Source organism: Leptosomus discolor, chromosome 3 (assembly GCF_034619465.1).
Source record: "Leptosomus discolor isolate bLepDis1 chromosome 3, bLepDis1.hap2, whole genome shotgun sequence".
NCBI lineage: Eukaryota > Metazoa > Chordata > Aves > Leptosomiformes > Leptosomidae > Leptosomus > Leptosomus discolor.
In genome coordinates, this window is record NC_141393.1 from 42,874,056 (window position 1) to 43,111,721 (window position 237,666).

General features: G+C 41.9%; 3 protein-coding genes across 4 annotated transcripts; 1 reads left to right on the forward strand and 2 right to left on the reverse strand.

Annotated features, from left to right (window-relative positions):
• The first annotated feature begins 16,110 nt into the window (after positions 1-16,110).
• LTK (leukocyte receptor tyrosine kinase) lies at positions 16,111-116,981 on the forward strand. The gene is given in 30 exon segments (XM_086462890.1): positions 16,111-16,330; positions 16,333-16,422; positions 58,761-58,874; positions 63,620-63,775; positions 64,419-64,641; positions 72,329-72,468; positions 73,884-74,018; positions 74,927-75,079; positions 76,163-76,263; positions 78,127-78,293; positions 85,496-85,590; positions 90,512-90,613; positions 93,240-93,417; positions 93,960-94,110; positions 96,158-96,289; positions 96,824-96,980; positions 97,837-98,019; positions 98,554-98,652; positions 99,149-99,301; positions 100,051-100,161; positions 100,808-100,994; positions 102,241-102,331; positions 104,714-104,778; positions 107,331-107,460; positions 109,908-110,005; positions 112,645-112,737; positions 113,350-113,451; positions 114,913-115,047; positions 115,384-115,474; positions 116,208-116,981. Coding segments are annotated over 30 exon segments (4,626 nt in total).
• Positions 116,982-122,118: 5,137 nt separating this feature from the next.
• Positions 122,119-162,745, reverse strand: ITPKA (inositol-trisphosphate 3-kinase A). 2 transcript variants are annotated; one of them, XM_086462084.1, is made up of 8 exons: positions 162,251-162,745; positions 161,860-161,910; positions 137,898-137,994; positions 135,545-135,758; positions 132,951-133,155; positions 128,151-128,252; positions 127,032-127,103; positions 122,119-126,170 (listed from the first exon to the last, which is right to left on the reverse strand). In XM_086462084.1, exons 1-8 carry the CDS (start codon positions 162,743-162,745, stop codon positions 125,967-125,969), a joined length of 1,440 nt encoding a protein of 479 aa, XP_086318210.1. In that variant the 3' UTR covers positions 122,119-125,966. The 2 variants fall into 2 exon arrangements, with proteins under 2 accessions (XP_086318210.1, XP_086318211.1); XM_086462085.1 differs by lacking the exon at positions 161,860-161,910.
• Positions 162,746-182,344: 19,599 nt separating this feature from the next.
• On the reverse strand, positions 182,345-183,746 carry LOC104342216 (carbohydrate sulfotransferase 9). The gene is made up of 2 exons (XM_009960383.2): positions 183,653-183,746; positions 182,345-183,195 (listed from the first exon to the last, which is right to left on the reverse strand). The coding sequence occupies exons 1-2, from the start codon at positions 183,744-183,746 to the stop codon at positions 182,345-182,347; spliced, it is 945 nt and encodes a 314-aa protein (XP_009958685.1).
• Between the last annotated feature and the right edge of the window lie 53,920 nt (positions 183,747-237,666).

A 237,666-nucleotide genomic window follows, 5' to 3' on the forward strand; every position in this document is an offset into this window, starting at 1 on the left:
TTATAGAAAAATCTGGAATTTATTTAATGAGCTTCAGCATCTCAATTTTGTAAAATAAGCATGTAAAATATAAACATATGTCATTATATTCACTAAGCATTTGACATATAAGAGTAATTACTGGCGTCTCTTGTAATTCAGGAGAGACGCCAGGTTGTTGTAATGACTTGCCATAAGAATATGTTACAATAACCTATGCTAATAGCCAATTTTCTATGCATATTCAGATTTCTCCGCTGGTTTAGGAGGGCTATACAGCCAATGTCATTATCTCTGAAAACCGGGAGCCTACAATGGAGGACAACAATGGTCAGTGTTTGCAGCTCACTGGAAGAATGCTGGCAATTACCTTTTGACAAAATGGAAAGTTGCTGCACTACAAAATTATTGTGGAGAAGAAGGTGGGTCCCTGAAAGTTTCCACTGAATGAATTGTGTGTGTAAACAAAGACAGATGCATCAGCTGTCAGTCATTTATATTGCATTCCAATTATTGTTTTTATATTTATTTCCAAGAAAGCCTATCTTGTGTTATGCACACTTGAACTCAGGATTCAGGATGCACAGGGAATGTGTGCTCACACAGGGTGATTTCTCCAAACCAGTGTAACAGGGCCGTGAGGCGCTCTCTAACACAGCATAAAGCTTTGGGAGACCTTTGGCAACACCAAAGTAAGGATCAGCTGAGAAAAGGTTTAAGATTTCAGTCTTGAAACTGAGTACCTTGCTCTTTCTTGACAGTATATTTAGTATAGAATCATGTAATATAGCCTGTAGTTTACCAGGGATTCTGCCTGTAGTTTACTAGCTACATATATAGACACTGTCTGCTGCTATAATGTTGTTCCTCATTAAGAGGTAAAATGAGCGGCCTCAGTAGCCATTAAAACAGCTGTTGTACATCAGATGAAGTTCTGTGTTGGTCAGTGTAATGTCAATGAAACACTGATAGCTCTATAACAACAACCACCAGCAATCTGGTGCAATTCAGTGTAGTGGAGGCACACATGACAAGCAGCACCACATTTGTGGTGGATGCTCCTGGCCTTCATTTACGTAGCCTTGATTTTCCTCCCCCCTGATTTAACACAGCATTGCTTGGTGGCTGCTTTGCCACTTTCACTTCTATAAACCAAACTGTTTCAGCCTACCTGTGTACTGTACAGAACATGGACAGGTGGAATGGCAGCAGCTGTTACTGCTTTTGGCTGCCTGCTTTAGCTTGAATTTATCATGTTGTCCTGCATCGTTTTATTTTGTAGAACGTTTCTTTAACCTCTTTCGCTGTACGCGCTTTTATGCTGATATAGCACAGTGTTCAACAGAGGGACTTGTCTCTGTGTCATGGTTTTTTTTTTAATATAGTTCTTAAAAGTCTTCACACTTTCAACCCAAAATATTTTGTATGGGTTTTTTGAAGCCTAGTCGAGGTTGCAGGTGCCACTCTATTGGGATAGGATCAGCAAAGGCTGGGTGTAAATCATTACAACGTTTGTTGGTGCAGCAATGTCAGTTAATACCAACTGAAGACATTAGACTGTGTTCTCTGAAATGCTTATTCGAAAGTGGGCTTTACTTTGTGAAAAATAATGATTAGCCACCTGTGAAAAAGGACTGATTACATGATGAAAATGCAGAACTGGCTCCCAAGCTGCCTCTAGTTAGAAATTAGGTGTCCTGCTCCAAAGAAAGACCAGTAGAAATCTTTTAGTGCCTAAATCCATTTAGGCTAGTATGAAAACAGCACGGGTTTTGCTTAAATTTCCTCCTATGGCAGGGGAGACTTGAGAAGATAAATGGACTCAAGCTTGCCTAGTGTTTTGGGCTCCCTCAGGGGAAAGCACCAAAACCAAGATAGATGATAGAAGGTTACTTTGTTTGTAATAATGTAGAATTTGTTTAAAATATTTCAGAAGAAAAAGGAAGGAATGTGGAAGAGGTTAGGAAATATGTATCAGAGACAACCAGTGATAAAAGCTTAGGAAGAACAAGGAGATACAAAGCTATACAAAAAATGCCAAAAGGAAAGAGCTAGGAAAAAGCTTGCTATACAGCAGGTAACACAGCAGAAGCCTAGGGCTCCTCAACACTGTGGTAAAAAAACAAGAGGAGGAAAGATACATGGGAGAGAAATTGCAAGTTAGAAAAGGCAAGGGAAGGGAACAGTAGACAAAAAATATGTAGGGAAGTGAACTGAGCACGTTATCTATTGTTTGCAGTGCAAGCCAGCTTAGCTTTTTTTTTTTTTTTTTTTTTAATTAAGATGTTAAGAGGAATTCTGAGTGCAGAAAACTTAGTGGTTGTGCAGGTAGCCTGAAAGAAGGCCTTTGATTCAGTCTCAAACTCAAGGAGATGGAAATCACTGAAAATATATTTCATTGCAAATTGAATCACTGTTTTCACAACTTCCAACAATGGTCATGGGAAAGACACATCTCATCATTCATTATCGGCCTAGTCACCTTTATATCCAGCTGGGATACAAGCTTATACATAGATAGATTACTGTAGCACAACTTTTTTGTTGTTTGAGTCCTGCCATTGTGCACTCTCTTGAAAAGAAGTCAGTTTGTGTAAAACATTATCAGCCACTTCTTCTAAAGTTACATGTTTTTTTGGGATTTCCTTTGACCTGTCTAGTCGTGAGGAGAAGTGTCCTGGGTTACAGTGTAAAATGTGCCAAAAGGAAAAAAAAGTATTCTATTACCATCTTCAGGAGCTGTTGAGACCAGGTGAGGCGGTGCTCCCTGCCTCCCCCCCTCTGGACTATCTTCTGTTAACGGGCACAACAATGCCTTATCGCCTGACCCATCGATAACTCGCTCCTGGACTATCTCCTGTTAATGGCCCATCAAGGAACTGCCTCACGACTCCCCATCCCATTGTGAGATGCTCCGCCCGGGGGGGGGGGAAGGAGCCAAGCAGTACATGCCAAATAAAAACTGAGATTTTGAACACCCTAGCAGCCTTCTTCTACTGGATTCCCAGAGGAGCTTTTTCCCCCCACTGGAGTTCCAGAGGACAAGAGCTACCTACCTACCACTGGACCTTCGGAGGAAGACCAGACTCTTTTACCTGATCGCTGCTTCAAAAGAACTACACCCATCGCTTCAGGAGGACTGCAGCCATCATCTTATCGGACTGCTACTGCCACCCTAACAGGGTGTCAGGTTGTATTTCTGACTCTGTCAGTGTAAACCAGTGGGTTGTTTGTTTTTTCCCTGCCTTGTGTTTTATATATATATATATATATATATATATATATATATATATATAAGTAAAGAACTGTTATTCCTGTTCCCCATATCTTTGCCTGAAGGTCTGTTAATTTCAAAATTATAATAATTTGGAGGGAAGGGGGTTGCACTTTCCATTTCAAGGGAGGCTCCTGCCTTCCTCCCCAGACACCTGTCTTTCAAACCAAGACAAGAAGCTAAGTAGACATCCTTTTAATTTTAAAACTTCAACAAGAAAGTCATCAGACATTGCTCTGTCTGGGCTATGAACCTCTACCTGAAATAGAAGAACAAAATTACTCCAAGCATCAGTTTGTGGAATTAGAAAGAATGTGGAACATGGTTTTGGTTATCAAAGTGTCTTGGGACTTGCCCAAGACTATGAGAAGTTGAATTAGTTCTGCAATCATCAAGACTCTTGTTACTCTGAAGATACTTAGTGTGGCAACATTTTCAATGCTAAAGACTGGGAAATTCCAAAGTCAAGGGCAAAGACTGCCAACCTATACTCAAGGACACCAGGTCATAAGTTTGAGATAAGATTTAAATAATAAAGTACAGGAATGAAGGGTAAAACAATCAGGAGAGGCACTGTGAATAGAAATAAACAAGACATAGTAAAAGTTGCAGCAGCTATGTTCTGTGGGATTCCCTTTATTGTGGTGTAGACCATTTCCAACTCATTTCATACTGACTGGTTTGATAATTTCCGTTAGGTCACTCAACTTTCTGAGCTAATTAACTAAAAGCATGTTAAATGAAATAGGAAAGATTAGATCACATAAATCCTCAGCAGATGTCTCCCTGTCAGGACTGCATTATTTTTTTTTTTCAAAGAGAATATCAGGATTGCCTCTTTCTTCTGCCCTCTATAAAATAAAGTACTTTACATGTCAGTGGGGTAAGATCAGTTTTGCTTGTATTCATGGTATTTAGATTAATCTTGCCCAGTGATATTTTGACATTTAGTGTTTCTATCAGTTGGAATTGGAGAATAACCTTCTAATACTGCAAATGCATTTTATTCATTGTTGCTTACCTGCTCACATAGCCTAGATACTTGGCTGAGGTCTCATGAAGCCAAGACCACAGACAGCAAGATCCAAGACCAACTCTGCAAGGGATTAATTCTCAGTGTAGATGACAGCCTTTTCATGACCATACCAAGCTGTGAAGTTCACCAGAAACCTCTACAGCCCTTCTAATGCCCCATGTGATTGTTGTAGTTAAAGCAGACAGTTTAGGAACCAAAAAGCAACTCAGTGCTACAAGAGGCATGCGAGAGAGTACACTGATAAAAATCAGTCATTTTAAAGGTGACACTGTGCCAGAATCAAGTGTAAAGCAGTACTCATAAACTGCAAAAATTAACCCTATGTCCAGTCTTATTTTACGGAAATTCTGTAAGAGATAAGGTTTATTCTCTGTACTTGTGTGTGTCTGTCTATACGTCTATACGTATATAATTTTTCCCTCAGAGGGAATGCAAACAGCTTAAAGGATTAGTATAGGACATAGCTTTGAACTTACTTGAAGAGTGACTGAAATCTGTTGACATTTGATGACTGCTCAGTGCAGACAGATGCACATTTTTTCATCTGTTATCCTGTCCCAGGAGATGAATGGGACACATCATGTAATGGCATGGCTGGATAGGAGTTTATTCTCCACCCTTAAATGTGTGTATTTCACAGAATCACTGATTGTTAGGGGTTGGAAGGGACCTCAAAAGACCATCTAGTCTGACACCCCTGCCAGAGCTGGACCACCTAGAGTAGGTCACACAGGAACGCGTCCAGGTGGGTTTTGAATGTCTCCAGGGAAGGAGACTCCACAACCTCTCTGGGCAGCCTGTTCCAGTGCTCTGTCACCCGCATAGTGAAATGTTAATGTGGAACCTCCTGTGCTCCAGCTTGCACCCGTTGCCCCTTGTCCTGTCATTGGCCATCACCGAGAAGAGCCTGGCTCCATCCTCCTGACACTCGTCCTTTACGTATTTATAAACGTCGATGAGGTCACCCCTCAATCCCCTCTTCTCCAGGGTCAGGAGACCCAGCTCCCTCAGCCTTTCATCAGAAGGGAGGTGTTCCACCCCCTTAATCATCGTTTGTGGCTCTGTGCTGGACTCTTTCAAGCAGTTCCCTGTCCTTCTTGAACTGAGGGGCCCAGAACGGGACACACTATTCCATATGCAGTCCCACCAGGGCAGAGTAGAGGGGGAGGAGAACCTCTCTCGACTTACTGACCACAGCCCTTCTAATACACCCCAGGATGCCATTGGCCTATCTTGGCCATGAAGGCCCATTGCTGGCTCATGGTCATCCTGCTGCCCACCAGGACCCCCAGGTCCCTTTCCCCTACGCTACTCTCCAACAGCTCAGTCCCCAACCTACACTGGTACATGGGGTTGTTCTTTCCCAGGTGCAAGACTCTACACTTGCCCTTGTTGTATGTCATTCAATTTCTCTCCGTCCAGCTCTCCAGCCTGGCTCGGGTCCCACTGAATAGCAGCATGGCCTTCTGGTGTGTCAGCCACTCCTCCCAGTTTTGCATCATCAGCAAACCTCCTGACAGTGCACTCTGTTCCCTCATCCAGGTCATTGATGAATATATTGAATAGCACTGGTCCCAGTACCAACCCCTGAGGGACTTCACTAGATACAGGGCCCCAACTAGACTCTGTCCCATTGACCACAACTCTCTGACTTCTTTCCTTCAACCAGTTCACAATCCACCTCACTACCCAATCATCCAGACCACTCTTCCTCAGTTTAGCTGCGAGGATGCTGTGGGAGACAGTGTCAAATGCTTTACTGAAATCAAGATAAACCACATCCACTGCACTACCATCATCTATCCACCTGGTTATGTCTTCATAAAAGGCTATCAGGTTGGTCAAACATGACTTGCCCTTGGTGAAGCCATGTTGACTGCTCCTAATGACCCTGTTATCCTTGATATGCCTAGAGGCAATGCTGAGGATAAGTTGTTCCATCATTATCTACCTGGATTTCTCCAAGGCTTTCAATATGTTTTCCCACAGCCTACTCCTAGAGAAACTGGTGCGTTGTGGTCTAGAGAAGTGGTCTGTGTGGTGGGTGGGGAACTGGCTGACAGGCTGCACCCAGGGGGTGGTGGTAAATAGCTGCTTTTCAAACTGGCAACTTATCACAAGTGGAGTCCTCCAGGGATCAATATTGGGCCCAACACTGTTTAATATCTTAATAAGTGATCCGGATGATGGGATCAAGTGTATCCTGATGAAGTTTGCTGGTGATACCAAACTGAGTGGGGATGTAGACACTTCAGAAGGGAGAGCCAACCTGCAGGAAGACCTGAATAGGCTGGAAGAGTGGGCTAACAAGAACCTTACAAAGTTCAACCAAGACAAATGTAAGGCCGTGCACCTGGAAAAACATAATCCAGGAGTACAGCACAGGCTGGAATCTACCTGGCTGAGAAGCAGCTCTGTGGAAAGAGACCTGGGGGTCCTGGTGGACAACAAGCTCCATATGAGTGAACAGCATGCTGCAGCGGCAAAGAAAGCCAACAGATTGCTGGGTTGCATCAACAAGGCCATCACCAGCAAAGGTAAAGAAGCCATTATCTCACTCTACTCAGCACTTGTCCGGCCACACCTGGAACACTGTGCTCAGTTTTGGTCCCTGCTATACAAAAAAGATGGGAACAGGTTGGACAGGGTCCAGAGAAGGGCCACGAAGATGATCAAAGGACTGGGATGCCTGCCATACAAGGAAAGGCCGAGAGAACTGGGTTTGTTCAGCCTTGAGAAAAGAAGGCTCAGGGGAGACCTTATCACCATGTTCCAGTTATTTAAAGGGTAGCTACAAAGAAGATGGAGACTCCTTTTTTTACAAAGATTCACATGAAAATGATGAGGGGTAATGGGTACAAGTTACTCCTCAGGAGATTCTGACTGAACTCAAGAAGGAAATTTTTCACAATGAGAACAATAACCATTGGAATCATCTTCCCAGGGAAGTGGTGGATTCACTGACATCTTTTAAGATTTGGCTGGACAGGGTGTCTAGACCGTGCTTTTGCCAAGAAAGCTTGGACAAGATGATCCTTGAGGTCTCTTCCAAGCTGATATTCTATGATTCCCTTACCTGCTTAAGTAGTAACATAGGGAATCAATTCAAGAATACTTAAAGCTGGAACAATAGATAAGATAAGCATGCTGGAGTGTTGGAAATATGCATAATACCCCAATAAATTATTAACATAGGGTGGTGGCACCACATCATCTGAAACTGTCAAAGATATATGTGAAATATTTGAACAGTAGTATGACTGATTATAGAAATGACTGACTCTGAATATGAATGAAATTTTGTGACTGTATCATAGAGAAAAAAGAAGTAATACGAGTTCTATTTGAACTCGTTTAACTCACCTAATCCACAGTGTCAGTCAACAAGACCCTTTGGCTGATGTTGCTAATAAAATGCCAGTTTTTATAGTCACTGCATAGTCACTATCTTATTTTAAATGTTTTACAGCAGGTCTTGACAGTTTCTTTAAAAAAAAGAGTAAGCACTAGCAGTTAGCATTCATCAGTCGAAAAGTGTCTCCATTCTTACTCATCTTCGTTGTTCTTAAACAATTTAAGGGTTGTAACTAAGCTATGTTCACACAACATGAAGAAAATACATCTTAATTGCTGAGAAGTGTTCAGTATCTTTTAAACTGCAGGGTATAAAGATTACCATCTTCAGGAACATGCCTCAGCTTCTTCATGTATGTAAGGCTGACAAATTGAAGTCTTCTCTAACTCTGACACTCTTTTGGTAAATAAGGAAATAATATCTTGCTGCACAACCTTCAAGAAAAAATGATGGCTTAAGTACATGTTGCTTGGTTTGCATACGTCTTAGGCAGTAAGCTGAAAGTAATTATTCATTCTAATTTTCCGTTGGTTCGTAGATGGTGTTGGATCTTCCACAGATAGAAGGAACATTTATCAGCAAAAGCACTAATTAGTAGACAACATTAATACCATTTATTTTAGCATATTCTTTACATTTTCATATGTTCTTAATGCAGTTCTATTACTGCCTTGGGAACACTCAAGGAGATAATGGATTATTCTATTTCAGCTGTGTGCTGACAAAACAATCAGCACAAATACTGTGATACTCTGTCCCTTGAGAGATCAGAAGCTAAAGAGAAAAATACTTCTTTTATGCAAATTCTTTAACTGTTTAGTTAACAACAGAAAAAGGAGTCAGTCTACTGTCTCTAATACTGGAAGGTTTTGATATATCAGGTATATAATTTTTGTAATTGATGAATCTCAGGGGAAAACACATATAATTTCTTGCTACCATAATCTATATGAATAATTATAGATTATTTTATGGTAAACTTCCTTTCCTTTGAAGTGGCTACCAAAAAAACCTTTAGGAAATCTTTGCTTTGCAGCTGTGCATGAGTTACTGTCGTGACCCACTTTATATCCTGTCTTACATCTGACAGCCCACAAGGAGCAACTAAAAAGTTGTTTTCCTGTGGACTATAGTAGGAGTTATGGTATTTGTTGCTATCTTAACCACTCCTTGAAAAATCATTTCATCACTCCTGCCAGAAAATATCAAATCTTATCCTCTTTTTTGCTCAGTATAACTGAATGGTGAACAGAGACACTGTCACGGTAAGCATAAATCAGCTAAGATTGTAAATATAATACTTAGGCTCAACCTAAAGTCACAATTATTCTGTCTTACCTGTACTTCATATGTGTTGGGCCCAGAGATCTCAAAGCTGTGTTGCTCACAGCTGGTGATCACGTCATAGTGGATATGTATTTAAAAGGTGGGGTGTGTAAGGTACTTTCAGTAATCTATAGGTATTCTAGAACTGTGACTGATACATCGCACTGATGACTGACATCATCGGTATGTAAAGTTTCTAGAGAAAGTTAGGGTCCTTTGGTTTTAAAGACATAGCTTAAATATATAATATTTTTGTTTGGGAGGTGTCACATGAGGTGGTTTAGAGAAATTAAATTGTAGATACTTGAAATCCAGTTATTCAGAATCCTACTAAGGAAGTCCATACTCGCAGGCCATGCCAAAAATAATGTTTGAACAGGCAGAGTCTCAAGGATAAAGATCACAATCCTGCCTTGTACTTGGGTGTGCAATTCAGCCTCAGAGCATCAGAAAGGAAACACTTTTTGGGTTTTGTGCTTCATCTTTCTTAGCTGGTTAGAGTTCCTCAGACTGAGTCCTATTGTAAAAATACTGAATCAGCACTTTACCACTGCCTAGTCTTGTTCCACAAATGTTTGTTTACTTGTTTCTCTTATTTATGATACAATTCTTAAAATAAAGGATGAATGAACAATCAGCATAGAATTCTGCTTCCTCGTTTATCCTGCTTGTAACACAGTGATGGAGATACTTGCAATGAAATTGCAGACTTGTTTTTTTTAATTACATAATAAATACGTGCCTCTGTAGCAGGACTTTGAGGTGGAAATTTTTTTGAGATGGATCCTCCTGTCTTTTTTCATTACCACATGGTAAACAAGAGAAGGACTTTCACACTATAAGGTTGTATTAGAATATGAACTAGAAAAAGATGGTTCTGAGAGAAAACTCAGATGTATTTGAGCAGATGAAAATTAAAAGACTTCTAAACAAATTTCTCCTCATCCCCACACAGCGTTCTGGTGCCTTTCCTTCAGGCTTTCTCTTAGTCTGGCCTTTTTTAGTAACTTTATGAGTTACATCAAAGTCCTCAGAGTTTCCCTGGCTTCTTGGTACCTACCTTTTTGCAGCCATCACTTCTGAGGCTTGCATAGTTTTTTCAAACTGAGCTTCTTGGGGATCATCCAGCCTCTCCCTGTATCAGAGTCTCCCAGTTTGGAGGTCCATTTCTTTCTGCCTGGCCTGGAATCTGGCAGGTTACCTAACTCCTCTGCATGCTCATTTTGAATTTATTTCTCCCTTAAGATAGGACACTAGCAGATGGGGTTTGGTCCTGCAAGCTTGTCTAGGTGGCATAAATAGCAATCAAAGTCTGCTAAATTACAATGGGAGTTACCTCATAGACTGGATGTCATCATATGCCAGCTGGTAGCCATATCAGAGAGTATCCTGTGGAAAGCAATGTAAATTTGAAAGAAAGAAGTGAGACTTCCGGACACTGGATGAGAATTCTGCTGCCCTGTGCAGGGAAGGAGAAGAATGTTCAGGAACCAGAATGCAGTTTATGCTGCTTCATGGCCACAGATGAAGTTTGTATGGGTATAAGGACCTTAAACTATTTTGTTTAACTCCATCTTGTTTGAAAGAGATTGTTGTATAAACATCAGATGATCATATAACTCCTAAAAGATTGAAGCCTCTAGGAGAAATTCAAGATTTTAGACTTTGTTTTTTTAAAAGTCACACTGAGAAATGAAGCTATTTAAAGAATCTGTTTCAGAGTGGTGGAGCTACAGTTTCCTGTTGTGTTTAAGGAGAGCGGACATCTAAGCACTAAAAGGTAGAAAGCTCTACACAGACATGACAGGAGAATTTCCCATCTTCTAAAGCAATGCTTCCAAAAAGTCTGGTAAAAATAAGCAAAGTGAAAGGTAGTAATCAGAGGAACACAGAAACGTTTTCTTAAGTGGTATTATAGAAAGGATGAATAAGGAATAGGGCATAAATCAGGCCTGATTGTGGCTCTTGGATCGTCAAAAGGATTCAGTTTCTCAGCGTTAACCTGGAGGGTCAGAAACAGCATCTGGAAGCAAAGACTTAATAGGATGGAAGCAGAAATGGAGCACCTGCAATAGATCACAGAGGAGGGGAAAAGAGGCAGATAGTGAAACACCAGGTGAAGCAGTGTCCTGGTTTAAGGGAAAGGTAAATACTGATTCCCATGCCACTCTTTCAACCCCTACAGCTCAATGAAAAGTTGTGCTGTGGCCAGGCTGTGGTACCTCACTGAACTTTGGCTGTCCCTTGTAGCCAGTTCCTGTACTAGGTGACATCGGGCCCCTATAGGAAGCACCAAGCACCTTCTCATGATGTTGCTGCAAGAGCAGATGGCCCAGCTGCTGCTATGGGAGACAACTAGCAATTTAAACTCAGGATCTCACAAAGAAGTTGTGAGTCATTCAGGTAGTCTGTGAGCTTAAGGTGCTATTGAAAGAAGAGTGCTTTTGTGTCCACAGACTCTTACTAAGTTGTGGTCATATATGTTCTCAGATGGCCTCATTAATTCTAATTGTACACAGCAAGCACTTCAGAAAACACAATTTCCTGTGATTGTTACACAGCAACTGACTCACAGGGTGGCCTTTTTCTTCATTGGTTTTGTTGTATGACACACTCCTGTGACTTTTGAACTGTCTTGGCTGCCATCCTGATGGTTTGCCTTCACAGTTAAGAGCTTTCTGTCTTGGGCAAATGGCAGGAGCTCCAGGTACTGAAAGGAATTTTTGGATTGCTGTTTTTCCACGTTTGTCTCCTTAGATATCTACAAGTCCCCCTGGGCTCTTGATATCCATTTCTAGTAGCACAGACACTCTCATTTTCAGTTTTCCATTGAATGAAATCTCAGCACACGACAAGCCATGCTTTGCTGTTGTCATGCTCTGATTTAACAGTGCTGAATACGGCCTCTGTCATTTTTCATTAGTAGGTGCTTTATTATTTTGACATTACTTTCTGCTAACCTGTTGTACTGGAAATAATGGGGACTTGCAGTGACATGTCTTGTACATACTTCACTGCAAACTGCTAAAACTCATGTTCATTAAAGGTGTCCTGTTGTCAGACATTGCTAACATGGGTATTCTAAAATGCAGCAAGGATTGTACTGACAGGCACAAATGGTTCCTTACACATATTTTCTTCTACATGGGAATGAATTTGATAGTCTAGGACACAAATAAGTTGATTTTCTCCCAGCCAGCAGTGACAAATCTATGCCTACTTTTTTATTTCCCCCCTTACACGACCTACATCTTTACCTCTCCTCCGGCCTATGCAACAAGCATAACAATTTCATCAAACTTGCTGTTTATCTTAGGCTCATGTAAAATACCATTGGTCCTACTTTTAGATTTTAAATGCCTAAATGATTCTGTCAATGTCCTTTTTAACACACTTTTCTCTGATGTCTGAGATTTCATATGTATTGAAACAGTCACATTTAACAATGAAATTTAACCCTGTATTACCTATCAGAATTTTAAGGAGTAAAGCCACTCTGCTAGCTTTTATGCACCATTTGAGCAAGTAGTGTTATCTGCGGCACTGGCCACAATTACTTTCTGTAGGGGTTTGCCCTCAGTGATGTCTGCAGCAATCAAACTTCACGTTTCATCTGACACCAGATACATACTTCTTTTTAAAGAGATTATGTGTGTAACAGGTATAAAATCTTGTTCTGGATATTTTTGCTTCATAATTCTTTTGTCAAGTACTCCAGTGACCATGTGTCTAACAATCTTGCTTAATTTTTATGCAACACTGGAATCATATATTTGAAACCAAAATACTTCTGTAGCCTTTTGCTTGTGGGAAGGGTTAGGCTGAGAATTGCCAGATCCCTTAGGCCGTAAAGAGTTTTATGATCAGTTTTAGCCCACACAGTTCTTCCATGCATGAAGATGTGAAGCTTTAATGACTATGGAGTAAAGCCAAAGCTTCTTTCTTTATTTATGAACACTAACACTGAATTTCTTTTATGCTTTTCAAGTCTGACCATACAACTTTGAAAAATTGTTAATATTCTCAGTAGAAGAATCTGAAAACAAGTTAATTTTGCACTTAGATACTGTATCTCTGACTAGGCTATCTTTGGTTAATGCCTTTGGATTTCTAGATGTTTTTGTAACAGTTAAATCCTATGACTGTTGGACAATTTTGTAGAGCAGTATTCAGGACGCTGAGGCAGGTTGACTGAGCCCACTTTTCTTTAAATATTTCATGTTTCACACGAGTCTGTAGTCCTTCATCTTAGTGTAGCCATCTGAGTCATCTTGCCACGTTCACCTTGGATGTTATGTCCATCCAGGAATTTACATGGTATTTGTTTAGGTTTTGCCCTACAGCTTGTTTTCCATGCAAGGTTTATAAAGTCTCTGACTGTATTTTTCTCATATTTTTCTTAGATTAAAATGTCATGATACAGACTTTTGTACTATATATGCTATCAGAAGTGTGCTGTATCTTTCTATGCCATGCACAGCTCAAAGGGGAATGATATCTCCCAAAGAAGGTGTTGAAGCTAGGTGAACATTTGATTTACTTTGTGTCCCATCTAGAAATGCATTTGGTATCAGTCACCACTCCAATGTGTTCTTGTATATGGGGAATATTTTCCACTGTTTAAAATTATTGTCTCCTGAGTGTGCATGTAAGTGAAAACTCTACGTTTTTTTTTTCTGGCAGTGACTAGACCCCTGTTGCTGGAGCTCTGCTTGCTTTGCGGGTAAGTGCTTGCATCTCATTTCCCTTCAGTTCTGAGGAATTTTCTTGGTAGCATGGTGGGAACTTGTCTTGCAACCCTGTTCTGAATGTTTTTGAGATGTTAACAGGGTTAGATCAGATTTCTGTGCTGCCCTCTGTGTTGCGTTTGCAACAGTGGATGATAATGGATGCCCTCAGAAGAATATAAGGCCAGGATAACCATATCTGCTTCCCTCTCCCAGGCTCCAGTAGGTTGTTCTTGAATTGCTGAGCCAGAGATGGTATCATTATTTAAGATCAGTGAGTTTTTTCAATTGCTGGTATCCAGATTCTGTCAGTGCTCTTGCTTGTGCATCAGTGCCCAACTTAGAAGCATGTAATGGTCACATTTGCTTCCAAATTGACAGTTCAGTTCTCTGCTGATGCAGCATTGTCCATTGCTCCTAATTAGTTCTACGGAGTAGAATTAATGGTGTTGCTGTCATTCTCATGTTGCTGTTGCATTTTGTCTCTTGTGCATGCTGTTGTACCACTTGCAAACTTTTAGTGAGTGGCATTTGCTTGTATTTCATGCACCTATTTCCAAATGCTGAGCTTTGTTCTGACCTCTATTCTTTTTCTCACTTTGCATATTTTCTTGTGTTTTTCGTTGTGAAACTTTTGTTTTTCCATGTCCTGTCCTTTATCTTTAAAATCTTTGATTCCCTAAAATACCAGTTTTTGTCTGGATTGGATGACTTCCTTTGTTTGCCAGATGTAGATTTCCTCACTGAGGATTAACCTAGGACCTTCCAGTAGACCAAGGTTTACTTTCTGAGCCAGGACTCAAATCCTAAAACTTGGCTAATGAGCCAGCAGGTCAGAGATTAGTCACCTCCTCTGATTTTATTCTCTGCTTAAAAGCATCACATGCATCTATTTCGTTTTAATAGAATACTTCACATTTCTGTAATGAGCCTCAGAATTCATCTGTCTTGGCCAAACTAACTGAAAACCATGGAAAACAGGAACTTCTTTAAAACTGAATATTGTCAGTAACAGTTTATTTTGTTTGTCTCTGCTGATGCTACCAGTTCCTTGCAGATACAGGTATTTTACATTTCTGTTCATAGGAGGGTTTAGGCAAGTATAGAAATTCCTGAGGTGCCTCAATTTTTTACCAATTGGAGTAAAAAAATTACCTGCTTTGCACTCCTAGAGCCTTAGCCGAAAAAGTTATTTATGAAGAGATGGAAAGCTGGCAACCTTTTCTTTTTTTCTTTTTTTTTTGTCTTGTGTAGGAACACACACTACTCTTGGTCTATTACTTTGCTTGGGGGACAGTTAAACTTAGTTAAAAAGCAACAAGTAATGTCTGTCTTTCTTGCTACCATACTTTTGTAATTGATGTGGCCATAGAGGAAAGCCTCAGAATGACATTTTCTTCCAAATCATCCAGTTTGTGTTCAGAAATATGCCTCTTTAAATCTGTTGAAAATAGATGCTGAACATGTTGCTGAACAAAGAGCAAATATGGAGATCCAAATGTATGGTTACAGTGGAAACGCAAATTCTACTCTTGAGCAGTGCATACTTTTCATAGATATCAGTGGAAGATTCACAGAAGGTTAAGTAAATTCACTAAATTTTTAGTCTAGTCTATGAACCGCAATTAAGAATGGAATGCAGACTTCTGCTTTGAAAGCGCCAGATCCACCAGACTTATCAGGGCTTTAATTCACATTGGCTCCAAATTTCTCTGGTGCCTACAGCATGAATGGTATTTTATTCAAGACTTGGGTACTACCTGTTAAATTCACAACAGTTTCTAATCAGAATTATTGTAGCCCACGGCCATAATAAATTATGCTAATTTCGGATAAAGCACTCCTATTCCAGAGTAAGGGTATCCTCATGGAGAATTATTAAGAAAGAATATTCTGATTACAGAAAGAATAGATGTTTTAAAATAAAATCCCTGTGAAGGAAAAACCCACATGCAAACAAACTGAAGACAGAGTGAGCCAATGTAATTGAAATGCTGATGGACCAGAAGAAAAAGGAGTTTAACGAGTAAAGTGATTAAAGAGCAAATGCACAACCTTGCAGGCAGAGTACCTACACCTTGTGTTGCAGGTCCCTGTTGGATGTCTCACCAACTGAGGCTGTCCTGCCCAGGAGTTAAGTCATCGCAAGTGAAGTTAAGGAAAGAAAGGCAGGTATCCAGGCCGTGTGAATAGGTCTGATTTCTCTTTCAGGGCAGTGAGTGAAAGGAATTCCAGGCCAAGGGAATCTTCTCTATCATCTTAAATGCGAGCTGAGTTTGGTCCAGGCAGCGCGCGTGTCTCTCGTGTGTCATTGAGGCAGCTGCAAGGGAAGACTGGGAAGGGGAACAACTCAGTAAGATGCTGAATTCAGCTTTTCCTAGTGAATACTAATGCCTAAAAAATTTATAGATGGATGTGTTCATGTCTGAAGCAACTGCCTTATGGATTTGCTGACCGTGCAGCAGCGGTATGCAAAAAGAGAGGAGGAGGAGGAGGAGGGAAGGAAGGGAGGGTGGCTCTAGGACCCATGCGAGCCTTCCTGAACAGGAGGTGGGAATTTTCGTCCAAGGCAGCAGGAGCCCGAGCCCAGCCTCAGAGCCCCTGCGGAGCCCGCAGGAAGAGCCGGGCACGGCCCTCCGGAGCCGCGCACCGGGCTGGGACCTGCCCGCACCCCGCACAACCATGAGCCGGCTCCCGCAGCTGGTGCTGTGGGTCACCACTGTGGGTAAGGAACTTATTTTTCTTCCCCCCATCTCCTTATGGTGCAAACTCCCTCTTATGCCCAGGGACTCGGACTTATTTCATTGCCCCTTCCCTCTTACCTTTAAAACCAGTAAAGCATTATTTTCAAAACAGTGGGGAAAAAAAGGAGAGAGGGGAGAAAGTATATATAAAGCAGGTGACATGTAGGAAGACAAATCTTGATGGTTATTGATTCTAAGTAAATCTTGTTTGCTGAAATGAATAGGTGATTTGTAGTTTTAGAAAGGCTGCTACTGACGAGGGCTCTTAGGCTGGAAGCAGGCGCTGTCATTATCCAAGGGTTCAGCATGAAATGAACAGCTATACCCCAGGACCATTTTGGTTCTCTGGTTACTGAATTGCTTTCTCTTGGACTACTGTGCAGAGATGGGTGAAAGTAACGCTCCAGGAGTAGTGAAGGTTGCGTATAGAAAAAGGTGTAGTTTGGAGAAGATGCTTTGTCTAAGCAGAGAAATGACAGATAAAGGGAGAAGAAGGTATCGGGACTATGAAAGATGGGCTTGCAAGCTTCTACCTAGAAAGTGATGCTCAGCCTGAGTTTTGAAAGGGATCTTTGTGCTGCTGTTTGTCATTATCAGCTTTGGTTCTGAAATGCAGCAAGAGGAATGAAATAACAGTAGGAGAAAAGGAAGGAGATGTTAGCAGGGAAGCTTCAGTAATAGGAGAGAAGTTGGGAAGCGGCAGCATGCATGCAAGCAACAATGGGAGAAGAAGGTAGGAGTGGGACACATTTACTGTATGTGCACAGTGGCAAGCAAACTCATTATGAAAATTAGCAGAGAAAAACCTGTATTGGGACATGCTGAACTTCTCAGAGAGCTGAAGTTACAATAGTACCCCCAGGCCAGAGACAGGGACACCATCTTGACCCTTAAACAAGGATCAGGAGACGCTTCTGTATTTCTCACTGTAGCAAATCATATTACTACCAAGCAGGGGAGGAGGTAAGGCAAACAGGTTGTTGGCGCTACAGCTTGCTCTTGCTAGCGCAGTGAAATTCTCTGGCTAAATGCTGAACCTCTATGTATTTTCTTTTATATGAAGACTGAGACCTCAGCTTTTAAGCAAGTTTCATCTTTTAGTTCTATTTACAATTTAATGCAAGGCATAGCACAGAGGTTTTGATTTCGGGCTTTTTTGGGCCTGTTATTCCTATTGGGAGGAAGTTGCTTTACTGTCAAAGGGTCCCAGGGCAAGCGTACCCCATGCAGGCAGAGCTGTGTGTCCCCCGCAGCCTCAGTTCTCATGGCATGTGGTCTCATCAAGAGCTGCTAAGTATCATCCCAGTGTTTTTGGTGGAGAGACTTTCAACATGCAAATAAGGTTAGTGTAAGGAATAGTCATTATATTTGCTGTATCTCCATGTCTGTGATTTGAAGCATGACTGTATTAGGACAGAGATTAAAAAAGGTGTGTTTCAGAGAAAGCAAGTAAAGAGCTAAATGAAAACAAATGTACATTTTACAATCTCTGTCCAATCTTCTGCCAAAAATAATCTTAGTCACCCAGGGAGAGACTTGGATGCATGAGCATTTAACTGTATAGCTGCTGTCACAGTCTTCACATGGGGATTGCTTGTCTCAATGTGTTATTATGGTCAGCTCTCAGACTCTGTAGTCAATTATTTTTAAAAACCATTTGTGTTTCCACTGAGGAAGATTTCCTGGAGCATATTCTCAGGGTGGCTTTACATTTCCTTCTTTGTTTTACTGACTGGCATATGCCTTTCTAATGAGCTATATCCTAAAAGGGTAATTTCAGAGTTCCCATCCATTGAAAACTTGGCACACCAAAACACTGGAGGAGGTTGGAACTCCTTTTGGTGCAAAAATTAAGACCCTATGAGAAAAGTCAGACACTTGTAGAGAACAACAGTAGGAAAAAAACCCTCAGAAAAAGAACCCCCAAACCAGTAAAGGACTCGGTGCACAGATGTGCATTGTTCAGTGTCAAAGCAACTTCACAGCCATTCAGAGGCTAGCCTCAGGTCTCAGGATATGGCTAGGAAGAAGGTGAAAAAAGCCACCAGATGAATGTATGGGAGAATTTTCTTTTTATTTTAAGCACCAGCGTTTCTTTGAGTCTTCATATTGGATGATTTTCATTTGATTACTTGAGCTTGGTGGAGGGGGTAGGTCAGTTCATTTCTCCTCTATGAAAAACTGGGTTGTGCTTAGCTGGATGTTGTGCTCTTGCCTTTGGGTGTGGAGGGCAAACTATGTGTAAAATTGCAGCACAACATACGTCCCAGGCAAACCTCAAACACCTTTCCAAAAGTGCAGTCATGTTTATGTCATTGCTCAGAGTTTAGCTATTGAGTATAACCACAGTTCTTGAGATAATAGTACTAGAGGCATTTTGCCAGTCTTTCTTTACAGCCCTTTCCAATACTTGTAGTCGAGTTGTCTCAGAACAGAATATCTTATGTTCAATTTCAGCCTGAGGAATAGTTACAGGTTTGAGTTTTGTTGAATCCTTTCTAAGGGAGAGAGGCATGCGGAGGTTGATGGCAGGTTTAGGAGTAAGACAGCCAACCCTTTGTTTATTTGTTTGTGGAATGGTATATCATCATGGCAATGGTGAATGCCCCATTCCTAGATGCTACTTCCTCCTTGCATTTGTCTAACAAGCTGTTTTCAGAAGCCTCGAAGGTTTTCTTCCTTTCCCTGGGTTTGTCTGCCTCTCAGGATTGAGCTGGTCTGTTTTATAGCACGAGTATAAGCTGGTTTAAGTTTAATCAGCCCACACATGCATGAAGATGCTTGTATAGGAGAACCTTGTTTGGTTGTAAGCCAACTTAAACCAGCGCATCTATCTCACTTAGACAAACCTTTACTGCTTTGTGTATCACTTTGTCTGTCTGGAGGAGAGCATGCCAAGAGAGGATGGGACAGGGCTTTTCATTGAGGAGCTTCTTTCTTATTTTCTTCTTCTTGTGCCTATCTCTGTTCAGTTAGAATAGCACACAGGCATAGTGGTGGTTTCAGTATTTTCACTTAATTAGTTCCAACCAGGACAGCACCAAACGATCCTTTAAATTTGTCTTAAGAGTTAGGTCCACAGTCCTTTGCTGTGCAAATGACAGCATATCTACACATACTGTTCCTAGTCTGCATATGCAGTTCAAGGCACTATGACTGTCACTGAAAGTCAAACGTTGGGTGGATGCCTTGAAATAGAAAAAGACAGTTCTTTTTAAGTCACAGACATTACAAAACTGAGGACTGTTTGAAATACAGTGGGAAAGGATAGGATAGATATATGGGAATCCCGCAGTAAGGGAGCACATGCAGACAAACACTGGGGATTTCTAACTACATCAAGAGGGAAGATTAAGGAGGGGGAAGAAATCAGGTAGTGAGCCTTGTGTATCATTATTTTGGAGCTGAAGACACTGTCTTGTGATCAGCCATAGGAGAAATCCACCTTTCTATCAGCATTGCATAGTTGCGCAGTTTCAGATTAGTCCATAAGATCGAAGTTGGAGAAAAGGATGCTCCGGTCCAGCGATGTTTCAAAAGCATTCCTCTCCCATCCCCCCAAATCCTAAACAGATACACAGGAGGGTCCCTGTCTTCAGCTTGCTTGTATGTGTGGTGGGGTGTGTGCTGGCTGTGCTGGTGTGTAGAAGTGCATCTGTGATGTCTGTGACTTGAGCGGAAAGAAATTTTCACCTTGAATTAATTTTAGTGAAAAATGCTGATGTGATGACACTAAAATGCTTTACGAAGTAGTCTAGGTTTGGAGCTGTTAGGTATGGAGGTTTGTTTTGTGTGTGCACCAGTTAGTTCATATTGAGACATTCAAATGAATCCAGCTGTTTTAATGTTTGAGGTTTTTTTTTATTTAAACTTTTGCTTAGAGAAGTCTTCTATTCAAAAATCTTAAATATTTATTTAAAAATCTTAGAACATGATTTAGTATCAAATGTTTAGTTTTGACATGAAATGTTATAGTTCAACACTTCCTGAAATGTGTTGCCTTTGCAATTTTATAAAACTTCTGAAAAATTTTCAGGTTGACCTGTGACAGTTTTTTTGGGTTTTCTGTTTGTTTTGGTTTGGGTTTTTTTTAAATTTCTTTGGGCTTGCCAGTAACTTGGAAAATCCTGTATTAAAGCTGCTCAGTTATCTTGTAATACCACATACCGATTTGTACCTGGATTTGTGCATGCAGGTGGTGATCATTACTGCATAAATACACAGTGGCTGGTACTGTTTTTTGTAGCTGTATTGGATCGAATTCCTCAGGAATAAAGGAAACAAAGATAACCTGAACTTTCTGCAAACCTTTAGTAAAAGCAGAAGCAAAAGGAGCTGCTGAGAGGCAGGTAGGCTCTTTCCAGAAATAAATGGAGAGGAAGGAATCCATGGGGTTCTTAGTTAACGCAAATTGATGGACCTCTATGGGAGTACAGTTACAGCAGTGCAACATCTTGCCTTCTGTATCTGGAGACTTTTATCTGAGACTCTTACGAGTAAGCGTGATTTCTGTATTGAATGCTTAAATCAGAGGAGGAAAATAATGACATTAATTATGTTAATTAATTGGATCAGGCTTGTAGTCTTTTCCTGTCTCTCAGCATCAGTCCTTCCTCTTACAATTCCTCTTCCTCCCATTCCATTATAATCGCTCTTCTGGTTCTGTCCTGTCCTGGAGTGTAACAAACCCAGTGCTTTGATGTGTCCTGCTCTCAGCAGGACAGGGTGTGCACAAAGATGAAACCCGTGGCAGGTAGGGTAGCAGGCCAGCTTGGAAACGTGGTGAGCTGAGGTGTTTGATAAGAGGTGACTTGCAGCAGGTCTGACAGATGTGCTCTGAGTGAACACGGAGAACCGAGGTCTCTTGTGAGAGTGGTGACAGATCACACTGATGGGTTATGGTGCTCAGGAGGAACATCTAGAGCCTTTGGTTTGGATTGCGACTGGTTCAGCACTATCAGGGGTTGACGGGGCTATGCCTGGTGAATGCCAGGTTTCTGCCTTTTTTTATGCTGGATGTGCAAGAAGGGACCTCAGGGTGTAGGACCCTTACAACTGAGCAAATGCGGTGTCAGGGCCTCACTGAGTCTCTACACTGCCTAAAGGACTATGGCTCCCAAGAAAGTGGCAGGGTGTCACTGAAGCATTTTGCCTCTCTCAGGTGTGCTGTTTCTAAGAGCTTTCCTCAAGGTGATGCACCTCCACACTGCAGCTTCTTCCAGTATGTATGATACCAGCACAACTGGGCCCACAACCCCTTACGAGTAATGAAAATGGAGAGAAATTATGTAAAAGGAAACAGAGATGACCTTCCAGTCTTCCTCACCTAGAAAAAGCAACTCTGCTATATATACTGAGGAATAAAGAACTCAGAATTTCAGTAAGATTACTCATCCACAGGCCAGGTTTTATCTTTTTAGGAGAATTCAGGTTGGTTTTCTGTATGTGTTCCTTAACATAAAGCTGACTGGAAAATGGAGAAACTTTACATGATTCAGTACAACCTTGTCTTCAACTTGGTGGAAAAACTTGTTAAGATTTCTAACTGGCTTTATATTTATTTTAGGCAATTAGACTACACAATCATCGTAGGTCCCTTCCAATTGAACTATTCTATTCTATATGAAGGAAAGAAACTCCCTGACAATGGCACTGGCTGAGTTTAAAAAAAAACAGAAGAGACACCTATTGACACAGCAGGCTCATCAGTTAAAGATAGTTAAGAATGAGGCTGAAGTATACAATTAAAAGCTGAAGTCTCCAAAATACACAGATCTGTCCTTGTAACTCGGCTTAACTTTTGCCCTATCTAACGGGAGAGTCGTGTCTGTTAATAAGACATCACAGATTTTCAGCTAATTGTTATATGAAATCCCATAGGATTTGGCATATCAGCCAAAGAATGCATCAAGAATGATGCATTTATTCATGCATTTCAGTTACTCACTTAGTTGTTTTTTTTTCCCTAGTCTGTAGCACAGCATATGTTTAAGGGCATCAACAGCCAAACTTTCTGGGGTTAAAGCACCCACATCTCTCCCCTGTGTCTATGTTTATGTCAATTCATATTCACATATTAAAAACATAACAGTGATAAAGTAACTGAGTGAGAGCCACGCTAGGAAGTACGCGGAGGGATATGATGGTGTTTTGGTGCACAGAATAAAGCACAGGAGGTGAGAAGTGTGTGTTCCTGCATTGTCATGGTGAAGAGTTTTTGTCCTATCCAGGAGCCAAACAAAACCCAAACTGGAACATTTGTCCCACTTTAAATCAGAACTGACCCAATAACGACAGTCGTATTGGAACCTCAATGAGAACTGAACTTGATGGGTTACTGGTTCAGAATCACAGTTTACTGAAGTCTTGCTTCCCACAGCAGAGATGCTGTTGGCACGGGAACAACCTCAAACCATGGTGGGCTTCTAAGCAGTTTCACTTCCAGCTTCTGCTTCCCCACGGGACCCTCACAAGCGCCTGCTTCCATGTAGCGATGCAGAGTGAGTGGCTCTGCAGCTGTGACCAAGACTTTTTTCTATATGCTGAGGGTGAACTCTGAGTGCTTTTGCAAACTTCCCTTTGTTGCTCTGCCTCACAACTACTGCTCTGCTTTCCTGGCCTTAGGGAGGCAAGAGGAAACTGTGGGGATACACAGAGAGGATGGGAGATGGCCAGGGCTGGGCAGAGGAGCAGGATGGAGGAACTCTTTTCCAGTGGAGACCATGAGCCCAGCCAGTGTGGTTTGGGATTACCAAAAAAAAGGGTTAGCAGCTGTCAGCCTGAACCTGGGCAGCCTCAGACAAAGCTGAATTCAAACTGGAATGGAACTGAAAAACTGCTTTCCTTCACTGGATAGTTAGCTTGTTTGTCAGTTTTGCAGACCCTGGTGTCTTGACTAATATTTTGGACAGTGTAAGGAGCAAGGACAATTATGCTTACACACTTCTGATTCCTTAGATATCTTGATTTTTTTTTTGATTTTCTGTTTGTGTTGTTATATTTAACTGCAGTTTTAATTTTCCAAGTATCTGCTATTTATAATTTTTTTCCTACTGAGCCCTGAGTGATTAATACATATTTGCTACTTTGACTTCAGCAAATAGAGTCGTAGAAAAGCATGACTGCTCGAAATTTCCTTGGTCTTTAACATGTTTTTAGAGTTTGCTCTATGGCATTTTAATGTGTACTGTGCTGGAGTCCAGATCTCTTTACATGAGTAACACTTTTAAAGTATGTAATTTACAACGGGAACGTTTTCTGTGTTTACAGTCACTACAGGAGCCCGAATAGTATTTTAAACTTCTGAAAGTAGCTTTCTTTAACCCCATGCAGTCTAACAGTTCAGCCTAGATTTTAATGAGACACTGGACTTTATGAATCTTATAAGTCCTGATAGCATAATCATCACAGAATACTTGCTATCGCCTTTTTTTTTCCAACTTTCCTGAAGTCCCAGATGCCTCCTGGCCCTTCAAGATCTATCAGGTTCTTAGAAGAATTTAAACTTTCCTAGAGTTTGACAGATTGTGTTTGTCAGTCTGTTGCAATCCTAGAGAAGAGATTTGAAAGTAAGATTTGCAAAAAATAACCTTGTGAATTAATTATAGGGGTGAATAAACCAAGCTGGCTTTTATTTAGTTATTTCAAAAGGGCTTGTATTCTGGATATTCAGGTGGATAGAAAGAAGAAGGACTTACACAGATCTAGCTCATTTCACCTCATCTAGAGCTGTGCTAGATTGATCTGATTAGACAGAAGCATTTAGCTTCCCCTCTAAAAGCTATTTTCATTTTTGATTTCCTGATAAGTTTTGGACAGGGCATAGTTTTTTTTATTTCTTCCATCCTCATTGTAATATCCAAACATATTTTTCCTCTCTTGTGTGCCTTCCTGCATATATATGCATAAAAATTAATGAAAGGAAAAATCTTGGAGTTTTATTCCTGAGGGAGAATAATTGTTCTCACTTGTTTTAGGACCTGAAAAGGTATGTAAAAAAGCTATGCTTTAAACAAGCTGTCTTCCACACTTTCCTTGGTGGACACAGTTATCCAAAACTGTACAATACTTAGGGGTTGCTTGTAATTGTTTGTGATAATACTTTAATTATATATTTAATATAGAGGTTACTATTTTGCAGGGACTTATGTGGTATGTACAAGCTATCAGCTATGGTATATCTAGGTAATAGTTATTTTTCGATTAAGCTTCACCAGAATTTACATTCACTGCAGTACCAGGGTACATGTGGATTAAGCTAGAGAACTTATTTCATTACTGATAGAAACTGCTTTGTGGCTGCAAGAAGGAGGATTGACAGGAAGCAACAGCCCAATTAATAATGTTACTGACATTCTCCCACTGAGAATGGTGCGGGGATGCCCTGTGTCAAGTAAATTTCAAACATGGAAGTGCTGATTCTTCCACTGGATTTCTTAGGGCTCTTGAGGATGAGTGAACATGAAGAAGTTCAACATTCAGGCGTTGTTTAGCTCAGCTCTCCAGCATTCATGCCCACCTCGACCTCTCCTGCCAAGCCCCAAGGCGCAGCATGGTCTCATCTTGACTGTGTCAGTCAGACTGTAGGGATGCTTTGAAGTTATCTGGGTTAAAAGCTAGCTTTCTTTTTTGTAAATAATTTTAATTGCCTCTTCCAGTGTGACCCTATACAGTGTATGTACAATTGAGGAGATGGTGATTGCTGAATAAGGATAAGAAGGGAGTCAGTCTCCCATTGAGGCCAGAGGAAGCGAGGAACAAGCAATTGTTTTGGGAAACAAACTATTGTTTTTTTTCTGAATCTCTCCCCCCAGTCATTGAAAGAAGTGTCTTGTGAAACTAACCTATAGGGCTAAATACCTGAACTTAGACTAGGTGAATACACCCTTATTACATCTAGCTTAGCAATGTCTGCTTTCTGTTCTCTTGCAAGGAAGAAAGTGGTAGAACTCAGCCTTGTCAGCTAGATGTCAGTGAGCTGACAACCTGCATATGAAGAACGTTGTTCTTGGCTATCTAGTTCTGTTTATAACAGGTTTTTAATTTTGGACCTTGTTAGTTTTTGGCATCCAGTTATCAAGACTTTTAATGGTTTTAGGGGACATAAAATTCACACTAGTAGCCTGAATCTTATCATTGGTGCTACAGTACTGAGGAATAAGAGATACACCATGTTGTGTAGCCTTCGAGTCTCCCCTTAGCTCTTCAGGCAAAATAATCTCTTTTCAGCTTCGACCCGTACCCTGTACAGACAGTTGTTACAGGAGGTCCTCTGAAACAATTAGGGATAGGACTGAATCTGTTCTGAAGGTGGAGAGCTGGGGGTTACATTTATCATATAAAAGGGAGACAGTAACATAGCTTGGGGCCCAGGATTAAATTTTATACACAAAATGTTTTATAAGCTCTAGCACGCACAAAAGTGCTCCCGTGAGTTTTCAAAAAAAGTTCAGCTACATTTAGGAATACTCTTAAGCATGTCCTTTTATTCTTGGTGACCTAAACACAAAGGAGAAAGAAACAAAGCTGGTGAGAAGTGACAGCTGAAAGTATTTTTCTTAGTCTTTCTAAGCTTGACAAAGGGTAAATATATAGCAAGCACTGTTCTTCTGATACTTAATTCTCCATTCTTCTGGTACTTAATTCTCCAATGTCAGATTTCACATTACAAGATAGGGTTAAAAATCATCAATTAAAATAAACATATTTATGAGCCATCTGGTTTCTGAGCCTTTCCTGTTCGTATTTGCTATCCTGGGTAACTATTAAGCAATTTTTGTTGCTGTAAATTCTATGTCATTACATGGCTCCAGAAACTACATGTTTAAGAAAAATACTATAGAGCAACTGAATAGGATTATAAGCACTGGCAGCACTGGAGACGTTTGTTGTTCTTTCAGTTGTCCTAATGTACTACTAAAAGTAAATGTACAGAATAAATTAATTTTTCCTTTTAATGTGACTTTAAGTTAGGCAAAGTGAACTGAAAGGTTGTATTATCTAGCTCTGTTACAGTATGGTAAGGGGAGTCAGATTTCCCAGGGCTGGTTTCCAGTTCTGCCACAAGCTTTCCATATGATTTAGGGAAGGCTACTTAGCCGTGGTGCCTTAATCCTTGTCCTGTTTTACGTGTTTTATCTCCCTTGTTCAAATGTGGTGAGACATAAACCAGTATGTTCTAGTTCCTTGAAACAGATCCAATGCACAGAATTATTTTTGGTTTTTTGCCTTTTTTAAATGAAATGTAATTAAGGAGAATCTGTAACTCAATTTCAGTGGAAGTTTAAATGTGTTGCTTTGAAAAAAAAAGTGTATTTATTCTTTTGTATTGGATGTCAGGTTACTGATAAGAGCTTTCTGACAGCATTGGCTTTTCCATGGGTGGAGGAAACAAAAGTGTTCTTAAAGGTGTGCATTTGTATTGCTTTTCCATAGTTTATCTTCATCTGCTCCTGAGAAGGCACAGCATCAATGAACAGATGTAAAATTCCCTCTTGTTTCTCTGGTGATGTGATTGATATTCTTCATTCCAGCTCAGTCATTTGTGACACTGAGTCAATTTTCAGAGTATAGTTTCATCTTAGGAAGAAAGACAGGAGAGGACATAGCTTTAATTGCTGGTGTTGGGTTTCTAGGTGCAACCAAATGCTGGTGCTATTCGAAAGTAACACATTTTGTGAAATCTAACTCAAGTACAGTAATCAGCTTCTCTTTCTCCATCTCCCTCATCGTTTTGACAGAGCTATGTGCTGAACATTATCAGTTTTGCTAAGTCAAATTTGTTTTTATGGGTCTTGCAAACTTTCTGACTATTTTGCCTGCTGCAGAAAGCTGTTCCCGATCATCAGCCCTACTGCCACGTCTTGCTTTTTCTCTGGTGGCTTGGTATCTCTTGCACACAGTGAGTAGGAGCACCTGACAGATTGGGCTCAGTGAAGGATGCACTGGTGTCTTTAGGTCTTGTAAGAAGTACACAGCTTGTTTCTTGCTTCTGTTACTTAAGCCTGGCATAAGCTTTAAAAGAATACAAAGCAATCACTTGATGTCTCTATGCCTTTAGCCCAGATTCTCATATGCATTAAGAGAAAGAGATAAATGTATGCAAAGAATAAAGTACACATCGCTAGGGATGAGTGCGCTTTGGTGGTGAGCATTGCTTACAGCAGCAAAGAACGCTAGCCATGATGCAAGGAAGACATTTGAAATCTTGGCTGCCAAACTGTTAAATACCCTGCCGAAATTTGTGCTCAGTTTCACATTCCACCTTCTTAGCCTCCTCTGAGTGTGTATTTGACTGCTTTCCTCTTCTGGAGTCCAGCTGGCATGGAGAGGCTCAGCTGTTAGGAAGCCCATTTGGGAGTCTCAGCTGGCACTGGCAGACTCCACACACTGCTGGAGCACTTGCTGGAACGTTATGGTCCCTACCTTGGAAGCTGGCAATAATTTCTAGCTGAGGCTGTGAAGATGATGTTTGAAAGGTGTTTGAGTCTTGCTTAGAGCTGACAGGGCTGTGCTGGGGAGATGATATTAGGGGTAGGTGTTTGTCCACCTTCACTGACATGGTAACCGCATCTCTTCTTCAGAGACACAGGCCTGGGCACTTCATTGTGTGCCCTTGGCATGTTGTTGTGGAGGCATTTGACTGCCTTCAAAGCCAAGTGCAAGCCTCCCTGTGCCCAGCATGTCACAGCCTGTTCCCTGTCAATGAAGCCTGCCTTACTAGTCTCCTGAGAACTGAACTGGCTTTCCATTGTGCCTTGTAGTAACTTTCAAACATAGTCTTGCTCTGAGTAGAAGAAAGTAATTCAGTGCTCCAATAGCAACTACTCTTTACCCAGCCCTCCCAAAATACTGTGATACAGAAGGACACAGTAACAGATTCTAGCTTGGATACTTCAAATGTGTTTATGGCACTGTGGCATGTTACATGGCTCTTTTTTTTTCTTACTGCAAGATGAAATGACTTCTTGTTGAAGCTATTCCTAGGTGGCAGGCAATGCAAATAGAATCATAGAATTATGGAATTGTTTAGGTTGGAAAAGACCCTTAAGATCGTCAAGTCCAACCGTTAATAGTACAGCCAAGTCCACCACTAAAGCATGTCCCTAAGTGCCACATCTACACATCTTTTAAATACCTCCAGGGATGGTGACTCCACTGCTTCCCTGGGCAGCCTGTTCCAATACTTGACAACCCTTTCAGTGAAGAAATTTTTCCTAACATCCAATCTAAACCTCCCCTGGCACAACTTGAGGCCATTTCCTCTCATCCTATTGCTTGTTACTTGGGACAAGAGACCAACACCCACCTCACTACAACCTCCTTTCAGGTAGTTGTAGTGAGCAATAAGGTCTCCCCTCAACCTCCTTTTCTCCAGAATTAACAATCCCTGTTCCCTCAGCTGCTCCTAGTAAGACTTGTGCTCTAGACCCTTCACCAACTTCATTGCTCTTCTTTGGACATGCTCCAGCACCTCAATGTCTTTCTCTTCAACATCTTCTTCCAAAAGAATATACTGTCTACTATTAACTGTGCAGTTCCCTCAGAGTGCATGTGTTGTGCGTGCTCTGTCTGTAGATAAAGTGGAGTTCATCCTCTGCTTGCAAACCAGCAGCAGCTTTTATTGACCAGGTAGCTGGCTGTTACGGTGATACGGATTCTTGGAAGTGCGTGGGACATTTCTGGTATTTACAGCATCATTTGCAACTTGCTGATGCAGAGGAGTTAAGGCTTCGTCAAGGGGAGCTGGCACAGAAAGGACATTTTGGGATATGTGATTCTGTGAGAGCTCTGGAAGAAGCTCTGTTGAGCACTGATGGGAGACTGAAATCACATCTCTCTCCTCCACTGGGACTGTATGTAGTGGGGTACCAGGTGAGTATTGGGAACTCTTGACAATCATATATAGAAAAGAACAGTACTACTCAAATATGTATTTGATCTTTTCCTGCTAATTACAGCTACATTTTCAGGCTATTTACAGCTGTAAAGGTAAAATGAGATGATGGATGAGCAGTCCAAGCATTATCTAAATGTACAGAAACTGTGATGGTTGTGCTGCATCTGATGGGCACAATGAGTCAAGGACCCTGTGCTTGGTCTGGTAGCTCATTTCTGCATGTCAGAAGAGTGCGATGAAAGTAGGAATTGTGTGGAACTAAAGAAACTTTCAGGCAGTGTCTGTGTTAACCATTAGAAGCTACGTGCCACTGTGAGGCATTTTGTCACATTGCAAGCTGCCTTATGTAAGGGACTTCACGTTGATATACTGCACTCAGGGCAGAGCCAGGTTTGCTTTAGGACTTGTTGTGATTCAGACATTTACTGGGGGCCAACAGAGAAGAAAACTGCACAAGCTCTTGACCTCATGTTGTTTGTTTTCCTGATTGTGCTGGCTCATGCGTGCTGGCTAGTGTCCTGGGAGCAAAGAACTAAAGCTGTCTGCTGTTTGTCTTAGTTTGCTCATTTGAGGGCTGAGGAATAGAAACCTTGTTTTTCTCCCTTGTTTGGACAGGTCTGGAGTGACCTCTTGCCAGTGAAGAAACTCCAGCTGCAGGCCAACAGTAGTCAGGCACTTTAGGGAGACCCTACTGATATGTAGTCTTTTTCACGATTCTCTGATAAAGGCCTGGCTAAAGCAAGTAATTACTGAAAGGAGCTGATGGTCTCATACCATTTCCCCACCATTTGCTTCCAGTGAATGAGTGCTCCTCTTCAGATGGTAAGTGGTGGTGGAGAGGTATGGACTCCATCAGCTAACGTTTCATGAATTCACTCTAATAGAAGATGATTTTATTTTCTCTTGAACAAATGTAAGAGCTTGAGTTGAGGTATCCAGAGAATTCAACATTCATGTGTTCTGTTTGTTTGCACACAGTGTTTTTTGTGTGCTTGTTTCTTGTGCATATAGACACTTTCCAGATATATCCAGAAATGCATCCAGTTGTGTTTCCTTACTGCTGGCAAATGAAATGGCTCGGGACTGGTGAGAGGTACTGTCCCAAATAATTTTCTTTCAGGCACTGTTTTATTCATTAGTGTTTAATCAATTTATCCATGGTCTGAAAGGAAGTCAGAAATTTTCCCAAGAATATTTGTTTCTTTGCAGAAACTCCTTCTGGTTTCTTCTGCTTTGATGTCCTGGCACTGATTTCATGCTGGGGTGGGAGGTTTTTTTGTGACATTCTTATCTTCAGCATGAAGCTTACGAGAGGCTGAAACATCTTTGAATGGAATGAATGTGAGAGGCCCCTCGTGTTAAAATGGATGAGCTCAGTGCTGGTGTGGTCTAGTTATCAGTCATTTGTGTTTTCTACTACTCATTCCCCTCCATAAAGCTATCTGGATATAAGAGATGGGGGATATTTTCAAGGCACAGTTTGTGGGTGTTAAGAATATGAGAATAGCTACCGTAGTGTTGGCTGTGCCAGTGCTCTATTCATAAAGCTGCCAAACCCTGAAGCTCATCCTTGCAGTAATGAGAGACAGTATGCTGAGGCCTTCTTCCTTTGGAGGAAAGAATTCCTAATTCCATCATCTCTGTTTTGGCACTGATCCTGAAGGGGTCCTTTAAAGGAAAGAAGCGCTCATTATATTTAAGGACTTCCTGTCAGAAGTAAAATAAAAGCCTTCATGTGAACTATCCCTCCTTAGCTGCTTTCCAGTTGGGAAGTGTGGTATAGTAGCCCAAGGATCTCCTCTAAATCATGTTTCACTCTCTAAACCACACCTTACTCTCTTGGAAGCCAAAAGTAAAATAAAATGAAAAGCCAAGATAAGGACGTATCCTTCTAGTCATGGTCATTCTTCACAACATGACTGACTGTCTTTTGGTTTATGTCTTCTGAGAACAGTGGGATCATCTGGCTGTCATCATCACTTTCTTCTACATTTCTTTACTGGAGGGGAAAACAAGTGAAAAAACTGAAATGCAGGTGACGACTCTTCTGTTTGCAAAGTCAGTTTCCTACCAAAAGCGAACTGGTACAATTCATAAATCTTGGTTATGTTGTTTTAGGCCATGAACAAAAACTGTATTGTGTTTTTTCAACCCAAAGGTGATTTTTTTGGATTCAAAAATAAAGTTCAGATCTTGGTACAAATGACAGAAATGTCTTTGAAAATAAAGAAACAATTTGCCAAACAACCATAAGGTAGTCTAAGTCATCCCTGACTTTTAGTCCATTCAGGAAGTCCTGAATACCAGGGCTCTCTCACCCACTGAGAATCTCTTACACAAATTTAATTGCTCACAATAGTAATCCCAATTGCAGCTTGAAAAAAGATTCTGCACCTCTTACATGGTGCTGGCTGCAAGCTAAGGTATTCATACTGGCGAGTCATCTCTCAGGTGGCAAATATTTCAAGCAGTGTGAACTTGCTTAGTCCTAATCCTTTCCATAAGAGAAACGTGCAGATTTTGGGAGACTACCCAAACTCACCTTCCTCCAAAGGGCTGTCTCAGGCTACTCTGAAACAGTGAGCAATGAAAACATCACTCTTTCTAATCTTCAGCGTATCATCAGGCTCTGTACTAATTGTCTTGTTATTAAGAAGACTTTATATTGGTGCTGTGATTTGAGTTAGCATCCTAGCCCTGTCTGCACAGATTGATTTCCTAATGACTACTGCGTCTCCTTTTTTTCCCTCAAGGTCCCTGGAGCACAGGAACTTCTGCTTGAACATGAGGAGGAACTTCTTCACTCTGAGGGTGACAGAGCACTGAAACAGGCTGCCCAGGGAGGTTGTGGAGTCTCCTTCTCTGGAGATATTCAAAACCCCTCGGGATGCATTCCTGTGTGACCTGCTCTGGGTGAACCTGCTTTGGCAGGGGAGTTGGACCAGATGATCTCCAGAGGTCCCTTCCAACTCCTACCATTCTGTGATTCTGTGTTTCTGTGATAGTTCACAGTTTTTCTTTCCAACAGAGCTTTCACCAAACTCTTGCGTATTATAACCTAGAAAGTGCCTTTCTTGCCATGCCACTGTGATCTGTCAGGCCTCATTGACAAAGGACCTCAACTGTGATCTCTAAACCAGTCTCACACCTTCTGTTTGTTCGGTTGCTGTTGAGGAGGGACTTCGTCGTCATTGCTGCTGTCCTTCACTGAGACACTCTTCCCTCTGGCTGAGACCTTTTCTTTGCCTTCCTGATTTTTGACCTCCTCAGTCTGGAAATGGTGCCTGCCTGCCCCAACACTCTCATTGTCTTCAATTTTGTCTGCACTGCTGTTTGGAGTCTGAGAAAACCTTGAACATTGGTGCTCCCATAGTTGCTGCCTCTCGGCACTGCTTTCTGTAACATGTTTTGTAGCTGCCCACAGACCTGCCCACTTGCACGCAGTATACTTGGGTCCACAACAAGGCCATGTAAGTGTGGCTCCAGGCAGCTTGTGTATCCTGGCACTTCCATTTTTTAAACTCTCCTGGGCCCATCTTTTTCCCCTCTGCAGCACACCATTGAGAATGCATGGGGAGCATTCTCAATACTTTGGGCCCACTGATTTCTGCTCTCTGCTTCTGAAAGGGTGTATTGTGATACCACAAAAACACAAACTAGTAGTTCCCCCTCATCCTCATGTCTCTTTTTTGCCTTTTGATCATTGGTGTCTTGTCTTTCTAGTTACCTGTTGCTTTTGGAGTATCTTTCTCTGATTCTCCTCTGCAGTTAAATCTGCAGCATTTAGGACTAATGTGGCATGGTCTGTAATTTTTTTGTCAGTTGTGCTGGACCATGCAAAATATTCCTCCAGTTTCTTAATTATAATTTGTGTAAATATGTCCACTTCTGGAGAGAGGCTGGAATAGCAGCCCATGGTGCTAACATAATTTCTGTCATTAAAAGTAAAAAAAAAATACATTCTGACTTCTCCAAGTGTTGAGTTGGGATTTAAAGAGATTGGGAACTGTCTTCTTGTTTGACAATTATATTATTTGTGTGTCTTAAATTGTTCCATTTGTATCATGTGTGTTTGTATACATACACACAAAATTGGAATAGTAGTCGTTAAACATCAAACATCTCGTCTCTCTCTCCTCTTTCATCCTTTCTTTCCATCCCTCTTCTCAATTCACATATTTTGGTTTAGTCATAGCCTACCTTGCAGGATTCCTTCAGAAATCAACAGATGTCTGATCTAGGGAGTCTGTATTCTAATTTTCAGCTTATGCACATGTTCTTAGCATTTGCTTCTTTATATCTCTTTGTTAATTGTCATGACTGGGTTTCGTGATTCTGGTTTGTCTCTTCCTTGACATAATTTCCATTCCCCTCTCTTCATTCAATAAACAGGAATGTCCTGGGCGTTAGGTGGTTAGGGGTCAGTGCAGATTAACTGGAAACACTTTTCACTACAGTTAACCTAGTGATCTACCTAGTCGTAGTTCAATGGACGTTATGTGAGCTCTTTTTCTTCCAGGTTTGCTAATCCCTTCGCTGGAGGCTGTACCAGTGATGATAAAACTCTGCATTTCTCTGGGCTGCATGCAGAAATTTTTTTTAACTTCAAATTGCTTCCTAGACATCCATTTCCTTGGAAACCAATTTTTTATGCCATGTGACTGCTGGACAGGGTCTGATCCTTCATCTGCATCTTTCATCTTCAGGATTATTCTTCAAAGTTAGTAGTTGATGCCAAAGTTCTCCACAGCATAATATAATCATCCTCTCCCTTTTCCGTGTCCTGATTTTTTTTTGTGGGGGAAGACATGGCATGGAGAAAAAGAATAGGATGTAACTCTGAAGAGACACCAAAGAATGAGTAGGGTAAAACGTTTTTTTGCCCTCTTTTTACAGATATGGCAGCCTGGACACTAACAGAACACACCCCAGGTAACAGAGAGCGTTGGTAATGCACTGGGGAATTTAATCCAGGGTCTTGATCGTGAAGAATGCAACGTATGCTGCCAGAAGATTTGGTTTTTAAACTTGTACTTTTCTTCAGCCTAGTTTAGCCACTGAAGTGCTGATCCAGACAGTAGTCTTTTACTGTCGTATCAGAGGTACAAACTGAACTTGCGGCAAACTAATTCACTGTGTGGCACTTACCATAGGTTTCCTTTTGGCCAACTTGAGCCATTTAATAGGTGAGCAGTTTAAGCTAGTCTTTCAGACTCTTCCTGTAATGCTTTTCTCTCTCTGTTAACTAGCTTAGATTTAACACCTAAGTACTAGGTGGCTGAAGTCATAAATCCCACTCTTATGTATTTACTGGACAATTTATGGTAATAAATAGTTTAATCTCTTAGCAGTACTCCTGTGCATCCCACCTTTTCACAGCTTATGCCTATGAAAACTGAATCTTGGCATGGAGCAAATGGAATCTCTCCTTCTGGAAAGAATTTGGCAGATACTGAGAGGAGACTTGTGGCAGTACTTCCATATTTTCCTGGAGGTATTGAAGAGAAATTGTAGAGAATGGAATCTTCCATGCTGCTCCATATAGCTGCTGCCAAGGTGCTGGTGGTAGGCATACTGCTAGATGAAGTTTAGCAACAAATTCCTGTATTCATAGGCTTGTATGAAAATATAATTTGGGAAATATGGCCCTTTCTGACAAAGGAAAACGATAAGACCACAAGCTCTGATACAGCTGCATAAATTTGATCTGTTAACTGGAAAGCTAAATTAAAATTTGAAATACTTGTGATGTAAGTGAAAAGTAGGATGAAGCAAGTTACTGTGAAAAATAGGCTGGGCGCTAGAAGGAAAGTTAGCTGTTTGTAAGGTTGGTATGAGCTGGATTTCCCTGATATTAGAATCAGTGGCACACCTAATAGTAACCAGTGCCTTTAACACAGACTGTAGAGTACATAAATGTCAGTGATCAGATCAGATTGTTGCAAATATGATGGCAGAGTCCTCTCAGAAAAGAAACAGAAAATGCAAACGTTCTATGTTTCTGAAACGTGCTCTCCATGAACAGACCTAGAAGGTCTCTGTCAAAGTACATCAGGTTATTTTTTGCCTGGAGATGTAGCGTGTTCTTTAATATCCATACCAGACAGTGGATAGTAAAGAATGCAATACCAACAAATAAACTAATGAATGCCATTACAAAGGAAAATTCATGAAGGAAAGGAGTCTGCACTTTCATAAATATTTAGCCAAAAAGATCTCAGAAGTAATTTTCTGCTGTGTTTTGGAAAGCTGATGGAGTATATCCTTATCATTAGAAAATCACCAACTACAGGTGGGTTTGTTGCAGCTTTAGGGTGTTGGAAGACTGAAAAGAGCTCAGGAGCTGTAGCGAATGTTCAGGTGGACAATGCCATTATAGCCTCCAAAGAATAATGTGGGTTTAAGACAACTTTTTGTCCCATGAAACATTCTCTTTTTAACTGTATTCCTATTATTAATTAATCAAACATAATACAATTTTTCCATTATTTTGTTCAAGATTGTAATCAGGATCCTGCATGTTATTTGGTTCCCCTTTTACTCTTTTTAAACATAAAGGAAATGCTCACTTTCTTTTCATACTGAGATGCTTTCAGTGTTCTGAGACTTTCTAAATGAGTGTTACAGCGGAAGTACCACCAGACAGTTTGTTAAGGACTTTTGGGTTCAAGCTGTCTAGAGCTCTTTATTTTTAAATTGTTTATGCCTGAGGAGGTAGTGTTCTTACATTCTTATATGGCATACACGTACTGTGGGGTTTTTTTCCCTTTTAAATACAGAATCTACTGTTAATGGAACAATTTGCCTTTTCAGCATCATTATTGAGAACCTTATGATTTCTATTTAGTAAATGGCCATGTCTTTATTCCCTCTTGTGCTATGTGCTATCTAATATTAAGCCTTGTGCATACAAATTTTGCTGGACTGAGGCAGCAGTGGTGTAATATAGTGTGTCACTGATTCATTTCTTCTTTTCTTTAATGAAGCCTATCCTTCCTATGCAGGTTTATAATCTCATAGCAGCTTCCCTCATATCTCAAGGGTTCTGGAAAGGTGTATACCCAGGAGCTAATTACAGAGACAGATACACCAGTTGCTGGTTCACTGGATATCTGTTAATGATTTGATACTTCTAACCTGGCTGAATGACCTCATATTCTCTTTCTTCTCTGTATTAGAGAACATCCGTTCACTTCTTTTATTTCTGTACTGTGGTTATTTTATTGCTCATCTATACCCTTGTGGTTATCTGATATATATCACTGTCATATGAGAATAAAAGCATCAACCATGACTTCTTAAAATCAGTTGAGAAAGTTTTGTGCATACATCAGCAAAGAAAAGGGTGAGGGGTTAATAAAAAAATGTTGGTAATTTGACAGATAGTGCTTACAGCTGTTACATGTGTGATCGAATAGGTGTTGGGATTGTGTCAGCCATTGAGGTGCACCAAAACACCAGGTGTCTGGTCATTACAAGCTGTGCGACATGGAAATGAATGTTAATTCTTGACTGATGTGAAGAGGATTGATGTTGAATTCTGCTCTGCAGCATGCCACCAAAAAAGCTTTAAAGTGATCAAAAACGGTTAGACAGCACCTGCTATACTTTATGACAGCAATGTTGCAAAACCAGATAGAGTTTCCATGGAAGCAGTTAAATTAGCAGAAAGACCTTAAAAGGAGGAGACAACAACGAAGTGCGTGTTAACATCTAACCATGTTCATTTTAGGTTACCATAATCCAAATTCCGTAAAGGAGTTCAGACTGCACAGGAGGGCTTTGATATGACTGATTAAAGAAAAAATTAGGTGATCTTTTTATTATTTTTTGCAAAACCTGTGGAATGGGGTAATTTTTAAATTAGCAGAACACATTGAATGGATGATAGGGTATTAACTGGTGATAAGGTGTTTACTTGTTCATGAAGATAGATTGTTTAAGCATTGACAATAGCAAAATAGGATTGTGATCAGACTGAGGACAGAAAACTTTAAAGACTAATTGAGAGGAGTTTATTTATGGATAGAAATCACATATTAGTAAACTCTCAAAACCTGTGTTACAGATATTATAGCAGCATCTACACTTCAGAAAATGAACATAATGTTGCAAAAGTACTTGCTAAGAATAGAGATTGTAGGTTTTTAGGGGCATGTTTGTAAACAGATAAGCCCTTAAATAATGAAGGGCTTAACAAAAGTTTGAATTCTGGTGGTTGAAAGAGATTAGGCTGCTGCCTAGCTCCAAAAGCATCATGCAATGAGGAGTGCCCCATCCTCTCCTTCCCCACCCTCAGGCTTGCCTCTCCCTCCCAAAATAAATCTGTGTCAGAATGATGGAAATAAGGAGTTTAAATAGAAGACTTGGAAATAGGGTTATTTCCAGCAGTACCCATTTCTGGAGAAAATGACACCATGAGAAACACAAAATGATCTAATATAGAAGTTTAAGAGAGTATTTTGTGCAACAGACCAAACTGCCAAGCATGAAAATGCAGCACTATTAAGTTGCTGAATATTTTAATGACAATATACATACAATTGTGTGAAAACATAATATAGCGTGCAATCAGAAATCTCATATCTTGGCTTCAGTGCCTAACTTACTACTGAGAAAAAGAAGGAAACTTCTAACTTTTGTCAGTGTAGCTGTTGCTATTATAAGTAAATATCAAGGTTTAGAAATATGTAGCCAATTCAGGAAGCTACATTAAATTCCTAGCAGTGTTAGCCCATAGAGGGTGTTAGTTTAGTTGAAATACAGGAAATATTTGCTTTTATTAGCTGTTATTCCAGTTTATTTGCAACTGAGCTGGCATAACTCCTGTACAAATGCATCTGGGTAAACTTAAATTTTCATAAATTAAATGATACACTGAAAAAGTTGAGGGTAAAATTTATTCTCATGTAATTCAGATGGGTCTTTCTCTACTTTCCTAATTTTCTTGGGTGCATTGATAGGACGGTGGTTAAGAGGTTTGTGAACACGCATATGGGTTTTTTGGGGGGTTGCTTTGTTTATTTTCAGAGCTGCTTGTAAACAGCACACACCTCTGGGTGAGGAATGGAAAGCAGTGGTTCAGCTGCGAGTTATAGCTATGAAGATTCTGGGATCCTTTTAAATGAAGTTGATACTGCCCATACTGTCCAACCATTACCCCAAAGAAAGAAGCAAAGGATTGTCCTTGACACTGTCTCCTGTTCACCCCAGCTGAGTAATGGGTTTGTAACATTCACTGCTGCTGGTTGCACCATGGGCTGTTTTGATGGTGTCATTGTCACTGGGGTTCTCTAAGGTGACACGGGCCAAGTCTTGAAAGGTAAATGCCAAAGTACTGTGGGTTTGTTGTTTTTAAATGCATTTAAACACTCTGGCAAAGGTAGCCAAAAGCATGCGTCTTACGGAGAATTAGACCGCACCAGCAATTTCTAGGATGCAGAAGTCACTTAACTGTCCCTGGATTTCTGATGTAACAGGGTAGCTGTCATCACTGAGTAAATGGAAGTCCATTGCAGTCCTGACATTTTAAATTTATTTTTATTTTTAAAATAAAAAGTATGGTTATTAGGAGGATTCATCCCACCTAGGCTGTCCAGAAAGGATTCGATTCTGTCACTGATCCATGACTGGCATGCATACAGCGAACTGCTGTCTAGAGGTACTTTTCCCTTCCCAGAGTCTATACAGGGACCCCCTAGACAGACCATGTCATTTGGACACCTCTCCATTTAGAGAACAGTAATCTTATTTTACTACTAGTTTTTGTTTTCTTAACAAGCTACTGCATTGTTCAGTGCCAATAGTTGCAGTCATCTGCATCAAAGCTTCCAAGATGGCAAAGCAAGAAAACCCCCAAACCTAAGTCTCATTCTCTCTTCCTTTAAACTTGAAGGAAGGAAACTTCCTTGCTCGTTACCCTACAGAATATGTAGAGTTGAAATGGTGGGAAGTAATGCTGTTAATAGTTCCCTGCATATAAATGAGAGCTGTATAGGACTTTTTGATACTAGTAGGCAGGTAAAGAAGTGTTATTCAGAGCTACTACTGTGAGCTACCGATCTGTTTCAATAATGACTTTTGTTAAACATTGAGGGCTTTGTGTGCAAGATCAAAAATAAGACTAGTGGAATAATAATAGTTTGTGTAGCAACAGTGTGATACAAGAAAGAAGCTTGCTACACTCTCTTAAAACTTGTTTAAGGGTTTGTCATGTCCCACAACAGCTGCACCAAGACCACTGTGCTTGATCAGACCCGAGGTGCAGCTTCAGATCAAAGGAAAACAGCTATCACTTTCAACCTCTCGGTAGAGGATTGATGAAAAGCAATTCTGTCTGTGTTAACCTTGTGATTTGATTTGATTAGCTGATGCATTCATTTGATGATTTCAGAATTTGATTATTTAAGACACCACCATTAACCCATTTGATTTATTGATCCAAATTCTTTGTGACATAGACATGGCTATAGTTAGATTTTAATTTAGAGAATTTAAACCAGTTTTGGCCTAGTGATATCTTGGTTTGCTCTTAATATTCCCTTACTAATTTTTATACAGACAATCTATGCAGAGTACGTAGATCTATGTTTTGTGTATTATTTGTTGTTTTAAACCCAGAAGCCTTGAGGGAAAAAGTGTAATTTAGCTTTGGTGTTTGAAAGATGTTTGGCTCTCTTTAAGTTAAATCCTTTGTTCCCATATATTGCACAATACTTCAAGCATCAGTGAAATAATACCCTGTAAGTTGTAGTTTGGTCGTTATAAGATCCAAAATTAACTAATAACAGATAATTATCTACAAACTGCTTAGTTGCTCATTTCAGCAAATCTCTTCAATGCACCAGTTCACACGCATATAACCAGGTCCTTACTGTACTGTGAACTGAGTTAGCAGAAATGTCCATGTAAACAGCAAAAGAGAAAAAGTCTAAAACCCCAACATTTAACTCACCAAAGTATCATAGTATTGGTTAAAACGACTCAACAAGTTCACATATTTGGAGACCTGGTTGGAGGTCAAAAGCTTTTATATTTACCAGGCTTCTTCAGTGAAAGTCAGTTAATCCTGAAATGGTTGTGGGTGAATACAGTGTGCTAAGGAGCTGGCACAGAGGAAAAGCTACAATAATGTTAAACTGTGTTTGGGGATCAAGACTAGATTTCAGTAGAGAGGTAAAAGGCTCCTACAGATGAAGGTTGGTTCTGCAGGAAGCAGAAACATGTGAAATACCTAAAGACAGCCCAGGAGGAAACCTTGACTCTCTATTGCTTGAGAATGTGCAGAACACTGTTGAAAAACGTTACTGTGTCACATCACTGATGTTAAAGCAGCCTTACAGCCTGATTTCTTCATGGCATTTTGTCCAGTTTGGTCTTCACGCCAGACTACTTGGGACTTATGTAACGGCGGTGTAACCTGCCAAGGCAAGGAGGAGTCAAGTGCGTGACTTACTGACAGAGGATTCACTTGGCAGCCAAGCATGCTGTGAAAAACAGAGGGCTATAGGACCAATTGGATCCCTTGGGTTACCGAGTACAGCCTGCCACAGTCCTAGGCAGCCCTGTCATGGAAATTTAGAAGAGAAAGGACCTCAAAACACTCATCCTGTGCTGGGAGTGCTGAAAATGCAAAAACCTAAGAGCTGACTGTGATGCTAAACTCTCAAATCGGTGCTAATGGAATAGAGCTGTCTTACGTTTTTTCTGACCCAGGCCAAGTGTAGGAGCCAAGGATTAAGTCTGATCTCTTTTCCATGTGCCAATTGCATCATTCCACCTGAAAAAGATAGTTGCCTCATTAAACAAGGGCTTGGTTTGAACTGTATCACAAACCCTTCTGCAATATTGCAGGAGTATCGAACTACAGTGGGTGACTTAACATGTGCTCTGTCTAATCGTTGTGGGAGCAGCAGATAGTAGTAGAATAAGTCCTTTTCACTAGCTTGATTTTTCTAAACATCTGAAATCAATTTTGAACAGCTTAAATAACAGTAACCCACATGCTAAGATTCTTCCTGTTTAATGGAATATGCTGAAAGGAAATTACTCTGCTTGATTTCTAAAATGCTGGTTCTAAATTTTCCAAACAAATTGTCCTATGTAGCAGTCCTACCAGCACGGAAATGAAGTACTAACCGTGCAGCATGCCTGCTGCCCTGATTTTTCAAGGTAATAAAGAATTGGGGTCATCTTTCCTTGTTCCTCTGTAACTCAGTTATTAGATTGATTTCTAAAGAAAGAGTGGAGTTAGGTTCAAACACCAATAACGATATCTCCCATGGATGTGTCCACTAATGACATAACGCAATGAAAAGGTAAGGTGTGTTTTTAGGGTATTTGCTGATCTTCTTCCTATGAGCTGCAAGTTCAATTGGATGTTCATTGATCTGGCTCTTTCCTTCCTAGTTTCAAATAGCCCTGTTACTGGGAATGGCAGAAGATGACACTTTATTCAGTCTAGGCTGAAAAAAACATCAAGGCAGGTCATTGTCCACAAAGTCTTACAAGCACCAGCAGATTGTGACTTTCCCTGTTTTATCTTAAGGCAGGGGCCTCTCTTGGTTCTAGTCCATCTAACACTGGTGTGCAATTCATGAATGAAGCAAATGTGCAGAAAGTCTCTATTATGGGCTCCAGGACGTTCTTCCATGGTCATTCCCTTGTCTTTTCTGCTGATTCACAGTAACAGAGCTCACAAACTAGGTGTGAGGGGACATATTTTTGAGAAGATATAGAGCACAGGATTGACTCTATTTTTCCTTTCTTTCTTTTGTAACACCTGCTACATTTCCCTGTCTTCTGGAAAAAAACCCACACAACTAATTGAGAAATAAAGCTTTTAAGGTTTTGCTAGCTTGCTTGATGTTTTTTGAGCCTAAGACATAAAGCAATGCATTTTCACTCACACGTGTTGGGAAAGGTAACTAAAGTGTTTGTTCAGTGTGTATAGATTGTAGAGTGACTTAAAAAACATGCTTAAGAAAATGAAGCGTATCAAGTATTACAGCTTCAGAGAATGTGCGCAGAACAAGAGCTGCCCTTTTCAGGAGGGGGGAGAGAGCTTCTTGGCCTGTCAGACATATGATGAACATTAGTGGCAGGAATTACAGACAGTGCCCTGAAGAAAGAATCAAATTATCTACTGAAGAAGAGGGTAAAATGTATATACTTTCCTTTAACAAAAATAACAGCACTTTTCCTCTAAGAGATCAAGAAAGTCAAGTGGCTTTATTGTCTTTTTCTATTTATGGCCTAAACTAAACTTTCACAACTGGGTGTAAAATTGGGAGACATTTTCTCACATGGCCTAGGGGAGTTTATGCTATATATTCCTTCTCCCTTTGTGTTCCTGAGGGAGCATTTTCAGTACATAGTATTGAGCAAATTCTGAACAGTCAAGAAGAGAAATGCGATTTGTACCTAGGACTGCTAACTTTGCATGCAGATGTTTTTTCCTGATTCCTGGTAACGATATATCCTTTTTGCAGAAATAGGGTGAAGTATCCCAGGCAAGAGCAATTCTGTGACACTTCAAAAGTTTGTATTGCCATCAAAACTCCTCTGCTCTCTTTCCCCCTGCACGGTTCTTCTGGACTGTGCTATTCGTATTCCTGCTTCATTTCTTACATTTAGCAGTATCTGGGCAAGCCTTTGCCAAAGATGCTTTTTTGGGGGCGCATGCAGTTTCATATAAGGAAGTGTTGCTGTCTCTGGCTGTTTGAGAAGAGCAGTAAGTTCTTTGGAGCAGAAAAGGGCAAGAGGTAAGGCGAATATGCAGTAGAAAGAGAGTTATTCACTCCCCCTTGTGTGCATACAATTTCTAAAATATGATTTTGCAATATAAAAACTTATCTCACCTGTAAGGAAACAAACTTTCTGGAATTCAGTCCTTTGATTACCCCTTGCCATTTCTACTTAGACTTTTGGTCTGCTTTTTTTTCTGCCTTTGCTTATTTCCTTCACAGCAATAAGCTTCATTCTTTGTAGATTCAACAGTGTGGCACATGGCAAGGCTGTGTGGGGATTGTGCTGGGGTGGTATGAAAGTGACTAAGGACATCTGAAGCTACTACCTGAACTCCCACTGAGACTTAAGTTGTAGTGACCCATGTTCAAAGTCTAAACTTCTGGCCATAAAAATGCGTTTTGGAATTTAAAAAAATTATCAGTAAGGCTTTCCTAAGTCCAAAAAAAAAGCATTTCACTGGCACAAGAAAAGTCAGTTTAATCAGTTAGGGAAGGATTGATCACATGACTAAAATTAATCTCTGCACAACTGCACGTTTTCCTGACTTTCTCTTTTGCACAAAGCAAGTGTAATCAAGTCTCAGTCACTAGTATATGCAGGCACACTCATACGCATATTCACTTGGATGCTCAGTGAAACCTCTAGATAAAGGCTGTAGTAATTTGTGAACTGTAAGTATCAGTATATGCTCAGATACTGCCTTCTTATGTGGAAGCCCAGCATAATTATGGTGTGATATACTTTTTCCTTATCAACAGGTCTAATAAAGAGTGGTGAGTGGGGCTTCTGAGCAAAATAATTCTGAGGAAGGCAATATTTTATGGCAAAGCACAAGTGCCACTCTAAATAGGCATAGGTCTTGTACTCCCTGAGGTGGCCTTCAGCTGCTCACAAATGAGAACTTAGAGAAGTAGCTGTGCTACAATGTAGTGGTAAGTTTTGTTAAGTTGTGTGGTGTTCTGTAGTTGCCGGGAGGCACTATATCTATTCTTCTGTTTGGTAAAGCAGGAATCGACAGCACAGCTTGTGACAGCTTGAATACTCACTTTGGAAGCCCAGTGATGTATTCTCAAAACAATGGGCACTACCTAAGGTTCGTAGCTCCAAGTTCTTAAAAAAAAAAAAAAAAGGCATTTTAATATTTGAGTGCAGTTCAGTTGTATCTGTCTCTTCTCTCCTGGCATATGTATTTATTCCTCTTCTCTCCATGCATCTTTATTTGCTGTGACATTTCTTCATTGTCTCTTGTCTGAGAATGTGAAGTTGTCTGGGATTTTGCCTTCCTCTACATTGGATAGCACCTGGTCCTATTTATCTGTGTTATCTATGCGGAATGTATTATTGATCAGAGCTTCTGCCCATACCTAAACTGTTGATAATCAATGGAAGAGCTGAAAATGGGACCCCATTCTTCAGGTCTTGAGGATTTCTCTTCCCCTCTTGAATTTCACAAAAGATATTTCACACAACTTTAAGAAACCACAGCCTCATATAGCTTAAGAAGATGTGACCAGCAGCCAACTTTCAAATAAACACTCTGCTCTTTCATTAAAAGAAAACATTATCATAATATTAAATTACAGTCAAATGGTGAAGGTATCTTTCCTTGTGTACAAGATACTATCCTTTGAAGTCATAGAATCCAGAGTGATTTTCACATGAGGGTGACCAAGTAGGAAAAAGGGAAAAAGTAAATAAAATGGTAACATTGGTTGTTTTTCACATTCCTCTCCTGGTTATAGAAACACATGTGTTTGGATAACAAGTTTCTTGTTACCCACATCTTTTTCTTTCCCTAAACTTTAACAACTCTTATCCTTTATTTGTTGTCTAGGATATGTTACCTCTCCGGTATGCCTCTCCATATAGACAAAAAAGGCTAACATTGCAGCCGTACCTTTGTGAAACATTTTGAAGTCAGATTTTCTATTCAAACTCTTGTTGATGCTGTTGTGAGGAAGAGTAGGAAGCTTGCCAATGAGTCTAGCTGAGATAAAGGAGAAATTTCATGAAAGAGCTGATAAAAGGCCAGGTTTTGTCCTGGTTCTAGATAGGGAGCCTGTTAGATGAAAGAGACTAATAACAACTAATCCTACTGATTACTGCTATTTTTCTTCCTTTTAAAACAATGCAAATAATAACTTCTAACCCGTAGACTAGCACACTAGCACTTTGTAGAATGCAGAACTTGATGGTCAAGATGGGAAGTCAGGAAAGTGATCTGGCAAAGCAGCGTGTGAGTCTGCCTTATTCTGCATTTGCGCAAACAACTATCTTTGGACTCTGTGATCACACAGTTTATTGTGCCCTGACCCCTTCTAGCTCAGCTGGGGCTTTTATCTGCTGCTGACAGGGGTTTTCTTTGGCAGCTGCTGACTGGCTGGCTCTATCACTGTGTATCACAATGTATTTAGCATTCTAGATGCTACAAAGAAACCAAAAAATCTGTTTCATTCTGGAGTTTACTTGAGATTTTTTGGTTTTGAACTCTCTTCTAAGTATTTCAGACACTTGCTCTTCATACAATTTGTACAATTGCTGCCCATTAGAGTTTGCTATTGACTGTCTCTTGGAAATTCTGATGTTGACTTCTGCTAGCTGCGTAACTGGGTGACATTATTGGTAAAGTCTTGCTGTTCTGGTTTCCCAGCCTGTCAGTGTTTTAACTGCTTCCCAGTTCATTTGTCTTTAGATGTAAAGACATCAAGCACAGGCAGTAACAATTGCATTCTCCTCTCTTTTGTGAGTCTGAATTGGTAAGTGATGAATGACATATTGCAATAACTATCAGGCCAAATTACTTGGTATTTGTCCAGCTCACTTACCTTGATACATTTGAACTTCTCTTTCAAATTAATTAACCAGAAAGAGAACTATAGCCATAACTATAGTAATCAAAATGCAGTTTACTGTGTTTTGCTATGTTATTACTGTGAAACTCAACTTCAGAAGAAACATTAATAGTAGTAGCTCAGCAATAATAGGTACCATTTCTGAATGGATCTGTACAAGCATCAGACCAAGGACAACCTGGAATATTGTGGTTCTAGCAAATCTCTCTCATTCTACACTTTATGCTCTGTGCCTGCTGCTGAGTCCTCCTCTGGATGCTTTATTCCAACAGGAATATTCATGCTATGTTAGAATAAGAGATTTGAGCCTCATTCTTACACTTTTGTACCCAGATCGTACTTTGTATCACACACCATGCTTCTGGTACCAGACTGCATTTCAATACTAGGAGGACAATAACCAGGAGCTTTTCCTGCTGCAAGAATTTTTGCCTTCTTTACAGGAGCTCTTCAAGTACCAGCACAACATTAGAAGCAGCTATGTAACTGTAAGTGTCCTTGTATAATTGATTGTTTAACAGCATTTTCCACAGTCAATAGCTGATACCTCTGCATCTTCCCCCCGTTATTAACTGCTCTGATCAAGTTTTATGTGGGTTACTTGTTTGATTGTTTTTTGGTGTTTTTTGTTGTTGTTTTTTAAGTTGTTTTTGGGGCAGGAGTGGTTTCTTTGGTTTTATCTCTTTATTTATTTAATGATGAATTTGCAATACCTATGAGTTTTCTTTTTTGATAGGTTTATTTAGAATTTTCCTAATCCCTTGCTACTCCTTGGGTTCAGATGAACGTCATCTCTGGGCAGTCTCAGAGGTGATGAATAGAGGCGAGTAGAAGCAACTAACTAGCAGGCTCTTTCAGTTGTCGTTCTTTAGGGGTGGTGTACCTCTTCTTCTTCTCTCTTTGTTTTTCATTAAAAGGAAGATGAGAACAGAGCCAGTTTTCAAGAGAATAGATAAAGGGAAGGATAGCCTAATCTGTTTAATAAAGCAGTGAATCATTAGTAAGATTGTTGAAAGAAAAGGAGCTAGAGGAAGTTGACAGTGTTATATGTTTGCTGCTGATTCCACAAGGAGGATTTTGTGATTTAGAAGAGAAAATACAGTATGCCCAATAGCAGGAAACCACAAACAATGTTCTTAAAGATTGGTATGGTCTAATGAAGTGGGTACTTACTCTTTACAATGACATTATGTGTATTAGACTGTCCTTTTTTGATTAAACATGAAATTTTCAGCTTAAAACATGGCATCTGGTGCTTTCCCAAACTGGCAGTTTCATTTTTTCCCACTACATTTGTCACTGCCACATCTTGGAAACAACTGTATATATTGAGCTGGTTTGTTTATATATCTATTATTTAATTTAGTATCTGAGTGTTTCCTCATTGTTAAAAGTAGATGTGGTGAAATATTTTTCTTGTTTCGTTGCTGGGCAGAGTGTCTTTATGCAAATGGCTTTATGTATGTCAGTTTGTGCATGAGGGCACAGTGCACAACTGTGCCTGCTCTCTTCAAGGCAAAACTGCACTGGGAAGCACTTTGCTTGCAGTTTGTTCTTGGGGCTTTAAGTATTAGCATGGAAACCGTCTGGGAGCGTGCAAGATTTTAGGCGTTTCTTTCTGCTACCAGTATCCTCCCAGTGCTGCAGAATTCACTGATAGTCATGTGCCTTTTATCAAAGAGTGGATTTTGATAGGTTCTACTGAAACTAGGAGTTTACATTGTTTCTGATATGAAGTTGCGAACAAATGGAATTATCTGCCATGTACGGATTTGTTTCTAGTCCCTCAATAATCTTCTAACAGGTTCATACAGAAGCTGAATACTGAATATTTGATAAAAGCTTTCAGGGTTAGATGGCTAAGAGTCCTGGAGAAGGAAATTAGTGTTGGCTGTGATAGTTTTTCCTTCTCCTTCAAGTGAACAAGGAGGGCTGACGAGACAAAGTAATCAAGTCTTTGCATCACACTCCCTTCATTTTGGTAGGTGCACCTTCCTCAAGAGGTTGATCCCATCATCTGTGTTGTTATATACAGTGACTGAAAGGGCTAAGAGCAGAGCGAGATAGGAATCCTGCTCCTGAGTAGTGTCTCTGCTAGTAGACACAGTGCTGTGGCGTGACAGCCTCTGTTCCTATCTGGGAAGAGTTACCAGAGAAAGGTATGTATCTAATAAAAGTGCTTTTAATGATGTATGGAACATCCTTACAGCTGACTTATGCTGCTGTGCAAGGGTTAAGTTTTGAAAGGGGAATCCTTAGTTGATGAAGAGCTGTTGGCAGCCATCATTGTGTCAAAAGTAGACCGAAGAAAAAAGAAGTGCAGGAAATATGCCTTTGTGCTTGGATGGCCTCTGTGAGCAGAGCAGCCCCTGAGGGATTCTTGGAGCAGTGCATACCTTTAGAGAATTCCTAAGGCTGTTCCTAGTAAAACAAGGATAGAAAGGAAAGTTAAGTAACCTCGAAGATCAAGGGAGCTCAAAGACAGCTTAAAGTCACTTTTGTCTTCTCCCCTTAAGTTATGTTGTGTGAAATCAAGTAATTGAAAATAATTTTCTTTTTACTAAATTGGATTCTACAGGATCAATTCCACATTCCTTTTAATAATTCAATCAAAACCTGGATCTGAAAATTTTATTTCTTTCACTCTTTCTGGCACTCAATTTCTGTTCTGCTGCAGAATGTTGCACTGCTGTGCCATGGAAGCTGAAGGGCAGGGACACAGGGGTCCTGCCACAGGCCACAAAATGCAGAGGCATCCTGAAGCTGATAGCTGAACATCTCCTAGGGGGCAGCTGTCTAGCAGATATTTCTCCCATTTCTCTTTATATTGATCACTCTGGGCAGTTCACAGAGGGGCTTTTTGGCATCTTAGCATATGAGTTGAAAATGAAATACTCTGTCTCATAGGAAACTGATTTTGGAAATCTTGTTTCATTTCTAATCATGATGAAGACTCAAAATCTAAACATGTTTCACAAACTGAATTGTTCCAAATTTATTGTTTGACTTAATCAAAATGAGTCATTCAGTATGGCAAACCATCCGTTTTGAAAGCATTAAAATGTTTTTCTTCAGCTAGGTGTTACACCATTTTACTGCATTAATGTTACAACTCTGAACTCGGAGCAGATTACAGAGTAAAGAAGACAAGTTTCAACCTTAACAAAATGCTATAATAGTTTCCATGTGAATATTTGCAAGATATTAGTATTTCCCATTAAGTAATGGAACTGGCATTTTCATATAAAAACATGAGAATATAGTCACTGTTCAGCATTTAGTGGTCATTATCAGAGCTTGAGGCTATGCATATCCTTTTGACCGAGCCCTTCCCTTCTGCTTTCTAACTGTCTCTGCATCTACAGGCTTTATATCTTCCTTCACCTTCCCTTGTGTCTAATTATGTCTTTCACATCTACATGTGTGAATTCACACATACATATTTCCTTTTAAGCTGCAATTGAAAAACCCTATAATGAGTGCTGTTCTGAAGGAAGAAAACAATTATATTTCTTCCTCTAAATTTATGCACAAGAGCACAACAGTTTTGAAGTGCTGTTCCCTTGGAAGGCAAAATGTATTTCCATCATCTATTCCTTCTTAATTCTTCTTTGGAGCTGCTTAAAAGCCTCTGTTAAGAATTGGACACATCTGCCTTAACTTTATTCACCTCTGAGTTATACATCCAATGTAAGCTATGCTCCCTCTGTGACGATTGTTCTTTGACAGTTTGTTTTAAAACAGGTATCTTAGGGTACAATTTCCATCCCTTTCCTCTAATGAAAAAGACAGCTTGAAAGGCTTGCATCCTTCCTCTCCCCCCAGCCTGTCATCCTTCTGGTTTTGGCAATGTCACCGTTTGTGTGGCCTAACTGTAAACTAGATTGAATATATGGAAATGTAAATCTAAAAAATATAACCAATGAGAAAAGAAAATTTTCCTTAATAATAGACAGTGTTTCTATTGCAGAAAAAATGAAAACATGTTTTAAGGTTTGAAAAGGGAATAAAAGGTTTCAAAGAATCAAAAAAAATTTTTTTTTTCACTTTTTGTTTCATTAAACACTTCTGATATTTTTTTCTTCTTCTTCTTCTTTTTTCCACCTCTGTTTTGGCCAGTTTCTAGGAACCCAAAAAGGTCCATATTCCCTGTGAGAAAAACATAGTTATGCTTCTATTAATTTATTTTACATTTTTCTTTCCTTTTCAATGTGTATGGAGGAGCAAGGGAAGAAAAGTAACCAGATTAAGAGTTCAGGATTTGGAATTCTGCTGTCTCCAGTACAGATGGGATATAAGCAGCAAATGTGTCAGGAAATCACTCCAGGAATGGCCAGCTTTCAGATGCAAGGCTGTAGCTCAGACCAGTGAAATTCTGCTAAGAAAAAACAGATGTCGATTGCCAGAGAAGCTTTAGGTCATAAGGACAAATCCCTCTCCTTCAGAACCAGCATTGGTACAACCTGTGTTAGCTGTCAGTATCATGTCTGTACACAGCTAGCAGAAATGGAGTAGATGCTCTCTTCTGCTAGCAATCACTCCAGCCTGGACAGAGAAGAGAAAGTAAAAAGTAGGGCGGAATGGATCTCCCCTGAGCAGTGCATCTCAAAGGTCCTTGGAAAGCCTTTGGGCAGTTGGGTAGCATACGATCAATTCCTGGCAGCTTTAATAGAGGTGAATTACAAAATGACAGAATGGTAGGGGTTGGAAGGGACCTCTGGAGATCATCTAGTCCAATCCCCCTGCCAGAGCAGGACCACCTAGAGCAGGTTACACAGGACTGCGTCCGGGCGGGTTTTGAGTATCTCCAGGGAAGGAGACTCCACAACCTCCCTGGGCAGCCTGTTCCAGTACTCTGTCACCTTCAGAGTAAAGAAGTTTTTCCTCATGTTCATGCTCAGGTAAGACCCAATGCAAAACCTAGGCCTTATTATCTGCGAGTGATAAGCAGTTAGTATTATAAAAATAGACATATGATTGATGAGCAGCTGCGCTATAGAAAGAGAAATCTTTCAAAGTTAGTGTAACAATATGTGAACACATGAGTAAGCGCAAGTACATATTACACAATTAGTAGGTTGGGAGATGGCATATTTTTGGATTTCAAGAAGTGTTTTTGGAATCCTCTTTCTCAACTGTAATTAAAATAGTCATTCAGATTTATTTCAGTAGATGTATATGTACACTGGAAACTGAACAAGAAATCATAATTAGCGACTTACTATTCAAAGGCAATATGCCAAGTTAGAGAAGTAGTATCAAGAGGAGCACCCAAGAATTCCATCTTGCTTCTTATCTAATAGCTGAGTTTCATGAGAAAAATGTAGATGGGCATGGGCATGGGCAAAACTTCTTCTGGGTGAGTTCTGTCTGATAGCTTTAGCACAGTGGAGGAAACCTTCAATGTACTGTGTTTTGTGCTAGAGCTTAAAGAGTTTTTGTTTTTTAAGTGCAGCATAGTGTTTTTACTAGAAACAAAGATTTGAGGCATGAAAGGATGAGTACGCCCTCTACAAACCATTGAAGAGGATAAAGAGTGGTTGGACAACATGATCCAGGAAACATAACTGTCCAGGGAAGGAACTGGCCACTGAGTGACCCAATAGAGAAAGCGAGGAAATGAGAGACAAAGCAGCATTTTGTGTAACTAGGGGCAGCCAGGAAGCAGGCATGCTGTGAGCAGCCAGAAAGAGGACTGTAGGAATTTTGTACAACTGTAAATGTCTAGTCATTCTGTATGTCAGGGAAACTGCAGATGATTTTGGCAAGCCAAGTGAATATTACCACAGGGAGTTGCTCAGTGCCTGGTTGTGAAAAGCTCTTCAGACTGATCCACTTACTGCCCTTCAAGGAAGATTCTTGTTGGCAGTCAGCAGGTGGGCAAGGAGGTGGCGTTCTTTCTTTTGTGGATGGGATACCAGCTAGGATCACAACAGCTGAGTAGGTTCTCTGACATAAATAAGCAAAGAGCTACCAAGAATAGTCCACACTAGCATAAATGACTGGTTTTAGTTTCTCCGAATGTAACTACTTTTTAGAAATCTTCTAGCAGTGCTAAAGAAGAAGGATGTACAAGGCATGTTCTTAGATGCCATTAATGTTCTGCACACAAAACAATACAGAAAAAAAAAGTCTGTAAGTACCATAAGACTTGGGTCTATGAAATGAATGTCTATATTCTCTGGGGAAAAGCCACTGTATGTTTTCACTGGCCTCCAGCTCCCTGGAGGGGAAGTAACCTTCTAGACTTGTTAGGCCAGACTTGTTCAAATGGTGTTAACTTAGCAACAAAGGGAAATGATAGAAAAGCGAGGAATAAAAATGACCTGCCTAGCAGAGAGTCAAGGTGTCGAGAATAAAATCAATCAATGCACCAAGGACTGAAAGAGGAGTTCTTTAATTGCCTACTGCCAATGTGATGAGGCTGGCTAATAAACAAGTGGCAATGGAACAAAATTACTGATTTCTAAACCTAAATGCTGATAAGCTGGAATTTCTCAGGCTAGGAGGGAGGATTCCTGCGATTGTAATCAAAGGACAGAAGTAGGTTTGGAACAGCATCACATGGCAAAAATGACATTTCCACTTCCCCAGACATTGAATCAAATGATCTTGAAGGCCAAAAGATCAATTAATACCTAAAATAAATGTTGATGTGCTTGCTGATGACTGCTATAGACTGTCAAATCCAACTAAAGACCTGGATGAAATTGTATGTAAGCCCATTGTGTGTAAGGGGAGAAAAAATGCTTTTTGGGGTGTGTGTGTGTGTGAAGCCTTCAATACAAGTGGCATATTGGAGGTTTCGTTCTGCCAGCATGAGAGCATCTTTTGCAAATCTTTGGGTACATGACAATATCTGAATGCAAATCCTCATATCACGTATTAGGATATTGTCTTAGACTTTCAGCAAATAAAGAATTGAGGTAAGAACTGAGCTCAGAACTAAACCTAGTTGTTATACAAGTGGAAGTGATTGTGGCTTGAATACATACTTTGAAACAGAATAAAATCTGAAGTGGTCTGGTACGTACTACAGCCTAGCTATTAAAATAAATAGGCTTTAGTGCCTAAATAGCATCTGAAGTGCTATATCTTGGTACTTCCAGAAGAGGTAAATGTCCCAAAGTTTAAAACAATGTCACACTAACTCAGTTGAAAGAAAAGCTGTGGACAGAAAAATGCAGATAATAATTGGGTTGTTTGAGTAAACAACTAGAAAGCACAAACCTGTAGCTGAAAGGGGAGGCCACGCTGGTATAAAAAATAAGGGAAAAAAATACCTTTCTTGCAGTAAAAGTAAGTTGAAAAGTAAAAAATTTAGCAATAGATGAAGAAAGCAAAAGAAGTTAAGAAGAAACCAGCAGCAGAGTTAGGAAGTCTAAGGAAGTTTTCCGAGTGCCTTAGTAGCAAAAACATGTTGGCGATGATATGAATCTGTCATAGATGTGTGTGGTAGGTTTGTCAATGATAAAGACAAAAAGGAAAAGTGTTCAATAAATATTTTATTTCTCTTCTAGGCAAAAAACCCTCAACAATTGATGTGTCACTGTCACATAGAAGTAATGCAATAGTTTTTATAACAACACAAAGATATTGTGAAAAAAAAAGTTATTAAAATGCCTAGTTTGTAAAACAACTGGTCAAGACAGCTTGCGTTCAAGAATTTTGAAAGAACTAGCTAAGGAGCTTTAAAAGATATCTGTGTTGAATTTTTCAGTAAGTTTTGGGATACCAAAGAAATTGTGGAGAACTAGAAGAAAGTTAATGTTGCATTAGTATTTGAAAAGGGTAAATGGAGTATGTCGGATGGCTGTATTTAATTACGTGTGTTGATATACTTCCTGCTCATGCGAACAAGACTGCTTGGTAATACAAAGATTGCTGCCTTAACAACCATCTAAGTAAAAATATCAAAATACTTGATACAGGATCAAAGAACTAGAAAAGAGTTTATAATTACATGTCAATCTAAAGGCCCTATTTAAAAAGACTTCTTGTTGCAGTGTCTTTTTTTTTTTTAAATGAGTTTACAAGTTTAACAGAAGTCATAGTGTGGATGTAGGATGTTCCGACTTCAGTCACGTACTTAATTTGGTAACTCTTGATATGTACTTGATATGTACAGTCCATGTCTGGGCCAGTACAAATCACTATGTCAAGGTAGGTTTAAAATAAAAGTAAAAATAGGAATCATCGATTAACTCTGCCTACAAGTTTCCTGTTAAGGGTAAGTTCTGGGCTATGTGCTATTTAACAGTTTTAGCAGTAAGTCAGAAGAAAACATGAAAGCTGTACTGATGATCTGCTGATAACATAAAGATTAAGATAGGTGAAAAAATAAGGCAGATACCAACTCATCAATGCAATAAAACCAGGTATCTCAGAGGGAAATAATATAGACATGGAGGGTGGGAATACCTGTTCTGGAAGGACGTATGCTGGAGAGAGACTTGATGTCGTGGTGGATGATCTAAAAAGAGGATTTATTTTGGCCAAAATGACTGATGGGATTGTTGCATGGATAAACAGGGAGATCTCAGGAGGGAGCAGAATGGCCGTTCTGCATAGCACGGCATTAATGTGTGCTGATATCTGCCTTTCAGCAAGAACCCTGAAATACTGGAGAGGGCTCTAAGAAGATCCTAAAGTATCACCTTATATTTTGTCATGTTGCTCCCCTTTTTGGCCATTATGTGCAATCTATCTGGACAGAGTACAAAAAGAGTGATGAAGTAAGCAAAGGACATGGGGACCAACCAACTAATGAGCAAAGAATAAAAGAGTTTAATAGCAAGCGGCAGGAGATCACAGTGACATTTTCAAGGTGAAAGGTTAATAACTTAAAGCTGTAAGTACTCATGAGGAGAGAGATTATTTATTGAGCTGAAAGTGAAAGGTTTGGGAGTAATTGAAAAGTACTAGGATAGGTAGTAGATAGTCTTCTCTTTTCCTAGTCTGACTTCCTGACAGTCAGATCTATTAGTCTGTGTGTTAGTTTATCTTCTCAGAGAAGCAGGGAGAAATACTGAGTTGCTATTTTGATATTACATGGGGGAAACCACTAGAAAATGCTCTAAAGGAAATCCCTATTTTGGCAGGAAAATGTCTTGGCTGACCTGGAATTGATTTCCCATCATGAGTTCCATAATATTTTCTGTGATTTTCTTCTCTTCTGCAAAGTAACATCAGGATTCAGGAAAAAATTCAGCCTACAGGTGTCTAAATGTTTTTATTTTTCTGTAAGGTAGTGAAAGAAATGGAATTACCTTCCGAGTGCTGGAGCCTTCTGTTTTTACTGTGTTGGATTACAGAAAAAGCAATGGATTTCTGCTGTGCTGTTAAAAGATGTCATATTTTTGCTGTGACAGTTGAATGTTGTTAGATTTACTGTTTCTTCCTGATGATTTTATGTTCCTTAATGGCAGACTTAGATTAAAATCACAGATCTCCTTTCTCTTCATCTTTTCTTTCTTTTCACTTAAATCATTGCCTTTTGCTGATCAAGACAGAGAAACCATGTAGTTGATAAGTGATAGTCTTTATTATTTGTTTAATGCTGAAATTAATGTCATACAAGAATTACGTTCAAACATGTATGAGAGGATACGATGTGGGGTTACTGGAAGCATCTCTGGAGTTTCCAGTTTCAAAAGAGAGTGAAGAAGAGTTTCTTTCGGTGACTGTGTGCATTAGATTTTCAGGTCAATCAGAGAGGTTGAATGAGTGAGAGAGAAAAATAATTGAGATGCAAAGTAAGAGTGTAGGCTGGACCTTAGTGTTACAAAACCACTATCCAGATCTCATGCGTGGATTCATCATACTGTGAGTTCTCTTCTGCTTAGCCATAGCCAGAAATTCTTTGCTATGAGGAAATAAATGAATGGGGGCATATTTCTGTGGGTGCATATGGACAAACTCCTTGCCTATCACTGAGCCTAGGGTCTTCTGCCCAAGTATATTTTGTCTCTCAGTGAACTCAGCTGTAATGACTGCCTTTCCTTCCTCATATGCCTAGTTCAGTAAGTGGCATCTGGTAACAACACTATTCATCTACTCTGGGAAGATGCCATTTAATGAATGCATGAATGATCTTTGTGACAAAGCAGTAGTTAAGTTTTAATATATCATAGCACCAGACCAGCAAAGTTCATAGACGCTTATCTCAACAGCAGAAAAAACCTTTTTTATCTTTTTTGTCTAGGCCATCACCAATGGCAATGGATTTTTTTTCACACTGAAGCAGTAAATTATTGTTTCAAGTAGCTTAGACCTCTGTTCATGGTAGTCTGCCACTGGAACTTGTGTTTGCTAATGAGAAAGAAGAAGAAAATCCCAATAGTGTTTATGTAATCGGGCGTGGGGGGAGTGCAAGTCAAATATTTTGATTAATTTTTAGTTTTATCAGGAGGAATGTCTCTAGCAGAACTTCTGCTGTGACTGTACTATGTTTTGTGAGTCCCGTGATATTCAGGCTATTTCCAAGATACACGAGCAGCTTGGAGCGTGTGAGGAGATGAGTGGGTGGAACAGACTTTACAGAAAGCCCTGAGGGTAGTAAATACTGAAGCTACAGCAGTGCTTAACAAAGACCGGGAGATAAAGAACTGAGCAACATCTCAACAGACACAGAACATAAGTTGGGAGGAGCAGACTCAAGTTGTTAAAAGATCTTGCTCTCTTTCCACAGCAGTTTTTTTTTGTAACATGGTGAAGTAGATCTATTCGCAATATGTGGTTGATTTTTAGCATGGATCTTTCATAAAGCTGGCCAAACTTTGATCAGGTAAGTGTCACATAAGAATTCACATTCTTTTTGAGGATTTCATCCCATTATTGAAGATACCTTACTTAACAGACTAGTGTCAGTGTCTTATATACAGTGCAGAATCAGCTTTTCCAACATTAATGGCCCTACATATTTGAACACAGAAGCAGGAAAAAATGTACTATTCACAGACAACTGGTCTGTGGGGACCACAGATATATCAGTACAGCATATGCCTGCTGCAGCATGGTGCTGTTCCTTCTAAAGTTATCCTTGGAACCCCACGAAGACTGTTGGCTATCTTTAGTACTGTAATAAAAGATGGAAGGATACAGCATTCTCATGCTATGAAACATTTCACAGCATTTTACTCAGTGCAATGCACATTGTCATCTATATTAAAATGAAAATTGTTTTAGCAGTTTAAAATCAGACCAGATATTGATGAAAAATAAAAAGCAGTGGTAAGTTTGAAAAAGTTGTACATATATTCAAGTTTTGGTTTTGTTTTTTTTGTTGTTGTTGCTTTCTTTTTCTAGATCCTTCTGTATGTTTTCATATTAGTGTTCAAATCAGTTCTGCTGAGACTATCTTAGCTGTTATCAATGGCATGTATATACATCTTTGTCTCAACTGCAATTCATGTGAATAGGACTCCTGTCTCCTCTGACATCTCGTCACATTTTTATATTGCTGAATTCATAAACCACATGGCCGAGGTTTGAAAACAATTAATTTTGCATTTCTGTCTTTGCACACAGTTTGAAAAAAAATGTTTGTTTTAGTCAACTTGTTTATGATTGCTAGAAAAGAAAAGAAAATCTTAAATAAAGCTTACTGCATTCTTACTTTGGGACTTCTGTATTTTCACACGTACAGGTTGAATAAATAAAAAAGCCACTGTTGTTGTTCCAAAGAGAAGTCAGGAAGTACTGAATATTTGATTGTCAGAAATACCTCAATGGATAATAATTTTGGTAAATCTGTTTTACTTTGAATAACAGAAATTTGATCCACAAGAACTCCTCCATATAAAACCAGCTAATCTTAGCATGCTGGATTTACTATTCATACTGGTGAAGCAGAAAATGAGTTCTATGGCCTTTTATATCTTCTGAGATTTTTGTCTTTTTTTACAGCACGACCAAACTTTACATCAGGACTCTAAGATTTTATCTGAATAAAAATGCACAAATGTGTATGTATTGGTGCCACAATTACGATCAAATGTCACAGTTATTAATGAAAGTTTTTATAGATATAGGGCAAAGGGATCACTGAGATAGAGCTGTGCAGGGGGATTAACAGGAAAGGTATTGGAGAGAGTACATATTACTAGATATCAGATACAGGAAAGTTACCCAACTCCTTTGCAAATCCCAGCCCTCATGCCTGGCAGTAAGAAGGAAATCTGTTCTCTGGAAGGGTGCGGTGATGCAAAGGTTTCATTAGTGTTAGTTTCAGGTGGGGTGTTCTTGTGTGGAGAAGACGAAAGCTCTTATGCAGGTCCTCCCAAAAGATTGCTGATAAATCCATGCCACGTATTGTACAGCTAGCATATATTTTACAGTTGAAGTCATCTTCTAATCATAGAATTATTTGGGTCAGAAGGGGCCTTTAAAGGTCTTCTAGTCCAACCACCCTGCCATGGGCAAGGACACCATCCACTCGATCAGGCTCAAAGCCCTGTCCAGCCTAAATGCTTTAGAGATGTAGTTGTTGGCAGGCAGCTAGGTGTACTGTTGCTGCAATATGGGCAATACTGGAATATACATCATCTCTTTAGAGGTTATATACTGGTAAAAATGGGAGTGGATAAAGAATAGTAATGAACACGTTATGAAGTAAAATATTTTGTTGTAGTTATGTTTCTGAGAAGTGGTAGAGCTACTGTGAAACATCATCAGGACAGTACTGCACCTGTACACTGTAATGAGGGTGAATGTAATATAGCAGGGCTTTGTTAAATATATATTCATGGTTAACAACATGGGAGTGTAGTTTTGCACAGAAACATCAAACTCCTCCCCTGTTCTTTCTGTTTCGTTATAGTTGTTGTCTCCTGTTCTGGATCACATGAAGAAAACTCTTCTTCACCACATCCACCTCAGAAGCTCTCCCTCATAAAGAATAGGATGGTTTCATTGCATCAGCCTTCTAAACCAGGTATCACAAGTCCTCTTCCTTACATCCTCTTCATTTCTACTTCAGAATCTAGGTGCAATATAGGTACTGGCAGTCACAAGGATCCTCTACCAGAAAGCCATGCCATTGGATTTCTGACTGGAAATGGACCAATGACTCAGGAAGACCAATGTAACCTTAAGGGAAACCGTTACTTCCTTATTTAAAACAAAACAAAACAAAACAAAACCCAACAACAAAACAAAACAACAACAACAACAAAAGCGAACCCCCCCCCCCCCTAAAAAAAACCAACAAAAATTAACACAGCAGGAAAAAAAAGAAGAGATTAAAAAAAAGGAAAGAAAAAGAATAATCTTCTCTATCAGCATAGTGAAATCCACCTGATTTGGGATTGAGAGTTTATAGAGTTATAGAATGGTTTTGAAGTTTCAAACACATTCCACTAGACCAGGTTGCTCCAAGCCTCATCCAGCCTGCCCTTGAACACTGCCAGGGAGGGGGCAGCCACTGCCCTTCTCTGGGCAACCTCTTCCAGTGTCTCACCACCCCCACAGTGAAAAACTTCTTCCTAATATCTAATCTCAATCTCCCCTCTTTCAGTTTGAAACCGATACCCCTTGTCCTATCACTACTTCCCTGATAAAGAGTGCCTCCCCATATTTCCTGGTTTTCCCCTTTAAGTACTGGGAGGCTGCTAGAAGGTCTCCCTGGAGCCTTCTCTTCTCCAGGCTGAACAACCCCAACTCTCTCAGCCTGTCCTCACAGGGGAGGTGCTCCAGCCCTCTGATCATCTTCGTGGCCCTCCTCTGGACCCGCTCAAGCAGGTCCATGTCTTTCTTGTGCTGGGGGCCCCAGAGCTGAATGCAGCAGTTCTTGAAACAAAAGCTAATTAGTGGAACTCCTTTCCAGCAACTATAGGACAAACTACCTTTCTTGATACCGAATGAAGTCTTTTTTCAACTGGAATTTTTTTTTTCTAGGCATTGTAAAAGCCCGGTGAGCTGGACAAAATGCTTGTGAGATAAGTAGGATGAATTTGGTCTTACTGGGGTGTCAGGATAGATGTAGCAAACACTATACTTTACAAATGCCTGAGAGAAATGAGCCAGTTTTTATTGGTGGTGTGGAGACTTGGAAGTTGAAGTGACACCTTTTCATTCAGTGAAATAATCACAGAATGGTTGAGGTTGGAATAGTCCTCTTGAGATCATCTAGTCCACCCCCCCAGCTCAAGTAGATTCAGCTAGAACAGGTTGCCCATAGCCATGTCCAGGTGGCTTTTGAACATCTCCGAAGGTGGAGACTGCACAAGCTGTTCTAGTGTTTGACCACTCTTACAGTAAAAAAGTGTTTTCTTGTGTTCAGATTGAATTTCATGGTTTTTTAATTTGTGCCTGTTGACTCTTGTCCTGTCAGTGGACACTGCTGAGAAGTGTCTGGCTTCCTCTTTATTCCCTCCCATCAGGATTTTGTACACATTGATAAAATCCCCCTGAGCCTTCTCTTCTACAGGATGAACAGTCCCAACTCTGTCAGCCTCTCCTCTTATGAAAGATGTTCCAGTCCCTCAGCCATCTTTGTGGACCTATGATGGACTTGTTCCAGTAAGTTCATATTTTGATTTTATGGAGGAGCCCAGAGCTGGGCACAGTACTCCAGATGTGGTCTTACCAGTGCTGAGTAGAGAGGAAGGATCACCTCTCTCGATCTGCTGGCAATGCTCTTCCTAACACAGCCCAGAAGGCTGTTGGCCTTCTTTGTCACCAGGGTGCATAGGTGGCTCATGGACAGCTGCTGGTCCACCAGGACCCCAAAGTCCTTCTCTTCAGAGCTTCTTTCCAGCCAGTCAGCCCCAGCATGTAATGGTGCCAGGGGTTATTCCTCTCAAGGTACAGGACTTGGCATTTCCTTCTGTTGAACTTCCAGAGGTTACTATAAGCCCAGTCTCCAGCCTGTCCAGGTTGCTCTGACTGGCAGCATAGCCATCTGGTGTGTCAGCTGCTCCTCCCTGTTCTGTAACCTCTGTGAACTTGCTGAGGGTGCACTCTGCCCCCTTTTCCAGGTCATTAATGAAGATACTAAGCAATAAAGAAAGGCCTGTGCATGTTAGGAAAAGTCACGTTCCTCACAGGAGGTGGCAAGGTGACCTAGTCTTGCCAGAGGGGAGTTCCTTACAATAACACCTTGCACATAGTATCTAATTCTTTGAAGTGTGATTCTCCTTTCTGACATGCCCTGGACTGTCCATCAGTTTTCTTCAGAGACCTTCTTCAGACCACTTTTGTGATATCTTAAAATATGTCCTTGGCTGATTGTAGTGACATAGACATATTTATCTCTCTATTTTATTGTTTTCCTTTTCATTTCTGTCACATTTTGCTTTTCTACAGACCTATGCTTGAAGTTGTCCAAGTTCATAGGTGCTAATGAAAGCCAGATATGAAACATCTGTAAGGCGGTACACACTAGTGTCAGAGGTTGCAACTTTCAATGCTCTCTTTCATTGCGACCAAACGAGTGTACTCAGTTCTTTTGCTCTGTGATTTATGCTAACCAACAGCTTCTTAGTGATCGATCTTTCCATCGCAATGCAATGCATGTGATCTGTTGCCAGAAAGCTCAGAGTCCTTGTTTTTACCAGATGTCAACAATTTCACTGATTTATTTCAGACTCTTCTGGGCATTCAGATCCTCTCAGGCCTCAGATTGTGGCAGACAGGCTTTATACGTGTAGAGTATGGGAATTAAGTGCTTTCGAAGGATAACTTTGCGTTCACTTATCTGAGCTGCGAATTGCTTTGTTATGTGAGCCATGTTCAAAGGATAAAGTCTGAGTGGGTACAGTCCTTGCTGCTGCAAGTAGGGGTATTGGTAAGATTTAATTAAATTATTTTGTCATAAATATTAGTTTCAAGTAACCCTCTATTTAAAAAAGAAAAGGATTTTTTTCTTTCCTGGGCTCTCACTTCACTCTCTTGCACTGTCATGCTGTTGTGAGAGAAATTGTTTTCTGGGTTTTATGACCAACTAGATTTTTACCTGATAAAAATACTACTACTGACAATAATTTTGTGGGTACTGAGCTAACCTGTCAGACTTCAATAAATTTGGAACAGCATAGCAGGTCTGGATCAGGACTATTTTGTCTCACACAGCCATGAAGTTTCTGAGCTATTGAGATCCCTAAAGCTGTTTTACTGGATAATCAAACCGTAGCCTGAAGCTGTGCACAGACATCTTTCCTTAAATCCAGCAGAGCCAGGAAAGTGGCTGGTGTCGTCTCTCCTGTGCCCTGCTGGAAGCTGGCATTGCATACACAGACGCACACATGCACATACACAATTTGTCAGTTCATCTACTTGTGGCTTCAGTTTAAAAATGATGGGCTGAGCAGTGGAGTAGAGCTTTGCTAAGCTGTATGGATTTGATGAGGTGGGCTGAGAAGCTATTCAGGTGTTTGGCCCAGGTGGTAGGTTGAGAGAGGCAGTGACCTTCAGTGGCAAGCAGGCCAGAAAGGTCTGCAGAGTATACAGAGAAACTGGAGGAGGGTATGTGTTCGTAGCCTGTCCCAAGCTACAGTGATGTGCAACTCTGTAACATCTGTGCTTCTCTTACCCCTGCATGCTGCATGCATTTTATAAAAATGTAGTTACAATTAACTTAAAAATTAGGAAAACTTGTCTAATGTGGCTGTTGCACTCAAAAGATCCTTCCATTTCTTCTTTTTAGAAGTATAACCAATCTTCTGGAGGCTCTTATGTTGTTATTTCTGCCCCACCTGTGTTGCCTGTGCAACCAACTATCCTTATTATATCCCTGACCTTAATTCTGTTCTTTATACCTGTCTTTTCTCCTCCCCAGGCTACCAAAGGGATAACATTGTGTCATTCCTGTTTGCAGGGTCTGAATACCCTCTGAACATCAGCGTCCCAAATACGAATGTTTAGTCTCTTATTATTTCTCATATGGCCTGGAGGTTCTCCAGTTATTACTGTAATACTATTATTACTACTGAAAATAAATATCATGCAAGTTAGTATCACCTTACCATTTCTATTCAGCCACACTCTGTGTGGGAGAGATTTGTGCAGCTAACATGCCTTCAGGGAGTTTATATTAGATTGATGAGAGAACAGTGAATTACTTCTTGTCTGGTTTATTATATGCTGATTATGAAAAATTCTGGCCAGGATGATCTAGTGTTCTCAGTGCTGTGAATGGACTCTGGAGTTTGTCAAAAGGGTGTTCTTGAAAATCCTGCTGCAGGAAAGCAAAACTGTTATAAAAAACCGTATTAAAACAAACATGTAAACCTTGCATTGCTCAGCTATTGTCAATTTTTTTCTGTTTCTGAGAGAAGGTTGACTTTAGAGTTTCATTTGTTCCTTTCTGCCAAAATGCTAAATTCCTACAGTTTCAATAGCCTTGCTGCATTAGGTATTATTCCCATTCATGATTTTACGTACATGTGGGCTAAACTTTCTACTGAGGTAAATTCACTGCTGATACCAGTGGGAGGATGCTGATTTATACCTGCCAAAAATTTGCAGACTTGTTTTTCATTCTGGCATGTTCTTTCACCCGCCCTTGAAGAGACTCTATTTTTAGTGCACAAGACAAAATTTCTTTTTTTCCTTCAACTCTTCTATTTCTTGGGAGAGATAACCCCCATACACTGTGCCTCTGCTCATTCATGTGCCCACATCACCCCTGTGCCTTGAACTGGGGAAGGTTTCAGTGAAGTCTTTGGTTTCTCATAACAGAAATCTCATGTCTCATCGGCTCAAGCTGTTCATGGGTGACGTCTGCCGACAGTTTTGGAAAACCAGACTGGGTGTTATCTTCAGTTGGTGTCCTGGTGTCTCAGGAGAGGCAGCAGCGGCTTCTGGAAAACAGTTCCTCCCGTGGAGATGTTGAAGGTAGGCACAGTTACAGCTCCTCTTGAATGGACATCTGCTTTCTCCCAAGACTGGTGGCAGCTGGGGGAGGCAGCAACAGGAGCCAGCAGGCTGAGGCCTCAGGCACATGTCACTAAAAATATTGCCGTATGCTGGTTCTGGTACACAACTCATAACTGCGCTGTCAGCGCCCAAGAGTCACTAAAAGCCATATAATGTATATGTACTGCCCGAGTTGTGTATGTATGTACCTTGTGAACAGCCAATCCCTTTATAGACTTGTTTGGTATCTCCCCGTTTTAGGAAAGCTACTTTTGGTTGCAGAGACTGGATTTTTCTTAGGAAACTCAGTCCTTTACAAGCCAGGGCTGGCTCCCCAGGTCTGCTGTCTGACTTGCAAAGTCTTTGGCTTTTGTTTTATTGGATGTGTCTTCACTCTGCTTTGGTTTCTTCTCTTCTCACTCCTTCTATCACTTCTTTATTTATTTCCCTCATTTTCCCTCTTTTCTCTACTCTCTGTTATTTTTTGGGTTTTCTGCATAGTCCTCTCCTTTCTTGTCATCATTCCTTTCTTCAAACTCCTTATCCATTTTCCTCTTATTATCTCTCTTCCATCCACACTGTGTGTCTCTTTTTTTTTTTTTTTTTTTTTTTTTCCTCACAGGGGACATTTTCCTCCTGAACGCCAGTAGGCTCCCAGATAGATGTGAGTTCAGCCTGCATAGCCCCATCCTGCCTGGGAGCTTGGACTCTTGCTTGCTGGAACTGGCCATATGTTCACAGGATGCTATTCCTCTCCTCCAGAGGTTCACAGTTGAAATCAGATACGTGGAGACAAACAGAAATATAGTAATTTCTCTGAGAGTTGGCCATGAGGAGGACACCGGGTAAGACAATCAATTTGCAGCTGTTTAGACTTTGAATTGCAGGGTAGGGTGAAGTCCCTCCAGGCCACTGTTCATCAGTGTCTTCTCCCTGGAGATCACTGCTGCTGTTACAGCAGAAAACAAAGGTAGAATTGTCAGGGCTGAAGCATGCAGCTTCCTGACAACATGTCTGTAACAGACCCAGGGTTTGTGTGCCCCCTTTGCAAAGAACACACTTTGGACTCACTCTTCTTCCCTCACATTTGGAAGGGTCAAGAGTGGTTGATGCTCTCACGGACGCTAGGACTATAGCTGTAAAATGCACTCAGTCCAAAGACTGGCTTGGCAACATGACTGATATCTCTAAAGTATTCAAGGGGTCCTATCATTGTTACAAGGGTCACATTTATCATTTTGAGGTAGGGTTAGCTTTACCTGTTTTGTAATTTCTTCCTTCTGTCTGCTAAGTGCAGGAGCATCGCATCCTCTTTGGCTTCATTTATAGAGTTTACAGAGAGGGAAAAACAGAGGCTAGAGGTGAGAAGAGGTGAAGATGAAAAAAGAAAGTGCATCAACCCTGGATCTTGTCCTGTATTCTTTTCTCTTTGATCTTTCCAGTGTTTTGCTTTTTCATTCCTGTGTGTAGCAGAATGCAGTAAGTAGGAGAAATCAGCAAAAGGAATGAATCACAACAGGAAAAGAAGGAGAAAAGTCGACATGTCATCTGACTTGCCATTTTCCATGTGCTTGTTTTTCCTTTGCTGCAACCTGCCTTGTAAGAACCTGGGTCAGACACACAACAGAGCTTTTTACTTCCATCACCTGACTGACTCCCATGGAGAACTTAAGCAATAGATCCCAGTTCTTGTTTTCTTTGAATTCTTTGGCTCTCCCTAGGCTTCCATGGAGATCTGTAGCCAAGACTCCTGGTCAGCCAAAGATAGCAGAATTTGACTAAAAAAAAGGTACTTATTTTCTTTCAGATCCCTCTCTTTCTCTCCTGCTTTTAGCTGTTGCTCACTTCCTTCCTGGCTACTCCTTCCCCTTCTTCTTGCCAATTTCACAAGGAATCTCTTGCGTTTTCTGGGATCAGTTTCTAATGTCTTTTGTACCTATAACTGCTCTTGCTGCTTTGAGTATTTGACAAGCCTCTGCAACTGCAGCCACAGCTCCATTCCCTTATATAAACTCATAAAATACCCTTTTGATATACTTAGCTGGCTGGTCCAGGCTTTGGTCACTGCAGCATCTCTGAAATAGATCATAGGTGTTGTTTAACAGCTTATTTGAGCACTGCAAAACAATTCTACATGAAATCAAGATTATCATCTCTCTAAGAGTGATGGCATTTAGATTTAGTAGAAAGGAGTTAGCATTACTGAAAGCTGGCATAGACATTGGTATTACTTTTTCTTAGTGAGTGAAATAAAGCACTGTTAAGCTCAGAGGGTTTAGTGTTAAGGTTTTAAAGATGGAACATGACTTAGTCCTGTTTTAAATCAAGATAGAAAGGAGGGATAGAAAAGAAACAAAACAGAGTTAGGAACCATGTTAGGTCAAGTACCCTTCCTATTCCCCCTCATTACAGGGAAAGTCTTTAAAATCTCTGCACAAATCCAGAAAAATCTGAGCCTGCAGGCAGGACAAGATTTATTTCTAACACAGTAATTGAGCTGCTTCTTACTAGGCAGGTAGTCTGAAATGAACATTTTCTCCATGATTAAGATTTTAAAAACATTGTTTGTTAAGAAGAGAGTCCATCCTGAAGCATTCCTGCTTTCCAAGGGTTTTCCATAGGGAGTGGAAGTTCTACAAGCTTTTCTGGGTTAACCAAATACTGCTGCACAATTTAGAGCAGAACAAGGAGGACAATAAGCAAATGACCTTGAGACAGATGCCTATGTGTAGTACATAGTTTAACCATTGACAATTACTATCAAGGGATTGTCTTGAGATCAGAGTAGAATCTTAGACACAGAAAACAGGCTATGTGGCACTTTTTCAGATAATCAGGCACTCCAGGAAATCCTGCTTCAGTCCCTTTTGTCACCCCTCAATTCCAGGACCAAGCTATACTTCATCATAAATTCCAGCTGCACCAGATCCTTTCAGTGAACTGCCTTCTTTTGTAGACCTAGAAATCTTCTCTTGATGGTGTTTTCTCCTTCAGGGTCTATCAGCTACACAGTTCCCAAAAGCTTAGATACATGTCATGCATGAGAGAAATTGTTGTCATGTCCACCTCGCTGTCTACTACGATTTATCATTCAGTTGGTAGTATTGAAGATGCCACTCATTTTTTCACACATATACCTTTCAAGGGTTGAGGCTGGGCTGGCCACTAACAAATGACAGATGCTCTCTATTAACACCTCTCCCCTCCCAAAAGGGAAAAGGAGAGAGAACAAGGGAGAGAGACTTTATGGTTTGGAAAAGAAAACTAAAACAGCTTTAATGAAACAATAACAAGAAAAGAAAGGATAATAATAAGAATAAGGAAAATAATGAAATATATACAATATATATGAATATATAAAAATAGATACAAAACCAACACCAAACCCAACTCCCCCCACCCTGATGACGATACGTCACCACCACGCTGTGGGGCTGGCACTGGGGCAGTCCCAGGCTGGACTTGGCAGCAGACAGGGACGGGACGCAGGAGCTGGACTCAGGCACTGGATTCAGGAATGCACGGATTGGGATCAACGACAGAAGAACAGACAGAGTCAGGTTTGGGTCACCTGTGCGGTTTGCTCCTCCCTGTAGGTGCGACCTTTTTCATGCTTGCGACCCTTTTCACTCCCAGCACCCCAACACGGAGTACAAGGTTTAACAGTGACCTTGGTCGCTATAAGAACAAGTATAAGCAAGGGCCTCTCTGCATCCCATTCCTTGGTACGAACTATAAACATCAGGCCTTATTACTGCTAGGAGCAGTCGCTGTCTGGAAAAACAGGCTGCTGTTTCAGAAAGTACAGTTAGTTAGAGGAGACTTAACTGAAAAGTTAAAGCACTAAAACAGAATTAGTTCTGGTTTAGCCCAAACCAGGATAGTACCTTAGTGAAAGAACAAAGAAGCAGGTGGACCTTCAGATACCATGTCCTCTGAACACGTAGGGCAAAGTCACAGTATTTATTGTTATATACACCTATAGGGTGTGGGTATTCTAAGTTACTACCATTAGAGGGAGAACCACTGAAGGAGTGAGGTGTTTGAAATTCTATAGATTTACAAAAAATATATAAAATCATATTTCTCATTGTCTTAGTAGAGCTCAAACATCAAGAGCCTGTAGCTTTACTTGCAAGTCCAAGCGTTCTTCATCTGGCACTTGGCTTAGAAAACTGTCTTCACTTTCTCAGGGTTACAGTTACAGAGCTTGTTCAGGTCACATCTAATGATTTTTTTTACTATTTTGCTTATCCCACCTTTTCCCTCTTTACCACACAGACCCAGGTACAGTCAGAGCTGAAAATTCTTCCAAGTCCTGTGTGCTTTTGTTTTGAATGGTTTCACATGCTTGTGTTTGTTGTCGACCAAAACTGTTTCAGTAAGGAGCTAGTTTATTTCAACTCTAAGTACTCACACTTCAGTGAAAATAAAAAGTCATCACTCGGGCCAGAGATAATCGTTTTCCTTTCTGTGGTCTATAAGCTGAGTTGATTTTGTTCTGTTTTCTTTCTGAAATATAAGGCACTAGCCATGATAGTTTTGGTAGGTCAAAAATTTCACGGCCATGTGCACACATGGGTCTTCAGTTAGCGAACCTCATGAAACAATTAGGTTGCTTAGGTTTTTGTGTCTTCCCCCTTTTTTGGGGGGGTGGTGTGCTAAAATGCCCTACCAACTTCTGAGATACTTGTAGAAACTTATTTGGCACTTCTGTTCTACTAATGTGGTTGTTTTTATCCACAAAAGTTAACTTCTACTGTTGTACATGGAAACATTGCCTTATAGCTAATCTAAACGTATAGAAACATGTATGGTCATTTGGGTTTCATAAATTAGGTGTCTGTCTACATGAGCCTTTGAAAGGGAGTAGTCTGGTAAGCATCCTCAGAAAATGCCTGACACGTACTGACAACAACGAGCACAATAATTTTGATTAAAAAATGCAGCTAGAAAAGGAGAGACTGTCCAGCTGTTATATAAGACTATGATTTTTAAACACTGATCTGGGAGTATGATTTACTGCCCCTCATGCTTCTGTTGAAATTGCACCCAAAAATACGCTGGGTCAAATATGAACCCTCTAACTGCTTGGTGAAGACAAGAGGGGTGGGTATGTGTTCTGCTCTCTCATCTATTTCCTTTTAAGTCCAATGGCTAGAACTGGATATTTGTGAAGACTTAAAGGCAACAACTTCCTGTGTGTAGAAAAGTAATGTAAAGCTTCTAATTTGTGTGTTCACTGGTTTAGCCTAGAAGCATTTAGCATACAAACCTTTGTGCAATAACCCATGCATTGAGTCCCCCTAATTCAGAAAAGGTTTCAGCTTTCCTCTTCAGCTTTGCTGAATTTTTCACTCTTCATGAGGAAATTGTTGTTCTTAATACTAAAAGCTTTTCTTAAAGTTAACAATCAGTTACCTTTGTTGGATATGGAAAGGCATGGCATAAAAAGGATTGGTAAAGAGGAGGAGAAAAACTTCTGCTCAGCAGAGGAGATCTAGAGGCTAATGAAAATCCAAAATTGAAAATACAAATCAAAAGTTGAAATTGTAGGTTTGCAGGGTGAATTTTGAATTCTCTTGCCTTAAGCATCAGGTTGCTTGCAACTGCAAACTTTCTATCCATGCAAATTTCTCAAAATTATGTCAGACTGATAGCTCTTCCATACATACATATAAATTTTAACATCTCTGTTTAGAAGAAGAGTAATATTACCTCGTCACTTGAGATCTGGTTTGACATAAAATCAATAGTAAAGGTATTGCCAAGCTTTGCTTATCTGGAAGCCTGCTGCAATGATCCATCTTCTGTTAGATCGACAATGGGCTTTGTTCCTGATTCCATTAAGAAAATTAAATTGGCTCTGACTAGCCCCTGTTTGGATAGTGGAACCAAGCAAAGAAAGTGTAATTATTTACAGCATTAGAAATCTTGCTGCTGTTGGGTCTTGGGGGCGAGGCTTTCTCTGAAGGGGAATACCTTGATGATGATGAGACTCCATACACAAATAATGCAAAGCTACTTGTCATTTTTGCGGTCTCTGGATGCTTGCCAGCTTTTGCTGTGGTATTATAAACGGAGTTGAATTTCAGTACTAGAGATACTTCAGTGCAGAACTAGAATGTTTCATAGGACCTTAGGGCACTGACTCAGAAAAGCTTCTAGTTCATACAAGTGATGGTTTAAGATAGTGGCCTTGCTCTTCTACCAGATGCCGCAGTTCTCTCAGCAGAGAAGGCAGAATGGGCAGTGTGTCTTTCTCAGTTTTGACGTTTCAGATGGTTGGTTATTGACTTACATCATCACTGGTTTTCATTGATTTTGATATACCAGGCTATAAGCTGCAAGTTCCAAAGTGTCTGGCTCATAAATCATGTAGGATTAAGGTGCAGCAGCTGAACTAGTCATTGTTTTCAGCTGTGGGGCAGTAATCTCTTCAGTTGCTACTACTAAATGTGATGCTGGTTGTGAATCAGAGGCTGTGTGCTACAGGTTCTGCACTCAGGAGTGTGGTAACACTGACGATACTGGGATCTCAGCTGCGAGGTGGGTTGTAACTTGGTGGAGTTACTAGAACTATGTCTCAGTGCTTGGAAGGTCTAGTATGCTTAATAGGTAAATTCGAAAGATTTAAAGACTGTTCTTACCTTCAGTGGCTCACTGAACAAATTTGATTAAGGCCCATTGATTTTTTTGGCCAACAGGATGCAACGGAGTGATGAACAATGTGTCATGTAGCAGAAGTGATTCAGTTCTGGGTCAGTTCTGAATGGTTGCAGATGTCGTGCCACAGTGTAGCAGTGGGGGATATATTTGTAAGTGTATTTATAAGGTATATTTATAAGTGCTGGACATTCCTGAAGCTGCATGGTAATACAACATGAAAGGATAGCAGTTGTTCTCCTTTGTTGAGTAGTAGAGATGGTGCAGTTGTGGACATTTCTGAAGCTGAATTAAATTATATTGACCTATTGAATATGATATGATGAGACAGAAAGCAGGAGGGTCTTGAGGGTCATCTTGATGAGATGAAAGGAGGCTCATCTTCATAGGAGAAGCTCAACTTCAGGTGAGTTTAGGGTATCTGTGGGTATTTATGTGTGTGTACAATGGTGGAAGTAGAAGGTTGGGTAGATGCCATAGAAAGGATAGTAAGAAACTCTTACCAGAAAAAGGTATATACTTGGTTTGTGGAGGGAAGAATGAGTTAGGTAACTAATCAGTGGCAAGCAAAAGCAGAGAGGGCAATAAATAATTAAAGTTTCTTTGTGTTTTTTTCCAAGTTGCAAATTAGGTGGTCTGTGATTTCTATACTGTGTCTGGTAGAGATGTATTTGTTGTCCGGGTGTTGCCTTCTAATGTGTTTCTGGTGCAGGATGAAGGCTAGATGATCAGTTCGTGGCAGCTGAAGGCATTTCTCAAATGTAACAGTAATAATAGGAGCAAAGCCTGAGCAACATGGCCTCCTGGCCATGTCACTGGTGCTGACTTAGAATCACTCATCCAGGGTGCCCCTGGCAACATCAGCAGCATGTAGGACATGGGTAAATTTATGTCTGTCTGGTACTTTTTTCAGAAAAGAACTTAGAGAGGACTCCTTTGTCACAATCCTTGCTACAACCCCTTTACAAAATAATAACATACGGTTTTGACTGTGTTTTATTATCTTGTTAACATGAGACAGAAGGACAGTTTTTTAAAAATAAAAATAAAATAAAAGTATTTTCAAGAACCCTGCTGGATTTTTGTAATGACGCCTGGATACCCTGACTTCCATCAGACCAATTTGAGTGAGGTACTTTGAAAATTCCCATTTGGTATCTCTCTCTGTCATTTAGTGTCTAACAACCATCTTTAAAATTAGAGTGCATAGGACCAGCTGTCTTCCTCTGAACTGCCACAAATGCTGCACAATTGAGAAACCTTTGCTGTCTAGGGGCTATGGCATTCGTTTTGTGATGAAATGTAAATTGCTGGAGCCATCTGCATTTTCTGGAACACCATTTCTTTTCTTCCCCTTGCTTTGTAGGTGCATGCTAGCTTGTTAAACTGGGAGATTAGATAGAGAACTCACAGAAAAAGTTTCTCAGACTTGACAGCCAAGAAACATTTAGGGCCAAACATTTACTTCCAGAACATACACTGTCAGTGTTAGCTTGAGGAGATCCAGGGACTTGTGCGGCTGCTTGGTTGATCTGTACTTGCAAGAGCAAACAGTACAAAACCTTATATGCGGAAGGCACATATGGGGGTGTGTGTCCAAAATTGGTGGTAATTTAAGCCCCATTTTAATTTAAGAATCACTGGGAATGGTTGGATCTTTTCATCATTAGCAATAAGATCTGCAAAGATAATTGAACATGAGGTTGTTAGGCTGAACATGTGTTTTATATTAACACCTGCTCATTATGTTGGAGTTTACATTCATGATATTACTTCTACTTGGCACAGTGCAGAATCTTTATGCTAGAGACTCCATGGATTCCAGTGTGCTCTGTGTATGTCTGATAGCTCTTTGTTGTCTTCTAGGATGAAATGGAAATACCTGATGGCCCAGATTGGCCGAATAGAAAGACCTTTTAAAATCACCTTGCTCTATACTAACTGTGGAGCACAAGAGGCTGGAGTACTGGCAGTGGGCTCCTTGCAACTCAGGAATTGCTTTCATGGTATGTTGCGAAACAGTCAGGTTTGGAATAGCCAAACGCACTCAGAAAAGAGCAGCACCCTCACCAAAACTGATAAGTGTGATCAGGGAGTCAGTCGGGGTTTAAACAAAAGCCAAGTCTCTTCTGGCATTTCTGGCAGTACTTGCCTGTCAAGAGCACGTTTTCATGTGTTTTATGTGTATGGACATGTGTGTACATGCTCCAAAGGCAGGGCTGAAGCTCAGAATTATACAACTGATTTAAGTGATCCTCTCTACTTTTCAGCTTTGCTTTGCTTGATCTTTGTATGAGAAAACAACAGGGCTTATGCTGCATCCAGCAACAGGGATGTAAAAAAGTCTTTGCTTAGATTATTTTAGCATTGAATATTTTTCTTTCTTAAATAATCAAGAACAAAAGACTACTCTGTGTCACCAAAGCCTTTTCCGTACTGGGGCTCTATTTTCCAAATCTGTAAAGAAAAGAAACACTTATCTGCACTCCATGGGGTCTGTTTGTTACTGCCAGGCTGAGAACTTCTGTCTAAAATGAAACTATTGGAATGTAATTATTTTCTCCAAAGTACTGAGTGCTCATCTCAGAAATCCTCAGTTTTACCTGGCACTTACAGTCCTGTTGTGAATGTCGTGCAAATGATCCTCAGTAGATGTGCAGAACCTTGCTAATGTCATTTAGGCTTCTTGGAAGTATAAGTCTGTCAGCATGGGCAGCCTGCAGGTTGCGGACATGATCATCTTCACTTCCTGCTTTTCGTGCATTAATATAATGCTATTGCTTCCATTTTGCAGACACTGTAGAGATAATGTTAAGTGTAACGTAAAAAACTTCAAATGTAAAAAGAGAATACTAGTTTCACAGAGCTGTTTCATAATATATCATGAGACTGGTTTTGATCATATTAGAGATTTAATTTTATTGCAGTCATTAATCTTTTAGCAAACATCATATTTTTATATAATACACAATGAGCTGACTTGCTGGGGAAGAAGCTGTCTTCACTGGGTGCCACAGAGCTGGCACAGAAATGTGTCAGCAGCACAAGTGTTAGTTAAGCCTGAGGTCTCAATTTGACATACGCACCATGGTAGGAAACCGCAAGGTCCTTTGTCAAAACAGAAAGAAAACACAAAAAAAAACCCCTGCAAAAGCGATTATCTAAAGATAGCACAAGACAGTACATGAGAGAGGAAGGAGCAATAAATTTGGTCTCCATGAAAGCTGAGGTGATCTGCAGAAATCTCATGCTAGGTAGAAACCTACATGGTAAAAAGCAGAGGTGAGTATCACTTATCACCCAAAGGATGCTTTCAGAGGTCCTACACATGGAGGCTGATACACATGAAGGCTGATACACATGAAATGTCCTGCACATTCTGGCAGTTTGTCTCTGGGCTTCTTTCTCGTTTTCCCTTTAGATAAAGAAAACCAAGATCTTTCCATGTACAACAAAGGCTCCACCTTGCCCTGCCTTCATGGAGGCTGTGTCAGCCACCTACAAATCTGTGAATTCGTCAGTGACTGCCCTGCCAAAGAACAAGGAGCGAGGTGTGGTATGTACATGGCACTTCATGGGATCCTTCATCCCATTAGAAGAAATAATTTAGAATTAAAAGTAAGTTAAATTTATTCTATCTCTAGATTAATTCGGTATTTTGCCTCCTAAATTAATTTAGCCCATTTACATTAATCTGATACCAAGATTCTCTTTGAAAATTCACCCTATATAGGATAAAATGGTTTTGGTTTTTTTTGGTTTTGTTCGGTTTTTTAAATATTGCAGTAAGGAGCTCAGTGACTTCCCTTTCAGAGTTGCTGATACTTCAGAGAAAGGCAAAATCTTATTTACATGTCTGCAGCTGGGTGAGAAATTCCTTCTGGACCCAAGGTCTGAACCTCCCTTCAGTGGAAGGTGCTGACCATCTTTCTTGTGCTGGCCACCAACACAGTCATAAATCTGTCCCTCCAAGATCCCAGTTCACAGTAGTTCTTGCACATCATTACAGAGAAATCCCCTGATTTGGTATATGTGGTGCTAAGAAACATCATTTAGCTTTGTAGCAAGTACAACGGCAGAGATCTAAAATAATTAGTTGATTTGCCTTCCCTTAAGTGGACACAGAAATCTTTGTGATGCCTGCAATTTCATATGCAGCATGGCCTTTACAAACATATGGCAGTGATTTACCATTCTTTAGATTGTGGGAGCTGCAGTTCTGTACTCTAGTATCTAAAGCAGGACAGAACTGCAAAGTCTCAAATATCTCCAGAAGCAAAGTGTGGGGTTTCTGATGGTGATTCTGGAAATAAGCATGAGATCTACTAATATTTTGACATTGAAAACTGTGTAGCACAGGTTGGATAGCTCAGCCACAACGAGTTTTGACTTTTGCTGTCGTTTGTGTTCTTCCATAATCAAGTTTCTTCTATTTTCCTGCTTTTTTTTTGTTCTGCATTGTAGACAGTCTTCCAGAGGGCTCACATTGCTCTTTTGAAGAGGGTCCGTGTGGCTGGACACTGAATGAAATTGCAGCATCTCCTTGGTCTATTCGGAGCTTTACTGAAATGATTCAAGATAACTCGTTTGTAGGGTCTGCTTTGCAAGCCACTGGTGGTAGGTTCCTCATAGCTCTCTCTCACTCTCTTTGTGTATGTGTGTGTGTGTCTGTATATATACGATAGCCTTGAACTCAGGTTTTTAAAATTGGTTTAAAAATTTCAGCATCAGTGCCAAATGAACTTTAGCATCAGTATTATCTGTAACAACTTTAAACGTAGCTCAAATTAACTTTTGAATATGATTTGCAACTTTATATGAAACAAGTTCTGCAACAAACTTTAACATGAAACTGCCAGAGTCTAGGATTCTCCTTCACCTTAAAAGATTACATAATGAATTCTTTTTCTCTGTATATGCTTCTTACCCACTTCTTCCTCTGGTGAGCTATGCGATTGCGGAGTACTTCAGCAGCAACATGACAGCTGCTGCATCAGAAGGTAAAAATTGCCCAACAGAGCTAGGCAGCTTGTAGAAACATATCTTTTGGAGACCCTTGCCAGACTGCCAGTGGGTTAGGAAGAGCATCACTTGTAAGCATATCCCAAGACCAAGTGATCATATACATTCTGTGCCATAGAATACCACCGTAAAAAAGGATTCAGGTAATTCCCAGAACGTTCAGCTTGATATATAAGAAGGAGGGTGGCCAGACCCTCACATGTTCAGGTAGAAAGTCAGAAGCCTTAGCATAGATGAGTCTTGCCTCACAGTTTCCTGTGAAAAGGAAGGGTGTCCATATGAGTGTCCTGTTTGTCTGTTGAGAGCTTATATAAACTGTCCCTGTGAACACAGACTACAAATAATGTCTTCCAGGCCAGTGTTTGTCTCAGCAAGAATCATTGATGCTAATGGTGTAAGAAATAGGGCTGATCAGGAGTTCACTGTAGAAGAAGATACTTGAGTGGTGTCTGAGGTTTATGCACTCATGTTCCAGGAAAGGGTTTGGGATGCCAACTTCTGTGCTGCTGAAACCTACCAGCATGCTTATTATATCCACACTAATAGATTTGCTCTCAAGTCATGCTTGTCGTCTTACTCACACTGTGCTTCAGCACAATGATGTTAAATTATCTCAAGAGCCTATAAAATAAAGCAGAACATCATCTTGTCTTTTCTGATTCACTTTTCTGTTCACAGGACACTTCCTCTACCTGCGAGCAGACAGTAATCAGACGAGCGGTATGGCCAAGGCTTACAGTACCATCTTGCCAGCCAGTATTGCCACTGAAAACTACCAGGTATATCACTCTCTCTTAGCACCTTTGTGGAGTCAATCATCAGGCTGTAGGCACTGTTTGCACAGTTAGCCTATTCTCCTCAGCCTCTGCACGCTCCATGGAACGCTGGAAAGCAGAAGAGCTGGTTATGCCGCCTAGCTGGCTGCTTGTTGAAAACTGGAAAGGAGACGTGAGGTGCATCCCCAGTAAGTGAAAGCAGGAGCCTCAAATCAGCTCCTCAGTAGGGAAAACTCCCCAGGCTAACCATATTGATTGTTCCTCTGAAGAGTTCCCGGCACCTGAATTGTGTGGGGTGGTCTTGTTTTGTGGGCAATGGAGCTGGCTGTCCGGGCTGTTGAGCCATTCAGTATACCTGCTGCGGAGACTTCTCTTCACAAATTCTGCAATATTTTTGTAGGAGTTAACAAACTTGACAATTTCACTGGGAACAGGCATGTGAAGTTGGTAGGCATTAGATTGTCTAGGAATAGATGAAGATAAACTTCTGTTCACATTCTTCAGGAATTTCAAAAAGTGAGGGCAACCTGGCATGGATAAAGTCACATAATCTGCCTTCAGCCCAGATGTCTACAAAGAATAAGGGGAGCTTGAGATTCTGGAATTAAAAATATTAAATAATATTTTACTCATAACGCTTAGGAAAATTAAGCTGCAAGCTTGAGCTGGAGTCCAGGCCTGCTAGGGGAAAGCTCTTATGCCTCATAATTAGAGTTGGCAAAAGAAACACAGTGCAGGTGTCAAAAATATAACTTCAGCATTTATTTTCATTTGTAAATCCAGGTCAAGTTTGTTGGGTAGTTCCAACAAAATAAAATGTGCTTGGAGCTAGGTTTACAAAACCAGAAGGAGGAAAAGCAGTAACTGTTGGTTATGGTGTGCAGGTCACAGGAGATCTGGACCGATTCTCTCCTCCACTGGCAAGGATTTGAACCTACACTTCAGGAGCAAGGAACTTCCTGTGGTTGCTCTTTGCAGCGCATACATATGTGCGCTCCCTTTCCTGCTGATGATCTCTGTAAAACTGAGAGCAGCTGGGTGCCTAAAGCAGTGGTGGAAATCGCAGTTCTCTCTTGCTCAGTAGCAAAGTGGTAGTGGTTCCTCCAAAGAAAGAGGAACAAGTCCTGCTTCAAAATATTCTTTGGCCTGGTGGTCAGGTTGCTCACCTGTCATATGGGTGCTATGGTCCAGATGGTGCCTATGACTAGGAGCAAGTATATGGATTGAGGTTTCCTGCCTCTAGGGACAGCCTAATTCCTCATTTCAAGGCATTTGGGGCAGGGCAGCTCTCCCCTTAGAGTGCTTTTGTGACCTGTATGGTGCCTGTGTATAGATTGAGCCGTATCAGTGCAACACATTAACCGTGGTGTTTACAATGGGAATCCTTAAAAGATTTAACCTGTGTTTCAAACCCTTTCACAGGAATCTTTAAGCTGGTGAGAACAGCTGAAGAGGAATGCAGTTAGGAGTGTTTTTCTGCAATAACCTAACTCTAGTGGAAGCATTTAGTGACAAAGCATTTTTAGAGTTTCTTTGCTTTACTACTCTTTGTTCCTGAAGGACATAACAAGGAAAGCAATGTGCTCTCACCCAGATGACATCTGAGGCCATGGATAGTGTCGTCAGTGGCTGGAGAACAGCTGCCCAACAGGAGTGTCAGTCAGGGTCTCCACCGAGAAAATTCTGTTCTAGGAACAGTGATGAGTCACACACAAGTAATGGGGAGGGGGCTTAGTGGTGTGCATGATTAAAGAGTTTGACACAGGAGCAAAGTTTTTGCTGTCTCAAATCTCCAGGGAGGGGAAAAGTGAGTACCTTTCCCTTTTCATCACAGGATACCATTCTTTTTCTCTTCTTCTATTACAGATCCAATTCTCAGTGCGTGTTTTTGGTAGCTACAATGGTACTGTCTCCTTCTCTGTCAGGGAAGAGATAAAAGGAGCTCAAGTCATCTCGCCAATGTGGGAAAGGGCAGGGAGCTGGAGTGACCACTGGTTTCTCATCACCTTACCAATGCCAGTGCTTCAGAACCGGTAAGAGCTCCACCGGCAGCATCCAGGGTCATCCCTACAGATTTGGTGAATTGTTACTGTCTTTGTTGTAAAGCATCACTTTCATTCTTGCCTTCTTCCAGGGCCATTTCTACTGAAAAGATTACAGGAGTTCTGCAATTCTGCTTGCTGAGGAAGTATTCTGTCGTACATGCATATCTTTGTGCACATACACAGTTTAGCTGTGCACAAGCCTGTACTGTGTGTCTGTACTTCCATGTGGCCTCAAACAGTGCTTAGGTATTGGGAACAGGAAGTGTCTGTACTAGAAACATTTTACCAACCTGAGAAAGCCCGTATACACACAGTGGCAAAGTGCTCCCAGTAGGGGAACAGCTATATTAACATAGCTGCACTTTGTACTCACACAGCCATGTGAGTCAAATGAGTGGTAAATCCGCAGTTTAGCCAATACAACTGTCTAGTCTAGGATCTGCGTCGGAGCAGCCTAGGCAACAGGAGATCATTCATGGCCACATCACTGATGCAACAATCTCAGGAAAAGACCATTGCCCAAATCAGCCTTGGACTAAAGTTTTCACTAAAGTTTTAGATGTGAAAATATGGTGTGATACTGCTTTTCAAATGAAGTCAAATATTGAAGATTCAAAGAATTTCAATGCAATATAATTTTAATCAGGTATTTCTCCTCCCTCACCCAGTGTCATTCAATCTCAAGCCATGTAGCTGGTGTTGGCATCTGGTTATTTTAAACAGCACAAATGATTTTTAAATTGCTCCAGTCTGGTTTTTTGCATCTTCCTGAGAACGCCTGTTTCACATGACACTTAAGATAAAAAAATCTCAAAATCTATACAGTGAATATTATAAGTGGAAAAATATCTACCTAATATTGGCAAGAAATAGCATCTCAAAACTTCATGGATTAGAAGATCTGAGGGGATTCCTTTTAACTTCAAATATTCTCTGCATCTTTGTGTAAAAGACTAAGTGTTACGGGTCTGGAAGTGATAGCATTCAGACCCAGACAGCAGTAAAACTTGAAGAGCGAAAATGTTGTTCCACCCTCTTTCTAGTTTAATTTAATGATTACGTTTGGTCTCAGCATTATCATGTGTTCACCATACACACCTTTGCCATGAGTTTTATTCCTTTAAGATAGGATAGGTTAGGTCTGCGTGCTGGCATTATATTTAATATTCTTGTCTGACACATTCTGGAGCCTTGTGGATTAGCATCTCTTTAGTTCTGCGTGTGTAAAGTATGCCAGTGGGTTTGTCCAGAATAACTCTTTTCCCCAGGCACTTTCACGTGGACCTAACCACAGCAGAGTCCTAGGGACTCTTCAGAGGTGTTTAAGACCTTCTGCCTCCTCTGATATAAGGTCTCTTATGCTCATCCCTTGAAGCCTCAGATTTCTTCATCAGCCCTCGGTTCTGAAGCAAAATGGATTTTCTGTGGCAGGAGGGACTGGACAGCAAGGGGCTTTAGTGACCACTAGCCAGCACTGCATGAAAAAACCTGTTATACAAATACCGCAATGCTTGAAAGAGTTGAGCATTTTGACAAAATGAAACAAATAGGTAGGTCATGCATGCATGTATTATGACAGTCTGTTTCAAGTAGTTCTATCTTGTTTCACTTCATGTAAGATTTTTGTTTGCCATTTTCAAACAAATTTAAAACTGATGTGGCACAATCAGTGTGAGTGAGGCTGGAACCGTTCAATCTAGAAAACAGACCTGCGCTACCTGAGGTAGCCAAGTGACTAACAGAAGTAGTAAGTTGTCATTTGCTGTGCTGATCTATAACAGAATCAGAAGCAGCACACACTTTGCTGGAAGCTATTGCAGCTGTTTGCCCCAAGTGAGGAAACCTTGTCTTTGTGCTCCCAAGACATGGGCTCCATCCCAGGCCTCTTGCCTTGTTCTTTCCATGCTCTGCTCCTTCTGTCCCATCTCACCTGCTTCTGTGAGCACTCAGTGCCTTTCTTCCTTGTTTTCATATACTTGGTCTCTCTTCATTCTCCTTCAACCTCTTATTTGTGAACCCATTTTATATGTCTCATACTTCAAGTCATAATTTCCCTCTCAGAACTCTTCCCTGCTTCTTGTCTCCATCTCTCTTCCAGCAGGTGGTATGTCGCTGTGTGTTGGTTTTCTTATTAAGTGTGACACCCTTCCCTGCACTTCCATTCCCTTCTCTTCCTAGTTATCTCTTGTAGACTTTTATTTCAATTATTCCAGACCTACAGTACAGGTTTATTCCCAGTCTTCCTGTTTGATTGGCTATTTGTTTCTCTCCATAGATCACAAGTCCAACCCCCAAACACACCAAGTCCAAGCTCCCCTGCTGTAAAGTTCCCAGGGAGGTCCTCAGATTATTCTCCTTGGATTCAACTTAGGCAGCTTTTTTTTTTTCTCCTGTTTGCCAGGATCAGCAAAAGAAAGAAGGGCTGGGGAAGAAAAAGTGTGGCCATTAATTTGGAAGGGCAGTTCTCACTTCACGTAGCTGAAGCAGAACTTGACACTGTTCTAACAGCACTGCCATTTACCCTAGACTTGAAGAAATTAGGGACCGGCCACTTGGGAGGAATATAGGAAGGTTGTCAGGCTATGCAGGGATGCAATGAGGAAGGCTAAAGCCCGGTTGGAATTAAGTCTGGCTGGGGACGTCAAAGACAATAAGAAGGGATTCTTCAAATATATCAGTAGCAAAAGGAAGACCAGGGAAAATGTGGGCCCCCTGCTGAACGAGGGGGGTACCCTGGTGATGGAGGATATGGAGAAGGCAGAGTTACTGAATGCCTTCTTTGCTTCAGTCTTTACTGCTCAGGCTGGTCCTCAGGAATCCCAGACCTTGAAGGTAGGAGAGGAAGTCTGGAGGAAGGAAGACTACCACTTGGTCAAGGAGAATTGGGTTAGGGATCTCCTAGCCCGACTGGACACTCACAAATCCATGTGCCCCGATGTGAGTGCTGAGGGAGCTGGCAGATGTTACTGCTGAGCCACTCTCCATCCTCTTTGACAGGTCATGGAGGACAGGAGAGGTGCCTGAGGACTGGAGGAAAGCCAATGTCGCTCCAATCTTCAAAAAGGGCAAGAAGGAGGATCCGGGTAACTACAGACCAGTCAGCCTCACCTCCATCCCTGGAAAGGTGATGGAACAGCTCATTCTGGCTGTTTTCTCTAAACAGGTGGAGGAAAAGAAGATTATCAGGAGTAGTCAGCATGGATTCACCAAGGGGAAATCATGCCTGACCAACCTGATAGCCTTCTATGATGGCATGACTGGCTGGGTGGATGAGGGGAAAGCAGTGGATGTGGTCTACCTTGACTTTAGCAAAGTTTTTGATATTGCCTCCCACCACATCCTTATAGGTAAGCTAGGGAACTGTGGGATAGACGAGTGGACAGTGAGATGGATTGAGAACTGGCTGAAGGACAGCGCTCAGAGAATTGTGATCAGTGATGCTGAGTCTAGTTGGAGGCCTGTGGGTAGTGGTGTTCCCCAGGGGTCAGTACGGGATCTTATTCAGTATGTTCATCAGCGACTTGGATGAAGGGACAGAGTGCACCCTCAGCAAGTTTGGTGATGATACTAAACTGGGAGGAGTGGCTGACATGCCAGAAGGCTGTGCTGCCATTCAGCAAGACCTCGACAGGCTGGAGAGCTGGGTGGAGAGGAACCTAATGAGGTTCAATAAGGGCAAGTGTAGGGTCCTGCACTTGGGGAGGAATAACCCCATGCACCAGCACAGGTTGGGGGTTGACCTGCTGGAGAGCAGCTCTGTGGAGAAGGACCAGGGAGTTCTGGTGGGCAGCAGGTTACCCATGAGCCAGCAATGGGCCCTTGTGGCCAAGAAGGCCAATGACAACCTGGGGTGCATTAAGAAGAGTGTGGCCAGCAGGTCGAGGGAGGTTCTCCTCCCCCTCTACTCTGCTCTAATGAGGCCACATCTGGAGTATTATGTTCAGTTCTGGGCCCCCCAGTTCAAGAGGGACAGGGAACTACTGGAGAGAGTCCAGCGGAGGGCTACTAAGATGATGAGGGGACGGGAGCATCTCTCTTTTGAGGAAAGGCTGAGAGACCTGGGGGTCTTTAACCTGGAGAAGAGGAGACTGAGAGGGGACCTTATCAACAGTTATAAATATCTAAAGGGCAGGTGTCAAGAGGATGGGGCCAGGCTCTTCTCAGTGGTGCCCAGAGACAGGACAAGGGGCAACAGGCACAAACTGGAGCACAGGAAGTTCTGCCTCAACATGAGGAAAATCTTCTTTGCTCTGAGGGTGACAGAGCACTGGAACAGGCTGCCCAGGGAGGTTGTGGAATCTCCTTCCTTGGAGATAATCAAAACCCACCTGGATGCAGTCCTGTATGACCTGCTCTAGGTGGTCCTGCTCTGGCAGGGGGGGTTGGACTAGATGATCTTTCAAGGTCCCTTCCAACACCTGCCAGTCTGTGATTCTGTCATTCTGTTGTTCTGTGATATCCAGGGAAGAGGAGACTGAAGGACTAAAAAAATTCTACCAGGCAGCAAAGTGACAGGGATTTTAAATTTTCAACGTCATTTTATTAAAATTTGAATAGATTCTCATTCAAATGGAAAAAACCTCATCCCTGCCATGTGACAGTCTTCCTCGCAAATTTTAGATCCCACTTCCAATACCTGGTAGCACAGAGCACTTAAAAAGTTGTCAGCATTTTCAAACATGGTCAAAATGATGAATCACCGCATTGCCTCACCATCAACGCTGGCAAAACGTTTTGACTGCTAGGCAAGTCATACCAAACCACCCAAAATAGAAAAGTTCAGCCTAAATTGGTTTAAAATCGAAGTTGTAAACAATTGTAAACAGTGGCATATGGTGAACTTAGCTGTACAATCTTAGTACAGTTTGGTGTAAACGTCCCTGAATGACTTTTCTGTGTATTTGCAGGTGCTGGCAGCTTTCCTTGGTAATGCAAACTCCAGCAACACTGTGCTTAAGGAATTTTTTAATACAGCATTTGGGGTGGCATGTTATTTTCCTGTATCTTGAATCTTTGGGAAACTCCTGTCCTTCTCTTGCTGTATGACAGGGCTATATTCTTTCCCCGATTCCTTGAAAGGATGATAGCGAGTAGCAAAGTGGGTGGGAGGGGACAGATCACACAAGGAGAAGGGGTAGACACAAATTGCAACACAAATAGTTGCTGTAGTGGGACATGAATGGTTTGATGGGGCCAGAAGTAGAGAAGCCTTAGTGGATAGAAGGAGGAGGCCATGGAGGGGATACATAAGTAGTTTTTAGTAACAGCTTCCTCCAGTAAATTTATTTCTTAGGTGAGAAGGAAAACAAACTACACAGTTTGCTGATCAGCCTCCCAGCTGGGCATCTAGCTACTTGGAAAACTGCTTCTGGTGATCAGCTGGCAAATTCACTCGCTTGGTTTACACACACAGGGAAAAAGGCTGCTATCAGAAGAAAATCAGGCAGGCAGAAGACCAGACATCAGAGAGCTGGAGAGTGTAACATGCTGGAGTCAGCAAAATGAGCTCAATGAGCAGGAACACTGGAAACCCCTTTGGCTAACAGCACAGAGTTCAAAAGGCAAATTCCTCACCTTTTTCTGAAGTTAGGAGGAAGGGGAGGCATACAGAGCCTGGAGCTTATGAGATGTTTATTCTCATGCACAGGGCTAGGGGGTCATTCCCTAGGCTCCCACTTGTACTCGGCTGGAGCAGAAATGTACCTTGTAGTGCAGTGCCATGGACCCTCTCCTGCTCTGACTCCATGGACCAGGTGGAGCAGATTGACCTGATCAAGGGTATACTGGCACGTGAGGTGCCTTAAGTAAGGGGTAGGCTGTGGTGCTGTATCTATGACTGTGGATCCTAGAAGGGCCCTGGTCCTGGGCTCAGGGTGTTGTGACTTTCTCTTCCATCAAATGGCTGGGAGAATTATTGTCTTGTGTCAGTGGACTTATGTACAAGGACTGAAAACAAAAAAGTATTGCTAAACCTGCTAGTAAAAAGGCAGGTTTCTGTAGGAAGGGGAGCTAATGGCAAATTCCCCTGCTAACCCCGTAACTAAGAGAGTGGTCATTCAAGAGACCCTTGATTTGCATTTGCTACACCAACACTTCCTCCCAGACCGCTCAGATCCTGTAGGTGTGAATGCTTTAATTTAAGCACAAGGGGCCATTCCTGAGCTGTGGTAAAAACATCTTATCCCTAAAGATTTTGATGCAGCTGAGCATCGTTAATTAACTGTGGATATGGACAAACATTTGGCTGGGGGGTGGAATATGCACACATACTTTATTGCCACTAATTTGGGATGTGTTCCTAGGCTGAACGATCAGTGTGTCAGGCAGGTCAGTTACTTGATCTCTCATAAATCATCATTGAAGTTCACCATGACAGCAGTAGAGGTCCTGTCCATATGCTTTTAATAAGCTCTAAATGGACTGGACATGAGACATCTGTTTATTTCTGAAAGTTAATGAAAAACAGTTCAGTCCTATCCATTAGAAGACGATCCTTCAGCCCATTTTCTTTCTTCCTTGTGAATTCAGAACATGGCAGTGCACATGGGACATGACAGACCTCCTAGATAAGTAGCTGTACACCTGGTCATGGTAGAAAAAGATGAGACAGCCCAGAAGGCAAACACTTCAGGGAGTTATGGCTGAAATTTAAAGTGTCCTGAACTTCAGCTAAAATGAACTCAAGTCACCTTGTTGAGTTACACTGGCTGAGGATCAGGCCCAAGATTCCTATCTATTCAGATATTGTTGTTCTGTTTATTTTTCGTTCTGGCTATTTCTTTGGGGATGGAAAGAAGGAGATTCTTTTTTTCCTTCCCATTTGCAGATATCTAATTCTTTGACTGTTTATAGCAATTGAATAAGGATGGTTGTCTGTGTATAATTATTAGTGAGGGACAGTAGCTTGTGTTTCCACATGTGTGTGCAGATAGCAGGGGAAGCAGGGCTCTCATTCTTGTTCCCCATGAAATGTGGCATTATATGAATGTTGGTTGTCCTTATTACCTGTTGATATGTGGTGTATAAGATTTCTAGCAAGGTATTCTGGCTGCTTAGCAAGGCTTGTCTGGAGGAAGCATTCTAAATACTGATGATCATGATTCGATGATAAGGGAACGTTGTATTTTTAGGGGGTTTTCCCCCCCTGCCCCTTTGTCTGTCTTCTCTAAAACTTCTGTCTCATTGCAAAGGTTTCAGCTGCAACTCCTGGCAACCTGGGGCTGGAATTCCCAAGCTGACATTGCTATCGACAATATTACATTTGGACTGGACTGCTTCACTGACGGTGAGCCACAAATGTTGCAGAATCCCTTGAAGAATTTGGATAGTGTAATCAGCATCCCACAGATCCAGGACATGCACCCTCTCTTCTCCCCACAGAATGCACATGAATCATTCGTGTTAGCTTTTACAGCACAATGTCATTTTATCTCAGACCTACTGAAGATTGCAAGTAGAGGCAATTTTACAGTGTGTCAGAGTCTCCTGATGCTATTTTTTCTCTAATCTGGGATATCCTACGTCACATAGTTGAGACCTGTCTGTGTGTCTTGGCAAGAAACACTAGACTTATTCATTAGCCCCTAAGTGGAAGGATTACATCACACTGTTCTTCAGCAGTCCCTGCTGACCTATGCACCATGGCAATTGACAGTTGAAGACAGTTTATTGAAATCAAATGGGGAAGTCGCCGTATTTTAGGGGAGGAAAGGAAGAAAATAAAGTGACTCTTTGGCAGTAAAGTTTAGATTATTGCAACACGTTTGTTTTACTCTGCAAGGAGGTACATCAACTGTTGCTGCCTGATATATAACAGGCATGCTTTACTTTGCTTTGTTACTGCCAATGCTACCCTCTGAAGCATGTTAGCAAGAGTTGTGTTTTCTTATCAGGCAAGTGGAAAGAGGTTGGATACTTGAACCACTTGCAAATATTAGAAACTGACTTCTTTTTTGACCCTGGAGAAAAGACTTACATGCTCTTTTGTGAAGGAACTGGAGAATATGCAGCACTTGAATTGTGACTTCCATTGCAGACAAAATGTGCATCAGTGATACTGTGCCATTCTTCCTGTGTCACCGTGAAGATCACTACTCAGTATGTCAGCATTTAGGGTAATAACATGTCCCTGCAGAAGGCTAGTTCTAGCCTAACATAACATATGGGAAGGCTTATATCAAAGCAGATGTGTTAAAAATTCGTCCACAAAAGCCCCTTTTCCCTCCCACCTTTGTTTGATTCAGTGTCCTGTTCTCTGTCCATTTGTTCTGTGGGCATTGAAACCACCCTTCTATAAAGTGCAATTTTCATTTGAAATTGAGAGGAAGAGATGTTCCTTGATGGTTTTGTCATTTGTTCACTCCAGCTCCTTAACACCCCTTAGGTCCTAAACACTTTGGGACCTCCATGCCAACACTTTGATTTGAAACCTTTTGAGGAAACTGAAGGGAGTAATTCCAGATGCTCTTGTGCCAGCTGATGTGCACACAACTGCTGGAGTTTACTGCCCTCCTGAGAGCAAATGCAGCCTCCATTTTACCTGCAGACATTTTGCTGGCTGTAGTGTAGGGATGTATCCTTTGGCAAATAGGCGGGGCGTAAATGCCACTGCAGCAATATTATCGGAGCTTGTCCATTAGACTGCCCCATTTACTCCTCGTTTTCAATTAGTGTAAATCCCACTGATGTCCAGGAGCAGCTGGCACTTACCCCATCTGAAGGTGTGACCCAGAGATGTGTGACTCATGCAGAAGAAAGGCATGACAAAGGAAACATGTTTCTTGGAAGCCTTGCACTTGCCACTGTTCCTTGAATCCTCTTTGCAAATTGACGTTTTCTCGCCTCTGAAAGCAACCCCCTTGCATTTATCTTCTCATTACTTTAATTCAGTTAGGTTGCAGAGAAGCCCAGCAGCTCTGCTGTGTTTTCAGTAATGAAATTATTTCTCCCTAGCAAGGAGAGGTTTCAGATGTCAGAGATGGAGCCAATTAAGATCTGAGCAGTGAATTCTTTGCATGAGGGCAGCAGGAAGGATGTATGGCAGGAAGGAAGAATTTGATGCTTGATAGGATGTAAATATTATTTTCTCCATCTATTTCAATCCTGTGGTTCAATTGCTCTAGAAAACCCAGTGCAGACTCTGAAAGCACTGCTTGTCTGTATGCAAGCTGGGAAAGAAGGTGAGATTTTCCATATACCTCAAAATTGAGAGGAAAGATTCAGTAAGATTTAGGAGGAAAAAAAGTGGGTAGTGAGGGCAGCTCAAGAAACATCAATAATGACAAAAACCAAACAGACCGTTCTTTGGATGGCAGCTTCTGGGCAGTGACAGATGTTTTCCCTGTGAAAAAGATGAGATGAAGCCACGTTCTGATTCATACCTTGTGTAGGATGGTGTCACAGACCAGATGACAAGGGTCTGGTTTGTTGTGAGAACTTTTAGAGGGCAGGCATAAAGATATTTTATTATCTTATTTAACTAATACTTTCATAGGAAGAGGTCTGAATTTTGAGTGTCTAAATATGAAAACGCGGACTGGCAAGGCAAATAGAGCGCTGGTTGTTGCCCTCCTCGGTGCTTATGTCGTCACTACTTTTACTATCACCTTTTTGCGCTCCAAGCATGGTATTATTCCAGTGGTCTGTCAAAGTGCAGTCTACTGCCCTGGCCTAGGGATTACATTTCGTTCTGTACATCATTCATAATTTCACAGAAGGCTGGTTTATAAATGGCCAGACTGTCCAAAGAGAGCTTTTGTGTTGCATATCTCCAGTTCTTGACTTTGGAGTTCCTGACCCAGCAAGAGTCTGGTTTTGTTGGCCTGTCAGTCTCATTGCTTGAGGTGAATGGTGGGGAGTGGTTCAAGCCTCGTTACTGCCTCATTTTGCTGATTTAAGGTGTTGACCAGATATGCAATAGATCAGCAAAAGGGGTGGGAAAGGGGGAAGATTCCTCATTCTCTGTCCGACTCCAGGACAAGCTGGAGAGGCTTCCAGGAATACTCCAACATGCATCAGTAAGGTGGGATCTCTGCGGAGACCATGAACACTTTGGGGATCCTGTGGGGCACCTTATTCTGATTAATCCCAGCAACAGGACCACTATATCTTTTTTCGTTACAGTCCCAGAGACAGAGAAGTAGGAGTTACTTAAGCTCTTTGCCTGTAGATGCCCTGTATTTCTCCCTTACACTTCCCTCTGCCCCTTTTCAGTGTGGAAATCAATAGCATTAGCTAAATCCTGGAGAAAGGAGTCCTGTGCTCTTCATATTTTTCTGATATAGGTACACCTTAATATGAATTAAGTCTTGTTCCCTTCCATTCACTTACAGTCAACGTGTTGGCTGTCAGAGGAGGCAGTGGAAGGTAAAATAGACTGCAGCACCAGCCCCTGGATCCCAGGGATACACCATGTTTGTAGAAAATACCACCTGACAAATTCACGTCTGACAGTGCACAAAATATCAGCCTTCTAGGAGTTAACGGCTTGTATGGACGCAGTGATGCTCAGCCTGTCTTGCAGCTTGTCTGCTGCTGAGCATGGAGGACATGGAAAGTTTATTCCAGCATGTGAGGGTTTGAGACTGTTTGGAGGAGGAAAGATTGTTTGTTTGGAAATGAGGCATTGCCTAAGGATACTCAGTTGGGATGCTGCAAAAAAATCCATACAGACACACAGACCGACTCTCTGTTTCAGAGAGTGATTTACATTCCTTCACTCTGGCAAACATAACCAGACTTCTTGTATGTCTCTGAGTATCTGAAACTGTTGTGACCTTTGGTATTTGTAATTCAGTGCAGGCCTTGGGAGAGCAAGCATCTTTTCTGGCTATGTGTTGTCTTTTTCACTTGGTTTTCCTTCTTGTCTTTGATCCAGTTCATTTGTTTTGGGTTAATTTCATTTTTCACTGGCTTGACAACTTCATCCATTGAAGTTCTCTATCTCAGTATGAACAGAGTGTGTCAGTACAAAGCTCCCTTTTACTTCCATCCATCAATGTGCTTTCAGTCAGACCTGGAGGGAATATTCTCAGGAGTAAAAGCTCAGCAAGGTCTCCATGCTTCAATTAGTTATTTGGCCTTTCTGACACAGCTAACAAGGGTGTTAATTACCGCTATTTAGAGCAGTGGCTTTGCAGCAGAGATAATTGTCCAGCTGGAACTGAGTGAGTCTCTTTTGAATAGAGCATCAAACAGCTGTTAGATTCTCACAACTGGAACAAATTGAAATATTTGTAATGTTTTTAAACTGATGAAAAATGTTGAGTATTAAATTAACTGAGGGCTCATAAAATGGAAGGAAGTCTCTTCTTTTTCTTATAGAGATTTTCCAATCAAAGATCTGCATAAACATGGGTAATTTAACTATTGAAACAGGATGCTTGCAGAGTATAAGGCAAGGGTTCAGTTATTACTTTTTCCTGTTGTAAGGCAGCTTTTGTTGTGTGGTGTTCTCCATTCATTCAGATGCTTTGGATCGTCAATTGCTTTGAAGTCCCTCCTCTCTGAGAAAGGGCTGAATTTTAAAGGCCTGTTTCACTGGTCAGAAATATGGTGGTTTGCTCTGTGATTTTCAAAAAGATTTGTCCAAAGGTTTATGGCTTGTGTCAAGGGTATGCTGCTGTTTCTCAGCTGTGTGTGTTAGTGAGACATGTAATTTTATGTAGTATTTTATTTTCTAAGCAAGGTCTGAGGTCCTCAAAGTTGGTTGCTGAGAGGGGAGCGATCCGTTAGGCTGGTTTACTTACCATGACACCATTCAGAACAAAAAGAACAATTTTTGCTCCTTTACACCTCCGCTCATTTGCCTGCCCAGAATTGCCACCTGCCCCTTTGACCAGCAGAGCAGTAATACTTGGTGTCTGTTCTCCCTTTTGCTTTTCCAAAAGTCTCTTGTAATCACAGCCAGTGCAATTTGCTGGCCAAGGACCTTATCCTGCAGGTGAGCCTGCATGGGATAACATGGAGAATTTGTGTTCATGGAAGACCCATTGACTTCAGCACAGATACAAGTAGCTAACCCAAGACATGGGCCCCAAAGAATAATAACAAATTATGATTGTTCAAAACACCTTTTCTGCCCAAGGCATTATTTGCTTATTTTAACCCAATGGTTGTACTTTGTTCATTCATGTGATTTTTAAAATTTCCGTGTCTTTTTTCTAACATCCTCCCATCTCTTTCATCCATTCTACAAACTATTACAGGAGGACAACCAAATCATTTTGGTGGAAAGGGTCAGTATCCACGGGAGATTAGGATCCTGGATGAGCATCTTCTGAATCCGCTGGAAGAGCCTTCCCTCCCAGGTATGTGATTCAGTACTTAAAACCTGTCTCTTGGCTATAAAAGGTGGCTCCCATGAGCCAGCAATGGGCCCTCATGGCCAAGAAGGCCAATGGCATCCTGGGGTGTCTTAGAAGGGGTGTGGTCGGTAGGTGGAGAGAGGTTCTCCTCCCCCTCTACTCTGCCCTGGTGAGACGGCATCTGGAACAGTGTGTCCCGTTCTGGGCCCCTCAGTTCAAGAAGGACAGGGAACCGCTTGAAAAAGTCCAGCACAGAGCCACAAATGATGATTAAGGGGGTGGGACATCTCCCTTCTGATGAAAGGCTGAGGGAGCTGGGTCTCTTGAGCTTGGAGAAGAGGAGACTGAGGGGTGACCTCATCAATGTTTATAAATACCTAAAGGGCAAGTGTCAGGAGGATGGAGCCAGGCTCTTCTCGGTGATGGCCAATGACAGGACAAGGGGCAATGGGTGCAAGCTGGAGCGCAGGAGGTTCCACACTAACATAAGGAAAAACTTTTTCACTATGCGGGTGACAGAGCACTGGAACAGGCTGCCCAGAGAAGTTGTGCAGTCTCCTTCTCTGGAGACCTTCAAAACCCACCTGGATGTGTTCCTGTGTGACCTACTCTAGGTGGTCCTACTCTGGCAGGGGTGTTGGACTAGATGATCTTTCGAGGTCCTTTCCAACCCCTAACATTCTGTGATCTCCTGTGTGTGATCTGCCTGTTCTATAGTAAAAGGACAACTAAATATAATCCATCCCAAAAATGTGGAGACCATGTCAGGTAGCCTCTGTTTGGCTGTAGGGCAGCAGTTTGCTGGAGCCCAACTCACCAGTCCTTAAATAGCAGGACTTCTTTAAAGAAAAGCAGAATCTTTAAGTCAAGAAGCCTTAAGCAAAAGCAGAAGCTGCATGACTCAGATTTGGAGTGCACAAAAGCCAGCTCAGGAACCAAAGGTGTAGACCAGTACAGAAAGTTAGGCATAGAAAGAGACTTACTGGGACTTGGTGAGCAGTGAAGCTGATCCTAATGAGTGGAGAATAGGGGTGATGAATGATGAAGATCCAGGGAGAGGAAGTAAGTGAGGATCTGGAAATCCATCGAGGAGAAAAACTGGATGAAAAACTAGCAGAACAGGGGACATTGGGGACCAGTTTACTGGTAGCAGTAGAGACTGCCACTCTGGAGGACAGATAACAAGTGTGTGGGTGAGAAGAGCTGTCTAAAGGAGAGCCTCAGGCGGGGGAGGTTGTGCTTGAGGTTGCTTTGCTGCTAACAAATACCTTTGTGTGACTGCACCAATTCCTAAAGACTGTGTCCACCTGAAATGTTACAATCTGTACAGCTGTCAGTTCCTGTTAGCTCAAGGGGTAGAGATTTCTATAATGCAGCTCACACTCTTACCCCAGTGATCCATCTGCATGTTCGCAGAGTGACATCTGTTGGGGATAGTTTTGCTTGTCTTTTCCTTTAAACAAGATTAGAATTTTTCTTTTAAAGGTTTGTGAATTTTACTATGATTTTAATCATTCAGCTCTGAAACAGTTGGGTTGGACTTCTGACTCTACTGCTTGTGCATGCACTGCATCATACAGGTTTTAGATACATTATTGAACATTTTATTCTTAGGCCCCATCTTATGGATATGTTTGGGTCTTGGACAAGGGTTGTGAAATGGAGGATATGGTTTCTGCTGCATTGTTGTAGACACAAAAGAATAATGTTTAATGAGAGCTAGGAAAAATTTGCTTGGAGGAAAAGGGCCCCTACTGAAAGTAGCAAGAGTTTTTCATCCCGGCGGTTGCTGCTGCCACAGGGTTTCTGTGCAAGTCTGAGATAAGTCACTTAAAATTTTCACCATGTTTCATAGATGGTTCCTAGTTGTAATGGCAGATGTTTTCAACCTTTAGTTCTGTGTGTATGTTTCATTTCTCATTTGGAAAGTTGAATATCTCCTTGCTTCATACTGGCACTGAGAAGAGAAATTTGATAATGTCTGTGAGACAGTTGGATAAACACCTTCTCAGAAGTCCTGCACCTCCCTCCCCCCCCACAATTGGTGGCATTTATCTGCAGTCCATGATTTATTAGATAGTGTGCAGGAAGTAAGGTGAGAGGGAGCAACAGCAAACAGTGACTATACACACAGCAGTAGTTGTGCTATGACTAGAAGAAAGTTGGGATAAGTACTTGTGATCATATAATTAAGGGTGGTATCTTAGTGAATTGTATTATAAGGGAGCTGCGTTAGAGTTGAACAAGTAAATTTAACTTTAGAATGTACTGGTTTTCAAGGCCTCAACATTGTAAATGCAAGTTTAAGCATTTTCTGTATTATTATAATAATAAGCATGTGATCAAATAGACATATTGAGTTTTAAAGCCTTGTAGGTAACGTACACTGCTGCAAGATGGTCTTTCTCTTGATAATCTGTTTTTTATATAAAAATCGTTACTATTCTTTGTGAATAACAATAATGTGAATTTTGGTATCAAAGGATCATTAAGGAAAGATACTGAGAGAAACAATTGTTTGTTTCAATGACACTTGCCCTTTGGTTATGTAGTTCTGTGAGTTACTGCACATGTCTGAGAAATAAAGGGAAGTTCACATCTGCCCCAACTCTTGCTGTTTCAGTTACAGAGGACACATCTGTTGTTCTCTGGTGGTTCACAACATGTGGTGCCAGTGGTCCACATGGGCCAACTCAAGCTCAGTGTGACAGTGCCTACAAGGACAGCAACGTGTCAGTGACTGTGGAGAAAGAGGGCAGGTTCCGGGGAGTGCAAGTCTGGAGAGTGCCAGCCACAAACCGATACAGGTGAGTATCAGCGTGAGCTGATGGAGAGGCAGCCATGTTTAACTACTTTTTGTTTGTGGAGTTTCAGCAAGTGTAAGTGTGGAACCATCTGTACTGAGTGGGTTGAGGGGGCAGTGAAGTAAGAGAGAAATAAGAGTGCTAGCTGTAAGGATCTGTGTCTGAGTACCGCGAAGCATTGAAGGGTGGAGTGGTGACTTAGAAGAGATCAGAACAGGAGTGAGTGTAGTCATGCAGTCTAGTGGAAGTGCTGCCATCATTTCAGTCCCAGAGCCTTGGTCTTCTAGATTTGGCCATATCAGCTCATGCTATTTGCTCCTGAAGTCTCTGTCTCTAATGCTTAGGTGTAGACTTGGTCTATCCTCTTGAGCAGCCTAGCTACATGGGTCTCTGACAAAGAGTAGCCACGAGATGCTGCAGTAGAGGAACCTGCTTTGAAGAAAGGCCTGTTTGGAAGTGCAGGCTGGGGAGAGCTTGCAGATGGAGTTGCTTTAGGGGTAAGAGGTGTGAGATTTCTCTCTTTAACTACTTACTTTTTCTTCCAGGATTTCTGCCTATGGAGCAGCCGGGGGGAAAGGAGCCAAAAACCACAATAAGAGGTCCCATGGGGTCTTCATCTCAGCCACCTTCCAGCTGGAGAAAGATGAGCTGCTCTACATCTTAGTGGGGCAGCAGGGGGAGGATGCCTGCCCTGGGGTGAGGGCTGCATGAGCACATGTGGGCAGAGACTGCCGATACGATTCAGTGAGATTCAGTGGGTGGCTTGGGGTTTGGTGATGAAAGAGAAATCCCAGAATCCAGCAATGAAATCCAGTCAGGAGACTGGGAAGAACCAATAAACCAAGTTAGAAAGAATCTCAAAACAAATATAAAGAACTCTGAAAAGAAAATCCCAATGCACAAACAAATATGAAGCCCACAGAACTTTAAGGTCCTGGTGTTTGAAATAAGTTCTTCATCAGCTTTCTTCTGCTTATTTTAAGCAGGGAGCTAGTAGGCTAGAGTTGTCTGCTCCCTCTCTTTTCTTTCCACAGCCTAGGTTTCTTTATGATTGCCAAGATTTCAGATAATTTACTATTATTTATGGAAGCATCCAGCAGCGTTATGGCTGCACTGTTAGATACTCTTTAAGCTTAGAGACTAAGGTCTGAATCCAAAGCCTATCAAAACCAGTGGGAATCTTCCCACTAACTACAGTGGCCCCTGGATTAGGCATTTGTAATGACAAAAACCCCACTCATGAGAAACAGAAACTGATGATGCAAATGCTCATATATGCATCCTCTAATGCTAAGACCCAATGATTTGAAAGTCCTTTTATCACCTACGCTCAAAAGTTGCCTCTTTTCAGCATGTATTCTTTGGTATTGCCTCTTTCCAGAAGTGTGATCTGTCAGCCCCTGCCCAGGAAGAAAGCTGTTTTCTCTTTTCCCCATAGATAGACTGCTGAGTTTTGGGATGCATACACTGTTCTCGTAGGCATGCAAAGTAACAGTTTACCTTGCCCAGAGTGTGTGATGCCTTACCCAGATACTGCAACAGATTCTAAAATCAGCCTTTCTTCACTTTGGGTAGCACAAGAATTGTATCTGTCTAAGTAAAACATACACTTGTATATCTGCAGTTCCTCTCCAGTGCACTCTCTAGGCTTAGGTCATAATCTGCAAAGTTGTCCATTATTCCCTTGCATTTCATGACTTGTTCACCAAATTCCAAAGTATAACCCAGCACTAACTAGCTCCCTTTGGCAGATGCTATTGGAAAAATTTTCTGTTCATTTTTCACACTTCCAATGCCCAGCTTTCTTTGGCTTTGGGAATCCTGATGAATCTGTATGTTAGGTAACCACTGTTTGTTTTCCTTTCTCTGAAGAAGTTCCACAGCTCCAAACTTTTGTTCTCTCTCCTTAGATTTACCCTAGTTGCTTTTCTCTGGTCCTCATCTACCTTGTCATCTTTTGTCCTCTTCTTTGCACGAGAGGACACAGGCAGTAAAACTGGTGCTATGCTTCTGGCCTGGATGTGTGACATGACCCACACAAGCAGGGATTTCACCTGCACTGAAACAACATAGCAGTTTCTGAAATCAGAGCTCATCATCTGAGTGAAGCTGGGCAGATTTACAAAATTATTGAAACTCGTGGAACTCAGTGTCACCAAAAAAAAAAATAATCTAAGATGGCCAAACAATATTTTTTCAGCCTTTTCAGTGTTCTCTAGGATTTAGCAGGTATAGGAAGCTGGGACTCCAGACTTCTCTTCCAAGATGTGTCAGTAGGTCACTCTTAACTATGTGCAGGTCACCTCTGTCTGCTTTATGCATTTATGACCTTAAGAAATACTTAATAATTAGAGCAGTAAGGAAGTTCTGAGAATTAATCTATAATTCAACACATTTTAATGTTCTTGGGTACAAGAAGTTATAAATATGCAAAATGTGAATTATGTTATAATAATAATAAATAATGAGTTATTGCTGTATTGCTTTGGGTTTTTTCCTGTGAGCATTTGTATTTTCATATGTATGTGTAATGTGAGTTTGCAAGTCAGAGGTAACAAACAGATCTATCCCTCAGCTGTTTGTCCTTGTAGAAGAGCTCACTTTCCACAAAGATAATATATATACTGATTTCTATATGCCTGACATACAACACAAGCTACAATATTATTATACTGAGATATACAGACAACTCTCGAGAGTTGGACTTTGCTGATAGCCGAGTGCATTTCTTGTCTCCTTTCAGGGTAATCCTGAAACCCAGAAGATCTGCTTAGGGGAGTCATCCCATATTGAAGAAGATTACAAAAAAAAAAAGTACCTGAAAGACTGGGCTGGAGGAGGTGGGGGTGGAGGAGGAGCAACATACATCTTTAGAGTAAGTATTTCCTCTGCATCCTGCCTGAGCAGTGTCCAGCAGAGCAACTAGCTTTCACTGTCAATCATGGCATATGATACTTAGTTCTTAAAAAAAGATGATGAAAAAGGAGTCCTCTCTCCTCTCTTTCCCTCCCTTCCTATCCTTCTGTCTCTGTATTTTTAATTTAAATTCTTTATCTCTTTTCATATCCTTGATCATACTTGTTACTGTCACTAAGCTAGCTGAACTAGCTCCTCAGTTCTTGACAGCTCAGGTCTGGGAATCACACCAGGATCCCCCTTTAATACTGGCAGCAGTCCTAAAAAACAAAAAAAAATCCCAAAACCTTGGTGTTCAGTTAAACAGTTAGATTTGTACACAGAAACATGATGTAAAACATTTTTGTAATGAACTTAGGAAACAACCGGTAGCATTGCCATGGCCTTGGGCCACTCTTCTTTAGGACACTTTCATGATTTTTGCTGAGTTTATGTGAGTTCACATATCCAAGGGATGTGAAGTTTTTCTGATGTTTGATGGGGGATTTTCCAGCAGAAGGATGGGATTTTCGAACCTTTGCTCATCGCAGCAGGAGGAGGAGGAAAAGCCTACCTGAAGGCTCAGGACAGCTCCCTGGATGTGGTACCCCTGGAGCAATTCGAGAACAGCACTGCAGTACCTGGAGTCAGTGGGAGGACTGGGGCAGCAGGTGAGACACAAGGCCTGAATCAGATGGCTGAATACACACATTGTCACGAAGTGAGGGGCTTCTTTTTGATCTTCTGGAATTTTTCTGTGGTAGTACTTGTTAGAAATGTGCTGGTAGCCTATAATGGATGTCTTCTTATATGGTGTGTCACCAGATAAAAGAGAATGCATAGGACAGGTGATGAGTGCTTCTTCAGTGTAGAGGCTATTCCATAGGAGGACTCCTCTCTTCTATGAAATGACTCAGTGAAAATGATGTCTGGGGGATGGAGCCCACCCTTCCATGCTGTAACAATAGCCTTTGAAGAGAAGACTTTTTCCCTGTTACTCCCCTGAAACTCTAACAGCAAGAATTATATTATGGGAATTATACCAGAAATGGAAGCTTATTTATAGTCTTGTGACACCTGAGCCTAGAATCCATTCCTAAGAAACAAAAAAACAGTGCTTCTCCATCTTCTGCTGTAATAGCCGTGTAGAGGGGCCACTAGAGGGAGATGAGGAAATTCAGTTTATTTTTATTTCCACAGGGAACTCAGCATCTCATATGGGTGAAAGCGCTAACCAGTTGTCCTGAAGGGGGGTGGTGGGCTCCTTATTTCCCTGATGCCACTAGAAACTGGTGCTAAGGTGCTGGTTATGCAGCACATACCATGGGTTGTGCATTAGCTTTCCGCTTTGTTATTATCCATGGCAACAAGGAGCGTGTCCTAACCTTAAAGAAAGAGTTAACTTGAATGCAGGCACTTAAGAAATCAATAAGGGCCAATCTGTCTCTCTATAGTGTCTCTCCTACTTTCCTCTGCTTGTGCTTCCCTCACCTGTTCTTGTTTTATTTTCTTACTCTCTGACTGAAGGTGGAGGTGGCGGCTGGCAAGATGAGAGTCAGCTTCCTCAGGCCGGGAAATCCCTTCTGGAAGGTGGAGAAGGGGGTCAAGCTTGTCTCCAGGCACTATCCAAGCTCCAGTGGGCCACCTCCGGTGGCTTTGGTGGGGGAGGAGGAGCTTGTACTTCTGGTGGAGGAGGCGGAGGTTACAGAGGTAGGTCGGCTGGAGGAATATGATGTCTAACTTTGAACCCTTCAGAGCACCTGCAGTTAAGGACTAGAGCTCTTAGTGCAGAGGTACACTGCTGTAGAGGGTGATTCACAGATACTTCAAACTGGACAGTATGAAACCTGCCCTCCCCTCGGCCATCTCTCCTTAATTGGGCAAATCAAGGTTATAGGAGCATTCCTATGTGATTTAGTATTTGGAAGGTGTGCTGAATCACCCCTTCATTCATTCCCAAGTTGCCCAGGGAAAATGTTCCATTTATTTTTCTGTTTAAAGCAAATGTATTTTTACCTTGCTGAACTGAGAAACCTACATTGGAATAAGTCACTTCATTAACCTTGGTACTGGTTGGGTCAAGCAAACATTTATCCATCAAGGACATTATACCTGTTAGTATCACTGGAAGGTTACAGAGTGACCCCAGGTGATAAGAGCCAGGAATGAATGCAACCCTTCAGAGGCATCACATTTTTTGCAGCATGCAGCACTGATCAGCTAGCCATACTCTTCTTTCCCCAGGGGGGCATGCCTCTGATAATGATGATATCACAGCTGACGGGCAGGATGGCATCTCTTTTGTGAACCCCATCGGAGAGATCTTCTTGCATCCCCTGGCAGGTACACTGTACTTCTTATTCCTCTTAGTTCTTTTCTTTCTCTTTTGTCCTTCTTCCTCTCTGTTTCCTCTTTCCTGCTCCCTCTCCTTCTGTCTTTGCTTTTTATGCATTTCATTCAGGCATATTTCACTCTGCAGGTCAGATCTTTAGCTGTGGTCATTTTAGATATTTCTGTAGTGGTCTGGGACCTTTTTCCACTCAATCTCTAAGCCAAGAGAGACACCAGTCATCAGGTTCAACTGCATATCCTCAGTCCCAGACGCTTCCAGGTCAATTCACTTCAAGACCTCTCTATTTGCTTGAGGAGCCCCATACCTTCTTCCCTCCTGGCCCCCATCAGGTTTCTGACGCGTCCACACTATGTTGGACTGTCTGCTGTCCTGCAGAGAAAGAGAGAAGTTGTAGGTGCCAGCTGGGTTTTGGGGTTTTTTTCCTTACTGGAACAAGATGGGAAAAACTGAACTAAGCCCACCTGTTGTGTCTGATTCCTTGTTCAGCCATGGAGAGTCATGGTGAGGTGGAGGTTCAGATCTATCTTAACTGCAGCCACTGCCACTCAGACAACTGTAAGCGGGACCCTGACACCAACCTGCCAGTCTGCCAATGTGAGACGGGAGCTGTGCTAGCTGATGACAATGTCACCTGCACTGGTAAGATGTAAAGTTTTATCCTCATTGGACAGTGTCCGTGTTCTTTGTATTATCTCTCCTTCTGGCTTTTTTGATGGTCAGTTCCCCAAGTTACAGCTAGTGGCTCCAGTGAACACAGCGTTATGAGAAATGTCAGTCAAATGTATGACTGAAAATTCCTGATGTCCTTTCCTTACATGCTGAGCTGCATCTCTGTCACCATCTCCAACATTCAGGTTTGGCTTAGGTAGGAGGTCAAATATCTGTAAAGAGACACAGTGTAAATTTCCTGAATGTGCACCGTGTATCAGATATTTACGCGTAAATACCTCTCCAGTATGACATACCACTTACTGCTGAGTTATTTAAGCCACAAATTACTTCCTTCCATAGCAGTTTCCCACTGTGCCTGTTCAGCTGATGCCTGGTATTCACTGTTATTTCCTGACTCAGCCTTTTGGAGCTCCGAAGCGTCGAGGCTTTAGAGAGTTTCAACTTGTGAACAGTGATGTTATCCATTTATAAAAAACTGAAGAATGGATAAGAAATCTGTGTTTTATCAGTTAGGTTTTTATCTTCACAGTGTTTTGAATATTATTTAGGTATTTTTTCAACGTCCAGGGCTGTAGAGGGATTTGCTGTGATTTTTATAAGATGGTCTGGACATGATCTCTGTTTTGTTTTCTGAAATAGGAGCAACTTTCAGAGGGATGCTTTACAGCACCTTTGGTTGCTTTCTGATTAATGCACCTCTATTTTTCTTTTTCCAGTGCCCCAGGGTCCTCTCCCAGAGGGACACCTGCCTCTCCCACTCCTCCTAGCTGTGGTAGCTGTCATTGTGGTACTTGGAATGATCCTTACTTGTGGCAGCCTATCTATCAGTAAGAAACACTTACTCCTTATTACCCTTTGACTTGGCTTTTCCCAGTTAAATTAGGCAAAAGGAGACCATCCAACCACATGCCACTACTTTTAGTACTTGGAGCCAGAGTGTTGTGGTCTCCCAAGTGAATCAGAGGGACGGGGAGAAAGAAGCGATAGAAAACATCACCACCCCACAGTTAGGCACAAACATAGTCCCGAAAGGTAAGGACTGCTCTGTCCTGGTATTTGCTACAGCAACAAGCCCTTGGAAAGCCCTCTTAGCAAGTGTTTCTTTAGCAGCCACTGCTACACAGGCTGAAGTCACAGTCTGCAATTAAACATATAAATCATTCAGGGAGATGGTATCCTTTTGGGATTCGATGCCAGCAAGATGTCTTGTGGAGCACGCTTTCCTCAGCCAATGTACAAAGAAGCAGAGGAAACGTAAGTAGCTCCCAGGTGATTAGGACTCTGCAGGAATACAACTGCTTGCATGTCCAGTATTAAATCACTGCAGAGCATGGAGAAGAGCTTGATACTGGCAAGCTAAAGAGCATTTATAATTATGGAGTTAGTTTCTTTCTGTTCTGTGTGGCCAGCATTATCTTTTCTCTCCAGGTGTTGATCTTGTTTGTGCATTTTTATTTGCCTCCCCACCTGCAGTTTATCACCTTAAGAAGCAGCAGCTGGAAGGAGCCAGAGCACGACTGCAGAGCCCAGAATATAAACTGAGTAAAATACGCACATCAGTCATCATGACAGATTACAACCCCAACTACTGCTTTGCAGGGAAGGCCGCCACTCTGAGCGAGCTAAAGGAGATCCCACGGAAGAACATCTCTCTGCTTCGGTAAGGCTTGCTGCAGGCGCTGCTCTCTGGCACAGGAGAGGAAAGGCAGCCTGGAGCAAAGGCAGAGCTAGGGTTCACGTCCTTGTTTTACTCATCATCAGGTATCTAGGACAAGAAAACAAGGGCCACGTGTCTGACTAACTGGAAAGCACCTTTTCCTGGTTTGGCTGGGATAGAATCATAGGCCAGCCATGCTAGGCAGGCTGTTAGCAGTTTTGGGTCAGCCAGGGCAGCTGACCTGAGTTAGCCATAACATGCCATGATCATTATAAAGGGGGAAGGTTTGCTGAGGAAGGGAAGTTTCTGCTGTGGTTCCTCCTGCTCCTCTTTCCTTCTCCTCCTCCTCCTAAGGACTGTGAGGGCCAGACATTCTAGGCTGACTATAACTTTGTATACTTTATTTGTTCTGTTGTTTCACTAAATCTGTCCTTGTTTCAAACTCCAGATCTCCTCTCCTTCTCCCAATTCACCTTCTCAACTGGGGAGGGGTCATCAGGTGATAGAGTAAGTGCTATAGTTTAGCCCCCGAGAAGGACTAAACATAGATGCACCTAGTCCAAGCCAGCCACAATACAATGGATGTGACAACTACTATGTTCTCTAAGATATTTTGATTCCATAAAGTTCTCAAGCAGAAGTATAAATTCATGAGTCTCCTGTTCCATGTTCCCACACACAGCATAGGGTATTTCACCTCTGTTTTTATGATATTCTGGATTACACTTGCCACCTGGCAGTAACTCCCTTCCAAATCTATAGCAGGATTTCTTTTGCAGCATTTCCTGTCACAGGGAAATTTCCCATCATGAGGAAACACATGCTCTTTGGTTCCATACCTTCCAGATGATATTGATCAAACTTATGTAAACTTTAGAAGGAAAAACTTGATCATTCTTATGTGCTGTCTTACAGCATCTCCTGAAGACATCAGCTTGCAGCTACTTTATTCTGTTGGTCTCTAGTTCTTTCTTGCCTTGCTATTGCTGGCCTTGGCAAGAAGGCCCTAAGATGAGAGCTGGCTGCTTTATTTTTTCAGAACCATTAAGGATCCGACCTCCCTGCTTTAGTGGCAGTGACAGAAAATACTGAGAAGTTATTTTCAGAAGATTTGTGATGAAAACAAAACTCTGTTGTTGAATCCATCTCTTACAGCAGGTTCTATTCCTATTCTTTGACTGGATGAAGAGAAGCTCAGCCAGTGTTGAGGGGCATAGCAACATCTGTTTGCTGTCTTTTTTTCTTCCAGGGCACTAGGACATGGCGCATTTGGTGAGGTTTATGAGGGAACCGTGGTAGGCATTGCAGGGGATCCCAGCCCTCTTCAAGTGGCTATCAAGGTCAGTACCCACAAATTTCTTGTACAACGATAATTACCCATAAGAGCCGAATTATCTTGTTACTATTGCAGTTGGAGATTCACGTTCATCACATGCATAATGACATATGCACGTGTGTGTGGAAGGTTTCCACACATTGTTGCATCTGGGAACTATAAACTGATTTTTAAGCTGTATGGCACTAGCAGCAGGCTGGAAGTAAAGCATCTGTCTTGTTTGTTGCATGCCTAATGTCTTACTAGGAGGAGAATCTAAAATGGGCAATCTCTTTTGTAAGCTCCATTCCCATTGCTCAGGACAGGGAGAATCAGTGCCCTCAAATGGGAAGTTGTGTGAATTAGTCACCTGGAGACTGCATAATATTAGTTAAAATAAAATAACAAATTTTCTATCAACATAAATAAATATAGCTCCCCTGAAATCAACACAGAACCATCAGTTCACCCCAGCAGAAAATCTGCCACAATGGCTTTTCTGCCACAGTGACTTATAGATCTGAGCAGCCAAGAAAAAGAGGGGGAAAATAGCAACAAAAGACGTTTTGGGGACATTGCAGACTAGAAGGGGATTTCTAAACCTTGTATAAAGAAAAGAAAGCCCTGGCAAATATTAGTATGAAGCATTTATGTGACAGCAAACAGTAAACATTTATGGTAATGCTTATTTATTGTTACTTCTGCATTTCAGTGGTTTTGAGTGCTTTCTCATAATCTTTTCACATGACATTACTGTATTTAAAAATGTGTATTGCTTCTCCTTTATATTGAGAGTAGTGTTTGTCTACCATATGTGAAACTTTCAGGTAGTGTCTTTCTGTTGCACAGTGTTAAATATGCTGCTGTGAATATATATTGTGATATCATGCTAATTTCCATGTCATTAACAGCAAGAGATAACAGGCTGGTTTTCTGTGAAATTGCTGCTGCTGCCTCAGGATTTGTCGGTTACTCAGCCTTGAAGTTAAGGATGTTCATAGCCTGCTTTTGCTCTTTTATAAGCTTGTGACTCAGATAACCAAATCATCTTCTATGAGTTCAGCCCAAAATGTAGCCTTCATTAATAAAAAGAAGTTCTATTGTTATTCGTCCTGTCTTTCAAAACCCACTTAAAAAAAAAGAAAAAAAGAAAAAAGTATCGTGCATTATGGCATTTTAAAATAAATTTCCCTGTGCCACTGAACAAAGGTGCATGAAAGCCCAGAATAGACACTAGCAAGCAGTTGTAACTCCCCAACCCAGTTTCACTGTCCAGACTGGAGGAAGCACCACAGCACAGTGGCAAACAGAAGCAGATTAGCATGTTGTTCAGTTGTGATAATCCAGTGAGGATGTCACCAGTTTTGAAAGTCTCAGCAGCTCTAGCAACTTGTTAGCGCCCTGTCTGCCCACCTGCCCACTTGTTCACCACCTTCCCTGTAAAGAGACATCCCGAACATCACCAAAAGGCTGCTCTTCTCCCTGCTGGAACTAGTAATCCATGGGGCCTAAGCTGTGACCGTGCTCACCTTGCTTCATGACGGAGTGTATCGCTCCTGATCTGACTTTGCAGAAGCAGCAGGTGCAGACTGGGAATAAATTAAAAAATACATTTGCAACATACTCCACATATTGTCTGTGGGTATTTCACCAATTTAACAGATCATCTGCGCTGTCCGATGTGAAGCAATCACGTATTTCAGATAGCAGGATGCAACCCTGTCTTCTGTAGCCCACGCTGCTGATGACAAAACTGTTCCCATGCCAGTCTCACCACATGGAGCAATAAACATCCCACCTCTCTGCATGCAGTTTAGCAGCAGGCACTACACACAGCTGTGGCCAAACCACCCCGTAATGTTAACGCAGTGGGCACAGTAGCAGGCGCTGCTTCTCCTGCTGCCTGTGCTCTCAGTCCATGTTTATCAGTGGCAGATGCTGTCCAAATCTGCTGGCAGGAGAGAAAGCTATAAGGCCATGTGACAGCTGTTTAAATCAAGTAGCTGTATGTGTCATATGACACAGAAGCATGTGCTGCAATGTGGCCATATAGAAAAGGGAGAATAAATTAACACCTGTCATTTTAAAGTGCTTGCTAGATCTGTAATTCCCCACCTAATGCCTTTCTTGATATGTACCTGAAGCTATTTTGCTCCAAGCACTGCAATATAGTTAAATGCACACAAAAAATCTCCAAGAAGGTCACCAGTTTCCTGTTCTAACTTAACTACCAAATGGGTCACGTGCAGTCCAATAAACTGGACACTGAAAAGATGAGCCCCTCCTCTAGATTCCTGAAGTCATTCACATACTACATGCTCATTCTTTTAGTTTTGCTTTTTTTTCTTTTTCCCCTGGTGGTCAATTATTTGGTGGGATGGTCCTCACTGTCTTTACCTCTCAATAGACCCTGCCGGAAGTCTGCTCTGAGCAGGATGAGATGGATTTCCTGATGGAAGCATTGATTATCAGGTATAGTTTAAGATTTTTATACTGATGGTGGGCAGGGGGAAAAAGAGTAATGGAGGTAATAAGAATCATTTATCCACTTGCTTGGGCTCCGAAAAACAATCCAGCCTTATTTTATACCAGATGGTGTTTTAGTAGCATGTGAGTTACTGGTTTCAGCTACTTGTTCATCTCAAACAAGGTAACTGAAGTTCTTTCGTTGCATGTCTGTTGTGGTTTAGTGCCAGTAGGCAACTCAGCCCCACACAGCAGTGGGTTGGGGAAGAGAACCAGAAGGGCAAGGGAAGTCATGCATTGAGATAAAACCAGCGTAATAGGTAAAGCAAAAGCTGCATGCACAAGCAAAGCAATGTAAAGAATTCATTGACCGCTTCCCATCGGCAGGCGGGTGTTTAGCCATCTCCAGGAAAGCAGGGATAAATGCCAAACTGAATTACTGTCACTTCCTCCTTCTTCCCACAGTTTTTATTGCTGAGCATGATGTCATATGGTGTGGGATATCCCTTTGGTCAGTCGAGGTCAGCTGTCCCAGCTGTGTCCCCTCCCATCTTCTTGTGCACAGCCAGCCTACTCAGTGGTGGGGTGGGGTGAAAAACCTTAACGGTGCATAAGTGCTGCTCAGCAATAGTTAAAACATCAATGTGCTGTCAACACTGCTTTGATCACAAATCCAACACATATCACTGTATGAGCTACAGTGAAGAAAACTAACTCTATCACACCCAAACCCAGTCAACATCTCAACAAAAATTTCTGCTGATTGGTTCTGCTGGTCATGTTCAGAGGGGTAAAAAGGCACAACCTTTTTGTAGAAACATGTTCTGCAATTTAAATGTTTTCAAAGAATCCCATTGCCCTTTTACTAAGTATAAATCATGTCCCGAAGCCCTTGCTAAAACAAATGTTCAATGATGAAATGGAAAGCAAAAGGAAAGCTAAAGATTAGAGCCACCTGTGCAGTGACTCCGATGTTCAGCCTCTGCAAGACCAGCACGAAGGCTGTGTGCCAGGGAGGTAAGTGTTTGGGCTTAGATCCTAGGGCTAGGGCAAACTAAAGTCTTGCAAATAAAAGTAAAAGGTTTTATAAGAGTGGGTTTAGCTGCTGAAGAAGGAGAAAGTGTGAAAAGCTTTTCCCATTGTGGCTTTCAGTCAGTAGCTCAGCGTACGTGCAGACTTTTTGCTTTTCCTATCTGTAGAACTTTGCCGTAAATGTGTGCTTTTTGCAGTGAAGGTCCTGGGCTTTTACCCTTTCTTTGCACAAAAATAGCTGAGTGAGACTCTCTGAAACCTGTGTAGGCATAAGCTAGTGAATATGTGTATGTGAATTGGCTCTGTGTGTGTGTAGCTTGCACAGATGGAACACAGCCCTTCTCCCAGTGTGGCCACTTCTCTTAGATGTGTTCTGGCTTTTGATGTCTTTGCAAGCGTGACAGAACATTTATAAAGGCTTATCTGCATGACCTTCTGACAGTGGACTATGAGATCTATAAAACCTGCCTGGAAAAGCTAACAGCCAGCCATTCGTATTATTGCCTGCATGTTAAGTATTCCAGTCTTGGGATTTACTTCATTAACCCAAATCCATAACCTTAAAACAATAGTACAGTCAAGGGTGACTTCAAAGTAATAGTGTAGCCAGGGTTGAGTGTAAGTAATCAGAATTTATGCATTTTTAATTTGTGCAACATGAAGTTCTTCTTTGCATTGTCTGGTTCAGCTTATACCTAGATGCTGTTTTTCTGCTGTTAAAGTGTGAATGTCATGATATAGTGCCACTTCCTAAAGTGTGCAAGAATTAGGCAGCTGAACAGGAGGTAACACTGATGTATGTTTGTTTTAAAGAGCAATTTCAATCGATTACAGAGTGCTTTGATTCATTTAGTAGCACATGACTCTCTCTTCCCCAATTTCCTTTCCATTTTTAGTTCCTGTATTATTCAGGTAATCACTGTCCAAGGGAAGATGCTGCTTTCTAACTACTGAATCTTACTGAGCTTCTTGACAATCTCAGCTTTCTTTTGTAAGAGCCAGAAAGCCATCACGTAAGCAGCTGCTGCAGTAGGTATTAGCTGAGCCCCTCTTTGACAGACTAGATACTGAACTGAGTCCTCCAAACTAGACAGTAGTATATTTAAAATAACCAATGATGAATTAAAATCACCACCAGTCAGGATTTTGTTTCACAAATGCCAATAATATTTGCATATTTGAAGCGCTTAGCTTTCTTTTCCCTCTCATGTCACCCCCACCTTTCAGTCAGTGTGTCCATTAAATTCTCTCTTCGCAAATAGAAGGCTCTGCTCTACTTTCAGCTTTTCATACCTTCTGTTGAAAGCTTTTCATGGGCAAAGCCAGGTGTAACCCTGATCTTGGGGCTGGCATAATCAGAGGCATTTTGATATGGCTGAAGTAGGAATTTGCTTGGTAACTTGCACTGCATCAGGATTTGCTTCCATCCAGCTTGTCAAAGCTCAAGGCTCAAGTGAGTGTGATGGATGTTGGCCAGGTACTAATGCTGTCTTTCTCTTCCATGTTGCTGTGATCTTGGTTTTCAGTAAGTTCAATCACCAAAATATCGTGCAGTGCATCGGTGTTAGCCTACAGACTCTGCCTCGCTTCATTCTGCTTGAGCTCATGGCTGGAGGAGATATGAAGAGCTTTCTTCGGCAGAATCGACCCCGGGTGGTGAGATAACTTCCCTGCCAGGCTTGTGGTTGATTTTAGTACGGCTGATTTTATTATTGTTATGAATTGGATAAAGGCACTGAAGCCAAGCAGGGCTGTGTGTGTGTCCAAGCTCCACCAAACTTCTGGGTACTTACGTCTGTTTGCTTGACGTAAGCAGACGTCAGTGAGAGAAAATGAAAGTGGTGCGAGAACTCCAGTCTATTAGTAACTGAGGAGGAAAGAATAAAATCCTGTCCTGCCATTCCAGAGTTCTCTGTCAACTGGACTACAAATTAAGGGGCTTTTTTCCTCAGTGTCTGCCTTGTTTTCTGTGCACTGTGATGGTGTGTGCTGAGCTGGAGTTGTAACACTGATATGCAGTAATGGGAATTTGTAGCACTAGGTCCTCAGCAGGTGTGCATCAGCACCATATGGAGATGCACAAATTTATACTAGTTGAAGAGCTGAGCCTGCATGTAGCACCGTGACAGGGATTTAAATCAATGCAAATTACATTATCAAGTCAAATATTTTTGTTTAAAAAAACCAACCTTTATCAAAAGCTGTCATGACAGTTTTTGCAAATTATTTCTGATTTATAATACTGTATTGACGCCAAGTACAGTGAATATTTGGAATTAATTGGTTTCAATGTTCTTATAATGGATAGTTCATTCCAGATATGTATTCTTGCTTCTTAACAGTGTGATCCTGAGCACCTCTGTTAAATAAGTGTATCTCTCTGCTTGAGTGGAGACTTCAAAACAAAGAAGAGTTAGGCCTGATTCTACGTTATTTCTTGTTGTATTGAGATGCCTATGCTGGCTGCCTACCAGGGCAGGAGGACACTGACTGGTGCCTCATGTACTCTTACACCACATGATGCGGTTGCACAGCTTCTCCACAGACACACCCCCCTCCCCCCCCCGACAAATAGTTATGACTGTAGCTTCATGTATGTATATGCCTATGCTGGTATTAACAGGTTGTTGGAAGATGGAAATTAATCTCTTCCTCTTACAGGGGTAAATACTAATTAAATGCACTTTCAGTGGTATAACAGCACCCAGATGGAGGAGTTTGTATGTTTTTATTTTTGGCATTTATAGTGAAAGCGGTACAATTTCTGTGAGTAGATAAAGTCTGTGGGCAGCAGAGAATAGTAAGTACTCTTATTTGAATATTATGTATAGTTGTAAAGAACACTTATTTTTCAAACATCATGTGAAAACAACCTGCTGCTCTGTTAGCCGGTATGCTAGCAGATAGCAAACACAATAGCTGAAGTCACCTTAGTGCTCAAAAAAATGTACCTGTACACCTTTTCTGAAAACAGAACTAGCCCCATCATTAATGTATTTCACAACAAGTTTCCCTGGCTGCAGAGAAAATGCATGTCCATTAGTCTTCTGACAGAGGGATCCCAGAGTAGAGATAAGGTCTGCAAGTCTGTGGTTCTTTCTCCTTGCTCTTCATTTCCTCTCCAGAAATACCTACTTTGTAACTATAATAATTCTTCCTAGCAGGTGTTCAAGAGCTTTGTACAATAATTTGCCCAGCCAATAAAAACAGTGCTCAATGGCCGTAGTGTATGCTATGTGGGTTGAGCATGAGAAATTACAGCATTAACAGCGTCCAGAAACAAAAGCAGCCTTAAAAAGAACCATTTGCTTGATCTCTCTCGGGCTTTTGATCAGAAGTGTTGTAATTTCTCCTCACCCTTCCTGAGGGCAATACAGATATTCCTGGAGAAACACCAAGGAAATTTCCCTACGGGGAAATAAATGATGGGATGAAAATAAGCAAGGCTCCTAGAGAAAGACTTCTTTGTTGTTCTTAGCCAGGGAAGTGCAGATGTTGAAGGGCTAGTACCAGTCCTGGAGTCCTGTAGTAAAGCATCCCTTTTTTTGCATACTGCTCCTGAGGGTAATCTCTGTCCTTCCACAAGAACAGATAAGCTGATGAATGCTGACTGCTGGTGCAGAGATGTGCACTCATGCATCTTTGCTCTCTCTCTGATTTAATGTGCCAACTTCTGTTGAGAATTTATTAACTCACTCTTTATAAGTGGATGGGGTTTTCCTTCTCCCGTCTCACCTTTTAAACCTGCTTGTCATTTGATTTCACAAAGTCCAACACCAGTAGGGAATAGTTCTCTCCCACTCGCTTTACCAGGCTATTCAGGCCAGGCCATAAATCTCTCACCAGATTGCAGTCCTGTGCTGTGCTCAGAAGTGAAATCTTCTGAAAGTTTTTTTGGCTTAAGTAAGAGTTTACTCATTTTCTAACTCTTTACTTTGATCTGCTTATGTTCCTCTTTGCTCCTGACTCATTTAACCCTGCCCCCACCCTGTATGTATGTCTCTCCCTTCCTCTTCTTCTGCCCCTCTCTGATTATCCCATGCCTGAACTGTTCTTCTACTCCAATATTCTTCCCTTACCATTTTCTGTGTGTCCTTTTTCAGAATCAACCATCCACACTAACAATGCAGGACCTGCTGAACATAGCTAGGGATATTGCCTGCGGCTGTAAATACCTGGAAGAGAATCATTTCATCCACAGGTGAGGAGAAACAGTCCCTTCTGAGGTATCTCGAAGTGCGTGAAGCTCACACAGTTTCTATTTGCAGTGGATTAGACAGAACTAATCTCCTGGGGGGGGAGACAGATTTCCTCTGTAGGCTTGTGCTTAGATGTCCAGGTTGGTCTCACTGGTTTTTGGTAGGAGTTGGGCTCTGCACTGCTCTTTGTACTGCTGTGGAGAAAGGAATCTTCGGTTCGCAGTGACCATTTTCAAGTGTTAATTTTCAGGTGCCTACAGTGTAGACACGTTTGAGATTAGCCCTGTAGTCCACTAGATGGTAGTGTCACTCTGTGTTACCTTGTAGGACAGTAAGGTATCATTTCTCGCCTTCCTGATATCCCTACCTCGACTTAATGTTTTCCCTATCCCATCAGCACAGGACAGCCCATCCTATTTGAGCCATTGACTAAAGAAGGGTAGAACAGGAGTAACAGAAGGTAAAAACATAACTCTAAGGCTTCCTTTCCAGCTCAGCAGCTGACCTGCTGTGTGGTCTTATTTGCCTGTTCACACTTCTTTTTCCTCTTTTGTAGAGCAAAATTATGTTGATATGGCAGGCTTCAAATAAGAACAAAATATTACAGAAGAGGTAAAGGTTACTATAGGTAGCCTTTTAAAATTTCCAGTTGGATATTGAACTCCTTTGCTTCTGATTAAGCGTTGTTTCAGCTCATAATGTTCCCAGGCATAGTGTGCAACGGAATTCCTTCCTGAGCATGAACTCCATGCTGTGTTCAGCCCTTGTGTGTAAAGGAAAGGAGAGGCGTGTCTGCAAGAGGGTCATGCAGGTTCTAACTAAACCGTTATGCAGCCTGGAGTTATGCAAGTAGACAAGTGATTCACCCACACGCACAAGCACATGTACGTACACATGACATTGCACAGAGCAAAAAGGCAGAGCTAGGCAAGACCGGGCAGAGACTGGAGAAACTGAGGGAAACAAGTGGCAAGCAGCAATCGGAGCAAAAAGCCATGAAGTTGAGAAATGGGATATGTTATGGCTTTATGCTTAGAGCATCTGAGACAGTTTTCAGTCTCCTTTATATTGGAACAATAAATAAATTCCTTTGAAAAAAGGATTAGAGTTTTCTGTCATTAAAAAGAGCAGTAGAAGCATGCAACAAGTTTTGGCTCTTGGATCTCTGAATAAGTATATGAGATGATCGGTATTCTAATTGGAAACTTGAGCTTTAATTTCTACAGCATACTTTTTTAAAAATCCTGTAATACTGTAATAGTAATATTTTTCATCAACCTCCACCCACCCCGATCTATTGAATTACGATAGAGGCCATTTTTTGCCTGTGCTGCAAGAAGCCAAATAGAAACTCAACAGAAATTTTTTCCACAAGTGTTTTATAAAACCAATTTTCATTTCTCCTATCAGGTAGATGTTCCCTGTTTTCTTATAATATGCACTGAACCCAGCAGTCATCACATAAAGTTTCTAACAAATTACGTCAACAAGTGGACAGGCCAGCTGTTACTGGTCAAGGCCAATCTCCATTCCAGAAGAGAAATGGAAGAAACTAGTGCTTGACTCTTAATATAACTTTAAAAAAACCTCTCTGGGTCAGTTTTTGCACTGTTAGATTTCTAGTATAAGCAACCTGGGAATGGACTTGGTTTTGGTTTAGCCACAATTCAGGAAATCATTCTAGAAGGAACTTTGTTCAGGTTCTGTATGAGTATTTGTTAGTGATGTCAGTATTACTTAGTGGGTCGGAAAGAGGAGGAGGTTACCATTACAGATAACAGTTGTCCTAGGGGGAAAAGGTAGTGTAGGGGGGTTGTGGAGATGTCACTAAGGGCAGGTCTTGTCATCTAGGAGTCACAGCTGATGATGGAAGAGAAAGCTGAGCTTGATTTCCAAATCCTGAGGGATTTTTCAAGGCTGGCAGTGGGAAGAAACATACGAGTTGTTCAAGGAGCTTATTTTTCTTGGCAGTCAACAGGACCCCACACAGTGCTATGATTTGTAACGAGTTCCTTTTCCAAATATTATTTAAAATGAAGACAAATCCTTCAGTCTTGGCCATGCAGTCACCACTGCCATTTGTCACAAGCAAAACCTGCGCCCAGCAAATGGCTGCTCCCATGTGTACCTTTGCTTGGTTCCATGGGAGATATACAGAAGCAACAAAACAACGGTTTCCCAAATCTGGTCCTACACTGACTTTTCAAGCAATGTAGTAAGACTACCCAATAGCATCACATTTGTAACTGATGGATACACTGCTGAGTGTCATTCTTTGAAAAAAATAGAGCAAGAAAGGAATCTGTCATAATGTGGCTGAAGCACAAGAGGTTGGATCTGTCCCTGGTCTGACACTGACGGTGGTTTCTGCTTTAGTGAAAGGAGATGGGAGTGGGGAATGCTTGGAAAACAGTGGGTAGAAGATGTAATGTAAGTGCAGTTTAAGAATTGTGGTTAATAAAAATGATAATATAGCTGGCATTATTTTCTTATTTTTAATAAGGCTGCTCTTCTCATTTGTGTAAAGATGACTCAACGAAGGCTTGCAGGACTGGGTCTAATATTCTTTCTTTATTCCTTTAGTTACCTTAGAGTTTAGAATTAGAATTTTTTTTATTTTTTATTTTTTTTTTTGTCAAAGAGATATAGCTGCAAGGAACTGCCTTTTGACCTGCACTGGAGCAGGACGAATAGCCAAGATTGGTGACTTTGGGATGGCCAGGGATATTTACAGGTAAGTGAAAGACCATTTCATCCTGTGAATAACTCAGTAATCTGTATCATTTTGACTGATTTGAAGTGTCTCATGGGATCTGAAGGAGTGGAACTATCCATTATGTGATTGAATTTGACTACCAGTTAACTAACTGGAGTTAAGAGACTATAAATTAAAACATCTATGCCTACTAGCCAATCCATTTCAACTGTGTTTGTCCCAGACTGGGCCCCAGGGAACACTGCAAACACATGTGGACACTAAACCAAGCATAGGCAAATTTATTAGCTAGTTGATCACAAATAATCTTAAATTAAAAAAAAAACCCAACTCTAATTCTCAGTTTATGATGTCAAGAAGACTTGCTGCATCAGCACCCTGTGCAAAGCATCAGCAAATTTGATGTCTTCAGCTGTGCACCTATAACATCCTCAGTTTCCATCTCAGTTGCAAAGAGGGTATAAAGTACTGCTCCAATGCACTATTTGTGTTGATGACGCTGCCTTTTTCTTGCTTGGCCCCCGTTGCCACATGCAATCCCCAGCTGCTGTTGCTGTGGTGGTAGGATCTTTTATATATCTGGGCCCTTTCAGACTGTGTGACATCCTCCATGCATTTTATCTTTCCCAGAGCAAGTTACTACCGCAAGGGAGGAAGAGCCATGCTTCCTGTCAAGTGGATGCCACCAGAAGCTTTTCTGGAGGGCATTTTCACCTCCAAGACTGATACCTGGTAACAAATGTCTTTTAATCACTTCTGCTACTCAGTGATAAGGGTCAAGAAATGTACTGCTCAGGAAAAAAATGTCTGCTCAGCAGGAACTTTAAAAAGTGTCAGAATTTCCTGGAATAATATTAGAAGTCTCCCTTCTGCACTTAGTAGAAGCATGGCTAAAGAATTCTGAATAGTAATTATAAAACCTAATGTAAATGGAGGTAATAAAAATTCACTATACATAAATGTAGGGTATCATACAAAGGCAATCAAGAAGCGAAAAGAGAAAGCAGTTTAGATTCCCAAGAAGTCTCAGTTAAAAATCCAGACAAATACTATCAGATGCTTCCCTCAACCCTCAGTGTCTGCCATTCAGTTTCTATCAGTAACAAGGCCTGCTTACATATCTTGTAAATGACTCTCTCTGTTCCACCCAGGATTACTCTTTTGTATATTTTTTTTTCTGTTATATATAAAATGAGAGCAGATTTAATCAGAAGTCTTTGCTGGTTGCTGAGGAAACGATATTTATAATTGATTCCTCATGTCACTCGTTCTTTCTTTAAAATAAGCACTCCCTCAACAGTAGCACTTTCGTGCACAGGTGCTGGGGAATGGAAGCTTTCCCGTTGCTTAAGAATGCCTCTCTCCCTGTACAGTAGATTCTTCAACATACTGTACTGAGACATTCCCTTAGATGCCACACTGACCCAGTTTCCTGAAGTTGTTAGTGATGCCGGAAGACAAGGGATTGCTTATCAGCGCCTAAGTGTGAACAGCCAGTACTACATATTTTGAAGGAAAGTGCTGCAGTTCCTGTAATAGGCTATTATAAGTAACATGCATGTACTGGAAATTTCTTGCACTTTTGCAGCAAATTCTGACGCTGCTGAAGGCCTGACAGAACCTTCTTGACTCCCATGGTCATACATAAGTCATACATTATTTTCAGTGGCACTGCCTAACTGACCCGTGGATGTAAAAAAAAAAAAAAAAGAGAGCAACTGTACTATGACAAAAAATAAATGCTGCTGCCTTTCAGTTTCACTGGATGTCTCTTACTTGATTTTATTCTTGAGCATCCTGTCCCAAACACTGATTCAAACATCTTGAGTCTTCCCAAGTAAGGTAGGAATCTCCATGCCAGATCTAATGGTTCTTTTCAATTAGACCATACATAGCAACGGCTGCACTGGCATTTCCTGCTCTAGAAATAATGAATGCAGCAGAAAGAACAACTTCAGAGTTACTCAAATAGTTTGAAACCTCTGCAAAGCTAGTTTTGGAGCTTGAGCAAAGGTTTTGATTGATTGGTTTTGTTATATCAAAGTTGACTCATAATCACGCTAATTGCACATTACTGCAGTTGGCCTACAGCTTCAAAAGGTTGTTGCTGTGGTGTTACCTACACAGCTTCATGCCAGGTTTGCAGAGCACAAATGAAAACTAATTGGTATTGTTGACTGGTTTCTGACACAGGTCCTTTGGTGTGCTGCTTTGGGAGATTTTCTCTCTAGGCTACATGCCTTACCCTTGCAAAACCAATCAGGAAGTGCTGGAGTTTGTCACCAGTGGAGGAAGAATGGATCCACCAAAAAACTGTCCAGGACCAGTGTAAGTATTTCCTTACTCCCACAAGCCAAGGGGTAGTGGGTATCAAACAGGTTAGACAAAGGCAACTAGACACCTTTAGTCAGGGAATGGTGTTTGCCCCCAGTGTTAGGTGAGTGTTATTGAATATCTCTTGAGCCACTGCCTCTTGTATACAGCTTAGAGTGCTATAGGATTTGCTTTAAGTAGTGGTCCCTAATGGCTCAGGATCCAAGGATGCAGAAATGACACGTCCACTTTTGCTCTCCTCCTCTGGACCCATGATCACTTCACACTGAAACACATTTTACATAATTATCTTTCTTGATCAATACTTAATTTTTTTAAACTTACTTTAAGGTACCGGATCATGACACAGTGCTGGCAGCACAGCCCAGAGTATCGGCCAAACTTTTCCACCATCCTGGAAAGAATCAAGTATTGCACACAGGTACTGGTCTTTGGTATCCAAGTGGATGACGATTATGGAATGCCAGCTATCCAAAGGCACTAGCTTTAGTGCACAAAACAAGTGAAGAGTCCTGACGGACTGATTTAATTACTTTTCCAATTGTGGTGGTGCTGTTGGCTCAACTGCTCTTTTCATCTGGGTTTTCCAGTATCCATCCTCACTCTCCCATCTTCCACCCAACCAAAATGAGATTATACTGTTCCTGTGCAAGTGGATGCTTTCAGCTCTGCTCAGCATCAAAATGTCCTTCATTTTGTGATGGGAAGGTATTTAGAATCTCTTTCAAGGTCCATATTCTGACCTTGCCTAATGTTGCTCGAAAGCCACAGCTGAATTGGTATGGAGTGTGGAGGTGGAGTGGGGAATGAAATGGCACAATGAGTTCATCATCTGGTAGCATTTCACAGCTACAGGCCTGGATCCAACCTCCCAAAGGAGAAATTATATACTGTGACCCCCAGCTTAGCCACTGATTTCAATAAAGCACAGCATCTGCTCAAAGGAAGCACATAAATCAGACAGCATTTTTGCAAGTCCTAACAGCATGCAATATCCAGATGGCACATAGCACCTTGTATGACGTGCAGGAATATTGCCCAAACCTGATGTCAGCCTCTGCCAAAAGGCATAGCTATTTCACTTAAAATGCAGGTGTGACAGTTACCCTGGAAGTAAGTGCTCAGGGTGTAACAGATTCTTGTCTCCTTTTTAGGACCCTGATGTGATCAACACTGAGCTGCCCATGGAGTGTGGCCTCGCACCAGAGGATGAAGGGAGTACGGTCATGCGCCCAAACATTTCCAGTGCGATAGTGCCCCTCTTGGTAAGCCCTTCTCTCACACCTCAGACAACGCCTAAAACACTGGACTCCTACCATGCTGGGCACAAACTTGTACAAAGTCCACAAGAACTACTGGTGGAGAACCTGAGCGACCGGACTGCTCGAGGGCCCAGCCTGTCATGCCTCAGTGATTTCAACAGCGGGTCCTGGTTCCAGCAGACCTCAAACCAGAAGTTGGAGCTCAGCAATCTGCCAACCCACAGACTTAAAAACAAAACGAAAAATCTTTGGAACCCAACCTATGGATCATGGGTGCTAGAGAACATCTGTCACTTCAGCCCCAGCTCCAAGCTCAAAGCAACTCCAGAGTGGGAAGATTCGGGCTTTGATGGGAATTGCAGTTCTCCTAGCTCTCGGGCATCTCCAGCATCTCCAAGTCGAAGCAACTGCCCTCATCTGGATATCAGTGGGATTGAACTGGTGAAACTCCAGACTTTCCCCTGTAGCAACGTAAATTATGCTTATGATGACCTGTGCTATAGCGCTGAGCACCAGCCATCAGCTTTGGCAGAGGTCAGAGCAGCTGTGCTAAGGAGCTCCAGTCTGCATAGAAATGAAAAGCCTTTTTGTAAAACAGAAAAAACATTGAGAGAGAGGGACTCTGGTCTGTCTTTGTCAGATGACCTGAGTGTTACTCCAGTATAACAGAAATGGTTCTTCTAAAGATCAGGGAATGTGTGTGTCTGGAAGGACTGCTTCCTATTCCACTTACTTCCTCCATTTCAGTTTCTTCAGATGGGTGATGTTTCCACATCATCAAGGTTCTGCTTCCTCCTTTTACCCGCCGGATCCCCAGCTTGTTAAAAACAGTTGCATTTCTATCTCTGTCCATCAAATGTGTTCCACTGAACCATCTTAGAGGTGGAGAACAATGGATTGCTGCTCTGATTCAGAATAAAATACTCAATGAAAGGACTCCTTCTCAACCTGCTCAGGTGAAAAGCAACAGGCCTACCATCCAACTGCAGCATTTGGATGAACATAATGACCCACACAGATTGCGCTTCTTTCTGACCGAAGAAACTGACTGCTGTGCATCAGCAACCAACTTGCAAAGGTTGCTCTACTCCCAAGAGCTTTTTTTACAGTCTTGATCTTACTAATGATGCTCATTCATTGTAAGGGAAGTAAATAAATAGCAGCCACATTTGCATGTTTTATTAGCGGACTGTGTTGAAAAACATAAAAATTAAGCTACTGCTCAAATGGGAAGCAGTAGGAAGGATGAAAAAGAAATCCAGGCTCCTCTGAGCATATGCTTTGAAACCAAGCAATGAAGAGGAAAAGAAATTTACTATAAAAAAGAATAGTTGGTGGAGCTGATAGCAGCCCTTTGAAGGAAATGTGCTGCTTGCCTCATGGTGTCGCTCTCTGCACAGCTCCTGGTGTGGAAGGGGCAGGTGTTTTTTTTCAAGAAGGGGTGAGCTGCATGGCGTGATGCAAAATGGACTGTCTTTATCTCTTAATGGACTTTACTTGGGATGAACTTAATTTTTGTAAGTACTTTGATATTCAGCAGTAATTATTTCCTGTGCTACGTTGGTAAGCATTACGCTGAGGTTCTTGGGGGTAACTGTCTAGAATTTGGCACACTGGAGTTCTTGGATTTAATAATTAGTCCTCTGAGGTAGAAACAAAGTAATGCAAGGGAGGGGCAGAGTGAAGGGGACCCTAAGACAACACTACATTACAGTGCCCTTTACACAAGAGGGTAAAATAGCTCAACCATTTGAGAAAGCTAAAATCATTACTTGGCTTCACACACCTGAGCAGGTCATCATTTCTTCTCGCCTTGCAAGCATACAGACTTGCTGGTAAAGGTAGTTGTGGTTTCTTTTGAAGACAGCTCATTTCTAAGGCTTTCTTCTGTTGCTTAGGGCCTAAACTGATGTTTACTGGCTAAAGCCGGCAAAATAAGGAGACTAAAAAGTAAATACTTTGGATTAAACCTGAAGAGTCTCGTGAGCATTTTGTCCTTGTCCCACTCCTGAATGTTTCACTGCTGACCTACAGTGGCAAATTAGATGCTGCCTTCATCAAGTTGTATGGTGAGATGTCAGTTGTAGACTCTGTCTGAGTCCTTTCTGAGGGAAGAGGTGCTCTGACACAAGCTTCACACTTAGAGATCAGCTGCATGTACAGTCTGAAGATGTGGGCTGGCAGGAGAGGGTTCACTTTGACCACAGAGACTTCCCATCCTTTGCATCATTCAGGGACGGACACCACTGAGATGTGGTACGGAAAAGCAGAAAGCAAAGAGTCTGAATCCAGCTGGAGTGAAATTTGTCTTCAGCACAGGTTTATGCTCTGTTGGTCTGACTTTGTATCCGTTCCAAGCTTCCTGTAGTTTTAGGCCTTTGGCTTTAGAATGGTTTTACTCCAGACCTGAGTGGTGATGATGGCCACCTTTCAGCAATGACCTGTATGGTATGGAAATAATTCCAAACCCATGTTGTGAAACGACAGATGGTCAGGACAGAGGGGTCCCTCTGTGTGTGGGCGAACGCCAGGAGTGGTGCGGGGACTGATGGGCTTAGTGATCAAGGGAGATGGATGCTCTTGCCTCATGCCCTTCTTTCCATTTCACCCTTGCTTTAGGTCTCTGGCTTCGCTCATGTTGAGCTCATTGCCTGTCCTACCTCACCTCCAGGAGCTGCTCCAGCCCAGTTAGAGGCACAAAAGCTCAGCTGGCAGGAAAGTTTCTCATTCTTTCCTCTTGCAGCAGCTAACATGTTTGGTCATGTTTCAGCTGGCTACCTCTGGAACATGCTAGTCAAGAATAAATAGATCTGCACTTAGCTAATTGGAGTATCATCAGTTTATCTTCAACATCCTTACCTTTTGGATTATGTTAGTTCTGTAGTTTATGCATTAGTAGTTTTATCCCCAAAGATGAACCAGCAAACCCTGCAACAGTTGTGACTGGGCATCAGCAGCTCAGCCCCTTCCTCCCTGCCTATGTGATAAGGCCACAGCAGAGTGTAGTGAGCCTAGTTCAGCTGCAGTGGACAGGACACCAGAGCACTTTCCAATCCTTGTTTGTAACTGGCTCTATCCCAAGCAGAGCACTGGTGGTCATGGCCATGCTTTTGCAGGCCCGTTACGATGCAGCTTTCAATTTGCTGTAGCCATCAGCACGGGTGGGAAAGCAGTGGCGAGAGAGGAGTGAAAGACTGGCTTGTTCAGAAGCTGTGGGGAGTTACCTATACCACCTTTTCCTGATGCAGACTTTATAAAGTAGCAGGTACAAGACAGTTCATTTTTTTTTTAACATGGAAATGACTATACAATACCCTAAGATTCCAGTGAGAAGCAAGTAGGATCCCTGCTGTCCATATGGTTACCCACCTTGAGCTACCACTGTTTTCCCCCCACACACACAGCACCTGCCTCAATGTAATTCACAAATTTAGAAAGGCCAATAGTGATAAAAGGAGGGAAGTCATTGAAAAGTAAAGACCACAGCGCTATTACCAGTGCCACAGGCAGTCTTGGCTGCAGCTATAAATGAAATACAAGTTCTTCGGTCCAGCACTTTAGACAAATACCTGTTTTCACAGAATAGTTGCATCAAGGTACTTATTTACAGGAAGAGCAGAGACAAAGCTGCACTGAGCCAGAATAAAACTCCATCCTGCACAGTATCTTATCTCTAAGAGTGACCAACAGTGGGGTGTTGAAGGGCAACTGTATAAGTAGCGTGAGCATGTAGTGGTTATTTATTTCCTGGACATACTTTGCTGGTTTACAACAGCATGTAGCTCAGGGATGTACTGAGCCAGACGCAGTGTCTTGTAACAAGAGAGACCGTGGAGCTGCACATACCAAATGGGTGCTAAAAGAGCAAGCTGGTAATTTTAAAAGAATCTGCATTAGCAACCTAAATTTTATAATAAGCTTTTAACACCTTCAAATGGAACTAAAGGTAAATGATCTTGTCAGCACTGTTGCCATGAATCTTTGACTTGTAAGTTTTTCTGTGCATAACTGATTTCTTAGATGCTTTTTAAAATAACCCTCACAGATAATGGATTTTTAATGAATATCCTGGAGGAAATAATGCTAATATTGCTCCTGTTGTGATGCTGAAATGCTACATGCTGTCCAAACCATATTATCTAAAAAGAAAAATAACAATTGCAATGACACATACTACAACCTACAATTCTGAGACAGAAACTTACTGTTCAGGCAATCACAGATTTCATAGTGCTCAGTTGCTACCATTTCAAAATATAACTTGCTTCAAACTGTTTTTTAAGGAGACACTTTTAGTGGATAATCAATGAGTTGAACCTATAGTGTCAAAATTAGATTACTTTACTTTGCCAACTGAAAGCCAAAACCTGATTTTGTTTCCTAGAGGAATAACATGAGCTGGAGATCTGGGTTTAATTCAGTCCTGTAATCCATGTAAAGGGTCTTCCAATACTTCCCCACTGAAGAATCAGCCATTTAGAGGATTATTATAAATTGCTTTTCCTGATGGGTCTGTCTTTCAACATGTTACCAACTTAGTTTTAGATTTGTGTGTATATACTCAGATTTTTCTTCTGGGCTTAGCGTTAGTAGTTTGTATTGCTTTCATACAACTGCAGACCTACATTTTAAAGAGGAGATTGAATAACAAAAGATGAAATAATAATGCAAATTTCAATTTTACTTTCTCTGCTTTCTTTTCAGACTTGTTGATATTCTTGCTTCTGACTTGTTATCTTTTCTCAAGTGTTTTTTTTTAACTGCACAGATTTAAGGTGTCCCCCTTCATATCAACCCTTTTCCTGAGGTAACTTTTCCACTGATTTGCCAATGGGCAGGTGCGCACTAAGAAAGCTTCACAAGTCTAATGAAATAGTTATGGGATTTTGCAAGTGTAATTTATTCCACCTCCAATACCCTCCCCCCTACTTACCTGAAAGAGAAGAAAACGCTACTGCTGGGAGTACGGTTTTCCCCAATGTCTTTGCATCTCCACAGCTGTGTCAGCCAGGGACCACGCTTCCTCAGGCCCTCGAGCAGCAGAGCTCTGTGAAACACTTTCTCCTGTAGACATGGCCATTCTCTCCCTCCTCCTGGCCACCTGCCCTTTTCAGTCTGATGCAGAGACCCTAGGCATGACATCACTGGCACCCTCCTATCTCGTCACATGACTTTTTCATTTAGTTGAATTGGTTGATTTGTCATTGCCTCTGACCATGGCAGCACTTCTTGCCAACTTACCTTTCTGAGTGACTACTGTACATAAGTAGATGACATGCCTGCTTCTATGCAATTTAAAGCTGGAAAAGTGTAGACTTCTATATTTGCAACACAAAATAAAGAGACACTAGCGGTGGCTATTTGTTTCCCTCTCTGCTCAGTACTCTCTGCACACAGGTAAGAGGACACTTAGTCCCGGAGGTCTGACTGCTTCTTCCCTGCTGCCATACAAAACTACCTCATGGAATGGTTAACTGCTCAGAGTCTGCCAAGTGCCTTTTGATGCACAATTTTTTGATACACTGTAGGCTATGAGCTCAGATTTCTGAGACAGAGCTTACCTCGAAGGAAGCTGTCAAGACTTGCGTGGATCAGGTTCTAAAGCAAACGTACCTATGGGTTTTAGAACCAAGCACCAGCATTAGCTTCTAGGTGTCTTAGAACTGGTTTTGTTTTAGGAAATACTAGATGCTAAAGACTAAAAGCACAAGAAACACTGAAATAAAAAGGTTTTGTCCCTTCCCTAAGGAAATTCTTGAAGATATTACTGTCCTCTGACCAAATCACAGTGCACATCTTTTTTTCCTTCAGTCTCATTTATTTAGTAGCATACACACTTCAGAGTAACAAACACTCAAACAATACAGTCAATGTCAAAAGTGACCATGGTCAGCATTGCATTGTAGTGTTCAGAACGGATGCATGTGGATGATACAGGCCATTTGATCTCAGTACCTTAAGAATAACAAATTATAACAACAGCAATTAAAAAAAAAAAATAGCAAGAGCCCTCTGAGATACTGAAGGGTTTCATCCAACTCCCATTGAAATCTTTCTCTATAATAGGAACTGGATCAGATGTTAAGTGAATTCTCCCGCTGCGTAAAATTAAGAGCAATTTCATTTTTACCACTTTGGTTAAATTTCATCCAAATTTATATCCTTGTGGGCCCCAATACCCATCATTTTTAAACTTAGCTGATATATCTCCTTGTGCATTTCTTTCTACATTGCACCTTCCTCCAAAGAATCTCACAGCATCTTGCAAGCAATAACGAAGGACAGCCTCACACAATTCCTGTGAAGTAAGTAGGTACTATTCCCATCTGTAAAATGGGAACAAAACTGAGGCCTGGGATAGTTGTCCAAGGCCAAAAAAACAAGTCACTTACAGAGTTGAAGGACAGAAGTCCTACTGCTAGATTCACGCAGGAATGCTACAGCAGTAAGCACTGCTGCATCTAACTAGTGAGTTAAAGACTTGGTACTTAAGTGAGAGGTTAGCTGTTCAGCACCAAAGCGCTGCTGGGACAGAGTATCTTACCCTGCTGTGGAAACGCATGTGCTCTCGGTGTCTCCAGAGTGAGGCAATGATCTCAGCAGAGGCATTAAAGAACTACATTCTGGACTTGTATGTGAACAAGCACCTTGGTGATCATGCATCAGCTCCTTGATGTTATGTGCCTGTACAAAGGCATCGTGTTGACCCTCTGGTAAATGTAAGCTTATTCAAGGCAACTTACTCCACAGCGAAAGAAGACTATGCTGCTTCCTCACGCTACCAAGTGAGCGCACGCAGACAGGCACTCCGGGCCACCCTCTGTGAATCAAGGTATCTAACTTACCCTGTGGTAGTTTGCTCATGAGCTCACAGCCTCCAGCCCTTTAGAGCTCCAGTGCTCAGTTGCAGTCCTACACCTGTACTTTGCTCGTGAAAAGCTGCCTCCTTTTCTCCGTTCCCATAACAGCAGCAGACAATTGTGGCTTTTCCCTTCTAATCCCTTGGCAAGCCAAAGGGCCATTTCAAAACTAACTTGCTAGAACTATTTATCATCTAGAATGAACTTCCAAGACCAGGGTCTGCTATAGCAGAGGTTTCCTTTTTTTCCCCTGACCTTTTCAACTGCTGCAGAGGAATGGATCACTCTCCATGTTCCCCCCCAAGACCACATACTGCACACCATCCAAGCAGTTGTTTTTTTTTGAGACTGCTGGTACCACATTGCTTCTAGTTCTCCTTTAGAACTAGACAGTCATTCTAAAAGTTTGTCTCAAATTCTCAACTGACATTTGAGCATCAACTTTTACCCTCTAACTCTCCCCTCTAGGTAGTACGTTACACTGGTGCAAAAGATTCACATATGTGGTAACAGAAGAAAGAAATTTAACTCTGAAGACTAATTAGGCAAACGACTAACGAATTCTAGCACCGTAACAGTCTCATTTCTAACTTTTCTAATTTATGCTTTTTATTACGGAAGGACTGCTTGCAGTTGCAGTCTCATAGAAAAGGTATATTAAAGTCCTCCTGTGTAACCTATTTACTTCCTATTCTCCTTAACCGCTGCTAACCAATGGCTTACCTGTTGGCTGCAGGAAAGGAGGAAGACTTTTTTTTTTTAAGTTGTATGAAATTCACCACAAATTAATTCGTCATGTCATAGCAGTTCAAAAGTTAGGAGGCATCTGGAATGAGAATATCTGTGCTCTCTATTAAAGGCTTGCTGTCACTTTAAAGAAGTATAAACCCTCTAAAACATCTAAGTGGAAATTTCATTAACATACTATCATGAAAATAAAACTGAGAGGGACTCCGACAGGCCACAGAAGAAGTGTGAATTTGCAGTGAACTGCAAAAATAATTACCAGTTTCAAACAACTTGGTTTTGGATGAAATATTTCCACGTGTCTTTACTTCCTACAGAATACCTACTCTATGCATCTAACTTTTAGGTCACAACTAATCTGGAATTTTTAATACTGCTATTTTGGTTAGAGGTGATGGAAAAGTCATTAAATCTGACTGATCTCTCAGTATAGTAGTGTGTGATCTAAAGTAACTCCTTTTACAAATTATTTTAGGCTCTTCAATTCTAATTACAAATGTAATAGATAGATTTCATTCCAGATCTGGACTCCACAGCCTCTTTTTGCTCATGATCATAATTATTATTGAAATACCAGTTTCCCAAAGCATGGAGTCACCTTCGTATATCCTAAAGTTCTCAGAATCTCTCCTAAGCACAGGACACCAGCAAAAGGCAGCAATTTCTGCCCAATGTGCATTATTTGGGTTAGATGTTGAAAGGGGATTAACAATCAAATAGTAATGTAAGTCTTGTCCTCATTTTGAAAACTGCAGCATCAGATTATTAACGTTAAAACCTGGAATGTGAGTGAACATGTGAATACTGATAGTATTGTGAAGCACAGGTGGCCCCACGATTCTAGACAGGGACTAGGGGATGTGATATATTGACATTCCTTCTCCCAAACTGCCCTGAGTTAACAGCTGATACCTTGGAGGAAGGATGCCTGGGAATTATCTCATCATTAGTGTAATGCTGTGAATGCAGAAACATCACCTTCCCGATCGCGGCACCAGTCTATACACTGAAGTGGCAGCGCCGTATCTGGGAACAGGAACATCGCCAAGTCATCGCGGGCATTAGGAGACACTCAAACCGTGATCTTGAGAGATCACATTGGTTGCTAGCTACTAGTGCGTGCATGCATATGCATGTGTATAGGGGTTTTATCTTTAAAAATAAACCAGCCTTGGAAAAAACCCTTAGTTCCCTGGTCTGTGTGTGGAAGAGTCATTACTGATTTTCAGAACTCCAGTTCGGCTGCAAAAGGCCAAACTTGCCGAGCTAGGCACTTTTCCAACAGCCCACCCAGTCTGAAAATCAAATGCTTTTGGAGACAATGGGCTGCTATTCTCTCCCTAGAGTATTTGTAATCTCCTGAGCGGCTACATAAAAAGCAAAGGCTGCTCTCGGATAGAAGTGAATTGAGGCTAGGGAAGGGGAGGAATAGTCAATAGCAGTTACCACATCCAGCCACTACAAACTGCTGTCTCCCTTTGCTCACGTTTCTTGTGATTATCACCCATTTCCACCTTGTGCACCCTTTAACACAATGAAGCAGAAGTTCTTCGTCCAACCTACAGTGTACACAAGAGCAAGCAGACTTGGAACTGGGGCGGGGGGAGCGGGGAAACCATTCTTGCTGGTTTCAAAACTAAGTAGTTCCCTGAAAAATTCCTACCCTGAATCCCCAAGCACTTGCTCTGGTTCATTAAGAGGTGATCTGGAGTCCCACTTGTTTGCCAGAAATCAGAACCATTCTGCTTTACCATACAAACCTCTTGACTCACGCTGGTGTGATTCCTGAGTATGGAGATCTTCGTTCTCTGAGGACCAGTCTGAAGTTAGACTGGTGCAATACAGACCAATCTGGAGTTATTTAGGTTCATAGAGGGCCGATGCAAAGTCATTTTGATCACTAACTGCTGGGTTCTGGATGCAGCTCCCTCTGCACAGATGACCTCAGGAGTTTGGAGGGAGTTAAAGGTTTCCTTCTGACCGAGCAATCCCAGTAGAGCAGAAAGTTACAGAGAAGCCCTGCAAGTTTTGTGCCATTCTCAACTCATCTTTCAGTGATGCTTTCCAAGATGCCAATCAAATTGTCCAACCCCAACAAGTACCCATCCTCCCTGTTGCCTTCTTGCCAGGGCATCCTGTGATCCAATGTCTGTCCATCAGGGAGAAGGGTGGTCTTTCCAAAATCAATCAGCCACACATTGGCATTCCCACTGCCATCATGTACAAAAAGTAGTGAACTTCCAACGACCTGGAAGACAGATTGAGACAAGTGGATAAAAACACATCTTTAGCTCTCCCCCATCACTTAACACTTCCCACTAAGAAGATGTCCTCTTCAGATGACCTCACCTGTGACCCAACAGACTTTTGGGCTGCACTTATACATGGACAATTTACGTGCTCCATTTGCATAACATCAGTAATGTACAAAAGGGGATGTAGATGGCAAAAGGGACTCAGTAGACAAAGTTCTCCAGCTCACTTGCAGCAGGTCTCAACTTGAGCAATTCAGCAACAGCCAGTGACTACTTTCAAAGACCCATGATTAACAAAAAGGCCTCCAGTGACAAGAGGTAATTAACAAGGTAAAATAAAATGTCTGATCCCAGAATCTTGAGCTGTAACAAGCAGAACTTAAATGCTAATGATGCCTTCTCCACAGCAAAGCATACAAGTAGAACATAAAGCAGAATTATACAGTGTTTCAATGTAAATCCAGTATAACTAATAAAGCCTTCATTGTCAAACTACAACTGAACACTACTGCACCAAATGCAAGCTTACACATTACTGTTCCCTTATAGAGATCCCCACTGGAACACATCAAGATTAGAGAAACCATGGGCAACTGCTGCTAATAATCCATTCCTTACAGTAGCCCAGAGGTACAAATGCTGAGATGTTATAAAGATGGGAGGATTTATTATTCCTCAATTGTTTTAATCTTCTGTATCGATGTGGCGGAGGCTTTGTGGTATCTGTGTGGTTAGCATATATTAGCTTTCTTCTACTACAAGCTCCTTTCTACTAATACGGCTATTCTGAAGTGCATCTGAATAACCCGAACAAAGCAGCAATGCACCTCCACAGTGTTACACTCACTGCTCACCTCATGTCGCTTGAAGAAGTCTGAGGATTCAAGAATGATATGAATTTCCTGCAGACGCTCGAGGTATTTTTTCTGAAGGAAGAGGAGAAAAAACACAAACCATAACATTTAAGTAAAGAATGAATGAAGATACTCTGTCTACCAGAGCCAATATAATGGAGAGATCGTGTCAACTTTAGGCTAGAGGTCCTTGGGATTGACTTTCAAATGATGAACCTGTTATTTTGAAATATACTTCAACAGTCTTTCACAGTAAATGAACAGACTGGGGTGTTACACCAAGCATACTTAATCTGTCTTGCTTTGGATGCAGTGAGACTTTCTGCATCCTTTTTTTTTTTTTCCCCTCAATAAAGAGAAAAGTTTCAAGCAATTAAAAAATCTTTCAGTTCTCCACAGTGAAAAGAGAATGAAATTGTGTTAGAGAGACAAGGAGCTCCAACCATTGGGGGAGAATAAAAGAAATCAAGGTTAAATACATAAAGCTCTAGTATACATTTTTAATGCTGCCCTGTGTAACCAAGCGTGCTCCTCCTGGAGGGCTAATCTGCCTTCATAATGGCTCCTATGCTGCAGCAGAACACTACAGCATCCTTTGAAGTTCCAAAGACAAGAGACGTGTTATACCATCTACCACATGCCTGCTGTGCTACCCGTGAAGGAGCGCACAGGCGCTGCTCTTTGCGGCGAGTCTCACACATAGGAGTACAGCCAGCCACCAGTCTCACTTCCTGCCCCCGTGCTCCGATTTTATCCTCTCCAGACTGAATTCCCAAATCACAAGTTTTCCTGCCAACACAATCCTTGCTTAGACATTATCATCCCTCTGATACATCCACCACCCATGGTCGAAGCTGATGGCAAGCCACAAGTTAGCTTGACTGACGTTTCGGTAGCCTGAGGAACTCGGGGTGAACTCATGGCAAGAGCTGACAGAACTGGTCTCAGCCAACTACTTCTCACAGCCCACCAAGACCCCATGTCCATTCCATCTGCTGAGAGGGACTGGAAGTTGAAACTATTTTCTTCCTTATTCATTTTTCTTGTACCAGAGGAATCATGGCCCTGAAGCAAGTTCATTGGGTCAAAGATCAGTGAACTTGAAGAGTTGAGACTCACCAGAATAGTTGTGTTGCCCTCAATGAATTCCACAAAAACCTGTAGAACTTGCTCCTGTGTCTTCGTAGTTTTGAAGTTTGTGTTACATGTTCCATCCGCCTTCTGCACAAAAGCGCACAGAGACAATTTACACTACACATGTATCATTCCCCTCATCAGTCAATCCTCTTGAACCATCAACAGCTCAGCTCTTGCTAACCAGATGAAAGTGAGTAGTTGAACAGGAAGAGCTGATAAACCAAGCAAGAAGTGGAGGAGAAAAGATAGAAAAGCTGATTGGATAACTTTAAATGGCACTTCATTTCCTGCTGAGTGCAGTTAAAAAAACCCTCATGATATTACCAGCTTGCAGGAGGGTTCTCTCATGTGTCAGTACTAGCAGTGCAAAGTTCAATGGGGCAAACCACAATGAACTCTTTGGTTGTCCTGTCTTCTAGCTCGGTGTAGTCCAGCCCTGGCTGCGGGTGTAAGGGGACATTTTCAAATCCAATCTTACTAGTCCTTTTTGTTTGTTTTTTTGTTTGTTTTGTTTTTGTTTTTCAATGGGAAAATCAAAGAGCAGCAGTTAAGAATCAGCTCCCAATATACCTTTGCACATTAATGTGACCCAGAAGTCACAGAACAGAAAGCCAGCTGCAGACAAGACCAACTCAGGATTTGCGGTGCTAGCAGTGACACAAATATGCTAGCAGTGAGAAAGCAGGTGTGTAAGTTTTGGCACAGGGCAGCGCAGGCATGCTTGTATCCAACAGGGTCCTGCAGAAAATCAGAGTATTTCTGTGCTAGCAGTAAGGTTCAGAACAGAACCATCCTGCTACTGAATAAACAAGTCTTTTTATTTTGATGTGCTGGTAGTGACGAGTTTGTGCTTGTGGAGCTACAAGTAAATAAGAGCAGTGCATGAATCTGAGATATCTGTCAACACAGACTATATGAATATGCATTTCTCCAAGAACATCCCTGTTGCTTCAAGAGACACAAATATAAGCTTTTAGGACATGCATGTAAAATACAGCAATTATTGCAGTTGGTAGCCTGTATCTGCTAAAAACCTGCAGGATTATCAAACTGTATTCCTCTCCATTGTATCAATCCAATGAAATCCCTCACTTTCCATTATAAGAGTACATCAACACATCATCAAAATGTGTTCCCTCCTACGTGTTAAAAGTCACTGCACCAAAACTGGGTAAACTGTGCTCCAGTTTCAGCAGGTGAAACACTATTTACTCCACAGCAGAGCTCAGCTCCTAGTATATACACGAAAAAATTCCAATAATGCTAAATTTCCACTTTTATCATGCAAGAGAATGAACTGACTGAATGGCAAAGCCATGCAGAACAGCCTCCCACCCACCAGACTTTCTAGCAGCAGAATAAACAGAATTTTATTCCAAGGCCGTGGGCCAGATACAAGTGTGGCATGTCAGCCTGATGAGATGTATAAGTTATGCAAGAGAAGTTCAGCAGGTAGGCAGAGAAAATTAGGAGCCATCTGATCTGATATATGATAATACTCAGCAGCACATAGAAATTTGGAACTTAGTCTGATGCCTCATGCCTCTTCACTGGAGTAAGGTTGTTTTAAAATAATTTCTCCCCATGCCCCAAATCTCAGAACAAAGTCTGGAATAGCTGCTGTGTGTTCCCTTTTCATCCTTTTTTGTCTGGACAGATTAGCTGCTTCCTTCCCTGTTGTTTAGAAACACTTCTATGATTTTGTTCCTTTGCAGTGGTTGGCAGGAAACACAACTGCTGCCTGTCTTCACTTGCTGTAAACTACATCCAGATTTCAAATGGCACCATCCCTCGCATTCTATAGCAGGTCCTTGCAACAAGTCTGGATGTACCTGATCCCCAGGAGGGGCCTGCCTGACTCGCGCCTTGAAGTTGTACCTTTGTCAAGGCCTCCACATACGTTCCTGCATAGCAGAGCAGTCTGTTGCGCAGTGCTGCTAGTGGGCCACTTCCAGCACTTCTCATTAGATGTGACAGTGACGTGGCTAGCAGGAGGGCAGGTTTGGCAGCTCCATAAAATAGTGCTACCTGTCTTAACCTGTGTGGTCTTGCTCAGATTCCTCTGCAGACTTCCCTTAAAGGGCTCTGGATTAAGGTCATGTCCTAAATGGATTTACAGAGATTTATGACTCAGATCTGATGTCCTCCTGGGAAAATGGCTACCCCTGATCTATAGCCAAAAGAATGGTACCAAAGGAAGGAGTGACTTCCCAAACTACACAGAGATTCAGTGACAGAATGGGAAGCCAGAACTCCTGATTCTCAGCCCCATGCATCTCAGCTCTGCAAAACTATTAGCTTAGTGTTGTAGAGACAACGTTTGTGATGCCTAGCCTTCAGACAGCCCCTTTCAGAGAGGAAACCTGCATTCTGTATCTGGGAGGCACAAGAGACTGAGTGTCAGGTGCCAGCTGTAAGGAAATCCAATGGTTCAAACTATTTTTGATAAGAGAAAGGGGAGCAAATCCCATTAATGAACCTGACTTGATTTCAGAGCTATGGAAGCAAGGCAAGGAAGAGATGGATCAACCTAAAGAGAAAAGGTATCTCAGTGATAAAGGAGTAGATATGACAGATCAGATCTCATTTAATCAGCAGCCACTTCACAGAGGGCTTCTATGATTTCACTTTCTTTGCTTCTGCTTCTTACTCCAGCAGCCACAGGGCAGGAACATTTCTGAATGACCAAACCCAACACAGCTGCTCAGATAACTCCAGGAGTTATCAGTGCATTCACGGAGAACAACTCACTTTTTCGATCAACCACTAGCTGGCACTACTGATCCTTACAGGCTCTCCTCTCAAAACGGGGATCTCCACAGCATGGCTTTGCTTTTCTGCAAATACACAGAACTGGATGTACAGTTAGTTCAGCTACAGTGAAACAGTGAAGGCAGTACTGACTAGCTGTATTGCCTGAACAACTCACTTTGTCACCGTTTCTCCATGTAAAAAAAATACCTACATCCCTCATAACAGCACAGAGAGACAGAGGAAAACGTAATGCACAGCAGTGCTCCAGATCATTTCCTGTGCTTAATCAAGGATTAAGTATTTGTGTCTTGTTTTGCACAGTTACAGCATTGTCTCAACAGAAGGAAATATCACGCAGTTTATGTGACATACTGCTCCTGCCCACCTCTGATAACCAACCAAACCACAAAGAACAAGCCAGGAGGTTTTACTGGAGCTCCCCTGTGCTCCCTTAGCACAGGAGTCAGTCTCCAGGGCTCAACATAAATCTGTACATCTTCTACACTGACATCTTCTACACTGACCAACTGTCTTTCCAAGAACATATGTACAAAGTCTCAAGATCATCTGGGTTTACGATTTCATTACACAGAGCATCTGAAGACTTAAATGGTACAGGAATAAAACAGGTATCTTGATAACATCATTAGATGGCTAAAGGGTGAGACAGGAACTGTCTTCGCTGGACTGGAGCCAGATCATCTCCCACCCAGACAGTTCCTGCATGAGGATGCCTGTGTCTAACAGCCAGGAGTGGGTGGCACAGCATACAGGGGGCCAGCACAGCATGAGCTGGAAGCCCTAGTTCTTGTATCACAGCAGGAGAATCTGTGAGTGAGGAAAGAAGACAACACAGGGAAGCAGAGAAGAAAGGGGTGTTTAAAAGCCTTTGCTTGTCAGCATCACCCTCTTTTATCCTATTCTTCTTCTTACGTGCTTGAACTACGAAATAGAAGGAAAACTAATCCAGATTATAATTTACAATGTTCTAACATACCTACATTAAATGTATATCCTCTGGGAACATCCTGAAATCACACAAGGAAACCCATGCTAACTTCTTCATAGCTGTCCCGTCATGGGCTTCAGGTAACAAGTACTCAACCAGGCTGTGGGTGGGTTTGGGCAGCCCTCACCATGCTCTGTGCTGCCACAGGTACACCATCATCTAAACTCAAGCAAACTAGTTTAAGGCTAGCTGTGACAGGCCTATGCAAGCAGAAAGCACACTTCTGGATTCCAACAGGTGTTAACATTCAAGTAACTGAGTCAGGCAGCTGATAGTCTGAGAGTAGGTCCTAACAGGCTTCTGGGCAGGTATCTGACATTGCCACCAGACACAACAAATACAAAGAATTAACAGGGAGGAAGGAACATTGCCAAGGTTCTTCTGTGGCTGTAAGGTAGTATCCTAGGAACGGCATAGGGTCACAAACTTACCCATCAAGAACAGCAGATGGACTTTGTTGATGGAGAAATTTTATTTTGTTGTTTTGGCTTTATTCCAGCTCCATCTATACCAGATACTGTCATGTACTTAAAAGGAAAAGGGATTTCCTTGATCCCCAAAATATCTAAGCTAATGCTTTTAACATGCCTTGCAAATAAACACACTGGAACAAAAACACTTTACTGTGATTCACTTGGGATAAATATGTACAGTTCCTGTATAAAAAAAGTAATTGCATGGGGAGAGGTGGTTATTTCTTCAGTTCTGAATTATCCCTTACAACAGTCTCATTTTCATTCTATCTACATCATGTACCTGCCTGAGTCCCCCCTGCAGTGTCTCTGTGGTTGAACCAAGTATGGCTGATGTGCATTTGATGCTTAACTTCATTGACACTACTCTGTTATAATTAAAATGGATGCTTTAAAACCACAATAGACTGAACTCCGTGGTTTCAATTAGTGCATTTTCACATAATCCTCTGGAAAACACAGCTACTGATGCAAACTAGCTTTTTGCTTAATCAACAACTCGAACAAAGTTTGGTCTCCAAGAACAGACAGAAGTGAAACTATTACCTTAATCCCTTCAATCCTGAAGCCCAGGTTTGCACTAGAGCTGATGGTTTCCCTCCACTGCATGTATCGGGGTTTGGTAACAGCATGCTGGGCATTCTCTTCAGCTGTGGGAGCAAGAGGATCCACTTCAATCATTTTCTTGTACATGTCCTTACGCAGCTTTGGTTTCTCACGGGCCTTAGTCAGCTCTTCCTCCAGGTATGTCCTGCAAAAAACAACACATCCTAACATAACTGTAGTGACTCCCCAAACATTTATTATTACGACTTATAAACTGGCCTCAAGAAATGTCAACCAGGCAAGTAAGTGTTATCATTACCCCTGTTTTGCATATAAAGACTCTCAGGAACACAGACTAATGACTGCGCAGGGCTGTTTTGCTAAACAGCTGCAGGAATCGGGAATGGTGTCGTTCACTTCTTGTTCTAACTATACCTTTATTTACTGTTACATGCTATTGTTATGTCCTGCCTACAGAACGGAGAATGCTGAATTCCTACTGTGCCATGAAACATAACTGTATTTTCAGAGGATAGTTAGGAAAGATCACGTACAATGAAATCAAAAGCAAACAGGGCTGCTGAAGTCTCACTGTCTTCTCTCGCCTCAAAAAAACCTAACATCATTCATGTGAGATTTTTCTAGGCCTCGGAAAGCAATTAAGGTTTTACTTAACGCATCACAGCGAAAGACAGAATCAATTTTCATATAGTGAAAACTAAAGAATAAAGCAGATTATCTGAGCAGTTCCCAACCAGAAGAGGGAACTAAGAATTGCAAGGTGAAGGGTGAAAAACCTTCCACATTCTGCTGTTGTCACAGAATCACAGAACGGAAGGGGTTGGAAGGGACCTCTGGAGATCATCTAGTGCAACCCCCCTGCTAAAGCAGGTTCACCTAGAGCAGGTTGCACAGGACTGCATCCAAGGAAGGAGACTCCACAAGCTCCCTGGGCAGCCTGTTCCAGTGCTCTGTCACCCTCAGAGTAAAGAAGTTTTTCCTCATGTTGAGGTGGAAGTTCCTGTGCTCCAGTTTGTGCTCATTGCCCCTTGTCCTGTCTCTGGGCACCACTGAGAAGAGCTCAGTCTCATCCTCTTGACACCCGCCCTTTAGATATTTATAAGTGTCAATAAGGTCCCCTCTCAGTCTTCTCCAGGCTAAAGAGCCCCAGGTCTCTCAGCCTTTCCTCGTAGGAGAGATGCTCCAGCCCCCTCATCATCTTAGTAGCCCTCCGCCGGACTCTCTCCAGTAGCTCCCTGTCCCTCTTGAACTGGGGGGCCCAGAACTGGACACAGCACTCCAGATGTGGCCCCATTAGAGCAGAGTAGAGAGGGAGGAGAACCTCCTTCGACCTGCTGGCCACACTCTTCTTGATGCACCCCAGGACACCATTGGCCACCTTGGCCACAAGGGCCCATGGCTGGCTCATGGGTAACTTGCTGCCCACCAGAACTCCCAGGTCCTTCTCCACAAAGCTGCTCTCCAGCAGGTTGACCCCCAGCCTGTACTGGTGCATGGGGGTTATCACTCAACCCATTCATCTGGTAACCATCAGAAAGGCACTATCCATGTTCTCTACATTCCACTGGACTCCTAAAGCTTGTACTTTGTCAGGTGCCTGGGGTGTACTTTCTTCATCACAGTGTAATAAATCAGGCTGGCATTTAGGAGATGATGTCACTCATTACCAGAATGTCACCTACTTTGAATAAAATATGTACTGCTGCGAAGTCTTCTCCTCTTTCTTCTAGACATACCAGTGCTACACATTTCTACTCTGATTTACCTGACAATTCTTTTAAGATTTTGCATCTCTTTGAAAAGGCTTGTCTGCCCTCCTGTAGGCTGAATAACTCATTTATGACAATAACTTTTGAGCATCTGAGCTGGCACCCAAAAGACTACTATGACAGTTCATACCTCTCTGTACTGTTATTCCAGGCTCTCGACAGATCCCGTATCTGCTTGTTATGCTTAGATAACATTTTTGAGGTTTTCCTCTTAATCACAGACAAGAAAAGGAAAAGAAAGTGAGAATCTGTAGAATGATAGTGTGATGGAGATATGCCAGAGTAGGGAAAAACACAGGTCAGTCCTGAGCAGATGGTCAACTCTTTTCTTTACAGAAAAGATCAATACCAGTGAAGACTCTTTCAAAAGTTGGAAATGGGCTTTCATGCTGCTATTCAGTCATTCACATCTGGAGACAAGAATTTTACTCTTTGTGGTGTTTTCTGAATCACTGCATACACAAAGATTAAATGAACTGGCAATGAATGAATCATGTCACTTTTTTTTCCATGTATTATCAGGCCCATGCAGAGAAACTTTGTCTTAAATCACCTCTGAAAATTTCTTGACATGGGTAGTTTTTAAGGCTACAGACCAGTTAAGTTTCCAGAATCCATGTACAATCAGGCAACAGTAGGACATACTCTCCTCAGGTTGTCCAAGCTGACTGCCAGACCAACAACAGGTTGTCTGGACTGAATCCCAAAGCTCCAAACTCCTCCTCCAGACAGAGTATGACCACATCCCACTCTTCCTTCAAATGCATTTGGGTTAGGAAGCACTTCCACTTTCATGTACCCCACCTGATCCCCATCTTGCAGTCCATCACAGAAGGCCCTTCAAAATCAGTAAGCAAGTCATCCAGCTGAATGTAGCTCTCGCCATCTCTCTCCACCACACCATGGAAGCAAGGGACACAGGAGCGTAGTGGGTCTTTCATCAGTCGCTCAAAACACTCCTTTTCATTCTCTGAGAAGCGTTTGAGAATCTTCCCACTATCAGCTGCCTTGAAACTCCCTAAAAAAGAAAATCAAACACATGCTGACAAGACTGACCCACAAAAAAGAAAAACACCTTCCCCCACCACTCCAGCTTCATCTACCTCAGCCTCATGACACCAGTCAAAGATTTCCTCTGAACAGAAAACATAACAATCTTTTCATAAAAAATAAAACTCTCAGAACAAACACAGCCGTTGGCAGTGAAAGTCCGTTTGGACACATTCCCATGTCAGAATTTATAGCTTTAAGGAGTGCAGCTGCTCCAGGCCATCAGTTTTTTTTCCATGCTAAACTCTTTGTTAGGATATTAAACACTGCTATACTTACTAAAATGCACAGGAAGAAGCCACAAGCCAGAATTCATTAATCCTCTGACAGGCTACTTTGAAGCTGACAGTGCTGGCTTTGTCCTTAATCCTCACATAGGGTATACCTGCTGAGCGTGCACGTACTGAGGCAGCACGGTCAATCAGCGATGGTTAAACAGACACCAGCAGGCCAGAAGCCAAGCACTGCCCTTTATACACTCACACGCTGTGGCTGTGCATGTGTGTACCTCCAGGTAGTGCCTCTTCTGCAGAGCCCTGCTAATCTGCAGTTGAGCCTGTAGTGCAGTTGGTTTTTTACAACCCTGTGTCTGATTAGTATCCAGTACAAGTGACAGTCTGCATGGGCCAAGATTGGCAATAACTGGACTCCAGCTGTCTGGAGTCTCCTGTCCAGACACTCTCCTGTCCTGCAACCTGTCAGTAACACCTGAGGAAAGTACAGGTTTCCTTCAGAGGTGCCCTTTGATCTACACAACATAAAATAGGTGCCAAAGCAGGAGCCTCATTACTCCTGGGGCTAACACTCAACTTTTATTACAGCAGGATCCTTCAGCTATTGCAAACTCATTCTTCTCTACAAATCCTAGAACTGGCCTCAGCACAAGTGTGAGAGTGGCGATGCACCAGGTTTTAGTTTAGAAAGAACTTGTCGTATCAGAGAAGCACAGCTGCACAAAGGACGGACTAAATACAACTCCAGAAAACTATCTAAAGCAAACTGGAGCAGTATCTCACCTAATCAGCTTCTAGTAACCTCTTAACTCTCCTCTTCCACCCTACTACACAAGCCTCCAGAAGGCTTATGACTACCTGAGCAGTGCATCAGTTCACACAGATCAAGCCAACCCCACACACACTGTGCTAAAAACTGCAAAAAGACTGGTTCATCTTGGCACTCTGTGTGATACAAGTCAGCCCCACCAACACCACTGCAAAATGTAGTTACTTCTTTTCTAAAACTAAACAAATTCCTCTGCACAGCTTTGAAGTGCACCATATTAGTGCATTAGCATATAAAGAGGTGGTTCAGGTACTGCACTAAAGCACGATGCAGCGTAGGTGCCTGCCTACATGTGTACTAATAAACCCCGCACTAGCACTAGGAACAAGGGCTGCATAGGAATTAAATGAAGCACAAGAGAAGCAAACCTGATGACTTCTCTTTGTTGGGTTTTTTTGCCTTACCAATGAAACAAAGCCTACATCAGGAGCACACTTAGCAACTTCTACAGACACAAAACTAGAACCAGCCAACTGAGCTGCTCCTTGCACTCATACCATGGACAATGACAGACTAGTAATGCAAACACCCGGTCAGCAAGTCAGTTTTCACCAGACTTGCTTTCCACCCATGGGCTTACGTTCAGATGAGGGGTTTGGGGTTGGTATTAGAAACACTGTCCTTGCCAGGGCTGAGGCGCAATACAGGCACACACAGTAACCCTTCCCACTAGAGGACTAACATAGTGGCTACTCAGTCAAGAAAGAGGGTCCCGTACTACAACAAACAGCAACAGATAAACTAGGGCTTCAACTCCCCAGTCCCTCTTGTTTCTAACACATAATTTCACATGTACCACTTACAAGGATGCATTGGGAGCCTGGCCCTTCCCCAGAGTCTGACCATTGCTTACTTGCTTATCTCATTATTCAGGTATATCACTCCCCCTTCCTATCCCCACCACAACTGACAGAAAGATGTCCTAGTTCACAGATTTATGTGATATTGCCCGCTTCCTTTTTACCTGAAAGAAGGAAACAGAGAAACACTGAAACACTGTTTTCCTTGCTACTGCCATCCCTACTTGAGAAGATATCCATCTTACCTGTATGTCCGGCCAGCTGCACCCATGAGTAGCGTTTCTTGAAGGGGCTGATGACTGGTAAGTTAACCATGGTTTTAATTGTATGCCATGCCTTTTTCTGGAATACAAAGAAAAGAAATATTAAGTTGGGCAAAAGCTGAAATACTGACATGCCACAAACCTACGACATGGCTTCATGCACACTGAATGGTTCCTCAGTAATTTATAAGTCCTCAAAGGTGGAACCACAAAATGGACACTATAATCATTTTTGGGAAAATATGCACATAAAACCAAGAATGGACAAATACTTAAATATAATGCCCTACCATCTACAAGAAAGCTGCCTGCAAGAAATACAAAAAAAAGAAAGTCATACTGCACATCACAGGCCTGTTCTTAGCCACGCCTGACCCTCCCCGTGTCCAAGTCATGCAGTATGCGGACAGCAGATGCTGAACACACACTTAGCACACAAGTTTCCATGGGACATGAACTCGAGCTGTTTGCCACCATCAGCAATACTTCCTTTCCCAGAGAATTTCAGCATCACCTCATGATTAACAGCTTTCTCCGAGTCAGCAGGTGAGTCTTACTGTGACAGACACATAGAAAATGCATGTCGAGTTGAACACGGAGGTCACCCAGGTCCCTCGGCACCCATTTACAGGGTGCTGTAGAACCTACTCCAGGCCACTGATTCTCCTGCTCCCTCCCCTCTTTCCCAATCTCGTTACTTTTTAACAAAGCTGGGCATTGCTCCGGCTACCTTTGGCTGCCGCACAGCGCAGCTGTCTGGGTACCACTGCGGCAGGCAAGGAAACAGAACAGCTGCTCACAAACAGCAGCTGAGTGCTCTGTCTCAAAAGCAGAAAGGGGAAAAAAAGAAGTAGAAAGTGAAAAAGTCTCAAGCTGTGGAACTGAAACCCAGGTGGGAGAACCACAGCCTGCTGGCATTCATGTTGCAGTCTGAGGGATCCCAAAGAGCTTTACAAACAAGGATGGCAGGCTCCTTTCTGCTGTCATTAGAACATGATACCTTGCTGGAGAAAAAAAAAATGGAGCTGCACAATACCTGTGTATGACAATTTAGTGCTGAGGTTTTTTTGCTGAAATCAAGTATATTTGGGGATTAGGCTGCACTTATGTAAGTGCTTATCAATGGCCTAACTGGCACTCACCAAAATCAATGGGAGGATACCTGATTTTTATTATCTTCCATGCTATACTTCTACAGAAGTGAAAAATACAAAAAGTTAAACTGAGGCAACGATACACAGGCAAAATGTAGCTCTTCAGATCACACTCTGAGTTGGCCACCCTTCCCCAAACTTGTTCACTTACACCATGTTTCTTACAAGGTATCCTCTAGCAATGTGGGTCACTGTGAGAGGGCAAAACCCTGCACTGCCTTAAAATGTATCAAGAGGATATGTGAACTCACAGACCAAGTGATCTTTCTTTTAAGGATCTGTCTTCACAAGAACGTACTAATTTATGCTGCAAATTAAACTGACCTAACAATATAATCACCATATGAGCAAACTTAGTCTGAAGTAAGATTGCTTATTCCTATTTAACGTACTTTGGTTTTGAACACAGCTCAAGCTGAAATTAAGTCATTCTTGGTCTGATAAGTGTGCCGCATGCAGCACTAATAGCGCTGAAAATGTACTGTGCCAGTGAGAGGAAGCATCCAAAGGAAATCCTGGATGTTTGAGAATCACAAAGACTCAGTTGCACTTACTGCAACTCCGCAGATGTTACTAGCTCAAGCTAAAGTCCAGTTTCATAAATACCTTCTGCACGTTAAATGATCCTCTCATATTCCATTTTATTTGGATTTCATATTCTACATTATTTGCCTTAAGTTGTTCCACACTGCTGCCTTACAGTGCTAAACAGCAAGTGGGCTCTATCACAGAGCTAGCTGCTGTTTAGTGAGGATGAGAGAGACTCTTGTACACCACTTATGCACGTCCATAGCCTCCTTCTGAAGGAAAGTGTAGTGTAAATATTGCTACTCAAGTAGCAAAGATAAATTACTTTCGTATAGTCTGTTTGCCAGATTTAACTGATAGCAGAAGCCCTTGAGTCTACTCTGTTGTTTCTTCTCCATAGGGACATAGCCCTAAGTTATTTAAAGAACAGTTGAAAGTAAACATCATTCTGAATTAAAATGACTCCTTTGAACGTAACTCCTGTCAACGATTGTTATTGAAGATTCCAGACCAATTTTCAGGGTAGCACTGCTTTTTCTCCATCCCTTTATCAGTCAGCATTGCTCCATAACTCTCCCATACAGATACTCATCATACTGTCCCATCCCTAACAAACTGCATCCTGTCTCCAGTGGCTTGTCATACTGCTATATCCTGGGGTGATGAGAAGCACGGGTTTTCAAGGAATGCACATCAACTGTCAATACAACACCACACTCCAGTGGCTTTCTTGCCTCCTCCCTCCCACCCAGCCCTAATGAAGCTGTAGCTTTTATTCCTACTGTGGGTGTGAAGGAGATACAACAGGCCAAATTCAGCCCCAGCTCAAATGGACTTTGGCTGCTTAGGTTATGGCTGCCTTGGATCAGTATGTTTAAGCTACTCATCCAATCAGCAGACACTGACAATTTTTATTCTTTTTTTTTTTTTTTAATTTGAAATAATCTCTTCATAAACCTTCTTCCCCCACTCAAGACAGTGAAAGCATGAGGCTTAAGCTAGGAGGGAAAGGATTGCCTCCAGACCCATCCCGTTGGGTGTGCTGCCATCAGCAGGGGTTCAGCAGTTGCATTTTCCTCTACTGCAGCTTCCAGTCTCCCAACTCACTCAAGCCAGGACGCAAACAGGGCTGCATGCTGTTGGCGCAGTGGCGTGAGTAGGAAGATGAAAACTTTGTGTGCCTGCTGTAGGAGGAATCTTTCTTACTTCTGTTTCTAAAGCAAGATCTCTGCCTCTTTGTTAGCAATGGTATTATGTGCTTTTCAAATTCCTGCTTTATGCTGCAACGGCAAAGGGGACTGCTACCACTGCCCATCTGTATCTCCCTCAGCTCCTGTTTCTTCTAGAAACCTGCTCAGTCTTCCTTGATCTGCCTGGGTTTCTCCAAGACCTTGTCCCTTCTGGATTCCCAGCCCGTGTACGTTATTCACATATGTTCAGGGAAAACTCAGATATCTCTATCAGCATTGCCTGAATCAGATGCCCTTGACATCACCAATGCTGTTTTATATGCCTCTTGAGATCAATATACTCAAGGGTTTTCCAAGAGGAAAATGGAAACCATTCCACAAGGGCCAAGAGGCAAACATGAGAAATACTAACATTCTTAGATTCAGCATATAAGTTACAAAATGTGAACTGTAACTGACACACTATATATCTATCTATCTCCCCAAGCAATAAAAGTTGTGGGATGCTAAGGAGTGGAAAAACTAGTTTCCTGCCAACAGGTCAGCCTGTGTGACAGGCTGTGCCACTGGAACTGTGTCCCTGGTAGCAAACAAACAAAAATTCAGGGGAAGAGAGCGGGAGAATTGATTCCCGCAATGCAGCCACAATGCATGCATAGGACTTTGGCTTGGTATCTGACACTGATCTGTGTTATCTGGATTACTCTTCTGAATCATTCTTCTGAATTTGAAGTGCAGCACTGAAGAGAAGCATACATCCACGCAGCAGATGTGGCAGACTTGCTCTATGTTAGCACTGGCATACGCAGACAAGATGCTGGCCAGATGAGGTATTCACAACCTATTCAACCCTGGATAAAGGCAGCTGTTGCCACCATGTCTATCCATTTAGAAATAGCAAAGATGAGCAGCAACCAAGAGCTACTGGTTCCTGTGCACACAGCTTTCTCCAGGCCTTTTCTCATGATGAGAGCACAACTTCATACACAGCCATGATGAAGCTGCTCAAATACACCAGTAGGACTCGACTGAGGAAAACCCACTAAACTCACTGGGAGGAGTTGCATCCATTTTAAGGGGTTTTGGCTCAGGCCTCACTGTCTTTGAGAATTAACCCCCAGGAACTACCAGGCTTTCCTGAAACCCTCCCACCATTTTAGGACAAGGGCTCCCAATAGCCAAGCTCATTGAACAGATTAGCGCAGGCTCCCTGAATTGGGTGGGGTTTTTTGGTTGCTGCTGTTGTTTTACACGCAGTATAGAACAACTGAAATCTCCCTCTGAGCATATGCCAACTCCTTCTGGACCAGGAGAGTCACTTTGACTCCAAAGGGCAACGGGGGATAGGGACCTGAACCTTCCTCTCCTCTTCTGTGGAAAAATAAATAGAAATCTCTCCCTTATTTAAGGGTAAAATGAAAACAAAGATCTTGGTTCTGTGAACACCTTAAACACATGTAACTACCCTCAGGCAAGCACCGACAAACAGGTAACACACACAGGAATTTGCAGAATCGAGTCGTAAGTGAAGCAAATACAATAATTAAAAACATCAATCACACCTGAACTAGTATTGAGGGAGGAGGGGATAAGAAAAACCTTTTCTTCAGAAAAAACAAACCCACCAAACATCAGTTTTAATAATCATAGCACATTATTTGAAACTATAGTGAGTTAAAGAACAAAAGTACATTGAAATTAACATAAATCAACAGTCCTTATAAAAGTTTATTCTTCCATCAGCAGCAGAGAGGAGGAATAGTTTCTTGCCTGAGCTGGTAAATTTTCATGGAAATTCTACTAGACTATAGTAAACAATGACCCTTGAATCCTTTTTCCAGGAAAGTTTCAGCAGTTTCTCTATCCAAGATCCTGTTGTCTTTTTTTCTGCACTAGTACAAAGCCTACGCAAGCCTACAGAGAGCTATTATGACAGCAAGAAACAAAAGGATAGCGAAAAATTTCTTTGTGATCTTTTTTCCTTTCCTCTAAAAGGCTTTAAGAAAGTACTTAATTGTCAGCCATCACAATCTACTGTTCTCTTAAAGTCTTTACATCATTTAGGCTAAATTCTGCCACTCTGGGACATGAGGGCTGAAATCCGATCTGTAATGCTGGTTGCCACTGCCTACTCAGTGTCTCACTAACTCCTAGAACGAACAAGGTTCCTCCACAGGGACTTGCAAGGAGTACAGAAAACTATAATTATCAAAAAGTTACTACATGTGTTTCAAAATAATTCTGTAAGAGCCATGTGCCCAAAATGCAAAAGCACTGAGCAACACCTTGCCTGGCAAACTCAGCCAACGCAGTGCAAATGAGCAAGTATGTGAGAAGGTGATGGGTGATGGCCCCTTTCGGGACACAGTAACCATAACAATAGTGATTGGAAAAGTAACACCTGGGAACCCATCAGACCATCAGCTCAAGCTGCCTCCCAGAAGCAGGCTCGAAGCTAACACTACTAAGCTGGGTATCAGTTATGACTTAGCCATGCACAGTATTAGGCATTCTCCAGTGGTTCACCTTTCTGCTGTGACTCTCCGCTCCCCCCCCCCCTTCTCTTCCTTCTTCCTTCCTGGGTCACACACTAGCACCCCTATTACTCTCTGAGTGATACAACAAATCCCCATGAGGCCCGCAGGATGACTCATGGAGCTGTCATAAGTATCAGTGTGAGCAGGTGGTAGGGTCTAGCCCTGCAAATAGCTCTCCGTTAGTATTTGTTCTTTCCAAACTCTGTGCATGTTTTACCATTTTATTATTGTTTCAGTTTTACTTTTTATAGTATATACATTTACCTAATAATGTATTTTTTAAAACCTATCAGTTAATTTTATCTACAAAATCCTTGACTGTTTTATTCACCTTAGTTTATTAGAACTGAAATCAATCAGCTTGAAAGCTAGTTTGTTTTCTTAAATCTTTATGCCATTTTACTCAATTATTTAATTCAATGTAGAAAACGTAATTAACATATTCATATTTCTTCTCCATTTTCAGTATTGTTTGTCACTTTATTTGAATTGGCTTTGACTTGACATATTGGACCTGCACAGACAAGGAACTCAAACGTAGGTCCAAAGCTACTAACCATACTATTTTAATGAACTAAGCCTAGCCTGAATAAAACTTTGCTTTCGTCTGTCTCAATGCAGCCACTACCTGCCATTACCATAAAAAGCTTCCATAAGAAATCATTTTGAATGGACCACAACCAGGACAATTACGAGCCTAATTTAATTACCCTGACATTAGATATACTTCTCTCTCTATGTAAGCGTAATCAATAACTACAGTACTATAATTACAACCTATTAAAAAAAATAATCACCAACAATTTAACAAAGAATCTACTGCTTTGTCAAAACCACAATATTCTACCAAAACAAGCTGCTATCAGTATATTTTCCCCCAAACCAATGAGTTTTCCATGGGTGCAGTTTCACAGCAGCCAGCTTCAAAGGTTATTAGGGACTTAATTTTTTCAAAGGAGTGCAGCTCTGGGACAGCAAACCATATGGTTTCATCTCACAGAGAGATCTGGGGATTTGAGTGATGTTATATAAAAAAACAAATTTAAAAGACAGTGAGAGTTGCTGAGCAACAAGGTATCTTTCCGGTTACAGTCACAGAATTTGCCTACTGAGGGATTCTGGTTTTGAGTTCTTTCAGTTTGAGGCTTAGTGTAGTTGTCTCTGCAGATCTGAGAGAGGCAGGCAGTTGACTTGGTCAGATCCAGATCCTGGAACAGCAGACATTTTTTTGCCCAATATAAGCAAATTATAATTATCCTCTTTTTTTCCTTCTAGTAATATATACATAGACACATACATGCACACTTTTGAAATATTTAAAGCGGCTAACAAAAGCTTTTCACTGCAGTCAAAATTCCTTTTTTTTTTTTTTTTTTTTTTTAAATTGTCCAGACTATAACAACTCCTAGGCTTGGGATCATTTGGTATTTGAAGAAACTTAGAAGACCTAACAAGGCATCACACTGCAATGGAGAAAGTGAGGCATAAATGTCATTTTTCCCTTATTTGTTGGGAAAAATATAACTTAAATATCCACAAAGGCTCTGTGTAGGGAAGCAAGGTGCAAGACTTGCCCGCAGCTGAAACAAAAATGCCCCAAATAACAAAAAATATCCCTGAATTCGTCATAGAAGGCACTTCATACCTTCAGCAGCCGGTTTCTGTGCTTTTGCCCCTTATTAAAGGTTTCTGGAATCCTCAAACTAAGGAGATTCTTGCTGCCAAGTCTACTACCCACTTGGCTGAATCAGACATGAATCACATAACGAGACAAAGATCTCAATGGTGGGAGGTGAAAGAGCAAGTCAACAAGAAGAATGCTCCCCAAGCAAGCTCCGACAGGAGTATGTGAGCAAACACTCACACAAACCTTTATAACTAAGTTTCTGAGCACAATGCTTGATTCAGCTCCCAAGATAGGGTGAGGCCCATAGAGCAACTGACTTAGCCCCGTTATTACCACATTTCTTCTCCTCTTGTCCCTCAGCAATAAACAGGTTCCTGATGCACACAAACACTAGTCTGCACAGTAGTTATTGTTCATCACTAGACAAAAAGGTTATTTAGTGCCAGAATTGAAATGCTGCTCTATGATAGCTTACATCAATGGATAGCCCAGCCCAGAATCTGGAGATTTGAGCACTGGTGTTAAAAAGTCTCTGCCCTGACCTGATATGCAACAGCATCATTCTTCAAGACTGTCAGAGGTGCTATGCCAATCAACATCAACTGATAATTCAGCCAAATCAGTGCAACTGGCCTTCTGCCAGGGCGGCTGTGTCACTTCAAATGCTGTCAGCTGTCACTCAAGGAATATAAACAGTGTAACCATGTCCCTGGTCAAGGAAATTACAGAGCAATCTCCACGTGCCAGATGCCTTGGGAGCCTTGACCATCCTTGTATCTGCTTCAGCCCCCAAGGGAACTAACGGTCCCTGCTTTGTCACACAGTTGATCTTCCTATGGTGTACGAGTACCAGCTGGAGCTGTAAGACTGATGATCAACAGCAAGGGAGAACGCATGCTGCTAAAGAACGACAGTTTGCACGCTACACGAGCGACTTCCCGATCAGCCCCTCTCGCCAGACTGCCAGGCAAACTGTGACTACACCTTTGTCGCTCCCTCCCTCTGCTTCACCATTCAGCCTCCAGACCTTTGAGAAGAAACGGTGCTCAGCCCTTGACGCTTCCGGTTCTGCACTCAGCCACGGGCGAGGGCCACAGCTGCTCACGCAGCGCTTGGCAGGTGTATCCTCTGGCTGCAGGGCTTTCGTTTCCTGTTTGTACCGCACTTGAGATGGGCCAGGCTCAGTCTTCACAGTCATGAGAAACGCTTAATGCAATAAGCAGAAACGGCGCTGTAAGACAGAAGCCTCAGGTTCCTGTGTTTTCTCCTCTGTCATGCCTCACCACGCAGAGTGATGCATACATCCTTTGGCTTCACTACCCTTTAGGGCACTTGGTAAGCTTGCCAGATATTCACTATGTCTGGACTAAAGGAAGAAGTGAAGAAAGAGAAACGGATGGTCAGTATCAGACTGAATCACTAGGAGCACAAAATCCCACGTCCCACTCCACAGTAGGATACTACTTGTAATTCCTCCAGGAGCAGCCCCTCTCCAAATCAGAGGAAAATGAAGTGCAAAGAAGTGAAACCATTGCTTGCCTTTCTGCAAACAGCATGAAGAGCTGCAGCCTGCTGACTATTCTGCAGGAATCAACATTGGCATTTTGTTTGTGACCATTATCAAGTGAAATATCTGCAACGTTTATGTCATTCCCAGGCCAAAAGCCAAAACAGTCAAGGAATTAGACGGCTTTAAAGTTGTGCTGTCACAAGGGTTTCCTTCACTTTTCTCACAGAGATGTTGTAAAACCTAGTACTGTTGACCGCAAGACAGATTTTATTTTAATAAGAATCAACGTTTTCTGTTTTAAGGGATACTGAAATGTCTACCTTTGATAGCAGGCAATGTACATGGCCATTGTTTCTACCTTTGCAGCTTGTGCTCTGCTCTGAAAGACACTCATTCTCTAACAGAATGGAGCTCTGCCGCCTGTCCCTACCGAACACAGGAAAACTGAACCAAAGAGGTTCTGCCCCTACCAGGGTTCTGCCAGAACATCAGTCTTGCTGGAAACTGAAATGTTATTATCCAAGAAGTAAATGGAAAGTTCCTCACTATAGGAAAGTTGACTCACTTTCAGAGCCCAGATACTTGAGATTTATCCAGGCTGTCCATCATCCAGAACAATTTTGTGGTAAATCAAACATCACTTTAGCAGATGGTGTGGCAGAAAGAAAGAAATCTTTCTTAACCTCCAAAACAACTGCAGTTTAAGTCTTCAGAAACTTCCTATGCCAGTTTGGCAATTTGAGAATTCTCTGCCCATCCTCTACTTATCCTCTGCTTGTCATGAGGAAGGGACACCTAGAAAGACAACACTCTCTACATGAAAAAATGAACCTAACATCCCATTAGGCAGGACCCAGAATTACTAGTTCCAAACAGAATGAATATTTGGGAACACTTAAAACCCAAACCCATCCACACTTCTCTATACATAGACCAATAAATAGGTTCAGCCTAAGACATAATCGCAATATATTAAGGCACAAGCGTGTCATTTGTGAACTGTGTATGACCTCAGATGTAAATGGCATTACGACAAGTGCCAATCCATTTAAATTGGGTGTAGTTTCTGCATAACATCAAGAGATACTATGTTCTGGCAACAAGCCAGGAAATAACTTCAAGAGGCTCATCTCCCCCAAGTAAACTCCAGGCACTTGGGAAGGAAACTGAGCACGTGCTTCCTCTTACTTGCTAAGGTGGTGCAGGCTGTTACCCAGACACACAGCTCTATCCTGCCTGCCCAGCAGTTCAGGGCTAGGCTCACCACCAATCTAACATCCCTGTGATTCAGTGGCCACAGGAGAGCCTCTGGTCCAAGCAGATAAAGATAAATTAAGGAAATTTTAATGCTTATCTTTTATTCCACTTTCCCATTCGCCACCAACCACTATTATCAGACAGAAATTGCACAACTGTCTTCTACTAACTGGTCAAAGTCTCCCCTCTTCCCAGCCCTAGCAGCTTGGGTTAGTGAACACATGTTGAAAGTTTACCTTGCTTTCAACATATCCTCGTGTAAGGGCCCCAGAAGCCGTGTCCCATATAACTCGGAGATTCCACCTGAAAGGAATGTAACACCGTAACAGTGGAAGACTATCATGCTATAATTCATTTTCTTCCTGTTGGAAAGGATAGGAAGCACAAGAATAGAGTTAAGGTTGCTGTAAGAACCTACTGGTTATCTGTGATGATTGTGCTTCATTTTGGTCACTAGTCCATGAAAGTTTTGACAAACTGGTGAAAAGTTCAGGGACGAATAACAAACATCACATCGCTGAGGCTTAAAGAACTGTGTTTGTTTATCCTGAGAGGACCAAGCACAGCTGTCTTCTAACACACAACAAGCTTTCATAACTATAAGAGCAGTCAATTGTTCTTCATGTCCACCAGGAAGGACAAGAACAAATGGCTTTAATTTGCAACAAAACCAAAACATTCAGTTGAGATACCAGAAAAGGCCTTTCCAGGGGTTTCAGTGTTTTTTCAAATAGGCTTGACAAATGCCTGTAAAATCGAGGTCTGGCTCTGTCACAGGAGACACCTGCCACCAAGATGGAGCTGGGCTGCAAGCTGCAATACTTCTAAAGTCAACAAGTTGCAATACTTCTAAAGGAGCTCTAGTCACAAGCACCAAGATGGTTCATCATCAATGGTCTAAAGATACTTATGTCCTGCAGGACAGTGATGTTACATGATCCCTTTCTCTGCTTTATTTCCATTTTCTAAAAAGTACTGAAACATCCATTAAAAAAATTAAGTCCCTCACACAACACTTGTCTGCAAATCAGGATTTCTGAAGTTATTGTACACATGCATGTACATATGCACATACATATAAAGAGGTTACTGACAGGGACTTATTTTTAAAATAACATACATAACTTTTTTCTTTCCTACCATGACTTTTTTCTTTCCTACCGTGATAATTCAGCTTCTAACATCCTAAAATGTCAGATATTCATTTGCAAAAGACAGGAGTAAACTCCATTGCTTCAGTGCAGGATCTAGGTCCAGACACGTGCCCTTTCTCTGCTTCAGTTCCTACAACTGCAGGCTGTAATAGCTCCACTTCAGAACACGGTTGAACAATTTCAGTAATTAATGCTTGTAAACTAAATTAAAGGCACTCAAATAAGGCATTCAAGTACTCAAAGAAACAGCAATATAGCGTTAACTGAAAAGGACTATTAAAGTCTAAAAATATGTCATGTAAAAAACTGATCAGACATACATTGGTAACAGTTTGCCATCTGCTCTTCTAATCTATCACAAGACAAAGTCCAGTACTCTGTCTTTCCTCTCCTTTGTCTCCTCCAAACTCATACCTCCATTTTCCTCTAAAGAAGCATAAGCAGTTACAGCTTCACCTATCACGTAGTCACTGTTCAAATATGGCCCACCCTTTGCAATGGAATGCAAGTGTCAACATGCAATAGGCACTGTTATTTAGCGGGGTGTGGTATTTACCTAGGGGAAGGCCACATCCTTCACCAACCACTTTAATAACTCTGAGCTTTGACATAGTAACTGTGAGATTATTCCAAACCATTGTGTTGAGAAAAGATTTAAAAAAGAAACAAAGAAAAACCAAACAAAAAAACCCCAAACAAACAAAACCCACACTCCTATTTGGGTTAGCTTCGGAAGAGAACAAGCGAGGCCACTATCCATGACAGGATGGGAGCCCATAACAGGAACGTGGCAATGATGGGGAAATATGGAATTACATGGAAATAGGGACCCTTCACCCTCCTCCATAGGAGTGAGAGGGCCTTCTGTGTGACGAGGTGGTAGCTTGTTTTTGGAGCAAAACTAAGATGAGAGAAACTCTTCCTGCCCCAAGTCAGGACTAGGAACTATGTAAGGAATCCAGAGAAAAGATGACTTCTCCCTTGAGCAAAACTACAGGATCAAAAGAGAATTTCTGTTAACAGAACAACACAAGAGAGGCGAGTTGAATTCCTCCTCCGTATCAGAAGCAGGTAGTCCCAGCAGACAAGGGATTATTTAAGATTTTCATTTCCATAATGTGGCCTTAATAAAGAGAGTCAAATTCAGACCTTATATAAGCAGGAGTGACTCAACAAAAGACTGAAACTGAAACAAGGCATCTGCCTTCCTGAAGAGTTGTGGGCGTTTGAACAATAGTGAGTGTGTTGTACAGAGTATGTTTCCTCTGCCCTGGAGGTAAACAAATGTGTTTACAATCAAAATCCTGGAGATCCCACCTTTTCAGAAGCACAAACATCAATCGCCGACTATTTAGACATGAACCCACCCAAAAATAAAATAAAATAAACTGGGTGTAGTTTATACACAGACCATTTATCTACCAAAACTTTCACTTCATAGTAAAAGAAACCAAAAAAAACCCCCAATCATAAAACTTAAAGAGAATTTCATACTGTTGGCTCCTAGCAACAGAACTGCAAGCCACACTCCCATATCTTGCACAACCACCTACACCAGCCTCTTGAAATACGGATCAAGCAGCAGCTTCTGTGCCAGATTGGACACAGGTTAGCAGAATCCAAGAGTGACCAACAGCAATACACCAGGGCTCAGCAGACAAAGAGAAAAAAAGACATTTAAAATGTCATTTGCAGGTGGTTTATGGCCCATGCTGCATGCAGGGGAACAAGCCATGTAGAGAAGTTAATTCACAAGCCAAGGCTGATTTTGCTGCACTGTCTGCTTTTTTCCTTGAAGAACGCAAAGTAAAAAGAAAATTGGCGACTTGACTACATTCACCCTATACCCATCCCCTATCCCAGACAGGATTGCTGCCTATACGATCAGAGGACTGAAAAAGCAGACTGGGATCAAGACACACAATTATGGCAATGGGAGAGGGTCATATTTCTAGAGATAATGCAGAAAATCCCAATGGATAAACATGGACAGAAAAAAGATCATTATTCTTTGGTCACTGCATTTTTGCAGTGGGAAACCATGCTTAGGACATCAGCCAGTCCTACTGCTGAAAAAAAGACTTGGAGACTGTTGGCGTAGTGATTAACAAGCACAGGGCTATTATACAGCACAGGACTTCCTCCCTCCCTGGTCTCATTGCTGAAGGCCGTCAGTCACGTATTCTCTCTGGTCTTGCTATAAGCTTTGGGAAAATAAGTCATGAAACTGTTACAGGGGCCTGATTAGTGCCCAGATCCATGCAGATCATTAGGCCAGAGAGAACTCCAGAGACTCACTTCTTCCTAACACATTTAAAATACACCTTCATTATTTTTTCTACTGAATGACTCTGGTAGCTATGGTGGCATCATGAGCACGTGACAGGCAAAAGCACCTGGAAGTCAGTAATCTCCACTTTAAAATCCTGTCATAGAACTTTCAAGAGAACATCAGATTTGTCTTGAAATGAGTGCCTTGAGACTTAATTGCTTACTCCTTCTGTGTTAGTACAAAGAAGTCAAAAAAGTTCCTTATCTAAATTCCACAGAGCAAGACAAAACAAACTGTATCCAATTATCAGCCCAAAATTCTGACACTCAGCATTTTGCACTATGAAAAGTGAAAGCTGGAGCGTAGGAAGGTTTCCTAGTTTCTTCAGATTACATTCTCCTCTGAACAAAGCTGACCCTTTGTGGAACCGGCGCCGCTCTTCCTACAGAACGTGCATGGGTGGGAACGGCTGAGGAGGGAACCCACAGCATGCAGAGCTTATCGTGATTCAGGTCAAGCGCAATTAGCCAACAACCCACTCAAACCCCACAAAAGATAACAAACAGCCAATCTGCATGCAGGAACACTGTTCACAGATCTTTATCCTTACTATCACTGCATCGCATAAGCATACAGCAATGGAGAAAAATACAGAGGCCACCCTTTAAGACTTGCTCTAGCTCTGCCTCTTTCAGAAGCTCACGGTCTCAAAACCCAGATTTCCTGCACAGCTACTAAAGCACCAATGCACAAGAAGTCTTTCTGGGTGTCTCATTCTCATGAGAATTGCTCTAAATTACTCACCTCAAAGAAGGGCAGACCAAATTCCAACAAAATTTCAGCTGTTTCCAAGGCTAGAAAAAGATACACATTGATCCCATTACAGAATTTCTGACGAATCCTCTGAAAAGCTTTTTAACTTGAATTTTGAGGAAGGAGACACAAATTTGGCAAGAGGAGAGTTTGCAAAGCAGGAGCAGGCCATGGGAAGAGCAAAAGTCAATACGACCAAAACTGGCAAACTGTAAGAACCTGAAGCTCATTTGCAGTAGGCATTCACTAGTCTTTAGAAGTTACCTGCTGTGGATATCGCTGGGCACAACACACATAAGGGATTGACGGAGCTCCGCTGTGAAGGGTGTGTTCACCTGTCCCACTCTTCAGGCACAGGGAGTGAGCCTGCAGAGCTGAAACTGGGCACGAGGCAGCCGTGACCGAGGTTTGCCCGATGCAAGAGGGGTGTCTCTCACTGGGCCTGAAGAGTCTCTCCAGGTACAGCCCTCCTTTGAGTGCCCTCTCCAGCGCAGGCACATTGAAGGGGCCAGCCAGCGCTGGCTCACTGCAGCACGTGCTTTGGAAAGGAAGGGAGGATGAAATACTGTTGTCACAAGTCAGCGCCTTCCACTGCTGGAACCTGTTCAGATGCAGAATTATGTTTGCCCTGGAACTTTAATAACGTCTTAAATGCAAAACTGATTGCTCAAAAGTTAGAAATTTCCAGAATTGAAGTTTTCAGTGTAAACTTAAGTTATCCTTTTTATGGCAACACTTAGACTTTTCTGCTGAGCTTATGATATAGTCTTTAATTATATAATAACACATTGTAGTTCCTATTCATTCAGTGTAAACAAAAAATTCCCAACTCTATAAAAAGCAGCTTTTTTTTTTATTCTGTCCTCATTGCCTTTACCATTTTTACTTCACTTACTGGAAATCTACTGTAAAGATAGTTACTGAGTTGTGTGTGGTAGTTTTAAGACAGCCATCACTGCACCAGTAGAGTGCTTTCCAAATTTTAACGAATTTGTTTTCACAATTTCTGTTACTCAAACTGTTTTATTCATATCTTATAGAGAAAATACTGAACAAAAGATAGGTTAATATGAAAAGTACCCATTAATGTTGAAAGCTCAATCTGAGGTGTCAATTCTTGCTTTTCCTAATACCTAGCGTATACAATACTGCAGAACAGCATTGTAGAACAGCTCTCATTAACTTCAGTTGCAGGTACAAACGTTCATCATTTCTGCTATTAAGACCCATACTCTCAAGTCGTCCAAGAAGAGAATGAGAAAAATACATTTAGTGGCCATGGTGGAAGTCTGCATAAATAACTTGCCTAGTCTCTCCCAGGGACACTGTGAAAGGCAAGCAGTTCTCCATATCAGTATTCAGCACCATTAAATTGGGAAGTCAGTCCTTCTCTTCCTGCAATCTGCCTGATTTGCTGCATACCTATCTATGAAGAAACAAAGGTCCTGCAACACAGGGCATCAGTCACTATGGAACCATAACTTGTCCTTTGAGTTGATCGGAAACATAAAACAGCTGCTCATCAATCAGTTGAGAGTTATGCATTCCATGCATCAAGTACTATGCCTGCTTGTAATTAAAAACTGTAGAACATTAATATACCCACACTGCAGTCATTTTTGTTGTTTTATTTAATATATTTTCAATGCTTGACTGAGTGACGATTTCTTAATATAGTTGTCTCCTGTTCTCCTGATGTGTTGTTCTGGAGAATGTATTTTCATTGTTTTTTAAAGCAATATACTGCTTGCCTATTAAGTTTTGATCTTCTGTCCTTCCCCTTGCATTTCCAGTGGTGTTCCCAACCAGTTCCAATCACTCCCCTCCTGTTCGCCTGTACACATCCCTATACCTATCACAACCCTCTTACCTCCCTTGACTCCAAAATTTTTCTCTTGAGCCCGCATTAGACTCACGCAGCTTCCTATTGCAACGTGTCTGCCTACAGGACTGGTCATTTGAAAGCACAAGAGAAGACCACTACCTGCGCCACAGGCTCAGAGGATCTTTCAAGATTTTCAGCAGAGATGGTGATTTCAGAGCATCTGAACAGGTTCCAGCAGTGGGACATGCTGATGTGTGACAACAGTGTTTCATCCTCCCTTCCTTTCCAAAGCACGTGCTGCAGTGAGCCAGTGCTGGCTGGCCCCTTTAATGTGCCTGCGCTGGAGAGGGCACTCAAAGGAGGGCTGTACCTGGAGAGACTCTTCAGGCCCAGTGAGAGACACCCCTCTTGCATCGGGCAAACCTCGGTCACGGCTGCCTCGTGCCCAGTTTCAGCTCTGCAGGCTCACCCCCTGTGCCTGAAGAGTGGGACAGGTGAACACACCCTTCACAGCGGAGCTCTGTCAATCCCTTGACTGCACTACATACAGACTTTGACAAGCATCAGCACCTCAAAGTTGAGAAGTAGAAACCACATTTGATTCAGCACTCCACCACAGGAAGAAAAGAAAGCAGAGCACAGAAATGACATGCTGTCCACAGTGAACATCACTGAGAAGAACCACTGCAGTGTTCTCAACTATATGGAGCTGCTTGAAAAAAGCTAAGACACAAAGCAAGCTGTGTTCCCTGTAGCAGCTCAGAGTAGCGAAGGCAGCTATAGCTGAGACTGGATCACTTTATGTGAGGATGAGGCAGAGATCAGAGGACAGAATCAGTTATATTGACAACAAACGATGATTTCCTACCATCGCTGGAAAAGAAAGGCATTCTCTTTCTGTGCAGCATTCAATGCAATTTACCTTGCAAGAGATATGACCCTTATCATACGAAAGTTGTATGAAGACTACAGCAGTTTTCAGTGTCCTCTGACACATCACAAGCAAATTGTGCCATTGCCACTAGCTTTCTTACTCACACAGTTCTGTGACATCCCAGCTTCCTGTTAAACAGGTAATTGTTTGGTGGACTGGTGATTCATACACACTCCAGTGCCAGTTACATGCAGACATAATATGTATCTATACCTATTCACCTGTAACCACACCTCTGTTATCAAGGTGGTTCAAGTATGGATGAGGTCAGAAGGCTGATGAAGAACAGCAGATTGAAGTTGAACATGAGTAAAATAAAGGTGGTATCTGTGGGCTGGGGTAAACAGTTTAAAGAGTTTGCATTCACTGCGCAACCTTACTGGGATATTTCAGCCTGTAGATAAGGAGTGTTCCTGGATTCTGGGTTAATGCCAAGCTCCCACAAAGCAGCATCTGTGTCATGCTTGCTATAGGCTCCAACTGGCTTGGAGATTCTGTCCCAAGCTCTAAATCTGGATCGTGCAAGGTCTGTGATATTGCTTCAAAGGAGCTGCCAATTGGTCTTTGGCTAACTTCTTCCCGAGCTGGCCAAGGAATAGAAGGTTTGGTAACAGGGTTCAGGATAGGTTTCTACAGCATCAGTCTCATACTTCCATGTTTTGGAGCATAAAGGAAAATTTCATCCCTTGTGGGAAGCCCTGTGTTTATCAACACAAAAACCCACCCCAATGCTACTGGCTATGTGCTATCCCAGAAAGCATTCTCCATTACTGACAGAAATGGATCACTTAAGCAGTGGAAACAGTACACCAATGTGTTTGCTAGTCTGACACCAGATGAACAGGTAGCCAGCCTCTCCCCCTTCCCTATGATTTTGCTTAGAATAAGCTGATGGAGACTATCACCTGCTTCTTTTTTTTTTTTTTGCCCCTCACCCCTTTTAATGATATTTTTCCCCAGGTATGCTAAATGCTATGCTATGGACAGACAATGCCATCTTGCCCAACTTGTGAGCTTTTTAGAGGAAGCTCTGTGGTAGAGAAGGTTGAGAAGAGCACTTAAAAATGCAATCTAAACCTACGCTATGCAAGATCCAAATTAACATGGACTGACAAGCCAATTCTTTCTGCCTCAGCCCCCTTTCTCTGCAAAAACTACACTGACAGAGAAGGTAGAAGAGAGACAGACAGTGACTCGACTGGTGCTGTACATAAGACAAGATCAGTTTTTCTTTCCAAGATATGCAAGGATAATACTACCTTTCCTGCCACCATATTTTATAGATAATCACCACAAAATGCTGTATGATGATCCTTAGCTCTTCTCTTAGTCACTGCTAAACAAAACAGCTACCTAGCACATAAATATAATGTGCATTCTCAGCTTACAAAAATATTAGCTGTATTAAATTGCATCACATTGTAAGCATTTAATCAAACTGATTCGCTTTAACACATTCCATTTATAATAAACTTTAGATGTGAGTCGAGAGTTTATTTTTGTCTATGTTAACTATCACACATTCAATTAAAAAAATGTTCACCCTCACCAAACCAGTCTAATAGGGCTAAGAGTGTCAGAAACCAAAAATATACAGACATGCAAAATTTCCAAACTATTGCTCCAGCTACTACCCTTATTCCTTTTGAGGCTGGCATGGGTTTTCACAAATAAATCTTCAACTCTGCTGAGTCAATGATAACTTGAGAAAAATCTGCTTAGGTATGCTCTCCTTAAATATGAATGCATCACACAATGATGAGAAGTTGCCGTTATTGTCTTTCCCTTTTTCCAGATGTAATAAGCGTTATAAAGAGGTTTGAGCTGGAGAAGTGCACATACAGAGAAACTTCTGTAACATACCTAATCCATCAGGTCCATCAGAAAAAAAATTATAATAGAGCTCTTTCAATTTTAAACTGTACACCCAAGCAACAACACGTCCTTTAGCATACAAAAAGTGAAAGCTATCAGAGGGAAATCGATCCAAAAGAGAACACTTGTAACCTCTAAGTCATCACTTCTGATACATATATCCAGGATCAGAAACTCTTAACTGATAAGACATTTAATTGCCTCTCTCTCCACTGATTTGGTAAGAGCTAACTCATTTCCTACTAGACAAGAATCCACATTACTAATAAACAGTCACCACTAGAACTGATACTGCTGGTGTTTCGATATACTTCACCACTTGAGTGTACAGAGGAGAAGAAACTATCCTCAAATGGAAAGAAGGCTCCCGATTCAGAGTTCTGGCCCACTAACTGTGCAACATGGAAATGCAGAACATACTCTACTGCTGTTCACTTCATATTTGTTCAGTATACAGGACTGTCATCATAAATAGGCATGTTTTTTAGAACCATGAAATGTATTCCATTAAAAGTAGTTGTCCCATGAGCAGCAAACTAACGAAGCCTGGTTTCTACTTGACTGGTATCTACTGTCCTGCACCCTTATCAGAGCAACTACAGCTAGTGCCAAAAAATCTCCAGTCCCTCTAACATTTCCACATCCCCGCCCCAATTTCTTCACCTTCCTCCCCTGTTCCTCAACTAGTGCCTTCCACATTCCCTAACCTCACCAGCCCACAGCACTGTATGCTCCCTCCCATCCTTTCCCCTAATCACCCTCAGGACAAGAGATGCTACCCGCTTCAGATGGCTCCGGCACCTAAGCACTGATTGACTAGCCAACGTGCACATGCCAATTTGCCAGTTAACAAGCAAATCAGAAGACAACTGTTGAACTCATTTTGCACCTTCTCCCACTAAGAAGAAAAGGTACGCACTTATTTTGGTTTCCTCTCTTCCACCCAGAGGCTGATCTTTGTGGAACTTTAAAGAGCTCTTGAAGAAACTTTGAGATGAATATGCCACTGCCAAATTTGGCTGAAATCTACTAAAGTTGTTAAAATGGAATTGATAGAGTGATTACACAAGCTTTCCTTCCTTTGAAAAGTAGGCTAAAAACCCATTAACTGTCTTACTTATGTCATCCTTTCCTTCCCATTCTTCATTTAAAAATAACAATTCTATTCTACTGCATTAGCTTATGTAACCCACCCCTGAGCCAAAGTAGTTGAAACTTTTGGTCTGTATTTATTAAGTATGCGTCCCCCTCTATATGTTTGTCCATTTTAAGGTGCTTGGTATTATGAAAAATAATGGTGAGAAGGTCAGTGAAACCAAATAAGCCTCACTTACGGCTGTCCCTCAAAGTCTCTGGACTGGTATCACTGCAAGCAAGAATGAACTGCTTTTTTCTCTAGCAAGCTGTCAGCTGTTCTCATGGTTACAGATCTAGGAATTTGGAATGACAGGTCACAGTTATGAGAACGAGTAGATTTATTTGGCATGTTTCTATCTAGTAAATAACATTCTCCTATAAAGAGGACAAGAGGCTGCTGTACATTATCATGGTATTTATTCTCTGTGAAAACCACTTTTTAAAGTCTCTGTCCCAACAAAGAAGGTGCTAACCAGACTTAGGTATTTCTTAAAATTGCTCACTCACTGAATGAAGACAAAAATATGTAACTCTTGCACTCTCTCCATTACTATAAATGGACCACTGGTGCTTTCACTGCAAGATTCGGCTGTGTATATACACTTCCCAGATGGCACAAAGCAAGGGTAGAAAAGCATGCTTCCCATTTAAATGCAAGGGAAAGCAGGAATGTGAACTGTTGTCATAGGGTAAAACCTATTCTGTCAATTGGGTATTTAAAAAATAACCAGTAATTTTTTATGAAGTTAACTGTCAAGATTTGCAAAGCTCCAACTATGGTGTTATGCAAATCACATTAGCACAGCTATGCACAATTGGTTTTCACAGAACTGCAAGTTCAGCTAAAAGGACAGCAGCAGAACAGGCTTCTCTCACATTTCCAACTCTTCATTGCTGGAGTCTTCCTCCAGGAAAGCCAGAGCATCCAGTTTCCAAAGCCTCTGTTAATTACTGCAAAATGAAACATGGAACTGGTGCCCAGGAACTGGAACACCATCCACTGGGCTTCTCTCAAAGGTGGGCCTGCCTAGATGTGAACAGTGTGCTGTCCCTGCAGAGCCAGGCTGGGACTGTACTGCAATTGTCGGCCATCGCTCCCAAGGTAGTCACTCCCCCCAACAGGGGCCCTAACATGCCACGGACATGCCCACAGACCACACTCAATAAGGAACAAAAATTTAACATTGTCATGATGTGCCAGTTCATCCAACCCAGAATGCTCTGTGAAACACTTCACTGAATCACTCACCCTCCTGGAGAGCTCTCCGATTCCGTGGTGAGCTGCCAGGGAGAACCGTCCTCCGAGGGGCACAGTTGGGGACAGCGCACCCAGGCTTACCATCCTAGGCCTGATAACTCCACGGTGGCAAGCCCTGTACACAGAGGAAGGGCTCCAGAGTTTCCTGGCTCTCTCGCAGCCCTGCACAGGTAGCTTGAGAGCCCACAAAATATTTCAAAGACCCAATTGGGTTTTGATTTCCAGGTCAACAGCAGACAGGCCTCCAGCCAAGAGAGAGGCCTGGGAGGGCCGCCTTCAGCTTAGGTCCCAAGTTCCTGGGTCTGCAGATGAAAGCCTTGAAGCTTCTGATAACAGGAACATTATCAGAAATTCTACTCCCACAGTTGAAGACCTGGGCAAGTTTCCAAGGTCCCTGCTAGGCACTGGGGAGTCTGGTAGGCTTGACATTCCAGCAGCCCTCTGAGTGCCGGTCTGAGCTTAGTCATAAGGTGCCAGGCTCCAAATTAATTTCTAACATTTCCAAAGAAAAGTCTAAGGAAATTCCACTACAAGGGAAACTTTAAAATGTCGTAATTTCCCATGAATTAGGAAACAGCAAATTTGGCCCACCTCTGACTTCAGTTTCCTGCAGAAAAGTCTCAATCCTTCGTGTTTCGCTCTTAGAACAAGCCTTCATCTACTAAAATAAATATACTAAATACAATAAATATGAACAAAATGTGCCAATTTACCTCTAAATAGAATCTTCAAAATACAAAACCATTCCTCCTGTTATCCTAAAATTTCTAGTTATTTTCATGTGTGCGTGTCTGCCTTGAACTCAAGGCAGAAAATAACATCTAAACCACAATTATCCACCCTGCCTCAAGACTGATTAGTAGAAAGGACATATTCTGTCAAGTTGAACCCACAGAGGTTCAAAGCACAGGCTCCTACTTTGGCACACTATGTACTCACTGCTTCTTCACTAAAGAAAAATTGCCTGTAAAGACTGGACAGCTGAGCATAGGGGTTGCCAGTATCACAGCATTGTCCAGCACCAAAAGACATCAAACACAAGAACAAGGTTGTCCCAGCCACCTCAGGTATCAGTGAGCACACGCTGGAGCCACCTGAGACAAAGGGCAGTGTGCCTGACCACAGGGAAACTAGCAGATTCATGGGATTCCAGCTATCAGTGGGTAATGCAGCAAGGAAGGAAGGGATGAACTACATCAGCACATATTAAGCAGATGAAAGATTTGGTCCATTTAATTTATTAGGCAGCACAGGTGATACTTAGTTCTGCTGGTTTAGGGTCCTAGGTACCAGTATCAGCTCTGGTTCACCAACTTGCCACAGCAGTGACAGTAAGATAAAGAACATCGGCTGGAATGCAGGCTCTTACTGGGCAGTTTGCCCCACCTTCCCCTGCACTGCAGGTATGGAAAAGTAACTCAGCCTTTAGAAACATGAAGTATTTTACTAGTTGAGTGAATACTTACTTTACCAATGAGGCATGAAAAAATCCTGCAGCTGCACTAAACTTGGGAAATCTGCAAAAACTTTTTCAAAAATTGAATTCTCATAATACTCTTAAAGTTCTCAATTTCGCATGCACCTAAATGAATAGGACATTCTCTCAGGGTTTAAAACATTTATAATACATCTATTTTTAGTTTGTCTATAAATAATTGTTAAAGACCTTCTTCTTTACTTTTAAAATGTTCTTTTCTTGTAATTAGAAGGTGACTAAAGCCTCTTCCAATTTTGCAGTGCCTAGAAACTTCATATAATTTAAAAGAAAGTAATACCACTAACGTCCACTTACACCATATGTTTTAGATACATGCCTGTCAGACTACAGGGAAGGATACAGTTCTAATGACTGATTTAGGACTCAATACTGCATACAATACCAATGACTTCAGCGATGCAGAAGCAAAACCTTAAAGGTAGCACGGCTTCTCGCCTGGAGAATCAGTTTTGCTTCAGTCTGTATTCACAGACAAGTTAACCAGATGCCACAACGCCCTCTCAGAGTTCTCTGTATTGCTAAAGTGTTATCACTAAATTCCTGTTCCCTATTAACCACGCAGGCGGCCCACTGCAATAGCAGGGATACTGAGTCAAATAATCCTATAGCCCTTTTCCATCTTTTAATTTCTATTCCTCTGCTCCTTTCACAAAATCCCCACTAGCATAGCATGTATTTTAGAAAAGAAAGCAAAACAACAGAATCTGGTGCGCAGGGGAAACAATTACTATCTTGGGATCAAACGTACAGATTAAGTAGTATTATTATTAGTTTCTTGATACGCAATATGACAAAGTACAAATACTTTTTTTTTTTTTTTTCCTCTCTTCCAAAGCCAGGCCACAAGTTGTTGCAAACAAAACCAATATTGCGCACAGTATTTTACCTCCTGTACTGCGTGTCCTCTACAGTAGTAAACCCACAATTACCATGAGAACAGTCCAGATGGAGGTATCACCTACAAGTTGCATTACTTCTTGCTTATACATTTTTTCAAAACACATGTTCTGCTTTCAGTGAACAATTCAGTGCCAATGAGCTGGCAGTAGAACAACAATTTAATTTGTGGTCTCAGTAAAGGTAGAAGGGGGAATTCACTGAAGCAACATAATGAAGTTATAAAACCCCAAGAACCGTACCATAAAGAGCTCATGAAAAAGCAACTAACTATATGCCTTTAAAAGTGCACTTCATGGATGAAAGCTGCCAAATTACAGAGGGGATTTACTGAGAAGAATCTGTTACTGCCAGAATGGACAAAAGCGTGCATTCTACTCATTCCAAGCTCCTCCCCATCTCCTGTCATGCTCACAGCAAGAAGCAGCTCAAAAACTGACAACCACAGACTCCAGGATTGGAAGAGACAAAAAAATACCTGCTGGTAAATGCCAGAAAAAAATTTATTTTGAAGATCTGGTAAAGGAGACTGGGGGAAAAAAAAAAAAAAAACAACAACCCAAACAAAAAAAACAACCCACCTACGACCAGAAAACGTGCCCCCGTATTCTTGGGACATCAACACAATTTCGCAGCAGGAAGGAAGCAGCGCGCACCTGGCCGGGTTTCAGGAGAGCCAACGTGCAGCAATGCTTTTCAAACAGGCGCTGCGACTCGCGTACCGCACCGCCGCCCGCTCCCCGGAGCTGGGTCACGGTAACCTCATCCCACACGGGAGCGCCTGGTGACCCCGAGGCACCCGGGGGACACCCAGCAGGCTCGCCCAGCCGCCCTCCGGGCGAAACGCACTCCCCCCGCCATACCCCTACCTGGTTGCTCTCCTCGCCGTGCTCCAGGTGCACGATGCCCTGGCTCCTGCCCTCCGTGTCGCTCAGCACGTCGTCCTCCGAGTCCTCCAGGAGGGACGAGGAGCCGGTGGACGAGAGCGAGGAGGTGGAAAGCCTGCGGTGCAGCGAGCTGTCCGTCCTCAGCCAGCCGCCCTCCGGGTGCGGCGGTCGCGCCTGGGGGCTGCCCTGCGCCTCCTCGCTCTCCTCGGCGGTGACGGTGAGCCGGGGAATGACGGGCGGCAGCACCCCGTTGGGGGGCCGGCAGCCCCTCTTCGCCGGGTCGGGCAGCTGCCGGGCGGCGGCGGCGGCCACGGCGGCGCAGCGAGCCTCGAAGAGGGAGCAGAGCTCCCCCACGCTCAGCCTCTTGGCCCGGCTGAGGTCCGGGCTGCTGTGCAGCCCCGCGCGGGGCTCCATGGCGCGGTCGGCGCCGGGCGCCTGCCGGGCAGCGCCCCAGGGCCGGCGGCCGGGGGCGTGCATGGGGGAGAGGCGCGCCGCCGGGGAAACTTCTTTGTGGCTCAGTCTCCGGCCGCTGCTCGGAGCCCGACGGCGCGGCTCATGTCCAGCCCGCCCTCCCTGGGCAGCTCTGACCCACCCGCGGCGACAGCCGGAGGCGGCTACCGTGCTCGCTGACCCGGCGCCAGGGCCATGGGGACGCGCTCAGCTCGCCCGCCAGGGCTCCGAGCTCGCCCGCCGCCTCGCTCTGCTCCGCCCCGGCGCTGAGGGGAGGAGCGCGCCGCGCCGCCGGGAGCCGCCGCCGGGCGCCTCCGCCCTTTTGGTTTCGCTTTCCCTGCGGTGGCCCCCGGGGAGCGGCGGGTGCCCCGGGCGGCCGCCTCGGAGTGTGCCGGCGGGGCTGCGCCCCCCGCCCGGTGACGGCTCCCCGGGCACGGCGCCCCGGGCCCCCGCGGCCCTCCGAGCCCCCTTCCCGCGCTGGGGGAGGGGGCGGCTTCTGACGCCTTCCGGGGATTTCGGCCCCCTCAGGCCTCCTCGCGCTCGGTGCCTCTGGAGCGCGGGAGGTTCCCAGCAGCCTGCGCCGGTCGGGTGTCACCTCCGGGGTGTGACACCTCCGGCGGCCCGCCAACAGGCCCGCCCGCGGGCGAGAGGCGGCAGGGCAGGGCCGCCCCCCGGTAAAGCCCGGGTTTTCCGTCGGTCAGCGCTTTACCTGCTGAGCCGTGCCTAATCGGGTTGCCTTAAGCCCCAGGTTGCTGGGATACCGCAGCCCCCGTTACCGAATAATTTCAGCAAATAACACGCCCCGCCTCGGGACTTCCCGCCTGCTGAACTCCCACTCTTTCCCTAAAACGTAACCTGTGCTGGGCTGCAGCATGTGTTTTAATTGCAGCTGTGAAGACCTTTGGAACGGGAAAGGCGTCCTACCGTAGGGTTACATCAACCGAGATGATTAGTAAAATTAATAATTTTGGAACCAAACGCTAAAGTCTTCAACTTTGTTTTTGCTCATTTATCTCATTGTTTCCTTGTGCTCTCCCATCTGTTTCTCACCATCTGTTGTCTCTTGCCCGGTTCTTGGGCTGCGAGCTCCTTGCAGAAGGTGCTGCGCTCACTGAACATGCCACGCAGCGCAGTCCAGGCCTCGGCTGGGACGCCTTGGTCCTGTGATACTACAAATATTTTGTTAACCTGCCTTGATTTTTCGGATTATTCGGTTGCAGTTGACTATTTCACAGCCTGACCGTGCAGGTAGTCTTTGAAAAAGTCTGTTTCGACAGGCACCGCACGACGTGCCTTCTGAGGCGACTGCCGCGCCGCTCACAAAGCCCACAGCTTGCAAATGCCCAGAAGCAGACAGGAAGGCAGCTGGAGAGCTTCATAAATAAAAAATCAAGTGTCTTCAGACTCTTTTTCTAGAATCAGGTGGTGCCTAGCCAGGAATTTGGACAGTCTGAATTTCCAGCTTAAACGGCCAAGTCTTGTGGTGGATTTAGTTCTTTGTGTAGAAGCAGTTGTGGGAGTTCTCCCGAGGAGCTGCCAAGGTGTCTGTGGCGGGTGAGGCAGGGGTGACAGCTATCACCAAATTATGTGAAAAGCCGAGCAGTAAAGTGCAGAAGAAAATGGCTGGCAGTGGCAGCAGAGCTTTTCACCAAGAGATGGAGAGAAAACCGAAGTGCCTGTAGGAGGGTATTCCTTCGTGGCAGACAGGTTTAAGTTCTTTCTGAGAGAAGATACAGTCACTACTTTTATTATTAACTTCGTAATTAGTTTCAAATTTTACAGTGCAGAAAGGCAGTCTCAAAACATGAAGACTGATTAGGCCTAATACAGACTGAAAGTCGTAACAGTTTGACCAAAAACATGATTTTATAAGTGATGGTTTTATAAGAAAACTCACAGTAATAAATTTATAGATAGAGCAGGAAATGCAGAGGCCAATTTTAAACAGATGTGCAGGATTACACACACACAGGCTGGACCCATTTAACTAACTTTTGTAGCTGTGGCAGCTTCCATCTCTGGACAAGCAAGATAGAAAAAGGGTTTATTCACAGGAGAGAGGTTAAGTGGGAACTTTCACAACCCAAACAGGAACCCTGCTGCACATGGAAGGACAGTTCGATTTCCAGCCTCTTTTAGCCGTTGCTGTCTGCTGATTCTGCAATTACAGGGTTATGTGTGTCTATGGTTAGGAAACCTTATTTAAGAGATTTCCGTATTTAGGAAACCTTAACCATAGCAACTGTTTTGAGACCACCAACTCATTCCACATAGGGCTAAGATTAGTTAATAGTTAAAATTCAATTTTAAAGGTTATACTTTCAACTAATGAAGACAGAAATAAAGTACACACAATACATTTAATTTTAATAAGCTAATGTATAAAAAGAGAAAAATGTCCTTTTAATAACATTGATTAGTGAGGGTTGGTTGGATAGGAGTTGATAGGTTTAATTGACTGCTTTTATAGCTTATCAGCTTTATAGAGCTACTGATCTCTGAAGACTATGTAAGATAATTTGAAGACTAGGCAAAGAAAGGGATTCCTCAGTCAGTTGGGTATCACCAGGTTGGCTTGTAAGTGTACATCCACCTGTTTTAACAAAAGGAGCGGTGCTCCCATCCTGGTAGTAATGACTTGTACTTTCCACTTGTGAAATCCTGCATTCCTGACAGCAAAGGGCTGTCAGCATCCATACTGACGCTTGTCAAGAGCCAGATCTGATAAGATACAGATACTTGTGTCCCTGTTTTACAGATGGATAAACTGATGTACAAACAGTACGTGAGTTGACTAGAGACCAATGGTGAGTCAGAGGCAGAAACGAGCGCTTCGGATTTGCTCTCTGCTGCTGTAACCACCGGATCACATTCCCACCTCCAGGGGTAGAGGGTTGTGTTTATCTCGGTCATTTTGATTCGTATCGGTATTGCTTCTCGCTGCCGGGGTTTCACATTTCACACACTCCTGCTACAAAAATAACTTTCTGCCTTTATTTATATTGGCAGAAAAAAGACTATTTCATTCCCATGAAATCCCTTTCTAAACATTGTTATCATTAACATGTTACTTATTTTTACTTCCTTTTAGGTTGCATTCCCATGCGGTGTCTGAGCCTTGACAATACAGAGGCAACAATGAGACGGACACTTCTAACAGATTGAAAGATTTCACGCAGACAACAGTTTAAACATGATCTAGGGGGAGCCTTGGGTTTAACTTGGCCTGCTTAGCACATACAAAATGCCTCATTGCCCACATGAGGGCTCAGAGCTGAGGAACACTGTGTCCTTCGGTTCCAACCTCAGCATGACCGAAGACCTGAACAGTGAGAGTTGTGGTTCGCATGTCTCTCTTGGATGCAAGCAAGATGACGTTTATAAGTAGTTATAATATCCTTTTCAGGATATAACTGGGAGAGAAAAAGGATTGGTCCGTTTTCATGCAGGAAGGCCCTTTTTCAGAACTTGAGGAAGGGTTCATGGGCATGAAAGCTGGTCGGCCTGAGAGAAGGTCCCACCTCGCCCGCGGCCTTCCCTGCCTGAGGCTGAGGTTCCCTCCAGTGGCTGAAATGGAGAGCACAGCTCCACATGGAAAGTGAAAAAGGAAAGCGTCGGGAGGGGAGTCGGTCTGGAGCAGCTCTGCGGAAAGGTGGTGGACAGAGAAAGTGGGAGCAGAGCAGGTCCTGGACTGGCCAGCCCGGGGAGGCTGGCAGAGGAGCGGTGGCAGTGAGGGCAGCCAGCTCCATGGCGGGCCACCAACTACAAACGTGCCAGGGACCCCGGCTGGGGGATCTGGTTGCTCTCTCCTGGCCGCTCACTAGGTTACGTGAGCAAGTTAGCGCGTGTTACAGTCACAGCCTCTCTTTGTCAGGCAGGCATGGCCGGATCAAATTGCCCAAGCACGTAGGTACTGCTTGCACGAGGAGAACGAGACCCCAGACCCAGGTTACACGATGTGAAACCAACTGCTGCAACAAACGGGAGCTCTTTATTTTTCAGATTAATTTTTGTATTGGCTATTGTATTTGGTTATTTGCCAGATTTCTGTGTGCAAGACTTGGAGTCTTTTTGATGTAAACTCTGGACATCTGCTCAATGAATGCCATATGAAAAAAATGTTTAGGAATCTGCTTTTACCTGAGAAGCAACAGAGCTCTAACTCAGGCAACGATTTTTAAAATCATACTGTGGCTGAATTACGAAGATGTGCAGTGACACAAACAATGCTTCAGCTATCCCCTGCCCTGGATCTCTGGCCCAGAATCTGTGGATCAGCACATGCAGAAATCACTTTTCCCATTCCGCAGCGCTGCTGTCAGCTCAGCTGCTAGTACCCCACAGTACTGCTCCTGAGCAGCCCAGAGGCTATGGAAAGTTGATGACCTGAAAGGGGAATCCAAAGCTGCTGGGGAAACAAAGGAAAAATGCTGTTGGGTTTAAGCAGTGGGATAAGGTTGGATGCAGATTCAAAGGATGAGACAGTTGACTTGGCAGGGGATGCTGGGATTTGAGCAGTTCCCCAGCTAAGAGGGAGATGTAGTATGTTGGTGGAAACTGTTTCTGTAGGTCTCAGTGTATGGATCAGATTAACCTGCAAGAAAGAGACAATAAACTATGAAGGTCCCCTCGTGGCTGGAGTTAAAATCACATTTCCAAGCCACATACGGGAACAAAAGTAGCTCAAACTACTCAGCTACCTCACATACTCAGATGCAAGAGGTGGAGCCATGCTGGTGACAGCGTATCTCAAGCACAGCCGGATGCCACTGCCCCTTGGGAAAAGGGGTTGCAAGTGTTTGAGATCGTAAGGTGACAGCTGTGATGGTGAGAAAAGTCACAAGGATAAAGCCAGAGGGAAGGAAGGAGTGCACACAGCACCCCTGCTACCAAAATGACTCATGGGGTCTGCTGGTATATAGAGCATAGGGTTACTCTATAAGGAAGCGTAGGGAGGTACCGTGGGAGGTAAGAGCTGCACGGGAGGTGAGGAGAGGGAAGGTCACAGCAGAGGGGAAAACACCTGGAGAAAACCCACTTGTCTCCCACATCTGCCCCGTCTCACGCTGCAGACAGTTGCTTCCTTAGGAAAGGGGAAGAGTGGGGCCTTTTCTTCCCACTTCCCTCTCAGCCTGACACCACCACTTTTCTTCCTCGCACTCTTACTGATGACCTGAGGGCAGATATATCCGGGGAACAGAATAAAATGTGGAGGAGAAGGGGGCCCGGGTGTGCTGTTCTGTGATGGGAAGCGTGTGCTGAAAAGAGCAGCCAGGGAGTAGCATCACCAGCTGCAGGTTGGTAGTTTGGCGTGTGAGTTGTGTGCTCCCTCCTCAAAATGCCTGCAGCTTCATACTAGAGCATCTTAGATACTCTCATCATTTCTGCTTGTGTTTTGCCTATTCTTGGCTTAAATAAAAGAATCATCTTCCACGGCTGTCATTTTAGAGGAAAATCCACAAAAATGTCATAACAAAACAAGAGGAAGTTTTGCTGTGATGTGTTTGAGATGATTACAGGTAACACTCCACCCTAACAACCACCTTCCTCATAGTTCCCTGTGAGCTGGCTGGGAGAACGTCAGTATGAAGATTTGATTTAAAGATAATTACTCCAGGGAAACCACTTACTAGCTTTATGCTTTAAGTAAGCACAGTTGTTATTTTTGGCTAGCCATTTATAGCCCCTTGGAACATCGGGGCATATTCTATGCTTACAGTGGTGCTTACATTATATTCTGTGGATTTACTCCTGCATTGTAACTGTGTAAAGAAGAGAAGGACATCTTCCGTGGCGTATACAGACAGACTGTTTCTAGGAGTTTAATTTCACCTGTTCACCCTGCAATCTGGGGGTGTACTGAAAGAACAAATCATGGCTCTTCCCTATCAGAAAAGATTAAAAGACATCTCAGCAAGAGGCTATTCCACTTTTAAGACATTTTGAAGTACAAATTATAAAAAATCCCTCCAGACTATGGAGAAAACTGGAGGTCTGATTTCTTAGTTTTGATTTTAACAAAGATCAAAGCAGAATCTGATGTTTTCCACAGAAACCATCACTAGTAGTATTTATTACAATGATGAGTCTGGCATGGTAGCTGAATTGAAATAGCCTTTTTAATGAAGGATGTTACTACCCAAATGGGATCAAAAGTTTATATCGCAACAGTCACAGGCTTTTGTTTCCCTTTTCAAGAGGGAAATTTCTGGAAACCTCTTGAAACTTCTTAGTAAACAATTGAAGAGCTGGGGGGAGGTTTAGTACATTAAAGATTTCTTTGTCCGCACAATTTGCTTTGCAAGTTCGTTTGACAGCACTGCACTAAAAATCCAATACACCCTGAAAAGTCATAGACACTCTAGTGATGTTAATGATGCCACAACAGTGTATTTTAAGGGAAAAAAAAGGAAGCAGGAGTGATTACTAAGCAATAAGCAAGCAGCTTTGTTTTAATGTAAGGGTCTAGTTTGTGTTTGTGCAAAATTACTCAGAATGTTTTCTAGAGTTTTTTGGGATATATAGGTGCCCTTTGGCATGACCTGATTGCAAATTAGTGCCAATCTGTCTATGACGATGCTCACTTTCTCCTGCACATTCCCAGCCTGCCTGTTGGCACACACATTTGCCCAGACTAGATCATGGGGGGATGAAGAACTTGACAGAGATTTTTATTCGCAAGACTTGATTAATTGTCCTCTGGAATCAACTGAAATATAGAATAAAAATAGAAACACAAGACAGAATACAAATTAAAATAATTTGCAGAAATATTCAGGAAACATTTTCTCTGGGTTTTGTTGTTGTTGTTGTTTCATAAAATTGAACATTTGCATGCTTTTTATTTGCCTGTGAGAAGTGCTTACACATGCTCACTTTGCTTGAAGTTGTAGGCACAAATTTAGCACTGATGTAAGTACATGCTTATTGTCACCGTCTTCGAAGGGGTTTCACCACCTATATCTGGCATATTCTTTGAGCGGCGAGCCTTGCAAAGGAACGGCTTCCTCCAGCCGAGCATAAACGCGCCGGGAGAAAGCGCGGTCTCTGGAACGCACCCGGGCCGGCAGAGCTCAACCAGAGGGCGAGCAGGGCCTTCCCAGCCTCGCCGCTAACGCGAGGGTGCGGCCGCGGTCGAGGGGCCGCGTTTCAGGACCGCGGAGAGCGGCCCAGCCGTGCCTCCCGCCGCGCCCCCTCCCCTCCGCGGGGCCTGGTGGGCGGGTTCCGCGCGCGCGAGCACGGACGGGCTGCTTCGGGCGCGCCGGGCGCTGCAAGGCTGCTGGTGCCGGAGCAGTGCTGAGCACCAGAGCCAGGCTCAGTGTTTGTGCTGCGGTGCGGTAGTGGCTCCACCTTCGAAACAGAGAAATTCTGCTATCAAAGTCCCGAAACTACCTCTACTAGTAGTGCCCCTAAAAGGGCCTGATGAGAGTCTTAAACAGCCAAGTAATGATAACACCGTAACCATAATGATGCTGCTAATGCAGCATGACATAACCATTGATGCTGTGTAGCCAATCACAATGGACAGCCTATGGCACTAGATGTTGCAAGAGTAAATCACTATGAAAAATAGATAAAAACAACACGTAAAAGGTATGCCTAAGGTCTGATTCCTCCAAGCTTTTTCAGTAGTACTATGTATGAAGTTTCAATTACCTTTTTTTCATGTTATTTTGAAAGTAAGGGAGGCAGTAGGCTGAATGTAAAATAATCTCTGATTCTTGCATTAAAGAAATGTTAACTCTCGATTTCTGCTGAAGTAAACCAATAATGGGGACCGTGAGAAGGTCTGCTTTCCCTAGGGCCATGGATCTGCCTTTTTAATTTGTTATTTTTTTCAAATCAGAATACAAATTGCTCTGTCTTCTCCTTCAACCTAGTGGATAAGTGCTGAGATTTCCCACACCATTGTTCTGATGGGTTTCTTCAATTCCGTAGATGAACAAACTACCCAGGACCCTGCTGCAAAAGTTAATGCTGCCATATCTGTGTGCTGAGCTAATATCTGGCACTTGTCTTTTTGTTTCCAGCGTTGCTAAACGCACAAAGAGTTCTCTTCAGTAACTAAACTGGGATTGCAGATCATTAAATTTGGTTTCCATTTCTGTTTCTCTTTCCGAGAGAGCAGATTGCTGGAAGAAGACACTGAAGGCAGGACAGGATTAAACCATTCGTTCTTCCTCATAAGGAACTATATTACTATATTATGAGCTAGGGGTGGTCAGTCTTTCAGCAAATTCTTCTGACTCCTCTGACAGAATAGGTGGCTCAGCAACCAAGTGTTCCTCCAACCTCCAGAACTCATGATGCTTTCCACTGTTTCATTCTTTCAGTGGGACTAGTTGCACAATTCATCCTAACAGACAGTGTCAAACGAAATAGCCCTGCAAAAGTGCTAGAGGAAAAATACCTCATGCTTTTACTGGCATAAAAAAACTATTAACATGGTCTTTAACATCATGGAAAAAATAAAGCACAACAAAGGAAAACCACCAAGGGTATTTTACCCATGCATCTAATGCATTATTGCCTAGGTCAGTACAATTTTGCAAGGCTGCATGGTGACCAGAGGAAGCAAAGAAAACCACAGCCTCTTTAAAACTGCCAGGAGAAGACCTTTGCTTCCCTAGTGGGGTTGTCATCAACCTGAAGAAACACTCTTTGGTTTTAGCTTGGGGTTTTTTTATGTTGTTGTTTGTTTTTGTTTTTTTTTTTTTAAAGTTGGTGAGGGTGACTATTAATTAGTTATGATATTTGCTAACTAGAACCTAATGTTTTTCTGGGTTTTTTTGTATATCGGTAGGAGGAATAATGAATCCTGTTTCTCTTATAGCATTATCAAAGTACTTGCCAAAGAGTTTGAGAAATTGCCTCATGAGGACATAAGCACCACTGGGCTGAGATGATACAGGGAGACTGATATGAAGTGCCTAGTGGTTTGTTTGCTAGATTCATTTTCATTCTAGGAACTGCATATCCCTCAGGGGCAGTTTTTTGGTCTTTTTAATTAAAAACTTTTCCCTTCAATACACATACACATGGATTCCTGGTAAACAATGTTATCTGCAGATTTCATTGTGTAAACACCACAGCAGAATTTTGGCTGAGGTTAATAGTAGAGGTATTTAGCTGCACTTTACATAGAAAATGCCTAACAACAGGTTAGCTGTTCATACATAATTGTATAACATACCATTTTTCAGATTGTCACATGAAAATCAAACTCATTATCTCTTTAGATATTCAAAGAGGGTGAACAAATAAAAGTCTCCCTGAAACCATGACAGAGATGAATCAAAGCACACACAGAAAAATGGCTTTTCAAATGTAGGCAACTGAAAACTAACTGTCTTCATAATTCATTTTTATATAACAATGAACCACAAAGTTCAGTTATAGCCTAATGAGGGTGCTGATAAATCAAACCCATAATGTCATATTTTCCTGCCCAGTTGCAGGCCAGGAAAAAAAAATAATAAAAAAAAGGACAGGAAAAAAGAGATAATAGGGTTTACCATGGAAGAAACAAAGTGCAACACAGAAACAAGAAGTTCTTGCTGGAGCAGCACAAGGTAATTTCCAGTGTCAAAAGCTGGACAGTCCTCACATCTTAGCAAGTTAGGGAGGAATGCTAGTGGCAAACTGATGAACAAACTACCGGGACAAGAAAGCCACTGGTGGCCAAATTGAAATTGAATTCTTGTTCCAGGGAAAGAGGGCGATCATCAGAGGGAGGAGGGGAAGAAAAGCAGAGGGAGAGAAAGAACAGGCATGGAAGTCTTGAGATACAAGACCTCTGGCCAAAAAAAGAATTGAAACACACCAGGCATCAAGTAACTCTCTTCGGGCCATCCTCTCTTGCCCAGCCCATACGTCACCACCAGATGGCCCCATATGTACTTGGATGAATATTTGGTTACTCATTTCAAAGACATATGGCGTTTAAATCTAATTTCCAAGGGTGCTAGCTGCCAAAAGAAAAAAAAAAAAAAAAAAGTCCAGCCTCATGAGGCTGGAGAGTTTGAACAGCTCCAAGATCAAAATCTTGGATTGGAATCCACATCTTGAGTCCTGGGATGTTTGGATGCAGTATCATGCTTCAGTCTTAAAATCACAAAAGGTGATGCGCTAGTCTGAGGGTGACATTGAATTCACAGTACAAACAGGAATGTAACATATGTGACATAACTGAGTTCATGCTTTCAATCTATGTGGCACTTGTAAAGTCTCAGGAGTGCACCCAACTATGGGAATCATGCTTCAGGAGAGGTGGAGACCATCTGGAAATGGAGAGAATTCAAAGGAGAGCACCGAAGATGAACAAAAGTTCTGCGAAACACAACCAGTGTGCAAAGCCTGAAAAAAATGGCCCGCTAAGGTGTTTGATGAAGAGCTTTGTTGGCCAGTTATAGGCAGCAACCAGCATTGTGGCAGGGCCCTGTCTTAAAATCAGGAAGTTTAGTGAGGAGCTAGGACTTCAGTGCCATGAGCCAGCAAAAGAGAGGTAACAAATCCTGGAACAGACAGTCTCTTGAGGACCGCTTCAGGTTCATTTTCTAAGATGTCTAGGAGATTTCTTTGCAGGGGAACTAACAATTACACATATCAGTGGAAAAGCACTGAATGCTAACTTCCAACACCTGCAGGAATTCCACCAAAATCTTTCCTAAAAAAGGGTGAAGTACAGTGTATCTGGCGTCCCAGGCCTTTTTACAGGCGTAGGTCAGATGAATGTAAACTGAATTATAAAGCAAAATATAGGAGACAAGAAGTCCTTGACAAACCAGTGTTTATTGTGATCAGCCCCACTTCAAGGTGCAGCAGTGTTGGGCTGCAGTCCCCAGGTTTCTTGTTCCAAACACTTGATTTCTGGCCTTTGCTGGTGTCAGAAAAGTCCTTGCACTTCAGTAAGAGGATTCAACTTGGACTTCTAATTCTCCTCTTCCAGGTGCAAGGTGTTGTGGAGACCTCTGCTAGCTCTTCATTTCTCAAGGAGGGAGGAAGAAAACACCATCGTTATATTTAAGCACTAGAGGTCAAAAGCGCTGTTCTTCTAATCTCTCATCTACACTGTTGCAGCCAAGCATGTCATTAATATATTCTCATAGATGCTTGAATTACTGCTGCGGTACTTTCCAAGATCTGTATTCTCTCCTGCCTGTGACCACTTGAAACATCCAGGCTGGACAATCATGGGCTCAGAGCCCTTGAGGCATTCTTGCTGGTCAGTGTGCACAGGATACACCTGTCCCACAGATAAAGGACTGTGATTTTCCCAAAACTCAACAGCCACAGCAACCAAATCCTACTTTTCTTTTCAGACTAGAGTATTAACCCTGGAAGTGAAAGAATTTGATCTAGAGTCCTCTTTAGTCTTAATTCAAATATGGAAACACACCACATACATACTGTAGCACTGTTCACTCCTCTGACAGGTTGATGTAATGCTGTGTAAGCATCCAAATCAGTTTGCTAATATATACCTGTATCAAAAAGTGTTGCCATGCTCTTTAGAGTTCATGTGTCCCACCCTGGAGGAATGTCCTGTCGAAGTCCCTGTGGTCAGATAGGAACAAGAAGCACTGCAGTACAGCCCTGTAAAATGTTACCAATAACCGAACAGTAGAGACCTTAGTTGCTTTCAGATAGAGTTGCACACATTGGCTATGCCTTATCCTGAGGGAGAGAGCAGGAAATATTCACTGATGTACTGATTTGTTTATATATTTTACCCTTCAAACACCACAAGGTCATTATAATCAGTACAGACATCTTCTTCAATGATAAATTCAAATTATTAATTGTTACTGACAGTGTGTGTCCAAGTTATGGGCCCTTTTAGGTAGATCTGATTACAACTTTGCCTTACAGTGTCCTTCCCTGAAAGACAGGAAAATATTCCAAACTCACAAAATCCAAGGTTTATTAGAACAAAACTTAGGAAAAAAATAAAGCACAGCAAACAGTGGTCTTTACTAAGGCTGCAAGACTTAAATTCATATAAAAAGCTTATAGAACAGTTTACGTATGTTGTTAAAATTACTATTTCAGAGCTATTTTTTATGCATATTACTATAATTTTAGAGAGACTAAATATTCTCATCAGCTCCTAAACCTGCAGTTTGCAGAATGCAGAGGCCAAATCTGTTTCAGACACAAACAAAGCCCCTAACCTGAGCAGAACGAAAAGCCTTGGCAGAGGCTGTAACAAACGCGTAACATGCAGCGCAGAGTCAGCTGCCAGCAGTGAGATAGGGTACTCCTGCGAGTCCCACAGCATGTAAACAACAGCAATGGGAACTTAGGGAACAAATCCAAGCCCTCACACAGTATACACCGAAGTGGGTGTCTGGCTCTGCACAGCAACAAAGAATATTGCTACAAATAGAAGCATTGCTGTGACCAAGCTGGAGCATAGGAGGTTCCGCATAAACATAAGGAAAAACTTTTTCACTGTGACAGAGCACTGGAACAGGCTGCCCAGAGAGGCTGTGGAGTCTCCTTCTCTGGAGACATTCAAAACCTGCCTGGACGTGTTCCTGTGTGACCTACTCTAGGTGGTCCTGCTCTGGCAGGGGGGTTGGACTAGATGATCTTCTGAGGTCCCTTCCAACCTCTAACATTCTGTGATTCTGTGACACTTTATTTAAAATTACAAAACATAAAGGGCTCTACCTGTAGCAACAGCTGCTGTGCAGCAAGACCCCAAAAAAGCCAAACCCATAATCTCAGCCTTCCAGATAGGAACCTAATAAACATAGAACAAAAAATGTGCGATTCAGTTACTGAATACCAAATATCTCCAGGATAATATTTTTTTTAATATTAATTTGATTGATTTTTCCCTCTGTTTTTGTTTCTTACCTGTGCTGTCTTTCTGGAACAGAATGGACCTGGAAACAGTTGTTTAACATTCAGATGTCAGGTGGATTCTCTCCCAACTTCATTGCTCAACTTTTCCATGCCTATCAAAAGCTAGAAGTCTCAAGGGGCTCCTTTACCATGTAGGCACCCCTGGGGACAAGTCTTAACGAATCTCTGGGAGTAAACAAAATTCACCCCTGCAGAGAATGATGGCCCCTCATGAGAGAGGGTTTCCTGTCTCTTTTCGTTTATAATTAACAGGGGCCTCTGAGGCTTGATGTCGATGATCCCAAAATTAGCTTTCTCCTTTACCCACTAAACCTATCTGAATGGAAGATGAGTTTATTTTTAGGTGGGAAAATGCCTTGAAAACATCCTTCACTTTATGTTCACATCTCACCTTGAAGTAATATCTCACTTGTGGAGCAGGCGCTTGAACAACTTTCTCACACAAAAAGCCTTCTTACAATAGTTGCAATACATCCAGCAACATGCACCTGGCCACAACCTGTGCCTGAATAAGTCAGCATCTGCAGCACCTGTTTGGTGGCCCTGAATGGTGGGAACTCAGCAGGAGTCCATACATGCAGTGCAGGTGAATACTGAAGAAGGGATCTGGGCAAAATGGGGGAACAATGCAATCAAGTGAGGTGGGAGTTGGGATATTGGTCATAGACTTGTAGGTAAAAAACTCTCCCCATGCAGCTGCTACATCATAGAAATATAAACTGGAGCATGCCTGCCTGGCTTTGGGTACTCTTGCTACGTTCTGCTCCGAGCTCCAGTAATGGCTGAACCTTTGGTGGGACACTGCGAATGATGTATAATCTCTGTGGGGTGGGATGATGGGTCTTTTTGAGAAAGCCCTTTCATCTTACTGAGCTTTGGTACATCTCCAGAAGAGGCTACAAGAAGGATCCTGGAGACATAAAAAAGGTGTTTTAGTAGTTGTCAGCAAAGGTGAGGTGTACATGGGTGTGGAGAAATGCTAGGCTTGTAAGATCATTATGCCCTGGACAGAGCAAGGATGAGAGCTGCGCAACATTCATCTGGCAAAAAACAGCAAAAGGATAAGAGTGCTGGTATCTGCTTCTCCCTTCCAGAAACCTTGTGAGGAGATATAACAGCTGAAAGAGGGAGCCTCGTGGAGGCAAGACAGCTCTGTTTTGGCTAAAGAGTGCAGAAAGACTGTTTCAGCACAAAACTCTGAAGGCTATGCTGTCTCGGAGTGAAACTTTTGCTGAATTATCTAGGAAATTAGTATTACAGTTAACACCCCTGCCTAATTCTATACATATATGACTATGTCACTCAACTCTCCGCCTAAATCCTGCTATATGTAACCCATGGGAGGGGAAACAGAGAATTAGAGAATAAAAAGAGGAGAATAAGGGATTAAAATTGGGAGAAAGGGACTGAAGATCTAGAAGAGACGGTCGATGGGCTGTGCTCCTCTTCCTCCACCCAAGATAGGGACACCTTCTTGGTAAGAATTATGCCTTTGCCCCTGGCGAAGAATACCCAGGCAAACTTGGCCAGCATTATTATAGTACATTAGCGCTACTGCAGTAAGTGCATTTATCAGCAGCAATTCCACACCTGTTGTATCTGCCACTCTAATGAATTATCTGTATTTGCATCTTTGCGAAACTGTTTCAGTGAAAGTTCCTGAGAGGACTCTGACAGGCAAATATCACATCCTTACTCTTAACGCAACAATGGGTGGTGCTGAAACTGTGTTGAGCTGGTTCCTTTTCACAGTCCTGATCCTATGATATATAACTCATTTTTGATCTGCTGATTCATTGGAACTTCAGTCTCAGTATGCTGACTGAGATTTATGATCACTCAAGCTTTTTTAAAAATATTTCTTACTAGAAGCATCGTTGTAACTGCACACCTGTGTACATTCGATACCCAGTCAAAACTTCCAAGAGGATTTCCTGAAATTTCAGACACTGCTGTCAGGTAAATTCTCTGCCTGTTTTGATTTTATTTGGTTTACATTAATTTATGCAAGTTATATAATTTAATAACTTTTTGTTTTATACTAAAGCATGACCTAGCATATAATTCTTGAAGGCAGGCAGATAAGAAATACCATGACAGGGAGAAATCATGCCAGACCTACACCACGGTCACAGAGCATTAGTGACTTTTCCTGTTTCCTTTTTTCTTTTCTTGTTCTATCTCTATGACAGGCAAGCCAAGAAAACTGGAGATCGTAGAGCTAAAAGCTTTTGACATATTAACAGTCTGAATGCAGAAATAGAATCACCTTCTAGCTGTGAGCCGTGAGGGCTGCTGTTTGTTCAACGTGCAATGACCTGCACAGATGGGGTTTCCTTTTCTTCCCCTTGGTCAGAGGACACTTCTGTGGAGCAACAGACACTCAAAGTTTCATTGCTCACACTGTTCTTCTGTGGACACCTCTTATTCTGTTCACAGCTGTCCTGCTTTGGGAAGTTCTCTGAACAAGAAACCACTGATCGCAGTTCGCCTGTTAAGATTCACATTCAAAACTGTGTGAAAAATTAGGACTGCTTACAAGCAGAATCATCCCTTTTAAGTGGAGGAAACATCTGCTTCAAGGAACAATTCTGACACGGCCTCCACTGCTGACATACATTGATCAATTATCAGATCTGTTATACTTTCATGAAGAAAGTGTGATGTCATGTTTGTGGATACCCATGAGAATGGGAAAATTCTTTCTTATTTCCTCACTGCAGATAGACAGATTTGTAGGAGAGCTGGAAGCTTGACTTTGCAAGATTTTTTGTTTCTCTTCCTTTCCCTGCTTAGCTCCATCTTTTCTCCAAACTGGAACACTCACTAGTATTTGTTAATTCTCTCAATTCTTGTAAAGTCCTGTGAGACTTTTTTATATTAAAGTACCAAAGCGGAGCCAAATGGCTTTGTATTTGTTGTTGTCTAAGAGCGTGTGGCCTATGTTATGATTTGATGGAACAGCTCCATGTCTTTTTTTTTTTTTTAAACAGATATTATTGAGAAGGATGAACAAATAGATCAATGTGTTAACTTACTACAATTTATTATGGTAGTTAGAAATGAAACATAGCAATTGTCATATCACAGGCATATAACAATGAATCAGAAGATGAACTATGGCACCCCATATCCCTTCGAATCCACCCTGGGGCCCAAGCCCCAGGCCCCAAACCACACCACGCTGCCTCCACCCCTGCTCCGAACAGCAAGGACCCACTTTCCTCCCAGGAAAAGATCACCCAGAGTCAGCACCCAAAGGAAAGAAGCTCCACTGGAGGTTCTTCTTCTCTAGGCAAAGGCAGGAAGGAGGCCAGCTCAGCTTAAAGTCTTTGTTCTGGATAGTACACTTGTAGGGAAGGCAGGCCATGAAGAAACAGTCATCTTATCATTTTCATCATAAAGTTTACAGGTGTCTTGCAGTTCTTGTGGGCTGACTAGGACAAGGTCCAGAGCCTTCATCAACTTTTATTACGTTACAATATCAAGAATGAAATAACAGTAAGCCCTTTCCTTGGCAAATTTAAAATGCTGTCCAGTCAAATGAGCCTTGGGGGTCACCTGGGGAATAAACAAGGTGGTACAGTCCCCACTCTACTCTGGGCAGTGGGCAGTCTCTCACACATTAGGAAATATTATAGACCAGAGTTTCCCACAAGCATTGCTGCTTGACAATTATTGCTAAAAAATACAGCCAACTCGACGAAAGTACTAAAGTCCTTGCAATTTTCTCCTGCAGACTCATTTTTTGAGCTCAGCCCAAACTTCCATGCCCATCTTCGCAAGCTGTGAAAGCTTTTTACAGCATATAGCAGGTTGTCACTGTTTTCACTAACTCTGAAACACATTGCAGAGCTCTTATGTACTTCTGCACCACTGCACAGAAGCTCTTGGGTGGTGGGGGGCAGTGTTAGGAAGTATTCTCAAGCTCACAGAATGGAAATGCAGTAAATTGGGTTGACCATTAAAAGATGCCTGCAGGGGAGTGTTAAAAGATCCTTTATAAGGTTATGCCCATTTTTTCTATTTTCCAAAAGTTATCAACCCGTTATTCTCATTTTGTTAGTGTTGGTAATGCACAACTTATGCAGTTCTTGTACGACACTGCTTCCTAAAACTGTTATATGTGCACGCATGCACACATGTCCTCTGCAGTCTGTTTTGTTGAGACTCACACCAGCTACATGGCATTACAGCAGCCAGTGGGTCCAGGTAGTGTGCTACTTACAGTGTCCTATAAGCAAATGTCAAACCTGAAAGTCCATTGTGAATAGTGACAGAGCTTTTTCTGCACCAATAGATAGCCTTCTGTTATTGACTAGTGCTTGTGATGAATGAATTAGCTATCCGTTTTCCATCACCACTATAGGAAGAATATGTGATCCTGTGTGAAAGAGGAAATAAGAATAGAAAGCCACTCACGTCTAACAGCAAGAAACTGGAGGGGAGTGTTAAAACTAGAGTGCTGATAGCAAAGACACCTACCAAACTCTGTCAGTATCATTTCTTCAGAGTTTTCTTAGGCTGGCTGATGGTGCCAGAAAATCAAAGTATCTTTGCTGAAGCTTATAGCTCTGTAGAGATCTATCAAGTAGAAGCAAGTTATGAAGGAAACCTTATTCCCCTCTTCCTCTGCATGATCTGGCAAAGAAAGCAAGAGAAGCATGTAGTTGGAGATGGCTCTGACTCAGAAGAGAGAGACTGAATCTCTCTGCATAGCTTTAATTTTGATGGGAGTCATTTCCAGCTTCCTCTGCCTCAGCACAATTAAAAAGTAAAAAAAAAGTCCACATGAACTATAGGATTGCCAGGGTGGCATGAGCAATCAAGTATCAGGGGATAGTAGGACTGTGGGGACACCAAATATGGCGGTGGTGAGGGTATGATCCAGAACCATGAATCACTCTGCATAAAATTACAATATATTTAAAAAAAAAAAAAATGTTTTGCTGTTCTTGCTTGGTCTTCTCATTTTGGATCTCTCCCTGGGCCATTTATGAAACAGTCAGCCACACAAGAGCTGCCAGATGTACTGAACGGTAGTCCTGGCTTTGTGTACCATCTGCTGTCAAGAAGTGATGCAGAAAGCTTCTTCCTCTGCCTCCTCCTGTCACCATGGTCTCACCAGTGTCTCCAGCTGATGTCCGATATATCACTGCAGCTTCCCTCTGGGTTAGACCACCCTGCATCCCACTCCCTGTACTGGGAACTCTCTTCACAACCCTCATGACTCAACTCTCGTTGCATCCATTTTTCCCAGTCTCCTTCTCCCTCCCTCTCAGCTCTGCTGCTGGCAGCAATGGCTATACAGATTGGGGGCTGCAGTGTGATTAAGTTACTTTGTCCCTGTCCTTTTCTATGTAATGGGAAGCTGTGAGCCAACTTTGAATCCAAGACTAGCCTGCCAGCCTTTGTACATTTGCAGATATAGCTGATAGAAACTAAGTGCATTTGGGAGATTTTCAAATTAGCTCCTGAGAGACTGACATCCCCTAAAGGCTGTGCTAATACTCACTATTCATTTCTAAAACTTGCTACAATTTATATGGTCACAAATTAATTTTCAATGTGATTAGGCAATAGATTTTAAAAAAATGGGGCAAGTCTCTTACTTAATATAACAGCAGTTATAGACCTCTCGGTGATCTGAAACCAAAGCCATCTAGGAATATAAGAAGCAGATAATGGTTTGAGTTGCTTCTCCCACATGCTTCATTGCTCCCCTCATCATAATTCTACTATTTACTTGCACTCAATCTCCTGTGAAGTGAGAAAGCAACAGGTGGAACAAATGTATTATCTGAGGTTACCCAGCTCCACCTAAGTGCCATGCTCAGGCAAGTCCCAAGGGCTCATGGGCTCCAGCAGGCACAAATGGAAAGCCCAAACATTGTCCCCCCCTGTGCTGACTTGGCCAGTCAGCTGACTGGGTCATAAGTGCTTTTGGAGAATAGATAAGAGTCATGCTTCCACTGAGATTTTTAGATCCTGCACCACCCCAGTTATACAATTTAGAAGGTATCTCTAGCTACTTCTCTAAAAAAAGATGTATTTTTCAGACCTTCCTTCTTAAATCAGACCATAATACTCACAAAGGTAGTGAAGAGAGTTTGCAGTCACCATGAACACCAGACCTGCTCATCAAAAGATTTTGAAGAGATAGAAAAGAAATGGTGGCTGGATTGCTGCCAACTATCCTGCTTGAGGGATGAGGCCGGTGGGCTGCGGTGAGAGCACTGCTAGAGGGGAATATAGTCAGGCATTAAGTTCTGTGTAATGCAGCTTCAAGCATCCGAAGATATTTGTTCCTTTTCTACAGGATTCATGATTGAGGCTCTTGCAGACAGAGTGGTTTGACTCTCAAGCAGATTGTTTATTGCTTCATATGTTTTTCCAATAAAAAATTAAAATAATTTGTATAAAAAAATGATGTCTTGAAAATATTCATTGTGAAAAACAACATTCTTCATCCTTCCCCTGTCTCTTACCAGCAGACCAAAATCTATCATTTAGAAACAGTCTTCATGAAACAAACATATACCATGAATGATCAACAGGAATTTTGTATAGGTAAAGTACTGTACAGTACAACAGATCATGGCAGGGATTCGTTATAAGAGTGCTTAGGATGATAAACCACGTCTCCAAACAGCAGTAAAATTTCAGCAGCAGTCAATCACCAAGCCACCTATCAAGCACCTGTGAGGAGAAGGTCAGCCCATTTTGTACAAAGGAAACTGTTCTTTGTTTAACCTAGTCATTGAGGGAAAAGTAACCCTCATATTTCATAGTATAGTTGAACAAGAAAAAATCCATTTGATACAATTTTTTGATTTTCTCAATTTGTTCTGAGTTCAATTGTCTGAGATACTCCAAGGTGATATCACCATTAGTTCGTTTCTCTGAGCCATACCTCTTCAAGCTGGGGTAGTGCAGGCTCTCTGGTGCTCCAATGACTTTCAGAACATGCTCAGAATCTAATCCAAGAGTTTCATACTTACCCAGAATATCATAGCGAATGTTGCAAGGATCACAGAGCAGATACATTGGTTTCCAGTGAATGTCAAGACTATTTGGTGGTTTTGCTGTAATGAAGTTGATGAACTCCTGGAAACTCACTTTTTCAGAAGAATTTTTGTTTTTCCTGAACATTGCCCTAATCTCATTAGCGACAGTGACACTGTAGAATGGTTCGGAGTGCAGAAGTTTGTCTCTGTAAGCTGAAACCAGTCGTTCCAAGGGATGTCTAGTGAACATCACTTTGGTATAATTGCTCAGAAATTCCTTTTGTATGGCAGGGGGGTAAGACACCAGCTTTTTGATCAGCGAAGTCTGGTGGATGTGGTCATGCTCGATTTCAGAAGCTTCCGCATTCAAGCCTGCTTGGAGAAGAAAAATAATTCTCTTCCAGTTGGAGCAGCCTACCTTGGGCACCTCACAGTACATAAATTTATGTTTGTGCTCCACAAAGAGCTGGTTTGCAACATGAGAATCCGATTTGATTCTTAATTTAAGAAGGTTGTTCTTCAGGCAGATAGAAGCCAGTGTGCTTCTGCGATCATTTTGAATTGCCAGCCAATCTTTGGTTGGATCAGAAAAAACACCTGCAGCTGAAGAAGAAATTTAAAACATTAGCATGAAATAGAGTTACATAAGTCTCTTTCTTTGTGACAATCATAGCATTCAATCTCTCTCCCTGCATACAAAAACTAATGAAGATGCTAAAATCAACTTTCCGTTTACTCTCACCAGACTCCACTATGGCAAACAGGCAATAAACTGTCCTGCTTAGTGAAAAGTTTGTGAAAGTTAAAAGTTTCAACATGTTAGCAGTATTACTCTAAGCAAGATCGATGTTCTAACACTTCTGATGTCAACTGGTTATTGTAGTGCTCTTCCTCTCATACATTGCTAAGATAGCTATCACAGTTACAGCGCCCTGGACATTTTCATAGTATTGTCTATCACTTAGATGCTGTAGTTTCTTTGTAACGCATTTGAGAAAGGTGTCCCTGGTTCTAGAAAACTTTAAGTCTTTCTCTTGGTAAATTCTTTACTCACCTGTTAGTTTTTTTTGTCTCTTACAGAAAAACCCAAAAAGAAATATCCCAAAAATAAAATTTGGGAGAAGGAAAATTAACACCTTCTGGTTCATATTATCTTCACAGGAAGAAGTATGATGTGATCTCTAAAGTGGAAACCTGCCTTTCTGTCAACAAGGAAAGATGATACAAGTTAGATTTTGTATGATTGATGTAACAAAGATCACACGTCATTCTCTTACAGAATTTACAGCAGTAGAAAGACCTTTCAAGCCCTATAAAAAAAAAGGCTTTGTTAATAAGTAAAAATTTTCCTATGAAAAAGACTTACCACAATTATAATGTTAAACCAAACAGACAAATAATATGACCATTTCAAAGTATTACAAAATTCCCCTCTTTCTCAGAACAGTGAACTGTGTGTGAGCAAATACTCCTCCCCTTCTCATTTAAAGCTGGTGTTCCTGTCAAGCAAACTCTCTATCTCTTCCCATTGTGTAACAATAACCTCATTTAGGATTACAGAGATGTATTTTTTTAATAACAAAATAACCTTACTCATTGGAGTCTGTGAGTACAAATCTTTCTGCAACCTGCAACAGGCCTATCCACAAGCCTTCAGGATGCATTCAGGATGAGATTGGACAAATAAATCCATATTCACTGCAGGATAAACTCTTCCACATTCCAGCAGAGAATCCTAACTACTAACAACAGGTGAACTCTCTCATTCTCTCTGTCCCAGAGACACTGCAGCCTATATATGTTTGTTGCCATTGCTGCTGGAGCATAAGAGCCCCAAAATAGTTCATTATGGCAGGAAGCATGTAGAAGCAGCAGAGGAAACAACAGAAAAGGAGCTGTTCCATGCTTACAGACGAAAGGAGAGATGGCCAAAACAGTCCAACACTCAATGTGTTCCCTCTGCTCTGCTTGCTCGTTCTGTCTCCTTGCACTTCCTGGAGAGAGAGCTCTCCAAGTCCTCTGGGCAATCTTGTTGTGTTGCCCCCATTAGAAAGCTCTTCCTCAGCGTGCTTTTCATCACTTTTTATTTGAAGTAATAAAATTCATTGCAAAACCATAACTACTGGTAAACAAAACATTCTATTTCTGTCCCATAAAGTGTGCCCCACCAAAAAAGTCAAGCAACAACTTTTCCGCTTTTCAATTTTGCACCCTGAACCTGCTGGCAATAAGAACATCATTGCCTGGATTTCTTGGGGATGTAACTTCACCTTTTGTTTTGTTTTATTTTTAGAAAGGTACAACAGGACCACTCTGGAAGCTCTCTGTGGTGCCCTCCTCCCACACACACAGTGTGTACGTCCATAAACCCCAGCTGCCATAATGGAAACTGGTTTCCTGTTGTGTCCTGAGACACCAGTAGAAGCAGCACTAGTCAAATTGCTGAAAATGTACTTGCACGCAAGGCTTCCTCCTTTCAGGGCTGATGGGTGGTTATTATATCACACGTCTTTACCAGAATATCTTCAAACTTGTATGGTTAACAGCATCACTAATTATTAAATCTCTCTTAGTTTAGGCATGACCTGAGAAATGGAGAGGGATGACTGTTCACTCTCTCTGACGTGTAAACATCATTATGAACAAATATGCAGTCACATATATTAACGATTTACTTGTGTTTACATTAAACTGTTACAATACTCATTCAAATCAATGCAGTATTCTTTACACATGATGGCATTTAGCCAATATTTTTGCATTTTCTTGGTTGCATAAGACCATTATAAGGGCTACAACAAAAAATATGTGTTGATCTTCGGCCTTTAACCTTTTCTTCACTGGACATCAATTCTGTGTGGTCTACTGACTTCTAATGCATCAAAGGCTGTTTTCAAGGCCAGCTAAAAGTCAGTCAGATTGTTCATTGATCTCATGAGGTCCAAGACTGAGTGATCCCTTTTAATTCTATTTCAGGAAGTTTGAAGCCACAATTTCGCACTGTGTAGCAATTAAAATAAATATGACACTGTCATTCTGTACAGGGACTCCTTGTTAGAGTATGCTTAGGAGAAAGAGGTTGGGCTTCATTTACCTTAAATGCTGTCCGCTCAGGGTAGTTATTGTTATCATACCCATCTCAGGAATCAGAAAATGAACTAGATTAATTTACACTATTTAGATACTTGTATCATATATATATTTGTTAATTAAATTACTGGTACAGAATATAAGGTCTGCCATAAGACACATTTCATGTTGAAACATGTCAGTGAGTCCCCAGAGGGAAATGGAATAGACTTGCCTTCTTGAGGGAAAGAAGCTCTTTATGAGCTCGTCAAACACAGCAGACAACTCCTAAGATATTTGCATATCTGTGGAAGCAAAAGAATCTTTATTTTAATTCAGGAGAATGGTCAGACCATAAGGAGAGATAGAACGAGCTCCAAGGTGACAGGTGAAATCTGTCTGGACCTCTTAGAAAACTTCAAAGTGCAAACTGGCTGTAAGAGCTAAAACCGTCCATCAACAAGTGAGGTCAACATGATGATTCAGAGAAGCTACCTGAAGGTGAAGTCCGAAGGCTTCTTCTGAAGATGTTTTCTGATCCAAGACCCAAATACAGAGTTCTGTGTAATGCAAAGTCTCCAAGGATGAAAATCACCTAAGAGCAACCTGAGAAATAGGAGGAAAGAAAATTCTGAGAGCCGTTTTGTCACAAAGAGGACAAGTCACCCGGAAATGAAAAAGGGGGGGGAAAAAATCCAAAAAACCCCCACCTTTGTGATACATTGTATCAGTAGATCAGATGAACTTTTTCTTCTATTTCTTCACTTACATCTTTTCCAGATATTTGTAATTGTGTTGTCTATTTTAGATGTAATTAATTAATACATCTATTTGCATTTTACCTCATCCTACCTTGAATTAAGTGTGATTTAAGGTGACTGGATAACTACAAGGCATTCCTCAGTTGAGGTGTGGTGAATCTAATAACACAACAGCTCCATAATACATAGTCTGGTTCTGCTGTAACCAAAGGGCAGCAGAATGGGCTTCTACAGGCAAGGTGGAAAGACAGTACTGTAGGACTCAAAAAAAAAAAAAAAAAAAAAAAGAGGCAGAAATGTCTTCTATTGAAATATGACACAGGGAGGAGTCAGAGATCTAAATGTCTCTTTGGAACTCACATATCCCCAAAGAGAGGAGAAAATACTCAAAAATAAATACAGGGCGTTAATCTGCTTTGTTCTTGTCACATACGGTTGTGTGCTTTCTGTGGATTTTTTTTTAATCTTCTAGATGACAGCCTCACACTACACTGTTGATTTTTGCTCGTTCTTCAGATCACATCATTATAGATCAACCACATGTAGCTATGGCATAATATTTTCAACTCTGCATGTCTTACTGGATTCTGCAGATTTCATCAGAAACCATTTTGTGACTTTTTCTTGGATGTTACTAAACAGTAAACCAGGCAGTAAGAGGAATGATCCCTATAGAACCCTTTCCTGCAGAACTCTTTCAGGAGGATTTCTATCAGGTGATGAGATTTTTTTGAGGCCTGACAGTTAGCTAATGTTTAATTCCTTCAATGTGTGTCCAGCTGATTTGATGCCTTTCATTTGACTTGATACTGAAGCATGTTTTTGGGAAACATGCTGCACTATCAAGTCAAATGCTTTATACAATTCTAAATCCACTATATCAATGTTATTACTTTAATCAACCAACCCCAAACAAAACTAGTAAAGTCAGTCTGGTGAGATCCATTTCCTGTAGCACAATCCAAAGTTCAATGTGAAAGCAACCAGAGCAATTGTTCAAGCCGAGGGAGGTAGCAAATGGGGAACAGATTACACAGAATCACAGACTGGCAGGTGTTGGAAGGGACCTCGAAAGATCATCTAGTCCAACCCCCCTGCCAGAGCAGGACCACCTAGAGTAGGTCACACAGGAAGGCATCCAGGTTGGTTTTGAATGTCTCCAGAGAAGGAGACTCCACAGCCTCTCTGGGCAGCCTGTTCCAGTGCTCTGTCACCCGCATAGTGAAAAAGTTTTTCCTTATGTTAATGTGAAACCTCCTGTGCTCCAGCTTGCACCCGTTGCCCCTTGTGCTGTTATTGAAGAGCCTGGCTCCATTCTCCTGATACTCGCCCTTTCCATATTTATAAACATTGATGAGGTCACTCCTCAGTCTCCTCTTCTCCAAGCTCAAGAGACCCAGCTCCCTCAGCCTTTCATCAGATGGGAGATGTTCCACCCCCTTAATCATCTTTGTGGCTCTGTGTTAAAACAGATTATTGGACAAAGCAATGCAAATCACCTCACGTCCATGCAAGATGAGAAAAAAACTGAAGTCCTCATAAAATGAGAAATATTTATTGAATTCCAACCCTGTTTGCATTACTGATAATTCTACCATCTCCCTTTATTAATCCACTGTTAAGATTCTTTTCTTCCCAGTATACACTCCTCATAACAAAACCAAAACGAGTTATATCATGTTGTTCATATCTTTGTTCTCAAATTTGCTGACCACAAATGTTGTTTCCTTTCTTCTGTTTCCTTTAAGAAACTTATAACAATTTTTCTGCTTTTAATTACTTTCAACATCCCCCTTTTCTATATGCTACACTGGGTATGGAGGAGTGGCTGGCAACCTACTTGCACATCACCTGTATGTCAGCCTAGATCATTTGACCCAGAAGAGCTATCTCAAAGATGAGGTTGTACTTCTCCAGGGCTCTTACAAAAGTGTCATGTGCCTGAGTCATCGGATAACTCTTTTCTGTCAAATTGCTTTTTCTTGTTTCATTTGTCTTGTACTTGCTTTCCATTTTGTGATACTAGACCTTCTGCAACCATCCCATACATGTTAGCAGTCTGGACTTTAACTGTTCATACCATATATAGCTACACCACAACCACTCACACTTACCCAACCACCAACTTTGGTTTTGTAATGCATTCCTTTTCACCTGACCAAAACAAGGTCTGATATAGAACCTCTAGTATTCTTCCAATTAGGAAGTATTTAGACAGTCAAAAGATGTTTTAATGATAAAGTCATGTGAGGACATGGCCTAGCACATCACACTTAGACTGAAGTTTTCTCTCCTGCCACACAGGTCTATTCCTAGCACAGGCACCAGAGTAGATTACGTTGCCTTGAAACAGGTATCACTGGTACATCGTTCTGTCCTTGAACTGCTAAAACAACGATTCAGAATAAAGCATTTCCTAATCCTTCTCCTGGAACTGCTGGACTACTGCAACTGAAAAACACGCAGTTTTTAAAGAAGTATTAAAAAAAATCAGTCCAAAGAACCAGTATTTTGATACTTTTATAAACAATTGGAAATCCTATAACTGGAAAAGTTGAATAATGTTAAGTACATATGGGACCTATCACCCAACTAAAGAAATACATGTACATGCACTCGTGTGTGTAAATGTATATATATTTCTGAACTTTACGTATGTGTACATATATATATACACACACATACGTGTGGTTCAGAAACACATTAATACCAGTTACACTGGCATATTATTTGCTCCAAGTAAACTAAGTATGTTGATAAGGATTTAAAGTATCCTGGTGATAAACTTACAAAGGTGTGTCTCAAGCTAACTTTTCGCAAAGACAGATCTTGGTCACAGCTCAGCGTATGGCGTGATCCTCTGCACTCTACTTGACAATAAATGGGACTTTCCGGATTAAAGGAGTGAAATTACAACAATACTTATTTGTGTTCATGATACATTTGAAGCCAAAAGTAGTAAAAGGTGCCAGTAGGGCAGCTCAGCGGAAGGTAGGGAAATTCTCTGGAAACAGATAACATTCTCAGTCACTGAGGTGCATTTTGCACTTAAGCCCTGTTAATCCCTTCAAAAAGACAACTGCAAATACATACATACTGATATGTACGTGGGTACATAGAAGGTGAGGAGGGAGTGGCTTGTAGAAACACTCCAGGGACAGCCAGAATAAAAAACGAACAAGAAAAACAGGCTTTGCTGGACACAATTCTGACTGAGTGAACTGTGCCTTTAGAAGCAAGACCGTTGCTCACCCAAATCTGCAGCCCCCTTGTTCCTGTACAGCACACTATGGATGGACAGCGGGGAGGGAGACCTCACAAACTGGAGTCTCAGCAGGCGGGCTGGCCTACTCCATGAAGTGGAAAACAGTTAGTGGATTAGAAACCTCCAACAGGCCGCAAACAGGCAAGGGCTGGAGGAACCATCTGATCTGGGTCATTTTGCCAACAAGAGACAGGTCCTGACATCACCTCACTTGCAGCAGCAAGGGCTGAAAGGCGTTAGGCAAGAACGGGTACAAGCTCAGTAGGGAGACAACATATGAGCTGGGCTGGGGACTACTGAGGAAGAGGGTGACAGAGGTGTCCTACAGAGTAGCACACTTCAAAGCAGTGAGATGGGTACAAAGCCACCATTTCCAACAGAGGCACAAGCTAAAACTCTTTTTCCCTGCAATGGTCATCTCAGCCCACTGTTACTGCATAAGATTTCTTTTTGGTTTCAGCAACTGCAGTGCTCCTTTCCTCATTGCCATCATTAAACTGCTTGTTATGCTCATTACACCACCTTCTTATGCCTGTCTTTTAGCTTCTCCTTCTCTATTTCATCCCATGTCATCTCCCTGTCTTACCTTCCAAGGTTTTTCTTTACTTGTCATTTCTCATGCAGTATTAAAAGCTCAGCTTTACTTTCTGATCAGTCATATTGCTAGCCCCTGCTACCATTAGCCCTTGCTAACAAACAAATAGCTTCTACTTTCTCCTCTGCTGCCCTTCTTTTTGGAACAAGTTTCTGAAGCACCTATAGGGTGCTTTGAGCACTCTATAGGGCACTAGCCCCTGCACCTTTTGAGGATGCCAACACCGGTTAGGCTGCCAGCATGCTAAAACTGTTACCAACCAGCCAACAAAAAAGCAAGCAAAATGAAGAGCCAATTTGGGGATGAAAAGAATCAAAGTGAGGAGAAAAAAAGAGTACATGGGAAAAGGCAACACAGAGTCTGACAGAAAAACTCCCAGAGAGGGGCAGAGAGCAGCAATCTAAGGACAAACGGTGCAGCCGGGGCCATGGGAAATAGAAGGGTTGTGTAGCCAGCTCAAACGATGCTGTGGGAAAGGGAGGTTGAGAATGGGAGTGGAAAAGACACAAAGATTAACTCAGTGAAGTAAAGATGGAGAAAAACAAATTCAAGGAAATGAGTATAGAAAGAAATATGCAAAACTGTCCAATAAATTACTACAGATGCTTGAAGAGGAATGAGATGAAGTGCACTGCAATCACTCGTGCACTAGAACCCAGCACTTACTATGTGATCAAACCTGTCTCTGTTTTCCTTCCTGTAGTTGTGGCCAGAAAGGCCATGGGCTTTTGATTTTGTAAGTATGGCCACTTCCCATTGATAATGCCAGCTCTTCCCTTTGAGATGGGGAGCCGGGAGTCAAGTGCAATAGCCACATGGCCAGTGTGGCAGGAGCCTCACCAGCCTGGATCTACCACCCCTGAAAGGTGAAGACTGGAGACGGTGACCAGGTTCAGCCAAGAGACCAGATCATCAGGCAGAGCCATGGTGACATTGGCTCATGGATGGGCCCAGCTCAGCTGGACCATGGGGAGCTGGAGACCAGCCCTGCTGTGGCATCTCTGGGGCAGGGACTGGTGGCTCTGTGGGGCTGACATGGGGTCCTGGTCTGTGGGAAGCCACAGGGGGCTGGGCTGGGACAGTTGGTGCCCTGTTAGTGCTTTCAGGGCCTGACAGACAATATGAGAACAAAGTCCACCACTCTGCTTGGTTACCTGGTAATGGGCTGAGGGGCCTTCTTATCTAAACCCTTAATTCAGAATCCCACACATGTATCAACTGCCATTTAAACCACTGCAAAACCAATCATAGGACAGCAGCCTTCACTTTTTTTTAGGGAATCTGTATGAGCCTAAGAAACTTGGAAAGGAGAAAGAAAAGGAGAAAAGGGAGTACAGAAGAAAAGCTTAAAACATGATGCACGCCTACCATGGAGGCGATGAATGACCTCCTCCCAGGCTTGTTTCATGGGAGATGGGGCCTCACAAAATCCCTCTGCTTTTCTCATTATATTGATCACTCAGTCTCTGGCTTTTCATGTGTCTTACCTAGAATCATAGAATCATTAGGTTGGAAGAGACCTCTAGGATCAAGTCCAACCGTTGACCTAACATCACCATGCCCACTAAACCATGTCCTGAAGTGTCATATCTACATGCTTTTTAAACACCTCCAGGGATGGTGACTCCACCACTTCCCTGGGCAGCCTGTCCCAACACCTAACCACTCTTTCAGTAAAAGAAATTTTTCCTATGTTCAATCTAAACCTCCTCTGGCCCAACTTGAGGCCATTTCCTCTCGTCCTTGGGAGAAAAGACCAACCCCTACCTCACTACAACCTCCTTTCAGGTAGTTGTAGAGAGTGATGATGTCTCCCCTCAGCCTCCTCTTCTCCAGACTGAACAACCCCAGTTCCCTCAGGCGCTCCTCATAAGACCTGTTCTCCAGACCCTTCACCAGCTTCGTTGCCCTTCTCTGGACACACTCCAGCACCTCAATGTCTTTTTTGTAGTGAGGGGCCCAAAACCGCACCCAGTATTTGAGGTGTCGTCTCACCAGTGCAGAGTACAGGGGCACGATCGCTTCCCTACTCCTGCTGGCCACACTATTTCTGATACAGGCCAGGATGCTGTTGGCCTTCTTGACTACACTCCTGGCTCATGTTCAGCTGGCTGCCGACCAGCACCCCCAGGTCCTTTTCCGCCGGGCAGCTTTCCAGCCACTCTTCCCCAAGCCTGTAGCACTGCATGGGGTTGTTGTGACCCAAGTGTAGGACCCAGCACTTGGCCTGGTTAAACCTCATGTTCCCTCCCATATTTATCTTCTCAGTTACTGTTGGTAACAGCAGTGTTGTCTTTGCCCTTCAGGTCTACTCACCTTGTCTCAATACTAGATCCTCTCTGTCCCCTCCTGCTTCTCACCTCCCTGTGTAAACTTCATTCATTCATTCCTGCCATTGCACACCAAATAGCATAGCCAGAAGTGTCTGTAACTCTCCCAGTCGCTCAGCACGCAGCCCCCAGACAACCTCCTAGCTGCTATTTACCTTGTTAGATCCTTCTTGTATTCCCTCCACTAGCACCCCTCTGTCATAAGTGATGACAGTCATGATCTCTCTTTCTCTTTTTACACTCCAGTGCATACAAAATGCCTCTGCTTAAATTATTTTCCTTTTTGCTCCCATCTCTTCCACCTTCTTCTATTATTGTAGTCCAGCTTTTGACTCCCATTTTCAGGATCCAACACTGTTTTGTCCAAAACCATACCTCTACTCCCATTCGCCCCAACTCTTTTTTTTTTATAATCCTCCAAAGACTCCTGCATAGGAATCATGTACAAGTCCTTTCACTGGTGTTTTGGTGCCTGCTTTTTTACAGAAATAACCTTCTCCTCACCAGAAACATCCTGACAATTACTGACAAACTGTGTGTATGCATTCTTCCCTCTTCCTACATGAATCTAGGCCTATTTTTCCTTTCCTTTCTGGTCTCCTCTGTATTGCAGAACAAGCTGATCAGCAGAAATATTATGTTTAAAGTCTGTTTTTATGAAACATGTTTTTACATCATACTATGGCACATGCATTATCAAATATTAAGAAGTTAGGAAATAGCATTAAAGTGGTGCACAAGCTAAATCATAGACAGCATAAGATGAAGTATCTGCTGGCTTTTGGCAGCACAGTCTTGAAACTAAAGAGCTGACATTTCAGAGTATTTAATGTCACAGTACACTCCAAGTTCAAAATAGTCTTGCTGATTCAGTTACAGTTATGAATGCTCAAAAGATCTGCGAATCTGTTTTCCAAAGCCTGCTCAAGTACCCAAAATGCAGAATGGACAGTCAAAGAGAGCCTCTGAAAAGGTGGGAACCCGACATCACATGGGATTATTGTGACAGAAAAAGAACCCAAACTTTCATCCTAAAACCTCTTGCCTGATTCACTGCACACCTTCCTCATCTGCTGTAGATAGTGGGGATCCTACTGCACAGCCCTAGAGCATCTGTCCTGTGAGCTGTGTCAAGTTGTGTGGAACATCTTGTTTCTTTAAAAAACAAGTGTTGAAATACTACTGAAAAATGTATTCGTGTGGCATCACAACAATATGCACAAAAATCATTGTCAGTGGTGAATCATTTAGCTCCCATGACTGATCTTATGATACTCACTCTAATAGAATAACTGATAGTGGCAGCAGGTTGATATCTTTTAAACAAACCCAGTGTCAACAATGATGAGACCCAAGCTCGTTAGACTTATCTGCTGACAGCAACAAAATGGCGAGACTCAGGCACACAGGATGCCATTCCTGGCACTGGAAGAGAATGGTCCCTAGTACAGCTTGCCCCTGCTTTCCCTGTTCCCACCATCAGCACAGCCTGCCAAGAGTCTTGCACTCCCACTTCCACCTCCTTGCACCCCACTCCCCAGTAGCTCTCCCACACTGAGTTGACCTGCTGCTGGACATATATTTGCATAGACATCATTGCTTTGCCCTCTGCCCCTGCTCCAGGTGTGACCCCCCTTCTTCCCCAGTCCCTACTTCCACTCCACAGGCAAAATTTTAACTGAGCCTCCAGCAAATCCTCACCTCCAAAAGCCATCCTTGTTTTGCTCCCAGTCAGCTTGCCCAGCAAATCTTGTTTTCCAGCTTCCAAAATGCGCATCAGATCTCACTCCAATTCTGCTGTTCAGTCTTGCCCAGGCACAAGCCAGCTCTTTGCTGGCACCCAGTGCTAGACTCCTCCCTTAGTCTCCTCAGTCAGCCTCACAGCCCCCCACATCAACCACACTTCCAAGCCCAGCTCATCAGATCTGTCTCTTCTTCTTCCAAGCCTCCCACGCAGCTCCACTGCTTCTTGCTCTCAGCTCTGTACTCAGCTAGTCCCAGGTTCTGCACTTAAGCTCCTCTAGCTATTTTAGTATCTCCCAAACTATACTGACACATTTTCCTTTCCTTTCCCTCCCACATCAATTTTCACATTGCTTATCAAGGCAGTTTCTTCCTGGTGATTTCATTCTTTGAATCTATTTTGCCAGTGATCCTCAACACTTTTCCCAAAAAAATCTTGCTCATGCTTGTCTTGTTATTTAAAATGGGAGCCTTACTCCCTTGTGCCATCTCAGTCCAGCAGAGGTTTCACTGAGAATATACAGGAGGAATCCCCTTAGACTCATTTTTCAAATGCTTTTTCCAAAGCCTGCAAAGTACCTAAACTTAGAGAAAAGGTCACTGAAACCATTTAAGATGAGAAAAAAGAGCAGTTTCAGAGCACCCTGTATAAAAACCTATGAACTATTTTTGCTCAAAGGCTTTAAAAAATTATACTGAGGCACATATTTCTTAATTTTTTCAGCTTAAAAATTTCAGCTTAAACACTTGAATTTTGACAAAATCCTATGGAGCTGCAAACCACATTGAAACGAGAAGAGTCAAGACATGTATTACCCTTAGCAAAGTCGGAAAGCAAATGAAAGCCTCTGTCTCTTCATTTTAGGCACCAGAATTCTTGTAGCATCAACTTTTAGCTGTATGTTATACTCCCCTGTTCTTAACTGAGGAGAGCTATAGCAATGAAAAATAGACTGCCAAAAAAATCCTCTGTAGATTCACTTCATCATGGTGTGATTTCAAAAGATAAATAACGTCTCAGTTTATTTCTTGAGAGATACAATGGCAATTTCTAAATATAGAAATGTAAAAAACCCAAAGCAAAAACAACTCTGTGACAAAGAAATCTCTCTCTTTGTGGAGGTTTTACTACACTATGAAAATCACAGTAACATGAAAAGCTACCAAAAATCAAATTTTACTCAGCAATCAGACAACCTATGTGGAGATTTCCCATTCCTTTGAGTGATGATAAATAGAAAATAAAGATTCAGAAAAAGAAAAATCAGTCCAAAGAGACACATCATTTTTATTTTATGCCCAGGTCTGCAAAGGAAATTGGATGAGAGGATTTTGTCTTCTCCTTACCTGCTCTTCAAGGCTGGGAAAAGTGTTTCTGCATCCACACAGACGCTTTCCCAGGAGAGCATCTGAAACACTCTGTATACGTAGTATTTGTCTTTGTTTTGATTAAATGCCCAGCTAAAAGATGCAAGTGTTTCCTTGTGAATGTTTAGGTGAGCATCTCCAGCTGCACATTACAAAGCAATGTGCTGTGTCTCTCTCTGGGTATAATGAGCAGCATTTAACCACTCCCTGCGTATGGTCTACAGCAGCTGTCAGAGCCTGCCAAGTGCTTCAAACAGCAGCCTGCCAAGAGGCTGTCTGCTAAGCAATCAAGAAGGAGGATGGTTGGGAATATGAGGGTAAAGGTAATTTGGTTGAAAGCAACTGTGAAGTGATAATGTATATTATTTTTAGATGAGGAACAAGAGGAAAGATCAATTCAGACCAAATGGCCTCTATACAAGAAGACTCGAATAAACCCTGGGAACTGGTAGGTAAGTTCTCATGGGAAACATGGCTAAAGCAGAAGGAATTCAGTAGAGTTGGCAGTTCCTTAAAGAAATGATGTTTAGGGTACAAACACAAACAATCCCACAGAGTAGGAGGATAGGAAGTATGGTCAGAGATCAACTTGGCTAAGCCACACGGTCTTCAATGACCTGAAACACAAGAAGGAAATGTACAGAAAGTGGAAACCAGGTCAAACTCCTAAGGACAAGTATCAAAGAACAGCATGAGATGCTGAAACGAAGTCAGAAAGAATAAATTTAACTGCAAAAAGCAATGGACATAAGGGATAGCAAGAAAACAAATCTGTAAGGAAAAGAAAAGCCTAGTGATAGTTCATTTGCAGAAGGCCGAAGTACATTTTCCATCACTTCATAAAAGAGTGATCTGTAATTATTATTAATAACTAAGCCCAGTAAGAAAGAATCCATCTAAAATAAGAAAAGAACAGATCTGAGAATAATTTGGAAATACTGCAGTTCAGCTCATCCTCAATTATGCCTCTACTGCGTGTCTCCAGAAGAGCTCTCCATTGGTTGTTGACAGTACTAAGTCTCCCTTGACTGCGATAGGAACCTACACCCCCGCACAGATATAGATGGCTGTTGTACAGGCAGTTAGGTGAAGTATGTCCTGTCCATAGTGACAGCTGCACCTGAGGAAGTGCGCATGAAGGTACCTTGAGAACAGAGTGAAGCAAGCCCAGAGCTATTTTAGCTTCCTCTGAAAACTCTCAAAAGTTGCGTGAGAAATGCGTGAAGAGGTGAACACAGTGCTCATCTTTAAAAAGCCAAGAAATAACAACATGACCAATTCTGGAAAAATACAGAATAAATGAAAAAATAAATTATTCATAAAAGGTTAGAGATAGTTTAAAAAAAATACTGCTTTATATTTTTGACATATAGGCTGCTAATTTCTGCGACAGAGAAGCCCCAGATCATGTGATATGTTTTAATTTTAATAAAGTTATTGACATTAACTCATAACTTTTTCAAAAGTAAATTAAAGTGAAACTACTTCAGGGAGACTGCAAAACCACCTGAAGAGACAAACCAAAACAACAGACTTTAAGATCAGTTTTTAATCATTCACTATCAATCTCAAAAAACACAAACAGTGAGATTCTAGCTGGGTCTGTTCTGGGTGAGATAATGGCTCAAGTCACTAATGACTTGGATAAAGCAACAATCCTTCAACCTTGTAGATAACAACAAGACCAGATGAACAGCAAACACTTTGCATGATACATTCAATTCAGAATGCTCTTGACAAATAAGAGAAATTATGTGTAGAAGAAAACACATTACAATGCAATTGTGTGTACAAGTGTGAGGTTCTGAAAGGAAATAATAGTTGGTAAAGATGTAGGACTGGCGATGATCGATTAGGCAGCCATTGAGCCAAAAAAGGATAAGAGGGGTAGCAGTCAGGTGCAAGCTATACATGAATAAGTGGTGTTACACCATATGTGCAAAAGAATGCAAACTGTGTGCTAGGAAGATAGACTGTTTTGCTTGTATGATGCATTAAGGAACACCTCCTGTTATATTTCTGGCTAGCACAGCAACCAGTGGCACTGTGTCCTGTTCAAGCAAAACTGTTCAGAGAAAAGGTAGGCCAACTAGACAGAGGCCAGAGTAGAGCAGAGAAAATGATCAGTTGTCTGGGGAAAAAAAAAAAAAAAAAAGAAAGATTGAAAGAATTGGGGTTGCTCAGTCTGAAGAAGAGAAGGCCAACTGAACACTTGAAAATTATAACCTAAATAAGTTACCTGTAAAGAGGTAAAGAGGGATTATATTTTTTTTTAGCTGTAGTGGATATAAAGTGATGGGTTTAAACTATGACACTGAAGTTTATGTTATATATTAAGAAAATCTTATTAACAAAACAGATAATTAAATACTTTTCCATTTCTGAGGTACAGTTGATTCTTTCTTGGAGCTTCAGAATGCACAAGATGAGGTCTTGAGGCCTTTTCCAGTTTCTTTTTCTATAAGTCTGTGGTTCATCCTGTTGTATAATTTAGAAGCCCGTCTTACCTCTCTAGAGAAGCTACCTTTATCAAAGTTTTCATGCTAAATTATACAAAGCTAGATTGTTGTTTCAATATAGTGACTTGGAACCAGTGAAAACACTACAGGGCTTACCACTGCCCAGTGTGGCATGACGCCAACTTTTTTTCTATTGTACATCCTTTCAACTCTCATAAGAAATGTGAAGAGTTGTGGCAAAAGGACTGTGATCTTCCAGAGATTGGTGCATCTGATATTTGTCATATCAGAAGATGGCAGAAGCACTTTGTATAGTCACAATGAAATGGCACTTTTAAAGGTACCTCTTGTTTCATCCACAGAACATAGGGATGATTAAACATACAAAGCATACCTCTGTTTTACGTTTACATGCCTACTCAGAAAATCTGCCAATACAGTTGAAAGGATTCCTAACTGGTGAAGCACTCGTTGTATATGTGAAGTCTGAGGGGAAAAATCCAAGGTGATCCTTCACTTCAATTTTCTTTATTTCAAATTTAGAACTATTAGTGTCTTAAAAAAGATTAAAGCAGAGTGTGAAACAGAAATAGAGGCTAGTAATTAATTTGTCTTCTCAATTGGCTTTGGCAACCCCCATTCAAACGCTGCAAGAGCTGAAAAACAAAGGCAGCTCACTGCTTCCCAAACAGTGTAGTAGAATTCATCCTACTCATAAAAGTGCTCAAAAGTTTAGAAGTTTTATTGTGGAAATACTACCAAAGCAGCTTCAGGTTTTGACACAAAAGAATGCAAAAGGAAAGAGTATTCTGGAAATAATCTCAATAATGAAATGATGGTAAAAGAAGAAGCTTGCATGCACTTTTTATTCTCTGTATGTTTTCATGCACAAGAGTCCTTGCACTAGTATAAAAATAGGTTTATGACTTCACATCAGGAAGCTAAAAAAAATTCAGAATTTTGAAAGATCAAAAATTCTTGTGCCTCAAGAGGATTTTCTAGGGTTTTGTAGCTAAAAGTTTTAGATATCAAAGAAGAAGCTGAAGATGCTAAATAAGATTGTATATTAGATATCAAAGCAGACAGAAAAAAACCACAGAATGTAACATCCCACGAAGTTTAAGATAGTCTATAAATAACATCAACATTTCTTCTTCGTACTACTACTTCAAATATATTGTCTACAAAATATTTAGCATTTTATCTGATTTGTGCATCTCCTTTACACTGATAATTACACACAATATTTCTCAAGTAATAGGAATTAGCCACTGGATATCTAGCTGAAATTTTGTGTATTTATCATTTTCTTTTCACTGTAACTAAGGCAGTGTAATAAAGAACAAACAACAAACCACATCAAAGCATTAACAACTGCAAAACTACATCTGCATCTGAAGAGATTTGTCTTAGACATCACTAAACCTAAAGTCAGAACTCAGCAGCTTTTAAAACACAAATAGAGAATACAAATGCTTTGATTTACTAGCAAAACACCTAGAAGGAAAAAAAAATCATGCAAATATTTGAAGAGTAATGGAAAAAAGAAGAGAAAGTACCTCTACAACATTTTCTGCCTCTGGAGCTTCCTGTCTGGATACAGCTTCGCACAACTCTGGCTACAGTTTTCTTTCTGTTTACTTAATGTCTTAGCTCAAATAAAAAGAAGGTGTATCCTTGTACTATACGTACAGCACAACCCACTGTGGTCTTTCTTCAGCAAGAGAGTTTGAATTGTTTTTCTTAGCAATGTTAGACCTTAGGAAAATACGGAAGAAAACGTTTGGGATGAATGACCTTTACCTTAATTTTTAATATTTTCTTTGGTTTTAAACATTTTCCTTTATCTTTGCACTATCACTGAACCATGCAACCTGTCTATTGCTACTTCAAAAAGGGTCTGATTCAAAGCTCACAGCAGTCTGTTTGAGATTTTTTTCAGACATTGATGTCAAATGCATTGATTTCTACCTATTCCGGAGTGGTATGCAATCATTTCACTTCTAGCCTATCTGGGTGCCAAAAGGTGTTTGGTGACCTAATTATGGACAAAGTATGTATTTGAAGTATTCAAAGGGATGTGTATGAAAGCGTGTGTGTTGGACTCATCCTGAGATTCACATTTGTAGAAGGAGAGAGGGATCTATGAAAGTAGAAAAAGGAATTTGATACCTTAACACTATGCATTTGGAAATCTTTTTCCAATATCTGTGCTTAACTCTCTCGCAGCTCACTGATGACACGAAAAAAGTTGTTCAACTCTTAACAAATATGTAAACAGAACATGGGCCTACCCTACACATAGCACCCTGTGTACTGTGACTGCATCTTTGTCATGAGCAGAAAGGGATTGTATGAGGTAAACTGGACTTTATGAGCCTGATTCGTTACCTGCTGCCACTAACAGCAAGTTGAGCTCACAAAAGCTTTAGGTCTGATTCAGGACATGGTAGCTCCCTGTGGTTCTGCATCAGCAGCTCTACCTAGGCTTGTCTGTTACTTCATTTCATTCATACCTCAAAACTGGGACTCTGTAGTCTGTAATGGAGTTAGGTGTTTAGTTTGGGAGATGAAAATCAGATCACATCAGTAGACCACACTGACAGCCTAAAGATGTGTATTACTAGTACTCACCTATCCAAAGAGAAGGGCTCACTCTAAGAACCAAATCCACAGCATGAACCTCATGTGCTCAATTCCTGGGAAGCCTAAAAGTGGTATGCTTTCTATTAAAAAATGCAAAACTGCAAGTGGTTTTCTTGATAAAGTTGCTGATTTTATGCTTTCTGCAGGAATAGCGCTATGTTAACTACTGTCCATTTAAACAAAAACGAAGCCACAGGAGTTCACTGGAAGTTGCTCCCCAATATATTTATTTGTCATCTGTTACTTATTCATTCTCTGACGGATGATGGACAGTTATTGACTATTCTGGCCAATCTCAATTTAATAAACTTTTAAGATTGTATAATTTCCAGATAATCTTTGTACTGTACCCTGTTAGGCAGAGCAACACCTTATCAGCTAAACCCACAACGACATCAGTTATACATTACCTATTATGTCTTTATAAGTTAAATTGCCAACCCAAACCACTGTGTCAAAAGTATGACCTACAGGAAATAATCATCAGTTACGACTGTTTTTAAGACAGCAATACCTAGAGATGAATTGAAGCTCATTGTTCTTATCTGCATGTACAACAGAAAGACAAGTCCCACCCAGGAGGCCTAAATTACAAAGGAGTACTGCTGATAAAAAAACTGATCCTGATGGAATGTGGTTATTATTAGGGAGCCTAAGCAAAAGCCTCCAACATATCAGAATAAGTGGCTTCAGTATTGAGAAAGAAGGAGTTTTTCCTTCCTTTATCTTAATCTCATGTTTTTATTAAAAGCATGGGGAAATACCTTTATGGTACAGAAAAGGCATAAGCAGATGACAAACAGGTGTTTTAACACGCTTATGTTTGCAGATATGAAAGAGATCAGCAAATGCTGATATTATTACAGAGTAAAATGGTGCAAACTGAAGAGAATCTTTTAATCTGTCTTTTAGAAAACTTCACTGCTCTATCTGTTAGAGCTCTTATTAAAAATTCACTTCAATTTCCACCTGTGGTGGGAAAAGAGAAGATATAGCAAAGAAAAAAAGTGCTCATGTTTTCAGTTGTGGTGCCATGTATTACAGCATCCCACAGCTCCTGCAAAGCTGGAAAGTCCTGCTTGCCATACATACAATTCTTGAAGAATTTGGTTGAAAATTTCCACAACTTTAAAGACTTTACTCATAAAGAGAGATATAAAGCATCCAAATATGGATGTATTTCCACAACATTGATACCTTTGTAGTTCACATCACAGATGTATGAGAGCTTCTTAGTGAAATGACTGAAACTTTTGGGAAAAACATTCCTAGATCTAATGGGGCAAGAGACTCTGATTATCTAGGCTAGTCTCCTGCAGCACTCACATCTGATTTAGTTACTGCTTGAAACTAAATATGTGGGTTTGCGCTAAAACACACTTTTCAAAAAAGCACCCAACCTTGTTTAAAATGTTTTTAATTATAAGGAATCCATCCTCCCATTCTTCTAGCTTAACTCACCCCTGCTTGTGTCTTTCCTAATAAAAATTTTCACCCTTTTCCCAGCCTGTACTTGCCTAAACTCAGTCACCAGCCCCAGAATCCTGTTAAACATTTCCCCAAGCAGACCAAACAGGCTTCTGCCATCAAGCTTTGGACTGCAAAGTGGGGCAAAGACAGGAATGAAAACAAGCCAAAAGCAGCTGGTGACTGTGAAAGGTACTCATCATAAACACATTTCAGGTATTTTGGTTATTGTTACGACTCTCCTCCATCTTCAATATCATCTGTAAAGTACATACAGAAGTACTGGAGCTGGTGCCAGGAAAGAGCACATATCAGTAACATGGAGAAAACATTCAGCTTCATTAAGTCAGCATTTGAAATGCAGTATTGTCCCAAAATGTAACACACAGAAGCCTTAAGGGCTGCCTTCATGCTCTCCTGTTGTATGATGGCTTGCAGCAGGCATTAGTTGTTACTCTTTTATCCTTTATCTTCTAAAACAGTGACCTGCAACATAATACACTGATCTTGCTTTGGAAATATCAAATAAATTCTAGTTTTTAATTGGAAAAAGTAACAAGGAAAAATCAAACTTGTACACTTTCAATTTGAACAAATTGAAATTTGGAAAAGATTGTAAGTAACGAAATCTTACAATGGAATAAAGTTTTACAACTTTAAAAGTAGGAGTATCTGTATATGGCACCCTTTACCTCCATACGTGCATAAACATTACGTATATACTCACATGTTGGTTCAGAAGCATAATAATATCAGTCACACGCAAACTGGTGTATTATTTGTCCTAAGTAAACTAATGAAAATGGGTGACACATATTTAAATCTCCTGGAGATAAATTCATAAGTGCAGGTGTGTCTCAAACAAACATTTGGCAGGGAGAAATCTTGGTCACAGTCAAACAGGGTGATCTTCAGCACTCTATCTGAAGATAAGATTTTCCATGTAAAAAACAAAATGACAATAATACCCATATATGTTACTGATATGTTTGAGTGCCAAGGCAAATAGTTGAAGTGACAAGGTTACCTAATAAAAGGCCAGCAAGACCTCAGGAAGCAGATAGCAGGATTAGCAATTGGGCTGTATCCTCTGCATAAACTCTGTTAATCTCTGGATGGCTGATTTAACACCCAGCTTTTCCATAATTCAAAACTATTTAAATTTGATTATTTAAATAACCATTGCAAAGTAAAGTTTGGTTTGGGTATTTTATAATCAAATCCCTTCAACAGTCTTAAAAAAAAAACCAACAAATAAACAAGCAAAACTGTTGATGCTCTGATCTGGGATTGGAAGAGAAACGTGTTCTCTCCTGACAGGTGAAAGGAGAAGTAACATACACTTACTACACATGAAAAAGAAACATTCACTAAAGAACAGCAAAAGGAAAAGAGAACATGCAGAGAAACCTCCACAGTCCCTTGGTTAACATGGCTTAAAAAACCCCAACTTGTAATTAGATTGTTGCCCTTCACACATCAGTTTTTAGCCCGGCCTCTTCTCAGGCCTTAATAAATGCAGGCTTACCCTACTGTAACCACTAATTCAATAGTCTGTCATGTCCCAACCACTCTTTACATTTCCTTTCCATCCTACATTTCGACGACACCATGCATCAATTGCTTGTCTGTGCTTTCAGGACCCGGTGTGTCTTTACTGTGTTCATCAGAACTGCAGCTCTCTTAGCTGCAAGGTTTTCAAACTGATACTATATTAAAGGTTCTCCTGAAGTCCAGGCAAATTCAATTAACAGCATTTCTCTTAACTAGATAATTTCTTTTATCAAAGGTATCAGATCAGTACACATGATCTACCTTTGGAAAAATGTATGTTCTATTTTATTGGCCTGCCTTAATTACTTCTTTCCTTTAAAATCTGTTCTAAAGGTTGAACACTTGAGTCAGACTAATGGCCCTATTGTTGTCTGGATCAGTTTTACTGCCACTCCCGGTCCTTCTTTAATACGGGTACAATATCTGCTAGAAGAGTAACTGAGAGTCCTGTAAAATCCATGATCTGAAGCAGTCCAGAGCTGCAGTGGATTGATTATGGCCCATTCCCCACAAGCACTGAAAGAATTGGTATGCTAGGATTGGGGTATCTAACAATCACACTAATAAGCAACCTGCAGTTTTTCAAAGGCTTATTTGATCAAAGTGGGCAGTTTCCACTCATCAAAAAGAAGTCAAATCATTCTCCATAGCCTTGACAGTACTTCAGCTGTTCAAAGAAAATTCACTATAACTTTATTTTCAACATGGGCAAAATGTCTGCATTCCCCAGACTTGCACTCAAACACTTGAAGTGTTTTATCTGGCTTGAAAAGGAAAAATAATGCATTCTTTCTTCTCTTTTGAACTATTTAGTATAATCATAGAGGCTTCCTTTTCTGATTTGCTGCTTTATTGGTCTTCCAAACAGTTTGGCGCATTGGTTAACTCGGCGAATTCTCTTAGGGGTAATATCCCTATACCCAAAGTTCTGCTGCTCCTCGTGTATATGTACTAAAGGAATTGGTATATGCACTTGATCAATTAGGGATATTTCTCCTTACATGGAATGTGAAGGTAGTCTCCTTTAATAGAGGCTAAAATATATGAATATGTTACCAAAAAAGAACAAATGGCATTTTTCTTTACAGCCCCAAGAAAGAGGCAGAACAGGGCAAGACTGAGGATCTTAGATCCATTCATATCTTCAAGTACTAACAGATGAATGGCACCAAAGACTCCAGCCTCAGCAGGTATAGGTGAAAGTCTCCTAATTAGTGTTTCCTTTCTCTGGAAGAATTAACCTTTTGGATACAGAGCAATTGCAATCTCTGTGGCCTATTTTCTCCTTTGCTGTGTGCTGACAGAGACCAAAACGGCACCAGCAATCATGAATACAGCTGAACGTGACAGATTTTCAAAAGAACTTGTGAAATGTTTTGCTTGCTTACCTATACATAAACTGTATTTACTAATTTGTATGTAGATGTAGAAGCATCTTGTTCAAGCCTGGATATAGCAAATTTACTAAAATTATAGCCTGAACAAAAACTTTCCCTGAAACTTCAGAAATTCACATGTAAGATTTCTTTCTGCCTTTCTAGGTGTTTATATCATGATCATTGACGCAACTATGACTCTGCTTTACTTGTACTTCTTAATACTTTCCAACAACCATTTGATAAATCCTTTCTTAGAGTAGCCAACAAACAAGTAGAGCAAGAAACAGTGCCAAACATACAGCAGGAAGTACCAGATAAGTTCACTCTTATGCTAGGGTTTGTTTCAGAGAAAAGACCAAGAACAGGAAGTTTCAAGAAGTTCTCGATTAAATCCTTACAGGCTAAGCAAACTTGATCAAATCTGTGTTTTACTCATTTTTGCATAATGAGGACTGTAAGCCTCCACATGGGGCATTTAATAAAACCTTTCCTTCATATTCTAAGATTGTTTTAAGGATTATGAACTTTTTGTGTTTGCTTGAAATTAGGGAGAAATAAATTTGTTTCTGTACCTTTTCTGTTAGTTTTTAACTACATATACAAATTTATGTATACATATGTGTACTCCAATAATTTTTGTACAGTTCAGTTATACTTTGACATTTCTAAATGAAAAATTGTACTTTTATTTGTTTACTCTTTCTCACGGGGACATGGCACAAAGAACATCCTGCTGATTAAAGAAAGGCTTTCTACAGAGAAATTTCAAGACATTTTTATTTTCTTTATTCTACTCTCTAAATTCTGAGATTTAGTAGTCAATAATTTTAAGTCAAAAAAATAAGCTAAATGTAAGAATTCCAAGATACAACTGTCTCAGGGAACTAGCAACACAATACAAAAGTGTTTCTCTACAGGCTCTCGGTTCCAATGTACTCAGGCAATTAACCAGTACCTGTATTATTTTCATAGGCAACAGTCTTCTGACTGCTGGCTCCTGATTTAGGTCGGAGCACACAAATTGCTTATTAAATTCCACCAGCGTCTACCATTGTATGCAGAAACACTTTAAAATTTGTCAGAGTAGTCTTGCAATAATTTAATACTTTGCCTTTGTTCAAAACGTAATCTTTTCAGTGACCTTGTTGAAAAGTGAGACCTGTTTTACACTAATGTATTTCACTCTGTGGATTCCTTTATCATGTTTCTCAGGATTATTCACTGAAGTGGTGAAAGAATACACAATGGTCTATTATTCCCATATGGGGTTGGTCATCTCTGGCACAAATTTTTTCCTGTTCCTTCCACAGATATTTCCGGTGTACCTGAAAGACATTCACATCTGCATGGAGCTCTGCTCAGTTTCCCTTGACGACAAGTGCCAGACGGCATGCCCAGGAGAAGTCACTGTTCTGAACTGTCTGTATTATTCAGTAGTAGTTGGACACTTCTACTAAAAGGCTGATAAAGTGATAAAGTTTGATTAAATTTGGTCAATCTAAGCAGCCTGGGAATATTTTTTACACTGCATTTAATAACTAGAAATTTTAAGATAGTTTCTCTGGATTAATAGGGCCACTTCTTGCTCTGCAATGGCACCTTTGACACTGGGGAGCTCTAGGGCACTTTCTCAAACGTAAATCTGAGGTTGCAAAAAGGCAATTCCTTAGCTCTCACAAAAAAGCCATTACAGTATGGTTCGATTGACATTGCATACAAAACAATGACAAAGGATATTCAAAGACTGAAATCTTCAGTAGCATACATAATACACTACTTCTGGTCATACAAAAACTTAGCTGTAACACTAGAATAGGAACAACCTTCACAAGGAAAGAAAATGTAATTAAGAACAGCAAATGTGCTTGAGCTTGCGTATATCAGGGCATGTGAAAAGCAGCAGTTATGTTATCAATATTAGAACACATTTTCTCTCTGTTGTTCAGATAAATGAATAATATGGATGTTCATCTGCATCATCATGTGTCATTATCTCTAGGAAAAAGGAAGGAGACAAGAAAGGACTATTGAAATAATGGTCAATTCTCCAAAACTTCATACTCCCAAGTAGTTCTCACTAATTACAAAATTATCCTTACTCAATAATCACTGCATCTCAGTGTATGTGCTGGATGTTCCAGTTACAGTTTTTTCTAGACCAAATTTCCTCAGTCTAGATGGGCCAAGGAACCATGTTCAGTTGCAGAACAGTTTTACGTTTGGCAACTGGATCACAAACAAACCAGGACTGAGAGGAGACTCTAGTGTTACATTATTGGCTAAACACTGAAGGGTTCGCATTGTAATAATGACAACCTAGCATCATTCTCCTGGACTGCAATGTTTGATGCAACAAGATATTTATCCTTGTTGCAGCTGAAAATTGAGAAAATTTCTGAGAAAAAGAGTATTAAACTGTTTTCCAAACAAAAATAGAGATAGGATTTGCTGAGATTCTCATATGTTTTGTTCAATTTTGGACACAGCAATTCAGGAAAGGCACTGTCAAACCAAAGAGGACTCAGGAGAGAGATGGAAATGATTAGACATACGAAGACTATGACCTTTGATAATGAAATGTAAAAGCTGAGGTTATTAAGCTGAAAGAAGAGAAGACTGAGATGAAACATAACAGTCTTCAAATATGTAAAAGGTACTTTTGCAAAGAAAAGGAAATCATCTGTTGCCTTTGGAAAGAACGAGAAATAATCAGTGTGTACTACAGAGAGGAACTTCAGTGAGATATTAGAAACAAAATTATACTGATATTTTTGGTAAAACAAATCAAGAGACTGTTTAAGTAGGCTGCAGATTCTCTGCCTACTGGGGTGGGGGGGTTGGTGGCTGATCTGCAGGTCTTCCTGCCCTACTTTCCTGTGATTCTCATGACATGGTTTTCTTGGTTCTCAATGCTTCCCCTCCACTAGGACCAGAGTTAATTAGACCCAATCCTCTGCATAAGAGGGTCAATTCTTGTTTTCACTAGGGAAAGGGGGAGAAAGGGGGCTCTTTTTTCAGAGCATGCTGTTCTCAGCCCCAGCCTACACAGCCATGTAGCTGTACTATAGCAGCAGCAGAACTGCCTCTGGAGAACCATTATTACTTCCTCACAGAAAGGAGATTTGTTCTGCCCTGGTAATCTACAACAGGAACCAAAATTCTGTTCTGTTGTGGAAAGTCTATGCACACCCACACCCACATGCCAGGGCTGCTGCTTTTTCATGCTTGGCAGTGAATACCACACAATGTGCACATCAGTGGCCCGGGACAGACAAGAACAATGACTTTCATCCTTGATGCAAAAAACTGCTAGAAGAGTGCTTCCAAAAGCTTGAAGTGCACACATTAAGCTCTCAGAAGAAGAAAGTTTTACTTTTTTCCAGCTTCATGAGCATTTCTCAATCAAGTCAGGGGTCATAGTTATGTCAAAGATCACTTGTCAGCACGCTAAGATGATTATCACCTCTGTGGATGTGAATATACCACTGGGTGTGTATTATGCCACAGGTGAAGAAAATGCATTTATCAACTTGGCAGAAGATTTGAGACACACAAGATATGAATGCCACAGAAAAAGGGATAAATATTCTGTAACTGCCTTGCATCCACTCTTTAACTGCCTTGCATTCGCTCCTTCAGACTCCACAGAAAGCTTAGTCTGAGTCCACTGTAGTGAAGTTACAAAAATGAATAATTTGGTTTCTCTTGTTGCTAAGAAATAAGACCACTGAAATTTCCTGGCCTCCAACGCAAAGCGAGGAGAGTTGTTACAGAAAGGTACGGATGCAATTTAATTCTTAAAGTTCAATCAGCTGTGGCTCAACTGCAATAATTAAAATAGTGCTGGCACCAGTCAGTATAATAATTTTAGAAAGCTTCTGACAGTGTTCTACTAGCTGTGACAAATATAGTAATCAAGAGCGTGGTTGTCAGAAGTCAGCGTAATCTTTTATTCTCTCATTTTACTTATTTAGTATGTATATAGCATAGGTGAACAGCGCTTGGATCCCAGCCTTCAGACCATAGTTCTTTATCTACCCACAAAATTGGTTCTTTTTTTTTTTTATCAAGCTTCCTCATTGCCTCAACTGCATCCACATTTTTTTTGTCTAAACAGAGACCAGTTTCCTGATAGTCTGTATGCTTTACTTGGAATATTGCATTCTCCACTCAAATGCTGCCATTGTACTGACAGGTAATAAGTCAAAGACTACATAATCACAAAAAGAAAAAAAAATGAAGAGTTGGTCAGAAGGGTCCTCTGGAGGTCACCTGGTCCAGCCCCCCACTTAATGGGACAATCACCAATACCAGATCAGATCACCCACAGCTTTGTCAAGTCCTGAAACACTGAAGCATAGCAAGTAAGAAGGTACCACAGGAGGGTAATAACACAGCTTGTACAGTGCTTGCGTTCATCCACTGGGAAGGTTTCACTCAGATGTATTAACGGTAAGATGACAAAAGCCCTTGGATGCTGTTCTGAACACACGTATTTCTACTCTCTAGTCTTTTTAATACAACGTAAGGGTGTCTGTAGACAGCTGAGGAAAATAATCTCTTTATCTTTTTCAATACAGAGTGATCATTTGCATTAGCTCTATGTTTATCACTGCTTTCATGAAATCCCAAACAAAGTGGATCATTCAACACAAATCTGGTGTGAACAAGGTGTATTAAGATGAGCAATATTAAACAACAGCTACCTTTTTTCTCTGTTTCATAATGAAGTTTTCACCTAAACAATTGTACCAAGTTAAAAGTTAAAGCCTCATGAAGGGTCACAGATGGTGTTTCACTGCTAGTAGAAGTGTTAGCTGTGAAAATAGGATAGTGGCGTTGGAAATGTGTCATCTAGAGGGTTTGGAAACTGCTAATGGGAAGTTTTCCCTGACACTCAGAATAAGTGGTCACATTGAGAAGGGATCAGTGCACACTCACTAGATTCAGGCATGTTCAGGAAGGGACTGAGCCTGATTGATAAATCATAGAATAGTTTGGGTTGGAAGAGACTTTTAAAGGTCATCTAGTCCAACTCCCCTGCAATTAGCAGGCACATCTTCAACTAGGTCAGGTTGCTCAGAGCTGATCTAATGAAGTCTTTCTGATAAACCTAATACACACAGAAAGAAGTGCACCCACACCATCTCTGGTAACAGTCATCCAGGCCTTTACTCCTGACCATCTCCACCTGTTCCCATGTAAGAGGACAGGTTTTTTTCTAGAGACACCTCCCCTTAAAGTCCCTGTACTTCCCTTAATGTCAGTATGGTCACTATGTCCATTTCAGAGGCAGGGGGGTGCCTGCATGTCTGACTCTCCTGGGACCTTTTCCATAGCCTCTTGCTGTACAGCTGAGAACAAGTTCACGGGTTAAATCAAATTGTATTTACATTGTGCAGTGTCAGCACTTATGGGCAGTTATGCTGACTGGTTTTGATACAGTGTGTCTTGATTCCTTTTCTCTGCTTTGCAACAAAACTAAGTTTACCACCAGCTTTCTGGCGTTATCTCAGTACAATAATGTACGATATAGGCGTCATGCAACCTATTTTTAGATTCCACTATACAGTTACAACTCACATTTTTGGTAACTTGGAAAGAGATCTGTATGATGTTATTTGTCTTAACTACATCCTGCCAAGTGTGTTATGGTTTTATAACCTTAAACAGTGCTTAAACACCTTGACTACTCTGCAGCTGGTGTTTGCGGTTAAGGTGGTTCGCCCTTATCAGTCTTTCCCCTGATCCTGGGAGTAGCTAGCCACTGTGCCACAGCATGCCCACCTAAATAAGCTACAGCCTAATGGAGAGACTGCTTTGGACCATATGCTTCACCTCTAAGGGCTGGATCAGCGGGAAGCTAATTAAGATGACCTACAAGGAGTTTGGTTTTGCTACATGCACTGCCACATCCCCATTGAAGATAGAGAGGGGAAATGGCAAAATCTAGGGACTCCTGGGTGGGAAGAAAGCAGGGATTTTTTGAAGCACTAGGCTGAGTGTCCACAGCCAGTGCTCCCGATGGAAGCTGGAAATGGCATGAAGAGGGAGCTTTCTGAGAAGAAAGAGAGACAGGTCTAGCCAGGCCAACTTTGAAGAAAAGGCAGGCTAATATATTTGGCTTTCACCTTAAAGCTGCCCTGGAAGCCAGCACGATATAGGGAGGAGGGACTGCAAGAATCCCTTCAAAGAGATGCAGAGAACAATTCCTCTTCTTATCATCAACAGTTTCACAAAAGTAGTCGTCTTTTTTTTTTCTGCCACACAAGATCCCAGCCTTTGCAGAAGTGCGGGGAAGGTGTGCAAGCACTGTGCAGTCTAATACATAAGCAACTGTCTCAGAAATCAGGGAAGCAGAAAGTTTATGGTTTTCTTTACAGGTATCCTCCTACACCAATAATTGAATATCTCCATGAAACAGAATAGGCTGGGCTTTTGCCCACAACTTGGCAAGAATGTATTTGAGGTCTTGAAGATTTGAAGAAGTGATCATTAAACCACAGCATTTACCTGTACATGACTGTTAGGGGCAATCCTTACTACTGCTTATCACTTAATCTTCAAGTGTTTGAAAAGCATTGAGTAACTTTTAAAACCTTGTTAAATGAAAGTGGGAAACTGGGGCCTACAGAAAGATCAAACCACTTAATCTAACATGTTTTCCTGCAACATACAGAAAGGGGTTGGACATTGCTCAAATGAGCGGAAGTGTCCTGCACTGTGTGAGTTGTATTAACCTACTAGAGGCAAAGACGTCGCTGAATGCTGTGCATTAAAGTATTAAGTGCTGTAGCCTTTAATGTCACTTTTGTTACTCATGTGGGGAAAGTTTCAAAGAACAAAAACCGAATTAAGACGTCCAGGGCTACTGCCTGCAGAATAGTCTTGCTGATGTCCAGATAAGCTTTGCAAAAAACCTAAAATCTCTAGTGATTTAGTTTTCTTCAGCGTTTTAAAGGTAAAGCTTTCCTTCCACAGTGAAGATGATTAAGCACGGCTTCCATCTGCTGTTGCTTTGATCAAAAAAATAAAGTCCTTTTCTGAAGTAGTAAGTGGCATCATCTTCGGCTTAACAAGTCCCTAACCACTAATTCTTTTGAAACTTATGTGGCTATACTGCAGAATCAACTTTTGAAGCAGCTCAGTTTCTGTTGTCTTTTTGTAAATATCAGCTATTGGTCCTCTTAGGACATGACGCAGAGCTGCCTGAGCTGTGGTCTGAGCCGGCATGATCACTCTAAGGCTTATGGAGGCAGCACTATTAGCATTAGAGGCTTGCATGCTTTCATTTTATGCTTCAGATACTTGTTTGCTCCAAATTCCTTCTTTTGCTGGCAGGCAGAGGACCATAGCTGTGTGCTGTTTCTGTCATTTTGACTCAGTATCACCTCCCTTTTCTTTCACAAGAGCAAAGACTTCTCTTCAAAAACTGTTGGTTCTTTCTTCCTGCACCTTATTTTTCCTTACTTATTTCTAAAAGATACAATATACTATAAGAAGGTAAGGAAATAGCTCTCTAGGCACATCTCCCAGTTACACTGAGGGATCCAAGGATGGCCTTCCAAAACTCTAATATTCCCCCACCTAAAGCAACACTTTGGCATTCATTACAAGTCTGTCATTTCTATTCTGATCATCACAACAAAATCTGTAGGACAGGAAAGTAAGGCTGTATCTATGCCGCTGAGAAGCATTCTGAACTTGGGGTTCCTAATGTGGTCTGGTGTATACAGCCCAGTATGAGTTTCACCAGTCCTTGCAGCTGTCCATATCAGACAATCATTTCACCAAGATTTTGTATAAATAACCTGAACTGGATCTTCTAGTATAAGACTGACCAAGAATGGAGATTTTTTGCAGAGTCTGAAGTGTTAGATTTAAAGCTTCCCTTATTAATCTAGGGTATATTGTATACTCTTAGGGGAGGAAAACAAGAAGTTTCTTGTTAAGAGGAAAAGAATTTCAGGTAAAGCAGTCTGTAGCATCTTAGGAACCACCACTCCCCATCACTTTAAAAAAGAAGCAGAAAAAAAAAAATCTACATCTTTAAAATACAATATACGCACCAATTTTACAAATCAAGGCTTTTAACCTAAGCTTGGTCAAAAGAGAGCTGAGCAGAGGGATGGAGTTGAGAAACAGACAAGTGATCACCACAGGCTTTTAGCTTCCACAGGCAAAACTGACAGCAGGAGAGTGCTGCAGGGTTCAGGTACCACAAAACACAACCACAAGGCAAAGGTTTGACCTGGCTTCATTAGAAACACAGAGTCAAATTTAATGCATTACTCGCTTACTTGTTTGTCATAGCACAGCTTTGCACTAATAATTAGACACTAAACCACAACCCCTTCTCAGGGCAGTGTTCCTTAAATGAAGACTGCATGCATGGAGAAGCTCCTACCTCTGGGCCAAGGAGCAGCGATGGCGGCTGCTCCTGCAAGGCTGGGTGCAAGGGGATCCCCAGTGTGGCAGGGTGTCCCCTGCTGCCTGCAGCCAGAGACAGCAGTGGGTCCGACTGAGAGGACCCAGGCTCATGGTGCTGGGGCAGGGCAGGCAAAAAAGTCAACCAGCAGGGCTGGGGTCAGCTCCAGGCACGGCCAGGCAAGGCCATGGGGACAGGCCATGCCAGGACACCAGCCCACAGGTGGAGGCCCAGAGCAAGGTGCTCCATAGGCACAGCTGAGCTGGAGACCAGCACCCTGCCAGGCTGGGCAAGGGCTGAGAGCCCTGGGCTGAGCTGGAATAGAGCCCCTGGGCCCATCAGTGTGGGGAGGCCCCAGATGAGGCTGGTCAGGGCCATGATGGCCCAGTGGTGCCCCTGGGACCTGGCACTCCTAGCCTGAGGTGAATCTTTAACCCGACACTGGTGCTTACAGCAAGCTGCAGGCCTGAGCTACCCGCCACCTGACAGTCTTGCAATTTAAAATATGTCAGTGTCAAGGTTCTTCTCTTTATGCTTGTTATACTCCCGTACTTCTTTTATGCAATGATTGTTTTGCATGGTTTTAATTGGTTCACTGCACTTTGTGAAAAACATTTTCAGTGGAGATCCTTAAACTTGAACCTTTTGCTCAGGCTCATTGGTCCTCTGAGTCAGCAGGATCCCACTCACCTCCGGGAGCCACAGCTTCCTTAAATCTGTGGCTGAAAATAATCTATGGACTATTTTCTCCGTAGGTCTCCATGCATGTGTGGAGATGAACCACCCCTCCCAGCTAAACCCTGGTTAACACAAACTCTGGGGCTGCAACAGTCTTCACAACATGCTCAGCAAAGGCTCCCCAGCTTCCTTGCAGTGCTGCAGTGACTACTGCGTTGCTGAGGCTTACAGGGCTTTGGTTTCCCATGAAATGCCCACAAGTCCTTGTTCTCTTGTGCCCATGGAGTTAATAATTTTTGAAAAGCAACCTTCCTAACAAAATTTCGTATCTGCTGTTGTAGCTCTAATCTCATTTGCTGGAGAAAGTAAGATAAACAGTGAATGGGAATAATCATACTGCTGTGCCATAACTGCATATTTTCTTTTCATTCAGCTTCTAAGAGACCTTCAGTTAATCCTCTGAAATGTTCCGTTCACAATTCAAGTTTAAAATCTTTTTTTTGTTCCTTGTCTTGTTTGTTCAGTGCCTCGCTCCCACTATTCTACTGGAAAAGAAGAGAATGTGAGTGACTAAAGCCAGAAATAACACATGCAGCAAGCTGCTACAATCAATCACGAATAATCTAATTAGACTAACATGGTCTAATTTTAACCTCTGTTTTTCTTAACTTATTTTCTGTATAAATCACTGCACTGTCTAATCTACCACACCAAAACCTCTGAATTCTGAATCAAAAACTTATATGAAAATTGTATTTTTAACATAGAGTTAAAAGACTGTAGGAGGGGAAAAAGGAGCTTAGAACAGAATAAATTATTAACAGAAACCTGCTATGTCTTGCACTGCCTCACATCAATGGCTGATCTGGGTTGATCATGCAAGTTTCAGAAAGGGACAATCACCTTGAAAACTCTTGTCTTCCATAAGAAAAAAAGATTACACAAGGCATTTTCAAATGTCATTTCATGACTATCTAAAACAGCTCGTAGGATTTGCTCTCCACTATGTTTGGCTCACTCCTGTCCTTCAAAAATGTCAAATCCTAACAGCCTGTCCTGTACTTTAACTTCAAAACTACTAGTTATCTTTTTTTTTTTTTTTCCCTTTCCCCTTTTTTATGTAAGAATACAAAAGTTCATTATTCCATTTATATACCTGATCATGTTCAATAATCATCTTGCAGGAACCTGATGAAAATTTAGAAAAGCCTTCAGTCTTTTCCACCTTGTTTGCCACTGTTTCAAGTCTGCTTTTTTCTAGAACATTTTCAGTTTTATTTTTTACTTGTGCAAGTAACAGATCACAAGATCCACATTTTAATACTGCCCATTATATTGTAAAGAAGTCCAGTTCTCAGATTTTTATTGAAAACTTCCTAGTTTCAAATATTTTTAGCTATGCCAATTAAGAGTTTGGGCTTAACTCTCTAGTCTTTTAAAATGTCTACTTTTTTCCATAGGCACATTGGACTGTGGATACGCTATACTCAATAGAAGATGGGTACAGTTTTACAAAAGGCAAAACATTTGAACTTATAGTAATCAAGTTGGGTATTATTTATAAGCAGTTATCACATTTAGTGTGGCATCACAAACATACCAGATATTATTTTAGATTTTTAAAATCTGATTACGTATCTAGTACTTGAACAGTACTGTTTCTGTGAATTGAGAAAATAATCCAAACTGGTACAGAATTTCTTTCAAGCACATGCAAGCAAATCTAGGCCATTTTCAACTGCAGATCTTAAGTTTCTGCAATTATCATTAAAAACTTCTCTTGGGCATTTTTTTTGTTTGTTTCACATTCTTTGATATACTTCTACATCTACACTTATTTGAGGCTAACAGTATAAATTTTAGCCTTTTTTATGGTGCATTAGTCCCTGGAGCTAAAGCTAAGCAAATTTTACACCTTCATTTTCCATAATTACTACAGAATTAAGCCATTTAATAGGCTTTTCTTTGCTGTTCTACTTATCAAATTCCTCTCTATGTTTTTTGCTGGAGCACTAAAGAAACATTTGTAGGGTTTTTTTTGTTGGCAGTACAACTACATCTTTTGTTGATGGTACAACTTACAACAATTTCCTTCTCACACCTTTAAAATATTTCTAAATTGATCACCATGTCTGTGAGACGTCTACCTAAATACAAAACCTCCTGACAAGCCCTAGCATGTTTACAAGCACAGGATAAATATTTTCTTCTCTAAAACAATTACAAGCTATTTCTTTCCAAGTTTTTATTTTATCTTTATATCTAAATTACTTATGCCTGGGAAATTATTTCTATGTGGTACGTTCTGAAACATGTTTAACACAAATTTTTCTCATTTTCTTTTCTTATTGCATGTGAACTTAATACCTCACTGCCTGATAAATGAGTATTAAGATTTCAGCCCATAAGTAGATGTTCCAGTCTCAGGTCACAGCTCTCCCTTAAAGTCTTCAGAATAATTCTTTGGTGTTGTATGAAATATATTTACTTAGTTTCTTGGTAAAGCATTTTCAGTCTTTGTCAGCGGGCTTTTGTGCAATAGTTTTGCTGCTGGCAGGTGTACTGCCTCTTTACAAATGCTGGGAGCTGCTTCAGCCTCTGTTATTTCCTTGTGCAGCCCTACATACTGCTACCTGTTAGTGCACGCTGACTGCCTTTTGCATACTCCTCCCTGGACCTTTTAACTTCCTGCCCATTTTCATTGTTGTTGTTTCTGGTGTTTATTTGCTATCATCCAGAACAATATAGACGTTTTCCCTTCCAACACTTAAAGCCTTGTTGGTTTTATTTTGCATGCTGGTACAGTTAGATTGTTGGTTTGTAAGTTTAAATTGGGAAATTCCATCTATATTTTCCTCAGTTTGGGATGTCAACATCCTATTGCAAGATGCCCTCAGATCAGATGGCCTCTCCCCAACATCTTTTTTACTCAATTTTATTGTAAGGACTTTAACTGTAATTTTTTCTTTCTGGAAATTAAGTGTTCTTTGGTATCTGATAGACTTTTCTTAACTTACCTTGTATTTTTGACAGATATCTAGCCTCTGATCCAGCAACTTTTTTTAACAGCTACTTTATTTCCCTCTCACGTGGCTCTCTGGGTGCTCAGGGTGAGACACAGCTCACTTGGGCGTCTCTGATTTGCCTGACACATTCCTGTGGAGTTTCAGGCACTAAGAGTTTTCAGTGCCCTCTCCTCACACACAAACTCTGTGCAGCTTCTTGATGCACTCCTTTCCCTACCCTGCTCCTGGCACAACTGCCTGTGCTTGGCTGCTAATGAAGATAATGCTCTTGGTACAAAGATGATGCTCCTGGTACCAGGGAGGACTCTTCCATGGTAGCTAGAATAAAGTCAGAGTTGGTGGCTTAGAATTAAGAAGACCCCTTAGCAAAGAAACATCAATTCCCCCAGCAGGGCACCGTGTCTCTCTGCCTCCTTCCTTGAGGTTTCCTCTCAGCAGTGAAGGCAGGAGGGCCCAGCAGCGGGGCAATGAATTAACCGTGGGAGCACAGTACGTGCTCCCTGAATAGACACAGGACTTTCCCCTGCAGGGCTGCAAGGAGGGCATCATTCTGCAGCACTGTGTTTGCCCAGAGTAAACAGAGGCTAAGCTATTGCAGATGATAACACTAACAAATCAGATTGTCCTAGCATTTTAACACCAGGATTTCAGCTTCTCCTGAGTGAAATTTAAATCCTTCTGTAACACCATTTTCCTTCTTTCTGGATCAAATTATTTACCAGTTTAAATATATTAGTGTGAGCTTGGACATCAGACTCTTCTGAATCCAAAAGGACAGATTCTGTAAAGGACAGTCAGTGTGAAATTCACATTGTGTGTATCAGAAACAGCCAGTCCTAACCCCAACACATTTAATGTCTTCATTTAGATCACAGGGCGAAGTTGAAAGCATGTTCAGGCTTGGGGGGAGAGAGAGTGAGAGAGAGAGAGAGAGAGAGAGAGAGAGAGAGAGAGAGAGATGATGCAACAGCCATTGTGGTATACCATTGTTTGACCACTTGAGAACTGTCTGACCTTTGAGTTTATGGAGAAATATTAATAAACATGTGAACATAGTGAACCATTTCACTTCTCTGAAAGCTTATTGTGTGGTTCAGGTTTTTGGAAGAGACTTTTCTAACATTTGTTTGTGTCAAAGATAAAAGACAATTCCTCCTAGCTACCTTTACTTAGCACCAACGCACACATTGTGTAGTCTTTCCTGTAGAGCATGAAAAGAAAGCAACTCCAGTGAGCATAAATATTCAAGGACAGAAAAGAATTTTCTGGCCCTATCATATATTCATAAAATAAACCTGGTTTGGTTTTGGGTTTGTTTTTCTATAAGGCACAAGCAAGTCTGCTGAACAACTATTCTAGAGGATGGAACAGAAAGTTACGTGCATTATGATGGGGAAAGAAGAGTTACCAGCAGTCCTCTGAGGGAGTGAGTAACAAGGCTGGCAAACAAAAGGCCCACGATGATGTGAATGAAAGATCACAAAATCAACAAAACAGGCTTAAGCAAGGTCACCTCAGTTGCTGACAAGCAATTGCACATAAGCAAGGAAGTCCCTACAGGGCACCATTATGGGGAAACCCACCAGCATGCCAGTGCATCCCTCTGAAGCGCCTGTACACTCACCTGCACAGCGTGAGGGATGAAACATGAGGAATCAGACATTTGTGTGCAGTTGCTGGGCTATGATCTTCTGGCGATCATGCAGACATGGTGGAATAGTCTGCATGGCTGGAATGCTCCAACAGAGGGATGTGGGCTTTTACAGAGGACAGGCTGATAAGGCGAGGAGAAGGAGTTGCCCCCTGTGTGCCGGAACAGCTTGAGTGTATGGAGTTTTGCCTGGGGATGGATGATGAGCCAGCTGAGAGGACTATAGAGCTGACTAGTATGGATGATATTGTAGTGAGTGTCTGCTATAGGCCACCTGATCAGGAAGAACAAGTGGATGAGTGTGGTTGCTTGGTGTCTGGCGGGGTTTTAGCAGGGTTTTGGTAGTGGGGGAGGGGGCTACGGAGAGGGCTACAGAGGTGGCTCCTGCAAGAGGCTTTGAGAAGCTCCCCCGGCTCCAATTTCGGACCCGCCTCTGGCCAAGGCCAGACCAATGGCGCCTCTGCGAGTAACTATTTAAGAGCGAAAGAAGCCGTTTCTTGCTGCTTTCGTTTGTCTGTCTGTGTTGGTGAGCGGGTGAGAGAAGGGGGGTGGGAGAGAGACAGCCCTGCGAACACCCCGGTCAGTGGGGAAGGAGAGGGGGCGCTGGGCCGGTGCAGAGGTTCCCCTGCGGCCCGCGGTGGGATGGCGGCTGAGCCCCTGCAGCCCAGCGGCGGCCCAGAGGTCGCCCTGCAGCCAGCGGAGTGCCCCGGGCCGGAGGGGCAGGGACCGGGCCCGCAGCAGCCGCGACTCCAGACGCAGCGGCAGCCCCGGGAGGGACCCGCGCTGGGGGGTTCTGGGGAGCTGCGGCCCCGCGGGAAGGACTCGCGTTGGGGCAGTTCACGGAGGGCTGTCTGCCGTGAGAGGGACCCCGCGGTGGGGCAGGGGAGGGCTGCGAGGGCCTGGAGACACCTTGTGCCGGCCGGGCTATGACCCCCATTCCCTGCCCTGCTGCAGGGGGAAGAGGGAGCAGAGCTGAGCCCGGAGGGGTGGGAGGGAAGGTGTGTTGTTTTTAAGACCTAGTGGTATCTCTCATTATCCTTGATGGTGGTGGTTGTTTGTATTAAATTTATGTTGTTATCCCCAAGTTGAGTCTGTCTTTTGCCCGTGACCATAACTGGAGAGCGAGGCCTCCCTGTCCTTTGTCTCAAGTCCTCCAGCCTTTTTGGTTGTATTTTCTCTTCCCCATCCCTCAGGGGACAGGGTAGGGGTGAGCGAGGGGCTGCGTGGGGCTTTTGGAGCCAGCTGTGGAGGCTCAAACCATGACAGAGTGCCTGCTGCTGAATAGGGCAGGGGCCTTGGTGACATAGGACATGAAAAAGGCTAAGGTACTGAATGTGTTTTTCACCCCTATCTTTACTAGCAAGACCAGCTTCAGAAATCCCAGACCCCAGAGAACAGGATAGTCTAGTGCAAGGCAGACATACCCTTGGGGGAAGACAATCAAGTTAGAGAATACTTAAGCAAACCAGGTGTACATAAGTCCATGGGCCCTGACAGGATGCACCTACAAGTGCTAGGGACCTGACCAATGTCATTGCGTGGCCACTTGATTATCTTTGAATAATCATTGTTAGTGGGAGAGGTGCCTGAGGAGCAGAGGAAAGCAACTGTCACTCCTATCTTCAAAAAGGGGGAAAAGGAAGACCTAGGGAACTATAGGCCAGGCAGCATCATCTCAATCCCTGGGAAAAGGATGGAACAATTAATCCTGGAAAGCATTTCCAGGCACCTGAAGGACAAGGAAGTTATTGGAAGTAGTCATCATGGCTTCACCAAGGGGGGGAGTCATGCTTGACCAGCCTTATAACCTTCTATGATGAAATGGTAGGCTTGATAGATGAGGGCAGAGCAGTGGATATTGTCTACCTTGACTTCAGTAAGGCTTTTGACAGTCTCCCATAAGATCCTCATAGGGAAGCTGATGAACTATGGGATGGATGAGCAGACAGTAAGGTGGACTGAATCTGACTGAATGGCAAGGCCCAAAGGCTGGTGATCAATGGCACAATATCTAGTTGGAGGGTCAGTAATTAACAGTTTATCCAAGGTGTCAATACTGGGTCCAGTACTGATCAACATTTTCATTAATGATGTAGATGATGGAGCAGAGTGTACCCTTGACACAAAACTAAGAGGAGTGGCTGATAAACAATATGGTTGTCTTGCTATCCAAGGAACCTCTACAGGCTGGAGAAATGGGTTGACTGGGACTTTGTGCAATTCCACAAAAGGAAGTTCAAAGTCCTGCGCCTGGGGAGCAACAATCCCAGTTACCAGTACATGCTAGGAGAAACCAGCTGGAAAGCAGCTTTACAGAAAAGAAGGACCTGTGAGTCCTGGAAGACACCAAGTCAAACATGAGCTAGAAACATGCCCTTATGGCAAAAAAAAAAAAAAAGTTAACAGTGTCATGGGCTGCCTAAGGAGGAGTATTGCCCGCAGGTTGAGGAAGGTGATCCTTCCTCTCAGGACTGGTGAGGCCACATCTGGAGTACTGCATCAAGTTCTGGGGTGCTCAATGTAAGAGAGAGATGGACATACTGGAGAGTGTCTAAAACAAAGGGCCAGTAAGATGATTAAGGAACTGGAGCATCTCCCATATGAGGAAAGGCTGAGAGCTGGAACTGTTTTGCCTGGAGAAGAGAAGGATCAGGGAGGATCTCATCAATGCATATGGCTATGCATTGACCTCTGAAAGGAGTTGGTAAAGAAGATGGAGCCAAGCCCTTTCCAGTGGTGTGCCATGACAGGACAAGAGACAATGGGCACAAACAAACACAGGACATTCCCTGTGAACATCAGGAAATACTTTTTAGTGTGAGGGTGACTGAGCACTGGCACAGGTTGTTGAAGAGAGGTTGTGGAGTCTCCATCCCTGGAGATTTTCAAAAGCCATCTGAATCTGATCTTGGACAACCTGCTGTAGGTGACACTGCTTGAGCAGCAGAGGGGTTGGACAAGGCGACCTCCAGAGGTCCCTTCCAGCCTCAGCCATTCTATGGTTTTGTAATTATACCAGGACTTTAACAGCTGACTGAAGGGCAGCGTTGGCTGGCTAATCCAAGGGGAGTCTTGGCGTTGGTGCAATAAAACCATCAAAAAATAAGTAAATTACAAGTTCCATTGGTATGAGTCCTTCCCAGCTATCATCCTATAAAGTCTGGAGATACAATGGGCAATGAACTGCTTCATTATAGAAGCAATCTATGAGCTCTAATCATAACAACTTAATGATGACTTTTTAATTGTTTCATAGTTTGAACTGAAATGTTAAAGCAGTACTGAAAAATAGCACCTGGAATTTGAATGGACATCACTGTCTTCCAGGGACACAGAATGCCACAGTTAGGTTTAGTTACTGCATTGGACAACATCCTCTGTCCACACAAAGATACCTATTCAGGATGCTGGAAGTGGGCACAAACAGAAAAGAAGCAATGTTTTAAGACAAAAGTTCTCATTCAAGCCCCATGATTAATGCAAGGAAGTACTGGAATGAATACTTGTAAGTAAGAGCAATAAAACTACTCATAGATTGGATTCACATAAAAACATTCATGTAAGGTATTTGCTTTGCTTATTCAGATGATAAATGTTGAACAGAGTAAAGGTATCAAATCATTGTGCCTTTTCAGTGATACTGACCTGACACTTTTTACAACAGTTTCTCTGTGGGCTTGTTTGTGCTGGTAAGACTCAAGGTGGAAATACGTTTGCTCCAAACTGGCTTGACACTAGCAGACAAGAGATCAGTATTTTTGAAATTAACCCATATGATCACTACCTATTTGAGTAGTATTTGAAAAATAAACTCACCTGATTTATTCTACCAGTTCCTAAGCCAATTAGATCCTGAACTTGCACATTTTAATTTTTTTCTTGTATCCCCTTTAAAAACATCATGAGATTTTTGGAAAAAAAAACCCAACATTTTAATGAGTCCATCTCTGTACTTAGTTACTCATAAGAGGAAAAGACTGAATGAAAAGAGAATGTGTGCTGCATATCATTTTAAAGTGGAAAAAGTATGGGACAGGGAGAGAGGACAAGATTATTGAAAAGCTGTAAAAGAACCACAAAATTTTGTTATTTGTTTCTCCCATTTTTCATTGTAATATTAAGTTTTCAAACAGCCTTACAAAAAACCTCAGACAGGTTTAAAGAAAGTTTTTGTGGAAGAAGAAAATATACGGAGGGCAATACAATTATTACCTTTATGGAAGGTGAGAAAAGAAATATTCAGAATACTCAGTATATGGATATAAACAACTCATCTGGAACACTTAAACAGTCTTTAGCCTCATGGTTTAGTTTCCTTTTCAAACAGGTTAAAAGAATAGTTAAATAAAAAAAAAAAAAAAAATTCGTGAACATTTTCTTCCCTTGCTGCATTTGCACAGAACTGAGCTGCTTAATGTGCTCCGTGACAGTGAATAGCAACCCCTTATTCTCTCCTCTGAGATGTACCCCTTAAACTCTGCACAGCCTGCCTGAGGCATACTTGGTGCCTTGTCCCAAGGCCCTGCATTTGCCTTGGATGTTAGAGTGAATATTACAATGATCACAGAACGGGGACATGAGTTTCTAATGAACAGCCAAACAGTTGAGCTGGCAAATCTGCTTTTCTTTTGGCCTTCAGTCTTTTATGTATAGGCTGTGCCAGTGGCTCCACAGGTACTAAAGGATCAGGAAATATTGCTGGATTTGAAAAAAATCTTCCCCCTTCTGCTTTACTTACCATGGCTTGTCACAGAGGATTAAGTTTTCTGCTTTTTTCTCCCATATCTGCTCCTCAAGACAGGTCTCTGCTTTATTTGCTGCGTGTTACCTTCTCTTCTGCATTTAAGCAATGCTCTCCTAACAAATTCATGACTAATCTCTTCTTCTGGCCTTATCTTAAAACAGAAAACTAAAGCAAAGGAAAGGAAAAGCTGCAGCAGGTATCAACAAACTGCAGCAATGCTCACCAGCTGGCAAGATGAAGAACCAAATGTCAGAGTCTGTATCCCTGTCCCAGCCTGGAACATGGCTTCCCCTTTAACAGCCTGTTGGAAAAGTCTGTCAGTGACTTGCAGCCCAAAAATAAGACTGCAGGAGCCAGTACTGGTACTGCAGGCAGTGCCATCGGCAGCTGCCACTGAACATGGGCTCAAGAATATCATGGAAAAATCTCTGCTGGTCACTCCCTCTGGATGGCTGCAGTCCCTGCCACCAAGGTGCGCCGCCCAGGGCAGCGCTGGGGGAGAAGGCTGAGCCCGACAGGCTGGGAGGTGAACAGGACAGGAGGGACGCGTGGCTGGAGGTGGCAGGGTGAGGGGGTGAGGCTCTGCAGAGGAAGCTGAAGGATGGTTAGAGACCTTTGAGAGAGTTTGCACAAAATGCCTCTGAAACCTGAGAAGCAGCATGGTAGAAAGCGCAGAGGAGCTTGTCTGAAAGATGTTTAAGCCGGCCATAGAGATTAGAGGCAGGAGTCGGTATCTCATTAATGATGAAAGATAATTAGTAAGGTGGGGATAAACAGCAGTGAGCCTTGAAAATGAAGGCATAGAGCCAATATTTGATGTAATTAGAAAAGTATATGCCAGAAAATAAATCAAAAGAGAGAGAGAGTGGATCATATGTTGTCAACCCAACTGCAAGAAATAAGATTTTAGGAAAGTCCCCAGAGTTATCTTGTAATTAAACTAAGAAAGATGGCAGTGTCATGGGGACAGCATCTGACAGGCTCTACAACAATTTCTCCGCAGTCTTTTCTCAGGACAGCACAGTTCAGTCAGCTGAGCCCTCGCAGCAGAGGAGATTGTGATCACAGCTACCTGCCAGAGGAATGATGCTCATTCCCACACACCAGCAAAAGCCCTGTACTGGTTCTGCTCACACCTCAGCAAGGAGCACATGCCAGCAGCCAGCCAGCTTAGAGGGGTAATGGTGGGGCAGGCGCCCTGCTCCTACACTGCTCATGTTGCAGTTTGCTCTCTTGTTCCAAATAAGAAGTGGAGGCTTTGAAAAATATCACTGACATCTGCTCACCACAGATGTACCTGTACTACCCAAACTGAAGAGTACTTGAACATCTGTTTCCCCCACTACCACTCTCTTAGTTCCTCTTCATTGCTTGGGAAAAGAAAAAAAAAAAATTAAAAAAATCAAGATGTTTAGCAACAAGTCAGCTACTTTAAAGTCTACAATCACACCCACGCTTCTCAATTCCTCTGCAAATTTTGGATGCAATGAAGACATAGTTTCTCCTTGAGGCTTGCTCTTTCTCCAGTAGACTTACTAGTGAATCTCGGAGTCTGCTCCTCTCCATGTCTCTTGGCTTCTATTGCTTGTGAAAAATGTATCAGTTTATGCCACTTCACTTTTCTCTTGGTTCCAAAAGAGAACATAAACAAACCCAAAGAGGCTAGGTCTGCAGGTAATTACTAATTATAATAGTTTCAAAACAACCTCTGGGTCAGGATGCCTCTGAACTGTGGATGTTGAGAAGCTGGGAGAAGAAATCAAGGGGAAAGAGCGCTTTCTTTGTGCCCTACTACTTATACTGTTGTTGTAATCATCCCACACTCACTGTTGTCTGAGACATGATGGCCCAAAGGGATATTTGATAAAGCTCAGCAGGGCAGCTCTGATGGCAGCCCTTCCCTGCCTAGAAGAGGAATGCTGCTTCTCCCTCTAAAGAAGCGATGGAGTCTTCCCTGGCAAAACTTCTGACAGGCAAACTGCCTTCTTGTGGGAGCCCTTCCTCACCCGGCATCTTTGTGTCTCCACTTGACAGATTTGCAGGATTTAGAAGTCGCTCCTGTTGAGAAGCTGTTAGAAAACCTACTGTATTTCTCCCTCACCACACAATTTTACTGTGAAACTTTCAGTCCCTTGATAGAAATGAACTAAATCAATCTCTTATAGCCTGGTCAGGTAAGTAAGGAAGTAAAGCTTATTATAGCTGTATGTCTGTCCCACACAGGAAATCTTTACTTTTTTCAGAGAGATCTTCACAAGCTTTCTGCTGTTTTAAATTAATCCCAAATCAATTTAAAGACCAAAAAGGGATTACTTTGCAAAACTCCTGCCACTCCAGCCCGATTACCAGCTTCAGGACTCTCCATGTTTAATGCATGGAAACTGAATGCAGTGTTCACATCTGATGCGAGTTTGCTCTGTAGCCTCATGGTCTGCTATTGCAGAGGACAAGAAATTTCACCTTAAGTATTCTACCATTAACAAATAAGGTCTCCTCCTGTTTTTTTCTTGATAATTCAAGAAGTACCTATTTGATAAAATTACATTTTTTCCTAATTTTGTTCATGTCTGAAGATAGTGTCTGGGATCAAGACATAACAGACAAAAAGAGTATGTAAGCATTTTATCAGGTGTAAGCTGGAGCACCATCTCGACTTGTTCAGCAAGCAAGCCACTAGCTCCTTCCACAACCAAGCAAGCAAGCAAACAAAACAATTTCACTCACATCCAAAGACTGCAGTCTTAGTCCTCCCACACCAAAAAAAACCCTCAAGAAACTCGCCTTTTGATATCCTTGCTCAATGTTAAGAGTTAAAAAAGCAACTGGAATTGTAACAATAGCCTGAGTGCTAATCCATTAAAAGAAGATTGGACAAAACATGTGGCTCAGTGCACTTTCAAAAAACTACTCCTCCCTGGGTTTTGGTTTTGTGTGTGTCTGCTTCTCCTCACTACTCTAACAGACTCAGTAGCTTTGTCTCAAATTTTTTGAACAGCATAATTTCAGCCACAGGACTTCTGGAACAGAGTCACCAGATTTTCTAAAGGCTAAGCCTTCAAATTGTCTTCTGTTTATAGAGAACCAGGTAAGGTGTTTCCATCAATTTTACATTAATTGCTTTATTGAAGAACCTAGAGTTTCCTGGTGTGGTTGATTTCCTGGATGAGGTACAGGAGCCATTTATTACTTTTTTTTTTTTTTCCTTTTTTTGAGAATAAAAAAAAAACCATGTGCTCCTCAAGGTGATGGTTTTGAATGTGCTTGCCCAAGTGGATGGTTATCATAGCTCCCTGCCATGGCTGAACGGTGCTTTGCCTCCCTGAACTTGACAAATCTATTCTTTTTAATACTGAATGACTTTCTACAATATCGTGTTGGTCATTTCCCAGGATTAATTTTCAGCCACAGTAATAAGAGTAGAAATGTACATATGTACGTATATTGTTTTATGAAGAAACCAAAGGCAATATTAAACTCCACGCATGTTTTTTCCAGAACCTAATCAAGTACAGCTGTGTTATTACAAACTTGTGCCAAAAAGCCTGTGAAAGCATTTGGAGAAGGGTGCTTACAAGACACTGCTGGGCTGTGGGAGTTGTTCAGCTTGCTCAGTAGCAACATTCCTCTTCACTCTCCTAAGCTCAGGGGACTGGGAGAACAAGTCAAGGGACCACCAGTGAGCAGGTGAAGCCAGGCCCTGCTTCAGAAATACAGTTCCCATGTTTGTGTGGGTCAGCCTTTAAGGTACTGCCTTTCCTCCTCCTTGCTCCCCAGACACCACAGCCCCAGCATCACTAGATCCCCTCACCCCACACCTTGCTTTCTCTGAGCCTCACAGTCCCCCCTCTCTCTCAGAGGGGGAAGAATGCAGGATGAAGGGATGGTTGGAAAAGTTGTTTGAGGAACAATACTTCATGGTTTCTGTTGTGACCTCGCCAAAGCACAGAGCTCAAGTGAATAAGTGAAGCAGAGATGTAGGGCTTAGACCCCATACTCCATCTTTGGTGTTTGACAAAGGCCATACTCAGCCAGAGAGTTAGAAATGCTTTCGTGCAGCGTGGACCACTCGCTGTGTCCTCTGACAGCCAACTGGCCCCTCAGCAAGCCCTTTCTTTTAAAGTCAAGCTTCAGATCACATTTGATATCTAGTTACATTCCTGACAAACTCCCACTTCAGTCTGGCCCTATTTTAACATCTGAAAAAACCCATCGATTGTTCTGTGTGGCCATCTGCCAAAGTCAGGCCAAAAATACCCAGGTACTTCAAAGAACTGTGATAATTGAGACCTAATATGTGTAAAGAGAGCCTGACAAACGGGATATCTTACCTCCAAAGGTAGGTTAGCATCATTGTTCCCTTTGAAAAGGGACTGCAGTAAAGGGAACTAATATACCATATAACTACGCAAGGTGTGATAGTATGAAGAATTTATTTCAAGGTGGAAGTTAATGAGCAGGAACACAGAAAAACAAAGGGGCAATAAGCAGCCTTCAGAATTTAAATGCTCTCTAATTTTATAGTCATAACTTATGGTTAGTAACCAGGCATCAACAAACCTGTCATGAGTGATGACTCACTTTATGGTAGATTACAGTGGATCCCATTATGCATCACTTCTTGAAGAGAGCAGGACCAGAGGAATTACCCAGGCTGTCTCTGCCCAGCATTCAAAAACTTAAATGTGTGGCAGCCTACAAAGACCTCAGTCTTAGCTTTCAGTACATAACACAAAATGATCACCATGGGAACAGTCCTGCCCTGTGATTTTGCACTTCAGTTCACCTGTGAGTGAAAATATTCTTCATTGAATTCCCACTGCCTCCCAGTCTTCCCATCTGCTGCAACAGAGGCTATATAAATAATAATATTACTATATAATAGACCATTATATAGTATTTGGGATTGTATGTTTTCAGGTTTCTGGGCATTCATCCCTAAAGTGTTTCAAGATACAATTCACCAACATAATTTTCCCCCCCTCAGTACTCTTATCTGCCTCTGGAAGAGTCCTAGCTGCTGTGGACAGGTCATCCTAGTTGAAATAGGCAACAGTGACAGGAAACCCAGGAGTACATTCTGTACTATTAATACTGTAACATTAAAAATTCCTCAGTGCTAAGCAGTAAAGGGATTTTAGCTTAAGGTGAAAGTTTTTGTTAAAGACCATATATCCCACGTTGTTACAGTCATACATTCCTGCTCCCAGACTTTGCTTGCTAAGCTAAATTTCAGAACTCTTCACAGCAGATCACACAGAATCATAGACTGTTAAGGGTTGGAAGGGACCTCGAAAGATCATCTAGTCCAACCCCCCTGCCAGAGCAGGACCACCTAGAGTAGGTCACTCAGGAACGCATCAAGGCAGGTTTTGAATGTCTCCAGAGGAGGAGACTCCACAACCTCTCTGGGCAGCCTGTTCCAGTGCTCTGTCACCCTCACAGTGAAAAAGTTTTCCCTTATGTTAATGTGGAACCTCCTGTGCTCCAGCTTGCACCCATTGCCCCTTGTCCTGTCATTGGCCATCACCAAGAAGATCCCGGCTCCATCCTCCTGACACTTGCCCTTTACGTATTTATAAACATTAATGAGGTCACCCCTCAGTCTCCTCTTCTCCAAGCTCAAGAGACCCAGCTCCCTCAGCCTTTCATCAGAAGGGAGATGTTCCACCCCCTTCATCACCTTTGTGGCTCTGCGCTGGACTCTTTCAAGCAGTTCTCTGTCCTTCTTGAACTGAGGGGCCCAGAACGGGACACACTATTCCAGATGCCATCTCACCAGGGCAGAGGAGAGGGGGAGGAGAATCTCTCTCCACCTACTGACCACACCCCTTCTAAGACACCCCAGGATGCCATTGGCCTTCTTGGCCACGAGGGCCCATTGCTGGCTCATGGTCACCCTGCTGAGGAGAGCTAAAAAACAATTTTACAAAATGCTAAAATCGTTCTCAGGTTACTTTTAATTTCAGGTTTTGCCATTATACTTTGCTATCTTCAACTTTCTGTCTTTGATCATTTGGGAAAATACTATGGAAGTTTGCAATGGAAATAAAAATTAATTAATAATCAATTAATCCTGATTCAAAATTGAAAATGAGTGCTTTGTTTGAAATTCATCTAGTCTTTTTCAGATGTTGACAGCATTTATTCAAATGTTTAAGTTTACCTTAATAGTGGAAAAGCAGTTTGCCTCCATAGTCCATTATAATACTCCCAAGGGGAGAGCTTCATTACATAGAATCACCGAATCATAGAATAGAATCATAGAACAGTTTCAGTTGGAAGAGACCTTCAAGATCATTGAGTCCAACCTTTGTCCTAGCTCTATCAACACCACTAAACCATGTCCCTAAGTACAACATCTGCCCCTCTCCTGAACACCTCCAGGGATAGTGACTCCACCACCTCCCTGGGCAGGTTGTTCCAATGCCTGACAACCCTTTCAGTCAAGAAATTCTTCCTAATATCCAGCCTGAACCTCCTCTGGTGCAGCTTGAGGCCATTTCCCCTTGTTCCATCACTTGTTACTAGGGAGATGTCCTGGGTTACAGTGTAAAATGTGCCAAAAGGAAAAATATTCTATTACCATCTTCAGGAGCTGTTGAGACCAGGTGGGGCGGTGCTCCCTGCCTCCCCCCCTCTGGACTATCTCCTGTTGATGGGCACAACAATGCCTTATCGCCTGACCCATCGATAACTCGCTCCTGGGCTATCTCCTGTTAATGGCCCATCAAGGAACTGCCTCACGACTCCCCATCCTATTGTGAGATGCTCCGCCCGGGGAGGGGGGGGAAGGAGCCAAGCAGTCCATGCCAAATAAAACCGGAGATTTTGAACACCCTAGCAGCCTTTCTTCCACTGGATTCCCAGAGGAGCTTTTCCCCCCACTGGAGTTCCAGAGGACAAGAGCTACCTACCTACCACTGGACCTTCGGAGGAAGACCAGACTCTTTTTTACCTGATTGCTGCTTCCACAGAACTATATCCATCACTTCAGGAGGACTGCAGCCAGCATCTTATCGGACTGCTACTGCCACCCTAACAGGGTGTCAGGTTGTATTCCTGTCAGTGTAAACCAGTGGGTTGTTTGTTTTTCCCTGCCTTGTGTTATATATATATATATTAGTAAAGAACTGTTATTCCTATTCCCCATATCTTTGCCTGAAGGCCCGTTAATTTCAAAATTATAATAATTTGGAGGGAAGGGGGTTGCACTCTCCTTTTCAAGGGAGGCTCCTGCCTTCCTCCACAGACACCTGTCTTTTCAAACCAAGACAGGAGAACACCCCGCCCCCCGCCTTGTCACCACTTCCTTTCAGGTAGTTGTAGAGAGCCATAAGGTCTCCCCTCAGCCTTCTCTTCTCCAGGCTAAACAGCACCAGAATGAACAGCTACTCTCAGTTTTTCATGATTAGTAAGTCTTCAAGAGCAAAGTATGAAACAAAAATTTGTCTTTTTCCTTTTTAGTGTTTATCTTATATACGACCTGCTTTTCTAGTCACATAGATCATGTTTTTTCCCAAATCAAGGAAGCCTAAACTATTAAACCAACTGGTGAGCTTCTGTTTGTGCTAACTGCAGCCAGAAAAACCACTGCATTAGGGCCAGTCTTGGGAGAAGATGTAATTCTTCATAGTAGTCTTCTAAAGCATATTTGGGATACAAGCAATAATTTTGTTCTAATTGTCATACCATCAATCGCCAAAAAAAAGTTAGTAGTTGCTTGAATAAGATGAGAAATACCTGGTATAGGTAAGCAACAGAGACCGCACTAGAACCGCCACCTCTGAAAATGTCCACATCTGCTGTGTCACTGGTGTTCAGACAGCTTCCTCACATCAGCTTGTACTCCTCCCCCTCTGCTTCCAGTAAAAAGCCTAAAAACTGACAGCCACACATCTGGTTTTAGGAGCCGATCTTTTACACAGCAATTCCACCTTGAAAAACAATGGAAGTGAGTTACCTGCTGGCAGATGTGCCACCAGGAAGAACTACAGAGAAGGGCTGAAGTAGCTGCCATTTATGCTGTTGCACTCCAGGCACATACTCCTGTGCCCCAGGTGTGGTATCTGGCAATTTCTGCACGTTTTTCTGCAGTCATGAAGGAGAGCAAACAATTGATCCAAGAATGGTCCTTTCATAAACCACAAAGTCACAGATTTCAGATAAAGTTTTATCTGTTTGATTTAGTGGCACATTACAGCTCTTGAGTTTTCCCCCTCCCTGCTCTTAAGTGAATTTCTTTCCTGAAGCAGGCACAGTGAAGCAAGGCATAGTGATCTCGTTCATGCTGTTTACAAATGCAGATCACTCCCAGCTTCTAATCACTACTGCCCTTTCCTCCAACCCATGGAATCACAAATCCAAACTCCCCAAAGACTCGATGTATTTTGGTCATTGTATGTACATAAACTCTTGCTGGAAAATATCCTGTATACTTTGCTTCCACGTACGTTATTTAGCATTAAAGCTTCATTTATGAATCTGGTCTAAAATGGGCTTCAATAACTTGACAAAGTTACTCATCTGCAGTGTAATTTATTACTGTGTCCACCCTTGTATTTTCTGCAGAACAAGCTGACAGATGTTTACTAACAAACCAAAAGCCTGCCCCAGGAAGACTGAGGAAATGTAATCCTTTCATTTAAGAATTAATATGAGATTTATGACATTAACTTAAGACTTCCAGCAAGTTTTTTTCCAATGGCTTTCTTCCCTTTCTCCTTCGTTGTGATCATAGGTTTCTGCACTGACCTACTGTACTTTTGCTAGAACAGTACTCAAAAATATAGCTCTCTATAGCGAAGTTTTAGACATTTGCTAAAACCAAACTTGTGCAGGATCCACGATAATTTATGCACATGCAACTAGCATCAAAAATGTTGCTTGCAAGTGTTTGTATGAGTAACCACCAATTTCCCAATTAACCTATTTCAAAACTTTTTAAGATTCCTTAAAAAGCATTTCAGAAAATTACTTACTGAATGATGGTTTTCTACAACATGGGTGAAGATAACATGGTTCACTCAAACCAGGTGACACATTTGGCACAGGTGGAAGGCTAGCTGTCAGAAAGCAGCATATATTATGTCTTAAGTTTGCATAGTATTTGCCCTCATGGACCAGAGGTTCTCAGTATTTTCCAGACTATGACCACTCTTTCCCACCCTCATTAGGGCTCAGCGCTTCTTCTGTTGTCAGAGGATTACAAATGTGTGGAAAGACAGAAGCTCAGAATGGCATATAAATAGTTTTAGTAGAGCAGAGAGTCTGCAGCTAGCTTTCAGGAATTAGAAAGACATCAGCTATTGTCAGAATAAAAACACATAAGGAAAGTCAATCAACTTTTTTTTTTTTTTTTAAAGTTTGATATGAAGAAAAGAAAAAACCACAAAGAACCACCCCCATAACTATTACTCTTTAAGAAAGAAAATTACTGCTGTACCTCATACGGCATAAGCGTATTAAGTCTCTTAAAGCGTTCAGCTCACTCTTTGACCCTAAGGGCCAGCACTTCTAAAGAGAAAACTCTTTTTCCATTTCAAATAAATCCTCTCATGTTTCAATACTGAAGACAGAGTGCAAAGTTAACGATAAAGAATACAAGCTACCCCAAATACGTTCTATCCAACCTAATCACACACAGAGTAATTATTTGCTGTACAGAAAATACACTTTGTCACCCACAGACTACTGGAATGAAGGATACTGAGAATTTAGGAGGAGCCAGGTGTTAAATTCCAGGTTCTTCCCAAGAAAGAGTCGCTGTCCCCCAGCAGTGGGCTACAGTAACAGAACTGCTCTTTACATTTTCCATTCAATTAAAAGATATAAATTAGGAAACTTATGCTGGGACTGTGTATTTAGAGAAGCCAGACTGTAACTAAATCAATAGCCTATAATCCTTATTTGCAAATAGTTAAGTGCTGTGTTTGGCAGCCTGGGTAACTCCTATCAGTTGTCTTAAAATGGCTTGACTATGGAGCAGCGACTTATCGCAAAGTGAACTTGGATTTCACTTAGAAATTACTGCAAATAGGGTCATAGTTTAATCTAGACTGAAAGTGACCTCAGGAGGTTGGTAAGATTAATCTCCTGCACCCAACAGGGTCAGCTCCAAGGCCACGTTGCGCAGGGCTTTGTCCAGTTGAAAGCCTCCCAGGGATAAGCTGCACCACCTCTTTGGGCAGCCTGTTCCACTGGTTCACTGTCCTCACAGAGGGATTTCACTACCTCTAGTCTCAAATTGCGCCATTGTCTCTCATCCTCCCACCACACACAACTGTGAAAAGCAGACTAATTTCCTGACAACTTCTCCACATTTACTGGAAGGCTGCTACTAGCTCCTCCTGAAGTTGCCTCTTCGGTTACACTGAAGATACTGTTTGTGGGCAAAGAGGAAGCATAACATACATATAAGTAAAGCTAAGAAGTTATTGCTAGCATATAGAAATCTTAGCCTAATTCGAGAATTGCTGTTAGCCTAGATTAATTATTACAGGAAAAGAAAGAATAATAATGCAGTTAGAGTACTTTTATACAGAAGTAGTTGCAGTAATACAGTTAAAATTCTAACACACATTTCTCTGTTTCTGTCCCCTTTCTAAGGGTTATTGTCACCCTTCTGTTGCTCCTCTGGGTCTCAAAGTCAATAGCTCCAGACTGCTGGAAAGGATAACATGAAGCTGTCAGCATTTGGAGTCCTTTGTTGGGAGGAATATGCTGCTGCTTTCTTCCTCCTCCCTCTAGGATCCACTTGGGGTTCTTTCTACAGTTGCTGATATGCTTTTACATCTTTCTTTTTCCTCATCGGTCTACAGCTCTATGCTACATCCAAATTTATGATATATGGTGCCCTTCATATTAGATACAACTTCTTTGTTCTGTTACTCCCTAAACAGTTTTGTCCAGTTCTGGTTCAGCTTTTTTTTAAAAAAAAAAAACCCAAAACAAAACCAAAACACACTCCAAACACACAAAACCCCCAACCAAAAATAAATAACCCAAACCCAACAACAAACCCCCCAAACAGGAAACCCATACTTGACCTCTGGTGCATAAACACTCCCCAATATGATTATAGGGTCTCCAGTTCCATACATGTGCCCCATCACTCATCTGTAATTCTCTATGCTACATCCTTTGTTTCCACTTCTCAAGGTTTCTGCTATCATACCATGCTTGCATTTCTCTCCATCACAGCATTGTTTTGGTCATAAATATCTCATTCTACACAAAAAAACCCTGATTATTACTCTTACATATATAAAACTATGGTTCCACCACACAAAGGCAAACAGAAGTAAACCAAATTTCCCGCAGACACCGGGCCAGGTAGAGAAGTGATTGTTATAACAAAGCTAAATAAAACAAAGCTACAGGTAGGTCAAGAAAAGTCCAGAAAGGGAAGCCTGATAAGCCTCAGTCCTGATGCCTTGCAGACTCAGTGCTAAGCCAACGGCCTGTTAGTAACAACAGTAATGTGGTATTACAGTGCTACATCATTACCTTCTTCCAGTTGAACAAGCCCCAGCCCCGATCATCTTGGTGGCCCTCCACTAAGCTTGCTCCAGGTGGTTGATATCTTCCTTGAACTGGGGAGCCCCAAAACTGGACATGGTATTCAAAATCTAATACAAAATGCCAGGTAGCTATTATAAGTACTATCAATATTCACTCTGCCTTCTGTTACTCACAGGTAATTGCAATGTATTAGCTATTCCAGGGAAGCTCCTGCTTTAATTTATCCTCTTTTACTGCTTATACTCTTAGCTGGATACTGCTTCTTCTCAGTAGAAAGGAGAACACTAAAGACAAATAGCCACGTGTTCAAAGGCTGGCACATGAGAATGCCTACTTGTTATGGCCTCACACAGTTGGGCCACAAGAGACTAACATCTAGACAGATATCAAGGAATAAAGAACCCCAAGGGATCATCTAATAGCTGGCTTTCCAAACAGCTAGAAAAGTTTAAAGATGTTACCACCACAACTCTCTTAATGTTTACTACCCTCACTGTCCAACTGACAAAGCAGAAAGCAAAAGTTGTTGGTTTGGGGTTTTTTTGACCCAGATAACTCTAAAGAGTATAAGACTAAAGAAATTGCTCATATGATATTCCTTCAGCCACTGAGCGTTTGCAGGGTGCTAAAATCTCAAGTGGTTGATGATGGTAAGGTAGAACCAGTGAGTGCTTAACCGTTCCAGCTAAAAACAGAAAAATAAAATTTACCCATTTATTTGTCTACTTAAGCATCTCCCTCTAGAAGATGAAGTTACTGTGCTGAAGGTAGGAAGACTGTGTATGTATCAAGAATTTAAATACCAGATTTACAGCACTTACTTCCCACAACTAAGAACCTCAAAATTCAAAGCTTAAAGTGGTCTGGACAAGCTTAAGCATCTTCTAGTTAAGATGGGGGGAAAAACCAAAGATGCCAAAGCCCAAATTTGAGATGACATCCACATGCCTTTATTCCCCAGTGAAGCATCTGTGCAGACTCCTCATTTTCAGTTCCACCTTCTGCTAGGAATCAATTAGATGTGAAGCACTTTCTTCACAGCTATTTAATTCTTTTTCCTTTGAGACACAACATTTTTTCCTTTGGTTGACTATCCTTCCCTAAGCCAGTTAGAAACTGTCAGCCCATCCTCAAGACCCTTTATCCTACAGATACCTTGAAAATCTGTGACCTTGCACAGCAGCTTAAAAGCATATGCATTTACAAAAAGCTCCTAAGGAGGTGGAAAACTCAAAATGTACTTTGTTGTTCAAAGCGCATCAAAGGAGCAGTGCGCTAATCAAATCTGTTACAGCTCTTCACCCTGCAGTGTCTTGCAGCCTGTTCAGTGACCAACCTATAGAGATAGCCCTGGCATGAACTCTGCAGACATACACACCCAGAGTGTCAGAAAGGACGTGTGTTGGGAAATGCCATGCTGCTCATGGTAAGCCACCATGTCTGCGAGACAAATGTGTGCTGCATGTAGGAAGGGGGATGGGGAGGGTGCAGTACACACAGAGAAGACAGACAAAATGGGAGAAAGCAATATGAAATTACTTACAGAATCACAGGACAATTCAGGTCAGAGGGGAGCTCAGGGAAGTCGCCAGTCCACCCTCCTGCTCAAAGCTGGGCAAACTACAAGGTTGGATCAAGTTACTCACGGCTCAATCCAGCCTTCTCTTGAAAACCTCCAAAATAGAGACAGAACAGTCTCTCTGGACAACCTAGTCCACACTCTGACTGTCCCAAGGGTGAAAACCTTTTCCTTACATCTTGGCAGAACTTGTCCTGCTTCAGGTTATGCCTGTTGTGTCTCATCCTCCCACCAAGCACCCCCTGAGAACAGTATTGCTTCATCTCATTCAGTAGCTTCTCTAAGTTCAGCCTCATGCTTTAGCATCTTTGATCACAAAAGTAGTCCGGATTTCTACAAGATGAACAAAGCCTGTGTTTTAGTGAGACGCAGCAGAGGTGCAAGTGAACTGACCTTCCAAGAGGCTCCGTTGGATTCTAGTGATAAGGAGCAACTCCAGTTGTTAGAGAACGACCCAGGAGTCAACAGCTACTCTTGCAAAAGAGGGGGCTTACTTTTCATCAATTGTTGATTGGCATTTTAAATAAAATCGTCCAGACTGATAAATGAAGTGTCAGTTTCTGAAAAAACGAATTCCAGACAGAAAACCCCTAGCACCTCAGATCAAGGGATAAACAATCAACCTTATTAAACCAACAAACCAAGTTTATTTATAGAAGTCTGTACAATTGTGATGAACTATGCTAGGACACCAATGAAACAAAGCAAACAAATCTCTCCCTCTCTTAATGAGTGGGAGGCGTAGTCACTCACCTTTACATGCACTTAAAGGAAAAAGATTACAGCTTTCATACACAGTTCTGTAA

Coding starts and splice junctions, on each gene's coding strand:
- ITPKA (XM_086462084.1), bottom strand. CDS start 162,745: ATGCACGCCCCCGGCCGCCGGCCCTGGGGCGCTGCCCGGCAGGCGCCC. Junction 135,759..137,897: donor GCAGCTGGCCGGACATACAG/GTAAGATGGATA, acceptor TTTCTTTTTTAG/GGAGTTTCAAGGCAGCTGAT. Junction 126,171..127,031: donor ACTTCTTCAAGCGACATGAG/GTGAGCAGTGAG, acceptor TCTGTCTTCCAG/GTCGTTGGAAGTTCACTACT.
- LOC104342216 (XM_009960383.2), bottom strand. CDS start 183,746: ATGAACCAGAAGGTGTTAATTTTCCTTCTCCCAAATTTTATTTTTGGG. Junction 183,196..183,652: donor GAGACAAAAAAAACTAACAG/GTGAGTAAAGAA, acceptor CTTCAGCTGCAG/GTGTTTTTTCTGATCCAACC.